Here is a 271,216-nt window from a genome sequence, read left to right as displayed (position 1 = left end):
TTGGTCATCTTTGCCCCCTAACAGATGGCGAGAAAGTCCCGTGGCATTAACCCTCTAACACATTTTGAGATTTAAGCAAATAATAATGAATTGAAGTCAATTTTGTAGCTTTCAGGTACAGTTTTTCTTAGAGTAGCATTATTTTTCAACAAGTAGTATATACAGGGTGACTCAAAACGAAAGGGAAATGCAGAAGAGCAGAAGTTGAAGATATTATACATAATTATGGGATGATTAAGTCAAATCTTCTAGAAAAGTAACCAGTTAAGTCACACCCTGTTTGTGACATACTTTTGATGTGTGATATCCAGAACAGAAAACAGTGGAGGACTATTATTGGAGAGAAGCCAAAAAACGAAAACGAACTCTGTCAACCTAGTATAGGTATTTCCAAATGTCTAAATTGCAATTCTGATCTCTGATGGATGCGGCGAAATTTTGATCGCAAATACGTACCTCAAAAATACGAAGGCGTAGAAGGGCCACATAATATTTTAAGAATATTCTTAACTAAATTCCGAGTTCAAAGTCGGAATTTTGTTGAATTCCGAGTTCAAACTCGGAATTTTATTCAGTTCCGAACTTCTACAGGGTGTTCTACGACGACGTAGATTTGTTCCTGAATTACAGTTTGCTTTTCTACAAATATTCAAATTCATATAATACTAGGTGTTCCCACATTTATGATGAATGAATAATTATGTACACAGGGTGTACATTATTGTAATTATGTACACAGGGTGTACATTATTATTTGAGTTTTTTTCTATGAGAGGTCATAACAATGATATGACAACCTTTCACAGATATGACATGACATGCAAATTTTTTTAGACATAACTGTTTTTTAGGTATATTCCGGATATTTTATGGAAAAATGTCCTTCTCATATGCACTCGTGAGGCTATCTCAATGGACAAGAAATCAGTACACCCCGAGGTAGACCCGGTGTGCTTTGATGTTTCTTATATGAAGAGGTCATTACAACGGTGAGAAAACCTCATATAGGATGCTCTATGACGAATTGGTTTCGAAGTAAATAAAATTCCGGTCGGAATTTAAGGAAAATTATTTTTAAAATATTATGTGGACCTTCTACGCCTTCGTACAAAAAGGGTTGAGAATTATGAAAATAATTTTACCAGAAAAATATCTAATATTCAAGATTTTTTTATTCAGCTTTAGTTCGGTTGTACCGTTGTACGGATTAAACATAATGAGATGCATCCTGAAAAATTCAGTTCGATGTCTTCAGCATAAGTGTAGATTGCAATGCTCGATACTACAAAGAATTAAATTATTTTCTATCAAACTGCTGGATCAATTCGAACTAAATCTTAAAATGTCGTATAGTTTTAAAATGGAGATATGCACTTTGAGAAATTAGAACAAAAATTCATTGATTTTCGCTCAAGTAGCAACCCGTGAAATTACTGAAATTTAGAAACCCTTTATATTGAGCGTGCAGCTCAATCTAGCCAATAAATCAGACAATTTGAATCTTAAATCTCGAGTATATACCTATAATACCTACTCAATTTTGCTTATAGGATCTGTTTTCTTTGAACACTCGTGAAAAACATCAGAGGCTTCAACAGTATATTTTCCCCCATCTTTTATATCCTGGGATGCGGATTCAAATCTGCGATATCTGTCGAACCCCCAATAATTTATATCGTGTTGAGGAACGCATTCGAAACATCCACTGAACATTTGCTTAAATGGATCTGTGGACAATAAAGCCTGCCATCGTAGATGATGCCAATTGTCAGTCCGACCCTCTGAATCATATTTTTAGAGATATGGCCCGCAAATGTTTCCTTTGGGACAGCTCACCCCTCCGATACTGTTGTCAGTTTACTCCGCTTACTTTATTGAAATGATTATTCAAGGGTTGAGGTCTGTGATCACGATATACCAAACAAGACGAGTATGAATTAAGCAATTATTAAATAATCAGTCAACTTATTTTGATGGATCACAATTCGATCGAATAAGTGAATCGAATTGAAGTCGTAGAAATGATAGAATGGTCTTCATTTCTTCATAAATGATTTAACATTGCTGGGGTGTGGAAATATAAAATATTCCCACTTCACAGATTTACATTATGTTTTACCCGTTTGGAACGAAATTTCAATAAAAATTGAATATACGATGATTAAAATTGTATCTCCTGACTGACGTCAAAGCTATCTTCGAAGAAAAATCAGAATCACAATATAAGATGGCGGAAAATTGGTGTGCGAAAGTTTCTGGGATGAGAGTATAGTTCATTCAAGAATGATTGACAGTTGGCTATGGAAAATCGAATTTAAGTTGGTAATAGTAATACAAAGCCCATAAGTTGAGATTTTGTGTTGCAGAATTAAGGTTAATATTGAAAATAAACAATGAACTATTTATTAAATATGAATCTATGCATTGACTGAAGATAATTTGAATCTTTACTGCTGTTTATGTCCTTAATTTAATGGAACAGATTGGAATTATAATTACCTAGATCAATTATCAATGCTGATTAATAAATTTGTTCATCGTTTGTACAGGCTGGGCAAAATTCGTTGTCTACAGAAGGGATCTCGAGAACTATAGCAGCTAGGAGAAAACGAACGACACATTCTCTAGCTCTTTTTTTCATACTATTCCTAATCTGAAAACAGATCCAGCCTAACGTTCATAGATTTTGAGTTATGAACGAAAATTGAGAAATTGCCATTTTCAATGAAGCTGAATAACTCGATTGTTTGAACTCATATTCGAAATCCGTTGGTTCATTCTACAGGCACTTTTTTATGAGGAATTCGAATATGATATTATTAAATTTTTTGATCCAGTCATTTTCGAGATAAGACAGGGATTTCTGATTTTTCAAATTTAAACTATAGTTGAAAGTTCTCTCATCTTGCTGCAATTTTTTTGCTGATTTCAAAAATGCACCATATGTCGCTATTCACATGAATGTTACACGAGAAAAAAATTCAATACTTTTTCCTGCTTTTCCATTTACTGTTGAATTATAAGTAGGCTAGCTTACCATAGCAACCGTTAAATATGCATGGATTGCATATCTAACGATGATTCACAATTCGAACACTACCGTTTACAGAAGTAAGTATCTATTTTTCATCATCATACTTTTGTAAAAATTATAATTATAGGTAACTATCGTATTTTATTTATAATACCGACTCTTTAAGTTTCTTTCATAAATAGAAAAACGATAATTGAATAAATTTTCTTCTTTCAATCAGACGAAAGTCTTTTACTCTATTTTGAAGGATATCTTTCCCAATATCGATATATAAAAGAAATAATTATTCGACAGTCGGTAATTCCTATTATAGAAGGTTGAGTGAACACAGAATTATGTTGAGTTCACGAACCATGCCTTTTCAACAGTCGATATGGTTACACCAGCCTACTCAAAATTCAACAGTGAATCGAAAAGCAGGAAAAAAATGAAATTTTTTTTCTTATGTTATATTCATGTGAATAGCGACATATGATACATTTTTGAAATCAGCAAAAAAATTGCAGCAAGATGAAAGAACTTTAAACTATAGTTTACATTTGAAAAATCAGAAATCCCTGTCGTATCTCGAAAATGACTCTATCAAAAAATTCAATGATATCATATACGAATTCCTCATAAAAAAGTGCCTGTAGAATGTAACAACGGATTTCGAATACGAGTTGAAATCATAGACATTTTAAACACATGGACACGGCGTAGAGAGAGAGGGGGTGCGGCCGAAATAAGATAGAGCTAGTATGGGCAAAACATACGTTTGAACTTTGTATTTATCGAAATTTTCATAATTTTCTCATCAATTTTAGATCAACTTTGAATGTCGTATCCTTTTTCTATTATGAAAGTAATAATGGTGTCCTCGTAGAGTGCAATTAATAGTACGAAATGAGTTGAAAAGACAGATAAAGTGAAATTTCACAGGTATAGTAATTTCGAATGTATTAATCGATTTATTATATCATAGTTGAATTATTCATTTCAAATCAATAAATGTATGTCAATTCTTTTCTCATCTAGCTAAAATAATACTCAAGAAGCACTTGAGATTAGAAGAGAAAATGAGTATGCTGATTGTAATGTCTATTTTTCAACCTTTTGATCAATATTGATCAATGAAATATTTTTTCAGATATTGAACAAGAAATCAGAATATTGTGTTGGCTAAAAATGTGCTCAATTGTTTTTATTCAAATCAATTTATTTACAAACTTTTCATGAACTTATCTGTTGTATTTTCCGAGGAATAGTTGCCAAAAGCAAAAATTGTGCTCTTTAGTTCTAATTGGATCATTAAACGCAATCTAAATGATACTAATATTCGTTCAATTTTTTATATTCGATTATAGGTACTTGTTTCTATCTCTAACGGGCGCAAATATACAAATATAGCTCGGAAATTAATACCATCTTGCCCATACTAGCTCCATCTCATGTTGGCCGCACTCGTGGCTATTGAAACTCACTGAAAGGGCGCGTCCATGTGTTTTATAGGTCTATGGTTGAAATAAGCGAGATATCAGCTTTATTTAAAATGACAATTTCTCAATTTTCTTTTATAACTCAAAATCTATGAACGTTAGGATGGATCTGTTTTCAGTTTTGGATTAGTCAAGAAAAAAGATCTCGAGAATGTGATATCAGTTTTCTTCTAGCTGCTATAGTTCTCGAGATCCCTTCAGTAGACAACGAATTTTGCCCACCCTGTACATTAAAAAGAATATCTGGTATTTTTATATATGTATTTATGTTCTTTTTTTCAGGTCTCGAATTTTCTCATTTTCCCTGTAATTGGGAGTACTTCTGTTGGGTTATAAAGTTATATTATTATGACTTTAGCCTTACGGCTTTCACACTCCTCTTCGGAGGAACATTCACTTATCCCAGATATCTCTGATATCAAAAGGATTTAGCTCTGTTGGAGCCCTTTCCAGATTTTCGGGCAAGTGGTGGTGGTCGGGTCCGGGTCGCTCCTCGGCTCCTTGCTGTCGGTTGGGGATTCCTGATCCACCCGCACTTCCTGTCGAAGCAGAAGGTGTTCCTCAGCCTCAGCATTCCCCATGTACTTGCGTACAGTTCCCGCCGTTCCCAGCAGTACCGCCTTCTGCATGACTCTTTGGATATTTTCGCCCAACTGAAGTTTCCTTAAGTTCTCTGGTAGTTTCTTTGGTATCAAGCCTGTAGTTGAAATGACAATAGGGATGGTCTTGATCTCTTTTAACTTCCACTGTCTCCTGGTTTGTTCCTCTAGATCAGGGATTCTCAACCTTTTCTTGGCCAGGGACTTCTTTTATATTATTCTTGTTAGCAGGGACCACCTGTACTAAACCCGTTTGGTCTTGACGATTATTTAATTGATTCCATTTTTTTGAAAATTTTTCGATAGTCACCTTTCGAGTGGATTATCTCTCAATAACAATAACCGTAGATGGAAATGTGATACATATTCTGAAAGAGTAACTCTTCTAGTAATAAATCTGACAATTTTATAGAGCTCGATGCAGCCGTTCGTTCCTGAGGATTATTCAATTGATTCCATCTTTTTGGAAATTTTTACGTATGATCACAATTTTTCAGCAAGTTTGTATTGACTGTACTACTGATTCTATTATCCAACGCTATCTATTAAACAGTCTGGTCTGAGAGCAGCGGTCAAAGCTTATATAAAAAACTGTAAATCATTCGCGAACTTCGAATTAAGTTCCATGTTCCAAGTTCGCGGACCATATTTTGGCTTCTGCGGACCACTGGTGGTCCACGGACCACTAGTTGTTAACCACTGCTCTAGATCTCTGTATTTGGAAATTTTTTGGGTGTGCCTATCTATAAGATTGTTATTATTGTTTGGAATCGCTACGTCGATGAATAGTGCTCTGTTCTCATCCTTATTCAGCAATATGAGGTCTGGTCTATTGTGGGTTATTTTCCGGTCTGTTAGAACCGTGCGATCCCAGTAGAGCTTGTGATGATCATTTTCCAATACAGCATCCGGATGGTAATTGTAATGGGAAACCTTTCTCGACGTTAGAAGTTGGCCAATTCTTGGTGGAAGAATCTTGCCAACTGCATCGTGTCTATTTTTGTACTCTGTGCCTGCAAACTTCTGACATCCTCCAGTGATGTGCTGGATAGTTTCAAGTGTCGCACAGCCATAAAGACAGCTATCGTCCGCCACTGAGGCATTCTTGGCGATATATTTCATGTAGTTCCTTGGCGGAATCACCTGATCTTGGATGGCGAGGATAAAGCCCTCATTCACAGGAAACAACCTTCTGGAAGTCAACCAGTAGTTCCACGCAGATATGTCGACGTAATCATCGTCCTTATTTTTCTCTGTAGGGTTGCTAAATCCGTGGTGGTCCACGTATTATTATTATCATGACTTTAGCTTCGCGTATTATCATTATTTTATTCCAGTTATGTGAATGAAACTACAGAAATTATTAAGATCTTTTGTAAGAATATATTAGATACCTACGCTGCCTCAGAACTTTCAAAGCCTACCGGGATGTAAATCATTCTTGAATGGACTATAAAATGATTGGCTTTGCCGAATGAACTACAATTTTCCAGAATTATCCTTGAAAACCACATATTAATAGGAAGTCAATAGCGGGTAAAAATGTTATTAAAATTTGAATGGGGTGTAATTTCATTTAAAACGCCCTTTTCTGTTTTACTTTCCACTTGATCTGTATGTATGCAATGTAATGAAATTCTTCATCGTAATTTTCACCAACTTTAAGAAGTCTGATGAACTAGAAAAAGTGCACACGTTTCAAGAGGCGATAACAATAGGTACCATTTTGTCAGAAGTTTTATCAAACATCTCATCAGAGATCTTCAGAATAAGAGGAAAAAAGACCGGCCCCTCCACCAATTCGCCACCTAAATGTGCAGTGAACTAAATTTTCCTGATAAATCTTATCTCTGTCTCTGTCCTCTAGATATGAAGCACCACACGCTTTTCACTATAATTTGAATTATTTTGTTGATAACTAAATTTCTATTTGATTCTCTTTGCAAATCAATAGTATCATTTCTGCAGAAAAGAGGATACAATTTGTGAGACCAGAATTTGAACTGACTTATTAGCCATGAATAAGCGCTATATAGGTTGTATTTAAAGGTGAGGTGAGGCTTTTTTTTTCAACAGACGGTAGAACTCGTCAAAATGAAGCGTTTCAACAAAAATCACCTACACAAAATTTTCAAAATGACAAAGTTGAAAAAAAAGTGAAAATGATTACTGAAATAGATCCTAATGCGAACCTAGACCGTTTGTTAGCTGAATTATCGCAAAACAGTGGGACAAAACTCATCTCTTGATTCGACCATGTGGTTTCGTTTAGGATATGTTCGATATTTACGTGGTAATGAAAATGGAAACTTAGGATTGCCGAATAATTGTTTTCATTATTTTTTAGTAATTTACACGATTTTATGAAATGGCTCATTTCGATACCAACTGAGAGAAGAGACTTAGGACACAAATGTCATAAAGTAAGCAACACGGGTGTATGACAAGTGTAAAAACTAGAATAATACTTCAAAATCTCACCAATAAAATTCGTCTAAATTATTCACGAATCCTTTCACAATGGGCATCACAATATTCTTATTCGAACATTCCAACAATCATCGTAAAAATGAAACGGGGAAACATCATAGAACGAGTCATAGTACTTTTTCAACATAACTAACATAAGAAAGAAACAGCTACCATTTTCTACATTTTTTTTCACCCTAAATTGCACGATACAAAATTAAAATTTCTCTCAAAAATGACCAGATGCATCTAATCCGATGAACTTGGAACTGAACCATTCATTGTCCATCCATATGTTTATGTTTTGTTTCGTTTTTGCGATGCCGGAGTCACCTTCCACAATCCTGTACCTACTTGAAATTTTGTCAAACTTCTAGGGGTTTTTTGATAGATTTTGATATTTATATAGACAATTTTTGGTTGAATGACTTATTTTGATGAGTTCTACCTTCTGTCAAAAAAAGCCTCACCTTTTAAAACACCCTGTATATCCAAAAAAACTTCAATTATCTCTTCCATTCAGGAGTGATAAAATTTTCTTTCATAAAAAGACATTTTAACTAATAGGTTCCTAGGAAAAATCAGAATAATTCAAAATTGTGGATGAAAGTAGGAAAAAATTTTGGGAAAAATTGAACTTCATATTTTAGATAGGTATTTTTGTTGACAGATGTATGGTGTCCGTCTATTAACGAATGCTTCTAGTCAAACGAGCCCACGCAAAGTATTCTGATCTGCTATTTCAAAAATTGTGAATAGTTACACACTAATTTTCGAGTAGCCTGCTGAAAAATGAAAGTCTGACAGCACCCTGCGGTTGAGATGTACTATCCAAAAATGACAAAGAGCTTACAGTTCACGGAATTAAATTTAATTTAGTTAAAGTGGTAACAGCCATGAAATTTAAGAACCTCACTTTCGAAGAAGGGTAATCCCTTCCCTTTCCTAGAAATAACTGTGAGAACTACTATTTCTTTCTAATTTCTAATTGACTAACTTGAATAACTTTTCTTGTGAAATCAGTATGAGTCTCAACCACTGTTAATAGAATGCTGAAGAGTTTATATGGGGTGGCCTACATAAAAGAGTACAGCAGAATTTATTATTATTATTTACTACTATTATTATTATTTTTCATTGTATTACAAGATTATACAATTCCGACTTTGAAGTCGGAATTTAACAAAATTCCGACTTCAAATTCGGAATTTAATTTAGTTACGAACTTCTATAGGGTGTTCTACGACGACGTAGTTCCTGAAATACAGTTTGCTTTTCTACAAATATTAAAATTCATAATCAGACTGCCACATTTATGATGAATGGATGATTATGTACACAGGGTGTACATTATTATTTGAGTTTTCTTTATGAGAGGTCATAACAATGATATGACAACCTTTTACAGGGAGTTCCATAACGACATGAATCTTTTTTAGGTATATTCTGGATATTTCATGAGAAAACTTCCTCCTCATATGTACTCGTGAGGCTATCTCAGTGGACAAGAAATCAGTACAACCGGTATGTTTTGAAATTTCTTTAGATTTCTCACATGAAGAGGTCATTGCAACGATGAGAAAACCTCATGTAGGCTGCTCTATGACGAATTGGTTCATTTCCAAATACATACTGAGATATTCATTAGAGGATTCAGATTTCACGAAATAAACACGTTGTTCCTTGGTCGTTGACATGTAGGGGTCCCACCCTAGTAGTGAAATAGTTACCAATGTTACCATAAAATAGTATTGAGCTCCTAGGCCCCCCTGCGTTTTTCTCATGAGGAAGTCGAAACTACAGAGTGAGAACCACATAAAGCTCGTTTGAAATTACCTCTTCATTGAAGAAAACAGAATCCAAGAACTATGTGTCTACACACAATATGAATGAATTTCAATATTCATTGAAACAGAAACACATTGTATTACGAAAGCAAAACCTCTCATCAATCCCTCTGTATATATGGAGAAATAATCTATGTTGTCGTAGGACACCCTGTACATCTAGCCTGTATCGGCTAGTTGTTAAATTCCGACTTTGAACTTGGAATTTAACTAAATTCTGATTTCAAAGTCGGAACTTAAGGAAAAATATTTTTGAAATATTACGTGGCCCTTCTACGCCTTCGTAGGAAGTCAAAATAGTGCAAGGGGGACAAAAATTTCACGTGAAATATTTGATCCCATTCACAATATACAAGGTGTACCAAGTTCGAGGGCCTTTTAGACGTTTCTGGAGAACTGGACTTCTTGAAATCTGAAAATTTGGATCATAATATTGTTCGACATTATCAACTGAGCTGAAATCGAGACTAAAATATTCTTGAAATCTAAGAACTTTCAGTTATACAGGGAATGAACGTAAATTTTTTCAAAAAATTTTTTTTACTTTTTCTTTCCTGATATGATTTGAACAGAAATATATTCGAAATTGAATACTCTATCATATCAGAAACGAAAAAATAGAAAAAAATTACACATGCACGAAGTGAAACACATGTACAGGACACTAGAAAGTATAAGGGCCATAAAAAACGCGCTTTTACTCCCCTGAATTCGTTAATTTTTCTTGTCAATTCAACCGCTCTGGTCACGGCAAACTCAACAGCAATTAATTGTTAAACTAACCGAAAAGACGCTACCCAATCTTATAAGTTTGTCCCTTCACTCATAAATGATAAGAAACAAAGAAATCTGCAAGGGGAGTAATTGTCCCAAGTTACAGGACCAGAATCTACCGGTACCTTATATGCCCATTACTAACAGTTATTCCCGAATATCACGAAAATAAAACATTTTGGATATAGGGAACCCTTATAAGACTCCACTAATTTTTTCCTTACAAATTGATATGTGATGTGCCTAAGTGATGTGTTTACATTTGAAAAAATGGCGATTTTTGGCGTTTTTCTCTATCAAACTCTGAGACTCTCATTTGATCTTCCTGTATAATCAAAAAGTAATATTCTCTACATAACGACGTAGAATATAACAAAAACATTGAATAACTCGAAAACGGCTCAAGATAGCTAAGGGAAATATACATTAAATGAATGTGGAATTTAAAGATATATTCGAAAATATCATAATATACAGGGCGTTCCATTAGAAATAAGAAACTTAGTGCCATTTCTGGTACAACGGGAAGTCATTGGTACTTGAAAATATTTCAGAAATAACGTTCTAACTGATTTATATCTTCATACAAAATTTGGAAGAGATCGAATTATTACAGGGTGAGCTTTTTAAAACGAAACAGACGAGATAAAAGGCGGAATAAATTTATTTCGAAAAAATGCTCGGACACGTCGATTTTTGTTTTGAGGGGGGGTTTGAGGGGCAACATTTAAGGTCAAATTCACAACTACATCGATTCAACCCTTAGTGTTAGAACAACAACCCCTAAATTTTCAATGAGGAAGATGGGGTAAATTTCACCTCATTTAGAAGGTCTTCTCATCCGGAGTTCCGCATATTGGAGTTTTCTTCATTTGATTCATTGATTCTTGAAATATTGACATTTGAATTTGAAACAACTATGGTATGGTCGTCAAGCAAGCTGTCTGAATCAAGCAAATTTATTCATTTATTTTGTAGATTTGATGAAACTCCATAACTGCCATAGACCAGACATCAAAATAATGTTCATTTCTCTCGTCAACTATGAAAAATAAAGAAATAATTTCAATTCTTTCAGCCAAAGAATATACCATTTTCACCCTAATTGTTGGAGAAAGTAAGAACCAATAATAATTATTTCGTTGTCTAATGTTGACAATTAACGGTTACCATCGTAACCACATAATGAATTAGTCAAATAATTGATGATTTCACATAGCATGGTTAGCGGAATGACTGGTAGTGTACAAAATTGAATATCTCGAAAACGAATGAATTAAATGAGAAAAAAATTAATACGCTGAATTCAGCATAAAAAGGCCTTTCAAATGAGGTATCACTCACTCTATCTTTCCTATTCAAAATTTAGGGGTTGGTGTTCTAACACTAAGGGTTGAAGCGATACAGTTGTGAATTTGACCTTAAAAGTGGTCCCCCTCGAAACAAAAATCGACGTGTCCGAGCATTTTTTCGAAATAAATTTATTCCGCCCGTTATCTCGTCTGTTTCGTTTTAAAAAGCCCACCCTGTATGTCTCCATAAACCTCTAATGGGCACTTCCGATGGGACACCCTGTATTTTCATCAATGATCGCAATACCTATACTTCATTCAACTTTATTTTAGCAGTCGGTTGGCCATGGAAATTTGACACATTTCACTCTGTATAGTAAGAAAATGTGGGGTTATGAAGCTTGTCAAAACATTTTTGGGTTTTAAATCAACGCTATGTTGCCCGTTCTACGTAAAAGTTTCTGTTATTACGTATTTTATCACAATTTCGAATCTCTTCGGAAAATATGTGACGAACATAATTGAAGTTTATACAAACTGATTGAAGGCATACCAAATCCAGTTATTTGCATGGAAAATACAAGAGATCAGTATAATAACATAATATGCACTAGCTTGAGGAGAGTTAATGTTCGTTATCTTCTTTGGCTTACATCATTTGTAGATTTCAAAAATATTAACCCGAAGATGAAATGCATATGATGCAGTGGTTGGGAATGGGTATCTCCCGAAGGAATTAACAGATAATTACAAGAATGTTAAATTCTTCAACAAAAATCATCTTGCATCAATATAAGTAAAAGGAGTTGAAGGAAGTTTCAAGTTAAGATGCAACTTCACTGTTGAACAAAAATTTCACATGAATAAACAAGTAAACGTATTTGTGGCTATTCATCTTAATACATTGATGTAATTATAATAATTAGGTATTTATTAGTACCTTAAGACATTTACATTGTATAGGACAAGTCAAATGAAAAATAGAAAAATCCATTTTAGGGAACTTATTCTCCGATGACATTTATCGAAAATCCTGTAGTAAACTTTTCGCATTAATTCACTCAAACATAAAATTCCCAAATGCCACCACTTTTTTGGGTCTCCCAATAGAAGGAAATTCTTTGTCATACTCTTCATTCACAATCTTTCTGATTGTGGAAATATTCAGCTGAAATATAAGTCTTTTAGATTCAGATGAAACATTATATAAATTCTCTTACATATGTTCGCTATCGTCTGACGTATTGTGGATTTTAGAATATCAGAGTATAACTATGTATTTGAATGAGCGGACCTGAATTCTAAATAGCACTTCCTGAAACCCTGTTTCTTTTTTCAATCACTTTCGGCGTTTTCGAATTTTCGTAATAAAAATTGATATTAGTTGTGGCAACGGCGTTATGACATTAACGACATTTCATGAGTGCCAACCTAACTTCGTTCTAGTTACAAAAACTTGAGAAAATTATTTCATGGCCAACCGACTGCTAAAATAAATTTGAATGAAGTATATTTATGTTCTCGAATGCCTAAATTTACGGTTGATTCAATATCCATCCTTTTACGTCGGAAGGCAGATGTGATCGCACCATTTTGTCGATCAAAAAACAGCCTAATGAGCTCCGATCGGTCGACCGTCATTCGAGAACCTAGCGTCCAGTTTACACCTTCTTCTGACGATAATTTTCCGAGAAAGTGGCTCCAAATTGGACGTTACCGCCTTCATTCCATCCTAGGGGCCATAAAATGACCCTTTCGTCGGCCCGTTTGCCGTTGCGGATACCCGCTGCGATTCCCGAGATGAAGACATTTCAATAAGATGTGACCATCGTAAAATTTATTGTACTGGAGATAACAAAGATGGTCCGGACAACTTCGTGTCGTTTTCGAAGTTGGGTCGCTTCCTTTCTGATGGATCTGTTGTTATACCTTCTTGTCTGGCCGTCTGGGTCCTCAAAAAAAACTTGATTCCGAAAATGAGGCATTTGTTTGTAAATAGAATGAAATGGTAGATGTCCGTATCCCTATACCTTATAGGAGAAAAAGTTGAAAACAAAACTTGTCTCTAATCGATTGAAATTTTATTTTTCATAACCCACATTAATACATGGTGCCCCGTTTTTCCCCTGTTGGTATCAACATCCTTATTTTAAATGGAACACCCTGTATATTATTGCATTTTTGATTTCCCAGTCAAATTTTAAGGTTACTTTGGTATGACAATCATGGTCCTATATAGCACCGATTCTGAGATATTCGAATTTTTCCTAAAATTTTGACATCTGCAGGTGCTCACTAAAATAGCTGATACTATACTTCATTCAATTTTATTTTAGCAGTCGGTTGGCCATGGAAATTTGACACATTTCACTCTGTATAGTAAGAAAATGTGGGGTTATGAAGCTTGTCAAAACATTTTTGGGTTTTAAATCAACGCTATGTTGCCCGTTCTACGTAAAAGTTTCTGTTATTACGTATTTTATCACAATGTCGAATCTCTTCGGAAAATATGTGGCGAAGATAATTGAAGTTTATACAAAATGTTTGAAGGCATACCAAATCTAGTTATTTGCATGGAAAAAACAAAAGATCAGTATAATATCATAATATGCACTAGCTTGAGGAGAGTTAATGTTCGTTATCTTCTTTGGCTTCAATCATTTGTAGATTTCAAAAATATTAACCCGAAGATGAAATGCATATGATGCAGTGGTTGGGAATGGGTATCTCCCGAAGGAATTAACAGATAATAACAAGAATGTTAAATTCTTCAACAAAAATCATCTTGCATCAATGTAAGTAAAAGGAATTGAAGGAAGTTTCAAGTTAAGATGCAACTTCACCGTTGAACAAAAATTTCACATGAATAAACATGTAAGGGCAACTTGCGCGTATTTGTGGCTTTTCATCTTAATGCATTGATGTAATAATAATAATTAGGTATTTACTTGTACCTTAAGACATTTACATTGTATAGGACAAGTCAAATGAAAAATAGAGAAATCCATTTTAGGAAACTTATTCTCCGATGACATTTATCGCAAATCCTGTAGTAAACTTTTCGCATTAATTCACTCAAACATAAAATTCTCAAATGCCACCACTTTTTTGGGTCTCCCAATAGAAGGAAATTCTTTGTCATCGTCTTCATTCACAATATTTCTGATTGTGGAAATATCCAGCTGAAATATAAGTCGTTTAGATTCAGATGAAACATTATATAAATTTTCTTACATTGAATATGTTCGCTACCGTCTGATGTATTGTGGATTTTAGAATGAGCGGACCTGAATTCTAAATAGCACTTCCTGTAACCCTGTTTCTTTTTTCAATCACTTTCGGCATTTTCGTAATAAAAATTGATATTAGTTGTGGCAACGGTGTTATGACATTAACGACATTTCATGAGTGCCAACCTAACTGCGTTCTAGTTACAAAAACTTGAGAAAATTATTTCATGGCCAACCGACTGCTAAAATAAATTTGAATGAAGTATAGTTTTCTAATGAATATATCAATACCAAATTTTGTCCAGCTCTTGTCAACGTATTGGATCATACGTTACATCTCTATTTTTAGCAATCTGATATACAGCGTCTTCAAAAAAGTTGAAAATTTAAAAAGAAGTTCAATCAAAACTTAATTTTTTCAAATGGCATCCTATTTTTTTCTTGTTCATCATGAAGAGCAGGTTAAATACAAAAAATGTATTCAAACTTTTTCTGTAAAGTGAATAGTTTCAGGAATATGGACGAAAAAGTGCCTCTTTACCGAAGAAACCAACGATAATTATTAATTAGTTTTGCTTCTATATAGTTGGCTTTGATTTTTTTGATAAATTTAATTAACTAGATTAACTAATGAGACAAAAACTCTTTTACTCATAATCAGAGTACTCGCTCCCAATAAAATTAAATTAATTTCAATTTTATAGGGAGACTCAACTAACAGATACATTTTTCTCAAAATAATCAAAAAGTTGTCTGACAACACAAAAGAAAACTCAAAAAACACAATTAGATAAGTGTTAGTTCCATAGTTACCATATTCTATCAGCTTAATTAATAATTATCGTTGGTTCTCACGGGAAATGCACTTTTTCGTCCATATTTCTGAAACTATTCACTTCACAGAAAAAGTTTAAATACATTTTTTGCTCATTTCAACCTGCTCTACATGATGAACAAGAGAAAAATATAGGTTGTCGTTTGAAAAAATTTAGTTTTGATTGAACTTCTATTTGAATTTTTAACTTTAATTTTTGAAGACCCAATATATCATATTGCTAAAAATAGAGATGTAACGTATGATCCATTATGTTGACAAAAGCTGGGCAAAATTCGGTTGTGATACATTCATTAGAAAAATAGTATCAGCAGTGAGCTGCATTCCACTATCTTCTTCTGTTTTCGAGTTATAGGCCAAAATTGAAATTTGGGCGATTTCAACTTAGGTCATTATCTCCGTTTCTTTTTGTGCTAGGATGTTGAAATAAAAACATTATTGAAACACTTTTTTGATAGCAATCCAGTGGCGGACTATGATTTTTTCCAACAGGTTTATTTGCAGAGCTATAACATAAAGTTGTGTTTTTTCGTTTCAGAAATATATTATACATCGCCCTCCTTCTTTCTAATTCATTTTAAACTACTGTTTTCATAAGAAAAAACTATATGTTATAGCTCACCAAAATATACCTGTTGGAAAAATCGTAGTACGCCACTGGATTGCTATCAAATAGTGTCCTTATAATGTTTTCATTTCAATATCCTAGCACAAACAGAAACGGAGATAATGACCAAAGTTGAAATTTTAATTTTGACCTATGTATAACTCGAAAACAAAAGAAGATAGAGATAGAGATGCAGTTGATGGCATTATTAGTTTTTCGAAAAAAGACGACCGTAATGTGCCATGCATTTTCCCCCATCCCTGTACAGGGTGCGCAAAATTCGTGGTCTACTGAGTGGATCTTGAGAACTATAGCAGCTAGAAGAAAACGGATGAAAAATTCTCCAGCTCTTTTTTCATGACTAATCCAAATCTGAAAACAGAATCGGCCTATCTTTTTTAGATTTCGAGTTATAAACAAAATTTGCATTTTGACGATTCCGAAAAGTACTCATAACTTTTTTGCCTCTGAAGTTACAGATCTGAATCTTGAATCTTCTTAGGCACTTTCATACATAGAATCTACGTATGTAGATACATATGTATAGCGATACAAATGTATAGCGACATATGATACATTTTTGAAATCAGCAAAAAAAATTGCAGCAAGATTAGAGAACTTTCCACTATAGTTAACATATAAAAAATCAAAATTCCCTGGCGTATCTCGAAAATGACTGGATCAAAAAATTAAATGATATCATAATCGAATTCCTAATGTAACAACGGATTTCGAATACGAGTTCAAATAAGCGAGTTATTCAGCTTCATTGAAAAAGACAATTTCTCAATTTTCGTTCATAACTCAAAATTTATGAACGTTAGGCTAGATCTGTTTTCAGTTTTGGATCAGTCAGAAAAAAGAGCTCGAGAATGCGAATCAGTTTTCTTCCAGCTGTTATAGTTCTCGAGATCCCTTCAGTTGACAACGAATTTTGCGCACCCTGTACATATTATATTTTATGTATGTCCCATAAAAACATTTGCAGGACCCTGCATCCTCCCTCATATATCATTTTGTATGTAGCTGTGATACTTTTTTGTTTAATTATTTATGCTTTGCACCTACTTGCGAAAATGAATGAACTATCGAAAAAAAAACGTTAAATTAACAGACAACAGCAGATCACCATTTTGCTAGGCCCAACAATACAGGGTGATTTGCCACGATAGCCTATTAGAGGTTTATGGAAAACTAACAATTCTGTGCTAAAAATTTGCACGTTGGGGTTTTAGACAATGAAATTTATATTGGACACAGTCTACTACTTTCTTATTTCAAATGGCACACCCAGTATATCTTCATATCTATACAATGAATCCTATAATTCCCACGTCCAAATATACAATACAGTATCATGTGGGAGTTGAATAGTACTTTTTTACTATGGTCGATTTTCACTAAGTGTCGGCCACACCAATTCAATATTTTTAGGGAAGTTGACCAACAAGAATATAAATCGCTTTTACTGCTTTCCTCTCAATAGCGAGAAACCCCTGTGTGATTACGGGTCATGAAATTCCAACACCTTTACTAGAGCTGTATGTCAGAAGGATTTTTGGAAAAGCCATTTAGTAGTTGGCAAAGATTATAGAGTTATAATCTTTGGTAGTAGGTATTTGGGGATTTGTGTCAGCCATATGGTTGTTAAAATCTCGACTGCAAATATAATACGTTTTGGAATTCCTAAATTTTAGAAGAGCATCTTTAAATAGTTCTTGACACCTTGGAATAGCCAGGAGGTATTCAAAAACTGCAAGCAGTAATTTATGAGCTTTAAAATTTTGTAGTAAGGGAAACCATATTCGTAATGAACAAGACAATTTTATGTGATTTTACTGAGTAGTTTCTTGAAACAATAATATACAGGGTGTACCAAGCAACAAAAATTTGACCCCCCCAGAACTCAGACACGAAGAATTTTTGAAGATTAAAAAAACTTCATAACTTCTGTTATGGGGGAGACGAATTTTCGTCATAAGTTTGTTCCTAAAAAACCACCCCCATGAAGGTGGCTCAACCCCAAACATTTTTTGAATAGGGAAGAGATATCGAATGTTGGTTAGTTTGAAAAGTATTTTATGTTCTGGTTCTGTATACAACCCAGTTGAAATTTTCAAAACCGGTTCATCATTCACGAAATAATGTATTTGAACTTACCGTCAAAAAAGGATGTTGAACATACAGTTGGACAGCCCAAACTCAAGAACCTGAGAGTTTTGAAGAATCCAATAATAATTTTCAAGTTCTGTATTAGTCATAAAACTATACATAATATGAAGCACTAAGTAGTTGTTACTCACACAATTTGTTTAGATCTCATAACTTTATTATTAGGGGTTGAAAAAAACAACCCCTTATGATTTTCTTTTGAAAATTGTTTTCGTGGGATAGATTTTCCAAAAATAAAATTCTCTTATGATTTCCTATTCTATTCTAGAGAAAAAAGTCTCTTGCAAAATTTCGATATAGTCGATACTTTTCTCGGAATAAATATGTAAAAATTTACAAGCAGTTCTGATCACTGTTCATTCCAATTCATCGTATAAGTGTTCCATTGAAGCTCTAGCTAAAATACATGCTGTTATTTTGAACCCCTAATAATAAAGTTATGAGATCTAAAAAAATTGTGTGAGTAACATTTACTTAGTGCTTCATATTATGTATACTTTTATGAGTCAATGTTTTTTAGAACAAGTAAAAAATATTAAAAGTTGTGAACTCGTCATCGCCTTCCAAAGGGAGGTCGATTCCGAAAAAAATTTATAGGAACCACCCCCTGCTTATTTTCATCAAGGAATCATCTCCCTAAGTCCTTCGCATTTGTTAACAGACACCCTGTAGAAATGAGAGATGAATATACGTTGATATATTTTTCTATTTTTAAATCTTTTCTCTCTTTGAACACATGATTCACATCATTTCGATTACCTAAGTATCAACAACTGAAAGAATGTGCAGCGAACTATTCTTCATCGAATTTTTTTCAAATAATAAAAATAGTAATTCAATTAAATAGCGTAAAGTATAGTTTTGGTCACGAATTAATTAGTAGTTCGCTTGAACGGAAAAATCCAAGAGTATAAAGAAAAACTCCATACTTAAGTTATTATAATAGTTTTTGGTGCAATCAGTTGGGTAAAGGTAAAGCATTATTTTTCGAAATGCATTGTTAATTCGAAAAAGTAGAATTCTGGAGTGCGGAAAGTGTGAACTTCCTCAAGCAGAGATTATACAATGTCACATTTTTTGGGTTCCTCATCAAATCTTAATATGACTTTGAGCGTATGTCATCACTGATATTCTGTGCTCTCTAGAGCTATACTCTACTTAGAAAACAGAATATATACCCTGTATCAATGGAAAAAATTTCTAGGAATAAATGTGTTTGATTAACCCCAGGTTTCAGAAAGCTTGGTGAAAAATGAACTGTTTAGTTTACGATGGAGCGCATATTCCTCATTTTTCAAGTTCAAAATGGCCGCCCAAGAAAATTGATGGATAGTAGGATAGACCAATGTATCAGATGTACTGGGAGAAAATTTTGTTCCATTCTGACAGCCCTGGAACCCCACCTCCAACGATCAAAATAATGGAGCGCACGAGCAAATTGATTTAAAAGGTGCATGGGGAAATCAATTTTTTTATCCAGCCATTCTGAACTTTCCAAAAAAAAAGAGGAAGATGCTCTATGCTCTCGATCGTAGACAGAATAACAGTTCGTTTTGATCCTTGAAGTTAGAGCTCTAGTGCTGTCAGAAAGAATGAAAAAATTTTCTGAATAAATCTGATACATTGCTCTATCAGTTTTCTTGGCAGGCCTTCCTAAAAAAATTAGAAACATGCACACCATCGTAGATAGAAAAGCATTTTAATCCTTGGAGCAGAGGCTCTAGATATTTCAGTATGAAAAAAAAATATGTTAGGATATTTGATTCATCCCTCTATTTACTCTCTCCATCAATTTTCCTGGCCGGCAATTTTGAACTGTTGTTTCTTCCGCAGTAGAAATCTTTTAAATATTCTTAATAGGAAAAAAAACCTTGTATGAAATCAAGGATAATAAATCATAATCTATAATCCTAAGTATAAAGTCAGTCCTGAGTCCATCCCTCCGCATATAGCTAATTGTTCGCTTCAGCCTAATTTAGAATAGAATATTCTAAATTAGGCTTACTACATATACTCCATTCACTTTTATTTTAGCCTCAATTTTAGCACTCAGTTGGCCATGAAATAATTTCCTCATGTTTTTGTAACTAGAACGGAGTAAGGCTGGCACTCATGAAATGTCCTGTCAACGCCGTTGCCAAAACTGATATCGATTAATATTACAGAAATGCCGAAAATAGAGAAGGCAGGGTGTCAGGAAGTGCTATTTAGAATTCAGCTCCGCTCATTCAAATAGTATAACCCTGATATTCTAATATGTATCTACAATATATCAGACGGTAGCGAACATCTTCAATGTAAGTGAATTTATATAATGTTTCATCTGAATCTAAACGTTTTATTTTATCATTATATTTAGCTGAATGCTTCCACAATCAGAAAGATTGTGATAAAGGGGATGACGAAGAATTTCCTTCTATTGGGAGACCCACAAAGGTGATGGCATTTGAGAATTAGATTTATTTTAGGGTGAATGAATGGGAAAAGTTACTACAGGATTTTCGATTAATGTCATCGTAGAATAATTTCCAGAAAATTAATTTTTCTATTTTTCATTTGACTTGTCCTATACCTTGTAAATGTCTTAAGGGATCAATCAATATTTAATAATTATTATTATATCAAAGTATTAAGTATTAAAAATAAAGAGCTATGAATACGAGCAAGATTTCCTGTTAATGTGAATTTATGTGAAATATTTGTTTAAAGGTGAAGTTCCTCTTGCCTTGAAACTTCCTTAAATTCTTTTGACTTCCATTGATGCAAGATGATTTTTGTTTGTTCTCATCGACTGCATCATATGCATTTCATCTTCGGTTTGATTTTTTTGAAATCTACAACTGGTGTAACGTATTCAACCTTCAGCCAAAGAAGATATCCAACATTTACTCTTTTCAAGCTACTGCATATTATGTGTCAATAATTCAATTTTCTTCCATATCAAAAATAAATTTTCATACTATACAGAGTGGAATGTGTCAAATTTCCATGGCCAACCGAGTGCTAAAAAAAATTGAATGGAGTATAGTAAGAAAATTACCATTGAAAACTAGATGCCATCATTCATGTAAAGCGGACGTCATCTAGTAATCGGTTCTTTTATTATAACCAAACTTGGCAATTTGCACGCGTGGAACAAAGTCATCAACAGCTGGTAAGTAGTCCCTAGGAAGAATTGAAGATCAGGTAAAGACGACCAAACTCAAAGCATTGAAAATCTTTCTTTTCATCCATCAGCACGTTCTGAACTCTAAACCTAGTTTTTCCAAAGAAACCACCCCCTTTAACAATCAAATAATTGACATGTCCACCCAAACAAGTCGTTTTCAACAGTAGCTGAAACTACTCGAACAACATCCCATAATTAATCTTTCATATGTCAGCACTCCATTTGTCGTGCAACCAGCAGAAACGTCAAATATTGACACTGACCGCGTTTAGCGTGTCTAAACTGACCTGAGGCGTGGACAGCTAGACAGGGATAGGCCATAAACTAGAAAATCAGCGTGACGGGACGTCAACAATGGTTCCGTACAGGTCCAATAAATCGGCGGTTCCACCAAAGCCCACTTTTTCCTTATTTCGTTCCACTAAAATGTGTACCTTTTGCGCCAAACTGTGTCGGCGCCTTTGAATACATTGGCGTCATGGAAAGGTCTTTAGTGAAATATGGCGAGGAGGGTGAGATCTTGAATGGTGGATGTCTGTTTTAGGTGGACAATGGCGCTGGCGGGGTTCCGGACGTAGGAGTTTCCTTGAAAACATTCACAGCCGGAAGAAGCGTTATAATTCATTTTTGCTGTGTTGACTTTCATATTTTGGAATATTGAACAGCGCGTTTCCCAGTATTCTGGTCTGCGGCCTGTCCTTGTTCTTGATTCATTAGAAAACTTTGGATGTTGATCTGTCTAGATTCCTGCGCCATTTGAATGAAAAATGGCTTTTGTTTAAATTTACTGCATTTTTGGTATGTTGTAAGATTTGACTTGCCTACCCGATAAAATTGCAAATGCAACAAAAATTGTGTGGCCTTTTATTCGAATTACATACCAAGATGAAAAGTGGAGCATACAATTTTCAACAATTCCATGAACACAATTCCAGAAGCCTTGTACAATTGCCTTTAAATATTCAATAATCCGTTATAATTTTTTTGTGCTCTATAACAGGGATGTTAGGTATATCGTAGAAACTTAATCAGTGATTAATGAGGAATATTAGATGAACAGCTATCCTTTTTCAAGTATCATCAGGTTGAGTCTTCGACTCGTACAAATATTTCAACAGTAGATTCTTGAGGTCAAAAGAAACACTTTTTTCCTATACCATTTTTCCTGATTCGGCCCTGATAAAAAGATTTATCCATTTGTTTTCATAATGAGCTGTGCCCCCTCTGGAGAAACAAAATAACTTTCAGAATAACTACCTAAATTTGTGACACTACACATCTGTGGATGTTTTAAACACCCAAAGTACCCAATTTCCCGAATATCATAAATCATAGATATCTTTACTCGAAAACGGCGCATTATATCTACCTACGAGAAAATATGAAAAAACTTTTATTTTGTAAAACGTTCAAATATTCATCTTATAGCGTCCAACTTAGTTTCAAAAGTTGGGTTCTTCGAATTTTTATTTTTATGGTACCTAATGGTCATAATGAGGAAACTGAAAGACGTGTGTGATATCTTGTGTTCGGAAAAGATTTATCAAATAAATGAAAAACTTTTCATTCGATAAAACCCTTTGTGAGATAAAACTAAAAATAAATTTTTTTTTTGTTTTCAACAGTCTGTTTCCTTTAAATCGAGCCGATACGGAAAAAATGATGAAGGAAAAAAAAGTTTCTTTTGACTTCAAGAAGCTACCTACTGTTAAAAAATTTTTACGAGACGAAGACCCTTCAGAATAATATTAATAATATGCCCGGAACGAAAATAACACAAGAAAGTTGCTAGTAAATCTGTGGAATATACAAAATAATGAATGTGCTTATACAGGGTGTTTCATTGGTAAATGAACATACGGTAACCTGAGCTCTAGCTCAGCTACCCTAGGGGAGTCCAAAAACCCATATTAGATAATCAATTTCATAACCGAGATACAGGGTGCTTTATGTATTCACCTAAAATTTGAATTTCTCATAACTTTTGAACCAACCATAGTATAGTCGGTTGATATTTGAAATATATGATTCACTTACACAGATCGACAGATTCACTTTTAAATTTCCAAAAAATTTCATGTCCGTAATTGAAAAATATGGGACGTCTTCCAAGCTGGGATTCAACACCCTGTGAATTGAAATTTTGGAATTTGATTGAGATATTTGAAAAGGATAGAAAGTTTTCAATGAGATTCAGTAGATTTCATTGTCCCGCACCTCATTTTGCTCAAAAGAAAATCCAGGGAAAGATCAAATTGAATATTGGAATTCCTCTATTCTTCATAAAAATTGTGATCGTACATTTTGTGATCTAATTGTGTTTTTTGTCCCACTTATTGCACATTCGTATTTCATAATATTCTGAGGAATCATTTCAAGTTATTACCGGAAAAACATGATTGATTAAGAAAAATTTATTCGAAGACAACAACGATGAATAAATGAAAATGAAGAAACATAAAAATTTAACGTAAATTAAATAAGATGCTCGAAAGTACCACTGTTTTGCACAATACACATTCTTGCCCCCTTCAAAATATGTCTGATACTTTTTTTTTATCATGTCTGGAATATTGCGTAATTCATTGCAGGCGACTTCGATACGTTGCATGAGAATCTCCTCACTTCCTATTTTAGATGAGTATACTGAACTTTTTAAATAACCCCAAATAAAATAATCTGCCGGACTGAAATCTGCTGATCTAGCGGGCCAGGCATGCGGTCCACCTCTACCTATCCACATATTTCGAAAGTTCTGACCCAAAAAATGTCTGATAATTATTCTGAAATGGGGTGGAGCTCTATCATGCAGTTGATTTTTGGTTATCAATAAATATGGCTCAAACGACAGCAAATGAGTGATACTAACACCTCCTCCAAGGTTCACGTCTAATTTAGAAACACCCTGTATAAGCAATTTTCGAATATCATAAATACCTACATATTACAATTTTTTATTATAAATCTGAAACAAAAGAAGATATTAAGATCTGAGGGACACGTGATGTTGAAGGACTCGCAAAGGCAGAACTTTTTAGTCCAGAAACGGAATTTCCATCTGTTGCAGTTAGGAAGATAGTAGTGGTATGTTTTTGAGTGCAATAATATTCATGATTTCTTCAAACCTTACGAAAAATACATTTTTTCCATTTTGACGTTTAATGACGGCATTATCCAACCCATAGCAACAAGGGTAAGTTGACGTTTATCCATTCAGTGATATAAAAAATTTGTAATTCACAAGTGAAATAAAATAACATGAGTTCATCAACGTCATCTTGCTCTTGTTGCTATGGATTAAATAATTCCCTAGCAATAATAAATCGAAGCGATACCTTTCATGTCATTTCATAAATTGGATAATTCTCTGGAAAGTGTTATCATTTCAATCCTAATCAAAATTGAATGAAATTTTGTATATAACACGTGAGTTATAAATGTTTATTAATTCGAAGAAATAAACCTACTCGCCCTTCGGGCTCGTGGGTTAAACTTTCTTCTCATGAAAAAACATACATTCAACTCACATGCTGTATAAATAACTATTATCTATTATGTCATAAACCTAAAGATTCTTTAAATAGGTATGAAATCCTTACCGAACCCCGAATTTCTCAAAATATCATGCACAATTTTACGCTCCTTCAGTCTCACCGTTATACAAAAGAATTTGGCATTTGTATGTAACAAAGAAAATTGCTCCTAATTTTCGGTTAATTATCAGACAAAGTAGCTTTCGAAAAATTTCTACACTCGACGTGTGAAAAAATTGGATATATCGGATTCAAAATCGAACGCATTTGATCATTAGGGCGAGAAACCACAAATGCTAATTGTTTTACATGGGGACTGTAAAATAATTATGAGTCGTAAAACTCTGCTTCACGGTTCCGCCATTGTTATAAAGAGAAGGTACCAACCATTTCGGCTAAAGTAGTTACACAAGATGAATCTTTCAGGATGCTCATGAAGCACTTTGTTTGAAAGATCGTGCGTTCGAAAAAATTCGTCATCAAGTAGGCTATGGAATTCTGAACGTTGATATTTCGTGTCTAAACGTAATTCTTAGCTTGTGCTGTAGGTACTATTTTCCAGGTGAACTGTCAAGTTACCATTTTGGACCATTGTTGAATTCAAATTATCAGCAAACGGTCAGTGATGGTCAGTGGCGGATTTACACATTTACCGCCAGTAGGCTATTAAAATTTTGCCGCCCACACCGAAAACCACAATTATTTAGTTCGAACTTCGAAATATTACTGACAATTTTTGTGACACTCTGACAGTGAAAATGTAACTTTTAGATTTGTACAGGGTGGGCAAAATTCGTTGTCTACTGAGGGGATCTCGAGAACTATAGCAGCTAGAAGAAAACGGACGACACATTCTCGAGCTCTTTTTTCTTGACTAATCTAAAACTGAAAACGGATCCAGCCTAATGTTCATAGATTTTGAGTTATGAACGAAAATTGAGAAATTGTCATTTTCAATGAAGCTGAATAACTCGTTTATTTGAACTCGTATTCGAAATCCGTTGTTACATTCTACAGGCACTTTTTTATGAAGAATTCGAATATGATATCATTAAATTTTTTGATCCAGTCCTTTTCGAGATACGACAGGGATTTCCGATTTTTCAAATGTAAACTATAGTTGAAACTTTTCTCATTTTGCTGCAATTTTTTTGCTGATTTCAAAAATGTATCATATGTTGCTATTCACATTAATATAACATAAGAAAAAAATCCAATACTTTTTTCTGCTTTTCGATTCACTGTTAAATTTTTAGTAGGCTGGCGTAACCATAGCAACCGTTGAATATGCATTATATTTTGTGAACCTGAGCCTCTATGATTGAAATCACGGATTGCTGAATAAATATTTCGATGATTAATTTGCCATCGTTTGTTCTCGCGATGTTTGGCATGCTCATCTTACGATGGTTCTCAATTCGAATACTACCGTGGACAGACGTACCTATTTTTCATCATCTTACTTTTGTGAAAATCATAATTATAGATAGCTTTCGTATTTTATTTATATTACTGGCTCTTTAAGTTTCTTTTATGAATTGAAAAACGATAATTGAATAAATTTTCTTCTTTAATAATCAGACGAAAGTCTTTTATTCTCTTTAAAAGGATATCGATCTTGATATATAAAAGAAATAATTATTCGACAGTCTGTGATTCCTATCACACAAGGTTGAGTTCACATAGGATTATGTGGAGTTCACAAACCATAATGCATTTTCAACGGTCGCCATGGTTACGCTAGCCTACTAAAAATTCAACAGTGAATCGAAAAGCTGGAAAAAGTATTGAATTTTTTTTCTTATGTTATATTAGGGAATATATGTGTTCCTTTCCGAGTACCCAAATCATGTTTACCATTGTAAACGATTAAGTTGAGATTTCAGATTTCACAAGAAATATTTATAATAGAACGTATATATTTCTTGAGTTAAATAAAATTTAGACATGGACTGTATTTAAATACATATTTTTTATTGAGCACTCAATTTGAAAAAGAATAGATATATTTTTTAATCAAACAAAAAAGAAGATATTTATTATCATTAGGAATGACACATCATAGATACACAAAACACACGACTAAACAACAATATCAAAAAAAATAAAAATAAACAACAAATTTGAAAACAAGTAGCAAATATAAAAACAAATAGTGAATGTAAAAGCAAAAACCGAATATCAAAACAAACAGCAAATATACATGGTTCATATGAATAGTTGCGAAAAATGTAGGGAGTGATTCTTTGTCAAAAATAGAGTGGATCTTTAATGTAAAATTTCGTTTTTCTTAGCCACCCCTGCTCTGTTTTTTATTTTTTACTTGGAAATCGAAAATGTCGAATGAAATCAAGCAGATATTTTATGCAGACAAGAAATTTTTGGTGCTGTTTCTCTATGACTGAAAGGGCTAGAAAATGCCACACCCAACCCAAACATTTTTTTGGTGAGAAACTTTTTTCGATATACATATTTTTCAATAAAAAATTAATTTTGGATAGCTTGATCCATTCTTAACAAATAAGGTCTGTTGTAATTTCTTGGGCAAATTCACGGTTCTTGAGAGAAAAATAATAAGAGACATCAAATAAAGTGCATATCGGAATCTAATCCATCTATCCAAAATTATTTTTTTTCTGTAAAATATGAATATCGAAAAAAGTTTCCCGCGAAACAAGGTTAAGGGGTGGCTTTTTCTACCCTTTTCAATAATAAAGGAACATCACCAAAAACATTTTTGAATACCTTCTCACCCGCATGAAATATCTGCTTGGTTTCGTTTGTGTCAGTTCATTATGATTATCAAGAATTTTTTATTATTATTATTATTATTTATTATTTTTATAAAAAACTGCTTTTCGGATGCCATCTTTAGGGGCTGTAACCAAACCAAAGTTCGAAAAAGAAAAGACGCACAGTATTTTTTGAGGAGGAATCACCTCCTAAAATAATACTATTATTATATGGCCCCACCCCAACTGACACTTACAATAAAATAGGTAGGTACGTCGTCGAAGTCTAAAAATATCTTTCTGGGAAGTCGTGATATAAAATTTTGTGCATTAGTTCTGACTCTATACACAAAAGAGGTAAAGCGTTCAGCTTTTCTTGGCTTGAGGTGGTTCTTGGGTAAATTTTCGCCTTCGAAGTTTGGACAAACATTTCTTGAATTGTGTTTTCACAGGAACCGAAGAAACATATCCCAACGTCTCAGAATCACCAAAAATTTTTCACCCTCAAGAAGTTGCAGCAGAGTACGGTGCGGCCGAAATAAGGGTAGAAATAGAATAGAAAAATAGTAACCATTGCGAAATAATGATGCAATACTTGTTCAGTTTTTTTGTATTTAGGGAAAATCAGATGTAGATATAAAAATAGCTCTGAAATATTAGTATTTCAAAGTGTAGATTTGAGACCCTTATCATTAAATTCTTCAGTTGATTGATAGGAAAAAGGTCAGGTTCATAGAACAAAAACCACTCCTTGAAACAATGCCGACTAGTTTCGATTTTATTCTAAAATCATCCTCAGGGCTAGTTTTGAATGGCCTGAGTCAAAAAATTGATGGGGCTAAAACTAGCCCTGAGGATGATATCAGAATAAAATCGAAACTAGTCGGCGTTAATTTAAGAAGTGGTTTTTGTTCTATAAACCCGACCTTTTTCCTGTTAATCAACTGAAGAAACTAGTATTTCTGTTTCTGTAATAGGTTTGTCCTCAAATGTGCAGCCCACCTGGAATTTGCCGACCTATGCTTCAGCCTCTATGGTTAATCCGCCACTAAAGATGATTATTACGAATATTACGGACGCGTAAAAATAATTTACACGAGATGAATCCTACTTCAAAATTAGGGAGAATATAGATGGAGAGTGGAAATATTCTTAAATGTTCCAACGATGACATGTTATCAGAAAATTGAAAAAGTTGCTTACCTACCCTTGTAGCATCTAAAAAAATTGAAGTTCGGTATATGCATCAGTCAAAGGCAAACTGCATGTGAGACCTATTTCCTTTGATGGAACTTTATTAAAATTAGAGAGTATAGAACGTTGCGAAGGAGAAATCATCATGCCTTTTTTTATAGCTAAATTGAATTTTGATCAATTGTCCAAAAGTTATTTTCATGTAATTCAGTTCTTTAATTCTGTTATGGATTTTCAGTAATGACCAAATAAATTCATTATTTATAGAAAATTAATAAACATATTGAGATTATTACTGTGATTTATTGGCCTATCACTGAAATAGGTAGAACCTTTGTACGGAAAAAATAATACCACGATCCATTTAAGATTCATGTCTCTTATCTATGAAGATTGTGGACTTTGGTTAAATTTTTTACCAAGGATTCTTCGCCTCGGGTTGTTTGGATTCTTGTGATCTGACTCTATAAAAAAAAATTATTATCGCCCGTTGGGTAAAATTGACAGGTAACTTTTCCTAAAAAGTACTCCTCCACTTTGAATAAAACCGCATGAAAATGCATTTTCGGTGGAAATTAAAAAAATTCTGATTGCGAAAATAATTTTCGCAAAATTCCCCCATGTGAATCAACTCAAAGAACGGTTCAATAGTTCGGTAAAGCAATTTCGAAACATAACATCGTCTACGTCTGGCCTAATCACTGTATCTATTTGAACAGTCGTTTTGTTTTTAATCTCATTCAGATAAAATCGTGATTAAATTTGACTAAGAATGTGCTCATTATTAATATTCAAACAATTCATATTTGTTGTAGCTCTGCGAGATAAGACCTGCACTAAATTTAAAATATTGTTCCATATTGACACGGATTTTCATGGTTATCTTTTCGAAAAAAAAAACAAACCTGGAACGAGATGAACAAGATCAAGATTCTGAGTAAATTGGGTAGGTATTCTAGAAAAATTGGATCTTCAGGGTGCTACAACTTTGGCTAGATGAAATGAAGTTTCTATTTTTTCAACAGAAATTCAACCTCATTTCAAAATGATTCGGCCGTTTGTTCTCGGTTTTGGCTTCAATTAACATAATTTTAATTCCGATTTAGGATTCAGACATCGCGTTGGAAACTGTAAACATTCCGGAACATTTTTATCTCTTTTTTTCAATTCTGTAAAACGATACCCATCATTCCGTAATAAGTACGAGGATATATTGAAAAATTCTTAGCCTACTATAGAACCAAACAAAATTTCAATGTCAAAATATTTTATTACTCAACATATTATCCTCTTAATTGGATTCATTTAATACAGCGAACCTGCAACGTCTCTAGACCTTTCAAAAAAAATAATTCTTCTTGCTCTGCAAACCAGACCTACACAGTTTTTATTACCTCCTCGTTGGAAGAATATTTACGACCTTTTAAACTTTTTTTCAGTTGAGGAAAGAGATGATAGTCGGATGGAGCCAAATCTGGTGAATAAAGAGGGTTTTCTAGTAATTCAAACCCTATATCACGAATTTTTTGTATGGCAACATGAGATTTGCACAAACATAACACCTTTGGATAGCTTTCTGCGTCTTTTCTTTTTAATTTTTTCCCGTAGAGTGGTCAGTTATGTCAAATTGTAATGTCCGGTTATTGTTCACCCTTATCCAAAAAATCAATCATGATATTACTCCATGGCAATCCCAAAAAACTGAAGCAAGAACTTTTCCAGCAGATTTTTGAACACGAAACTTCTTAGGTCTTGGAGAACCAGAGTATCGCCATTCCATCGATTGTAACAATTCGGTTTTTGGTGAACATTCAAACATTTGGGGATGCATTTTGCAGCAATTTTTCTCATGTCCAAATTGACGTGAACTATATGATGAACGCGCTCGTATGAAATATTCAGTGCTTCAGATATCCGTTTTAGCCCAATTCGACGGTCTGATAAAATCATGTCATGAACTGCATCGATATTTTCGGTTACTGACACAGAAACTGGCCTTCCCGATCGGTCATCATCTTCAATGGAAAATTGACCTCTTTTGAGGCTTGCAGTCCAATTTTTCACGGTCGCATACGAAGGACATTGATCAGCAGATCTTCATAAATCTGCTTACCTCTTAACCCTTTTAAATACAGGTATTTGATGATGGCTCGATACTCCAATTTTTCGATTTTCACAATTTCGATGGACATCTTCTTTCTTTTAATTTATTGCGTAACTCTGGTTTACTTTTTTGACCTTAAACTTCACACTGACACTTCTTATGAGTTATTGTTCGTTGCTATGGTGACGCAATATTTTTTTTATGCATGGAACTGGTCTAGGCTAACTAGATATCGATACACCCTCGTACTTACTTATTCTGTATTGAGAATGATGTTTCGAGTTTTCTGCCAGTTCAAGTGTTGATTTTGTTTTTTTTTTTGGTAATAATCAGATTGCTCTTAAAAACCGTTATTCTCCTTGTCGTTTACTCGAGGAGTAACCTCGTTCACGCCCATTACCAGGACAATCGGTGGGACCGATGTCGAAGAAAGGCCATGTGGACAACACTCCGTACTATTTACTTGGAATTACAGCTTCAACACACTCTCCCGGCCTGTCTCTCCCCATTATAATCAGTGCTAGCTGGAGCGAAAGCCCATGACCCAGTGTAAACAAGAAAGGATAGACTTCCCGTACTGTCCGAGTTCTACCCCTGCTGGTGTGAAAGCCCTTTGGGAACAGAAAGCAGATTGTAGGACCACATCGCACTACCAGAGACACGTCCTATCCGTGTTCTGCCTCTGCTGCGAGTACGATTCTTGGCTGGTGCGAAAGCCCGTCATGCTCCTCGTATGACTTTTTTTCATGTTTCGAGCTCTATCAGCTCATCTTTATTGTCTGATTTGGACTCCTCGTGCTCATATGGCTATAAACATGTTGAGTCGGTTAAAAATTCATACGAAGAGTTTGCCCCCATTGAAATGAATGAAAAATCAAGTGGAATACTGCATTTATTAATCCATCAAAATATTGTATCTACAAATTTTTTACAATCGATATCTTATTATAAAATCAAATTAAAAATCATAATGAAATACATAAGAATTAATGGAGGGTTTCCCAAAATATAGATTACTGAATCAAAAATTTTACATGGTTCTGGGTTGGTCAATTTGATTCTCTTCAACTCCAACCTATGTGATCAAATTTGGCATTTGACTGAATGACTTTTGTGAAACCCGACATGAGGGTCACAGCATTCCTACAAATATTATATAATCATTAAAAAATACACTACACAAAATTTGCTGTAATACCTAATCTTTAGGCTTTAGCTTTACAATAAAAAACTTCATATTCATGAGATTGTAGATTCTAAGATGTCATTTTCTATTCGTGCTCACCCTATGCTGAGACCCAAAATTGCAACAGCCTAAAGTAGAAAAACTTATTTTATATTTATATTCACATCCGCATCGCATTATTACTTTTTTCTTGTAATATTTCTATGCGCTATAAGGTATAACTAAGATATCACTGGGTAAGTAAGCGGATGTGAACATATGGAGGTAATCATTTAAATGATTACTCCAATCACTGGATACGCGAATATAAATAATGACAAAAATATAAGATATATTAATGTTATTTACAAAACTTCTAAGTATTTACATTTCACAGAATTTTGAATTATTTCATTTGTCTCATTACGTTGTTTCAAAGAAGACTATTGTTGGTGATTTTTACACAGGTAACGAACCGAAAAAATTTAATATTGCACCAGATCATTTTGAAATTGACAGAAATTAATGAGTGGAAAATATTAATATTGTGATTGAATTTTATATGAAAATGAAGTTAAAAATAATGTGGTAAGGTTATTAATTATTACTTAATCAAAGGAGGAAATTGATGGTGAGAAGTACTGAAAAATTAAAAAATATTAAATCTGGAAAACATAGCCTTGCGAGCCTCTACAACTGGAATAAATTAGTGATAAATTATATGTACAGAAGCATCGGTGGTTCAGTGGTAGAATGCTCGCCTGCCACGCGGGCGACCCGGGTTCGATTCCCGGCCGATGCATTCAATTTTTTAGTAGTTGAAACAGTGGATAACCATTTTAGACCTGAAAAGTTTGTCAATTATCCCTATTGTCTAGTTTTCTTTTAACCTAGAAAGAAGCTTTCTGAATAGAAAAAATTCTATGATGTCAATATTCTATTTGTAGGTTTACAAAGATCTGATTTCTTTCACTAGGTAAGTCTAAAGTCAAAAATTGAAGCAAGTTCATCCGATACAAAAGAATAAAGTTTCAACGAAGGAAGAATTAAATGTAATAGTTCAGTAAATTTGAATAATATTCAGCAAAATAAATGTAGGTGAAAGAATGAAGGATAAAAACTTTTAAGCTTGAAAAGAATTCGTAAACGTATTGGACAAAATGAATAAAATCTATAAAAATCATGTCATGAAAATAGATGGATTGAAAATCTTTCAGTTGTAATCTTTGAAAGGCCAGAATTCATTTCATGCCTGTCTCTAGATAGACCGAATGAATCCGCGATAGAAATTTCAAGGTACAATGAGCTTTTCCGATATGAATCCCAGAAAAAGGTGGTGACGTAATACAAGCTCTATCCTATGATGCCAAACTTTTCTTGTCTGGAAATAGTATCCAAGTACCTACTGTCAAAAGTGAATACCTTGAGATAGTTTCACAGATTGAGAAAATTAGAAGATGTTTTGGATAGAACCTCAAACAAAAATGTTCATTAATTTCTGTCTTTTTCACTGATAGGTTTTTCGGATAGTCACAACATCGACCGCTCAAGTTTTCACCATAACTTCTTTGAAAACACGTATTACATGCATCGACAAAAACAAATTTAAAATGGAATAGAGAGAAAACGTGTTAATACTGTAAAACAAGAAACATTAATAAATCATTTGAATTGCACTGTGAGAGTGATTGCACTGGTACACATATAAAAGTTCAACACCTTATAGAAAGTTCCTCGTTGAAACTGTTGATGCCACTGGGATATCGTGCAGGAAAATGTTGAAAAACTTGAAATCATCGCTGATGTTCATCAGGGTCTTCTTTGAGATGTGACATATGTGGTGGTGGTGGATTATTGTAGTTAGGCGGTGGCATGACATCTTGGCTGCCGCTGGGAGGTGTTAAGAGACCCCCGCTGGCAGTAACATTCACTGGCTGTGTCTGATTATCCTGATTCGGGTGCTGTGACTGTACGGGAACAGAAGAAACGCGATTTACCAACGGATTGTTTTCTAGGGACTGCAAAAATCCTGGAATATTAGCGAAGTTTCGAGCTTGTTGTCTTGCCAGCATCGCATTTCTCTCTTCCTGTCTTTTCTTCAGCTGCTTCCTCTCCTTTGCTCGTCTATTTTGAAACCATATTTTTATTTGACGCTCAGATAGACCCAAGGTACTGGCCAGTTCGGCCTTCCTTCTTATCGTTATATATTTGTTCATAAAGGCGAATTCCTTCTCTAACTCGATCCTTTGGTTGTCTGTGTACACTATCCTGTATTTATCCTTAGTTCTGGTCTTGCCTGGAACAAATTGGGCTTATGTTAATATTTGGCATAGAACAGCGGTACTTATATTGTGAATGCGGTAAATATATTAAGGTAAATATTAATGGTTAGGCCATTCTTCAAGGTTATGAATGGAGTTTCATGCTGTTATAAAATGTATCATTACTGCACTTTTCTATAGACAATCGGCCACTGCATGCTTATTTTCTAACTTCATATTATCGTCTCCAACAAGAAAAAAGAAAATAAAAATGCTCATGGTGTAATTTTCTCATTTGATATGAGTTCAATTTGACTGAGTGATTGAGATATTCTCCAAAAAAAAAAAAATCTCATCAATGAGTAGACGATGCATCGGCATCATTCAATGTATGTCCACTCGACCTATTTTGTTTCACGAAGGTAAGTAATATTGAAGAATAGCAAAATTGTGTATTCTGTGTGCCCTTTGCTTGAACATTCTAAAGCCCTCAATAATATACGATATTGTTTAAAAGCCTTTTTCTGGTTTAATGAAATTTGCAAGTTTTTTGTGTGGAATTACCACTAGGTACCTACGTGCCTAAACTCTAATCAATGTTCTGAAATTCTTGTACCTTAGCCATTTGGGCCCGTCTCCCATAACTACCCCGCGAATCCCCTGGGGATTTTCAACCCTCGAAACCTTAATTTTCAACAAAACAATGGTATCTATACAACCGTAAATTTCGGTGCAAATATATTCTGTGTGTATCTCGCAAACCTTCGATCATGAAGATTTGTCGACTTCTTTCAAGAAATTCGACTTCCTTTTTAGATTATTTTATCGCTGATGACAGAGAAAAACTTAAAGAGTATCATTGCTTGTTATGATATGAACAATGCTTCGGATAGAAAAAGGTATATCTTCTCAACACATGTTTTTTTATTTCGAATTGACGTGGCCAATACTGGATGAACATCCATAATCAATCTTGAAACATGAGGATAAGTTATTTCATCAGTATATGTATACAGGATGTAAATGAATAGTTGTGAAACTAGAGGTGGTTTCCTGACTAATTATATATATTTTTGAGCAGCCCCTGCTTCGTCACAGCTCCCTAAATAGGGTATCGAAAATGCAATTTTTAATCATTTTCTCAGAAACCAAAAAAGTGACAGAAATGAGATTGAGCGGACCATAGATTAACTTAGAAATTTGTTTATTTAATCTATGATAGGAGCGAGAAGTTTGGGATGTTTTCCTATAATGTCAACATCACCTTCAGGTGAATTCCAGCCTATACGACTATTTTTTGACAAGGAATCACCTCTCAAGTTTTTTCGAAATTATTGATTTACACATTTTATCAAAATCTTATTTTTGATCGGGAGAGTCTTCAGACAGACCAGATCCACTCTTACAAGTGAAGATGCTATCATAGATGTGAATAAAATTTAGATACTCTGAAATATGGTCTAAAATACATTCAACAGATGTGATTGTGCTTTGGCCGAACAAAAATGAAATATGAATCTCCTGTGAAAATAGATGAGAAAAATTAGGTACAATTTCCGGTGAATAAACACGGGTAGTGATCGAAATGACTATCAACCCCAGGTTGAATATCAAGGTAAACAGAAGGATATTTATAGGTGACAAATCGATGTACATACAAGATATAATTGAATAATGATTAATTTAATGGAGAAAGGATCAAGTGCCATATGTTGTTTCTGATCTTCAGCTGTTTGTAAAAGCCGTATTTGTTAACAAATTTTCGTTGATATCTAGTGAATTAGTCACGATATCAGCTGGAACAGATCCGTGGGAAGGAAATAATTCGATGAATCTCTACCTAGTAGTAGCTGTATCAAGTTTATGAAAGTATACTTTAAAATTATTCTAATTTATTAAGTAATTTCCTGACTGCGAAAGTTCGTCTGTTCAGAGTGTTCATGTTCTGTGGCTTCAGAAGCAAAAACCAAAGGAGAGATCATCACCATAATTTTTTTCAAATTAAAAGAAAACATTTCAGAAAAAGTTCAAGATGTCCTGGTCAAAAAATGATGAACGAAACCGGAAATTCACAACAGAACCTAATCTGATAATCCATCCAGAATCCTTTCACTAATCTTCCATCACTAATAAAAATCCCAAATTCTAGCATGGTGTCTACTAAAGTGAGTTTAAATGCCTGTGAACAAGAATGTCAAATAGTCATCGACGTTTCAACTCAATCCAAGGAGTTTTTCTTTCCGAGCGGGCCTCAGCAACTATCAGTTCGATCCATTAAGTTTATCGAATAGATAAACTTCCGATAAATGGAGCTCAGAAATCAGGCATAAGTGGTACCATGTATGGGATATTCTTATCCCATAGTGAATGGAAAAATTTCCCGAAACACTTCGAATGATTTTGTTTGGGGACATATTTTGACGTATACTCGAGGCTTGAACGAGGCACCCCCTAAGAGGGGGCGCTTCAACCCCTGAAAATTGAGTAGGGGAGAGGGGTTGAGTGATACTTCATTTGAAAGGTCTTGGAAGCCTCTTTACAACGCTGTATAAAAAAATTAATTTTGATGAACCTTTTTCGCCAAAAATCATGTTTTTAGCTCAAATGAGCTATCTTGAATATTTTGGTTATTTTTACAATGTACAAGACCTTCTTAAAAAAAATTGAATTGCTTCAGCATGCTCACAATCAGAAAAATTAAAACTGCGTTTTTGAATCAAATGTTCTAATTGTCCTCCATTGACTTGACCATACAATAAAACGGTCTTAACTGAAAACTAACACCTCAATTTGCACTACCCTGGTCGTTGGATTGGAAGAAGAGGTCCTATGAAGTGGCCTGACCGATCACCTGACCTGAAACCTCTGGACCTTTTTTTGTGGGGACATTTTAAGATTTTTGTGACTGAAAATTTGGGCAAACTACGCCAAGGATTTGTAAATGAGTAACGTAAAATAACCCCAAATATGCTGAACCATGAAAGACAGTTTTCAGTCAATATGTTTCTCCAATCCCTTCTATCTGCCTGGCAACGCCCTTGATTATTGGACTCGCAAAACGATCATTATTTCAAACATCGGTTCGACATCCTTGGAAAAACATCAATAACAAAAAGAACAGATGTAACACCGTCCCTTAAGGATGGAAATAATCTGAAACTGCGAAGGCAATTATTCACGCCGCCCCTGTCGCTTGACATGTTTGTACAACAAAACAGCAGATCTGACGGGCACGATCACTTGCTGATCGGTCGGTTCTACAAGTTTGCGAACAATCAGAAGAACAGCATTTGCCGGTAATGGATAGCGCGTTATCGGATTAGGCCAGCTACTGTCAAATTAGTCACGCCGTTCCTCAACCGGACTTGGCACTGACAATAGAGAGGCGCAGCACGACTGGTAGCCCACTGGGCATTGAAAAAACCCAAATCTACCTAAACCCAAAGCCTGTCTTCGCGTAACTAATAAAGATTGAAAATTGGGAAGAAAAGGAGAACACTGAAAAATCGAGACGTCCGTCCCCACAACTGCTGCGAAAAGGTTAATTTATTGAATAAGAAAGGTAATGGGGTCGCAGGGCAGTTGTAAACGCTAAACAGACATCAAGAAGGAGCAGGATGAACCGGCGACCGTCATAAAGTGGCCGCTTTATGGCGCAGGGTATCTGTGATTCCACGATTTGGGAACGCAGTCCCCCGTTTGTTATTTCCAAGCTGAAATGATGCATCTCGGAAGTATTTTCTGATCTAGGTGGTACGAGGCATTTATGGAAAATTTCTCATTATTTCATGTTTTATTCTTCTTCCTTATATGCTATATGAGGATATATTGAAAAATTCTTAGCCTACTATAGAACCAAACAAAATTTCAATGTCAAAATATTCTAATACTGAACATATTCTTTCTCCTCTTAAGTGCATGCATTTATTACAGCGAACCTGCAACTTCTCTAGACCTTTAAAAAAATGTTTTTTTCCTGCTCTGCAAACCAGACCTCCACAGCTTTTATTACCTCCTCGTTGGAAAAAAATTTACGACCTTTTAAATTAAACTCTTTTTCAAATGAGGAAAGAGATGATAGTCGGATGGAGCCAAATCTGGTGAATAAGGGAGGTGTTCTAGTAATTCAAACCCTAAATCACGAATTTTTTGCATGGCAAGATGAGATTTGTGTTCAATGGCGTTGTCCTGCAAAACCAAAACAACTTTCCGCGTCTTTTCTCTTTAATTTTTTCCCGTAGAGTGGTCAGTAATGTCGAATAGTAATCTCCGGTTATTGTTCTACTCTTATCCAAAAAATCACTCATGATTACTCCATGGCAATCGCAAAAATCTGAAGCAAGAACTTTTCCAGCAGATTTTTGGACACGAAACTTCTTAGGTCTTGGAGAACCAGAGTGTCGCCATTCCATCGATTTTTGTTTTGTTTCTGGATCGTCTCTGTTTCTGGATCGTCTCCCGAGTCTCATGCATAGTAACAATTCGGTTTAAGTCTACATCGTTTTCAAAGCGAGCACAGATCGAACGCGATGCTTCTACCCTTGCATGCTTTTGGTCAACATTCAAACATTTGGGGATCCATTTTGCAGCAATTTTTCTCATGTCCAAATTGACGTGAACTATCAACTATCAACGCGTTCGTATGAAATATTCAGTGCTTCAGATATCCATTTTAGCCCAATTCGACGGTCTGATAAAATGTCATGAACTGCATCGATATTTTCGGGGACTGACACAGAAACTGGCCTTCCCGATCGGTCATCTTCAATGGAAAATTTACCTCTTTTGAAGCTTGCAGTCCAATTTTTCACGGTCGCATACGAAGGACATTGATCACCAAGGGTATTAAGCATATCTTCGTAAATCTGCTTACCGCTTAACCCTTTTAAATACAGGTACTTGATGATGGCTCGATACTCCAATTTTTCGATTTTCACAATTTCGGTGAACATCTTCTTTCTTTTAATTTATTGCGTAACTCCTTCTTTTAATTTATTGCGTAACTCTGGTTTACTTTTTTGACCTCGAGCTTCACACTGACACTTCTAATGAGTTAGTATTCGTTGCTATGATGACGCAATATTTTTTTGTATGCATGGAACTGGTCTGAACTAACTAGATATCAATACATCCTCGTACTACTGGATGTTTAAGGCACCTTTTTCATGTCTTCTCTATTGCTAGCTGCGTGTATATAGGCTTCAGTAGATCGCAATCCTGTCATCCATTGATGAATATCATGTTTTTTCACCTATACTCCTTCGGCCTTCAATTTTACTTTCAGAAATGGACCTTGAGAGGAGTTTATATTACGGGACTCCCTCGCCATCCTTATAAGGTATAAGCTGTAAGGGGGGAAAGACTACCAGAGACGACGAACTGACTGAATTGAATCATAATGAAAACCCCATATAAATAAGTGGTTTCTGACGTAAGATCTCGTTTTGGACTGACCACTAAAACGGTGTAGACCCCTCTATTAAGAGGTGTAATGAAATATGACTATTAAGTCATATTTCGTAACATGGCGCAAGTATGCTGTAATTTTTTTAATCAATTTTCTGTCGAATCTTCGAAGACTTCTTCATTCTCGGTAACGTGCATCAATAACATTGCCCTCTAATCACACTTATCGAGGTTCACTCAAAAGATTCTCTTAGAATATGTGTTCACCAAATATGTCGCAAGAGATGCAGGATTCCAAAATTCTATTGAGCTTTAAGGGTGATAAGTTTTTCAATTATTCAATTGATTTTGTTTCAGAGACTGGTGGTGAAAACTAAAGAAATTCAGAAGATGCAGGGTCCTCCCAGATTGAATTTCAATTGATATCTGATGTTTATATTTCGTCAGCATTGTTTTGTCCCTGTAGAGCTGCTTAATCGTTGGTGGTCGAGGGATGATACCGAATGAGTGGCTCAGTGGTAGGTAATTAATCGCTTAGATCAAATTCCTGCTGTTTGAATAAGTTTTCATGATCTCTTTAAATCTTCTAGTGAACTTAATTCTCTCCTCATCTGTATCTGATTCATCCTTCTAAACTCTAGCCAGTTTGATCCCTGAATACTTTGTAACTACTTCCTTTAATGCTTCGATTCCTGCATCTTCCTCGAGTTTGAAAGTACCGTCAACTATTTTGCCTCTGTCTTGTCCTTATTGCCCTTATTGGTAAGACCACATTTTTCCAGTCCAAATTTCATTTTGTTGTCTTCGAGGAATTCTTCTACCATTTTCAGCATCTTTGCATTTGGTTTTTCAGTAGATGCAAGGTGTTTCCATGGTCCATGTAAAGGAGATGATTCAACTTCATGACAATTCTACTGCCGCTCTTAATGGCAAATCTGTAGTCAGTAGAATCTATTAGACAAGGGATTCAAGGCCATGCAGAACCATAGTAGGCTAAGAAAGTTTCCTTGGAAAACTTCGAGTCTTATCGGGATAGGGCCAGTTATGATGTAGCCATATGCTGCTTCAATTTGTAGACGCCAGGTTGACATGGCGTTTTCCAGGAACTTAATAATACTGGGATCTACCTTGTACATCCCCAAGATCATCAAGAGACATTCGTGGGGTATGGAATCCAATGCTTTTTTGTAGTGTACATAAGAAGCATATAAAGATTCCTTCCTTCAGAGAATGCTTGATTGCAGATAACTGAATATATTATCAATCATTCTTTTCATCCTCGGGTGTCTGGTGAATTCTTTCTGTGTTGTAGCGATGATTTAATTCTTTTCACAACGGTTTGAAATGCACGATATAATTATGGAGGCATGTGATTGGTCGATATTTGGTTGGGTATTCTGCATTCATTTGGTCTTCAGGTAACAGGTATGTTGTGCAATATTGGCATTTCTTCAGGATTTTTTATGATATCGTTCATTGCATGCATTATCCAAAATTTCTTGATCCAGAAGTTCTGTAAACCATCAATTTTAGGTGTTTCCCAGTGGTGTAGTTCCCTGATAGTTGATTTTACTTCCTCAATTGTGATCATGTCATGCTGCATTCGTCAATATTTCAGGGATTCGGATTTTCTAGTACTATTATTAGGATTATCATCATGACTGGCTGATAACTGGGTGACTCACAAACGTGCACTCACAGACACACCAGTAACTTGGGTACATCTGACCGATACAAGATTAAAAAAAAATTTTCAAGCGGAATTTCCGCGAGTCGAAAAGAGTTTCCTGAGAAAAACAAACCTGAAAGCTAGTCGAAACGGAACCATCCTTCGCGTGTCAGATAAGACATCCCTATCGGAGCGGGTGTTGAATGTCAGGAACGAGTTTATAATCCGAAACCAAACATGGTGGAGAGAGCAGACAGAGAGAGCACATAGAGGCGCAACAAAGCGATGTTGTCAGGTGCGACCACGTTATCGCGGCCAAACAAGCCGCCTCCTGTCATGTCGCCGCCCGCTAATCCCGAACGCTTATCGCTCCAGAACATTTTCCGAACAAATGGGACTCTTTATCTGATACGGTCTGCGGATCTAGGTGACAAGGTGAAAGATAGTGTGGACAGATCGGATTGTTTGCATCCGTTGTGCGGGTAATTTTCTTCCACTTTTACAGGTGTAAAGAGATTCACCTCCAGGGGTTGAATGGGCTAATAGACCCAGAAGTCCCCAAAATGATTAGCATTTTGGTACTGTAGTAACTGAAATTATGCAAATGGCCATGGCCTTTCCCAGACTCATTACCAACCAAACATTTGTAATTTCAGATAGCTATGCATCATATGTTTATTTTATTTGAGTATGCATTATGTTAAAGAGTGTGTAAGCAATTTGTTTTGGCATTTGTACCAATAAACTCTCTGTCTCGACCAGTCTCAAGGAAAATTTGATTGAAGCCTACCAAAATTCCAGATGTCTGTAGGATCCGAATTTTGAACACTATAAAAATACAACTATAGTAAACGAGATGCTTGGCAGAAAATTGCAAATCTACTAGAATGTACATAATGTTGAAGAAGTAAGAAAGAAGATGGACTCGCTTCTTTTAACTTACTGCCGAGAAAGGCAAAAATCGTCTACGGAATCATGCAGCAGTGTATACTGGATTTCCGAATTTTGTCGCTGATCAAAGATAATAAAATTCTTTGACGCCATTCTACATAAATTTAGAATTTACCACTTTTTTTGTTCTTGCATATTCGTCATCGCTTTATCAGCATTATGCAGTAGGTATCCTTCGCTTTTTTACATTTGTCATCCACCAATCAACGTCTCTACCCTCCTATCTTTTTGCCTGTTTGAGACAAAATAACATAAGCAGCACTTGCAAGTAGGTATAATATTGCTGTCAGAGTTGGACATATGTAGATTGACCTAACACAAAATTGACATGAATGAGCATTCATATTCAACTCAACAGACAACCATTAAATCAAGGCAGATCACAGATCACCAGTCTGGCTCATCAATGCAGGGTGATGGTAGATGGATTATTAGAAGTATGAATAATTAATCACATTTCTGATTCTGCGCTGAAAATTTGCATGTTGGGGATTTCGACAATGAACTTTACCCCTAGATTATTTTCAGACGTCTGCAACTTCCGGTTATATCGGAAACAGCCTACTACTTTCTTAGTTCAAATTATATATATGCATCGTTAGATGGCTGACTTGATGGATATTTTAATAGGGGACCATACCTTGAAAGTGTCGGTTTCTGAGATATTGGGATTCTCATGAAAAAAACGGGGAATATTTTTGCCGAGGCAGTTTTTTCTGAAAAATCCTACTTTTTCAGTTTTTCTTTTATAGAGTATTATAGTACTGTTTTATGGTTGAACCTAAAATACAGGGTGTTAATGAAAAAATCATCAGGACAAATCGAATTAATCAAAACTGAAGATTTTCAAATTATGTAGTATTTTTATTATTTCAGTCGACTCTACGTAAAAAAAAGAAGGGTAGTTACCTGAATAAACCGTATACCTAAAATGAAAACTTTCAGATTCATGGAAGAATAACTTGAAATATGGGAAAAGAATTTCGAACTACTTGATCAGTCTGTGACTTCCGGAAATCATAGAAAAAACTGTTATTCGACGTTTCGATAAATAATTCCGACATTGTAGGAGTAGAATCGACAGAAACAATAAAAAATATGGGTTGTATTTTGAAAATTTTGAGTTTTGATGAAGTCGATTCGTTAAACTTGATGATCTTCCCATAAACACTCTGTATACAGGGTGAGTCTTTGACACACCCTGTATACACTTTTTTCATTACAATTGGATCGGTTGAAAAACCATTAAAAAAAATTATTTTTAGTTCTATATCGCAGTTTTATCGAATGAAATGAATGTCGGAATTTAGTTTTTAGTTTTTCATTGATCATTGATTTAATGAATCTCTTTCGGACACAAGATATCACCCTCGTTTTCATCATGTCTACGGTACGTACCATAAAAATAAAAAAAATCAAAGAACCCAACTCTTGAAACTAAGTTGGGAGCTTTCTATTGAATATTTGAACGTTTTGTAAAATAAAAGTATTCTTTATATTTTCTCGTATAATGCGCCTGTGTAATACAGGGTGTTTTCATAGGTGAGGCCTTTTTTTCGACAGAAGTTAGAACTTATCAAAATAACAGGTTTAACCAAAAATTATCTATATAGAATATACAAGATGCCTGAGATACTACCCCTAGAAGTTCGACAAAATATCATTGAATTTCAATTACGGGACTGTGGAAGGTGACTCCGGCATCGCAAAAACGAAACAAAACATAAACATATGGCTGGACAATGAATGGTTCAGTACCAAGTTCATCGGATTAGATGCATCAGGTCACTTTTGAGAGAATCATAATTGTTGTATCGTGCAATTTAGGGTGAAAAAAAAATGTAGAAAATCGAAGCAGTTTCTTGAAAGTACTTATGTAAGTTATGTTGAAAAAGTGCTATGATGTTTCCCCATTTCATCCCGTTTTTACGACGATTGTTGGAATGTTCGAACAAGAAGATTGTGGGGCCTATTGTGAAAAAATTCGTGAATAATTAAGACGAATTTTATTGGTGAGATTTTGAAGTATTATTCTATTTTTTACACTTGTGTCCTAAATCTCTTCTGTCAGTTGATATCGAAATGAGCCGTTTCATGAAATTGTGTAAGTTACTAAAAAATAATAAGAACAATTCGGCGATCCTAAGTTTCCATTTTCATTACCACGTAAATACCACATTACCACGTACATATCCTAAATGAAACCACATGGTCGAATCAGGAGATAAGTTTTTTCCCACTGTTTTGCGATAATTCAGCTAATAAACGGTCAAGTTCGTATTAGGATCTATTTCAGTAATCATTTTAAATTTTTTTCAACTTTGTCATTTTGAAAGTTTTGTGTAGGTGATTTTTGGTGAAACGCTTCATTTTGACCAGTTCTATCTTCTGTTGAAAAAAAGCCCCACCTTCAAATACACCCTGTACCTGTGAAATTCGAAAAATTGGGAACTTATATATCCAATGCAACTTTTTTTGACCCACAGATATGTAGTGTCACAGATTCAGCTAGTTATTCTGGAGGTTATTTTGAAAAATTAAAATGGTTATATCTTTTTATAAGGACCGAATCGGAGAAAATGGTATGGGAAAAAAGGGTTTCTTTTGACCTGAAGAATCTATTGTAAAAAAATATTTGTATGAGTCAAAGACGCTGTATATTAAGCACAAACGGCAAACAGCGTTAGGTATAATGATAGGAAAATTAGAAATGGTGAAGAACTTCTCGAAAAAAAACTTACCTAACCCAGCAAAAATATTAAAAAAAGTGTGACTTTCTATTTCCACCGTTTTGTTCATGAGAATCCCAATAACTCATAAACCGTTGAGTTTTCATTTTTAATATGGTATGCTGTTGAAATTGCCATCAAATCGGCTATCAAACGATGGAAAAATATACTGGGTGTGCCATTTTGAAATAGGAAAGTAGTACGTCTGGTTACACTTCCGTGTAACCGGAAGTTGCAGAAATCTGAAAATATTTTAGGGGTGTCATTGTCGAAAATTCCGATTATCAAATTTTCATCCCAAAATCATGATTAGCTCCCAATAAACTTCAAATAGGCCATCGCGGTGACCCACCCTGTATACCAATACCATCCCCCGCGTCCGCAAATGAAGCAGATCGTATACGATGAAGCAATCAAACTTCAATTCGCACCAGAGTCCGCTCAAACCCGAGGAGCGCCACCGTGTTAAACATCGCTATTAATTATAACAAGGCACATCAAATTTGCGGGCCCGAACAACGGCATTTGGTGGGCCTGGGGGGGCCTATTTGTCACCGGCTGCGCTATGACGTCCGGACGGGACGTGCGGCGTACCGCGCAACGTTGGCGCCGAGCGATAATTGCTACGGGACCCCCGCTCTAGCGTTATACCTCCTTGGGGAGGCATCCCGGCTATTACATTGTCGCGAGACTGTTTTCGCCCTCCCGTCCCGATTATGTTTCGTTTGTTTCGCGATGAGAGGCGGCACGGGGGGGATGAGGGTTGCTTTTTCACGCCGTTTGGCCGAAGGAGAACCGGGTGAAATTAGAGATTTGCTTGGAAGCGAAAATGCGGTGGGTTTAGTTTTAGGGCGAAGATGTTGGTTGTTTTGGCGTGAAACGATCAGGAGGGATTAACATAATGCGAATTTGGTAGAAGTTCCCAGGTTTTATAGTTTGTACCGTGAACAGATGTATACAGAGTGTATCAGAATAAAATGTTGATTAAGGGTGAAGAAGTCTCATGAAGAGGGTGTTAAGCTTGTTTCTTCTTAGCATTACCTTGTTACATTCCTAGACATTTTTATAAAGCACAACAAAAACGCAAATTTCATTCGTGATATGGTTGGATAAATCCTTCCCAAAATTTAGAGAACCTCACAGAGAAATAATCAGAGTTTATGATCATTAACTTACACTCTATCTTTGGAAGAAAAAGAGCTAAAGACTTGAAATTCTCAGGGTAGACGTGTCCAAATGTGCCGTTCAATTTCGTTTATGGGGAAAATTGATTGACATATTAAAATGGGGTAATGAGTCTATGGGAAAATCCGCCAGATGGTTTCAGAGTTACGGTGTTTCGGTATTTGAAAAATACCCATACACATGAATTTAAACAAGACTCGGGACAAAATTTTGTGGGAATCGACGGGATCATTCTAAAATGAAAAAATCATCAAAAAATTATATTTCTCGAAAACGGTTTGCCAGATGACACTCAGATTTCGCAGTTCTGACCAAAGCGTTACTTTGTAGCCAATTACAAAGTCTTACTTCATCTAATCTGTATAGATTTGGAAATATCAGTAAAATAAATCTTATCTTTGTAGCGTCGAGCATCTTTGGGTGAGTTCAGTACCTGGGTGGGTGACCAACTTCGATTACGAATTTGAACAAGCGTGTAAGGCTGCTGACTTTCTATTTTTCCTTTTACATCGAAAAGAACGCTTAAGGTCCATGTCACTGATAAATTATCAATAAGTAAAAAGTAACGCATAAAGTTCAGATATTTGTTATTTAATATATTGTACCAAAAAGCCCGAACGCTCCAGTTTTCATTTTGAATCACGCAACTTAATGGAAGGAATTTGTCATGCACCCTTCATAAGGTGTGCATAGTTTTTTTAGTTTTTTTAGTTACGTCCAGTTTCATAATCAAATTTAAAGTCGCTTTAATTTTAAAACTTCCTTTAACCCTACTAAAAATGACACTAAAGGAAGCTTTAAGCTTAAAGTGACTTTAAATTTGATTATGAAACTGGACGTTAGTAGGGTAAAGGAAGCTTTAAAATTAAAGCTACTTTAGGTTTGATTATGAAACCGACCGTTAAACTTATTGAATTATAAAACTTTGAGATCAAGAACGCACACTTTATGAACGATTCATGTTTTTGAAGTATCATCGAAGACATTTCCTTTTTTGAAGGGTAAAAACTGGTTGGAATTGATGGGTGATATGGTCGAGTCAATCAAATGGTCAATAACCTCACAAATAAAAAGTTTATAGGTGTAAAATCAGGAAATTTTCGAGGCCATTCATTGAAACCTATCCAATTTTCTGGAAAATGATATTATGTACTTAAGGGGAGTAGTACATACGATTCTAGATAAAGACGATCGACATTGCTTACTTTACGGATGCCACCTCAAATACGAAAATGTATCACATATTTGAGCAATAGCCTGAATTACGTACCAAGTCAGTTGAAAAGTAGAAATTACCACGTTCATCAGGCTTGGGATATTGACATTTCCTAGTCTTAATATTTTGGAATTGTTGATCCATGCACATAAAAACAAGGGTAGTTACCTGCAGAGTGGGAGTTGTCATGAATATGAAACCAGGAGTAGAAACCTTTACAAAGCAGATTTCCTCAGACTTACTTTGTCACAAAGAGGCCCATTTTATATGTCCATTAAATTATATAATAAAATTCCTGCTGAAATCAGAGAATTTTCTCTGAAAGGTTTTACTACTGTTATAAAGATGTTTTTGATTAAGTATGCATTTTACGCAATAGAGGAATTTTTAAACGAAAACTTTTGTCTTGATCCCGCAGGAAACTTGTGTATCGATTTCGATATTTAAATTTGTATTTTGATTATTTATTTATGTAATTGTGAGTATTTCCATTTTGTATTTTGACGAATGCAAACAATTTTCAATTGTAAAGCATGAATAAAGATTATGATTATGGTTATGAAGTTTTTTTTCTCATAAAAAAACAACTAAATTGGAAAAATGAGACGGGTGACATCAAGACGTCCTTTAATTTCAATTTGAAAAAAAACCAAGGCTTCACGTAAGAAATTGAAAGCGTAAATTAGGAACTAGTGAATGCCGTTTTTGAATGGAGATTCTCGAGGTATTACTTCCCCTTAATGAGCTTGTTTGTCTCCAATCCATATCAACACGTCTTATCTTCACCGTTTTACGTTTTTCTGGATATCAAATGATTCAGCATTCTCGGCTAACTTAAGAATTCTGGATGCATTTAACATTTTACATAATTAGCTGTGTTTGATGTAAGGAAAATTATCCTTAGCCGAAAAACATTTTCTGCATTGCTATTAGCTAAAAAACAGAATTAAGTACCATTACAACGATGTATGGAATGAGTCTGTTGTTGAAACTTTGGAGAAAGACCTATTATACTTTTTATAGATTTATTTAATTTGAGGCATTCGATAACGTGAATCATGAACGAATTTTACAAAAGCTTTCCTCGTATCGTATAGTGTACCCGAATGTAAGTTATTCCATAGTTATTTGTCGCAACATAATTGTAATGGTTTGTATTGAGAAAAAGGGATAGAGATAAATATGCCAATGTTGGTGTCCCTCAAGGTTCTAAACTAGGACCTTTTTTGTTCTCTACATCAATGATTTTGACCTATTGCTGTTTGTGGATGATGCCAATACCTTGCCTCACAGAAAATATTTTAATTCCATCGAAAAAACTATATTTACTTTCAGTTCTATACACAGTGATGGTGTACAGGGTGCCCACTCTGTACTCAGAAAGAATTGCTCCTCAATGTCTGTGAAACTGATTGAATGATTTTCAGGACAATTTAGTCTAAGGAGAAATAGGTATAGTCAATCAATATGACTTGATAACACCAAAGTAAAATTTTCAAAATCTAAAATATTTTCAGGAATTTGCTTAGACTACCTACCTATCTCAAATAGCCATGTCGGAGAAAATTATACATGAATAAACAAAAACTTCTCGAAAGTTTCAAGCCTACTAAGTGAGGAAATTGGATGGTAATTACCGCCATCACGTGAATTTCTTTTTTTTATTTTCCATACATTTTTATTTTTTATCTATGAATTCAAATATGTAGTGTCATCCTGGACGAAATTAGAAAAAATATTGTGTTAAACACGTGGGGAAACAGTATTTTTCTGAACCCGCAGAAAAAGCTCGATAACAGCTACTTCGAGGGCAGATGAAAACATCCCTTCCAATATTTTTAGATTTTTTTACTAGTTCACGCTTTTCAAAAAGCATTCAGTTACTATTATTTAACGAAGTTTTCCCTACTAACCCCTAAGACCAATCCTGCTTCGAACACCGTCGACCTAAGGGTTGAAACCATAAAACCCTCATTCCACGCAACATTATCCAATAAAATAATCCATTAGACATCGCTCCCTCACCTTGTTTCGACATTTAAAGGCCAGATTCCGACCCGATTAAGCCTTCATTGGTGTCCGCATCGTAAAACGACAAAATGGTACCCCAGGAACCAAGAAACTAAAAAAAACTACGGACAAAGGCGCCCCATGGCGTGCATCCCGCGATCCTTACACCTGCCTCTCTTCACGGAGCCAGGGCCGCCATCTTGGACGGCATTAATGAAGGCGATATACCTAACCTCATTTGAATATTTTTATGGACGTTAATTGTCGGTATGGCTCTTTGCCCGGACAGATGGATTTATAGCGTAAATGTTTGGATGTCTTTGAGATCCTGTGAAATTTGAAAGTATAGGCATAATCTGCGACCTCGAAGGATTGGGAAATGTTCAACGTTTCGAGGACCAAAATAAATATGCACTGTCGTAGCATATAAATAGATGAAGATGGGTTTTTTATGGCCCCGTGAAGAGGGTACACAACAGTTAGATCCTGGGATGTTTCGATAAGAAATAATTGGAGGAATTCAAGCAGAAGAATAAAAATCTGAAGAAGACAAAGATCGAATACATTTTTTTCAAAGGAGTTGAGAAGTTTAGATGAGCGAAATGTTTTAGGCAGACCAAGATTGGATATGAAAAGTAACATATTCAAACAATATCGAATGAGTCAGTAAAGAACTCAATATACACTGCGCAAAAAAATTAACGCACATTCTGAAAATCTCAATTTTAATGAAAGTTAACTCTACATTGACTTTATAACTTATTTTTTATGTTCCCTCGGGAAGGTTTTGAACGAAACAAGACACATTAAATGGAAGAAAAATTCAGGATTTCACCGAATCTTATGTGAAAGAAGAGAAATGAACAATTTTCAAAATACTGAAATGCTGATAAGTGATTTAATACTTGGTATTTCCACCCCTTGCGTTAATTACAGCTCGGCAACGACGGTTCATACTCAAAATGAGTGATCTTAAAATGTTCTGATCTAATCCTTCCCAGATTTATCCGAGTTGGATTCCTAAGTCATTAAGAGTAGCTGGATGATTTTCTGAACTTCTCAGCCTTCTATTGAGGTTGTCCCAAACCTGCTCAATCGGATTGAGATCTGGACTCCTTGCTGGCCTTTCCATTCGAGAGACTTCAACCTCTTCAAGGTACTCCTGAACGATGCGCGCACGATAGGGTCTGGCATTATCATCCATAAAAATGAAATTTTCACCAATGTATGGGGCAAATGGCACTACATGCTCTTCAAGAATGTTTCTTATATACTTATCAGCATTCATAGCTCCATTATCAACGAACACTAGGTCTGTGCGAGCAGTCAAAGATATTCCACCCCATACCATAATCGATCCTCCCCCGAAACCAGTAGTATTCAGGAAATTGCACTGAGCATATCTTTCATGTGGACGTCTGTATTCAAGGGAACGTCGATCACAATGGTAGAGGCTCATCTGTGAAGAGAACTCTTTCCCAATCGTCCTCTTTCCATTGGATATGCTCTCTCGCAAAATCCAAACGCGCCCTTCGATGGGCTGGGGTGAGAGCTGGGCCTCTAGCCGCGACAAGAGGCCTTAAATCATATTCTCTGAGGCGATTTATTATTGTCTGAGTGCTAATTTGCACCTCATGAGTTTGCTCAAGCTGAATTTGAAGGAGGCGAGCGGTTGCAAACCGTTGTCTCAACGAAGAAACTCTCAAGTAACGTTCTTGAATGGCAGTTGTTACCCGTGGTCTACCCTGTCCTGGTCTTCGGACATTCATACCTGTCTCCCTGAATCGCTGCAACATTCTGGACACACTATATGGGAAACTCCAAACCTTTCTGCAATTCTTGTGTATGTCCACCCTTCTTCCCGCAAAACTATCGCTTGGGCACATTCCTCTTGGGTAAAATTGTCATTGAGAACACCTTCGGTTGTAGAATAAATTTGAGATTTCCATAATGTGTGTTAATTTTTTTGCGCAGTGTAAATGATAAACTATATTCCGAAATTCATTTCATTCGATGAAACTAAAAGTAACATTTTTTTATGGTTTTTCAACAGCCTGTATCTTTTAAACAGAGTCGATTTGGTAAAGGAAAAAAGGGTTTCTTTTGGCCTCAAGAATCTACTGTTGAAATATTTGTACGACTCAAAGACTCACCCTGTTCGGGTACTGAAGAATTGGTGAACCCGTCCCTGTCTTCAAAGAATACAAATAAACAGTTTTATTACTCGATAAAACGTCGAGTTAAAAGAATACATAAACCTGAGACCTTGTGTGAATTCTAACCACAAAATCGGGTTTGAAATTTATCGATTTAGTGATTCAGAGAATTTTACCCAGAATCAAATTGCAGCTTTATACAAATGAAGATTGAAGAAGACGCTTTGTGCCGAGATATACAGGATTAGGAAATTATTTCAAAATATACAGAGGTTATCTGAAAATGTCTCATAGGTATAATAAAGTGTTGAACGGATGTTTATAATCTACATATATCTGTGATAAATAAAAATCAGAGTCTCCCACAAAGGTGGCAGAATGATAGTTATGTTTTTCAATGGAACACCCTGTATATTATTGCTTGTTTTGAATGTGGACTGAATTTCAAACATTTTATCAACCATATAATATCTATCATAGGTACCTAAATTCATTAGTGTCTTATAAATCGGCGTTTCAAAAGAGAAATATTACGTGAAATCACGACAATCACGTATCTTTCAAAATCAACGAAATATTCTTGAAAAATGTTCACGCCAAAATACAGCTCATGTTTTCTATGTTGAACAATATCTCAAAAATACTGATTTTTGGATCAATTTCCTAAGCGTGAGTGAGTCTTTGACTCGTACAAATATTTTAACAGTATATTCTAGAGGGAGGTCAAAAGAAACACTTTTTTCCTATACCATTTCTTCTGATTCGGCCCTGATAAAAAGATATAGCCAACTTAGTTTCAAGAGTTGGATTCTATAAACTTTTGTTATTTTTATGGTAAGTAATTGTCATAATAAAAATTTTTCAATGGTATTTCAACAGTCTGTATCTTTTTAACCGAGCCGATTCGGAGAAAGTGGTAAAGGAAAAAAGGGTTTCTTTGGACCTCAAGAATGTACTGTTGAAATGTTTGTACAAGTCAAAAACTCACTCTGTATAAGTATTTTCACATCAAAAATAATAAGTAAGACACACGCCATATAAAAATATTGTACATATCAGTATCAAATACTGAAAGAGCCAAAGATATTGAATTCAATTTAAATCTACCTCTAGTATTCTTTTTTACAATAGGACTAAATGAGGTATAATTTTGAAGAAGCTTTAAAATTGATTGCATGTAAGTATTTTATTTGTGGCAAAATCGTTAGGTTGAACATGTGAATGATTATTTATATAATGAGATACCCTCTATATATGAGTTGAACCCAAAAGATATAGATATATATTTGAAATGGGGTAAGGCGTAAAATAACAATCACAAACATGCAATCCCAAAAGCAATTCAATTGTAAGTTTCTGTATTCAAATCAAAACCAGCCGTTTTCTCATGCAAGTATTTCACACGGGGAAACCAGGAAACAGGGCATATTTCATTCAAACCAGAGACCTTATCTTATTTAGTCATTGTTCAAACAGTTGAGTTGTTTAGAACTAAATCTAAAACAATTTCCCACATGCAAATAAGGCAAACAGTGAAGCAAGACTAGTCGTATAGGATGCAGAAAGAATGGAACTTGAAGCTCAGAACACCATGAAACAATTGAATTAGCAAAGAAAAAACGAAACAGGAGAAAAATGCAAAATCGTACCGTTTGTCTCCTGTGCTCCAGAGTTTTCTAGTAGCACGTAATCTGACACTGGACTATTCTCTAGAACAGAAACAGATATCAGCGTGTTGACATTTACAGCACCTGCAAAAAAGATCCACAAAAAAGTACCTACTAATAAAGGATATCATCCTTTTAAAAGTGGAACTAAATCGCGGTTTGGTTCATATTTTCCAATAATACCCTTTGGAATCAACCAGAGAAAAATAGAAATTGATGACGTGACATCAGAAGCTTTTGCGTGCTTGTTCAAATTCATAAAAAGTGCGGTCGCCCATTCAGGTATTTAACTCAATTTAGCTCAAAGCTGCTTGGCTCCACGAAGAACTATTTTCCCGATATTTCCGAAAATACAGATCCAATAACGTTGAACAGATCAAAATGTGAGTGTAATCTGTGAAACAGTATCTGATGTATAGTACAAGTAAATTTTCAAAACAACCCCCACGAAAAGTTTCAAGTTTGGGATGGATACTTCACATCTAGTGAGTATTCAATTTAATTGGATAGATATTATTGGCAGACAGATGCCTGGCAGATTCTGCAAAATAACGAACCATCAGGCTCATTCAGACCCTAACCCTACCCTAAAAAGATCAAGTCTCCAACTCTCTCCTTTCAGAAGTTACAGCTTTTTTGAAGGATTCTTTATCCATCCTCACAAAATTTTTCTAGTCTTTAAGGGCTGGTTGAATTTGACGATGAATTATTCATCAACCCAATCTTTTGACGCAGTTTTCTGTTCAGAATGTCAAACATTGAGGACATGCGAGCAACTGCATAGGTAGAAATGACTTGACATTCCTTATATCGATTTTTTTTTGTCTTTTTACTCATTTACCTGCGTTATTTTATTGTAAAATAGCTAATGTATACTATCTATATGTTGTATAATCCTCTCCTTTTATAATATTACACCGTCATACAACCCTACTGTCTCCAACTATCTAGTTTCCTGCTTAAATTTTGAAGCTTCCACCTTCCATATTCGTTGAAAAAATATTTTGTAAAGCCCGTTTGCAACCGTCGAGAATTCTCTAGAAAATTTACTAGAGATTTCATGCGCCGTGAATTATGTACCGTTACATACGCACTTTCGGTAGAATTCTCTGTTCAGTTGCGTACTAAATAATCTCTGTCATTTTCTTGCGAGAATTTTGTAGAGAATTCTCCAGAGAATTCTCGGCTGTTGCAAACGGAATTTAGAGGCATTTTTCATCTAGGAATAAATGCCGATGATGGAAGTCTGAAGACATTTGCATTGAGTTTACAATGATGAAACTGTTCCTCGACCATTAGATATATGGCATCCCATTTTATTTTTATTTTTTAGGACCTTTTGAGCTCTACAAAATGGTACTTGATCCGTTTTCTCTATCTCTTATCAGCTCAATCAGCGTCGGCCATAAAACCCATAAGAGACTTGTTCATAAAGAATCCATATTTTTTCTACATTATAGAATTTTAGATGAAAACCTTCTCCAACAAATTCTTCGCAATATAGCCAAATCCTATCAAAATCTGACATCTGATTTGGAAGTTACATAAAGACAAACACTTTCTCATTTGTAATGGTAGGTAGTAAGGATAGTAATTGAAGTCATTGAAGTTCACTTAGCTTCTGTAATTACCATATCCTTTGATACTTCGTCCCAAGGGACAAAGTGATTCTTGAAATTCAGTAAAATTGTTGAATCGTCAAAAAACCATTTGCCTAATCCGGACTTTAGTGTAAAAGGGTCTCTCCTGTGAATTGTCTTTAATTTGCAACGTTATTTTTGGGCATACAAATACAACAAACGGAATCCTTCCAGTAGATAATATTTTATGGAGTTCCTTTTGAAAGTATTCCTTTAAGTAGTCCATAGAGAACAATGTCAGAAGATACGTTTCATCATTCCACACAGCCCATACATACATCTTCATGTTGAACTGACAGAGTTGCAGTAAACAAAGGCCAGGGAGCTTGAAATTTTACATTGTTATATTGATTCTCGGTTCTGACGAGGGGTATGAAGTTATTAAAAGTCAATTAGAAGAGTGAAGTGAGAAATTAGAACTTGACAATAGAGTACCGGTAGATTTGGGGGACTTGGGACAGTCCTGTAACTTGGGACAATTACCCCCTTGCAGATTTCTTTGTTTTTTAACGAATTCAGGAGAGTAAAAGCGCGTTTTCTTTATGACCCTTATACTTTCTAGTGTCCTGTACATACGTTTCACTTTGTGCATATGTATTTTTTTCTGGATACGTGAGATATTGGCATTTAGGTATGTCATGAAACAAGGTTGTTTACAAATCAAACGGCAACACGAAACTCATTCATTTATTTTGTTATTTTATAGGGTGACTTGGGACAATACCGAATAGCAGAAAATATGCCGATTTTTCGCAGGATATTATTATTTACGTTCTTTCCAGAAAGAAATCACCAAAGAATGAGAGAAATCAAAGTTCTCTTGTTTTGTTTAGTTTTTTTACATTTGTGTTGCAATATATTTACTTTCGCTGTAATAGGGGTGTATCATTTAATTTCCTTATCGAATTTCAACTATATAATCACATTTTCAAAACTATACACCGTCTCAATCACCGATTTCACTTGAGAGTTAAGAAATCAATGGATTTCAACTTGTGTCCCAAGCCTCCCAACTCGGTGGGTGACTTGGGACAAGTATATTTTATTTTTTTTCAAATTTATATCCGAATTCTGAAGCATGGTATCTATATATCCAAATCAATAGCCTGAGTCATTTAGCATATTTGAACCTCATGAAAATATGTCACCTTTTTTGAAATATGACAAGTTGAATTTCAAAATCGACGCAAGTCTCCCGAATCTACGGTATTCTATCATTTTGTAGCAAAGTGCAATCTCATCTATATAAAAAAAATCAATTTTCTTTTGTTAATGTCCTATCATAAAGAAAACATCAATTATTTTTGTAACAGTTGATAAAAGTGCAACAGTTGGCAACACTTCGTATGCAAAATCTAAGAAAGAATTCAAGAAAGAAGAATAACGAGTTCCTTATATTAATCACTCAGCAAATGAAGTACGATTGCTTCATTTCAAACTTTCTTATTCATTTTAAATTTTTAACGGGACATAGAAATAAGTACGAAGGTAATTCATCCGTTCAAGAGAATCTGAATGACAATAAATGCTGTATAGAAGAATTCAAAACATTGAATTGAAAATACATTCTGATTTCTGTGTGATATCTTCTTGCTATTGGCATTGATAATTCCAACAGAGGGGATAAAAAAAGACACACGCTATCGACAAAGTTCCTGTTTTCTTCGCTAATGAACTATTTTAAGGCCCAGTTGTATCTACAGTTCAAATTCGAACTAAAATCAACAATGAACCTGTCAAAATTGTATCAAAGTTGAGCTAGGTTCAGATCTAAATTCAGCTCGAACAGTTTATATCGTACAGTTTATATCTGTCAACTATATAGTAGTTTGGCAACAAGTGACCTACTAGATAGTACTCGTCTATTCCCTCTACCACTTATATTAATACAAAAAAAATCACCTATGAACACGTGCGTCCATGTTTTATTCTTATTACCCCAAAGATAATAAGTTTACCTTTTCTTCAAGTAAGTTCGAGTAGGACTCGATTCAATGTATAAGAATTCGGAATAACCATCTCTCAAACTCTGCAATATACGGGGTGCCGATTTATACAACGTTGAGGGTATTTCCGGTAGAACCGGAAGTACAGTTAAAAAAAATATGGCATCACATGCAACGCGTCTCATTTTCCTTGCATGCACAGTTTATACATATTCTTCTCCCCTTTTTAAAAATTTTCCATAGTCATACAACCCTCAACCCTGTATAAGACAGAATATTTTGATTTCGACATAAGCGACCTCTTCAGAAAAGTCAGAATTAAATTCAATTAGTTAGAAATTATTTGTACAAAATAATGCGTCCAATTCCCAAAATAAACTATCTCAACAAATGCTTCAAGGAGATTGCTACAAGTAGATTGGGATGCAACTCCTGCAAAATAGGGCAGAACTCTGAATGACGAGTGTAATAAAATTGGAACCTGGTGTAATAAAACTGTAACAAATTTCACCCTACTTCCCAATTTGAAGGGTGCAACTTTAAGTCAATTTATAATTCGGATAATTAGGATAATCACCTCATGATGACTTCATTTTGTTCTGTCTAAATTGAGTAGTAGTTGTCCCTTTGAATCAAAAATAAATACCACTATACATATATGTACATGTATTTTTCGAAGAATAAGGATTGAAATCTGATGAAAAATTATGAAAACACTCATTGAATTCCCAAAAAATTATTTTGTTTTGATATATGAAATTTATTGTTTCCTTTTCAAATAGGTACTTGAAATAATATCGAGAATTGAGGATTCATCTTGTAATTAATTAGTACGTATTCCTCTAGATGTAAAAAAGGTTTATTTCACTTCAGCGAGTTACGAACAATAATTATTCTTCTAATGTACTACCTAACCTTCTAAATTTTTCGACTGGTTAGGTAGGTACTGCTGTAAAAAATACCGTAAAAGTCGAAGGTCAACCCAACCTATCCATAAATATTCCTCACTTTTAAAATAGAAATGAAATATTCATCATCTACCATCTAGGTACAAATGGAATTTGCAATATGAAAATTTTGACAGTGGAAAATGATCATTGCTTTTTATATTCGAGTTTGAAAATGATGTTTGTTATATTAGGTATGTAACTCGTTTTTCTGAAAAATCATATTACATAGGTACGTTTCTAGTATTGTTGGTCCAATCCTTAGTATCAATGATATACATGCTAAATTCTTTATGCATAAAAAATGAAGTAGGATCAATTCAGAGAAGGAAAAAATATTTTTATTTTATATTTATTTTGACGTTCAAAGAAGAAATTATTCAACCCATTGCAACAAGGTGAGTTGATGTTTATTCATTCAGTGGAATTCATTTTTTTATTCACAAGTGAAATAAAACAACATGAGCATGAGTGGATAAACATAATCTTTCTCTTGTTGCTATAAATTGAATAATGCCCTAGTATAGCAACAATCAATCAAAGGGATACCCTTTATGTCATTTCCTAAATTAGATCATTCTCTGGCAAGTCCAATCATCTGAAGTCTAATCAAAATATGGAACATTTTGTTTACAAGTGAGTTATAATGAGAATTATCGTATACTTTTTTATTTATAGTTATCTATTGAATTCCACATAAAACGTAAATCTCTTTTCCGTTTTTTTCAGAATACATCCCGAAGTGAGGTGAGAATCCAACAGAAAGCGAATAAAGAACACATAAACCCGAGCATTTTCCTTTATTGACGAGCAAAAACATTTCATATGAGGCAGTAAAATACGTTTATGAAGCAGTAAATTATTTTCCAGTTGGTATATCCTAACGTGCTCTTTTCAAGTTAGGTTTTGATAGATTATAAGTTATAACAGTACCTAAAGCTGGCAAACTCAAGACTCGTGAACTTAATTTAAAAAAAAGGTATGACCGCCTTTGAAATCAGCTATTATATTTTCCACTAGGGCAATAACATAACATAGCTTTAAATTATGGCTCAAAAATTCCTAAGTGGATCTCCTAGTTTTATGAGGGTAAAATCAGATTATGCGAAAGATTAAGATTCAAATGAGGCAATTTTGAGAAACACTTGGCCGAGAAACACAATATTCATTTAGAGTCGCCGCCGGTGCAGCCAATTAAAGAATAAATCTTGTTTACGACAATTTACGTCTAGTTTCATAGTAAAATTCAATGTCCCCTCAAGCTTCCTTTAGTGTCCTTTTTAGTAGGACTAAAGAAAGCTTCAAAATCAGAGGGACTCACAGCGGGTTTCATAAAACTCTGATTGTCCGATCAATGATTTGACAGTCACTCGATTTCTAAAACGAAATCACTGAAACCTTTTCATTTCTGAATATACTGAAGAAGTAGCAATTGAGAATAATTGAATGGACGTATGAACATCATAATTTGATGCGAGAATGATATTCTGAATGATCGTGACTGAATTATCGATTGAAAACAATTTGAAGTATATTCGTCGATCAAGCGTTGATTCTCCGATCAAACTTTATGATACCCGAAGTTTGAGTGTTGAACTGGCCGTTAGTAGGTACTGCATAATTGCAGTACCTACTAAATAATGGATAAATAAGATGATAAATACCTGGATTCGGCATAGACTGATAAGACGACTTCCTGATCCATTCGTAAGGGCTTCTAGCCGCACTCGGCCTACTTCCGTTCCTGGAATGAGCACCGCCACAAGACATAGCATGAGAACCTGGATGGCCGCCCGAGTGGCCACCGCACGAGTGGCTCGGCGGGCCGCTGCTAGTACTCGGCGGAGAAGTAGACGAAGAAGAGTTCATATTATCCATTTCCGGACCGGAAGAATCGCTTGGAGAAAGAGTCAAAGACGGCGAAGGTAACCTGTTGACGTTCTGATCGTAAGGATGCATCGGCGGCGTCATTTGAAAGACGTTATGGCCTAAAAGATCCGCGTACTCGTTGTTGAAGATCGCCTGATGATGCTGCCACACGTTATAATGTTCGGCTGCGTCTTGCATGCAGTACGGATTCGGGTTCGGCATCTGAGCCTGAGGGTGGAAGCCCTGGTACCAAGGATGTGTAGGGGGTGCTTGGTGGTTCATGTGAGCACTGGCAGCAGCGTGATGATGTGAGTATCCCGAAGGTCCTGGGTTCGATTGATGGGCACTGTGCATGGGGTAATGTCCAGCGTGGCCTAGCGAACCTTGAAGGCCAGATGGTCCGGGCATAGCGTATCCGGAAGGTCCGGGTATGGCGGGAATCCCTGGAGATCCAGGATACCCATATATTGCAGCCGGATCGGGAACTCCAGGATGATGAATTCCTGCTGGGTTATTTTGATTATTAGCAGGGGCAGCTCGGCGGTTGCATAGCCCTGATGGTCCAGGTTGTGGTGATGGTGGACGATCCTCTGGTATACCAGGGTGACGGTATAAATGCGAATTATTGTTGTTGTTGTTATTATTATTATTGTTGTTGGGATCCATATTCACAAATTACTAATTGCCGACTCAGCCTTCAGGGCTGAGAGCGCGAACTGACAAGTCTGTATAAAACACAAACACAAATAAACACAACAAATTACAGTTTACAACACACGACAGCTTCCGTTTAAAACGATATTCCTTAGACCGGGTATTTCGCGACCGGCTGCGTCTCGAATTTTGAATAAACTGGTATTTCGACTGACTGTGATAACGGAGATAGTTTGCGGAGTATTTTACCTGTCGGGGAGGCGCCACCTAAAATCCGGGCCAATGGCAGAGGACGGCCATTGTTATGGTTTTGAGTCCGGGCGGTGGGGTATGCACAATACTCCCACTCATCAACAGGTGGAGATGCGCAGAGGCTGCGTCGTCCTGGAGTCCTAGGGTTAAGTGTTTCGAAGAACTGAACTCTTCCCATTGGCGATGGATCATCAGTGGAATACTAATGAATTTTGAAAGAAGCATATTATCATTTATCATTGTTCATAAAAATTCTTCCTCAGGTAGATTTATGAATTCCGAAATAATGCCTCCATCAGGTTGAAATTATCATGTGAAAATACAGAGTTTGTGAAAAGTAACGCACAATATTGATATATATTTGGTATTCACTATTTAGTCGAAAAATGCTCAAGCAGTCGATTTTTATTCCAAATTACCGAACTCTTTATTTGTAATTCCACCCTCTAGAAGGTTTGGAAGATAGTAGATGCAACCCTTATTTTTAATGCTTAATATTGATAGACCTTTTCGTGCTGAAATTGATCTGGTCATTGATAAGGATAAGTTATCAAGCCTTTTTCAATATGTTTATATGGGATGAAATGAATGACATAATACCAGCCAAATCACCCTGTCAAAACCAGGAGCATCTTCACCTTGTTACGTTTTTATTACAATTTATTACACGAGGTCCGAATTTTATTACACTTTAGACTTGTCATTCCCAAGGTATTGTGATAGCCGCAGTGTTTCTCAAATTTTAATTTTAGCCCAATAAGAGACTATCATCGAGACAGTGGCAAACCGCAAACCCTTCGAAAAACAACTTCAAATAAAACACATTTTATTGAAATATAAATACGAACGATGTATTATAATGATAATATATGTAACAGATATAGATTCAAACATTGGCGAAAAAAATTTATACAGGGTCTTTGATTCGTACAATTATTTTAACCTCAGATTCTTGAGGAAAGAAACACTTTTTACTCATACCATTTTTTTCGATTCGGCAATGTTAAAAAGATAAAGCCATTTAGTGTTTTCTTAAAGCTATGCCACCCTTTGGTAAAACAAAATTACCTTCAGACTAACTAGCTAAATCTGCGCATGATAAGAGTAAATTTGAGGAATACTGTTATTTTACAAAACGTTCAAATATTCATTAGAAGTCCAACTTATTTTCAAGGGTTGGGTTCTTTCAATTTTTGATACTTCTATGGTATGTAATGATCATAATGAGAAAACTGGAAGACGTATGTGATATCTTGTGTTCGAAAAAGATTCATCAAATAAATGAAAAACTATAATCCGAAGTTTATTTCATTCGATAAAACAATTTGAGAGATAGAACAAAAAATTTTTTTATGGTTTTGAGACATCTTGTATCTTTTAAACCGAGCCGATTTGAAAAAAATGGTGAAGGAAAAAAGTGTTTCTTTTGACCTCAAGAATCCACTGTTAAAATATTCGTACGAGTCAAAGACTCACTCTGTATTTTACGTAAATTTTGATTATAAGGATGAAATGGTCGAATTTATTGAATTCTAAATTTTTTATGTACCTATTTTGAGTTCGATGACATACACGTTTCAACGATGAACATCATTTCATTAAAAAAGTAGAAATTCTATTATGATGAGTTTAACAATTTCATCCCTATAATAACAAAGGGTTCATAAAAAAAATTGATCTGTTTGAGTCTTTTTCACAAAAATAGTGAATATCGAAAATATGAATTCTTTTTACGCACTCTGTGCAGGATGATTTCGGAGGAGACCGTCAGATTTTAGGAGAAATTTATACGAGGCAGTTTCGAAACAATGTTTGGTTTATGGTTAGAGGCTCTACAGAGTGATTTGTCCTATTCGACCGATTTTACTTTCATCAATAACTTTGGTATGGCTCATTCAATTTTGATGTAATTTTCAGTTCATTATAAAATGAAAGAGAACATTGAATAATTCCAACATGTTTTTCAAAATACAGGGTTGTTGTTGTGATAATTTCGGATTAAGTATGCATGTTGAAAAACACCCTGTACCTACATTGGTTTTCCAAAACTTCATTATCCGTTTCAGATTCTTCCATAATGAGAAATTATACCGATATTTTCAAATTTTATGGCACACCTCTGGTTTTGCGAGAGAATATTTTAAGAAAAACGAAATTCCGTTTCAATTCAGTGAAAATATTCTGAACTGGGTATAGTAAAAGCAATAAAAGCATCGTCTGCACGAATACAAGATGCAGAGCTGTTCCTTAGTCCTGAAATGGTTTAATCTAACTCAGAATCAATATTTAATTGTTCATACTCTGAATAAAATTATTTAATAGGTTCAGAAATTTACTTCATATGCATAATAAAATGATGTGAAATGTTCAATTAGATAAAAAAAACAAAATTGTTCAAATTGAAAATTTTTCATAAAACACTCATCCCCATTTGAATCATTTAATTCATAGAGGTGAATATTAAATGAATGTTTTGTCACAAGTGTATAACAACATGTCAGAATTATTCACTTATGCGAAATATTCAGATATGTTTTGGAAATGGAAATGAATCCAAAATTGAATACCAAAGACGATTTCCCAACCAAATTTCGTCAACCAGATTTCATCAACCAAACTTTTGGAAAAGTGCTCCATTATTCTAAAGGACAAGGGTAGTATCCTGGTGAGGCGAAAAACATTGTTAGGCCAAATATTCATAACGAAATTTTTAATCAAATCGTTGAAAGGGTGAAGAAGGAACCATAGGGCGAAGGTGTTCGTAAAATTACTTAGGAACTTGGCAAAGCACCCATTCCATTACCAAAAGGTTCAAGAACTGTCGCCACTAGATCTATCACAAAGATTAGGTACAATTTGGTCTCTGGGTTATTAGTCACCAACGAACTATTTTCCGTAGTTTATTGAGAGAAGGTGTTCTGTTCACTGAGAATGTAATTTTTAATATCAACAATTCTCAAGAAATAAGCTAGGAACAACCCGAAATTGGGGAATCATTCATAATAAAAAAACACAGATATTCTGTCAACATTTCACTTGGAACAATAGTCGGATTCTAGTTTGGCCATCACATTATTGCAGAAACGCTGAATGGTGAAAATCACCTCAACTTTTTGGAAAATATTCTACCGAATCTATTGGACAATGTACCTCATTTTGCTTTCATCGTGAGGAATTTACTAAATAGGAATCCTCCTAACAGATGGATTGGTTGTGGAGCCCCCATTGCCGTAAATATCGCCTGATTTGAACCCTCTAGATTATTTTGTGTGGAGGCATTTGAAGACAAAAGTCTATCAAGTAGAATATTTAATTGAGAGAATTTTCGAGGAATACAATACCTATTTTCAAGCAAAATCCCAATCTCATCAAAAGTTCTATCGGAAATTTAATGAAAATGGCTAAAACAGAGGAAACCATAACGAAAATTCAATGTGGATATTCTGTTAATCCCCTCTCTTGCCTTTTATATGTTTCGTTTGTTTATTAAGTATTTGTTCTCATTTGTATAGACATTTCAGGTTTATGTGCATATGCAGTAATTTTTTGTACTAAATGATTTCATTCAAAATATGAGCGATAAAAATATGGTTCATAATAATAATAATAATAATAATAATAATAATTTATTTGACCATCAATAAATACATGGTATGTCAAATCGAAAAGAAGTAAAGAAACAAGCACAAATACATAAAAACAACGCATACAATCTATAAAACAAATATAGTTGACACTGAAATAGAAATATTACTCAACAATTTTATCTATTTAGAGCAGTATTGAATAAATTCCTCTACGCTATAGAAGCAATTCTCTATGAGGCAGGACTTCAAACCTCGTCTGAACGCCTTGGCGCTCAACCTAGTTAAAGAGCAGGGCAACAAATTATATAACTTAATTCCTGCATGATATGGAGATCGCTCATGGAAAGAGTGAGAGTGCTTAGGAATATGCAACTTATGCATATTTCTAGTGGAATATTGATGAAACTCAGATCGTTTCGTCAAATTCTCCTTTATATCGTGAACAAAGATAAGCAAATAATACATATAAATACAAGGAAAAGACAATAAACCATGAGCAATAAGAGCGGGTCTGACGGAAGATCTCGAATCGATGCCAAAGAGCAACCTCAAAATGCGCTTCTGAACAATGAAGACACTCCTCCAGTCCACAGCCGCCCCCCAGACGACAACATTGTACCGTAGCACCGAGAATATGTTCGAAAAGTAATAGGTCAATGCAGCGTCTGTGTCAATAAATTTCTTTATATTGTACAGAGTGTAGTAGCATTTATTCAATTTTTTACAAATTTTATTTATCTCGGCAGACCATTTCAAATTACTGTCCAATATAGTGCCGAGAAGGCTGACCTGCGATGATGCCGTTAAAATGCCCCCATTGAGTTTGAGTGATCGCAAAAAAGGCTCCCTATATTGATTATGAAACTCGACCATTGTTGACTTCTCCGAGTTTATGATGAGTTTGTTACGCTCACACCAGTCTTTAAATTGAGCAATAACTGTTTGCAATTTTACTAGTAAACGATCACGACACCTATCACTAATCACTATCGTGGTGTCGTCAGCATAAAGGAAAACCATACCTTCCGTAATAAATTCAGGTAGGTCATTAATTAATATCAAAAACAATAAAGGCCCCAACACACTACCCTGTGGGGTGCCAATAGGTACCGCGAAAACGTCGGACCGCTCACCATCAATAGTCACAACAATCGAGCGATCTTTCAAGAACGATGTCAACCACTGATTCAGGAAATCTCTAACACCCAAATGCTCCATCTTTTTAGACACAAAATCTGCATCAAGACAATCAAATGCCTTACGCAGATCGAAGCAGAGCATTATCACAAATTCTCCCCTGTCCATACTTGAGGATATATGTTGCACAATGTCGGCTATCGCCGTGTTTGTCGATCGGTTTGGCCTAAAGCCGTGTTGAGACTCCGAGAGTAACCTACCTCTTTCAAAGAACTTCATAAGCCGACGAGCCATTGTTTTCTCAAAAATCTTGGAAAAAATTCCAACCGTTGTAATAGGCCGATAGTTGTTAATATCAGTAGGACTATGCTTTTTAAGCAGAGGAATTGTGCGCCCGGTCTTCAAAATGTTCGGGAAAACACCACTCAACACGGAAGAATTGATAGCATCCGCAATATGATGACTAATCACATCAACGGAATACTTCAGAACAGACACCGGAATCTCGTCTACGCCTGTAGAACGCTTATTTGGTAGCGCATTGATAAGTTCGTGTATTTCGCCAGGGGTGATGGGATCAAAATACATGGATTCGGCGACTCTACATCTCGCAGTTGTGCATCCAGTTCCGATGGGGTCCCGAAAATACTTGTCTACCATATTCTTCGCAGTATTTGCAAAAAACTTACCGAACTCGCGACATAAATCCGCGGTATCAGCAATCATATGTCCATTCATTTCTAATTTCAGGCCGGGTCGAGAGGAATACTCCGATTTAATTGATTTGATTATTTTCCATATGGTCTTGTTTTTATTCGTGCTATTATTAATTTTGTCATAAATAAAACTCCGCTTTTCCTGTTCCATCGTACGCGTAATATCGAGTTTCAGACGCCTGCACTCGTCCTTTATATTGTCATCATAAAAAAACAAAGATGACTTAGACAGGAATTCCAATTGTCTGAATATCTGGGTTTATCGCGTAAACAACATCTGATTTTCGTATGCTTAGTGGGAAATGCCACCTGAAAACACCACATAAAGGTATCATAGAATACAGAAAATGTGTCGACGTCCGTGCATTCATGGTAATCAAACAGGAGGTTCCTGCTTAAAAGGCTATTGAACTCGTTCAAGGATTCTGTATTGAAGGACCTAGAATATCTGTCAAACATCGTATGCCTATGCGGTTCGACCGATTGTGCGAAAATTTCGACGATCTGAAAATGATGATCTGATAGGCCAGAAGGGGTGTTTTCAACATTAAGTTGATTAGAGGCTGACCCATTCGTTATAACATAGTCAATGCTACTTTGGCTGGTTACACCGTTACAATTAGTAAATATCCTAGTCGGAGAGCTAACCATGGAGTGAAGGTCGAAAGCATTAAGAATGTTTCTGAGAGATTTTGTCTTATAGCAGCTAGTATCCATCTCATCGATATTAAAATCACCACAAATCAAACAACAAGAAAAAGTCGAGGTCACCTCTCCCAGCATCGAGGCGAAAGCGCTCTCAAAAATTTCGAGATCCCCTCCATCAGACCTATAGACACATATAATACATACATTATCAGAAACAGAGACGCCGCAGCACTCAAACGAAAGCTCAACATTATAATTTTCGAGAAAAGATAATCTTTTACAGTAACTGAAAATATTCTGTTTAACATAAATTATAGTTCCCCCATGAATGTGTTTGGATCTACAAAATTGTGAAATCTGTACATACTGAGCGAGTTTGAATAAATTAATATCATGCTCTGCAGTAATCCAGTGTTCACTCAAACATATAACATCCGGATTTTTTTCGGTCAAAAGTAATGGAAGAAGAGAAAGTTTATTAGACAAGCACTGGATATTAAGATGCATAACCTTAAAATAACTACCCTCAGATGGGTGAGTTTCGTTCGATACAATTACCTCACTACCTCAACTACCTCATATTGCACTACACTGAAAATTTCATTAAAATTGAATGAGTCATACCTAAGTCAAATCGGTCGAATCGAAATTTCTGCACGCCTGTAAAGATGATACAAAGACCTTGCCAAAAAAGTACCACAGGACCCACTTTCCCTATTCAAAAAATTAAGAAGGTTGATGGGGATGGCACCGGGTGCAACAAAAATCCTTCAAAAATGCATAAAAATTTGTTAAAAGTGAAAGAAAAATTGACCTGTTTCAGGATTTTTTTGCCAAATATTTCTCTTCTGAGAAAACGAATTTGTTCCATAATTTTGACGCACACTGTATAGGAAAAGTGATTCGACAATCGGTAATTCCTATCTCGATTGAGGTAACGCCTACCTACTTATTGTCTTATTATTCAATAGCGAAATAGAAAGCAGAAAAAAGGTCATATTTTTTCTCATGAAAATCCAAGAATCTTGGATCGAAAAATCAAATAAAATCTTGATGGAATTATTCATTAAAAAGTGCCTGTAGAGTGTCATAATGATTTTCGAGTACGAGTTGAAACAAGTGAGTTATTCAGGATTATTGAAAATGGCAATTTCTCAATTTTTGTTCATAACTCGAAATCTAGAAATGATAATACTATGCCGATTCTATGACTCATCAATTCAACTCCCAATTTTAAACTTTGTAAGGACGTCGCACTATCGATATCAAATATTCTGATATCGTGTATTCCAAGAGCTGCTATTATCATAGTCAAATATTTCATAACAACAGACCACACTGATGCTAAATGCTTACCACACCCAGTATTATGCAATATTTGAGATGACCATCGATACAGTTGAAGAAAAATGTGAAATTTTGACCGAAAATCAGTTGATCAATTCAACAAATAATGATATTCAACTTCGAAAAACGTAGTTTTTCTAATACACGAAACGAATAATGTTCTGGTCAAGATTTAATATTTTGGTCATCAAAAGTATTACATGATACGGGTTTTTTTTCTCCAGTAGCAATTGGTCTGGTATAATGAAATATTTTACACGAACTCAGAATATTTGATATCGTAGAATTAGAAAGATCAAAATCGATCGTCACAATTACAACAACAACGACAAAAGTTACAAGTGGATAGTGTGGTTTCAGTTACAACCTTCGCCAAACAGGCAAAATTCGGGAATGGCAACTATAATAAAATAAGCACCTGGTGTAATAAATTGTAATAAAAATGTAACAAATTGTTGTATGCTTACGGCATTGTATAAAGACTGCTACTAGGTATTACTATTTTATACTTCCGGTTTTGACAGGGTGATTTGGCCCTGTAGGTCACTGTTATTCGAATTTTCACTCTTTCAAGGTAAATATACACTTTACGAATGATTGATATTTTTGAAGAGTAATCGGAAACATGCATTTTTCTTAGGTTTGCAATTTATTGATGATAAAAATCGTATGAGGTACAGGCTCATTTATTCTTCTTTTTATGATTTTTATTCCGAATAGTTCATCAATTACTTCCCTACAAAAAAGGCATGTTTCCGATAACGATATAATAGAAATCAGCATTTTTATATGTGTACTTCTTTTAAATTAATGTACAGTTAATTTCAATCAATTAAAAGCCACCACTATTATTATTTAGAAGAAATAGAAGAATTAAACATATTGAGATTCTTACTGTGATTCATTCATCTTACTGAAATAATTACATACAACCTCCTCATTAAAGTACAAAAAAAACATCATAACCATTCATTCAAGATTCTAAGATTCATGTGTTCTATTTGACGTATTGAGAAAATTATTAACTTTGATTAAAATTTTTAGCAAGAAATTGTCCAATCGCCTCATATTTTTCAGACTCCTGTATACAGGGTGAGTCTTTGACTCGTAAAAATATTATTATTCCTTGATAATCTTCACAAATTGTTTGTCAGAAAAATATTCTTCAGAAACTATTGTAGGTGCAGCAATAGAGACTTTCAATGCAATATAAATATTTTAACAGTAGATTCTTGAGGTAAAAAAAAACACTTTTTTTCATATACCATTTTTTTCAATTCGGCCATGATAAAAAGATATATCCAGTTTTCATGAGAAGCTGTGCCACCCTGGAAAAACAAAATAACCTTCAATAGCTAAATCTGTGACACTACACATCTGTGAATCTTTTAAAAATAATTGTATTCAGCCAATGTACCCAATTTTTCGAATTTCACAGATACTTTTTCATTTTTGATCATCAAATTACTTGGAAACAGCACATTATACGAGAAAATGTGAAGAATACTTTTATTTTACAAAATGTCCAAATATGCATTGCCATGGTTTTTACTCAAGGGCAGATTTGACTAATCTGGATCCATTCCTCATTTCATAATTTCCATATTTTGTCTTTATAGATAGGTGAAAGGTCTTTAGGATTAGCTGGAATCGAGATTGCTCTTTGAGAGCAGCCCAACTTAGCGAGCTTTCTCATTTCCATGAATGTTACAGTGACTCGGAACCAGAGATATAGAAGTCTTTCCTTCTATATCTCTGCTCGGAACCCATAACAATATCAAAGAAAATCCTCGATTTCTAATGTCAACTATAAGTTTCCTAACTGTTAGAGAAAGAGGATCATTTGAAGAGTTAATTTTCTGATTACAAATTTTCACAAAGCACTCTTCGAATCTGAAACTATTGTGCATTTAGATCTTTGTGTCTGTGTAGGATGATAAATTCCAAAGCTTTCTGAATTGCAAGAAGTTCAGCAGAGCAGATGGACAGATTATTAGCGCTGATTTAATACCCAAAAATTTTTTTCCCCACATTCGCCACATTTTTGTAATGAACAGAGTGAAATGTGTCAAATTTCCATGGCCAACCGAGTGGTAAAATAAAAGTGAATGGAGTATACTTAGCTCTAAAATAACGCTTGACTGTCCTTGCAGAGAAAATGTGCCCGAAGTGACAGTGTTTCTTTTCTATTATTTCTAGTAGTTTAAAATCTACATTTCCCGGAATTTCAAATGAGAAAATAATTTCAGTATTAGGACGTCAACCCTCAGTGTGATTATTCATTAAACGTTGTCAATTTTTCGAAAATATTTTTGGAGCAGAGGGAGAAGTTTTGCTTTGTATAAAGCCGTTGACTTTTGAAGTATGACATTTCTAAACATCCCTTTCACTCTAATCCTGTTACATGGACGTCCAGTTTTCGGGATGACGGTTCCTTGCTCCGTTTTTAAAACTGAATGAATGCGAAACCTGGTCACTTCCAGGTAGATTAAAAGGATGAAATTTTGAAGTTTTAGACCGTTGGTTCAGTGAGCAAATTGTAGAATTTTTAAAAATTTGAGGTCTAAGGACTCTCAGGAGCTCGAGGTAACCAGCTAAGTGAAACAGGATGTGACCCCAGCCATCCTTTTGTCCTGACAAAAGGATGGATCCTCTGGGATGTGACCATAGATAAATCAGGAATTAAGTTACTATAAGTAGGTACCTGAAAGAAATCGATATTTCGAAGAATGAACGGAATGAGAGCAAGAACCAAATTAACAAAATAATACTGTAAGATATAAGTATTCCTATATAAGTATGTTGTTCTCATATTCGAACTGTACAAAAATAAACGATGTATCGATAAAAAAAAAATGATGACTTGTTCGCGACTTTCGCAATTTGAATGAAATTCATATCACTGACAGTCACCCGTTTTAAAACATTGGAAACATTCTGAATCAAAGAAGGGATGCGATTCTTTTTAGGATACTATCCGGCTTTCAGGAACTATAATATAATTTTGCTTTTTGGATGAGGTATATGGAGCATCATAGGGTCATAATGAAAAATTAGTTATACCATAAATAAAACACTAAACCGGAAAATGTAAGTTTTTATGTCGGGAAATAACCTATTTAGGCCATTCCCGAAGAAATCCAACCAGAAGCGAAGAAAATTAATATTATCAAGAATACAGGGTGTTTACTAATAGAATGTCAATATTTATGGGGGTGATTTTTGGGCCCATTTTAAGAAAAAAACTTCATATGAACATATGTCCTAAACGTCTTACCTTTTGAGATACAGGGTGGTAATGTTTTCAGAAATAAATCATTTATTATTAATATCTACAATACCACTTCAGATATTTCAATGAAACTATGAATCAAGAGGCATTCTTTAATGTATCACTTTTTTTTAAATTTCCACCAGTGGCGTTCGTACGGAATTTGACCTACCTATTTTAGGAGACATTGATGGTACTCCACAGTTTTTTTCCTGAAATAAAAATTATTTTTGAAACTCCCAATCATTTCTTACCAATGTTGATCACTTGATTTTTTTCAATCCGATGCACAGTTTTCGCTTATAAAAATAAAAAACGTTTCTCTGCATTGAAATGAATTACATTTGGTATGTAAGTAAGAAAGAATTGTTACTTATCGTAGTGAGCTGTGGCCAAAAATTTGATATTTATGTTGTCAAGGCTGTTGTCATTATTCGTTTAACAGTTCATCAGTGTTTAAATTCAGTTATTCGCGTCTTATTTATTCTTGAAATGTTTACCACCCTATATCTCAAAAGGTAAGACGTTTAGGACATATGTTCATATGAAGTTTTTTTCTTAAAATAGGTCCAAAAATCACCCCCATGAATATTGACATTCAATTGGAAAACACCCTGTATAATTTTAAAAATACAAATCATTGTATTATACCTCCAGTATGGTATTGCCGCATGGGGGGGTCTAGCAGAGAAATATTACTACCCCATTGAAAGAGCTCAGAAACGTCTGCTGAAGATTCTCTTCGAGAAGCCTGTCTTGTTTCCGACAGAGGCACTGTTCAAGGAGCTGAGAGTCCTGGATCCCAGACAGCTGTACGTGAGAACCGTGATAACTTCTATTCCAAAAAATAGATACAGGCTTGATTTCATGGATTCTGCCTACAGAACACGACAGGCAGAGAACGGGATGGTCAGGGGTCTCAAAGTAACTAGGGAAAAGTCAAGGGCATCATTTCTTTACAGATTGTCTCAAATATATAATGTCATACCAACTTGTCTCAAGTCCTTGCAGAGCTTCCATTCTCTCAGAAGGCTCACAAATTCTTGGCTGCTCGATACATTTGAACGACATGCCATTCATGAATTGTTTAAGTGTTTCTAATATTAATTACATTATGATCAGTCAGCCAGCTCAGTATTTGTACTGCATTTTATAACTTTCACTTTCGATCGTTCCTCGATGTGTTTTATTGGTGAGGAACACTTCATATTTATTTTTAATGGATTAATCGAGCGAACTCATACACAAGCTCTTAAATGAGCTTACTTGAGCTCGCATCGAAAAATTGTATGTAGTTTCCATTCTGTATGATGAATTGAGGAGAATAAAGATTATAGATTATACAGGCTGTCTGTTAACAAATGCGAAGGACTTGGGGAAATGATTCCTCGATGAAAATAAGTAGGGGTAGTTTCTATAAATTTTTTTCTATATCGATCTCCCTTCCAAGATACAGACTTTGGAAGGCGATGACGACATGACAGTTTTTAATTTTTTTTACGGGTTCTAAAAAATATTGAGTCATAAAACTATGTATACAAAATATGAAGCACTAAGTAGATGTTACTCACACATTTTTTTTAGATTTCATAACTTTATTATTAGGGATTGAAATTATCAACCCCTTATGATTTTCCTTCAAAAATTATTTTCGTGAGATAGATTTTCGAATAATAAAATTCTCTTATGGTTTCCCATTCAACTTCTGAGAAAAAAAGTCTCTTGCAAAATTTCGCAGTAGTCGATACTTTTCTCGGAATAAATAAAAACTTATAAGCAGTTCTGACCACTCATACTCATACATCATTTCATCCTATAAGTGCCCCATAAAACGACTACCACCCGCTAAAATATATGCATCAACTCTTTGCCTCATATAGACCGTCGTACCTACTGTTGTAAGTTTTTATTTATTCCCAGAAAAGTATATATTGTATCAAAATTCTGCAACAGACTTTTTTTCCCAGAATTGAATGGTAAACCATAAAAGAATTTTATTTTTCGAAAATATATCCCACGAAAATAATTTTTGAAGGAAAATCATAAGGGGTTGTTATTTTCAACCCCTTATGATAACTAAGTTATGAAATATAAAAAAAATGTGTGAGTAACATCTACTTAGTGCTTCATATTATGTATACATAGTTTTATGACTCAATATTTTTTAGTAAAAAAAAATCAAAAACTGTCATCTCGTCATCGCCTTCCAAAGGCTGTACCTTGGAAGGGAGGTCGATTTAGAAAAAAATTTATAGGAACAACCCCCACTCATTATCATCGAGGAATCATCTCCCTAAGTCCTTCGCATTTGTTTACAGACATCCTGTATATAAATCATTGCTAGATCTTATTTGATATTCTGAAGAAATAACTTCTCATCTTTTTCCAAACTCTGCATAATTAAAAATTAAAACTGATGCAGAATCTAACCAATCCGCAAAATCACCGATTCTTGTGAAATTTTAAATTTTAATTTTAACGACTGACGCTTCGGATTATAGTATCGGAGTATTCATTTTTCAAGGAATTATAGAGAAGGATTTTCTTGTTAGTTATTATTCGAGGAGTCTACCAAATTGCGAAAAGAATTATTCTACTAAGTATAAATAGAAAAGTTGTGGAAACTTTGAATCAGAACCGATATGGGCAAACAGATATTATTGATATGTAAGTACCTACTGATCAAATTAATGTTCTCGGGTTGAATGTTGTGAAAAACTATCATCTATATTCTAGAAGATCAGTGGGATGGAACTAAGGAAACTGATATGTACATGATATTCACTAGGATATGATATTTATACTACCACACTAAAAATCTACGAAAATTATTGTTATTCAGTTTCTTCCGTGTGATTATGGATTTTTATCGAGTATCCCCCACATCAATTTCATGAGAATAATGATGTAGACAAATTACTGGATCAAAATTCTGTAATCGTGCATATAAAAGAGAAAAATTGAATAAAAATGCAGATGACTTTAATCTAATCCAATTATTTCCAAACAATCGGCATATGGAAACTAAAAAAAGCTTCCTCAGGTGGATATATACATGTTCACTTTTTAGTAGCCTAATTCAACAAGTGAACTCAGAAGCGATATTTGTGAAGGCCGTTGGATTGCACACTTGACCATTGTTTTACATCCTTGAAAACCCACAGACGCTTTCCCCACCGCTGAAACCTTTTTTCCTTCTACCTTTTTTCGCTCTACCATCTAATCTTCAATATCTTCTAGGTCTTGACGCTCGATATAGCATCCTGGGCTTCCCAACTATTATGAAATCTCAGTAAAACCCCATCAATGACGAAATCATCTTTAGCAATGAAAGGTCTATCCCTTTCTGGCATAAAAAAAGAAACTACCTCCGATAGTTGAGAGTCCAAGAGGGAAATTCGGGATTGACAGGAGCGTGTCAGATGAATATAAGAGGATATACCTTGGACCCCGCAGAGTACCTCTACCAAAAATTAGACCTGTATATAGGGGGAATTGTCTAGGACAGCCTGTCAAAATAGAAGAAAAAAACAATCGTTGTACATAATCGAGAGTATCAGATTAAGATATATGTGGTTAATTACATGTTGAAAAGTATATATTATATTCTCTTAATCTGACAATTTAACCCTCTAATACCCAAGTCCGCCTTGAGACTGGTTGCATATAAGTGGATACAAAATAATTCTGCCCATGTCCGCCTTCAGTAGGTATAGGTTCATTTTGTGAGTATACAGGTGTTAATGTAAATCAGTTAACTATTTTCGAAAAAAAGATGTAGATTACATAAGCTTATTTGAAACTATACGGAAATAATTTCAAAAAAAAAAAACTTGGGCATTAGAGGGTTAAGCGTGACGAAAATGTGTGGGAGGGTGCCAAACTGGCAAAAAAAAAGTCACATACATTCTCGAGCGCGTTGACTTTTTTTCTTATTTTGACTCTAATGATCCAAGAATATCGAAAAAAAGATAATCTAGCAGTTTAAGCATGCCGAAAAAACAAAAATGGGCCATAAAGGTCACAAAAATCAGTTTATTCGAATTATCTCCACCCCTGGGCTTCAAATCTTTTTTGCATTCATTATATAATAAGTGTTGTAGAGCATAACATTTTCTACAAATTTTGCCCGAAGCAATTCTTTCTGCGTTCAAACGTTTTTGAGATATATAGCGATGAATGTACATTGACTGGGTTTCTACATTGACCTTGGCCTTTCGCATTAGTGGCTAAGCTCCTCGCCCTTATCGCCCTCTAACTCAAAAACGGTAAAGAGTAAGTATGTAAAATTGCTTCCGACAAAAGTTGTATAGAATTTTATTATATACAACTTTCATAATGAATACAGAAACGATTTGAGCTACAAAAAGGAAGATAATCTAAAAAAATGCCTTTTTTATCAACTTCAAACTGTCAGATTGAGAAAATTCCCCCTGATTAGTGTCAGATTAATGGGTCAACTTGTCTGCAACATCCAGATTAACCATCTGTATGATGGTAATCTGACACGCTCGAGTATGTACCAGTAACGATTTTTTTTTGCATTTTCAAAGGTTCACTGTGACTTTGCATCACTTCCGAATCGTCAGTCTCTCGAAAAGTAGCTTCCTTTGGGTCCAATCAACATATCCTCTAAAAATCAACTCTTCCGTACGACCAGCCCCACCACGCAAACTGTCAAATTAACATGAATTTATTATCAGAGACACGTAGAGGGCATATACAGTATCTTAATCTGACAAGTTCGAATATCTACAGGATGGGCAAAATTTGTTGTCCCCAGTGGACAACGATCTCGAGAACAATATGAGCTAGAAAAAAACGGATGGAACATTTCCTAGCTATTTTTCATGGAAACAAAGATTGGTGAAAACCGTAGCCTCCTACGATTCTTCGTTTATGAGATATTAGCAAAAAATTAGATTATGAGTGATTATGATTTTGAAAATTTCTCATAATTTTTTTTGTCTTTGAAGTTACAGATCCGAAACTTGACCTTATTCAGGCACATTTCTTTCGTAGAATCCACTGACGAGCTGAAAATATGTTTTCATTTCGAATCATTAGGCTAACTTTCGTTTTTTCAAATGTAAACTCCTATTGAATTTCTTATTTTTGAATTGAAAAAAAATCTTTTGTCGGTAGATTCTACGTATGAAAGTGCCTAATGAGGTTTCAGTTTCAGATCTGTAACTAAAAAGACAAAAAAGTTATGAGAACTTTTCCAAATCGTCAACATCTCATTTTTTGCTAATAACCCAAAAATGGAGAATCGCAGGAGGCTATGGTTTTTACCATTTTTTGTTTCTATGAAAAATAGCTCGGAAATGTGTCATCCGTTTTGTTCTAGCTCTTAGAGTTCTCGAGATCCCCTCAGTAGACAACGAATTTTGCTCACCCTGTACACCTCACAATTTTCTTTGAGAACCTGCCGACGCTTTCCCCACCGCTGAAAGTGCATATATCAAAGAACCTTTTTTTCTTTTCGAATGTTAGCTATGTCGAAAAACTGTCTATTATAGTAGAACAAAAACAACAAAATGAATGAACTTCCCAATTGAACTCCTTTTTCAGATAAATAAACTGGATTACTGCTTACTGCGTATAAAAGAGTTCGATATTCGAGATATTCTATAACCAATAAATTGCTCCACTGAGGTTCAACAAAAATGTTGAACCATTATAAAAATAATGGAATCCTTTTTGGGGAAGTATCTTGGTCAGAGTTCTCAATTTCAATTAGCAGCATAAAATATTAGTAAAGTTCTTAGTAGTTGAGTTTACGACAACCAAACTGGACAATTACGACCTATTTTTATTGCCCATGAGTCGATCATTCAGGTATCACTTCTTCGGAATATTACAGGGTTGGGGATCTCCCTAATGAGGGAATTAAATCGATACATTTATGATGCCTGGGTATTCAAATTTTATACTAGATGAAGCAATAAACAGGTAAACTATCCCGGCCTGAATAACGTCTAAGGGTGTGAGAGGATGACAATGCTAGAAACAGAAAGAAATAAAAGGCGATATCCTCCTGGAAAGACTTTTATTTGCTTGGTAAAATTGAGGTTGAAAGCTATCAAAGATATAATTTGAAAAATCAACGGCTCGCAGACAATTATTAAGTTTTTAAAAAATCACCCCCCCCGAGAATAACTCAATTCCATTTTAGGACACTCCAACCTTCTAACCTAACAAAAATTGTGGAGGACAATCAAACGTTTCATTCCGTACTGTTACAAGTGAAATTCCACACTTGAAGAATATTTTCGTTGTTCCCAGGTATAAAAGAGTGGTAATTTAGGTTCATCCAGAACTCCAAGAATATTGATTTGGCAATCCGTATAATATAGTAACTGATAAAGAAACTGCAACACCCAGAAGGAGCTGTTTAAATTTTAATTTATTTTGGCAGAACATAGAAACATAGATATACTCCATTCACATTTATTTTAGCAGTCGGTTGGCCATGAAATTATTTTCTCAAGTTCATTAAAATAGCTGTACTCTGATATTCTGAAATCCAAAATACGTCAGTCGGTAGCGAACATATTCAATGTAAGAGAATTTATATAATGTTTCATCTGAATCTAAACGACTTATATTTCAGCTAAATATTTCCACAATCAGAAAGATTGTGAATGAAGAGAATGACAAAGAATTTCCTTCTATTGGGAGACCCAAAAAAGTGGTGGCATTTGAGAATATTATGTTTGAGTGAATTAATGCGAAAAGTTTACTACAGGATTTTCGATGAATGTCGTCGTTGAATAAGTTTCCGAAAATTGAATTTTCTATTTTTCATTTGACTTGTCCTATACATTGTAAATGTCTTAAGGTAACAATAAATACCTAATTATTATTATTATATCAATGTATTAAGATGAACAGCCACAAATACGCGCCAGTTGTCCTGTTAATTGTTTATTCATGTGAAATTTTTGTTCAAAGGTGAAGTTCATCTTGACTTGAAACTTTTATTACTTTTACTTATATTAATGCAAGATGATTTTTGTTGAAGAATTTAATATTCTTGTAATTATCTGTTAATTCCTTCGAGAGATACCCATTCCCAACCACTGCATCATATGCATTTCATCTTCGGGTTGATATTTTTGAAATCTACAACTGATGTAACGTATTCAAACTTCAGCCAAAGACGATAACGAACATTAACTCTACTCAAGCCAGTGCATATTATGATATTATACTTATCTCTTGTATTTTCCATGCAAATAACTGGATTTGGTGTGCCTTCAATCAGATCGTATAAACTTCAATTATGTTCGTCACATATTTTCCGAAGAGATTCGACATTGTGATAAAATTTTTACGTAGAACGGGCGACATAGCGTTGATTTAAAACCCAAAAATGTTTTGACAAGCGTCATAACCCCACATTTTCGTACTATACAGAGTGAAATGTGTCAAATTTCCATGGCCAACCGACTGCTAAAATAAAAGTGAATGGAGTATAGTATAGCAAGGAGTAAATGATTAAAATTTGGAGAAAAAAATCGTGAAAGTTTTTTCATATAAACATTTTTTGTTACTAAAATATTGTAGACGTTTTTTGCAATTTTTTTGATTTTCACAACAAACCAGCTGTTCGAGGAGATCCAAAATCGATGTTTAGTTGTTGTTAAAATGCCTAGAGCACGTGTACGCGGAATTTATCGCCAGCTAAGTGAATTTGAAAGAGGTCGAATTATTGGTCTACGGGAGGTGGGGTTGTCATTTCGAGAGATCGCTAACCGTACGAAGATCGTTGGCTGATAAGTGGTTAGGAGAATAAGGCCATCCTATAACTGTCCGAACGGTTTACCGCCATATAAGGTACCATTATCGATGCCATCTTATGTTACATCTTACATTACAACATTGGAATGTGGAATAGCATCAGGTCGTCTTTTCTGATAAATCTCGATTCTCCTTGGGTACACATGATGGCCGAAGAAGGGTTAGACGACGTCGAGGAGAAAGACGTGAACCTCATATTGATGTTGAGCGTCATGTACACCGGACAGTAGGAGTTATGGTATGGGGTGCTATTGCACATGCAAGTAGGTCACCTTTAGTCTTTATTAGAGGTAACATGACAGCGCTGCGTTACCTTCAAGAAATTGTGGAGCCATATGTTCTCCCTTACCTAAACCGGCTCGAGAATCCAATATTTCAGCAAAATAATGCTCGACCTCATGTTACCACAGTTACTTTGAACTTTTTTGAAGCTACCCAGGTGAATCTTTTGCCATGACCGCCCAGATCCCTCGATCTTTCGCCCATAAAGCAAGTTTGGGACATCATGGGTAGAAGGCTTGGAAATTTACCCCAGCCCCCATTGACTTGCCACCCATTGCGGCTCTGAGACATGAAGTACAGGTAGCTTGAGATAGTATCCCTCAAGATGAAATAGACCATCTTCTTGCATCAATGCCAAGTCGTGTTGGGGTGTGTAAAGATAAACGAAGTGGACAAACACATTATTAACAAATTTAATAAATAAAATTGTAAACCCTTCCTTTTTTCTCCAAATTTTAATCATTTATTTTTGTGAATGAATTCTTCCATCAGTGTGTCAATAATTAATGTGGTTGAGAATGAGAAACACACTATTTCTAGATGAAAAACTTTATTTATATAAAGTTTTTCAACTAGAAATAGTGTGTTTCTCATTCTCAACCACTTTAATCATTTACTTCTTGCTATATCTACTATCTAAGTTCTACCAAAAAAAATTAAAATTTAAACAGCTCCTTCTGGGTATTGCAGTTTCTTTGTCAGTTAATATATATTACAGATTGGCAAATACGAAAACTGATAGTTAAGTAATTCAGAAATCTTGGTATATGATGATGAGATTTATCATCGCAAAAGTTTAATATCAACTTATTTTTCACATTTCATATATCTATAGCACCAACAATTCTATACGTCCATTGAAACAAATGCCTCCTAGAACAGTAAGTATACCAACTCTGAGAACATTAACTTCCTGCGAGAACAACACAGACCACCATAGATCGTTCCAATTGATGTGCCCATTGGCACATTCCAATCAAAATCACATATGATTTTGAGTTAGTGGAATCCTCAACAATCGTCTAAAATGTAGATAAACGTCTCGAAGTTTTCGACAAACCGCAGCAACACCAGAAGCTTTAAAAAACCGCTGTTGCTTGATTCGACAAGTACTCAAAGGTAGATGCAGTCAGAAAACGATCTTAAGGCGCGTATACATCTGAGCAAAATAGCCGAATGAGTACGCCGTACCGAATGAGCGTTTATGCGGACAATTTTTCTTTCCGACGTACGAACAGCATGAACATGTGTTCGGAGACGCTCCAACCGATGTGCCAGTTCAGTGCAGAACGTAAACGATGGAAACTTAGAAAAAAGGAATCATTCTATGTATTCCATGTTCTAAGGATTGAACACTTGGGTTGTGCTAGTGCCTCTTTCATAATTCTGTAAGAGTTGCTAAAGAAGAAGAGACGACGGCGTACTGGATGGTCTTCAAAATTATATCTACAAAGAAGTCTAGACCGCGGCTTAAAGCCGCGTACACATCTGAGCAAAACAGCCGAATGAGCACATCGCGCCGAATGAGCATTCAGATGTGGACGGGCAAAACACACCGCACCGAACACGCTCATGTTGCTTGGATCCGATCCGCAATTTGTCGGTCCATCAAAGAAAATTCGTGCTCAGTGTGGACGGGTTTAGTTATAAATTCAATAGGATACAGCATTTGAAGGAAACTGATTTCGTCAGGAGAACAGAGTTTTGCGAAACTATGATGATTCGATTTCAAGAGAATTAAAACTTTTTGGATGAATCTAAATTCACAAAGAATGATTCTTTCAATAGGCATAACAGTCATTTTTGGGATGAAGAGAACAACCACCACTTCAGACAATGGAACTTTCAAGATACCTGGAGTTTCTAATGTTTTTTGCGCCATCAAAAATAATGCAATTCTCGATGTTCACATTTATGATGGGACTTTAACTGGTAAGATAGAACACTACACATGTTTGCATCATTTAAAGAATGTTCTCCCTTATGAGATAGATATTCTGACATATTGACTCAAATAATTGAGCCGCTAGTACAGAACCATAATGACTTATGGTATCAACAAGATGGCGCGCCTCCACACAATTCACTCAATGTGTCAAATATCCTCTACAGGCTATTTGAAGATTGATGGTTGGCGAACAATGGTCCACATCTTTGGCCACCACGTTCTCCCGATTTAACTCCTTTAGACTATTATGTTTGGGGTAGGATAAAAAATATTGTCTACTCAACTCCCCTGACTGATAAAGAGGACTGCATAGAACGAGTCAGAAATGCGTTCAGGTTTGTTTAGATTTTTAGATTCATAGTTTTGAAACTCAATTTGGTTTTTAAACACTTTTGCAGATCTCTTCCTCCCGATGAAATAAGAAGAGCAACGCACGAAGCATTCCTGAGACGTATTAATAAATGTCTAGAAATTAACGGTCAAAACTTTGAGCATCTTCTCTAGTTATAACTGCGAGAGTTTGCCATGGTTCTTCTAATAGTAACTTGAAGTCGGTTTCAAGAAGGGGTGAAAAATCTACAGCATGATTCAAATAACAGTTCCCGAAAATTTCATCTTTTTGGCGTGAAGGGAAAAGAAATAGCTGAAAATTCAAGACGAAAAACAGTTTTTTGTGAATAACTCAGAAAATATCCATTTTAGGGCAAGGGTGTGATGCATACACTCACATTATTTTTTAACATAGATTCAATATCTGCCATGAAAAAATGGAGTTCTAATTTGAAAAAATTGATTTTTCACGATTTTGTCATCCCTAACTTTGAAAGCGATTTTTTCACCCCCTGTATCATGAATCGACATTTCGATTTTTAAAGTGGATACATCAATCTTACATCTTGAAAATACGTTCAGTAGTTTCCTCTATAAATATGGGTGAGGTTCCTCGTGAAAGACCCTGTATTAATCCGCACTGAGTTCCCTAGGCATTATTTCAAAACAACTTTTTAGAATCTTCTGAAACTCTTCAGGGTTTTTACTCCCAGTCTCTGAGGAAAGAACTGACATCCGGTAATTTCAAAATTTAATGAAATAACGTCTACGTGGATTGATAAATTAATGTCAATTGAGATACTACAATTCAGAAGATTTTCTAAGAATTCGTCTGATGAAGAAATCTTGCAGCGCGCGAGTTGTACAACAATTGAGACTCAAGTAACGAGAGCCCGACTAAGATGGAACGGCCACATGCTGAGGATGTAAGACTCAAGACTTTTCAAAATAGCTCTGTATGGCGAATTCACAGAGATGGCTCGGAAACCAAGAGGCCAGTATAAGCGGTTTAAGGATATACTACATCAATCCCTAAAATCAGTTAATGCCAATCATAACTGGGAACTACTAGCGATAGATAGATCACAGTGGAGGTCTTTGGTCCACAGTTATAATGGAGACAAGGATTTGATAAAACACCGATGTTTTTTTCTTTTTTTTTTCGATATTTTTAATCTCGGTAACGGGATACAGCAATGATGATGATGATGATGATATAGACTACGAAACGTTACGAAGTTATCATTTTAAAGATCCATTTCTCGTTCGTTGTCAGCCAACAATTTTTTCTATCTGATTTGCTCCTGACAAATAATTGCAAGAATTTACGCAGGAGCAAATTAATTATATGAATTTTTTAATTGATTTTGTTTCAGAGACTGGGAGTGAAAATCCTAACACAGTTTGAGAAGATGTAGAGTCCTCCCAGATTGAATTTCAATCGATATCTGAAATGTTTAGAATTTGAATTAATGTTATTTGTATGTAAGAAAGTAAATCTGAAGATTTATCGAACGAGGAGCAAAAAATTATTGAGATATAAGAGAGTATACATTCTCATGAATAAAAATTTGGTGGATAAGAATCGGCAACGGTCACAAAATGTCTGAACTTCGTCAACTTTTGAGCAGCAGTATTTTCAGTATTTTACTATGATGGTATAATAGCTTTGTCACCCAACTTCCACAGCCGGCTTTGACACTACCTACCCTAGTATCATAAATGTATCGATTTCATTCCCAAGTATACCTACCTAATTTGGGACTCTCAAACCAGGAATATTCTGAAGACTTTACTGCACCATAACTTTAAAAATATTGACTCAAGAGAAGTGAGAGAAATTTGTTGTTGTTAATTCATCACCTCAGAATCAACTACTAGATTTCTGTTATCCTCATTGAACTCAAGAAGTCACACACAGACACTTAGTTCCATTAGAATAATTCAAATCAATAAAATAATAATCTGAAATGAATACAGACACTACATGAGATATACATATATACATATATATGAAATTTGCTGAAAATTGAATAACCATCCAATTTTCATGAAAAAATATTTTGAATCATAACAATGCTTGTAACCCGAAAACGGTACATGTTTTCGATGTTATTTGCAGAATTTATGATAGAATAGAATATACAAATGGGGGATTTTCAATGATACCTTCAGCCAAAAAAAAACCAATAAGTGCCAAGTACTATCATTTGGAAGCACACAGATTTAAGCTTAAAGCTTCATAATTTGATTATGAAACTGAACGTAAAGGATAGAAAAAAGACGAAATTATACAGGGTGAGTCTTTGACTCGTTCAAACATTTTAACAGTAGATTCTGGACGTCAGAAGAAACATTTTTTCTTCTGCCTTTTTTCCGATACAGGCAGTTGAAAACACATAAAAAAAAAGTTATTTTTAGTTCAAAGAAGTTGGGCGCTATCTATGAATATTTGAACGTTTCGTAAAATAAAAGTATTTTTTCGTATAATTCGCCGTTTTCGAGTAACTTGATATTCAAAAATAAGAAATATCTGTGATATTCGAAAAATTGAGTATTTTGACCGAATGCAACTCTTTTTAAAAGATCCACAGATGTGTGGTCTCACATATTTAGCTAGTTATTCTGAAGGTTAGTTTGTTTTTCCAGGGATGGCACAGCTCATTATAAAAACTTTCCATCTTCCATCCAACATTTATATTACCAACGGGATAACAACCAGTTGATATTCTTGCAGTAAACATGTAGGTAATACCGATACGAAGAAAAAAACACAAAGAGAAATACAATACATAATATATCTCGAAAACAAAACCTCTCATTAATCCCTCAGTATATGGGGAAGTGATATATGTTGTAGAACACCCTGTGCATCTGAACCTCGAGTTCGGAATTTAGTTAAATTCTGGGATTAATGAGAGAATTTGTTTTCGAGATACAATGTATTGCTTTTTCATATACTTAAAATTTATTCATATTGAATATTTATGATAAATGTGATTATTATATATACAGGGTGTTCTATGATATCACTCAACTTTCCCTACATGAAGAAATCATAACAACGTTATGAAAATCTTATACAGGCTCTTCTCCAACGACTTCGGTCATTTCTCGATGTACAGAATGTTTTATATGTTCAGGATGGTATTAAAAGCGATAAGGAATATTATATTATTATGTACACAGGGTTCCACTGATTCCAGGAGGATCTTGTGCTTTCTTTCATGAAGATGTAATTACAAACCAACTTAAGGTACTCAATTTGGGGTTATGACTTCCTCATTAGGAAAAAGCAGAATATAAATCCAAGAATATTCTGTATACATCAAATCTACACATTGGCGTAGTAAAAAATACAGGGTTTTAGGAGGCATCTGGAAGCTTGGAGTTGTTTAATGCTTACTTGATCGAAAGTTTACATATCGAAAACAAGTTTTTTCACGAAACATCATAAATGATCTAAGTCGTTATGGAATACCCTGTAAAGGTTGTCATATCTATAACCTCTCATAGATCAGAACTCAATAAATAATATCAAATAACAACATGTGTATGTAATCATCAGTGTGGGAACACTTAATAAGTATTCAATAAATATTTGTAGAAAAGCAACCCGTATGTTTAGAAGAATCCACGTCTTCATACAACACCCTGTAAAAGGTCGCAACTAAGTAATATTCCGAGTTCATAGTCGGAATTTAGCCAAAAATATTTTTCAAATATTATGCGACCCTTCTAAGTCTCCTCAACATATAGGTGACAAGCAAAATGTTCATTTACCCAACTGTGCATCTTCACGACAAATTATTTCTATCCATTCCAAGAATGTCATCTTGGGTTATTTCTTGGAGGCGACAGCAACGGATAATTGCTATTGTCAAAATATTTCGTCCTGTACTAACCCTAAACTGGGGTTTCAACGGAATTACAACATGGAAACACCCCTCCGTCTTTGATCTTACCGACTTTTATTGCTTTTACCTGACTGTGGCTTGAATTTGCAGTCATGCCGAAAGTACCTAATCCCATTGGCGAATGGAGAATTCGCAAAAGGACTTTTTGGAAAGTGTTTCGTGCACGACAATTTTATTGCACTTAAACGCTTGTAAGTAGAAATAACAAAGTAACCTAGTGCGTTGACTTGAGACAGCTCAGTGTCAAACTGTCGCCGAAACTTTTATGATATCCCAAACCCTAGATTTGAGATTTACTTGTTATTAGAAAGATGAGTAGGGTGATAACCAAACAAAACTAAATAAGGGGTATATACTGTTACATATCAGTTGTTCAAATTCATTATACAGGATGAAAATAATCATCGAATCTAAGACTGTTCAATTCTTTCGAAAAATCGATTCATCTCAAGATATCAAAAATTTAATAGGTATACAGAGTGAATCCTGATAAACTGTACATACTTCATACTGTGATAGGTGACACTCAAGCGGTTCAAAAAATACCCCATATGATGGGTTTTATACAGTTCGTATTTTCAATATACTCCATTTAACAAATGAATCGTCACAAATTCATGAAATTTGGTGAACAGGGTGACTACATGGATCTCTAAGTAGAGATTTTCAGACATCATGATGAAAATCACAGTGTGATAGGAAAGTTGAAAATCTAATGTTGTATAGAACTTCAAACTACACTATAGGATTTGAATATAAAATCAATTAACTCAATAATTTACATTTTTTGGCAACGTTCAGAAGAAAACAGTGGATAAATACAAGGTGACTCTTTGACTCGTACGACAGTATAGATTCTTGAGGTCAAAATAAACACTTTTTTCCCCTACCATTTTTTTTATCGACTCGGTTTGAAAGATACAAGCTGTTGAAAAACCATAAAAAATGTTATTTTTACTTCTCACAAACGGTTTCATGGAATGAAATGAATTTCGGCATATACAGGGTGTTACTAAATTGAACGTACAAAAGGGGAGATTCCTTAAGTGAGTTAGAAAAAAAAAGTCCCATAAACATGGGGTTGCAAACGTTTCGTTTTCGAGATACAGAGTGTTGAAGTTTGAATTTTTTTTCTCGAAATCGTTGGTAGATACGACAAAACTACAAGAGACTGAAAAGTTTAGTATAAGAACAAAGCTTCTTTTTACATTTTTTCAAATTAACAGTTGCTCACCAAAAAAAAGTTCTGCAGAAGAACAGGTGGCAGTGTTCCAGAAAAAATATCACCCTGTAGATCTTCTATCGAAATTGCCATGTCACGTGGTGAGAACTCTAAAATGTAATATCTATGCCAAATTTCAGTTGAATATCTTGTGAAAATGTGATACTATGAGAAAAAAAACTTGAAAAAAATTCAAACTTCAACACTCTGTATCTTGAAAACGAAACGTTTGCGACCCCATGTTTATGGGACTTTTTTTTCTTAAACTCACTTAAGGAATCTCCCCTTTTCGTTTGTACGTTCAATTTAGGAACAGCCTGTATGTAGTTTTTCATTCATTTGATGAATCTTTTTCGAACACAAGAGATATCATCCACGTCTTCCAGTTTTCTCATTGTGACTATTACGTACCATAAAAAATACTAAAAATTCAAAGAACCCAACTTAGTAACTGGATGCTATGTAATGAAAATTTGAGCGTTTTGTAAAATAAAAGTATTCTACATATTTTCTCATATAATAGGTACGCAGTTTTTGAGTAATTTGATGTTCAAAAATTAAAAAGTGTCTGAAATTTGTAAAATTGAATTGGCTGAATACAACTTTGTTTAAAATATCCACAGATGTGTAGTGTCAAGTGTCACAGATTTAGCTAGCTATTCTGAAGGTAATTTTGTTTTTGCAAGGGTAGCACAGCTCATTATGAAAACTTTTAATGGCTATATCTTTTTATCAGGGCCCAATCGGAAAAAAATGGTATAGGAAAATGGTATTTCTTTTGACCTCAAGAATCTACTGTTGAAATATTTGTAAGAGTCAAAGACTTACCCTGTATACAGGGTGAATTTTACAAGATTGCTAGTGGATTCTAAGTAAAAAAGTGCCTGCAGAAAGTTCAAGTTTCAGATCTGTAACTAATAATTAAGAATTTTTGAAATCGTCAAAATCTCAATATTTGCTAATAACTCAAAAACAAAGGATCCTAGGAGGCTACGGTTTTCACCATTCTTTGTTTCTCTGAAAAAGAGCTCGAAAATGTATCATCTAGTTTATGAGATCCCTTCTAGACATCGAACTTGAGACAGCCTGTATAGAAGAAATCAGTAGAAGGAAAAAAAAACAAGAAAAAAGAAAATCACAGAAGATTTTTAGAATGTCCTTCCTCCAATGCCAATACCATTTTGGGCTCTGACATAAACATGATTTATGGATTTTCTTATCATTTCCGGTTCATTATTTATTTCATTGCATGTTGCTTCAATTATTTCTTGAAGATGATCCCTCGAATCACAGGCGTTCGTGAGTGCCTCTATTGAATACTATTTTTCTCAGAATTCGTTGTGAAAATTTATGAAACTATATTGAAGGGCGTATAGTGTAGTTTGAACCAACAATAAAATTTTCAACTTTTCTATACGCAGGGTGATTTTCATCATGATTTCTGAAAATATTCGATAATTTAGGTCCGGCCCTGGTATTCGAAAACCTCTCAGCTCTACTATTTAGAGAACCATGTGGTCATCCCGTATACCAAATTTCATGAATTTCTGATGATTCATTTGTCAACTGAAGCAATTTGAAAATATGACCCATGACTTGAAATCGCCCTGCATATATCAGTAAAACCCTTGAGTATTAACCCCCCCTAGAGGAACAACCCAGTTCATCAGATTGAAACCGGGGGTTGAATACTCAAAGGTAAAACGAACGGTGTAAAACCTATCATGTGGTGTATTTTTGGAACCTACTCAATGTCAGCTATCACTGTGTGCAGTATGTACAGTTTATCCGGATACACCCTGTATAAGATGTCATTTTGTCATTCTAGTTTGATGAGAAATATTTTAATTGGAAGTTGTTCGTTCAAAAACATCTTCCTTGTATTCCCCTTCAAATTCAGGGGGAGAAATTAGATTTCAATAAACATCTCCATTATGGAAGTTGAGTAAAATCCGGAAAAACAAGTTTTTGCCTAATACCTATCTGAACTTTTTAATTCCTTTGATTATAAGAGTTCGATAACTTTTTTATGTTCTGAATCTTTCGCATGAACGCTTTCGATTGGTCACGAAAAATGAATTACACCATTCATTGATATTAATAAGGTTTTAAATACACTGCGCAAAAAAATTAACGCACATTCTGAAAATCTCAATTTTATTGAAAGTTAACTCTACATTGACTTTATTACTTATTTTTTATGTTCTCTGGGGAAGGTTTTGAACGAAACAAGACATTAAATGAAAGAAAAATTCAGGATTTCACCGAATCTTATGTGAAAGAAGAGAAATGAACAATTTTCAAAATACTGAAATGCTGATAAGTGATTTAATACTTGGTATTTCCACCCCTTGTGTTAATTACAGCTCGGCAAAAACGGTTCATACTCAAAATGAGTGATCTTAAAATGTTCTGATCTAATCCTTCCCAGAGTTGGATTCCTAAGTCATTAAGAGTAGCTGGATGATTTTCTGAACTTCTCAGCCTTCTATTGAGGTTGTCCCAAACCTGCTCAATCGGATTGAGATCTGGACTTCTTGCTGGCCATTCCATTCGAGAGACTTCAACCGCTTCAAGGTACTCCTGAACGATACGCGCAAGATGGGGTCTGGCATTATCGTCCATAAAAATGAAATTTTCACCAATGTATGGGGCAAATGGCACTACATGCTCTTCAAGAATGTTCCTTATATACTTATCAGCATTCATAGCTCCATTATCAACGACCACTAGGTCTGTGCGAGCAGTCAAAGATATTCCACCCCATACCATAAAGAATCGATCCTCCCCCGAAACCAATAGTATTCAGGAAATTGCACTGAGCATATCTTTCATGTGGACGTCTGTATACAAGGGAACGTCGATCACAATGGTAGAGGCAGAATCTAGACTCATCTGTGAAGAGAACTCTTTCCCAATCGGCCTCTTCCCAATGGATATGCTCTCTCGCAAAATCCAAACGCGCCCTTCTATTCGATGGGCTGGGGTAAGAGCTGGGCCTCTTGCCGCGACACGAGGCCTTAAATCATATTCTCTGTGGCGATTTCTTATTGTCTGAGTGCTAATTTGCACCTCATGAGTTTGCTCAAACTGAATTTGAAGGAGGCGAGAGGTTGCAAACCGTTGTCTCAACGAAGAAACTCTCAAGTAACGTTCTTGAATGGCAGTTGTTACCCGTGGTCTACCCTGTCCTGGTCTTCGGGCATTCATACCTGTCTCCCTGAATCGCTGCAACATTCTGGACACACTTGTATGGGAAACTCCAAACCTTTCTGCAATTCTTGTGTATGTCCACCCTTCTTCTCGCAAAACTACCGCTTGGGCACATTCCTCTTGGGTCAAATTGCGTGTTTCGCGTTGCATAGCGATCGAGTGTAGAAAACCAAACGAAAGAAAAACTATTGATCACTAGAATTGATCGAGAACAACTGATTTTAGAATGGAGCCAATACATTCAAAATCTGATAATATCATCTTTTTTTATTCCTGCTGGGAAAAAACATCTGTATTGAAGAAAACCGTTAAAATTGGATAACATATGCATACATAATTCTCATAAAAATAATTATCATCGAGAACACCTTCAGTTGTAGAATAAATTTGAGATTTCCATAATGTGCGTTTATTTTTTTTGCCCAGTGTAGTTTTAATACTCAAAGATTATACTCAGATTCTTCACACAAATCGGCGGCGTTATCAGTTTTTGAAAACATCTAGTTGGCAGGTATAGTGAAAATCTGATCTAAAAACAAAACAGTCCAAAACTATCTATAATACATTGATATCTGCCAAATATCATTCTTCTAAAATCTTTCGTAGTGGAGATACTGAATAAAAACCATGTTCCAGGAGCATTAGATTAAAGGAGAAATACCCTTTGTAATTCATTTATAATGATCTCCGGATGATTCATATATTCCTTATACAGCATATAGCATATAATAATAACATACAATACAAATATTGGATTGATGCGGGCGATTTTGGACGAAAATCCATAATTGAACTTAAAACAGATCACACAGTTCAATTCATAGGTACCTATAAATTCATGTAAATCGTATTCAAGAAAGAAACAGTTTCTTATAGGTATTCTTCCCAATCCAGCAACAAAGCTCTGTTTAAAACTTAAAACTTATGATAAAAATTTGAAATAAGTCTTGAGATCCAATTTTGGGAATCTTTTTGTACACGTTAACATCAACCCGCTTTCTTGACTGTTAAGTTGTGTTAGGTAATTAAAAATGTAATGATCAATTGATTCAAGTATTTTCGCTGGCACTGGTCCCTAAATGCCTTTTGAAATATCTGTCAGATGAAATTGAAGTGAAAAAACTAAAAACAAACGCGTTTTTGCAGCAATGTGAACGAATTATTAGATTAGATCTTAATCTCTTCAAAGCTATAAGTATTATTAAGTCAATAATGTTATTTTTTTTAGTTTTACGTCCAGTTGCAGGAAAAACCATTAAGATTAAGATCTAAAGGTGTCAAGTCTGGGGAGCGTAGTGGCCATTCAACCGGGTCTCTTGTAGCAATCCATTTCTCTTGAAAAAAGAGGGCCGATTGAATGGCCACCACGCTTCTCAGACTTGACAACTTTAGATTTTTCCTTGGAGACCTTATTCAAAGTCAGTCGTGTATGAAACGCAGTACCGAGATAGAGAAAACACAACAAGCTGACAAATTCAAGTCGGAATTTTCCAAAACGTAAGGATCGAATTTGAAAATAGATTTTATTTTTGTCCGCAAAATAATGGACAACATTTTGAAAATCTGTTATAGTAACAAATTGTTCAATATTTTCATGTTTCATTGTAACTCTTGCCCTCATGACTATTCTACCCTTTTATTTCGGGAGTACTAAATAAAGGTCAAATGTATGCTATATTTGCCAAGGCAATCCAACTACCTTCGAAAAAATGTGTCACTCAATTCCCCTTCTCATTTAAGATGTTGCTGTCATCACACTAACAGGGTTGATATAAATTGATTCTAACCAAAGTTTACCTCTTTTTGCATTTTTTCTGATTTTGCATGGGGGTACCTTTTCAATTTGTTACACTGTACTGTACCTTTTTTCGGGAAACCAATAATACCATAAACTACATTCCTCTCTCTTTTTTCGTTCACGTTTAAAGGCCAAAATTCAAATTTGGGCGATTTCAACTTTGGTCATCATCTCCGTTTCTGTTTGTGCTAAGATGTTGAACTAAAAATATTATTTCGACACTTTTTGGATAGAAATCCAGTGGCGCACTCTGATTTTTTCAAAGAGGTTTTGTTGCTGAGCTATAACATAAAGTTCTGTGTTTTTTCTTATGGAAACGATAGTTCAGAATAACAATACAAAACTGTTCTTGTTGAATTGTTTGTGATTCTCACTCTGAGATGATATACCTACATTTCTTACTTTCGATTTCATTCAGCTATCGAATGCTACAATTAGGTGCAGGTCATAAAATAACGTCTTTTATTGGAAACATAAGCAGGGTACCTAGTCACAAGCCTTGTCATTTGTTGGTTAACCTCGATAGCATTGTTATCCTCAGTCCATCGGCGTAGACAGTAGGGTGATGTTGGGCTACCTTTTATTCTGGCACCCCTCCACCCCAGATACTGAAGTCAAATAATTTTCAAACAAACAGGCATAAGAATGAGCTTCCATTCTCCCCCCCCAAAAAAAATCCTGACTACACTAATGCCTTTGTCCCTTAGTAAAATTCTAAGGAGAATGTCTACTTCGTGTATCCTTTCATTTGGATAATGGACATAATTGTTTTCGTTATGTCTCCGTTAGAAAACCCAAACCGTGAGATTTCTATTCATAACCAACAGTAGATAACTACTGTGTGACTAATCAGAGATGAGCTTTTTCATTACCCAACTACTTAGATTGGAAAATATAAAATATACCTCAGTTCGATGCCTAATTTGAATTAAATTCTTCGTCATACAGGTCGTTGTTCACGCTTAAGAGGGGTCTACACCGTTATAGTGGTCAGTTCAAAAAGAGAGAATTTTACGTCTGAAACCACTAATTTATATGGGGTTTTCATAACAATTCAATTCAATCAGTTCGTCATCTCGGAAAGTCAATTTTTTTTTTGGTCAAACGGAAAAAAATTTTTTCATTAAAGAACAGATATTCATTCATATTATTAACTTTCCGAGGTGAAATTATCTCTTCTATGAAATTCCACATGAAAAAATTTCCCGAAAAGTGTAGCCATTGGCTACAATTCGTATCCTGGTAAAATTGAAAAAGAAAGTCGTTAAGTGCTGCCATCTTTTCGACGAAAGTGGAAACTATTGTAATAGGTTCTGCAGTATTATTTTTCATTGACTGCCACACGTCAGACTGTTTATTCAATTTATCCTTAACTTCCTATGACCAATTTTAAAGTGTTACCTATTATTGTAATAGGTATTCGTACCTTCTACTTATCGTTCATGTGTTGTGGCAACACCCCACTAGGGGTCGCCAAGTTCTTAAAAATTTCAAGATCTTGTCTTGATTTCAAGACAGACTAAAGCCTCACAACAGTCTCTTCGTGAAGATAAGCAAATATGATCTATGGGGAAACAACATTATTCTCAGAGACCCATAAGCTTTACCAATCATTCTCATTACATGTTCACGAAATCTCATCGAGTCATCCAAAACCATAGTCTCGAGCACAATCCACAAAACTAATGACATTCGGTATCTGAAACAGTCAGTTTGAGATCGTCTTTAACAATTTTCTTATTGTTCTTGGAGCCTAAAGCGAGAGCAGATTTATTGCTATTCAGATTCAGACCATGTTTCCTTGCAATATATCCAGGTTCAAAGTCCTCACTCAGTTTAATGGCTGCAATATTTAATTCATCAATGAAAGAAATCAAGGAAGAGTTGAAAATCATCAGCATACATGTGCACTTTGCAGTGATGAATGAACTTTTTAAATTGGCTGGTGTACAAGATGAAGAGTATAGGCCCAAGAACCTAGCCCTGAGGCACTCCACCCAATACGAGTCTGGCACTAAAAACTTTATTACCCAATTTAACTATTTGAGAACGACCACTACCACTGAGATAAAAGATAAAACTCTAATAGTTTCATTGCAATTGATTATTACATATGAACAAAAATGAATCAATATATTTTTATGTTCAAATTTAAATGTAAAAATGAATGTGGAAGAAATTAAGGATTCTGAAATAGGTATATCACAAAAAATTATTTTTCTCTACGCACGATTGATATTTGTTAATTTGCTACTCATTTTTCGAGCGCAGAAATAGTACAAAATTCGGATGCCGGAATATTATAGTATAATACCTAATGAGAATAATATTTTTTTTCCAAAAACAGTTTCAATTTGTCTGGCAATTCAGAAATCCATATGCATTATTCAATCTGTGTGAAGTTGGACCAGCACTTTTCAATAGTAAATTTTTTTGAGCGGCCAAAGTTTCATGCAAAAATTATACCTGAATGTATAAGAAGTTGAATATAAAAAGGTTATATCAACTCACTATTCAATTATTCCATTTTCTAGGCATTAATTTTTCATTTCATTCATTTTCCAAATCTTCACTATTTTCATTTCCAATAGATTTCATTGAATATTGGTCCTAAGGATAATGCATTGTTTGAACCACATTTTTTCGATAGTACGTTGAATTCACAAATTTATTTAGATTTTTTAAATCATCGTCTACCTGAATTAATAGGAAATGACAACCAACGTAGGATTTATATTTCCAACACGACAGAGCTTCGCCTCATTACAATCTGCAGGTTCGTGAATTCTTGCACAACCACTATGTTGGTCGTGCTATAGGTCGAGGAATACACTATTCCATGGCCAGCAAGATCTCCTGACCTTTCGCCCCTAGATTATTTCTTATGGGGTTACAGCGGGAATTAGCTTACAACGTTGAAATTAATTCCAAGGAACAACCCAAAGAAAGAATTGAAGCAGCTTGTATCAAGATCAGGAGTAATCCTGTAGTGATGAGGAAATCAACCAATCATATTTATGTCAGAGCTCGAAAATGTATTGAGATGAAAGGAGGACATTTCGAGCATCTTTCATAAATCTTTCACATTTGATTTTTTCGTTTTGTAATAGTGTTATTAAACAGTTCTCCTTCTATCAATAGAAATTGATTTAAATATATTCCGATACACTGACAAAAATTACCTGTCGATATCAATAATTTCGGAATAGAGGCTTTCAGTGCCGAATAACTAAAGCGATTTTTACGAAGTAGTTATTCAGATGAATTTTATTTTTTCTATATCAAATAAATGAAAGTGAGCGCCTATGAATGAAAAATGTGTGAACGATATTCAGAATTGTGTATTAATTTCTTTTAGAAGTCAATATACATGGCGATTTTTTTGACCTATCCGAGATTTAAAACAACAATCTGCGAAATGAAAGTCCTTCCCTGAATATTGCAATATTTGAACTTCGAGTGGATCTAAACTGATAATATTCTTCTGTTTTCACTTTTTGATACATCTCGGTATGGTTTTTCCATGAAAATCAAGCCGTCCGAAAAATTTATCTCCGAGTACGCAATTTCAATATTTGTTTTCTCTAAATCTGTAGGTGTGCCACGAGATTTTATGAATATTACTAGCTGACCCGGCAAACGTTGTTTTGCCATATAAATAATTTCCATGTTGTATCATAAAAAAATAGAAATTAAAAATTTTGTCTAAAAAATAAAAAAAAAATTTTGGGGTGGACTACCCCTAACATTTAGGGGGATGAAAAATAGATGTTGGCCGATTCTCATAGATAGCTGACCCGGCAAACGTTGTTTTGCCATATAAATAATTTCCTAATGATTAAATTACTAAAATGGCTATTAAAAAATAAGGGTTGATCGTAGAAGGGTGAAAATTGGGGATTGTATGTATTTTTGTATGTTGTATCATAAAAAAATAGAAATTAAAAATTTTGTCTAAAAAATACAAAAAAAAATTTAGGGGTGGACTACCCCTAACATTTAGGGGGATGAAAAATAGATGTTGGCCGATTCTCATAGATACCGGATAAGCACAAAAAATTTCATCAAAATCGGTCAAGCCGTTTCGGAGGAGTATGGTAACGAAAACTATGACACGAGAATTTTATATATTAGATTTAAAATGTATTTAGTGTAGTTTGAATTGCCATAACAGGTTTATAAACTTTTCCATCTACAGGGTGATTTTCAATATGACTTCCGATAATATGAAAAAACTAGAGTCCGGTTCTGGAAACTGATAAACTGTTATAATATGCTGTATGGGGATTAGTGTAGTCCTTCAATGTACTAAATTTGATGGGTTCGTAATCATTCGTTCGTCCACTAGAGCATTTTCAATATGTATATGACCCGAACTGAAAATCGCCCTGTATAATCAAAACGAATGGCTGAAGACCCAGCATATCGGGTATTTTTGGAACCAGCTAAGTTTCCTCTACCAATGTGTGAAGTATGTACAGAGTGGGCAAATCTCGATGTTTTAGCACTACCGCTTTTAAACCAGTGGAGATAGACAAAATCTGATACCCCATTCTCGTTCTCTTTTTCTGAGAAACTAACAAAGAGTAGTATTCATTTTTGGCCACCTTCTTTTGTTTTCGAGTTATAAGCGAAAATTGGAAAAATGGCGATTTCGAAATAAATTTATATCTCCGCGAATACTGATGATAGAGCTCTGAAATTAAAACATTATACAGGCACTTTTTTAAGTAGAATCCAGTGGCGTGCTCGCCTTTTTAGTAGGATTTTTAATTACGAAGCAATGACCCAAAGTGGAAAGTAGAAATCATAGAAAGATTAAGAAAAAAGGTTTTTGGCCATTTTCTATTATTTATATTGATACAAATCATATTATGTTATATATTTTTGAAATCAGTAAAAATTAAGCTTTCAAAAAATTGCACAGAAACCTAGTTTTCCCATTTAAAAAAACATAACTTTGGGTCATAGCTTCGTAATTGAAAATCCTGCTAAAAAGGCGAGCACGCCACTGGATTCTACTTAAAAAAGTGCCTGTATAATGTTTTAATTTCAGAGTAATTGAACCCTTTTACTTTGTAATAATTGCATAAAGTGGTGTTTATACAATGGTGTAAGGTGTAAGTCGTAATGCAGGAACTGTTCATATTATACAGCCTATCTGCCATTTGCAAAGGCCACATAGCCTATATAAATCCTCTTTGTACATAATTTTCTAAATGAATATTTTTGTTGTGTCGAGTTCCGCACATCGAAATATTACACTGCTTTTTTCTCTTAACCCTTTCGTGACGGAATCCGCAAAAAAGCCCAAATCGCTTACTGACATATACGCGAAAGACGCATATATTCGTATGCCTCGAAATAACATTAAAATACGGCAAACGCATGGATGCGTTCTCACAGTGAATAAGAGTAGTCTTATCTTAACATGTCTAGGTATTATCAATAAGAGACTAGAACGTGCGATAGCTCTATGAGGCACGATTCCTATAAATAAGCCCGTCTCGAAAGGCTTTTAAGAACAATTAAGGTAAAAAATAATTGACAAGGAGGCAAAAAAAATTGAAATAATTTCTTTATTATTCAAATGTACAAAACAAAAATTTTCAATGTACGAAAGTCTAACAATATTTCATTCATTTTCAGCTAAAATCAAACGATGTTGTGTTAAAAGTGCTATATCAACCATAGCTTCAGGAATAATCAATTGAGATATGGAATATTTCATTGATTCCTCATAAGCAAACAAAATACTTGTATCATACAACATTATTTTACTCTGGGCCAAAGCCAAAATACACTGCCTCACTCTAGTCATTATTATTCTTACATTCTCAGGAATCACCTGAAAAATTTGAAGAAATTAATTTTTCTATGGGGTTCATATTGAATCTTATTACCTCTTCTGAATTAAGAATAAATCCACCAACACTTTCATCAGAATCATTAGAAAAAGGATATATCCATATGAAACCATTTGTTCCCAAAATTAGATTAATCCCAATTTGTAATTTAAGAAAATGTGTTTTACTTCTTCTAATGAGAGAGGGGGAGACTTTCACCAAGAACCCTTGGGCAAGCTAGAAATAAAAATCTTGAAATTTGAAACATGAATTGAGGTGAGAAATACCTTTCCATATTTTAAACTTCTAGTATGTAAGGATAAAGAGCCATCTGAAAATATACTCTGAACTTCAGCACTTATAAGGTCCCCTTCTTGAAGATATTTTCTCATCATATGTTCATCTTCTGCAGAACGCCGTCTCTATTCAGATTAACTATATGAAATAACAGTAGAATGAGATATATTTGTATGATTACCAATTCCCCTCCTGGCAAATTAACTCCAGATAGCAATAAAACAGAATCTAATCGAGCATTTGTATTCACCTTCCACCTTTTCTGTTGAACTTCAGTTATTCGACCAACAACAACATCTCCAATTTCACCATTATACCTACTTTTCAAAGGGCGTACAGAAATTAAATTGTTAACTTTTTCTTGAACACCAGCAACTGATGCCTTGAGTACTCCATCTTCTTCATAAGTACCGTGACCTCTAAAAAAAGTATTTCAAATATTTTGGTCTTTAGGCAATCTCATGTCTAGCGAATATGGGCTAGAAAGACCAACCAAGTGTTTTGCAAGAATATTTTGTCTGTGACAGCACATGAATTCAATATGTATATAATGACTGCTACGCTATGTGTTGAACAATACAATAATGGCATTAGTAGCAATACTCGATAAATAACTTTGCAATTAATGAACGAACAAACCTCATGAAACCATTTTGTTGAGTAATAATCTGTCCTGGAGTATAAATGGCCGGATGAGATTCTTCCCTATCAACAGCCACACTTGTGTCCACTCTATTTGAAGCTGAACGTATTTGAATTTGTCGAGGCATGATGATCCTTGATGTTATCAGAATTTGTTACAGAATCTAGTAATTTAACAAAGAGTGAGTTAATCTCTGCTTTTGCTAGTAGCAAATTGAAGCTAATCTATACTAGAAGCCGTAGACAGGGGATGCTTGATGCTTCTATTTACGCAAGAAGCAAAATAAAAAATAAATTTGAAAAACAGTTAAGTTGAGGTTAGGTTATATTAAAAATCATTGAACTCTATGGGAACCATAGAGTTCAATGTTAAAAATTTAATATAACCTAACCTCAACTTAACTGTTTAACCTAAATAAGTTAGGTTGGCAGGTTCATAGACAACCTAATCAAGGAGGATTTGAGCGCTCTACGAGCAACATTCACAGATTACAGAGTAGACAGAGTGGCAACATTGACGCGTTCTGCCGCCAATTTTCGAATTTGGTTTAGGTCGAGCGCAATAAAAAAAAAGTGTGTTATGAGTATTATCCTTTCGTTTCGGATTATTCCAAAACGAAAATTATAAAATTATTCCTAGTTTGTTTGAATATTGGCAGTTACTCTTGCTCTTAGTTGTTTCGTCCAGAATTGTCGGGAAGAAGTTTTAATATTGTTATTGTGCGAGTTTTATTTGCTGGGAAATATTTATTTTAAGTTTACTTCCAGAATTAGGGATAAGTGAAAGACCTTATTGATCTGATGTGTGTGTGTGTGTATGTGTTCAACTCTTTAATTGAGTTTACTGCATGCATGGCGATTCAAGGGTAGGTTCAGAGACAAACTTTCATTGAATTGAATTTCAAATACCGGACTGTGGAAGGTGACTTCGGCATCGCAAAAACGAAACAAAACGTAAACATATATGTTGGCTGGACAATGAATGGTTCAGTACCAAGCTCATCGGATTAGATGCAGTCACTTTTGAGAGAATCATAATTGTTGTATCGTGCAATTTAGGGCAAAAAAATGAAAATTTTGAAAATCTAGGCAGTTTCTAGAAAATGCTAGTTATGTTGAAAGTGCTATGATGTTTACCCATTTTATCCCGTTTTTACGACGATTGTTGGAATGTTCGAACAAGAAGATTGTGGTGGCGATTGTGAAAATATTCGCGAATAATTTAGACGAATTTTATTGGTGAGATTTCGAAGTATTATTCTATTTTTACACTTGTGCCCCAACTTCTGTCAGTTGGTATCGAAATGAGTTACTAAAAAATAATGACAACAATTCGCTAATCTTAAGTGTACATTTTCATTACCACGTAAATATCGAACGAACCAAAATGCTAAACGAAACCGCATGGTCGAATCAGGAGATTTTTTTCCACTGCTTTGCGATAATTCAGCTAACCAACGGTCTAGGGTCGTATTAGGATCTATTTCAGTAATCATTTTCAATTTTTTTTTAAACTTTGTCATTTTGAAAGTTTTGTATAGGAGATCTTTGGTGGAACGCTTTATTTTGACCAGTTCTACCTTCTGTTGAAAAAAACCTCACCTTCAACCTGTTAATAGGGTAATATAAACAATGACTCTAATAATCTTTGGTAAGTGGTTTATCGTAGTTGCCACTGGGTAGGTGATTATAGGGCCACTTACAGTGACTATATATACCCTATATATATATATATATATATATATGGGGGGTAGGGCCACTGGGTAGGTTGCGCCCTCTATAAACATTGAGTCACTAGTTCCATTTTAGGGTAACGAATATCCATTTGCGCTTGCTCAATTGAAAAGATTTACTCTTCAAACCGCCTAGGTCTAGTATAATTTGAATATCTAATAGTCAATGTCAATAATTCTTTGTTATATCAGTTTATTCACACATAATGAATGTATATTGGACATCTATGTATTTATAACATCAAAACAATCAATTAATACAAAATTGGGGATAGACTACATTACTACTATATTAAAAAGTAAATAACACTCAACATTTCACCTGCTAAGACAACATGTTCTACTTGAAATTAAACAAAATTCATTTCACGGGAAAAAGCAAACTAATTTAATCCCAAAATGAAGTCACCAACAAATAAAATATTCTATTTATAGACACACCTTTTGTCACAATATAAAAAAATCAATCATCAAAATTCTCTGTGATAAAAAGAATTTCATCAACATTGAATTAGGGACATTACTTCAATTTCTTATATAGTATTTAATACAAAATCCTTTGTGTGTACAATATCCTCTAAAAAATTAAAAGCTTAATTCTACCTTATAAGTAGTTATCAAAAGTCAAAAATTTATGAGGTACAAATATACATAAAATAATCAGTTCTTTATCTCTCCTCCATTCCATCGCATTCAGTAACAAGTGCTCTTTCTAAGATTACACGACCTTCTTTGTATCGCTGATTTTCTTCCGTAGCAAATTCATACATCCAACCCAACTTTGTGCTACAGGCTTTGCAAAATACATCCCTTACCTAAAAAAATATAGTGTGAATGATTAACTCAGAATTATTATAAGGATGTTCAATCACTCTATCAAGCACTACCATATGTCGGCCAGTCAACATCACTCGGTCGTGATTCTCGCTGTATGTTAAATTAACCACTTTGTTGAATAAGAAGGCACGTCCAGTGGCTCCAGTAAACCTGGTGCTTATTAATTCACCTCTATTTGTCAAGTGTGTATCACATCTGGCACATGCAAAAATGCGATTACCACCCATATGCTCTAGAAAGATTCTACCCATTTTGGAATGATCAAGCTGAAAACATTTATTAATTGAAATATTGAAAGAATTGAAGAATTGACTACGGAATGACTAAATTTTTACGTGTAACTGTCACTTTCTATCAAGAGATAAATTCTGCTATGAATTGACAATTATCCTGTCTCCAAAAAAAAAAAAAATGAACCAACAGAACTATAGATTCGCAGAAGATATTGAAGTTTGCATCATATGAGACTATGAGAGAAGGAAAACGAACAATCATGAATTTCAGATAATTTAATTCACCTGAACAATTAAGGACTGGAAGCTGAAAGTAAACAAAGAACAGCTGATAAACCAGCACAGCAGTTGACATTCGCTAGCATAAGTAGCATAGAGAAAGCGTGCACAGATTACTCTGTAATCTGTGAAAGCGTGTCACTGACACGCACTTACTGAAGTGCGGGTTCCATCAATAATAGAGAAAGGGTCTCTGGTTCTATCCATTTTTTTGAGTTCAATGATATTCTTGATGATCTTTGATCCAGTGAACTAATAATAATGGGTTATTCATGGATATTCCTCTAACTCCACATGAGGTTAGCTGCTTTGATCAAAATCAAATCATCCTTTGATCAAATCAAAGAGGAACCTCTTTGTTCCTCTTTGATCAAATCATAGACAAGATTGAAATCACAGAACAATAATATAAATTTAAATGTCTATGATTTCGACAAGAGATTATTTGTGGGGTTATGTCTTTGCATTTTCAATAATTGTAATTATTTTGTTTATCAATGATTTGAATCGAAATGAACCGCTTTAGGTATGCAAGCCCAATATTGATCGAGAATGAGTACACTTTAACAACCGAAAAAAATGTCAGATTATATGACGGAGATCAGAAGGTTAACGATTCATCTGAGTTGCCAATGAAAAAATTATCAACTTTTCATTTCAGACTGCTTTTGAAGGTGGTGAACTTATTATAACATCTCACAGAATACTTTGGGGAAAACCTGGTGCTATAGCTACAGGTCAAACATGTCTGGTACTGAGTTTGAGTTTGGTAGTTTATATGGAGGAGGAATCCCCAGGCGCATTCAGCTTTAGCAATTCAAGAAAAATTGTTCTGTTTCTCTCAGAAAATGTAGATGGTATACATGAAAATCAATTCTTCTTCATTAGAAATCTTTGAAATACATTTTCTAGATCAGTCTTATGGACCTCAACAAACAAGCGTATACAATTTCATTAAGTTGTCTTTTAGAGATGGTTATCAGCATAATGTTCTTGAAACTCTGAACCATGCCTTGCAACAAAGGGCATGGGAAACCAAAATATCTTCTAAACAAATAGGGGCATCCTCAGGCAATAGAAGCACTCCTATGATCAAACTAAGGACTGGTATTGTAGGCATAGAAAGAAATTTGCAAGAAAAACAAAAAGCTGCTGATGAGAGTATCACCGTAGCATTTCAAGATTTAAGTAAGCTTATGACAATGGCCAAAGATATGGTCAAGCTGTCACAAACAATATCTACTAAAATTAAGGTAAAAAAATTTATATTGAAGTATTTTTAGTTTTGGTCAAGCTTAGTTCACTGCAGAGCGTTCCTCTTTTGGTTTTTGACATCTTCTGACACTCTTGTAGTTGTGCACTTTCTTGTACCACAGTAAGTTTCTGCTGTTCTGCCAAGTGCCCCTATATTCCCTTTGATTTCCGAGTGACAAGGCACATACACTAAATGGCCTTCTTATTCTTGTCTATTTCCTTGAATTTTCTTTCGCACTTCCATACCATCCTAGAATTATGTGTAGAAGCTTCACTGCTAGTTGAAGAGGTGTAAGATCTTTTAGCATCAGTGTTCACCCAGGCTAGTTTTGTATTTAGTCAAGGGTTTTCCTTGTAACAAAATCATCATAGAAGTAAATACGGAAGGAGAAGTTGTTAACTATACAGATGACATCAACTGAGTGTAGGAAAACAATAGTCTGAGTTGAAAAAAATGATTGTACAACACTGACTTGTTAGTACAGGGTGTCTGAGTTAAAGTGTCCCTATGCCTTATTGTGGAAACTAAAGGAGCTGGAAGAAAAAGCAATAAGAAAAAGTTTGATACAAAACTTGTCTGTAATCGATTGAACTTTTATTTTTTATAACCCAACTCAATACAGGGTGCTCTGTTTTTTCCCTGTTGGTATCAACTTTCCTATTTTAAATGAAACGGCCTGTATATTATTGCACTTTTGAATTACCGATTCTGAGATATTCGACTCTTTCCTAAAAATTTGACATCTGTAGGTGCTCACTAAAATAGCTGATACTAGTTTTCTAATGAATGTATCAAAACAAAATTTTGCCCAGCTCTTGTCAACATATTGGATCATAGGTTACATGCCTAATTTTAGCAATCTCAACTCACAGATACATTTTTCTCAAAATAATCAAGTAGTTGTCTGACAACACAAAATAAAACTCAAAAATACACAATTAGATAAGTACTAGTTTCCATAGTTGCCATATTTTATCAGCTTAATTAATTATCTTTTTACAGGAAAATGCACTTTTTCGTCCATATTTCTGAAACTATTCACTTTACAGAAGAAAATTTTTTGCTCGTTCTAACCTGCTTTACATGATAAACAAGAAAAAAATATAGGTTGCCATTTGAAAAAATCAAGTTTTGATTGAACTTCTACTTGAATTTTTAACATTAATTTTTTAAGACCCTGTTTATCACATTGCTAAAAATAGAGATGTAATGTATGATACAATATACTGACAAGAGCTGGGCAAAATTTGGTTTTGATATATTCATTGGAAAACTAGTATCAGCTATTTTAGTGAGCTGTAAAAATTTTAGGAAAACGTCGAATATCTCAGAATCGGTGCTATATAGGACCATGGTTGTCATACCAAAGTTACCTTAAAATTTGACAAGGAATTCAAAAATGCAATAATATACAGGGTGTTCCATTTGAAATAAGAAATTTGATAACAGGGAAAAACAGAGCACCCTGTATTAAGGTGGGTAATAAAAAATGAGAGTTCAATGGATTACAGACAAGTTTTGTATCTAACTTTTTCTTCTAGCTCCTTTAGTTTCCACAATAAGGTATAGGGACACTTCAACTCGGACACCCTGTACATACAGGACAAAAACAATATGTACTTATATATTTCAGAATTGCACCTAGAACAAAGCATATAATAAATTTATTATAGTAGGTTTTCACTTTTTCAAACATAAAACCAATATATTGTTAAAATCTGGTGTTAAAGTCATAAAAACAATATTTAAATTTATAGGATTCTAGTTAAATTCAATTAGATCTGAGTTGTCACAACGGAAGGTGGAATCTACATTTGTGCAAACTGAACACCTAATGTAATAAAGTTATAAGCTTTATTTTAGGTGCAAATCTGAACGGGTTCTGATAAGTGGGAATTTCAAATTTTCACAACTGCAAAAATAACAAAAGAGACTTCATCACCCTTTCAACAGGGCTTATGTGAATTGCGCTTCTCATTATTTTTGTCTAGAACTTTCCTATCCCTATTCGTGATAGAAGATTGTTTTCCACAAAAAATTGCCAAAAACTTGGATCCATGATCTTGGATGAATGAAATGGGCATAGAAAAGACATTTCACATGTTGGAAAGCTGAAATTTTGTGAATAGGTCACTGAAATCCTGAGGATGAGTTTTGTGTAAAAAAAATTTGGTTTTTGATATACAGGGTGTTCAAAAATTCTTCGTCTTGTCACAATTTTTTCAAATGTCACCCTACTTTTTATCTGATCCGTGAAAATCACTTTACGAATTTAATGATGTATCCTGATCCTATACAAAAACCTCATGGTTTCGGAAGTAAAGACAATTTTCAATTAATGTGAGGATTTTCAGCGTACGACTTCTGTTGCTACCGTAGATTTTCTGCCACATTAATTTCGTTAAATTCTAAAATGATTGAAAAATTGACTGAAGGTGTTTACCTCATCTATACAAGGAATTGTGTTTGTTAGATGAAATTAGTAAGGCATTCTACCTTCATAGAAATTTGACTTTATATGAAACCATGAGGTTTTCGTATTGGAACATGATACATCATTGGATACTTATGGTGATTTTCTCCGAAAATATCAAATAAAAAGTAGTATGTTCCATTTGAAAAAATCAACTTTTTTCCGTTTCTGTATCGAGTGAGAAGACGAACAGCCTGTATCACACAAACCCAAGTTTTTTCTACACGAAGCTCATCTCGGGATCTCAGTTACCTATATTCAAAATTTCAGTTTCCTAAAGTATGAAATGTATTTTCTATGAATATTTCATAGATCCAAGATCATGGATCCAATATTATGGCAATTCTTTGTGGAAAACTGTTAATATCTCCGAAAGTATCACAAATAGGCATAGGGAAGCGCCAGACAACAATACTCAGATGGAGATAGAGAATCGAAAAAAGTTATGATAAATATTTGAAATAACGAAGTTTGTAGCATTTTTCCCATAAGCGGCAACGTCGCATTGAAAATTAACCGTTAACTAGTACCCAAATTTTCAGAACAATCCTATGATCCGTTCTCCGTAAACGACACCCTCCATGGGAAATCCTGAATAGTATATAGAGAAAAGCAGGCATTAGTCTTATTGGCCATGAAGCAAACAAATGACAGATTCAATTAATGCCAACAGAATCTTTTTTTTAATAATTGCTTGAAAATGAATAATGTGTGAATATTTATTTATTTCGATGACTGTGTGACAATACCTTCAATAAGTTCAGGGGAGGTTAAGAGGGAATGACCCTGTATATTGTAAAAGGATTGTCCTTCTTTCGTTTCAGGAAAAACAGGGTGATATAACAGACGATGATACTGTTAAATTCAAATCCTATCTGCTGAGTTTGGGTATTGATGATCCAGTCACCAGAGATTCTTACAAATCAAATACACAGTATTATCGAGAACTTGCGAAGGAAATTTGTAACTTACTGCGAGAACCCATAGATAAAATGGGCGGTATGATGGGAATGACAGATGTCTTCTGCCGGATCAACAGAGCCAGGGGTAGGTGAAAATTATTAGTTTATCATATGATTAGTTCATTACTTTGTTTCTCAGGTTTAGAATTATTATCACCAGAAGATACTTTAAATGCCTGTAAGGCTATGGAAACTTTGAATTTGCCATTGAAATTGTATCAGTTTGCTTCGGGCGTAATGGTTTTACAGCTGAGTTCTTTGGACGACGAAATTGTGACAGATGCTACGGCGAAATTGGTAAGATATTAATTTTTCTCAGTTCGTCTGCGGTGAACATTTCCCTAGGCATAATTTTCAAATACAGCATATCCTTGTGTGATGAACTTTCAAGTCTAGAGCTTCACAAGAAGCAACAAATTCTTTAACCTGATTTCTGGCCATTTGGCTCACTGAAAAATAAAGTCGTTGGATAACTCTAGTGGAAATGATCAAACCACTTACCCTTTACGCGCCAAAAAAAAAAAAACAACGTTCTATTTACAAATAACAACACAGATAACTCAAATAACATCTCTAGCGCAATCGATGGAAATCGAGATATCCCGGATCGAGTCATCGTAGGGTAGGCAAATCGCTGTCTGACGGGCCTCTGCCTACCGTGCGAAGTATTCAACCAACAATATGGTTTCAGTTTTGGACGCAATCGAAGCACAAGGAAATTGAGAAATTTTTGAAGTTTATCAAACGCAAATGTAAACAAATCCTCGACAGTTTGACAAGACTGACAAAAGTGATTTTGGCCTCGATATTCATGAAATTATTAACATTATGGTTTTTCAAGACAAATTAATCCCTAAAGGTGGATCTCCTGGCATATTAGTCGGTATTTACACCAATTTATAAGCGCCAAGTGGAAGAGATAATAGGAAATCGCACATTTATCCAAACCGCCACGTCTCGCCGGCCGCGAAAGAATCGAAACTGAAGGAATAATGAGACCGGGCTCTAAGGCCCGATTGTTCAGTCCAGCATTAAGCCGATTTTAACGGTAATCCCAGTTCAACCTGACAGAATTGAAAGGAGGATCAACTTTAAACTCTGCTTGAACCTGAACTGTGCCATCGAGCCTAAGCCCTAGAGTCAAATCGGAAAAGACCAGAAAAAGCATTGAGATTTTTAACTTGTACCCAGGGCGAATGTCCTGCGTTACTCATCTGTCGTACTTCTGTCAAGAGTTTCTTCAATAGATGGCTAGACAGGAAATTTTCCTCTGAATGGAGCACAGCAAGTGGTCTCAGAGCGTCCGTAGCTTGGTGGTTAGAGCGTCGGCTCAGTATATTGCAACCGCAAAGTACTGAGTTCGATCCGGGCTAGGGAAAAAATTTTCTAGTCGATACGGGTTCGGGCCACCATTCACTGTTGAGTTAAAACTAACAGTGATATGCCTAAGGTGTCGTAAGGACATAGTAACAAAGCCTACACAGAACACAACTGGTTCTCCGAACTCGTACAAGCTCACGGAGCTTCTATACCTGAGGTCGAAAAACCTCATGATTTGGAGAACAAGCAGCTGAGTCTGGTGACTGGAGCAATGACTGGCCATCTGTCAAACTTTTAATTAGAATGGGACTGACTGGCTGTTCCTTGTGCCGCTTGTGCAGGAGCACCGATTAATCTGTTAAATATATTCTATTCATCTGCAGTAACCTTAAAGATTTAAGGATGACACACCTAGGAAACACAACACCCACAATTCCTATGGTGAGAATCCTCTCTATCGACTTGAAGCAGTTTTGTCAGCGTGTCTCAGGTTTGAGTATCTCCAACAACAAGCGGATGAACAATGGGTCACTAGGCCCTAGTTCAGACGATGTAAAGAAATTCACGTCAGTTTGACAGAAGTGAGGTTAGGAAAGAACACGGACAGGGGTGGGTAATGTTTCCTACTGCAAAGATTCTTAAGCAGTACTTCAAGTGAAAATACTGATTGACTGATTACTGATTGCTGGGTGTGTTGGACGGACTAACCCAAACCTGCCACCGCGACCAACGGTCTATTGTAGCACACAAGCATGCTCAAGGAGCTAAATCTCTCCCTCTAGTCCCATCCTACCCAAAAAGGAGATGATGTCGGAGGGGGAGTGATTCTTGTGTTCCTCTAGGATCATCTTCGGAGAGCCGAAAACTCCGAGTCTGACCCTGTCTGCCGCCGGGCAGTCACAGAGGATATGCTCAATTGTTTCGTCTTCCTCTAAGCAAGGTCTGCAGTGTGGGTCATTGACGATGCTGAGTTTTTTGAGGTGGGCTCTGAGTCTGCAGTGTCCTGTAAAAACCGCTATTATGGATCTCAGATTAGTTCTAGAAAATTCTAGCCAGCGACTGGTGTATGGGCTGGGAGGCACTGAAATAGCCCTATGCGAGTGACGCAATCCAGGACGGTTGCGCCAGTGCTCCAGGACCTTTTGCCTTATCCAGCTGTTGTTTCGGTCCCTGATTAAGGAATTAGGAATTCCTATACTGGGTTCCGGGCCAATAAGCGTTGATGTCGCGCCTTCTCTGGCCAGAGCATCCGATACATCGTTGCCACTGAAGCCAGAGTGTCCAGGTATCCAAATCAGTTGCAGTCTGTTTGAACTTCCCAATTTGGTGAGTTTAGATCTGCATTCAAATACCTGTGCCGAGTTGCATTTGTCTGCCGCGAGAGATTTGATCGCAGCTTGACTATCCGTAAGGATTTTTATCGATCTGCCCGCCCAGCCACTGTCAAGTAAATGGCCTGCGCACAGATCAATGGCGAAGATTTCTGCCTGAAAAGCTGTCGCCGACTTTCCCAGACTAGCACTGAGTTTGGTCAGCGGTCTACGGCTGTAGACTCCGGCTCCAGATCCCTGACTGGTTCTGGAGCCATCAGTAAACCAGCAAGGTCCTTGTAAATAGAAATCCTTGTGATGGAGCCATTCGTCTCTGCTTGGAATCAGAGAAACGAATGTTCCCTCGGTGCTGGTTCTTGTGATTATTTGATCAGTTCTCATGCCCATCACCTCGTCAGCCTCCAGTTGGGCCGACAGACGACTGGGCACGAAAGTGAGTTTGTCAGGCTCGTTTACGGTAAGGTGGTGGAGCCTGTGGGTTGCTAGTCTTGCCTCTCCCTGGACAAAAATGTGAAGGGGAGGGAGGTCTAATAGCATCTCCATGGACGAAGTTGGAGTAGAGCGGAATGCCCCCGAAATCATGAGGCAAGCCGTTCTTTGGAGTTTTGAAAGTTTGTTTTGGGTTAGAACGCGTTCAGTGCAGGACCACCAGGCGACACAGCCATAGGAGGGACACCTCTAACCTTGGCAGCCCTCACTAGAGATTCAGTAAGGGCAGCATTAAAGGCTCCCTCAATGTCCAGAAAGGCAGCCGCTGAAATCTCCCTGGAGTTGAGAGATTCATTGATCCTGCCGACAAGATTATTGAGGGCAAGATCTGTGGATTTGCCTTTCTGGTAGGCATACTGATGCGCACTCAGGGGATGCTTCCGTAGAATCACCTCTCTGACGTGCTCGTCTAGTATCTTTTCAAGAGTTTTCATCACGAACGAAATTAAACTGATCGGTCGGAATGATTTAGGCTGTGAGTCTGTTTTTCCCGCCTTGGGAATATAAACGACTTTGACCTTCCTCCAGTTGGATGGTATAAAATTCCATGCCAAACTGGATCTGAAAAGCCTAATGAGGTAAGACATTAAGCATTCCAGTCCGTGCTGAAGTAGAGCTGGAAATATTTCATCGTCACCTGGCGCTTTGTATGGGAGAAAGGATAAAACTGCCCTTCTCACCGCGCTCGCAGTGACAAGTTTGTTGACAAATTTCCAGCATTCCTTGCTGGGTCGCTTGAGGCGACTGGTGAAGTTACCTTCTTCCGCAGATGCGGAATCAATCAGCACGTGATCCGGAAAGTGTGTGTCAGCCATGATCTTAAGGGTTTCCGCCCCAGAGGCCGTATAGGTGCCGTCTGATCTTTTAACAGATCCCAGCGTCAAAGACGGCTCTCTGGAGAGAATTTTATGGAGTCTTGTCCCGCTTGCAGCATCTTCGATGCTGCTGCAGAAGTTTTCCCAAGACTCCCTTTTGGCCTTCCTCACTTCCTTGTTGTACAAGGTGAGGATTTGACGATACACTTCCCACTCACCTGCTGATTTTGCTCGGTTAAATTTTTTCCGAACCTCTTTTCTCTAATTTTGAGTTCCACCAAGATACTTTCCTATTGTCGGATTTCTTTCTTAGTGGACAGTTTTCATGATATGCCGAGACTATAGCTTGTCCAATTGAGTTGGCCAGCCTCTCTAGGTCTTCATGATTGTTAACGTTGACGTTGATGGATCTCAGATTCCGTTGGAGGGATAGTTTATAACCATCCCAGTCGGTTAATCTGGGATTGCGATATTCCTGAATGGGTTTACCGCCTAATTCAATGTTAAATTGAATGTTTCTATGGTCTGAGCCAGAGGGCGTGTCAGAAACCCTCCAGTCAGTGATTTTAGTGCTCAGGTATTGCGAGCAGAGCGTGATGTCCAATACCTCAGCACGATTTTTCGTAACAAAGGTTGGAACAGAGCCCCGATTCAATACAAAAAGCGCTTCTTCTAGAATGAAGTCGAATAAGTACTCACCTCTTTCGTTGATGTCCGTGCTACCCCACGTAGTGTGATGGGAGTTGGCATCGCAAGCAACGAGGAGTTGAAGGTTTTTCCCCCTGCAGAAGGCAACTAATTTTCGCACTTCATTTGGCGGGGGGAACATGGTATCACCAGGGAAGTAGGCAGAACAGATGACCAGTTCTTTAGTGCCCGTTTCCATGGGAAGTTTTACCAGGATGGATGTTACATCTCTGGAACAGAATCCTGTAAGTACAAAAATGTCAATAGTGTTCCTGACAAAGATACAGGACCTGGGTGATTCCCCAGATCCAAGTGATATTACCTTGCCAGGAAGGTTACTGAGGCCGTTGATTCTGCCTCGGGAAGTAACCCAAGGTTCCTGGATGAGGGCGATATCTATCCTCTCGTCCAGGATTCGTTTTCCAAGGAGGTAGGATCCAGCCTTGGAATGTTGCACATTAGCCTGCAGGCATTTGAAGAGCCGCGCCATCACTAGATGTTGCAGCTTACTTCTTTCTTCCCACCGCCGGCCCCTTCCTGGCCGTTTTACCAGCCTTGGGAAGAGCCCCGGTGGGAAGGGATGCCTGCGGCGCTTTGCTCGTCGAGGGAGCAGAGTTAGACCTCTCTCCCTCAGCGAGCCCACCTTTGGAGGTGCCAGCGGAGGTGGAGGGATTGGCCCCTCCTTCCTCTTTCTTTGTTTGGGTGTCCGACTCTTTGTCGGCACCCATGCCCTTTTCTTTGGTCCGGAAGGTAACCCTCCCGAAACCATAATAGGGCATCATGTTCAGGGCTTTGAGCCTAGACATGGAGCTCTCATCTACAGAGAAGGTCCATGTCCGGCCCGGCCCTGAAACCTGGTGGTGTAACACCGCCCAGCTCTCTGCTTCCAGGTCTGGGTTCATCACACTCAGACCTGTCAGCACCTCATCCTGTGAGGGTCGATCTCCTAGTGGAGGATCAGGGATGTATGCTACGCATACGTAGGGCTTTGGCAGCTCCGTTCCCTGGACGATGCGGAGGTTGGCCCCATCCCACGGCTTGATCTGCAACAAGCAGTTTTCAAGCCACGAGACGGTAGCCTCGTCCGCGCATCTAATCATAAGCCAACCCGGCTTATGAGTACAGCTCAAGAAGCGGATTCCCGCTCCTTTTTCCTCCTTCCTGAGGGTATGCCTCAGGATGGCGCCCTGGAGCAGGTCCAGCTGCTCAGCTGACAGATTGGCTTCAGGGTCCCTGTCGACAATGCCGACCTTGATCCCTTCCACCATCTCCTTATAGGTCACCCCCTTGCTGACCGTTCCCCCAGGACAGTGCTTTTTCGCACTGGCGCTAGGAGTACTGCCATCAGAGCGCAACCTCTTCGGAGTTTTGGCAGCAGGTGTTGGGAGGTTTGGTTCCCTCTCCTTTGCTGCTGCCTTTTCGGCGCCTTCACGGAGCACTGTCGCAAGTGCCGACTTGTAGTCGGCACCAGATTTCAGTAGCCGTTTCAGGTGCCTTTTGGCTGCTCCCGCCATTCGCCTGCGTTTGGAGGTAAGATTCATATTCTCAACCTCCTTAGCGACTACAGCGATTGCAGCCTCGGGGATACCCTCCCCTTGGGCGGTTCCGGATTTCTCCTCCGCGCCTAGGCTTGGGTTTGTAATGGCAGAATCAGGTTTCACCCCGATTTCTGCACATTCCTCTTTCGAGGTTTCGGTCGTCGAGATAGGATTGATCCCCGTCTCGACTGGTTTTGTGTTTGTGTTTGTTTTTTCTAATGTGTCCATAAGCGGTCCCACGAGAAGGGAAGAAATAAAAGTCCGCCAGGGCAGTGCTCCCTTACCCTGGTAAGCCATATTGAAACCGGAGGGCGGCAGGTGTCCGGAGTTCGCCTATTAGGAACTCATCTTAACCCAATGAGCTACTCAAAGAGGAAGTTCTTCGGCATAGGATGTTCCACCTTGAACTAGGGGGTTTTTAATGAGGTTGTCTCCTCTCGATCCGGCCAATTAAGGCAAGATCCCCCGCAAACAAGTTTGCATGGTTTGTCAACTGCCGCCAGTCCTTGCCTGTCCGGTAAAGTTGGCGCCGTTAATCCTGTGCAGGCCCTTAGCCACGACACTACAGCTGGGCAGGAGAAGTTGGTCCGCGGTGGGATTTTGGAAGGCTGCCAGTAGTGTTTTTAAGACTACGAGCCAACTTATAGTCCCACAGTCCCAAGTGAAAATAGGTCAAACAATTGTACATGTTACTTGTCTTCAGGATTTATTCGATAGCTCTGTACAGGGTGATGGATTATAAATGCCCCCCCTCTCTTACAACTTTCTTGTGTCATCCTGTAAAAAAGATTCAAAGTTTTATAATTCGAAATGAATTGTTGAAGAATTTCCTTTTCGCATAAGGGTGTTGCAGAAAGCCTGGACGTGTACCTATTTCCTTATTTTAAATAGGCACCTTATTTTTTAGCCAATCTTTATAATGATAAAGAAAATTCTGAATCTTTTTCATTGTCAGTATTATCTGTTAACTTGTACTCTTTCGATTGATTTATTTCTGAATTACAATTTATATTTTCCTAAATACAATTCACGATTTCTGAAATGAATCTGACTGATCTACTATGGACGGTTTCTACAATTAATGTGATTGAAATGAATTTCAAATGACCATTTCTGAAGTTGAATTGACTAATCTGAATTATATTTGATATTTTCTGAAGTAAACTTGACTAATCTAAAATACAAGTGATGTTTTCTGATTTTCAATTGATTATTTCTGAAATACAACTGGAAATGGTGTAGTGATCAATCATATCGTTTTTAATTATTACAATAATTTGTGATATAAAAGCGATTGTAGAAACTGGTAGACTGACAATTTACTTATTTCAGATCGAAGAAAAGAAGTCTTTAACTTGTGATGAATTGGCAACACACTTGGGAATATCGATTGTCTTAGCCAAAGAAAGATTGCTATCGGCGGAAAAAGTTGCTAAATGTTGCAGAGATGATTCCATTGAAGGATTGAGATTCTATCCTAACCTTTTCTTAATGAATACAGATTGATGAGTTAATCTAATACCTATGATGATATTTCTTATTTATAATTATAACTACAGATAGGTAATATTTTAATTGTCCTAAATATATTTAATAACTTGTTTTTATTGTTTTTTCATTTCTTTTTTACCTTCTGGAAAAATTCCCTATCTGTCCGGAAACTTTCACTGCCTTCAACTGAAAGATGATACATTTCAAGTCCTGTATAATATCAAAGAGATAATCTTTGATAATATCTCGCTATGTTGGTACACCGAGGATAATTTCTCCCACATTATCGTGAACCAGAGGTTCAATATTTTTAACTATTATATTATAGATAATATAATTTCATATTATAGATTACATCATTCTTAGAGCATTCTTCAAAGGAGAATCCAGGCTTACTTGAACTATTGTCTTAGTATGTTGGCAACATATTTACCAGCATTCAGGCATTGCGAGCACTGTAACAAACAGTCGCGATCAGCTGATGTATACAAACATATATATTGTATACAGTGTGTCTGAGCATGACTTAAGATAATTTAAAGGCATCAAATATACCTAATTTTATCCACAAAAACACCCACATTGGGGGCTGGAATAGCCGCCATTTTGAATTCTTTTTTTATTTTAGTTAACCTTTTCAAATAATAAATAATACCGATTTCTTTGGACATGAAGGTCCTACAGATATGAAAAAAATGAAAATGAAATATGAAAATTGAAAGACAATACAACCACCATATCTGCAATATGGGAATAAAGCATATGGATGCATACTGCTATCTTCGCTCTGAGAGTTAGGAAATTGAATTGGGTTGGTTCCCGTTTCTCTGTCAGATGTCGGTACCATGTATTTATACATCATACCCGCTACTGATATGGAATAAAAGGAGCCGGCAATTCATAGCATTTCGTTGACGAATGAGTTTTGTTGCTCTGACGAGGTCAAATAAGACCGAAACCATGGTCAGCATCTACACTTTGTCGACGAAATGAAAATTCTGGTAATACTTCGAGCGATGGTAGTTTGTTAGTTCGATTTAGATCGTAACATTCGTTGATTTAATTATATGCAGATGTTATGCATCTGAATTAGTTTGTTTATTATCAATACAATATTAATATTGTATTATCATTTTTATTATTGTGTGTCAGTGTGTCTGTTCCATTTTGATAACTTAAAGTTCTGAGTATTCAAGCCTTGTATCTTGCGAAAGATATAGGTGAATGGGCTGGGGTGGGAGTCGATTTCAGTATCTGGAGTGGAAGGGTGCTTAGATTTCTGACCCATATACACCTACCTGTCTACGCCTATGTGAATATTACCTATAAAAATAGGGGTTCAAAACTCAATGCGAAAAATCATGGGGCGTGTAATACAGACTGATATTCTTGATAAAAATTGAGGTCGCCTTAAGAAGGCACATCCGCCACTGGTCATCGTATCACTTTAAAACGGTTGAACTGATTTTTATCATTTTTTTAAAAACTTCTTTATACTTCGTAGAAAGGTTCTTACGCAAAAAAAATTCGAAAAACTTTCTTGGGAAAATCAAGAAACCCAAAAGCGAAGGCTACTAGCTTTTGAATATTTTCATGCAACAACACAACTGTGAAATAGTATTCCAAGAAACGACTATCTTAACTTTAACCGAGATTTTAAAACGCACCAACTTTTTTTTGGGTGTAAAGAGCGAACAACGGATCCTCTAGCGTTTCAGGCCGCAAATTTATTAAAAAAATGTCAGCATTTTATTATACTTCCCATTATGTCGCGATAGTATTGTATAAAGGCTAGTGAATACAAATTACTTTATAGATGCGATACAAGATGAGGTAGCGAATTTCCAGAAATAAAAAAAAATTTAACGGTGATGATTTGATTATCGATTAGTCATGCCCGGGTCTCTCCATTCTAATATTGTATAAGGTTTACAAGACACTCTGTATAGAAAGAGAACTAATAGAAAAAGAAATAGAATTTATACAATGAATGGGGATCAAAGTATCATTCGCACTCCTCTACCACAAAATATTCGGGTAAGTCCCTAATTTATTATGAGAATCGATTGACCAAATCCAGATTCCTTGGTGATCATTTGAAATATTCCGAAAGCAACATATTCAATTCAAATTTAAAATTGAGGACAGCGGACAAGTTTCCAAATTATTTTGTCTCAACTTGACTATGATTTTCCAATGAAACTTTATCGCCTCTGTTCGCAAATGACCGATCTTGCCCGAAGATCGATAGTTACGGCGCACATGAACCTAATTGATACGGGAGGAAAGGGGGAACAGCTGACGGACCAGACAACCTAAACACAGACATCTTTTCATTTCAAATGGGCGATTTGACAAAAACACAATATCAGTATGACATAAATTGAACGGGCAAGTGAGAATTGGGAAAAATCAAACGCGTATTAATACTTTCGTAAGTCATATCCATTCAAAACGTTAGTGAAACAGTTCTCTATCCATTTCAACAACAGTGACGTCATGTGATATCCAAAGCATTTTCATGGGTGTTCTGATTAAAGGTAAGTTTGAACAATTTTCTCAATAAAATAAGGCCTTTTCTATATGCATTTGAATGAAACAACGTCATATTTATCCATTCAAATGAGTTTTACCTAAAAATGAGGCATTGTTAATTGATTACGGCAGATTAATCGTAATTTGGAGATGAAATTGTGAATATTTCGAACGTCCTTGAGAGGAATGTAAAAATAATGGTTACCCACTAAAATACATATCGTTCGGGATCATTCTTTGATTGATCTTCGCGAATGCCATCGATACCTATTATTTTCTTTGTAGAACTATTAACGTGAGATATTTTCGTAAGGAATATTTAGAGTGTAATTTACTTTTTCCATCGTGATTTGGAGCTGTAGACGTTTTATTTGGTAGGTAGTGATTCAATTTATTCAAGAATTGTACAAGTTTACGTGATTAAAAATGCAATAAGAAATTTCACCTCAAACTTCCTTCTATTGATTGGATTCTATCGTTAGTTTTTCTCATGACAAAGTGGATCTTTGTCATTATTTTTGAACCTAATGCACATATCATTATTGCTCCATTCAATTCGAGTTGCACTGTTTGGATTTGGTTTCGGGTTCGCAAGGAATTTCTAATTATTTTGCTTTGGTATTTCGTGCAAATACTTTAGTTTGTTTCAAATTCCAGTTCTCCATTTAACAGTTTGATCTTCTGATAAAAATTAATGGGAGAATTTATTGTAAACAAAGTAAGTATAGGTACCCAATAAATTCCTTGATAGCTACGTGATGAGTAACAAAGATGCGTTTAACAGCGTTTATTATTTCACAAATTGGGCATTTTTTGGAAGATACCAATAGAATGACCCATGGGAACAACTCATGAAGTTCATACTGGTTTTGGGCTTGTTTATAATCGTAAACTCAAATTACCTTGGTGGCGATGGTACTGTAACATTTTTGACCTTGATCAGTGGAACAGTGTTCCGAAGGAGTAGTTTTTTATTTTCTAACTTTTCAGTCGAAATTTCGGCTTAGAGATTGGGGTTCCTTTATTCCAAAACGTACCTACTCCAATATTGCGCGATAGCTTGAAATTGGTATTATTCGATTTCATTATTTATCAATTACCGTCAATTACCTACTTGCGAATACCTACCCGTTTCGAGTCTAATGCATAAAATGAAGAAATGTATCAAGCTTTCGTCATCGTTGTTTTGGAGCAAGTTATTTCATATTCAAGTTATACGATTCCATTTTTTTTTATTCTTGATGAAACCCAAAATTATCCTTTCAGTAATTAGAATAGTTTCTGAATTGTGCACCTCAAAGGGATAAAAGTATCCCCCCAGTTGAATTAACAATTATCAATATTTATCGCATTCATCAATCACATTAACTGGAAACAATAAAATATTCTAGCACTAGGTAATATAATCTGCCTATACTTGATACCAACGAACTAAAATTATTTGCTGATTAGAAATCATGAGTCAAACCTTATCTGAATAAGTACACAAAGTCTTTGTAGGAATAGAACAGTTAGATTCGAAAATATTTCTTCTGGAGTTTTGATGTCGAAACGAAAAAAGATTCTCGTACATATTTCTTGAACAACCTATTTGAATACTGGGAAATTTCGGAACTCTACTGATTGAAAAAAACGTTTCCCTATTATGAGAAAAATTTGATGAGGAATTTATTTTTCTAGATTATCAATGGCAAAGAATCAGAGTTCTTGGAGCTTTCAGATAAAGAATAAAACGTGTCTTCAATAATGAGTTATTCATTAGGGAACAGTATCATGGTCTCAACTCCAAACTCTTTTGGGGGCCTGCCAATAGACAACAGAATGAACTGTAGATTGAATGAGAACAACAATGACCATATGATGATGAATGGGAATGATAAAATACAAGAAATATGGAACCAGCATATTTTCAAGCCCGAAAAGGTTGAGCAAGCTCTCAACCAAAATAATATTAAGGTGAGACATTTTATCATAGAAGTGATAACTGCATTCCGTCATTGAGATTAGAAATGTAGGGTTGGTAGGTATTTGAATTGCATTCATAATTTTCTGGCTTATTATTGAAGTCAGAAAACTTCAATATCACCAAAAAAATCATAATCCTGCAAATTTCCCATTTTACTATTGAAATATAAAGGGTGTTTCTGAATTGATGGGACAGATTTTAAGATGTGGTTTGTCAATTTAAATTTAGGGGATCACATAATTTTTGTTTCAAGTCCGTCTCCTCCTAATTTTTGACCTAGGGGAAACAAATTGTAGGCTGCTATACCATTATATTCCCCTAATTGTCATAAGTAGGCATGCACTTCAAGGGGGCAAATAAAAAAAAAAAATAGTCATGAGCCCATTTGACCCTATGAAATTTTTTCAAAAAATTATAATAGGTGTCTGTGTGTCTCTTTGTAAATCAATTTTTTAATTTGACAAAGCATCAAAAAGTTGTGATGGCGAATATTGTAGAGGTTGATATTTCCGCCCTTTTAAAGATAACATTTCGGAATGAAAAAGTATGTTTTGTAAGCCGGTTTCTGATTTTCGTAACTTATTGGAGCAAAATTTAAATTTGAACCATCTCATGATGATATTTTTCGCAAATGCAAATATTCTATCGGAAAAAGTAGCGGACATGGGCATGGAAAGTTTTTACAAAACACCAACTAGGGAAAAAAAAGACGTTTAAGGAATTGATCTAGTTTAATGAAACGGTGCATATGGCCATAAATGAACGGTAATTTGATTACCGTTGTGCCCTTTTTTTTTTTTAAATTACGGAATAATTTACAATTTGTGATTGGAGAGTACTGCAATCAGACCATTATTCTTTGAGTGATTATTATTTTAGGAAATCCACCATTCCATGGATATGTAATTTCAAAAGCAGGTCTCCCTATGCGTTTTTGAATTTGAAATCTCTCACCCTTTACGATACACACCCCTCTACTTTTTTTCAAATTTTAATATGAACAATAGAATAAAATCATGGAGTACTCAATATTTATCATATATAATCAATGACAAAATTCACCTTGTGCAGAAAATTTGGAGTTTATTGATATTCAATATGCGCCTATTACTTTATTGGTTTCGAAATAGAAAATTTATTGTCTAGACCTGTTTATAGTGTTGTGCACCATAATCCCAAAGTGAATAGTTCCATGATTTTACCTTACATTGTTTGTTTGTTAGGTCAGCAGTTGGATAAATGAGAACATATCTGAACATCAGGAAGATCTGGTCCAAGAAAAGATAATTGAGGTGCAGGAAATAGAAGACGAACCTTCTGTAGGACGAGTGGAGGAGTCTGCTAAGGAAGAACAAAACGGATCACCTTCCCATCATGCTCGAAGACCAATGAATGCCTTTCTCATATTTTGTAAGAAACATAGGCCTATAGTTAGGGAACGTTTTCCCAATTTGGAGAACCGTGGCGTTACCAAGATTCTAGGAGAATGGTGGTCTTTGTTAGAAGAGGGGGACAAAACTCCATTCACCAATTTAGCGAATGAAGTAAGTTACTTGTGATTCTTACGTTAATTGAACATGATTTTCTTTTTATGCGCAACTCGATACGTAAATAAGAGTGGATGAAACCACAGACTACCCTGAATTTCTATCAAAACAAATAACAAACAAAAATTTTCTTCTTTGTATTTTGTTTCATTTTTTTTTTAGTTTAGTAAGGTTAGTTTATAACAGAGGCTCAAAACCAATGATTTATTGTGGAATAATAAAAGATTAGGTTCATTTTAATAGTGGAGCTTGAAATTGACTTGTGCACACGCTATTTACGTGAAAGAGGTTTGAGGGCATCGAAAAAATTTTTTTATTACAGACAGAAAATTCACTTTTCTTGTAACTATGTGGAATGTAATAATTCTTGAAATAATGATAAATTATACATAAAATGATTCATTTGAAACATTTGATGGGATATCAGGCAAATTAATTAATTGTAATCTTTTTTTTTCAGTACAAAGATGCCTTTTTGACAGCAAACCCCGATTTCAAATGGTACAAATTACCGGCGCCACCATTGAGAACCCTAACAGTCCGACCACCACAAATATTTACAAAGTTACCTTCGCCACAGTCCAGTCCTAGTCACGCTAATCTTCAAAATTTTAATGAGTTCAACCCTGGCAAGTTGGCCGATGAGAGTCAATTGGGGAGCCTGACTACCCTTATGAACAATAATTTCTCGTCTGCCATCACCAAATTGACTGATTGCTGTGAAAACAGAAAAACTCCAAGGTAAGCGTTTCAAATATTAACATTAACTTGCGTTTATCGATTATGTTGACGGATTGAAATATGCAGGTCATAGAACGTGACATTTTCCATTTTCAACATGAAAATTTCAAAATCCCTTTCGAAAATTGGCATTTGACATTGAAATGACCTTGAAGGTCAAGGGCGAAGTCACAGGAATTCTGGCATGGATTACTTTTTTAGAAAATATTTTACAGCGACGTCATCTACTACTCAAGGTCAAACAGGCCATATCAATATGTAAAATTTTCCACTTTTTTCATTTCTGAATCACATTTGACCTTGAAGGTCTTGGTCGAAGTTGAAGTCGCCATCGGATAGCCAGGCAAAAATACAGAAACTTTTATATATAGTATTCTCCCCTAAAATGTTCTCCAGCCGAATTAACCTCTCGTTCCAGTTCCAGTTAGTTTGCGTTGGGGGCTCAGATAGGAAAGGCCATGTCAGAACGTAATATTTTCCTATTTCATTTCTCATATTTCTTCATATTTCTCGTATAATGCGCCGTTTTCGAGTAATTTGATATTCAAAAATAATGTGTTAAATTTGAGAAATCGGGTACTTTGCAACTCTGTTCAGAAAGATCTACAGAATTAAATATTTGCTACATTGAATAAACAAACATAACATAATCTTAAAACATAACACATCGTTCTACTTCTATCTACACTACACATTACATATGTGTAGTGACATAGGTTTAGCTCGTTATTCTTAAGGGAATTTTGTTGTCATTATAGTGTTCTTTGTTTGGCAACGTTTGAATTTTCTAGAAAATATCATTAATTTATTTATATGATATGAAAATGGGTTATGTTTGAATGTGATAACTCTTGTAGAAATGGAATAAACAACGATAATAAATGATTACATATTGGAGATGGATATCAAAACTAATATAGGTTGTTGCAAGCTGAATTCGTTATTATTATCGAAAATGAAATAGAAGTCAAGAAAAAAATTATTAAATATTTATCGCCAACTTAATTGCGGTAACTCATTTATTATATTATAAATCCTACATTTTTTTACCAAATGGAAAAGAAAAAGTGAGTTTATGCTTGTTTTTCTGATGTATTAGCTTGCAATATTTGGATGCTATATTTAATGCTTGGAAAAACTTCGATGTCAGGTTTGTAGGGATGGCATAGCGCATTAGGAATGCTTAAAATATCTATTTCTTCTTATCTAGGTCGCTTCGGAAAGAAATGGTAAAGGAAAAAAGTGTTTTCTTTGACCTCAAGAATCTACTGTTAAAATATATGTGCAGGGTGGGCAAAATTGGTGATACCTGAACTATAATTTTTTAAACCAAGGGGATAGAGGAAAATGAATGTGCCATTCATATCGTCGTTTTTCGAGGAACTAATAATGCCATCAACTGCATTCCTCTAACTTCTTTTGTTTTTGAGTTAAAGGCCAAAATTTAAATTTGGGCGATTTCAACTTTGGTCATTATCTCCGTTTATGTTTGTGCTAGTATGTTGAAATGAAAACATTTTACAGACACTTTTTTTATAGCAATCCAGTGCCGTTTGATTTTTTCCTACAGGTTTCTTTGCTGAGCTATAACATAAAGTTTTGTTTTTCTTATGAAAACAGTAGTTTAAAATGACTCAGAAAGAATCGCCATTTTTTTACCGTTTCAGAAATATATCATACTTCGCCCTCAGTCTTTCTGAGATATTTTAAACTACATACATATATTGTTTTCATAAGAAAAAGTACATCTTCATGTTATAGCTCAGCAAATATATCATAGTACGCCAATGGATTGCTATAAAAAAAGTGTCTCTATAATGTTTTCATTTCAATATCCTAGCTCAAACAGAAACGGAGATAATGACCAAAGTTGAAATTTCAATTTTGACCTATAACTAGAAAACAAAAGAAGATAGAGGAATTCAGTTGATGGCATTATTAGTTTCTCGAAAAAAGATTATCGTAATGTGCTATGCATTTTCATCTATCTCGTTGGGTTGAAAAAGTTGTAGTTCAGGTACCACCAATTTTGCCCACCCTGTATAAATGAAAGACTCACTCTGTACGGTCTCATTTGAAAAATAAAATTTGACTTTGAAATGACTTCCAAGGTCATCCAGTAGGTAGTAGTCACCAGGAAAATGCAGAAACTTTCTTATGAGCAATTAGCAATAGAGCATGGGTGGATTCAGGGGAAAGACTAGTCCTTGAAATACCCTGTAGATTCTCTGATACAATTTTTCCAATTGTGAATTATTGCCCAATTGCTCACCATTGTAAAAAACTTTGGAATCGTGAATGAAAATTATAAGGCCTTCGTGAAGGGAAGTAATAAATAATGGAAAAAATCTTTCTGCTGTTAACATAGGCCATTGCTTGTTGTGAGGTATCCTTCTTCTTCTTCCTCCTTATTCTTATGACCATGTCTTGTTATCTTCTGTTCATCCAGCCTCCTGCGATGTGGAGGTATCCATTGAAGAATATAAAAATCATTTCCACATTATTACTTTTCCAGTGAAAGTCCAATGTTCGAATTGGGCGAGAACAACAACAAATTAGAACTATGTGATACCTCTCTACAAAGTCCAGTCAATTTGATTAAAGCAGCCGTTCTACCTCCGAAGCCTATTAAAAAGAGGATATTCCAACAATTTTCAGAAAGCAATACCAAAGAAGTGTCTAGAAATATTGTTGTAACTGAAGACAACGAAAACAGTAATAGCCCCCAATCAGAGCACCAAAAAAAACAAGAAAACATGACTAATCAGGATATTGTGAATAAAGTTGTCGACAAAATGCTCATCGATGATGCTGCTGATTTCAATAAATCAGATCTGGAAAGAGAAAATACAAGAAAGTCAGGAAGACAGTGCAAAGGGAAGAGGTACGAGAAGTTTATGGTTGAAGGAAAGTTATTAGGTGAGTTTTCTACAGAATTCTGTTTCTAATTTTTTCCAGTTCTCCATTACTGAACCATAAATGATGTAGAGGAATCATGAAGCGGAATCTCCTGTAAACTGATTGTCAAAAGGGATATTGAATAAATCTCGTTTTCTCAATCATATTTTTTTAAATATGTTTATGTGGAGTATTTCGGGTTAGAATGAAAAGACTTTAAAAGATATTTACACCAGCAAAAATGCAATATTGAATTGATTTGGCCGATACTGATGAAAATCCATAATTGAACTAAAAACAGAATTAAATGATTTTCACTAACATGAGTTGAAACCACGACATGTGTTACGCTCTCACAGTAGTATCTTCAGGTGGGTGAAGGGTTTTCTTTCGTGAGTGAGTGAATCTATACTAACAAGATTAAAGTAGATCTATCTTCGAAGTGGATCACATGATACGTATATTTAATACATTCTCGCTTTACGAGTTCGCGAAAACTCCTATTATGACACTAACAATGTTCTCTGTTGCTGGATGTAAACTAACCACCAAGTACCAACTGCTGGTTACAAAACTTGACACGAGGTGGCGCATTGTAGAGGAATCTAAATAAAAGAAATCTACCTATTGGAGTATCTTCTGAAATGAATAAGTTTCGAGCATTTCAGAATCCTGGCGTGTACCAGCTTTCAAAATTTTACATGGATAGATTCAAAGTTGCGAACTGTAGCGTGCCACAATGATTTTTGAAAAATTCGAATGAATAGTTCTTCCGATTTCCACTAAAATTAATAGACTTGTGAATAGCGTCGATCCTTATAACCCTACCGAAATAAAGCTCGCTAACTTCAAAATTGCGACTAAGCGTGTTAACAATAAGTTGAACAGATTTTTTTTATGGATTCTTAATCTGTCCTCTGAAATGGATTTCTCAATCCTTTTTTTTTTTCGAAATGTAAGTGATGCATAACAAGCGCCTCGATGTGGGTTGATTTTATAGACTGTGCTTTGGGGAATTGAAGTAGGTACAGGGTATCCCAAATTGCTTGATCTTGGCAGTTTCTGGTACTTCTAGGGAAAAACGTTGAAAGGAATTCTGGGCTCGATTTTAGTGAAAAGTCCTTTAGTGGAAACCGTTTCATGATATCTTAATTTGTCTTGAAGATATTACCAAGTTTTGATATGTTGTTGAAAAAAAATTTTTACATGTACTTTTTCAGGAATACTAAACTATTTTATTTATTTTTTTAAACTCTTGTACTGAGGCTAGGAAAGAACAACTTCGTAATTTAAATACGAATGCATTCTTTTTTATCTCATATCATAAAAAAAATATTTATACGTCGATATAGTTGGGGAGCCGACGATGATAAATCGGGATTTACTCGAGAGTCGTGGAGACCTAGTGGATTTCGAAGATTATATGGTAGAAAGAAAAAAGTTTCTATGATGTATACACTTTCAGCGGTGGGGAAAGCGTCTGCAGGTTCTCAAAGATGTAAAAAAAATTGCAGGTATAGCATATACTCATATGTCATATAAGTATAACACTTGTAGATAATGACTTATCAGTCTGATTTTATTAATTTATTAATCTTTGGTTAATCAACTATAGAATTATCATTCATAATTTCACGGGATTAATGAACAAAACTGTTTTTTTCAAGAAATACAACACCCTTTCTGTCCGTATTTACCCGAATCATTTGGGGTAAAAGCGGACGTGTGTTGGGTTAGTTGCAAACAGTTTAGGGTACTCAAGCATTTACTCAATTGAGGTAAATATTAATTGAGGAAAACACAGATAAAACCTTTTTCGATGTTCCACCGCACTTTACAAATATTCTTAGTCTAAGAAATAGTAGTTAGCAGAAAAGGCAGAATTAGTTCATTTTTTCTGTTGCAAAATTATTTTTGTACGTCTTTCATATATATTTTCGAAACATTTGTGAACAAACAATAATTATTATTATTTTTCATTCATTATATCTGGGGTGATTGCCTTGTTCGCAAATTATTGGCATTGCAAAAATAATAAAACAAAAATTTGAGACTGGTACAATATTTTGTTGAATGTTATTTGAGCATCACCTCTATTGAAACAAAACAATCGATAGAAATTATTTACTATTCGACATCACTTTTTCTATATAAACCACAAGAAAAATGATTAATGCTCAAAATTAGATCAAAAGTTACAAAATTTTTCGAAATGACTTATCTTGAAAACTATGAACGAGCACCGGTAGTAACTGTTTTCTTCGCACTAAAGATGATTGAAACTAGATAACTTGGTCATGATAACTGAGCGCATGGAGAAGGATCTAGTAGATATCCCCGTGTCCGCTTCTACCCCGCGTCCGCAATTACCCCATCGTCCCCTACATACTCGAGCATGTCAGATTAAGATACTGCCCTAAGATATGCCCTAAGTGTCTCATTTTTATTGTTTCGGCTTGCTGAAACTGTCAGAATATATTTTTTCCGTTTTCTTGGATCATTAGCGTCAAATTTAGAAAAAAGCCACCGCGCTCGATAATGTATACGTGACGTTTTTTGCAACTTTGGCGCCCTCCCACACATTTTTCTTCGTCACGCTTAAATTGTCAGATTAAGAGAATATATACTTTTCAACATGCAATTAAACAAATACATATATCTTAATCTGACAGGCTCGAGTATGTACAATGATCATTTTTCTACTATTCTGACAGGCTGTCTTGGACAATTCCCCCTATATATTAATAATATATGTCAAATTTTTGGTAGAGGTACAGGGTACAAAGTATCTCCCCTTATATTAATCTGACACGCTCGAGTAAATCCCTAATTTCCCTCTTAGGTTCTTCAACTAATATATTACTCACATCTTCAAGGCAAAATCAGCATGAAAGTGAAATAATCACTAACTGTCGAGTATCTCCTACATTATTCTATAGACATAGAATGTTTCAATTACATACATTATAATAGTATGGGTGAATGGTGAATGAGATTCATTTTTTTCTTCAGATTATTTCTAAAAAGAACCGTTGCTAGAGATATAAACAGCTTTCATATCAGAGCTATATGGAATCACAAAAATACATAACTTTTCAAATTGGATAGTTCATTCGGGAATCAGTGGATGGGCCTGACCAGCACTAAGAATCATACTATTATACGCCAGGTTGACCTCAGTAACTCCCCATTACTGAATTTATTTTGAATATTTGTGACAAATAGGAGAAACTAGACGAACGTCACCGTAACCGTCTACTCTAGATTTTTAGGAGTAGAGTTTAATGCTTAATTTTATTATATCTCCTCGTTCGCTACCAAATATTTCAGTTTACCTCCACCCACCTGAAGATGCTATTGTGAAAGCGAAACATGTGTCTCGGTTTAAAAGCTCATTTTTGTGAAAATCATATATTCCGTTTTCAGTTCTCTAGAAATTCACCATTAATCTGATTGGCTCTGATTCTACATAAATTTTTCTAATTATTACGCATGTTCTAAGTCGCCATCGCAAGTCTTCTATTCTGGCTCATAAACCGGCTCTAGATGTTGATTTTCACTATTATCTTTTTCTGATTAAGCTGTCTATCCGTGAACAGAATGAATAATAAACATAAATGGCAACATTACTCTTCATGTTGCGTTGCAGATACGTGAAAAAAAAATTGAATCATTTTCTCATATTCTCATTCTATAGGTAACAAAAAGGAACCCAAACTGACCCAACACAAGATATCAGATACTTCTAATCCTGAGAAGCCGATGTCTGAACGTAAACCAGAAATCGTAACACCAAATCTCGAAAACACCATTAGGCGCTTAGCGGAACGTACAAAATTATCTGTCATTCAGAATGAAGAAAACGAGGTGTTGCATCTTTCAACGAAAGACGATAAAGAGGAACGTTGCGGTTCCGAAACATCGGAACCGTGTTCGGGTTCGAATTTCAATCTCGACCTAAAAATCGGTAATCTTCCATGCCTTAGCTATGAAGCTTTTGTTCAGAGAAAGCGTGAGAGCAAAAAGAAAAAATTACGAAAAGTTAGCAGCGAAAATCTGAGGAACGGTGAAAAGAGGGTCAAAAAAGCGGAACCTCTCGTTGGTTCCAAGAAGAGGAAGAACAAACATAGCATCACTCACTTGGAAAAGAAGCAGAAAACGGATTTCATCAGTGATCTAGCAGGTTTGGCAACACTGGCCGAAGTCGCGGCAAATACTCAAAAAATCAACGAAACTTAATAATCTCATTGAGTATTAACGTCGTTCTGTAGAAAAAAAATCGATTCAGTATTTTTGAAAGTGCTTGAAAAAATCGTTCAACATCACTATCTTACATTATTTTCCACTGAGCAAATTTCGAATTTAATGTTCGAATCTTGCAGACTTACATTGCTTTCAAATTAAAAAAAGATCATGCTTTCTTACAAAAAATCGATTCCCTGCCGAAACTATTTTCTTAATCATCTATAGAATACTCAAACAGCAGGAACCTTGCAAATTTTCTGTGATATACCTGAAATATTCATGAAAATATAATAATGGTACAAAAAACTTCACCTTTTTTGTGATTTTTCCCAATGGTTTTGGACTTCAGTTCGCTTCCGCCAATAAAATTAATTTAAAAAAAACTTCAGAGGATAATTTAGTCCATAAATGTCATTATATCAAATCTTCAATTTTTCGGAAGGAGTTTCATTCTGTGAAAGAAACTGCAAAAAATTCTAATCGGCCAAATTTTTATAAAATCACTCTGTACACAAGACTGATGATAAAGAGATGATGAAGTTCGCGAAAATATTCCATTATTTTTGCTTCTTAGTTTTAGAATCTTTTAGGGTTGTTTCTTTGCTTTCGATGGAAGCATGTTGGTGTGTTGCTGAAGTGGAATAGAAACGTAGCTAGTGATGAATGGGCCATTTTTAAAGATTTTAATAGATAATTAGTCAGTGCCTCAATCTTCAGGTAAATTTAGTGGGCCAATAACTGTTTTCTGAGATTTCAGTACACTTTGTGTTTACACTATTCACCGCACAAAGCTTGGAAATTACTTGAACAAAGGCTGTGTGACCTAGTATTCATTTTTTATCAAAAATTTTTTATTTCAGAGTAAAATTCTATTTTGATTTGGATTTCGGAAATGGAGACTAGAGTTTGTTTTGATTTGAAAGAAAAAAATTTTGTTTTACGATTCATATTTGCTCTGGAAACATTCCAAATAATTTGCTCCTAAGATAATCTGCAAAATTCTATCTTTTTCAACACTTTGTCCAAAATAGTGTAAATACTCTGGATATTTACAGTCGGATCTATAGAAGTTTTTTTTTTGCGACAATTCAATGCATATCTTAAGAAATATCTCATCACTTGAATTTATCCCAAGAGTTGCTATTATGGAATATGGAATTTTTTTGGAAAGTTCAAATACATATATGATTGTTAATGAGTCAGAATAAGAATTTGTTGTATTGTGAAATGATATGGTTTATTAAGAAGATATATTCTCTAAAAATAATGGACAACGAATTTAAAATTCAGAATCGTTAAATTTGAATTGAAATTGCCATTTTCCAGCCACTTTTTTTGCTTAGGTATTTCATGAATTACAAATGCATATGCGATTCCATAATTTTAAAGTCGTTGATTTTATAGCTTCAGTTATTTTTTGATAAATGTATGATTATTTTTATTATCTATTCTCATTTTGTAAATTTATTAGATATTAATCTGTTGTGTTTTTGGCGAGTTTAATCTGCAGGACAGACATTTCAAACAGAAATTCCGAAGATTAACTCGCAAATACACAAGTACTAAAACATTGTTACATGTTGAAGTTTTAATATTTTAACCCATATTAAACCAAATGTTATTTTTATTAAGTGTTGTGTATAGTTTATGAAATGCAATAATTTCCCAAATACCAGGAGGAGTATATGCATGTATTGATTATTGACTAGTTTTAAGGAAACATACTTCTTCCCTTAGTCATATTGACAGTTATGAAGAAAATAGTTTCGCTTTTACCTGGTGAATATTAGCATTTTGCAAGGAGCGAATTTTTCCAAACTCATAACTGTACTAAGAAATGACCAAAAATATTATATTAAGCCTTATAGGTGTAGCAATTATCAAAAAGTTATATTGCATGGAGAAAAAATATTGACCAATAACCTATAGGTTGAAAATAGTCAAAGTGGAATTGCTAGAGAGACTTTTGTGGTGATCTAAAGGATGTGATACTATTTTTGTACAGAACGCAGTGGAAGAGTTAAAGATTTATTTATGAGATGTTTGTATAGATTGTGCCTTTTATTTATTTATATGGAATATATTATACTAAAAATTCATGCCTTGTAGAGGTCATCTTATGTATCAATTTTAATAAAGATTTATTACCTACTCTATGTTACCTTTCTTTGATTGAGCAGTCCAGCAAACACATTTCAATTTATTTGAATATTCAGGATAATCAACTATAATACCAACTGAATAAAGGCCATTCGAAGAGTGAATGTTTCTTCTTCATTGCGGAATATTCAACAGAATTATTCAGACTGCTGGCAGCTTGTTAACAATTACTTTAAGAAGAAAACCATGAAATGTTTAAAATTGAACCAGGCGCATTCAACACGCAATTTTCGATGGTCGCGAAAAACGTTTCGAATGTGATGCATATTCCGAGGTAATAGCTCTTCGGCTCTTCCTGTAATTAAATCTCGAAATTTCATAGACCTAAGTGCAACCGTTTGATCTTGACGAATTTTTAACCCCATCTTTTTCGGAAATTTTCAAACGTCAACTTTCGACAAGCGTATCTCCTAGATAAATCATCGCGGAACTGAATGTTACGAAAACTCTGAAAGAACAACTCTTTTAATGATTAATCTCATAATTTCATCGACCTCGGTGTAACCGTTCGGTTTTGACGAATTTAAAACTGACCCCATATTTTTCGTCAATTTTCGACACGCGCCTCTCCCAGAAAAATCATCGTAGATCAAAATGTGATACATATTCTAAAAAAACAACACCTCTAATATTGAACCGGTTTGTCTGACCCCATTTTTTGAAGATCAACTTTCGACACACGTATCTTCCAGAAATATCACAGATCTCAATGCCGTTCATACTCTAAAATAGCCATTCTTAGTAATAAATCTTGAAATTTCATTGACCTCTGTTCAACCGTTCGGTCTTGACCCCACCTTTTTTGGAATTTTCCGTAGGTAGGTCGATTTTCGACACGCTTATGGCGCTGACGAGGGCCATGGATTGGATTACCTCGGACGAATTATTGGTGAATGAACAGAAGAGCGTCAAAATTGTGTTCTCGCTAAGACTTACTTATGATGTTGGTCTGGATGGGTCTGTTACTTTCCTGGATCTTGATTTGGATCCAACATTGAGCTGGACATAGCATGAGCTGGAATATCTAGTCAGATTGCCTCGCTCTTAACTGAGCCACAGCCTTCTTAGATAAATAAGACGGCTGTGACTGAGCCGAAATCTAGTCGTCTATCGACTAATGTGCTTAGGACTGCATAATATATAATAATAGGATGATCACGCCTAAACAGGGAGGCATGAATACAATAATAAGCATAAATTCGGCGGGTGCGGTAGAGTCATTCGGTGTATATTTCGACTATGCAATGTATGAAAGAGGGGTTCATGTGAGTAAAGCGAGGGCGCAGAATCCCCAAATTAGTTTTTCATAGGAGTGCGCCGTCTCGTTAACTTTTTATTTGCAATCAATCAAATTCACTAGTTTTCTTGTTGATTTTTAGCATCTCTGCTAATTCGGCCAGGTACAAATTCCGAGTCCGACAGTGTTAAACAATATTTTATTCGATCATGGGCATATTAATTTAAATATATAATAAAAAATTTTAGGTTCTCTTAGCTCCTCAACTCTATAAGAACGTCAATTTAAATTTTGGCTTACTGGGGAAGTGTGCGCATAGATTCATTATATGGGCTTATGGGCATTAGTTCAGTGAGGAATAAATTATGACATTGTTGATTTTCTTGGTTAAGACTCGATCAATATTGTCCTATTTGTTCGGAAAAATATGAAGAGACATTTGTTTTGATTGTTTGTTTCACTTAACACTGCGTTCACTTACCCCTTACGGGTACGCACACTTACCCGCAATACGGGACATGTGAACGCACTCCGACACTCACTATTAAATTTTATCTTGCGGAAAAAAAAAAAACGTTTTTGTTTGTTTGCTTTTTGATGTTCTCTTATAGATTAGAAAATTCTCTATCTTATGAATATGTTTTAATTTTCCTAGCTTCAACATTTGAAACAGGGTATGGCTTGAAAGGCAAAAGTGCGCACAGTTGCCCCGAATGACTCTATGCATCTGAATTTATCCTTATTACTGCATAATATTTTGCAGCGATTGAGCCCCTCCTGAGAGTCCAGAGGTAAGCTATGTTGGCGTGGGGTAATTCGTCCAGCACAAGTATTTTTGCGTTGCAGAGGAGGGCGGTGAGGATTGTTGCTTTCCTAGGTTATCCGGCGTTTGTCACTCATGGCATTTTAACTTTTCCATGCATTTTCCTGTTGGAATCATTATTGTTTTTACACTCTGGAATAAAAGTGACCTGACACTGAATGATGAATGTCATGATTATCCCACTCGTTGTCGATATTTAATCAGGATTCTGTTGTTTCGAGCTCTGTTTGTACTTTTTGTGTATATGTTTTGTATTTTACATTATATGCATACAGATTATATTGTTTTTTTCGATTCAGTACGTTCTGTCTTGTCGAATTCTCAAGTGAAACCATCTTTTTCGGATTTTTCAAAGATCAACTTTCGACAAGCGTATCGCCCAGAAAAATCATCGTAGATATAATCATATCCTAAAAGAGAAACTCTTCTAGTAATTATTCTAGAAATTTCATTGGCCTCGGTTCAACCGTTCGTTCATGACGAATTTTTAAGTGACCACATATTTTTCCGAATTTTTTGAAGACCAACTTTCGAGACGACTATCGTCCAGAAAAATGTGATACAAAATGTAATTTAAATGTACTCTATGTCTGGTAAATATACACATTTGGCATATATCTATTATATAATAGATATATGACATTTGGTTACCAGAGCGGTTAGTACGGTTACTCTGGTGACAGATATTGCACCGAAGCGTCAGAAATACGACATATACGGGGACCGCTACTCTGTAATCTGTGGGGACCGCCCACTTACTAACCAAAGAAACCAGGGTGTATGTATGCTCGTATATACGGACCATACCTATAATGGGATCTTTCACACGCAGGCCCCGGACAAAGGTGATCGGCGTCCTGGGCAAATGGTATACTGCTCAATACGGGTTTTTCACAAACTACGTATCACAGTAAATAGAAAAACAGGTCATTCATTGAAAATACTTTAGCCCTATATAGATTTAATATTCACACTACAAACCAAGAATTAGACATTTGAAAACTTAAATTTAAAATTAGAAGAAAAAGATTATCAAACCAAGGGTTATCTTCCAGCTTACAACTTTGCGAATTTATTAATAATTTCACAAAAAACTGTACTTAGGGTTAGGTCTTTTTCACAACAAAGTAACATTAGAGAATTCAATTCACTGAGTGAAAGGGTTGATCTTCTCGAATTCTTGAGCCTAGCTAAAACAGAAAACCTCTTTCTACAAGACGTTCATCCTCCCTTACATTTCGGCGCCCCCTAAAATTTTGCGCCCTGGGGCCTGTTCACACGTGTTCCGGTTCAGCTTCTCACCGGATTACACTTTGGATTGGAGAGCTCTATGATCCACCGTACGGATAAAACCCGATAAATAATTTTCCATCTGGTTGCTTTCCAGTAAAAACCCGTGGTGTGAAAGGCGCCTTAGTTCTTGACAAGTTTTTAACTGACCCCATCCCACCAGGTAGAAGGTTCGACACGCCCAGAAAAATCATTCTAGATCTTAATGTGATGCATACTTCCGATCTCCTATATTGCACCTTTCTGCTATATCTCCTTGAGTAAATCTACAGACTTCTATCTTTTTGTGAAAGTCATCAGAGCGAACATTAGCTCTACCATATATCACCATTGAGTAAACTGATAACCAGATGCCTCTTTACCTGTTTTCCCAAATCCTTGTGTGTCTTCTCATCTAAGTGTACTTCGTTGTGGATTGTTTTGAAGAAGGGGAGGAAATATTTAGAGATAAAATCATTTATATATCAATACAATATATATTATTTTCCATGGGGTGATATTACAACAAGTAAAATATATTATGTTCGCTTGAACTAAAACATAGAATATATTAAAATTCTCAATAAAACTATTTACATGAATAATACTATATAAAATCAATCAAAAATATAATAATTTGAAGCATATAACAAAATGTTTCATGGAAATTATTCATATCACAATATACCAATAAAAATACATGCAATACTGGTTTAACTGATAGTTTGACATATTGAGCCAATTCCAAATAAGCATCTTTCTCACCAAAAGTTCAATTCAATGACATGTAGTAAACCATAAACCATAATTTTGTTCCATTTACGTTCTATTCAATACTCTTTGACTTGTAAACATTAATATTAAACAATTCTATTCCTATATGTACAGGTTTTTTGGTAACTACACATATTATGTATTTATATGTTACTTTTCAGGCAGTTACAATTGATATGATAAAAATTGGTGTTGAATGGTTTTGGTTTCGACTGGAAATAATTCTACAGTTAACTAACAGTAACTACCTCAAGGAAATGAGAATCATTGAAATTTTTCCAGAACAAAATATTTTTTCTTCATTTACAGTTAGTCAGGATATTAAAGAACATCATTTCATTGAATAATGATGATAGATAAAAAAAAAGAAGCTCTTCGATAGACGAGAAGGAAATGAATGTTAATTTACCATTAAAATAATCAAATTCATACTACATCCACCTTCTATATATACATTTCTAGTTGGTGGAATAATATTTTTAAGTTGTGCCAGTCTGATTCTATCACAGAATATTTTAATACTAAATACAAATAACTCACAATATATCCCAATATCTGAGGGTTGCACTGTATGGAAACCGTTTGAACCCCGATTTTTTTCTTCCAAGACATAATGAAGAAAGTGCTGTCTTTTCATAGACAGTATATAAAATATGGAACCCCTCTTTTTCTGAACATCTCCAGTATTTTCCAATTATTTCTTACGGCATTCGAAGTGTCAATCCCCATTTCATAAATGTTATTCCAACCACTTGAAAAATGTGATGATAATGGTTTTGATGAACAAACTTCATCATATATCCTTGTCTATATTGGAAAAATTATTATATGCAGTAGATTTTTGGTACCATTACTACCATGATATGAAAAACAAATGTCTGCGACATTGACTTGTATACTTTTGGAAGTCTATTGAAATGGAAACATCAAGTGTATAAGTTTATATCAGTTCTAAGATGAAAGGCATTCATATTCCAGGAAGCGTGAGAGGCTTAGGGATTTTTAATAATATGAATAATGGGGAATATAGTTCAAAATTACTAATAACCATTAACCATTAACATATATTGTGAATCTCGTAATCTATTTTTTTCAGTTCAATTTCCCCTTTTCTGTAATGATATTCTCCACATCATATTATTATAAAAAAAAAACTGGTTGAAATGCTTTCTCAGCAGTTGCCCCCACACTCTGTGATATGTAACAGATCATAAATTTCAGTGGTAAAAGTACTCATAGTAAATCGGTATGACTCATCTTCCATCAAGCAAGATCAATTTTTGCAGCCTTGAACAATTGATTTCACAAGGCCTCTTTTCATTTTATTATTTGACACTATTTGGAGTTCTCATTGTTCGTTGTTTTAAAATATAAAATTCCATCAAGTTACGATCATTGTAAAGACTTATACAATGTGCCACGTGATACAAAAACCACGCTACTTACATCCAATTTCAATAGGCAGATACCTCTGTTATTCTTCAAGTGGAAAACTTTCTCTCCATGTTGTGTTCTTTAAGAAGTGCCGTCTTTCCATTGTCCAAACTTTGTCGCTGAAGGAAGAATCTAGAAGCGCTATCAAGGGAAGATTCAGACTGATTTATGTGGAGAGCTCTTCTTAATCCGTGCCTCAACGTTGAAGATATTTTGGTTAGGGATCCAGGGCTGCTGCTCTGTCAGGGTAGAAATTCCACGTAGTTTTCTGGTATCAGACCAGTTTTACCATTTAAAGTCCCCTCCAACCAGCCTGGCTCTTGTGATGCTCTGACTGAAAAATCAGTGAACAATTGGAGTGACTCCTAGTAAATATTATTCGCAATTTATTGTGAATACGCGGTATTGATGCCGACCTGTGTTACACGTGTATCGATCGGTGAACTGGGAGTACACAGATGCGGTAGTTTCAAATCTGCCGAGCCTGACTTGTATTTCCGCTAGAGCCGCGATAAGTCATAAATACTAGTTAGACTTAAACAAGGTTTTGGTTGCGATAACTTGTCATTTATTCTTTCTTCTTGGCTTGCATATCCAATATTTCTATTCGACATAGTTTACTCCGGGAGATCGTGACTATGTTTGACGAATTAATCTGGTATTTTCTATATTTCATGAGTACCTACACGTGGCGAACATTTTATTATACCACTCATACCTTTCTTACCTCCTCAATAACTTGAAAGTTACTGTCTATTTTGTTGCATCATCATGTTTTGTTCCATCAAAGAGTATCAACAAGAGGATTCACTGTGTCATTTTCGCTAGTTGCTTCGAGCGTTTCTTGGATATTGGTAGGGGAGGAAATCGAAAGCTGATGTTCATTAGGCAATTTGATTGGCCGCACAGATTTCTCGTTTGACTGCAGAGGATTTAGGCCGCAGTGTTTCTGGCACCTAGAGTCTCCCCACTTCAAGAGTAAAACCACTTGTTGATACTCTTTGGTCGGCAGAACAAACTTCGGGATATCATAGGCATCTCTCGATTATCAAAGTTGAATCTTTTAAAACCATCGATGGCCCAGCACTCAACAAAATGTTGTTTTCAACGTTTGAAATGTTTACGAAATTTTTTTTGTTTTCGAAAAATAAAAGATTTTCACTTTCGTTTTCATTGGCGAAAATTGTTTTTTATACAGGGTGCTTTCAAAGGTAAGGCTTTTTTTGACAGAAGGTAGAAGCCATCAAAATAAGTCATTGCACCATTGTCTATATGAAATATTCAAGATGGTTGATGTACAACCCCTAGAATTTCGAAAAAATTTCATTAAATTTCGAGTACGGGATTGAAGAAGGTGACCTTCCATCTACCATGGGTTCAATTTATCCGAGTCTATCTGATTTGTTGAATTAGGTCACTTGAAAAAATTGTTGTATTGTGCAATTTGGGTTAAAACAGTATGCTGACTCTTGCCGTTCAAATTTTCCTTCAATCGTGCAAATTAGAAAAAATGACTAGTTTTGGTACTAAAGGGTGTTTCAAATTTCGCGGTTTTTTTTAACAATAAATAAAACACATAATTTGCATTCATTTTCAGAAATTTTTATTGGTAATTGAAGTATAAGTTATGACATTTATGTACGAAAAATAATATCTGCCAAATGGCCTCCTCTTGCAACTCTACAGACGTCCTTCTTTTGTTAAAATTTTTAATGAAAATTTGACACAACTGAGGCTCTATCTCACTAATGACACGAATAATTCCATCCTTTAGTTCAGGAATCGATTGTGGATTATTCTTAGAGACCTGGCTTTTCACATAACCCCAAAGAAAATAGTCCAATGGTGTCAAATCACATGATCTTAGTGGCCAATTGACATCACCGTTTCTGGAGATTATTCGTCCAGGAAATTATTGTCTCAATAAATCAATTGTGTCATTTGCAAAGTGAGGTGTGGCGCCATCCTGTTAAAACCAAATATCCTCTTGATCAATATTCATTAATTCAGGCCACAGAAATTCGATTATCACCGAACCGGTCTCTTGAAATTTTTTAATAATTCGACCAACAGTGCTTTCAGATGGACAATTATGTAAACCATAAAATTCACGAAATTTTCTAAAAACACTTTTCTCAGAACTCTGATTTTCATCGAATAATTCAACAATTTGAACGCGTTGTTGAATCGTGTACGAAGCCATTTTTATAAATGTCATACATCATACTTTTTAAATGTTATAATACCCAGACGAATTCGGTGCGCCATCTATATTTTATTTATTCTTAAAAAAAACCGCGCAATTTGAAACACCCATATAGAACAATTTTCGACAAAGGAAAACGGAAAGTGCCTGGCCAACTTTTTTCCAAAATCTGTATTTTTTTTTACGAAATTAGCACTATTTTCGTGAACATTTCAACGGCTTAAGTCAGAACACGTGTAACACAATTTTTGATATGTTTTTTCATTGAGAAGATATTAGAGTGCTGGGTTAACTTTTTTATATTTTGCGATTTACCGCAATTTGCATTTTCATGCAAACATCTATCTACAGGACAAGTCAGCACAAATGGCTGGAACACCCCTTTTCTTAACCTTTTCTTAATTTTTGAGAAATTTGAGGGAATTTAGAAAAAATTCGAACGGCGAAATTCATTTCATTTTCGAAAAGTTCTGAGTTTTCAACGACACAAAGTAGTTCCAACCTATCACAAGTCAGCAGAAAATTTTTTTTTTTAGAAAATTGAAAAGTGACAAACTTTACACGCATGGATATGACTGTTTAGTGGGAAGAAAAATAGCTTGCTATACTTTCCTTTTTAGGCTCTCTCATTTTATTCAGAAATTGGGTGTTTTGAAGAATTTTTTTTTAAGATATCTCGAATAATTAGGACAACCTGACTAACCTATTGATTTCAATTCTTGCAGAAAAATTGTCAGTAGTACCAGAAATATGATACATAATAAGCAATATTATAATTGTCATATTTTGTTACTCATAATTATAAAAGGAATTAGTAAAAAATTTTAAGATTGGGTATGGAATAGGTAATTATTTGAAAATAATTAGGAAGTTTTGCAATGATAAAATCTTTAAGTATAAAATATTTCATATTCTTTCGATAAAATATTTAAAAACTCACCATTTGTGATTATCTGATTTGGTTCAAAAGATAGCTCTCCATCATGTCCTGCTAAGCATGTGTACAGTGTTCGCACCCTTCTAAAATATAACAGTTATGCTTCAAAACTGATAAATAAAATCAATATAAAATAATAATGGAGATGGATAATGAAAGACAGTCCAACAATTCATAATTTTTGATGAAACATTATTTCAAATATCCAAACTTTACACATATGTATTATAAACCATGATGGAAGAAACTATTTCTTCCACCATGTTCTGAAAAACATTCCTTCTGCGATCTTCCGGAAGTATATAAACTGTTGAAGAAGTGATTGAAAGAAGCGAAAAGCATAGAAAAGTGTGGAAATGTGGTAGTGCATGAAGAGTATAGAAGTGTCCTTACCTAACTCGAGTTAAAAGGTTAGATTTTCCTGAAGGATTAGAAGAGTTAGGATCCTTACTCGCAGACCTTCCCAAGAAAAGACAATTCAATAGTGGATTTAGTACTATCAATAAAACCTGAATATGCATATGGAATTCAATAACTTGATTTTTGATTTTTAATATCAGGACTAACCGAATCGTTGGCATACTTAATCAATTCGGTTAATAGTAAATGAACAATAAAGATAATTATTTATGTACGTAAGAAAATATAAATAATTTTGATTGGTAGAAGCACTGAAGGCTTGAGAGTAGGTAAACGCCGCCTACTCTGCTATCCTGACGAGCCGCCACTGATATTCCATATGCATATTCAGTAAATCTGTTAGTTTTGTGCAAGAATACAGAACTAACTCAAGTGTTTGTCATATCAAACAGTAATAAAATGTAAACACTTACACATTTCCGGGTGTCCTCGCACTTTTAGGGTACACATTGTAAGAACTTCTTTCAATTTTCTTGTGCGCTATGTTATAGCCATTTCCTTCTTTTGAAATAGATGATATCGATTCATTCGAACTGCTAGAACTGTTGGGACCTAAAAATTCAATAAAATGGGGAAATCTTCCATGGTAAGTCAGAAGTTTTTGCGCGCTTGTCAAAAGTCATAACAAGAGGGGTTGCCCATCCAGGAAATGAACTTGCCCAACGCCACTTGGGTTCTCGAAGAAAACATTTCAAAAAATACAGATACATTCGAATTGAAAACTAGTAGGTACTTGAATTTAAAATCAAGTTCTGAAAGTTAGTGCAAAATTCGTGTGGCAAAAAATTTGTGAGATATGATAGCTGCAATATTTTGAACAAATCATCGTATAAAATCAAATTTCGCCAAGATGCATAAACAATTCTCCGATATCAACATTCTAAACAACTAAGTATGTAATAACTGTTCTTTAATGGCCATCGACCGAAGTCCTTCAGCCTATAAGTATGTATGCTTGTACAATTTATGGTGAAGTAGCACGTTTATTTTTTCAATGAATATTTAAAAAGCGCTGGTGTGAATGAGGTAATAGGTTCAAAAAGTATGTAACATTCATAACTTACCAAGCCTACTATAGCTTCTCAAATTTGTAGGGCTGTAACTGGGCAAGTTTGGTATATTGCTTTCAGATTGTGAGGAAACCGACGATACAACCATATTTTTATACCTATGCAATCTGTCATTGGAAGCAGTATGGTTGTTCGAGACTACATGGTCATTTCTGGGTATATGATTTGGAATCCCGTTGTTAGGGGATTCGTGAACATTGTACAAACTGGAGGAGGTATTCCCTATGGGTGGTGGTTCATAGTAGGTTTTGACAGTCTGAAAAAAATTGCTACGTAAAGAAAGCTAAACTATTTGGTCTTCATAATTGAACTGGCAAAGATAATTGCGAATGATTCATCAGAAGTCTGAATTTACATTGCCCAAGAGTTGATATAGGGATCACTGACCTTCTATCAATTTATTTCAGTAATATTCACTTTAAAATGCTTATTTTGGTAAGATACCAGCGTAAGTTCAATCGATATTTTTGTTTTCTTCATCATCGTCGATATTGCTTCTAGGTTTATCAACAAATATCACATGGTTTTATTTTCCATCATCTGCAGCCTACTACAATTATGAGGTAATCGATAACTTGATTAAGTTAAATTAGGTAACCGATTTCAGAGGGCAAGATCATAAAGTAAAAAAGAATATGATAAAAACAACTTAAAATATTCCAGTTTTACCAAAAAGAACACATGTATATGAGATGTTCCAGATATCTTAACGAAAACCATGAATAAGGAGAAATTTATACATGATCCCTAACAGTTGTTGAGCAGTGTATATTGTTTTAAATTAAGAGGAATGAATTTTTAAAATCAAATATTATAACCCGAGAATTTTTTGATGCACTTGAAACTGGAAAAACAGATGATATACAGGGTGTCTGTAAACAAATGCGAAGGACTTCGGGAGATGATTCCTCGATGAAAATAAGCAGGGGTAGTTCCTATAATTTTTTTTCGAAATCGACCTCTCTTCCAAGATACAGCCTTCTTTTCTAGAGAATTGAATGGGAAACCAGAGAATTTTCTTTTTCGAAAATCTATCCCACGAAAACAATTTTTCAAAGAAAATCATAAGGGGTTGTTATTTTTAACCCCTAATAATAAAGTTATGAAATCTCAAAAAATTGTGTGAGTAACATCTACTTAGTGCTTCATATTATATATAGTTTTTGACTCAGTGTTTTTCAGAATCCGTAAAAAAAAATTAAAAACTGTCAACTCGTCATCGTCCTTCAAAGGCTGTATATTGGAAGGGAGGTCGATTTCGAAAAAAATTTATACTACCCTTGCTTATTTTCATCGAGGAATCATCTCCCTCAGTCCTTCGCATTTGTTTACAGACATCCTGTATATGTCTGTCAAACTTGACATTTCCCAACATCTGTGAACATCCTGTATAGACGAATCACCAATAGAACAAGTTCATTATATTAATCAAACGTTTTTAGAACGTAACCCCCTATGAGAGGACGTTAATCACTAAAATTTGAATAGAGAATAAGTCGAGTGGCACTTCATTTCAAACGTCTTTGAATTTTCTTTTAAGAAATGTCCAACTCGAAAAAGTCAGATTAGCAGTTTGGTAAGAAAACAGATATCCTCTTCTGATCGTATAATTTTATTGTGGACGAATACTACTAGGAAGTCATCCAAACTTAAAGTTCGAATTGTGCTTCATTAGCTTCCATACTATAATAGAGACGTGATTTGAACATCTGAGCCTTATTTGGAAAGAATTCTAGTGTTAATGGTACCCCTGAATAAAACTCTTCTAGTAGTCTAGTAGTTCAGACTCACGACTAGTTGCAGAAACGTCCATTAAGATTTAATGAAAAAAAGAGGATTTAAATTTTAACGAAGGATTAAAATTTTAATGGGACATTAAATTTTAACGGACTTTTCTGCACCTGGGCGTTAGTTGGATAAATAATAGATTTGAGGTGTCGCCATAGAAGAAGAATAAAGAGGCGACAGATTTGGGGACCAGACCATTCAGCAGGACGTCCAGGATCCATCCAACATGTTCAGTTAGAAAATTTCAAACTGGTGCCATCCGGTTTGAATGGACATCATCTTATAGCAGTTGTGGAGTATATCCATATTCAAAAACTTTTCCATTCGGATATTCCGAGAGAAAAAGTTGATGAATCTTGTTCAATGTGTTCAACACTAGAGTGAGGCCTCTAGTGTTGAAAAATATACCTCAAATTTCCGAATAGTACTTTTCTTATTGTAAGAAAGAGACTGGAGCTCAATTTAAGTTTAATTCGTATGATTTCCTATTATTTTTATACACTATAACATGATACCATCAGAAGAGAAAATCCGTTTTTATGCCAAATTCATCACCTGAGAAACCCTACCCCTATTCCCTATTCAATTTTGGGATTGTGTCAGACCTTTGTAGTAGGGGGTTGTGTTTTCAATAAATTTGATTATCGCAACCCTACGAACATTAATGAACGTATTTCATTATCATTATAATATGAGAAATATAGGGGGTAGCTCCTATATACACGTAATGTTTCTTGATATAATGAAATTATGGAATAATTATAACCAATATACAGACTACTCACACAGGTATAAGAAGGTTTCCATTTATATTGCTTCCTTGCATAATGGCTATTATTCAAGTGGTCGTTGGGACTGAAATTTCTTGGATTAGAAGCATGAAGAACTTCGGTACCATCAGGACCTATGTAAGTGCTGGGCATCAGTTCACTGGGAGATCCCCGATTTTGGACGTTGTTGTGAGATATGGAACTGGTCGAATTATTAGGCGATTTTGTACCCTGTCTGTTTTCCGAATTGAATCTCTCTGGTTCAGTGTTGAAAATCCTATCGTAATTCTCGATCAGCACTTCCACCACTACGTTGTAGAATTTTAGATCGGTAATTGAGGCAACTGTTTCTTCTTCTGGACGGAGTAGGGTGGGACCAAAACATACGCCGAGGTTGCTTGTTGTCATCAGGTTCTTCTCACTTTTTGCCGCCACACTGAATCGAAGAAGGATCATTTAGAGTTTTCCTACTGGTATAAGTACCCAAATTTAACTATACTGAATAATCTCTATACAAATCATCTCAAAAATAACATTCCTCGATCATTATTCATCACCCTCCAAAGTCTTTGTAATTTTTACTGTTAAAGTTAAAGAATTAACAAATCCTAATTGGGACAAAAGTAATCCAGCAAATTGAACTCAAAGCAAGTGGAAGTATTCTCAAGATCAATGTTTAAACTGCCATAAGAGGGAGCTGTTGGCATTGTTATCGGACATAACTTGAATTGGCATAATGAAGATTCTATTTTACTTTGATTTCTTTGAAAACGATATGTCGATCGAAGAGAAAACCATTAGTATTCATGATCTGACACACGTGGACAAAAAATGATTATAATTGATGAAAACTTGCTTCACTATTAATTAGAAGATGCTTCTATAATCGTTATATATTAATGTTGGAAAAATATTGAATAATAGAAAATATGCATCTTCGGAAAATATCCATGTCCTCAATTTTTGACAAGCAGAATATTTCAAATGAGAATTTTTATAAAGCTCAAACCCAAGGCTCCGCTCGCGCAATAGTTCATAGTAAAACGCTAGTTAAAATATCATTAGAATAATTCGAAAAAAAAAAATGAGCAGAAAATCAACAAACCTCGCTATGAAAATGAAATCGAAAAGAAATAATAATAAGCATCAAAAATTAATGAGCATGCGATAAAAACCTTCACGATGAAGAAAACTAAAAACAAACTCCAATTACCGAAGGATTGGTGCTACCTTCCTGAAAAAATCTTCAATTATCTACAGCCCACGACGTTATCATTTATTTCTACGGAAGTCCAAATACAAATGATCCTGCCCCTTCGATAACCTCGCCTCGAAATTGTCTAAAGTCGTATTTCTTTAACCTGCCATACCTCGCGGAATATCCCTTAGAAAACTATGCTCTAAATAGCATTTTTCATTGGAACTAAATACCGAGATAAGGGTCATATTCATTTTCATATCAATTCATTCCATGCCTGACAAAAACCCTCTTCAAATGTGAGTATTTCGGATTCATTTAAAAATGTTAAAATTTGTTATCGTGGGCTATCCTTCGATGTTCGATGTCGTCGCGGACTTGTTAATAGTGCAGTGACTATATACTTCCAGGATAGGCACTATAGATAATAGAACTTTTTGTGCTCTACAAAATTTTACCAGATCATTTTCCTCTATCTCTCATAATTTACCCAGCGTCGACCATAAAAGAATGAAATTCACGACTTGCTGATGAAAAAAATTGATATTTTTCATCATTTCTTCATTATACAGGGTGAATATTTGACTCATACAAATATTTTAAAAGAAGATTCCTGAGCTTAAAGAAAACACCTTTTTCCTTTACCTTTCCCGAATAGGCTCGGGTTAAAAGATGAAAGAACGTTTTGTAAAATAAAAGTATTCTTCATATTTTCTCGTACCGTTTAAGAGTATTTTGATGTTCAAAAATTAAAAAGTATCTGTGAAATTTGAAGAATAGGGTACTTTAGCTGAATATAAGATGTCTAAAAATATGGTGTATGCACTCGTCAATTTTTGAATGGAATGACATTAGACTAAATCGAAAATAAGAGATTCGTTTCGTGGCGGCGCCACCATGTTCTATCCTTGTTCTATGAAAGAAAATCTAATAATACTCTCTCGCTTTATTTTGTTCTGCGTTTATATCGATCACAGATTACAGTCATTTCTGTGTTCCTGATCCATCAAAGAATCAGCTGTTAACGAATATTTGTGATTTACACTTGAATTTTCGTTGTAAAAACGAATCTGCAGATATTTCAACACTAGAGAAGGATACGGAGTACTTCAATTTTTCTTCAAGATAGTTTTTGTTTGACAAATTGTATTCGTGAGGAAGGCAATTCAATATGATTTCAATAAAACACAGTTTATTGGCGAAATATTCAATATATTCAGTTGACTGAAACGCAATTTTCACTATACTTGTGAAGAATATTCGAAGAACAGTCTCGAACAGATTAACATATTTCTGTTTCTTAATACATGCTCACAATTCACATTACGTATTTTCAGTACAGTTGCCATAAAACTGTTAGCTCTATCCGTCCCGAATGTTCATCTGATTTGGCTCTGCCTTAATTTCCAACAACAAAGGGTGATGGTCCAACAACACCGAATTCTTAGCTGTAGTTCTTGATTTTCCATACAGAAAACTGAACGACATGTTAAATAAATGTATTTTATACGACCTTTCTCGAAAGTAATACATTCTCACACACCAATAATCGCTTATAAATACAGCACATTCGCAAGTCGTAGGAATGCATTCGAATTATTTTCAAATATCAATTGACAACTGTCAATTCCTAAACGGCGCTACCTACAGTGGGAAAAACGAAACTTATCTCTTATTTTCGAAGCGGGAAAAACAAAATCTAATCAGTGCACACACCATGTTTTTAGACATCTTAGCTGAATATAACCCTCTTTGAAAGATCAATGTGTAGTGTCACAGATTTACGTTTAGTTTCATGATCAAATTTGAAGTCACTTCAAGCTTGAAGCTTCCTTTACTGTCAATATTAGTAGGTTATCTATGATTAGTAGGGTTAAAGGATTATGAAACCGGCCGTTAGCTATTTATTCTGAGGGTAATTTTGTTTTTCCAGGGGTGGCACAGCTCATTATGAAAACTTAAAATGGCTATATCTTTTTATCAGGACCGCATCGGAAAAAATGGTATAGGAAAAGAGTATTTTTTTTGACCTCAAGAATCTACTGTTAAATTATTTCTACGAGTCATAGATTCACCCTGTATAGGAATGAATTTCATACAAAAACTATTCAAATAAATTCTCTGCGCTATAGTGAAATTCCCATCAATTTTTCCGAGGGAGGGGGAATGTAACGATTGTTTTATATAAAAATTAAGCCTCGTTTTAAATGTCCGTTTCCCTGAATTTTCCAGTTGAAACAATGCAACACCGTCTGATGGAGTTCAGTTTTAATTTAGATATTCCGTAGAATATCCTTTCATTTTAGAAATATTTTTCAGATCTTGAAAAATTAAATTCAAATTCCGTTAAATTAAAATTTCCATCAGTAATCCGCCGTAATAATCCAAAACAATGAAAAGGTGTCTTTCTGCGTTCGGCGTTGTTTTTCCGTCCACAAAAAAAAGATTGATTCAGCATAAAACAACGTGGATTGCAGACAACGACAGTTTCTTTTACCGATAAAGAGATAACAGCCACCGAGAATATTTCTTCTGGGAAGAATATTCGAGAATACCGAATTTTTGGATGCAATTTTGATCACATGACCATCCAAATGTTGGAAATTTGATAAATAGGGCCGCACCACCAGACGACGATTATTATTACGATTCATTATTCAGCTCTTGATTTCGGTATTTATTCCTTATTCAGCTCTTGGTTTTCATTATTCTGCAGGCTTTTCTTGATTCTCGATTATTTATTTTCTAAATTCAGGATTCTTGCAATTCGATTTTTTTTTCTTGTTGCTTTCGATCTAGTGGTGTGAGCATACCGGAGCAAACCGTCTTTTCTTGATACCGCACACTAAGTGATTCAAGGTTGCATTCTTTTATTTGTTTAATTGTGTTAATTAATTCTTATTGTTAATCCCCCTATTTAACGCAGACTTCTGTCGCCTGGCTCTCTGGTGAACCAAGACCAATCGACGGAAGTCTCGAAGTCTTTTCGCTGGTAATGCTTGGCGTGTACGCCCGCGGTTGCCACGGAAAGACCACAGTAGCCTACCCCGTCCTACCCCTGTTGTGTTCCGTTTTCGTTTTCCCGTTTACCGCAGACTTCTGTCGCCTGGCTCTCTGGTGACTGAGACCAACCGGCAGAGGTCTAGAAGTCTTTTTGCTGGTAATGCTTAGCGTGTACAACCGCGGTTGCCACGGAGTGACCACGATAAACTACCCCGTTATCCTGTAAATTGTTGCATTGTGTTTCACCTGAATCAACACCGTCCCGTTTATTGATTAGTTTAAATTCTGATTGGCCTCTACACTGAAAACCACTGAGAGTAGTTTTCACTATTTCTGAACTAACCGATTACAGGGACTTAGATCTTTCTGAGACACCCGGTTACTGTAAAGTTTGTATAAACCCCGTACATCCTTTATTGTCTCAGAAGGAATCAAAGTGACCGCTATTGATTACTGGCTTTTTTATACCTGATATTCCGACTGAGACTAGTTAATTTGAATATTGTTTGATTCAGTGATTTCACTGTGTTGATTTTGAATTTCTGACCACCGTGACAGATTAATTGTTTCATTTCTGTTTTCCCCATTTTGAACTTGGTCATCAGCTGTATGTATTTCTTGACTTGGAGATCATTTTATGGTTCACTGTAGATTAAATTTATTGTAATAAATTTGGTTTTAAAGTACTTGTTATCGCTATCACCTTAGATAACCTCGAACTCTGTCTCCGACTAGTAGGTACCTGGGTGGGTTTGCTATTTCTCCCTATTGAAAGAATAGCTGGCGCTCGAGATTAAACCCTTGAAAACTAAGCCCGTTACATCCCATCAGAATCGGACAGCTTCTGGTTCCGGAGTTATGGAAGGGCAAACATACTATAGGGACCCTCACTTTATTTATAATATTAGTAAGGATTAATGCTTAGCGTATAATATGCAATATTGCGAGAGGAAAAGGAAATGATAATTTTAGGAAACCAAAATAACTCAACAACGTTTTATACTCACTCATTGGGGTTTCAGGCGAAAAAAATTGTTGTGTTTGAAGAAAATTGTTGAAATTTTCAAACACTTTTTTTTATTTCCTTTTTCGTTGTAATAAAAAAACAAACAACTTATGATTCATTCTTATATCATTCGTTTCACATTAATTTATTACTACAACATGGGTTAAAAGTTTAGGTAAAGCCTTATAGACACGTTCATGATTTTGCGGATCTTGAAGAACTGGAGTTTCACGCATGTGCTAAGAAGTCAATAAACACAACGTTAAATATGACAAGTTTGTCCTTTCACGTTGTTACTACACGACGAGCCGCACATTCGGATGGTGTAACAGGAGAAGGAGAGGGAGCGCGATAATCTGAAGTTTCCCGTACTGGAACCGTCGAAATTAGGAGTCATGCGAGTGAGTTCTTGAACCTTTTCTTTTCAAATATCTCAAACACAAGGAAAATTAAAAAAAAAGGTTCAAGAAGAATGAAACAAGTATCCTTCAATCAATATTTGGAACATTAATGTTTTACTATTTTATTATTTCGTAAATTCACTTACTTTGTCAAATGTTTTAACAGTATCCGTAGGACTTCCATGTTGAGCTTTGGTAACCTGTAGATCAGTGTGTGTATGTCATTAACTCTCATACCAACATCCTTATTTTCTGAAATGAAGAAAATTGTATCAGTAAAGACCAAGAACAAGGCTTTACGTGATATGAACTTACTAGCTGCAGCGATGAACCCGTTATGATACCTGTAGGTCATAATGGGTTCCGGCAAATTTCTCAGGTAGTTTTTTAGCGCGCTGGTTATAGTCTTGGACTCCCACTCTTGGGGGTCGTCCAATCCGGACAATTTATCAGCTTTCCTCCTGTCCAGACCCATCGTCAGCAGTTTGTTCACCTTCGAGGTGACTCCCACCACCCGGTACAGTCCCTGCTCCTCCAAACCTCTGTTCTCCAACACTTCGATGCACCGCTTCAGGAACTGGATGCCGACCTCGTCCAACGTTCGTTCTTCCGCATTTATTTGAGCTATCTTGTTCACCGACGGTGTGACGTAGGTGGGTTCTTTACCATCCATGATGTCCAGCCAACAAGTGCGATCTTGTTCGGACAATGCCTGGAAGGTGAGCACGACCCCGGGTTTCGCATCGCACTGTATATCGAAGCAGAAACGTTTGTCTATGGAATCCGACATCCTTCGGACACATTGTGTCAGTACCATCGTTTCCGGTTGGCATATCTAGGGAAGAAAGGATTCCATGAAATTACGTTATTCTTCGAAATGAATGTAGAGGATAAGAGTTAAAATAAAATAATTGAAAAATTTTAACGATGAAGAACTAACGGCCAGTTTCATAATCAAACCTAAAGTCGCTTTAATTTTAAAGCTTCCTTTAACCCTTCTAAAAATGACAGTAAAGGAAGCTTTAAGCTTAAAGTGACGTTTAACTCGATTATGAAACTGGACGTAAGTATGCCTTCGAATTAATAACTCCATTAGAATGTTATCCAAATCACAATATCTTATGGAATCAATATATGTATGTGTGGTGACTCCATCAAGGCGTTCATATCCAAATGACGCCTACATAGGCCTCAATAGAACCCCCCCCCCCAATTATACTATACAAGGGTATGGGACCCAAAGGGAGAGTTCACAATATCTTCGGAAGTTGTGTGTGTTATGGAGTAGGAATTAGCTGGGACCAATTCACTAATGATTCCATCAACCAGAATAGAAGACATGAAGCGAGCCAATTTCAACTCACTCAGCACATGTTTAAAGCTTGTTGTGTTTTTGGCTTGTACAGGGCGGGCAGAATTGGTGATACCTGAATTACAACTTTCTCAACCCAACGAGATAGAGGAAAATGCATAGCACATTACGGTCGTCTTTTTTCGAGAAACTAATATTGCCATCAACTGCATTACCATATCTTCTTTTGTTTTCGAGTTATAGCTCAAACAAAATTAAAATTTCAACTTTGGTCATTATCGCCGTTTCTGTTTGAGCTAGGATGTTGAAATGAAAACATTATACAGACACTTTTTTTATAGCAATCCAGTGGCGTACTATGATTTCTTCCAACAGGTACATTTGCTAAACTATAATATAAAGATGTATGAAAACAGTAGTTTAATTTCTGAAACAGTAAAAAAAATGGCGATTCTTTCTAAGTCATTTTAAACTACTGTTATCATAAGCAAAACACAACTTTATGTTATAACTCAGCAAATAAACCTGTAGGAAAAAATCAAGGTCCATTTGCACGCCTGTAATTTGTAGCAAATAGAATCAGTATTTTCATGACTTTCCGATAATAATGGATATTCGACATCAATTTATCGCCAAAATATTGGTATTTTGGAAATAATTTACATTATTTCAAATGTAAACTCACCGATTTCGAGGTTAACTGATTATACTGCAACATCGTGAACTCTTTGGTTTCCTTGTTGTAAGTACAGTAATATTTTATCCAAGTTGTTCCAAAAGCCTCTGAAAAAAAAAACGATTATCATTATTCTATAACGAGTGTTTCCAATCCTTAGCCGGTGAAAATATGGCTCTTCATATAGAGAATTGTTATTCGGCGATGAAAGGATATTTATTTTAATACTTCCAACTGGTTTATTTTGTTCTTTTTGTGTTTGTATTTTTCAATTTTTTTCGCGCGAATATTACAAATGAGAAGTGTTTTTGTTTGATTTCAATACTGATGCAATCAAAACATATGGTGCACTTTTGCGAACACATATGTTCTAAAATAGGCGGCTAATCAGAAATATAGAAATTGTGATATTAGATTTTTGCGCTTATCGATTTTTAACTTGTAGTCACATGACATTATGTATTAGTTCTTAGACCAGGCCTATTTAGAAATAAATCAGAGTTATTATGATTATTCTGAAAATTTTCCTGGGACATCGGAATATGTATCAGTGAAAATCTTCAAATCGAGCTTAAAATTATTGTCAATGTTCGAAAACTGCTTGCAAGTACAGATAAACATGAACAAAATATACAAATGCAATGTCAATAACAATACGATAAGTTCCGAATAAAAAATATATTTCCACCTGCATTAAATTTTTTCTATTAGTTCTCCAAAACAGTACGGAGTAATAACCTCGTGATATTCTTAGACGGAGATTCTTCTGAAGATGGCTAGAGCAATTATGGACGAAACGTCAGGTGGAGATAATATAGGTACAGGTAATTTTTACGGCTGAGTCTTTTTTTAACAGAAGGTAACTCTGATCGAAATAATGCGTTTCACTAAAAATCACAACCTATAGAAAATTTTCAAAATGAAAAAAATCATTGATAAAATATATCCTAATACGACTTTCATTCGTTTGTGATCTGAATTATCCAGTAGCAACATTGTACCCACTGAGAGGAGAAGACTTAAGACGTTTGAAAATTTGATTTTAAAAAACTTTGGAAACTCACAAAAAATCAGTCTTAAGTCTTAATTATTCACAAACTTTGTTTAAAATTGTCACCCCAGTCTTCTTTTTGTTCTTGTATGTTGTGTTTTCCATGGCCGGCGACGCCTTCTACAGTCCCGTGCTTGAAATTCAATGATATGGCATAAAACTTGATGATAACTACGCTATCTCTAATACATATTTTATAGGGGCGAGTTTTATCTCCACTACGTTCTGTCAAAACAATCACTTGTATTTTACGATCTGAAATCTCCACTGATTAAGTTTTTTTTTTCTTCTTGTTCACTCATGAAATTGAAGAGCAAATTTATCTTCGTTTCTCATTCTTTATAGTTCTACGTTTCTAATTGTTGATACTTCTGGAACTTTAACTACACATCAGACCGCACCAAAATGATACGTTCTCAGTAAAGAGTTCAAAGTAAACCCGACTGAACATTGAAATTCCGCAAGACCTGCTTAGTAGCAGATCTAGGCAAAAGAATAAGAAATTAAATGTATAAAACTTGAGCCAAGTGTATTTTCTTTACCTTATTTGAAATGAAAGATTTGCTGTTGCTATACCGCATACGTGTATATTACATTCTCAGAGAATAGGTCTGGCAGTGACCAATTTTACTTAATAACTAGTTAATGTGCGGTACATATAGGGTGGTTACTCTATGTTTCGTTGGAGAATTCGTTTCGCATTCATTTTCTGAAACCAATTATTCAGTTTATTGCTTTCCTCTTTCTTGAAGATTAGCAAAAGCAGCTGATAATGTTAATTTCGTATTATCTGACCTGTTTCCGCATCTTTATCTTTATTAGAAGCTCTTTATTTTTACTCAATTACTATTTAATACTTCCTGATTTGATACACTATCCATCCAAGATTTGCGAAACTTCCTACGCAAAACCTACATTTCAGATGTGTCTACCATCCCAAACGTTAGGTATATCTATTATCCCAAAAGTTATATTTTTCACCAGACTCAAAATGGAGCAGATATATTATGCGACGATGAATAATCGTTTTATTTGGAATGAAGCCAATTGAAATATTCAGAGTATACAGGGTGTACCAGAATGTATGTAAAAAACCGTACGAATATTTTCTAGAAACAAATCCCAATTTCAAGTGTATCAAAAATGAGATGAAAATTTTTTGTGTGAGTTTGAGTCTGAAAAAAAAATTATAACAATCTGAGTGGCCCACTTTTCGGTGCTAACCTCACTTTTGTTCAACCGACGTGGCTTTGTTACAATTTGCGTTTGGTTAACGTCAGAAATATAAATTATCTAGGGATTTTTTATCTTTTCGGACCTTAATTTGTCGAATTTCTTACTGGGGTTGTCGAAAACACAAAGTTTGCTGCATGTCGATCAGAAATCTGGAAAAGTTACGCAGCAGTGCCAGCACGCCGTTTCACAGATCTGTGTCATGCGCGACTTCCGAAATGAGAATTCAGTCGTAGATGCCGCGCATGTATCCCCGTAGGTGGCAGACAGTTTGAACTATTATAAGAATATAGACATATTGAATTCAGTTTTACTTCTCTCTAACTGAGTATTAAACATACCACCTACTCGAAACATTATCAAAAAAAAAAAATAATAATAGTGGGTATGTATTTAAATTTAACTCCGATTCGCTGAGTTAGTGGAGTAAGAAAGTCTAGTCACTGTTTTACTAAATATTTTATCAAATAAAGTTTTACTTCTTCCAAACCAAGTATTCAACTTGATAACTACTCAAAATATAAAAAAATAATAATATGTATTTAAGTTCAACTTCAATTCTGTAGAATGTAGAAGTTCCGTCAAAAAGGAACACGCTTTTGAAGAATTTGTGTCAAAGACAATGACATATTAAAAAAACTGAAACACTTACTTTTTTCCAATAGATATAAATAACCTTTCTTGCATCCTTTCGCATTCCTAATCGGCTCCTCCAGACACTGCTTTTTCACTTCGGCCATGCGCGTCTTCAACTTGTCCTTGTAATCGTTAAAGTTGGTCCTCGTCTTCTGTATCTTCGTCTGCAGATCCACCATGAAGGGACGGAAATCGTTTGCTACCTCATGACCCTGATGATAGAAGGTTAACCATCCAAACAGGAAGCTCAGTAGGGTTTCGACAAATTCGAACTTTTTTCGTTCATGAAATTCTTGTATCAAGTATATGTATTCCATACTTGCTGCCCGAAAATAACTTTCCGCCATGTTTACTGACGCGTCGGCCTGAAATACAAAAGAAAAGACTTCAAAATTAATATAGTTATTGCATATTAGGGATTTATATGTAAAGAAGGATTAAAATTTACTTCGATACATGAAAATGAAATCTCATGCAGTTCTGCCAATACCACTACTGCACTTCACCAACAATATTCTCTTATATCTATGGCATGACTTGCTTCTATAATCTGTTGGGATTATCATCACCTATCCCACAACTGTATGATTTTTTTTTACTAAAACGACCCATGAGGGGTAGATCTACATACGAGGAGTACCGTGGATCAATGGAGTGTAGAAACAGGAAGTTAATTTACGGCATTGAAGGCCAGCACCTCAAAGCTTTCCGAGGAAGCGCCAGGTGACAGAGAGTTCCAAAGTATTAATGATCTAGGATTAAAAGTGCGGCCATGGAGCTAAGCAACATATATTCCAAAATTTTATTTTCTCGTCGTAGTAACCAGGGTTGTGTAGTATTTCAAATACTTTTTATTTCACTGTTATTCTATTACAAATGAGGTGGTTCCCGTTTCTCTGTCAGATGTCGCTAAGGTGTATTTACATCTACAGTGACTCTAACGAGACAGTGGCGACAATTGTGGTCTCGTTTTTCATCGTTTTAGCAAGAATATGGCGGATTTGGTCACGTGACTTGACGTGAGCCAATCCGCATTCCGAATTAGAGATCATAGCATTGAAATCTGTGCTCCTAAGCCGCCATATTCTTGCTAAATTTCAAATTGTCGCCACTGAGTTTGATAGAGTCACTGTATACTGTATTCACATCATATCCGCTACTGATATCGAATAAAAGGAGTCGGCAATTCATGCCTGTTTCGTCAACGAAGGAGTTATATTGCTCTGAAGAGGTCGAATGAGATCGAAACCATGGTCAACATCTACTCTTTGTCGACGAAATGGAATTTCTGGTAATAATTTGAGTGATGGTGGTTCGTTAGTTCGATTGATCGTAATATTTGCTGATTTAATTATCGGCGGATGTTATACATCTGAATTACTTTCGTTTATTATTCACCTGCCTTACTCTTGAAGGAGTGATCCATTCATGGTTATAAAATGTGTTGGTTGCTAGAAAGCATCACAACAGTAATAATAGAAAAAAATACCAATTTATTGTTTTTCGGGACAGTGACAGAAAAGACTCCAAAGAGGAGTAACGGCCGATTTCATAATCAATTATTAAGTACCTACCTTCAATTTCAAAGTCTCCTTTAGTCCTACTGAACATGAAACGAAAGGAAGGTTTAAAATTGAAGGGACTTCAGAATCTATTATGAAACTGGCAGTCAGAGTAAGTCAGCTCCAAAAACGAAAAAAAAAAAAAGAACACTATACGTGGTGATTCCCCGTAATAACAAACAATAAATTTTGTCCTCAAAATATTTCCAACAACTGCAACTTTCGGTCAAACAGGCACTCAGTAACAACAATAAACAACAGTAACAACAATAAATTTTGTTCTCAAAATATTTCCAACTGCAACTTCCGGTCAAACAGGAACTCAGTATATTATGTCACATACACTTTATGTTATCTTTGCATTGTTAGATAGCTAATTTGATGGCAATTTCAATAGTATACCACACCTTGGTCAAAATTCAACAGTTTATGAGTTATTGGGATTCATTTGGAAGAAAAGGTGAAAAAGCGAGGCCACACTTTTGTGGATATTTTTTCTGTCGAAGTTTTTTTAGAAAAATCTTTTGCCATTACGTAGTATTATAACTCTGTCTGTTTTTTGCACCAACAGAAATTCGTATATCAATTGAAGCCAACTTGTATTTCGCCCAACTCTCTAATAATAATAATGCATATTTTCTACCCAAAGAGGCCTCTGTCCCATTTCTCAATGTGACTGAATAAATGCAGATAAAAATCCAGAAAAATCCTTCAATAATGAATTACCCAGAATTCTGATACGGTTAGACGACGTTCACCACAACCGCAACTTCGGAAGATATCAATTTGACCTGTTTTTGTTACGACGCAAACATGAGCTGAAATCCTATAGGAATCAGTATGGCGGAATTATTGGCGAAATCGATCGATATACATTAGACTGCTGGAAAAGTATTATTCAACGTAACAAGTTCCTGCTCGGTCCTTTTTACACTGTGGTAGGCTGAGTAGAAAATTATGTTGTGTCCGATTTTAATTGTGTCCCCCCGTTGTTTCGTTGTTTTTCGACGGCTATGAGTTAACAAATTTTCGATGCAAATAAGAAGTATTCAGTATCAGCATTTCTAGTATGAATTGATTGGACATTTTCACATGGTTTGAAAATATGGCATGCTACAAACAAGTCTACGATTTGAAAAGAAAAGATATTCTTTAACAGAAATTTCAAGCAATGAACACCTACAATCGAAAAAAAATCAACCCCATTTCCCACCTTAGTTTTTTACAGTTCATTTTGAACTCGAGGCGTCAAAAGTATGATTTTGTAGGTTGATATTAAGGTTTAAATTCGAAGCCCTTTTTCAATAATGCAACTTCGAATGTTCCCTAAGTAAACGCACCTAATTCTTTGAGAATTAAAGATTAAAGTACATTTTGACAAAATGGAACAACAAGCATTTAATTAGTGAATAGGGAATACTCCTTCTGACGAAAAGGATGTATTTTTTATGAGATATCTTTGAAACGTCACATTTTGAAATGACCATTTCAACCGTTTACCAAAAAAAAAAATATTTTAAGCACTTAAAGATGAAAAATAAAAATGGGTATTTAAAGTTTAAAGCGTTTTGTGAGAATTGCACAAGCTGGCAACATCGACTGAAATCTGCCTTGATAATAAAGGACAACAAATGCATTATCTTGATGAGATAGACAAAGATGGCTGTCTATGAAGTCTGCGACGAACGAGGAAGGTCGTAAAATTTTATGGGATTTATATGGCCGGTTGCAGTTGAAGCTCGCCAGTAAGCACGTGCTTGTAGATCAACAGCTGTTATTTCATAAACAAGCTGATCGAACATTGTTCTTTTCATTGTCTTGTATGCGCTGTTGCCAAATCGTAAACTCCGCACAAAGCGATTTAAATTTTAAAACCCTATATTTGAAGGATGATTTTGAATAGTTTACGCGGTGAATTTGAGGAAATCATGAATGAAACTCATAATTATTCAGTTTAAACTTGCATATGCAGTGATAACCCAAATTGAGGAGAATTCCCCATTCAAGAATAGGGGGTATTCGGAATAATTTTTTTTTATCTTTTTTGTATTTAGAATATCAGCAATAAAATAAAAAATTTCAGAATTTGATCTTTTGCTTTGAGTCTTCATATTATTTCCAACAATTATATCGAAAATTACACTGCTCAACAATTGATAGGTATCACCGATCTTCCAACAATTTATTTAAGGAATATTCACTCCGAGATGTTTATTTTGATCAGATACCAGAATATGTTTAGTCTATATTCTTGTTTTTTTATCTTCAGAAAAAAATGAAGATTTTCATAGAAAAATAATTCTAATTGAAAATATGAATGATTCTGGGTTTGAATATCAGAGAAAAAATTAAATGGAGAGAAAATTCAAAGGTTCGGTAGAGGTAGTATTTGGTTGATCCCCCTCGACCTCGTCTCATAAATTCTACTTTTTGAGGCATACTTTCCATGAGAATATTTATGAAAGTTTGGGACACATTATTCTAAATATACAGGGTGAGTCTTTGTACAAATATTTTAACAGTGGATTCTTGAGTTCAACAGAACCACTTTTTTCCTATACCATTTATTCCGATTCGGCCCTGATAAAAAAAATATAGTCATTTTAAATTTTCATAATGAGCAATGCCACCTCTTCGGAATAACAAGCTCAATCAATAATCGATTTCAAGGGAATAACATGGTAATAACCGCGGTTATTGCTGGTTTTGCCCTTGGTTATGTTCCTTCACAACTTCTAACCTCACTTCAATAACCAGAAGTTTAACCCAGCTCTCGAGTATGGTTATCTCCGGTTATCTGCGGTCCAAAATGATGACGTTGGGGGCTAGTTCATGACGTCACGATATTATAACCAATAATGACCAAAAGCGCTTGAATGCAGTTGGTTATTATTGGTAATTACCAATGATGACCAGGTTATTCGCTTGAAATCGATTTATGATACTATACATCTCTGGATCTTTTAAACAGAGTTACATTCAGCCAAAGTACCCAATTTTCCGAATATCACAGATATTTTTCATTTTCGAACATCAAATTACGCGAAAGGAATACTTTCCTTTCGCGAAACGTTCATTATATTGATTAGATAGCGTCCAACTTAAATTCAAGAGTTGTGTTCTTTAAATTTTTCTTATTTTTATGGTACGTAATGTTCATAATGAGAAACTGGAAGACATGGTGTTCGAAAAAGATTCATCGAATAAATGAAAAACTATATTCCGAAATTCATTTCACTGGATGAAACACTAAAAATACCGTATTTATATTATACGATTTCTCAACAGCCTCTATGCCGAATCGGAAAAAAATGGTATACAAAATTGTTTTTTTGACCTCAAGAAACTATTGTTAAAATATTTGTACAAGTCAAAGACCCACTCTGTATAGCAAAGCGTTAGAAAGCTGCTGTTTATCGAATGTTCTAGGTAGGACAGTTGTTGAGACATCTCTGCCTAGAGTCCAGACATGCTCGATGCAAAGCATGTCTGTAGAGCGAGCTGGCCAGTCCATCCTTTCAATAGCATAAGCTTCCAGCGCTTCATTAACCCGGCGACTACGGTGAGAACTGTATCAAAATGAAATTTTCACCAAAAGTTTCCGATTATTGGTTCAATTATCATATCGTTCTGGCGTTCTATAAAACAACTCTGTACGACGCATCAAACAAAGGCCACCCCGAGGGCCACCCCTATATTGAATTGATGTGGTTGATACTTGATGCGAGTATAAAAACAGCAACGCTGTTTTCACACACACAATTACACAATTATGGATTTCATCCATAATTGAACTTTGAACTTAAAACAGAATTATACGATTTTCACTAACATGAGTTGTTATCATGACACGTATTGCCCTATCACAATAGCATCATTAGGTGGCTGAAGGTAAATGGAAATATTTAGTACCGAACGAGAAGATATATAAACAAGCATTCAACAATAATCCTAAAAATCTAGAATGAGTACCTAATGGTAGTTTCCAGAACATTCATAGCAGGTACCAATCGAGTTGCAGGGGAAAATGGTAGTTTCCGGAACATTCAGAGCAATTACAGAACCGGTACAAATATGAGGATCGATCTTTGAATGCTATAGCTACGCACTAGAGCTATATGTGCATAATGAAATCTATAATCTTTGATGGCATCGAAAATTATCATCTTTCCATATCTTTCCAAAGAGATTTTTATTTTTTTCTTTTATTTCACAGGCACTTTTTATAATTTTTCCTGACGGCTTTTTTCTGGTTGTTTGTTTCACGTTACCAACTAAACTGACGAAAATACTACTAGTTGAATACAAATGCATATTCAAAATAAATTCAATGATAAGGAGTTATTGAGGTCAACCTAATCGTTGAGTAAATCTGGCGATAATTTATGTGTATTGATCTCCAAAATTTCTAAAAGATTAACTTTTTGACTTTTAGCTTCTATATGTTAAATTTCGAAGTCTTCGTTGAAATTGTTATTTGCATTCAACAGATACTCGCAAAACGAACTACGTTCTACGTGATATTCAAAACGAACTACGTTCTACGTGATATTCAGAACGTACTACTGAGTAACCAATTCAATAAGTACCTACTTACAAGAAAAAATGTGATGGTTAACGATTGACAACCCTTGTTCTATTCTAGGTTAGGTTTTTTCAGATAGATTATTAGTTGATTTTTATTGTTGAATTTTGAACTGCTTCTGTTTTGATGTTAATATTAATTTTTTGCGTGGTGTCTGATTCCTACTCGTTTTACCTTAGGAATTGTAGCTCATACAGAAGTATTTTGCTTCATTGTTTGTATGATATTGTATAAGTGATGTAAATTTTTGATTTTTACTTTCAGATCTGAAGAAGCAGTTGAACATGATACAGACGGCACTGGCTGTTGGTCCGTCTAATCCCACAACATTTGTCTGTTTTCTCTAACTTTTAAAGGATGGGTATACAGAAGTATACCTTCACTTCAAGAGTAACGCACAAAATTCATAGGTAACAGGACGACTTTTATTTGAAATTACGCAACTTTTCATGTCAAGTTTGGCATGCAATTTCTGCCAGGGATGAAGGGTATTATATACCCTATATAACATTTTATGTTTCTCCAAATGTCAACCTTATTTTTTTGTGCAAGAATTACCTCATGAAGAAGGCATGTTCTCGATAACACTCCAAAAACATCAATCATTTCTAAGCTGTATGTCATTGACCTCAAAAGACAAAAAAAAAATAAAAATTCGAGATCGATAAGTTTTACCATTACCACTAATGACTAAATCTTGCTAAGCGACAAGAGGTATGTCAATTTCTGGCACAAAATGTTAAAGTTGCTATTAAAAAAAAACTCAATTACATTTCCCCTACGTAGAGAGCATAACAAACTCCTCATGAAAAGTTGCGTAATTTAAAATAACAATTGACCTGTTCCAAGTAGATTTTTCTACAGTACATATAGTTAATACCTGATATATTAATTTTCACCTTTACTTTTTGCCCACGAGAGCACGAGTTCTTGAAGTTAACAAAGAAAAGACATAAAATGATAGAAACTTAATAGACAAAATAATAAATTCTGATTGCTCTTGATGTCTTACTAGAGACATCTAAGACAACAAGAAAAATTCCCAACAACCCCCAAACCAAATGAAGAACACGAAAACAAAGCGTGAAACCAACAACCATCTATCAAATCGGTCCTTACATACCACTCATTTTATTGAGGAAGCATCTCACTCTCCACATATCCGCGAGCCCGCCAAATCCATACCAATATCTAGAACACCGAATTGAACGATTTAAAAGATTCTCGTTTTTTTTTTTTCCGAAAGTGTTACAAAACACGTCCGACGCTATCTTTCCCGAATATAACAAATAAACCAACGACAATCTGCCAATTTATACGGTAGTTTGTAGCGAACATGCACGGCCACGCGCCTGCGGCTCGCCAATGACGTAATCAATCGATATGTCAAATCTATGACGTAAACGGTGACGTATATATCTGATTTCGGATACGAAGACGATGCCGAAGCAATACGAAATGTAATGAGAAATTGGGAAAAACTTCAGAGGAGTGATCGATGGAATATAAATTAGAATTTGAACGAGGTATATTGAACAAAAGCTTACGAGATATTTTTAGTTATTATTAGTTACCACCAACTAATACTATTATCTCAAAATTAATTCAAGATTTGAAGTTGAGTTGAGTTTTAAGATTATAATTTTTTATTGAATTACAAAATACATACAGGCTATGAAAAACAGTTACCACCGAAGTTACCACATGGTTAATGAAAATTAGCAGAATTTTCGGAATTGAAACTGCTGTTGATACTACTATTAAAAAAACTTTACCCGTTAATTCTAAAGTTTCTAAGGATAAAAATTTGAAAATATATTGCTATTACAAAGTATGGGGTTCAGAATGGTGAATGCGCTGGTCGTAATGTTGACTATTCTATAGTAGGTACATCAAGTCCAAAGTTGAGTTTCAGTTTAAACCCAGCTACCCAGCTCAACTCTGACAATTCCGTACAATTTTGACTGCTTGAACTTGAACTAGGTGATTCCTTGACCACAAATAGAACTAGTTATACATAACTTCTTCAAATTCTCACCCCTACCTGAGTTATAACCTTGGAGGTTGAAATAATTGGTGATTCCAAAAATAGAAGTATGTATATAGTTTGTTGCAGAAAACTTTTTCGAATTATGACTTCTAACTGAATTAAAACCCTTGAAAGGATCGACCGTGGCAAAAGGTCCTTTCGTTTGCATAAAAAGTGTAGCACTTTTCTACACTCGATTTTATTTACACCAGGTAGAAGAGGTGTAGTTTATCTACACCTAGTCAAAAGGAGGTGTAGATAAATTACACCTCCTCTACACTTATGTAAATCCAATCAGCAAACGAACACTAAAATCGAGTGTAGAAAAGTGCTACACTTTTTATGCAAACGAAAGGACCTAAAGTGATTTCACGTCTCCAGTATTTCCACTGAAACCACTAAAGCTACGATGTGGGAAAAAATACAAAATAGTTATTTTCCTATCAAGTGCGGAAAGTGATACTTGCCCGCACGAAACTGCCGTTGCCCGAACGATGCGAAGCAGAGTTCGGGTAAGCAGTTGAGTGCGGGCAAGACACTTTCCGCAAGAGTTAGGAACAATATTTTTTCTACAAGCGGTTGAAATATATAAATATATCCATTTCACGAAACAGATCATATCTCATTTGATAAATTCATATATAATGACAGACGTAATTCTGCATGTCATTACTATGGGTTTCTCATCGTTGACGTTCTATGCATAGAAACATGATACAATTTAATTTACTCTATAATATTTGCGTGCGGGAAAAACCCCTGCTAATCCATTCCCGCACGCAAATGCGTGCGGGAAAGAAATAGCAGGCGTTTTTCCCGCACGTTTTGGGAAAGTGACTCTTTGCAACTTGGAATGCGTGCGGGAAAAGAGTTGAACGCGCACGCTTGTAGAAAAATAATTTTCTTTTAGAAAACTATTTTTCTCTCTCAAATATCTGAAAATTTGTAAAACAACAAGAGGATGGCCATTTAAATATGTAAATATTGTGATTGAATAAATAGTGATACTTGTACCATTTATAATATATTACGATTTTAAAAAAACTATATGTCTAAGTATTTTTTTGGGAAAAGGAAAACTCAAAACTGAAAAATATATTCATCCTTTCAAAGGTTATAACGCAGCTAGGGGTGAGAATCCCAAAAAGCTTCATTCAACAAATTAGTTCCATTTTCGGACGATGAGTCATCTCTTGAAATCTTTCGAGGTTATTTTTAAGGTGAGTCTCTGACTTCCACAGTAGTTTCTTGAGGACAAAAGAAACGCTTTTGCCTTCATTACTTCTTCGTCCTTGAAAAAAACATAAAGCCATTTTAAGTTTTCATAATGAGCTATGCTATGCCTGGGAAAACTAAAGTTCTTTCATAATAACAAGCTTAATCTATGACACTACACATCTGTGGATCTTTTATACAGAGTAGTATTCAGAAATTTTTTCGAATTTCACGAAACTTTTATATATTTGAATATCAAATTACTCGAAAACGGCGCATTATACCAGAAAATATGAAGAATACTTATATTTTCCAAAATGGTCAAATATTCATTAGTGAAGGTTCAGCTTACGTTTAAGAATTGGGTTCTTTGAGTTTTTGGTATTTTTATGATAGGCTTGTTCGTACAGTGGTTCACAACGGTTGTGAACTGTACAGAGCAAGCGCAATTCCATTTTAGGCTAGCGAAAATTCATTTGCGCTTGCTTTGTACAGTTCACAACCGTTGTGAACCACTGTACGAACAAGCCTATCATAAAAATACCAAAAACTCAAAGAACCCAATTCTTAAACGTAAGCTGAACCTTCACTAATGAATATTTGACCATTTTGGAAAATATAAGTACTCACTGGTTCACAACGGTTGTGAACTGTACAGAGCAAGCGCAATTCCATTTTAGGCTAGCGAAAATTCATTTGCGCTTGCTCTGTACAGTTCACAACCGTTGTGAACCACTCTACAACAAGCCTATCATTAAAATACCAAAAACTCAAAGAACCCAATTCTTAAACTCTTGTAATATGTAATGGTCGTAATGAAGAATCTGGAGGATGTGGGTTGAATTTCATGTTCGCAGAAGATTCATCACATCAATGAAAACATTTATTTATGGATTTTCAACAGCCAGTATGTAAAGGTATGAAGTTTTTCTTTTGGGGGACATGTATGTGTCCCTGTATGAATTTGAATTGGAACTGACAAAATCGTTTAAGAATGATATATTTTCGCACATCTTACTGTGGTAAACTGTTGTAGGAATGATGTTTCAAGCCACATAACAAGAAAAAATTACAACCCACCTCTTGCAGAGAATGTGTAGTCTTCTTAGTCGTTAGGTTCAGGTACATCTCTTGGCCTTTGCAGAACTTGGCCGTTTGCTTCTCAAACTTCTTCTTCTCGTTTTTCACGTTTCCGATATGAGTCTTCCTGAAATCTTCCAACGGCTTGACGACATTGGAATACGCATTTGCCAGCTGAAATTGAAAAAAAAATGTAAATTTCCAATCTTGAAACTATTCGCATTGGTGACATTTTTGTTGAATTGGGCCAAAACGGTATAATTCGGACTGAATCACCGGAACCTACACGTTTCAAGAAAGTTCATTTCAAGTCCGCCTCTGCAGTTCCCCTAATAGATCGGAACCTACCAGTTGGAAACAAATAAAGAAAATTAACCGTTAATCCGCAAAACAGCATGACGTTTCACGAATTACTTTCGCTCTATTATTGGCAAGGGCATTTATGAGAGAGTACATTTATGAGCGAATATTACTGCCTCCTTAAAAATACGGCGTGCGCTAATGGTTTTGTACGTATATTTGAAGAGAACATAAACCACACTTTGAAAAACATTAGGTTGGTTGGTTAATTACTCTAGTGTCTAAAAATATTGAACTGAATTTTATTCAACCGATCGGAAAAAAAATTGTTATTTATTTTTATCTTCATTTTACGATTATGTTTCTTTCTTTTATATTGGAACATTATGCATTTACTTTTGCTTTCATTCAGCTTGTAAAAACGTTATAATACGAGTATAGTAACCTAGTAGATCCTAGTAAGGATCCTTGTGGTTCTCCTGCTTCATATTTCTCATCTCTGATATTTCTTCGTTGATTTCCACGTAAAATTTTGTATCTGTCAGTTATGATTCCATAAGTCTGACAAATGCCTTTGGTAAATCGGCTTTTGGCATCTTATAAATGAGTCCTTTATGCCATACTTTGTCAAATGCTTTCGAAATATCCATACCTCTGCTGTTTTATTATACTCTTTGTTTTTCTTATTTCTTATTGTTTATTTTTTTCCATTATTTTGGCATGTTGGATTCCGGTTTTATGTCCCTTCACAAAGCAGTGTTGATTTTTTGGGATTACTTCTTATTCCTCAATGATTTTCTTCAGTCTCTCCAGTATAGCTGTAAACTTGCTTAGACTCGAGAGTACGTTTATTGGTCTCTAGTTATTTGGATCCGTTCTAGGTTTGCCCGGTCTGGGTATTATTATAGTTTTTGCTATTGCTTCTTGTTGCGAAAATGCCTTTGCTAATGATTGTCATTTCCTCGATTCGTAGGTGGTGACTTCAAATGTGTAGCTGTCGTCTATTTCTCAGTTGTGCCTTGTTGTGGTTTGTTACTTTCTTTTCAAATGTTCTGTCCTTGGTTTCATTCGGTTTGTATTGTTCTTCTAGTATTTCGAATATGTTCGTTTCTCTTCATCTCTCAGTATTGTGTGGTTGTTAGTTTTTAGTATAGTTTTCTTTTGTTGTTTTATTGATTTATCTATTTCTCATGGTAGTTGGTTTTCTTCTAATAATTTTTCCAGTTTGTGTACCATTTTTCGTTGTAGTGGATTTTCAGTTCAGCTTTGATATTGTTATTCAGTTGGGTCATAACCTATTTGTCTTTTGGAGCTAGTGTCATCTGCTATTCTTTCTTTATTTATTTTCTTCAGGTATATGAAGTATTCGATGTGCCTTGGCTTGTTTTCATCTCTACTATTTTTAATTCCTGAGTATGATTTCCTCTAGGTCAGCTACTTCCTATTCTAGCTCTTTTCTGTTAATTCTTCCTAGTTGTGAATGGTCAACTTTTTTTTTGGAGTCTTCTACTCCGATGGTGATTTACAAAGGGTGGTGGTTTGTTGTGGATTCGTCTATGACTTCCAAAGTTATTTTTGTTTAGGGCTATATCTAGTATGTCGCCTGTTTCTCTATAAAAGTACGTTTCTTCGTCCATTGCGAGTACTTGGATATTTATGTTCTCTATGTATTGTGCTCATGTTTTTCCTCTTCGGTTGGTTGTCTAATCTGCCAACTACTCGACCGTTTTATCCGAAGCTCTAACCTCTGCCCCTCACAAGGAATCGTAAATTGTACCCAAGGCACTGTGAGGGATATTATTTATGTTCCAGGGATAGAATCATCCATGGAGTGCTGCTCAGAAGTGTGTCAGGGGGGAATTAAGACATGCAAACTGTTATTACTTTGTCATGCTGAATAACCCCCTAACGTTTGTCGCACTCATTCACGGACAACCTGTATATCGTTTCATTTTCAATGACGTCATAATTGTTATTTGTAAAAAAAATTGATAGCTCTAAATGTGAAAGAGCAGGCTATTCAAAACGAATCCTCTAAAGTGGATAACCCGTTAGTTGCTTTCCTTCAGTTGCATCATTGTATCGTTGTGACAAATACTGGGTCAGATGTTATGGTCGTTCACTTCTGGCGATATCTGTCGTTCTTCGTCTTCCGATAGAACAAAAGGAGCGCGATTCAAAAGTGAAGCGACAAGGTTGCTGTAATAATATCGCGTTTACCTTTCTTCGAAGACCTGGTGGTGGGTCGATGTGTTGGCGCCGATACGTAATGCCGTGTCCCCAGACTTATACAGGTCTTCATACAGGGTTGGGATGAAGTATGGAATCAAGTAAATACCAATACTAACACAACAAAATTTATGAAACGTTGTGAGCAAGTACAATTATTATGCATAACGCATCTAAATACTTTTTTTACTATTGTACTTCCGGTTGTATTGGAAATATCCACAACTTTTTCAATTCAAATGGGAACCGTATAAGTTCAGGGCGTCCAACTAAGGATGGTCTATTGAACGTTTATAGAGAACTAATCATAATTTTGTGCTGAAAACTTGAATGATGGGGTGTTCGACTATACTTAAACTTTCGCCCTAAATATTTTCAGACCTTCCGGTTATACCGGAAACAGCCCACTTTCTTCTTTCAAATCAGCATTGCAAGACTCTTTGCTGTTTGTACCGAAAATGTACAGGGTGGGCAAAATTGGTGATACATAAACTACAACTTTTCAACCCAAAGAGATAGAATAAAATGAATGCAACTTTGCGGTTAACTTTTTTCGAGAAACTGATAATGTTATCAACTGCTGTTTTCCAGTCATGGGCCAAAATTGAAATATAAATATACAGGGTGGGTCTTTGACTCGTACAAATATTTAAATAGTAGATTCTTGAGGTCAAAAGAAACAGTTTTTTCCTATACTTTTTTCCGATTCGGCCCTGATAAGATATCGCCATTTTTTTTTATAATGAGCTATACCATGCACCCCTGGAAAAACAAAATTACCTTCAGAATAACTAGCTAAATATGCGACACTACAAATCTGTGGATCTTTTAAAACGAGTTGCATTCGGTCAAAGTACACCATTTTTCGAATTTCTCAATTTTTTATTTTTGAACATCAAATTACTCGAAAACGGCGCATTATACGAGAACATTTGAAGAATTTATTTTACGAAACGTTCAAATATTGTAGTACAATAGTAACAAAAAATATGGCTCCAGATGCGTTAAGCGTCATTGTACAGGAAGATTAATTATATTTTACTCAAAATAGCTGAAAGGTTTAAATGGACAATTAGTGTATTTTTATGGGCACTCAGAATTCAGTAACAGGCAATGCAAAAAAGCATCGTAAACCGAAAAAAAAATGGAACACCCTGTATTTTATTTTCCAAATCGGTAGAGCTCCTCTGATTTCAAATATATTTATATGTACATATAGGTACTTTATTAGGATTATCTATGTCAGTTTGTTTTTTATTTTGGAAAATGAAAGTATTCATTTTCTCCTATAATGCTCCGTTTTCGAGTGAATTTTCGCTTCAGCATGTATCGCTAAAACACCTCGCATTAATCGTCATATATCTCAAAAACGTTTGAACGTAGAAAAAATTGCTCGGGACAAAATTTGTAGAAAATGTTATTCTCTACAACTTTTATTATGAATGCGAAAAAGATTTGAAGCCCAGTTGAGGAAATAATTCAAAAAAACTGATTTTTGTGACCTTTATGGGCAATTTTTATTGTTTCGGCTTGCTAAAACTGTCAGATTATATTTTTTCCGTTATTCTTGAATCATTAGCTTCAAAATAAAAAAAAACGCCATCGCGCTCGAGTAATGTACACGTGACGTTTTTTTTTTTGCAACTTTGGCGCTTTCCCACACATTTTCGACACACTTAAATTGTCAGATTAAGAGAATATATAGTTTTCAACATGTAATTAACCACATATATCTCAATCTGACACGCTCGAGTATGTACAATGATCGTTTTTTTTTTACTATTCTGACGGGCTGTCCCAGACAATTCCCCCAATATACAGGTCTAATTTTTAGTAGAGGTACTCTACAGGGTCCAAGGTATGTCCCCTTATATTAATCTGACACGCTCGAGTAAATGCCGAATTTCCCTCTTCGGCTCCCCAACTAGGTATAACAAATTTTTATATGTTATATCTTATTTTTAATTCACTCCACAATTACCCGCGCTGGGAGTGGCTCAACTACTCTATAATGAATAAAAAACGATAATTCTAAGCAACTGATCGTAACGCTGCCAATAACACGTAATCCATGTTACCAATTATTATGTATTTCCGACCGATCGAAGGGTCAGCAAAAAAAGGTGAAAGCAGAATCCGCCTTAGAATTTCGATTTCACCGTTTCTGAAAATTTATCCGGAACTTTCGATTGCGGTGCAACATGATGAAATGGAAGTTGAAATCTATTCCTGATATGAGTAAAAATACCTATACTGCATTCATATTTATTTTAGCAGTCGGTTGGCCATGAAATAATTTTCTCAAGTTTTTGTAACTAGAACGGAGTAAGGTTGGCACTCGTGAAATGTCGTTAATGTCTTAACGCCGTTGCTACAACTAATATCAATTTTTATTACGAAAATGACGAAAGTGATTGAAAAAAGAGACAGGGTTTCAGAAAGTGCTACTTAGAATTTAGGTTGGCTCATTCAAATAGTTATACCCTGATATTCTAAAATCCACAATACGTCAGACGGTAGCGAACATATTCAATGTAAGAGAATTTATATAATGTTTCATCTGAATCTAAACGACTTATCTTTCAGCTGAATATTTCCACAAACGGAAAGATTGTGAATGAAGAGGATGACAAAGAATTTCCTTCTATTGGGAGACCCAATTTGAGAATTGGATTTTCGATGAATGTCATCGTAGAATAAGTTCGCGAAAATTGATTTTTCTATTTTTCATTTGACTTTTCCTATACATTGTAAATGTCTTAAGGTACCAATAAATACCTAATTATTATTATTATTATATCAATGCATTAAGATGAACAGCCACAAATACGCGCCAGTTGTCCTGCTAATTGTTTATTCATGTGAAATTTTTGTTCTAAGGTGAAGTTCATCTTGATTGAAACTTCCTTTAATTCCTTTTACTTATATTGATGCAAGATTATTTTTGTTGAAGAATTTAACATTCTTGTAATTATTTGTTAATTCCTTCGGGAGATACCCATTCCCAACCTCTGCAACATATGCATTTCATCGGGTTAATATTTTTGAAATCTACAACTGATGTAACGTATTCAAACTTTAGCCAAAGAAGATTACGAACATTAACTCTCCTCAAGCTAGTGCATATTGTGATATTATACTGATCTCTTGTATTTTCCATGCGGATAACTGGATTTGGTATGCCTTCACTCAGTTTGTATAAACTTCAATTATGTTCGTCACATATTTTCTGAAGAGATTCGACATTGTGATAAAATACGTACAGAAACTTTTACGTAGAATGGGCAACATAGGGTTGATTTGAAACCCAAAAATGTTTTGACAAGCGGCATAACCCCACATTTTCGTACTGTACAGAGTGAAATGTATCAAAGTTCCATGGCCAACCGACTGCTAAAATAAAAGTGAATGGAGTACTAAATGCTTTCAATTGAATTCTTGTTTGCATCTTTCAATTGAAAAAATTATTTTTGATTTGACATTTGTCCCTCCATAAGTACTCACTTCTTCAAATATGCTCAAAAGAAGATTTTCATCATAACTTCATGTCCCCACAACGATTCATTATGGAAAAAACGAAAGAGGCAGAATATTCCTTATTTTTCACGAAAAATAAGATTCTGCAAAAAAAAAAGGTATAGGTATTCCTTCCTCAAAAATCTACTCAATCTTGAAATGACCTTGACATCAAACTCCCAGGTCAGATTAAATGACGTAACGAAAGGCGAATCAGTCACGTGAACTGTATTCACCTTGGAATGTGCAGAAAACGGAGCAATTTCTCACAGTTTGTGTTCTCAACACTATACTACGTTGCCAGTGCACTAAAGTTTAATTTAAACTGCAAGTAAAAATATGTAATCGAAATTTGGTCTTTTGATTTCTTTGATATCTTTCTTTGTTTGTGAGTTTGCATGCATGTAATTTTCATCTTCTGTTCCTTACATGCATAATATATTTCAGCACAGAAAAGTGTTCAGTTTTCATTACCTGTATACATATATCTGCCAATTCACTCATGTTGATGTGGCTGAGGAAAGTTCTCAGTTTGAGTAATATTATTGTTAATTATCCCAGTACGAATAATTTCAATAGAATGAAAGTGAACACTGATTACAAAAGTTGTCGAACAGTTCAGATCATGATCAATCTTTATGTCAATAAAATTCTTTCAAACACAACATTGCCTGTATGTATGTGAAATAGACGCTCATTAAGTAAGCTACTGAATTAATTTAGGAAAGAATATTACTGAAAGCAATCAATACAAGTGAAATGTTTAGCATAATTTATATAGCATTTTATTTCATTGGAATCTGAATCTATCATAATACACTGCGCAAAAAAATTAACGCACATTATGAAAATCTCAAATTTATTCTACAACTGAAGGTGTTCTCAATGCTAATTATTTTTATCAGAATTATGCATGCATATGTTATCCACTTTCAACGGTTTTCTTCAATACAGATGTTTTTTCCCAGCAGGAATAAAAAAAGATGATATTATCAGATTTTGAATGTATTGGCTCCATTCTAAAATCAGTTGTTCTCGATCAATTCTAGTGATCAATAGTTTTTCTTTCGTTTGATTTTCTACACTCGATCGCTATGCAACGCGAAACACGCAATTTGACCCAAGAGGAATGTGCCCAAGAGGTAGTTTTGCGAGAAGAAGGGTGGACATACACAAGAATTGCAGAAAGGTTTGGAGTTTCCCATACAAGTGTGTCCAGAATGTTGCAACGATTCAGGGAGACAGGTATGAATGTCCGAAGACCAGGACGGGGTAGACCACGGGTAACAACTGCCATTCAAGAACGTTACTTGAGAGTTTCTTCGTTGAGACAACGGTTTGCAACCGCTCGCCTCCTTCAAATTCAGCTTGAGCAAACTCATGAGGTGCAAATTAGCACTCAGACAATAAGAAATCGCCTCAGAGAATATGATTTAAGGCCTCGTGTCGCTGAAGGGGGCTGGGCCATTGGGAAGAGGCCGATTGGGAAAGAGTTCTCTTCACAGATGAGTCTAGATTCTGCCTCTACCATTGTGATCGACGTTCCCTTGTATACAGACGTCCACATGAAAGATATGCTCAGTGCAATTTCCTGAATACTACTGGTTTCGAGGGAGGATCGATTATGGTATGGGGTGGAATATCTTTGACTGCTCGCACAGACCGAAGCACAGACCTAGTGGTCGTTGATAATGGAGCTATGAATGCTGATAAGTATATAAGGAACATTCTTGAAGAGCATGTAGTGCCATTCGCCCCATACATTGGTGAAAATTTCATTTTTATGGACGATAATGCCAGACTCCATCGTGCGCGCATCGTTCAGGAGTACCTTGAAGAGGTTGAAGTCTCTCGAATGGAATGGCTAGCAAGAAGTTCAGATCTCAATCCGATTGAGCAGGTTTTGGACAACCTCAATAGAAGGCTGAGAAGTTCAGAAAATCATCCAGCTACTCTTAATGACTTAGGAATCCAACTCGGAGAAATCTGGGAAAGATTAGATCAGAACATTTTAAGATCACCCATTTTGAGTATGAACCGTCTTTGCCGAGCTGTAATTAACGCAAGAGGTGGAAATCCCAAGTATTAAATCACTTATCAGCATTTCAGTAGGTATTTTGCAAATTGTTCATTTCCCTTCTTTCACATAAGATTCGGTGAAATCCTAAATTTCTTCCATTCAATGTGTCTTGTTTCGTTCAAAACCCTCCCGAGAGAACATAAAAAATAAGTTATAGAGTCAATGTAGAGTTAATTTTTTTGCGCAGTGTATATCTTCCTTTCGTTATAACTAATGCCAGCAGTAAAAGCTAGGATTGACTTGACAGTATGGCAAATGCAGTGCTTCTGACTGCTAACGTCATTTAATTCCTAATATGGACCAGGCAATAAATTCATCAATACTGGGTGTTCTTTCTGTTCTATTTTCCATGTCCCTTTGCATAATCCCTCTTATGTGTGGATACTGGCAAATGAATATTTGAAAATAGAAAAAAAACTTCATAATATTAAATCAAAAATTATAGATTACTTGATTTTTGAAACGACCGAAAACGTTTCCATTGAAATTGAATCGTCCAAACGGAGGAAAGCATGGACAATTTCAAAGGTTATTCGATCGTGGGCGCGTCTTTGAAGAGTGTTCAATCATAATATAAAAAAAATTTCTAGAGTCCAAGGCACTTAACTTACGGCAGATTGGATCTGAAATTCGTTTTATTTAGGCGTTTTTCATCATATAGATTTAATGAACGTCAAAGATTCTGGTAAATATAAAAGAGCCGAATATCGAATTGAAAGCTGCATTGACGTCAGCTCATTTCAGTCTCGATGAAGATAATGAGACGGAAGTCGCTTAATTGATGCTATTATGAATTTTTCCTTTGAGCTCACAATTATTCAGAAAAATTGAAAAAATCTTCTCTTCTCCCTGATTTTCAGTAACAGTGGAATAGTCCAGAAATATTTCCCAATTTTTTTAATATCTGTACTCGTAAAAATTTGTTCATTCTTTTTTTTTAACTCTATCTGGTACGAAGTATTTCATGAAATTGTCGTAAGGGTGGCTACCCTCCGTAGGGGTTAAACCGAGAATTAAACATACAAAATGACCAAAACCACCATATTATGTTATCCTCGATTTTAAAAATAATGTGTCATAGTGTCACGCCATTTTTGTCATATCCCGTTTCAGAAGCTACGCAGCCTGTATGTATATTGTAATAAAATTATTCATATTTTGGAGAATATTTTTATTGGAATTGTGTATTTCTTGAACATTTTCATGAGAAGATGCCGTTCATTTCCTGAATGTTTTGAATGTAGAGTTATTATTCAAAGAATGTTGACAGAAATTTTCAGAATAGTGAAGATTGAATAAAATTAAGTTTATTAAGTATTACATGAATGGTTTGGTTGCACTTATTAGAAATTAGAACTAGTATGCGTCATAAAAATTGAAAATTATCATTCATAAAATCCTGTAAAAATTATGTCTTTGCGATTTCTAATTTAATATTTTTCCACGCATCTTTCTTTTATTTTATTGTCAAGTTGAGGTACCGAAGAAAAAATTAGCACTTTTAAAGGTAAAGATTCGAAATTTCACTAACCAAATTTTTGTTTGTTATTTTTTCCAATTGTATAATAACTCTTTATGCAATAAAGAAAAAAATGACAAATGAAATCTATATTGTCAATGTTTTTCATCTGAATTCAACCTTTTTTGTTCTTCTTCGTTTAAATAGGTATGTCAACGGCTGCTCAGGCCATTCAGAAAAATTTTCGAATTAGCCTGCTACTAAGCAGATCTTGGTAATTCCAATACTCAATCGAATTATATCATTTATATATTCGTATAACATTTAGCAGGGAACATTTTTTTAGTGATTTGAAAAATAGAAAAAAATTAGAGGAACATCGAAGAGAAACAATGAAGAACTGAAACAAAAACAAAAAATATAATGAAAAAAGAAATACATAACTAACATATTTTCATTTTTATGACTTAATAGTTAAACTTCAAAAATGAATGAAAACTAATTGAAACTTTAATAGTGGAGACATCCATTAATTTGAGGTTATGTTGGAAATGACAAAATACAAAAGTTGTAGAAATTTCAATTATATACATCGAGATATACATATAGTCCATTCAAGAATGATTGACTACCCAGTAGGCCTTGAAAGTCCAGACCACGGGCGTAGCCAGGGGGGGGAAATAATATAGTTACATAATATTAGTTTCAAAAAGTCTCAATTTATATGTCAAAATCAGAAAAATTTCATTTCAAAACCCCCCCCGAAACTCAACCCTGGCTACGCCTATGGTCCAGACGCAGCTTAATATCTGGTCACAAAAGATATTCAATAATTTCTATAGTTTCAATCGCAGAACTGGAATATATAAATATAACCTAGAATAGTATTTGAAAAAAAGAAATATTGAAATTCAGAGCATATTAATCAGCATCCAAAATTGTTACAATTATTTTTTCAATTTGTACGATTAAATTAAGAACAAAAAAGCAGTAAAAATTAAATTAAAATTATCGTCTGTCAGTGCATAGATTCACATATAGATCAGTGTTTATTCAAAATACCAACCTAAATTCCTCAACACAAAATCTCAACTAATGGGCTATTATCAACTTAAATTCAATTTTCCATAGCCACCCGAGATGTCAATCATCCTTGAATGGAGTATACTTCAGGTTTCAGGAAGTGCTTTGTAGAATTCAGGTCCGCTTATTCAAATCGTTATACCCTGATATTCTAAAATCCACAATACGTCAGACGGTAGCGAACATATTCAATGTAAGAATATTTATATAATGTTTCATCTGAATCTAAACGACTTATATTTCAGCTGAATATTTCCAAAATCAGAAAGATTATGAATGAAGAGGATGACAAAGAATTTCCTTCTATTGGGGAACCCAAAAAAATGGTGTCATTTGAGAATTTTATGTTTGAGTGAATTAATGGGAAAAGTTTACTACAGGATTTTCGATAAATGTCATCGTAGAATAAGTTCCCGAAAATTGATTTTTCTATTTTTCATTTGACTTGTCCTATACATTGTAAATGTCATAAGGTACCAATAAATATCTAATTATTATTATTATATCAATGTATTAAAATGAACAGCCACAAATACGCTCCAGTTGTCCTGTTAATTGTTTATTCATGTGAAATTTTTGATCAAAGATGAAGTTCATCTTGACTTGAAACTTTAATTCCTCTTACTTATATTGATGCAAGATGACTTTTGGTGAAAAATTTAACATTCTTGTAATTGTCTGTTAATTCCTTCGGGACATACCCATTCCCAACCACTGCATTATGTGCATTTCATCTTCGGGTTAAAATTTTTTGAAATCTACAATTGATGTAACGTACTCAAACTTTAGCCAAACTAACTCTTTTCAAGCTAGTGAATATTATGATATTATACTGATCTCTTGTATTTTCCATGCAAATAACTGGATTTGGTATGCCTTCAATCAGTTTGTATAAACTTTAATTATGTTCGTCCCATATTTTTCGAAGATATTCGACATTGTGATAAAATACGTAATAACAGAAACTTTTACGTAGAACGGGCAACATAACGTTGATTTAAAACACAAAAATGTTTTGACAAGCTTCATAACCCCACATTTTCGTACTATACGGAGTGAAATGTGTCAAATTTCCATGGCCAACCGAGTGCTGAAATAAAAGTGAATGAAGTATACAGGGTGTTCCTAAATTGAACGTACAAACGAAAAGGGGAGATTCCTTAAGTGATTTTAAGAAAAAAAAGTCCCATAAACATGGGGTCGCAAACGTTTCGTTTTCGAGATATCGAGTGTTGAAGTTTGAATTTTTTTCAAGTTTTTTTCTCATAGTATCTACACTTCACAAGATATTCAACTGAAATTTGGCATAGATATTACATTTTAGAGTTCTCACCACGTGACATGGCAATTTCTATAGAAGATCTACAGGGTGATATTTTTTCTGGAACCGTGCCACCTGTTCTTCTGCAGAACTTTTTTTTGGTGAGCAACTGTTAATTTGAAAAAATGTAAAAAGAAGCTTTGTTCTTATACTAAACTTTTCGGTCTCTTGTAGTTTTGTCGTATCCACCAACGATTTCGAGAAAAAAAAATTTGAACGATTCTTTCGAAATTCTCGTAACTATGATAGGAAGGCCAGTTTGTAATCTGTGGTGTCAGTGTCAGTTTTTATGGAAATTTTCCTGATCTGTAGCGAAAAGTTTAGTATAAGAACAAAGCTTATTTTTACATTTTTTCAAATTAACAGTTGCTCACCAAAAAAAGTTCTGCAGAAGAACAGGTGGCAGTGTTCCAAAAAAAATAACACCCTGTAGATCTTCTATCGAAATTGCCATGTCACGTGGTGAGAACTCTAAAATGTAATATCTATGCCAAATTTCAGTTGAATATCTTGTGAAGTGTAGATACTATGAGAAAAAAACTTGAAAAAAATTCAAACTTCAACACTCTGTATTTCGAAAACGAAACGTTTGCGACCCCATGTTTATGGGACTTTTTTTCCTTAAACTCACTTAAGGAATCTCCCCTTTTCGTTTGTACGTTCAATTCAGGAACACCCTGTATATATTTCCCATTGAATTTTTTTTTCACCCCTAAAAACTGCAATTCGTCTCTCTTTCAGTAGTCGGTAATGAGTTTTTTCCATCCATTTATCATCCACTAATAATTATTTATACTAGATTTTCCGACATATTTCACTCCTAGGAAATTTTATTTTTCAATTCGAGTTTCAAAATCGGTTTGTCCCTGGACTTTTATATCTGAAACTCAATTTTTCAGTTCGTAAAAAACCAATAAAATTTTATTTCGAAAAATTGCATATCGAATATTTACAGTTTAGATTTCAGATAATTCTTTCGTGTATCCGAAGAAATCCGCCGATCTGCGCAGCATATTGAAGATTATTTTTCGATGACAGAAAGAAGAATTCAGGTAAATAAGTCAATGAAAGAAATTTACATTGTCAAAATCTCGATATCGAAATTTGACAACTTCAAATTCCTTATGTAAAAGTACGTCTGTCGACGAAAATTCGTAGTTATTTAAGGTCTTCGCGCATAAAGATGTTGAATTACTGGATGAACCACGATGTATTTGACGTGAAGACGACAGAAGACCTTTATAAGCTATTCTTTTTTTGTCACGTATTCTCCTGGATCATAGTGTTGTGGAAACTGAAATGATATCTACTACAGTTTTCCTCTTGATGTCACAAGGATATATTATATAGAATTGAAAAATCAGAACTGTAATGAAATGTTCCTGCATTTCAAGTAACTCTTCAATGATATTTGTCACATTCCAACATTAATAAATGACGTGTTTTATTGAGGTGCAGCAGGTATAAATAGTGTTATATAAATCAAACGACCTGAATGGAATTGAATTCGATGAACTGTACCAAGGGTGAGATGAAATTACAAAAAAAATTAGGCCTTGAGCACTCCTGCAACTGAATACAAAAAAACCCAAGAGGATAATTTTTTTTATATAGCAGGGGAAATCTTTTCTGGACTCTTGAGGAACGGAGTTGAAATATTCACTCCACTGATGGCGTTCTGCATTCGTGAAAATAATGCTGAACTGTATCACACATCATCAAATATGAATTAATATTTTCTTATAATGAGCACTTAATGCGCAAAAGTTTTAATAATGAAATTTCCTGGTATAGGAAATTCCATATGTAAAACTAGCTTCAGATCTTCCGAAGGATTGTATAGTGCTCAATCAAAATATGCACTGACACTGCACTACATAGTTTTACCAAAAAATTAAGTAATAAGATAAAAATCTTTTTTGTGTGTACGGCATCCGTTTTGTAGTTGGGAAGCCCAAGAAGGAAGAAATTCGGAATTTACTCGAGCGTGTCAGATTAATATAGAGGGAGATACCTTGGACCCTGTAGAGTACCTCTACCAAAAATTAGATCTATATAGGGCGAATTGTCTAGGACAGCCTGTCAGAATAATAAAAACAAAAGATCATTGTCCATACTCGAGCGTGTCAAATTAAGATATATGTGGTTAACTACATGTTGAAAAGTATATATTCTCTTCTTCTCAAAAAAAACGTTACGTATACATTTTCGAGCGCAGCGGCTTTTTTCTCATTTTGAAGCTAATGATTCAGGAATAACGGAAAAAATATAATCTGACCGTTCCAGCAAGCCAAAACAATAAGAATTGGCCATAATGGTCACAAAAATCATTTTTTTTTAAATTGTTTTTGCTTTCATTATGTTGTAGAGCATAACATTTTCTACAAATTTTGTCCGAAGTAAATTTTTCTACGTTTGAACTTTTTTGAGATATGTATATGGTGATGAATGTACATTGGGTTTCTGCATTGACCTTGGCCTTTCGCATGTGAGGCTAAGCTCCTCGCCCTTATTGCCCTCTAACTCGAGAACGGTTAAGAGTATGTAAAATTGCTTCAGACAAAAGTTGTGTAGAATTTTATTATCCACAACTTTGATAATGAATACAGAAACGATCAGAGGTACAGGAAGGGAGATATTCAAATAAAATTCCTTGTTATCATCTTCAAACTGTCAGATTGAAAACCCCATCTGATTAGTGTTCTTTCCCAAGTTAATTCTTCATTTCGTTAAAATGCTGTTCTTTGTTGAAATTTACCCATATTAGTATGACCATCCAGGGAAAAATAGTGAAAAAAATTCATTGTGTTCTATTTCAAAAATTTTCGAATACTCCATTTGGAATTAGTGGGAAGGGGAGGGGAGAATTCTGTGGAATGAGAATATAGTTTTTCGAATTTTTTTTTAATTTTAGTCATATAATAAGGTACTATAGTTCAAGACATTTATAAATTTAATGAAACACTGTGATCTTGAAACAATTTCTGTCCTTTGTAAGGCAAAGCGGAACTTGACATTTTTCACATGCCAGGCGGCTGAAAGATTGGCAATTATTACGATATCTTGCTTTCGGCCCTTACTGAATTGGCCAATATGTCTTGAAATCATATCTAACATCATTTATTAGTGTAGAATTAACAGCTCCCCTGTTGAGCTTGAGGTAGACAAGGAGATCCTTCTCGTGAAGATTGGCGGCCTATACGCTTTCTTTCTATGGATATAAAGATTTCAAAAGAGCATGACCGATTTCACTTCACATCAGACGTTACGCCATCTAATAAGAGAAGTTTATATGTGCTTTTCTTCAATATCAGAGAGTCCAATACGTGTCATCTGAAAAAAAAATCAGAAATGAAGAATATCCCGCATCTCCCACTGACTCCAAATGGAATCAAATATTGAAAGTTTTCTGGTCATTTTATAGCGAACCTATTTGTAGAATTCTAATGATCTACATCATAATGAATGTCCTTATGACTTAAGAAACATTTTTTCATTGAAATATTCATCACAACTTACCGCTTATATTAACACAAAATTGTTCAAATAAACTTTCACGAACCACTGGTCGATTTTTCAACGTTAAGTGCTGAATAATTCCGAGTAAATAAATCATATTCTTTCTGAACAACATCTATGGGTGGACGGAATCAATCGCAGTTCCTAAAACAACCTATAATAGAAAACACTATTTGGAATATCATTTTGAATTGTTATGACGCCAAATGGAATACCTGGGAAAGAAAGGGTTGGTCAACACGTCTGCAACGCCGAGATTAACCATCTGTATGAAAATCTGACACGCTCGAGTATGTACAAGTAACGATTTTTTTGCATTTTTAAAGCACCGCTGTGACCTTGTGTCACGTCCGAATTGTCAGTCTCTTGAAAAGTAGCTTCCTTGGGGTCCAATGGGGAATTCTCCTCAATTTGGGTTATCACTGCATATGCAAATTTAAACTGAATAATTACGAGTTTCATTCATGATATTTTCAAATGCACCGCGGAAACTATTCGAAATCATTCTTCAAATATGGGGTTTTAAAATTTAAATAGCTTGGTTCCGAGTTTACGATTTGGCAACAGCGCCTACCAGACAATGAAAAGAACAATGCTCGATCAGCTTGTTTATAAAATAACAGCTGTTGATTCACAGGCGCCTACCTACTGTCGAGCTTCAACTGCAACCGGCCATAAAAATCCCATAAAATTTTACGACCTTCGTCGTTCGTCGCAGACTTCATAGACAGCCATCTTTGTCTATCTCATCAAGATAATGTGATTGTCCTTTATTATCCAGGCATATTTCAGTCGATATTGCCAACTTGTGCAATCGAACTGAAACGCTTTAAATTTTAAATGCCCATTTTTATTTTTCATTTTTAAGTGCTTAAAATAATTTTTTTGGGGAAACGGTTGAAATGGTTTCAAATATATTTCATAAAAAATACATCATTTTCGTCAGAAGGAGTATTCCCCATTAACATATCCATATTTTTTCAAAAAAATTACCGCGCAACTCATACCCTCGACAAGAGATACATTACGTCTAGGTGATTTCGGTTAATACTGCATACACCGTACACCGACCTCAGGATTCAAAGATTGAAATATTTTAAATTAGTAATGATACACCCTGTTACTGACAAATATGTATGCGAATATACGTTCATTACCAAAAACTCCAATGTCACTAGGAAAATATGCATTCTTTTAAATAATTACGATACACCTAATTTATCGATTTCATTTCACATCATCCGAAAAAAAAAAATTCCTGTGCAATTTTCCATTATTCTGAGAGGAAAACTTTTCAGCTAGAGTTATTTAGATAAATAGTCGTAATCTGACACCTTAATTGCTGTTTGAGTTCGACAAGTGGATGACGTTATTTGCTATAAACAACTAATCCAGGCTTATTTACTAAATGGGCGTTCTGCCTGCTGACTGTATTATTTACATATATGACGATGCGGCGTTATCGGAATCAACAGCATGTCATGGTTTCAGAGGGCGTATTCGATTGGCTCTGCGACGAAAGAGATACAAAGTGCTATTGTTCTCGATTAGCCACAGGAATTTCCGATTAAAAATTCAGAGACAATATTTCGATTTCACCCAGCTTGGCGAGTTTGATAGGGGCCAAGAGGACGCACAGAAATGTAAATAAGGTAGCGGATTCTTGTCGGGTATGGAATCAAGAAGGCCTTACAGGAAGAGCTGTAGATGTGTCAGAAGAACCACCCAACTTCAAGATCGCCGCGTTAGGCTTTTGATTCTACGGAACCGCTTCAGGTCCACAAGGTAATTTGCGAACCATTGGTGAGCAGAGCATGCCAAGCCAATTACAATGCGAAATGTTAATCACCGGATCAGTTTGTTCTACCGTGATGCAGAGAACGACTGGACTGAGACTTTGAATGAAATGACATTATCTTTTGATAACAGTCTGGTTTTCTATGATCTAAGTAAAACAACAATGCGTTTCCTGTCTATGATTTGTATTTAACATTCTTGTTGGCGTCCTTGTGGCCATGATTTCTTAAAAGCGAATTAGTATGACATGTTTACACTCAATGAGAACCAATGTATTCTCTCCAACCAATTGATAATCTTGAGGTTGGTATCATGGTCTGTCTCTTATGATTGTTTCATAAAGTTTTCTTACTAAATTTTTGCTTATGCCAGTATGCCTACATTTGTCTTTTAGCCCTGAAGAAGGATAAATAGGCACTCAGATTCAATTTTGAGAGTTAAATACATATAGTCCAAATTCCCGATAAGTTGTTTTACTTAGATTATTTTTAGATTTTGTTTGGCCAAGCATAATGAACGTGCAATGGTGAAAAGGCGAGGTGAAAGGTGAAAGATTAGTTCCTCATTTTTCTGTGTGACAAGCCATGTGCACCACACTGTCAGAATTATGGTACCGGTTGTTTTTGCCTATAGAGGTAAGTCACCTTTGGTATTCATCAGAGCCAATATGATATAATGCTGCGCGTTACATCGAAAAGATACTGGAATCACAAGTTCTTCCTTATATTGGGGCAATATCTCATCCACTTTCCCAACAATACAATGCAACATGTAGCGAGCATATCGTGGGCTAATTTTGGAGGCAATCAATACAATTGGTCGACATAGCCTCCTAGATCTGCCCATCTACCACCCATAGAACACATCTGGGCCATTAGGAGAAGTCAGTCCTATTTAAAGCTTCCGCTTCCTTTTCTTTTTAATTAAAACTAAAGGAGGCTTAAAAATTAAAGGTCATTTAAATTTCATAATGAAACCGACCTATATTTTTGTAATCAAGTTTGCCCATTGAATCCATTCTTCACCTTCTTGAACGAACAAGGTGAGTTAGTTATGACCAGCAAAAACAACATGCAAATTGTGTGACCCTTTTTCCGTCGTAGATCTGGGACGTAATTAACCGTGAATTGGTCATTATACACTCGACCTTCATGACCGACATGGAGCTGAAGCCCGCATTGCTCGAAAACGGGAGCTATCATAATCGTAATATTCTGGCAGTAATTGGACAACATGACCAGGTAATTGCAGAGTTCTGTCATCGGCGACCGGAACTTTGAAATGGGCCGGAAATTTGCACTGGGTCAGAAAATAATACAGGGTGAACTTGTCTCCGAAATCGGAACGGAATGGAATTTGGCGATAATAATATGTACTTCTATTTTGACTTCCTTGTAAGGAATAAAATGAGTAGTTCAAATTTGGTTGAAAAACAGGAATTCCACCATGAACGTTTACTGCGTTTGATTTCGACCACTTTAGTTTTTTCTTCATTTATTGAGGAATCTGTTGAATAAATGAAAGTAAGGTAACGCCTAAAACAATGAGGCATAAATGCAATAATGAGAATCAATTCAGAGGCATATCTCCCGCTGATGTGAATATCAACAAATGTTACAGTCTGAATCGAACTGGCCAACTTGCAATCGTCCAGAACCCGGCGGAAAGAACATCCCATCAGTCTCATTCGACCTCGTCAGAGCAACACAACTCCCACTCCGATAGAAAACCGTTTAAATTGACGGACCTTCATTAAATATAAGTAGGAACTTCGAAGTACTATTTAGTACTCGAGCGCCATCTAGTAAGCTAATAAGTAAGGTATCTAACTCAATGGACGAGTTCAGAAACGTTTGCCAACCTTGAAAATATTCAACTAAACACTTGCAGTGGAAATGCATTTCTTTTAAATTTATATTTGTGCTTTTCGGTTGCTTTAATCATTTTTCAATCCTTGGAATGTTGCCGTGTTTTCAGGGTAAGTTTTGACATTATGAAGGCGTTTTTTCGTGTATTATATTTATGGATTCATCACAGAACGCCTCTACTACCATTCATAATGTGAAGAGCATTTTTCATTAGGAATAAGAATTCACCAGATAAGGGTCACATTCATTTTCTATATACTAAAAGGATAAGACGACGCACAAGTGTCATCAGTGTGCGAAGTACAAGTGTCATCAGTGTGCGAAGTACAAGTGTCATCAGTGTGCGAAGCACAAGTGTCATCAGTGTGCGAAGCACAAGTGTCATCAGTGTGCGAAGCACAAGTGTCATCAGTGTGCGAAGCACAAGTATCATCAGTGTGCGAAGCACAAGTGTCATCAGTGTACGAAGCACAAGTGCACCTATACTTCATTCAACTTTATTTTAGCAGTCGGTTGGCCATGGAAATTTGACACATTTCACTCTGTATAGTACGAAAATGTGGGGTTATGAAGCTTGTCAAAACATTTTTGGGTTTTAAATCAACGCTATGTTGCCCGTTCTACGTAAAAGTTTCTGTTATTACGTATTTTATCACAATGTCGAATCTCTTCGGAAAATATGTGACGAACATAATTGAAGTTTATACAAACTGATTGAAGGCATACCAAATCCAGTTATTTGCATGGAAAATACAAGAGATCAGTATAATATCATAATATGCACTAGCTTGAGGAGAGTTAATGTTCGTTATCTTCTTTGGCTTACATCATTTGTAGATTTCAAAAATATTAACCCGAAGATGAAATGCATATGTTGCAGTGGTTGGCAATGGGTATATCCCGAAGGAATTAACAGATAATTACAAGAATGTTAAATTTTTCAACAGAAATCATCTTGCATCAATATAAGTAAAAGGAGTTGATGGAAGTTTCAAGTTAAGATGCAACTTCACCGTTGAACAAAAATTTCACATGAATAAACAAGTAACAGGGCAACTTGCGCGTATTTGTGGCTATTCATCTTAATACACTGAGGTAATTATAATAATTAGGTATTTATTAGTACCTTAAGACATTTACATTGTATAGGACAAGTCAAATGAAAAACAGAAAAATCCAACTTATTCTCCGATGACATTTATCGAAAATCCTGTAGTAAACTTTTCGCATTAATTCACTCAAACATAAAATTCCCAAATGCCACCACTTTTTTGGGTCTCCCAATAGAAGGAAATTCTTTGTCATACTCTTCATTCACAATCTTTCTGATTGTGGAAATTTTCAGCTGAAATATAAGTCGTTTAGATTCAGATGAAACATTATATAAATTCTCTTACATTGAATATGTTCGCTATCGTCTGACGTATTGTGGATTTTAGAATATCAGGGTATAACTATTTGAATGAGCGGACCTGAATTCTAAATAGCACTTCCTGAAACCCTGTCTCTTTTTTCAATCACTTTCGGCATTTTCGAATTTTCGTAATAAAAATTGATATTAGTTGTGGCAACGGCGTTATGACATTAACGACATTTCATGAGTGCCAACCTAACTTTGTTCTAGTTACAAAAACTTGAGAAAATTATTTCATGGCCAACCGACTGCTAAAATAAATTTGAATGAAGTATATGTGATAATCGATGATCAGAGAAAATTTACACCACTCACAGGAGATCTAGTCAACTAGGATTCTTGCGACAGTCACAATGTAGAGTAAAGAAGATGGAAAAGGCAAAATTTTTGAGGTGAAGGGGGTAATATCCCCCACCCCAACCGGTGTGGGATTGGTCACGGAGAAACCTACGAGAACCATTCTTTCGAGGTTGAGGTTGGGATGGAAAAAATATATTTTTTTTTTGGTGAGGGTCGCAGGCCCGAGTGCCACGACTGAGGCGAATCACGCCCAAAAAGGTGAATCTACCAAAAAAGGTAGATCTACGGGCTTACTAGTTATATTACCTTATTCATAACATGCCAGTCAGAGGCCCTATTCAAATGGAACATTATTTTTGAATTGAATCAAAAATGTAAAAATTGGTAAAAATTCGTGGGTTATCCCCGAAACTAGGATATATACCGTCCGCGGACTTTTCTATATAACTTTTCGGGCTCTACAAAATTGTACCTACTTGATCTATTTTTATTTTTTCTTTTATAGTTTATCCATCGTCGCCAATGAAAGCCTGAAATCAATGCCTTCATTTAAGACTTGTTTATGAAAGAAATCAATATTTTCGTCATATTTTCATTATATAAAAATGAATTTCACACGAAACCTCATTCGAATAAATTCTTTACACAATGGTGAAATTCCCATCAACATCGGACATCTGGTTCCGGCCTTATGTGAAAACAAATAAACTGTAAGGATTCAACAAGATCATCTGCCAACAGCGTTTCGAATATGTTGCATTTATTGAAACAGACTCTTCAAATCAAGCTGAAAAAAAATTTGAAATTCCTGACTCACCATGTTGTCTCTCTCATCTTCCACCATGTTGATGAGAGAACCAAACTCGTGCAAGGATTTTGAAATTATCCTTTCCTCGTCCGTCTGCGTTTCTCCGATAGATTGAAAGGTGAAACCGTTCAGACAGTTAGCAAAGGATCTCTGCGCCATGCCCAGTTCTGAAAATAAAATGCAACTGAATGTCATTCGTTCACTCAACAGCTAAATACCACTGCATCATTCAAGGAGGCATAATATTGTTCCAGCGATGAGCAGATAATCCGCACAAAAAGTTCACAGTCCCCGTGTCAAGCTATAAAGTTTACACGATATGGGAAATTGTTTTATAAACACCTACAGGGTGTTTTCAAAGGTGAGGCTTTTCTGACAGAGGGTAGAACTCATCATTCATTCATTGCTGTATCCCGTTACCGGGAATAAATCTACAAAAAGACATAAAAAAAAGAACAGACTTATAATTTCTTAGGGCTGATTGCGACTGTGCCCTCCTGTGGCTGAAGAGACCCATCTCAACAGATCCTTCCACACTCCGGGCATGGATAGTCACCAACCAGATCTGGCCGCCGCTGTATCCTTCTCGAGTCTCCATTATAACTGTGCACCATAGACCTTCACTGTGACTTGTCTAACTATAGTTGTTCCCAGTTATGATTGGCATTAACTGATTTTAGGGATTGATGTAGTATATCCTTAAACCGCTTATACTGGCCTCCTGGTTTCCGGGCACCCTCTGTGAATTCGCCATACAGAGCTATTTTAAGGAGTCTTATGTCTTGCATCCTCAGAATGTGGCCGCTCCATCTGAGTCCGCTGAGTCGGGTCCTCGTTACTTGAGCCTCAATTGTTGTACAACTCGCGCGTTGCAAGACTGATATGCATTATCTGTCTTATATGACGTTGTTGCGTTTGTTCAAGCTGTTTAATACGTTGCCTGTAGGGCGTCCAGCTTTTGCTTCCGCAAAGAAGCGTTGGGAGGACGACTGCTTTGTAAACAGCTGACTTGGTCTTCAGATTGAGGTCGTGATTTTGAAACACTCTGACCTTTGGCTTCCAGAACGCCCTTGATGCCGAATTGATACGATTGTGTATTTCCGTGTCTAGGTTAGCCCTAGTTTTTATGAAGTTTCCCAAGTATTTGAACTCATCAAAATAAGTCGTTTAACCAAAAATTGTCTATATAAAATAACCAAGATGGCTGAGATACAACCCCTAGAAGTTCGTCAAAATTTCATTGAATTTCAAGTACGGGACTGTGGATGGTGACTTCGGCATCGCAAAAACGAAGCAAAACATAAACATATGGCTGGACAATGAATGGTTCAGTAGCAAGTTCATCGGGTTAGATGCATCAGGTTTTTTTTGAGAGAATCATAATTGTTATATCGTGCAATTTAGGGTAAAAAAATTTAGAAAATTGGGGCAGTTTTTTGAAAGTGCTTATGTTAGTTATGTTCAAAAAGTGCTATGATGTTTCCCCATTTCATCCCATTTTTACGACGATTGTTGGAATGTTCGAACAAGAAAATTGTAATGCCCATTGTGAACAAATTCGTGAATAATTTAGACTAATTTTATTGGTGATATTTGAAGTATTATCATATTTTGAGTCCTTGTCTCTTGTTTCCTAAGTCTCTCTGTCAGTTGTTATCGAAATGAGCCATTTCATAAAATCGTGTAAATTATTACTAAAAAATAATGAGAACAATCCATTTTCATTACCACGTAAATATCGAGCTCTCCAATTACCTAAACGAATAGATAATAAGTTTTTTCCCACTGCTTTGCGATAATTCAGCTAACAAACGGTCTAGGGTCGTATTAGGATCTACATATTTCAGAAATCATTTTGAATTTTTTTTTTCAACTTTTTTTAAAGTTTTGCATTTTGACCAGTTCTACCTTCTGTTGAAAAAAAAAGCCTCAACTTCAAATACAGCCTGTATATGTTTTGGAATTTTTCGAATATCTCGAACATAAACCAAGATATAGCGACATATTTGAAAAATAAATTCTTCAGAATCGCCCTGTAACTCTAGGACGACTCAAGATATCTGATGATTCATAACTATTGGAACATAGGCTGAGGGCAGATTGTTTGGACCAAAATATGGCGATAGGACCAAATATACGACAATAAAATATTGCTGTGGAAAGAGATAGAGGGCGTTAAAGTTGAATTTTTTATAAGGGGACAGAATAATATTCTTTTCGAAGTTCGAAATTCCTTTATTAAAAGAATTAGAAAAGGCATAGAAGTTAGAGGAGGCCACGTAGAACATTTAATTTAAGTTTATTCTTTTTATGTTACATTGTTTTCAATTATGCTTTATCGTCGAAATAAATAAATAAAATATATAAATCGTTACTTCAAATCCCCTTCCGATGCTCTGAACTGTTCAATTGTGCTTTTGTTAAAAACGGAAGAAAAAATATACAGTGAAATTAGTAGCAAAAAACGAAAAAAAGAAATTCAACTTTAACGCCCTCTATCATTTTCCACAGCAATATTTGGTCCTATCGCCATACTTTGGGCCAAACAATCTGCCCTTAGCCTATGTCCCAATAGTTATGAATCACCCTGTATAATCTGCTTTCTGATATCTAATTATCTCGAAAAAGTGGTTTATAAAGATTTAACACCATTAGTATTCAGATAAGTATCTTCCTAATCGCTAATTAACTACCGACATAATGTAAACAATAACAACAGATTCCAACAGAAACAATTCCTGAAATCGGCACCCGACCTATCGGTCTCCATCCGGTCGAGCAAGCTGGTTACGTATCTGGAACAAAACCCATTGTCTACGCCGAATTCCTTCGGCGTGCACGGTCTAATCTAGATGCAACGTGCGTGGCTCGCTCCAGAATAAAACGAACAACGTGTAGCTGATTCGATTGAGCGTCTCTATATCTCCTCGGTATCGTTATGACTCATTCTCAGGGTCGCCGAGGCAGAAGTTTCACCTGTAGGGATAAGAGAGAGGCGATTTGTTACGTATCGACACCTTTGAATACAAGGTTGATTGAGCGAAATGGATGAGGGACTGAGGAAAGACGTTTCGGAATTGATTTATTTCACGAATTCCAGTTTGAACTCTGATAAAGATTAAATTCCGTCAATCAAACGAGATAAGATGGGATGTTTTCACTCAGCTCATGTTATGCAATGCAATGATTATCTGACATTTTATGACGGAAAGAACTGAAAGTATCCGTCCTTTGGCCAGAGCACCATTTCAAATTAAGTGAAAGTAGTCCTGAAAGAGGAAACAAAATTTGCACGTTATACCAGACCGGACATAATAATTACACTTGTTTTAAAATACGAAAACAGGGTTGGGCATAAGTCTGGGATGAAGTTAATATTTCTTCGAACCATAACTCAAAATGGAAACGTTGAAACCCGTCAATTGATTTTCAATAACCCTCATTTTCTGGCAATAAAATTGAGTTAGTCGCAACCCTGTCGAACATACAGGGTATCTGTAAACATATGCAAAGGTCTTGGGGAGATGATTCCTCGATGAAAATAAGCAGGGGTAGTTCCTATGTTTCGAAATCGACCTCCCTTACAAAATACAGCCTTTGGAAGGCGATGACGAGTTGACAGTTTTTAATTTTTTTTTCGGGTTCTGAAAAACACTGAGTCATAAAACTATACATAATATGAAGCACTAAGTAGATGTTACTCACACAATTTTTTTTAGATCTCATAACTTTATTATAAGGGGTCATTCTATGGAACGCATGGAATGAACACTGATCAGAACTGCTTGTAAGTTTTTATTTATTCCAAGAAAAGCATCGACTGTATCGAAATTTTGCAAGAGACTTTTTTTCTCCAAAATTGAATGGGAAAGGATAAGAGAATTTAATATTTCCAAAATCTATCCCACGAATACAATTTTTGAAGTAAAATCATAAGGGATTGTTATTTTCAACCCCTAATAATAAAGTTATGAGATCTAAAAAAATTGTTTGAGTAACATCTACTTAGTGCTCCATATTATGTATAGATTTATAACTCAGTGTTTTTTAGAACCCGTAAAAAAAATTTAGAACTATCAACTCGCCATCGCCTTCCAAAGAGTGTATCTTGGAAGGGAAGTCGATTTCGAAAAAAATGTATAGAAACTACCCCTGCTTATTTTTATAGAGGAATCATCTCCCCAAGTCCTTCGCATTTGTTTACAGACAGCCTGTATACCATGTATGGGCTCGTTGGAATGCTCACGTGAAATTGAATCCCACCTTGATCTTGGTTTTTTGGGGCTATCAGAAGAAACATAAAAGTCTGTTGAAAAAACTCAAATTGATAGTTTCTTAACAAATGACTTAAAATAAAGCCTCTGAAACTGGTTTATTGAGTTCTGATTGAAGAGTACTCACCTTTTGGCAATAAAATTTAATATTTTTCTCTTACCCCTTTAGCCGAAACGAATCTAACCATAGTCTCCATTCTATTTTATTTTGAGTAGGTATGTATTTTGTTGTTTTCAAAAGCGTTTCTCTGTGGTTAGCAGAAGAAACCAAGTGAGAAATCACGAGATGATATCCATGAGATGTTGGGCAGGGTTCAGGCCTCGGTTCAGGCATAGGGGTTGGAGAAAAATATTCAATTTTACTGCCAAAACAAAAACTAAGTACAATTGGGACTCCATATCCATCTTTATTTTGAGTTAATCGTTGACAAAACAGTTTTTTTCCAGGAGATTTTTGTGTTTCTTCTGACAACAACAAAAATAAAAAAAAGCAAGGATTAAGGTGGGATTCAATTTTCTTTCAGCTTTTCAACGAGTACGCACATGGTTTACGTTTGAATTTGAAAAAGGAAAGTTGAATGGGACTGTAGCAAATTTTTTTGGCAGTAAAAAAGATAATTCAATTCAATTGAAGAGTTTCTGAATGAAATATTAATTTCATTCAAGACTTATGCCCAACAGTGTATAGTGAATATATGTCTTGATATATGTAAGGAAATTATGGAATGTTATCAAGTTTTTGAAATTGGAATTATTTTCAAACTTCTTCTAACATTAACATCTGCTTTGTCTATGAAGTGAAGTAGGGAGGCTTATACCAACAGGGTAAGCCTTTGCCTCGTATAAACATTTTAACAGTAGATTTTTGAGGTGGAAAGAAACACTTTTTTCCTTTACCATTTTTTTCGAATCGGCTCAGTGTGAAAGATACAGGCTATTCAAAAACCATAAAAAATGTTAATTTTAATTCTATCTCACAAACGGTTTTATCGAATGAAATGAATTTCGGAATAGTTTTTCATTCATTTAATTAATCTTTTTCGAACACAAGATATCACCCACGTCTTCCAGTTTTCCCATTATGACCATTACGCACCATAAAAATACCAAAAATTCAAAGAACCTAACTAAATTGGCCCCCCATTAAGCTAGCAAAACCACTTTCGAATTTTGGATTTTTTTGCGGCCATAATTTTAGGCTAATTTAATACTCCAATTAAAAAAATTTTGCTCCCCAATTTTTGGAGAAACGGGGGGTTCTGCTAGCTTCATATATCATATATTTTAAAAACAATTGGTATCGATTTAATCTTGGTGGCATGACTTTGAGCTTTCAGATCTCGCAATTTCTCCCACAATTCGAGGACAAAATTTTTTTGTTTGGGTAATAAATTAGCTTAAAGTTAGCCTGAAAATATGAAGTAATCAGATTCTGGATAAATAATCGATTATAGGTTTTGTTCGGCATGCGACGGGTTGGGTTAACGGAACCCTCAATTTCTCCAATAATTGGAGATCAAAAAAATTCTCACTAGAGTAATAAATTAGCCTGAAAGTCTGATTTTGGATAAATATTGTATTAGCGGTTTTTATTAGCTTTACCGTCAAGCTAGCAGAACCTGTAAAAAAAAAAACTCATTCAGGGAAATCCGCAGTAGGTTCAAATGAGAGCCTAAAATGAGCCTAAAATTATGCTATTGTCAGATTTCTGCTTAATGTTCTATTAGCTTCTAGGCTAGCTCAACGTTAATCTATCCAATTTCTCCAAAAATTGGGGAGCAAAAAATTTTTTATTGGGGTGAAAAATTAGTCTAAAAAAATCCAAAATTCGAAAGTGGTTCTGCTAGCTTGATGGGGGTTAAATTGGGCGCTATACAATAAATATTTGAACGTTTTGTAAAATGAAACTATTCCTTATATTTTCTCGTATAATGCGCTATTTTCGAGTAATTTGATGTTATAAAATTAAAAAGTATCTGTTAAATTTGAAAAATAGGTTACATTGGATGAATACAATTCTATTTTAAAGATCCACAGATGTGTAGTGTCAAAGATTTAGCTAGTTATTCTGAAGGTAATTTTGTTGTTCCAGGGGTGGCATAGCTCATTATGGAAACTTTAAATGGCTATCTTTTTATCAGAGCCGAATCGGAAAAAGTGGTATAGGAAAAAAGTGTTTCTTTTGACCTCAAAAATCTACTGTTAAAATATTTGTACGGGTCAACGACTCACCTTGTATAGAGAGATCTTAGAGCGCAGAGATACTCTATTCTAACTCAACTTAAAATGAGTCATCGACATAAATTGGTGAGTTAGTGAAATTGGCCCTTATATAGTGTTTCCAATTTGATATCTTATTTGAATGTGCCCTTTTAGATCGCTTTCTTAGGCGACCGTGGTCCAAACTAAAACGACCGATAGGATCGAAGAATTCCTGCGTACAGAAATTCATTCACAGGATCGGGCGCACACCATCCTGTTCCAACAACGAAAATATCGACCCGATGAGTCTGGAGAGGACGTTGACCCCCAGAAGCAGAATCGGCAGGACGGTTTTCTGGATTCATGCTGTTATTGCTATTGTCCAACGTTTCGCCAATATAAACTATGATGGAAGTAGAAACTGAATTACGTGATTCTTTCACTGGTAACAGTTACTCAATCGATAAACGTGTTTCACTATCACAATAGCAATTTCAAGTGTGTGAAGGTATACTGCACTTCTGCAGACTATTCATTCATAATGAATAATTTAAATATTACTTTTTCCACTGTATCAAAAACCATCATGTTGCTTAAGAATTGATGATAATTGAAGACAATAATTTCAGAAACTAAAAAAATATACTGACCGATTAAAAAGCTCGCTTAAAGGTAACGCACAAAATTCATATCTTCGGTATTTACTATTTTATAGAAAAATGGTGGAACAGGTCACATTTTATTTCAAATTAAGCATTTTTTCATGCATAATTGGGAAGTTAGTCATGTAATACTACAGGGGTGGGAAATAGTTGAGGTTTTGAATGACAATTTGGTCCTGAAATAGATGGAGTTTTTCTCGACCCTTTCTTATTATGGGGATGAAATAAGTTGGTTGAACTTATTGGTTTCGAATTTTTTAACTCTTTTTATGATATTTGAGAACAAAGACTCTTTATGAGTAATAATAACGCGACTTTTTCGAAGGAAATTAATTGATGATTTCCATGAGATAAAACTTAAATTACAAAAATGAATGAACATGTTCATAATTGATACATCCTTTCATCTTTCATCAATTACTACCCCACAAAGAAGGCATGTTTTCGATAACACTCTCTTAAGTGACTGTCAATGACCTCAACCTACCACAATGCTGTCTAATATAATACATATATTTGTTTATAAGTCAGTAGGAATGCTATTAAAAGCAGTTTTTTCATCGTTGGCGTTATCTTGCCAAATTATGCCCGATAACTTGGGACACCTGTGAAGCTTACAGAAGCACTTGGTAAATTTGGATTTTTTTCGGCCATAATTTTTGGCTAATTCATTTTATTACCCTAATGGAAAATTTTTTGGTCCCCAATTTTTGGAGAAATTGGGGGTTCGGCTAGCTTAACGTTAGCCTAAGATTGGAGCCTACATATTTGTCTTGCTTGCGAAAACTAGTTACAACACATGACTTTAGGTGTAAACCGGCTTCAATTTTCAATATCTGAAACCAATTTTAATTAGGAATAGTTTAACTAAGAATATTTCGAAAATAACGAAAACTGGTGTCTGATTGACTGTTCTTCTTTATACCTATCTCTTATACGTTCAGTTCTAGCGCTTCATGCAACCACTCATAGGTTTTCATTTCACGTTCTGAAATAACAATGTCTAACATGTATGGTTTACTTGTTAGGCATTTAACGTTCATTTAAACGCTACTGTACATTGTACAATTAGAGTAGGTAGTGTATTTATTACACAATTCAGTGGTGTTGGGAATTGAAAGAGGAAGTTCTAATTTAATATTACCTTCTTTTCTGCAATTCACTTGGAGCCATACTTCCATAAAATTATGTGTGAATAATGGGACTGAATTACTTTTTTTATCGACATTACAACAGCTAGCCGATGCTCCGACGGATATTTAAATAAATGACGTCTTTATTATACGGAAACCTATGAAAAATGTTGTTCAATTGTTTCTATGAACTGATCTATAGTATATTTACATTGACACACATTCCATCATTTATCTGTATATTCAACTGTTGGTTTGTATACTGGCTTTAAGTATTATCGACATCGAAGCAGGCCTTGAAAGTCCAGACGCAGCTTAATATCTGGTTACAACTGATAACTGATAATTTTTGTGGTTTCATCACAGAAATAAAATTGGGTACAGAGTGAGTTTTAAGTATTATCTGGGAAACGGTTTTTATAGACTTTGGTGTGGATCTTGTAATATGGCCGATAATTTTGGTGGTATTTACATTGTTGTCAGATCTTTCATTTTTCCGGAATAATAATGAACTTAGTTATTTCAATCGAGAAATTGGAGTATTGAGCCATCATCAAGTACCTGTATTTAAAAGGGTTAAGAGGTAAGCAGATTTATGAAGATATGCTTAATACCCTTGGTGATAAATGTACATCGTAAGCGACCGCGAAAAATTGGACTGCAAGCTTCAAAAGAGGTAAATTTTTCATTGAAGATGATCTCCGATCGGGAAGACCAGTTTCTGTGTCAGTCCCCGAAAATATCAATGCAGTTCATGACATGCTTTTATCAGACCGTCGAATTGGGCTAAGACGGATATCTGAAGCACTGAATATTTCATACGAACGCGTTCAATATATAGTTCACGTCAATTAGGACAAGAGAAAAATTGCTGCAAAATGGATCCCCAAATGTTTGAATGTTGACCAAAAGTGTGCAAGGGTAGAAGCATCGCGTTCGATCTGTGCTCGATTTGAAAACGATGTAGACTTCTTAAACCGAATTGTTACTATGGATGAAACTTGGATACATTTCTACGATCCAGAAACAAAGCAATCGATGGAATGTCGACACTCTGGTTCTCCAAGACCTAAGAAGTTCAGTGTCCAAAAATCTGCTGCAAAAGTTCTTGCTTCAGTTTTTTGGGATTGCCATGGAGTAATCATGATTAATTTTTTGGATAAGGGTAGAACATTAACCAGAGATCACTATTCGACATTACTGACCACTCTACGGGAAAAAATAAAGGAGAAAAGACGCGGAAAGCTATCCAAAGGTGTTTTGTTTTTGCAGGACAACGCCCCTGCACACAAATCTCATGTTGCCATGCAAAAAATTCTTGATTTAGGGTTTGAATTTCTAGAACACCCCCTTATTCACCAGATTTGGCTCCATCCGACTATCATCTCTTTCCTCAACTGAAAAAAAGTTTAAATAAGGTCGTATATTTTCTTCCAACGAGGAGGTAATAAAAGCTGTGAAGGTCTTGTTTGCAGAGCAATAGGAAACATTTTTTTTTTTAAAGGTCTAGGGACGTTGCAGGTTCTCTGTAATAAATGTATCTAATTAAGAGCAGAATATGTTGAGTAATAAAATATTTTGACAATGAAATTTTGTTTGGTTCTATAGTAGGCTAAGAATTTTTCAATATATATCCTTTTATATAGGTAAACCTCCCTCTCCTTTCACGCAGAATCAACTGAAATGACGAAAAAATAATTGTAAATTGAGAATCTTGAGTTTTGATTAATTCGATTTGACCCACTTGATGATCTTTTGATTAGCAATCTGCATATTTTAGGCCCAAATAGCAAACAGTGTTATAATACTACATAATGAAAGATTAAAAATGAACCCCCACAGAAGAAAGGTTCAAAAAAGTATGGCATACCTTCAAAGCCCGTTTGCAGCAGCCGAAAACTCTCTAGAGAAGTTATTCGTGAATTCATGCACCGTGAATTCTCTGCATACCGAGCATACTTACTTTCGGTAGAATACACTGTTCAGTTGCATACAAAATAATTTCTGCCGTTTTCATGCCAAAATTCTGTAGAGAATTCTCCAGAGGCCACAATTTTTTTCATAAGAATTCCAATAACTCATGAACCTTTGACTTTTTACCCAAGGTGAAATAAGAAAGTAATAGGCTGTTTCCGGTATAACCGGAAATTGCAGAGATCTGGAAATATTTCAGGAGGAAAGCTCGGGAGAAAATTCATTGTCGAAAACTCTAACATGCAATATTTCAGTATTTAATCATGATTATAGTTCTCCATAAACGGCTATAGGCCAATGCGGCGAATCACTTTATATATGATCGGTTTAGTCTTCATTTTAAAGAATAGATAAAACCATTCAGTATATCCCCAACGTTTTTCTTTAAATATTGAGCATTGTCTTATTCTGTGACTGATTAGCGAAAGGTGAGAGACAGACGTCCATTGTTCGCAAATAAAAGTGAGAATGAATATAAAAGTGAATCCGAACGTAATTCATTCCATGGAAGAGCTTTCTCGTCGACAAAAACCGACTTAATTATGGGTAACAACGATTCGCGAAACGGCCTAATTACGTGAATAGAAGAGAGCCATCGTGAAATCCTAGGTAAGCTTAATCGAAAGAAGCGAGAATGACTCGCTCATAAGCAAATTACAAGTGGATGGATGAAATCTTAGAATTATTTGGATTTCCTACAATTCTTCGAAATAGTGTTGCTTTTCTAATTACATATTTCATTGCAAGAGTTATTTGTTCTTTTACGCTTCAACGCGCTTCAATGATTAATCCAAATGAAGTTCCGACGTAGATTTCTTATACTTAGATGGTGTGACAAAGTGAGTGCAATTATTTAAAATTCAATGATTCATATACATATACGCCTGGAATTCATCATTATTGATGTGAAATGGAAAACAGAACAGCCTGTATTGATGAATTTCTTAATAAGAATTTTTAGCAATATGTATAGATATTTGTTTAGGTTTTAGTTTACTTTAAATGTCTTTTATTAAGAACTCAAATATACAATGAGAAATATTTGCATAATCCGTTTGATTCCTCCATCAAAGTGATATCAGGTGAGATATGCTGTATATATTCTTAGTGGTATCGCGTGGGTGTCTAGCGGGCTAGCGGCCTAGAGTGGGATAGTGATGAATCCAGATTCTGGTTTGGCATGCAAGATGGCAGTGCAAGGGTGAAAAAACCATTGAAATCTAGTGTTGTCAAATTGATTGATATGCTGTATATATTCTTAGTGGTATCGCGTGGGTGTCTAGCGGGCTAGCGGCCTAGAGTGGGATAGTGATGAATCCAGATTCTGGTTTGGCATGCAAGATGGCAGTGCAAGGGTGAAAAAACCATTGAAATCCAGTGTTGTCAAATTGATTGATATGCTGTATATATTCTTAGTGGTATCGCGTGGGTGTCTAGCGGGCTAGCGGCCTAGAGTGGGATAGTGATGAATCCAGATTTTGGTTTGGCATGCAAGATGGCAGTGCAAGGGTGAAAAAACCATTGAAATCCAGTGTTGTCAAATTGATTGACATTGACAGCATAAACTACACAGTTCACAGTTCATAACGGCTGACAGTTAGACGTCAAACTAAAATTGTGGAGGACAAGTGAATGTATTCCTTTGTCAATATATCTTATGACTTTTTAAATGTCATTCGTAAATTTGAATTTGGCGCGAATGTAACTTTGGCAACGTCGGAATTCATTGCTGCATCTAGTCGTTCCTAGGGTGAGAAGGCGGGTGAAAAACAAGATCCTTATTTTTTCTGTGCACCACATTGTATGGTATTCACTGGGGTGGGGTATCTGTATTACATACAAGAGTTGATGGAACCACATGTTCTTTCTACCTTATACAGGTCGAGACGTTGACTTGTACAATTATTTTAACAGTAGATTCTTGAGGTCAAAAGAAACACTTTTTTTATACCATTTTTTCCGATCCGATCCACATCTGTGGATCTTTTGAACAGAGTTGTATTCAGCCAAAGTACTCAATTTTTCAGATTTCACAGACACTTTTTAATTTTTGAAAATCAAATTACTCGAAAAAATATTGAGAAAACTTTCATTTTACAGAACTTTCTGATATTCATTAGATATCGTCCAATCAAGAGTTTGGTTTTTTGAATTTTTGGTATTTTTCGAGGCATTTTTATAGTACATAATGAGAAAACTGGTAGACGTGGGTGATATCTTGTGTTCGAAAAAGATTAATCAAATAAATGATAAACTACATTCCGAAATTCATTTCATTCGGTAAAACCGTTTGTGAGAATTAAAAATAACCTTTTATTCTGGTTTTTCAAAAGGGTGTATCTTTTAAACCAAGCCGATTCGGCAAAAATGGTAAGAGACAAAATTGTTTCTTTTGACCTCAAGAATCTACTGTTGAAATATTTGTACGAGTCAAACACTCACCTTGTATAATCCATAATTTTTTTCTTAGAAACTAGAGAACTGAAATGAAATTGAGCAGACATTCTTTATGGCAGTGAGAAGACAAAACAAATTTGATGACTTTCCCCAGATATCCGTCTGCTAGGTAAATTCAAGTTCGAAAATGATTACAGCCTATACGATTCACGCCACTCACCTTTGGATAAATCTGTTTTTCCTCAAAACCGTTATTTGGTAAAAAGCAAGAAATTACTATTAGAGTAGACCACATTTGCTCAAAATGAATAAAACAATAAAAATTTACTTCTCAATGGTATAATACTCGGTATAATATAAGGAAAAGAGTTTTTTGCTACAAGTTTTAGGGATGGCTTTTTCTACCCCTTGAAATTATAGGGAAAACTGGGAAAGACCACAAAATTTTTGTTGATTGTCTTCTACCTCCCATAGAATGTGCTCAATTTCATTCATATTATTTATCTGTTATCCAAAAAAAGAAATTTAAAATTGCTTTTCAAGTGCCATTTCTAGGGGGCTACTCAAAAAAAAAAAACCACACTATTTTTTTTTACAAGGAATCACCCTCTTAAACTTTTCACAACTATTTATTTACACTGTATAAGTGTAAAAAAATTTATAAATGTTTATAAATTTCAAGAACAAAAAACCTAGCGACGCCTTTGGTTCATTTTGAAGACGATAAATTCGATTGGCTGCCTTGGCCCTCTAGATTTCCCGATATTTCATCCATAGATTGTTAGAAGCGGCACTTCGATATGAGGTAGGTACAAGCGTAGTTAGAAGAAGGAGAAGATAAGGTAAACAACAAGAGAAAGTGTGTCCAACATCTCTATGTTTATGTTTACATATGCTGTGCATCTACTCCATTTCTGTTTACGTTTACCCTAATATTTGAATGTTCATTATCGTATTTGTGTTAGGTGGTTTGGTGTAATAATAGTTTTAAGGCTTCTGTATCAAGAATTCCGTATAATTTGAGGCAAATATGCTGAAAAAGATTATTTCGGATTGAGGTAAACGTAAACAAAAACATGTTGATGTTGGTCATAGAATGTTCTCCTTCGTAGATTCGCAATGTGGTATCTTCTCTTTCCTCTATTTACACGTACAAGTTGCCTAGGATTAGATACTTACCTGAAGATGAAACACCTTATTAGGAGTATGCGAGGTCAGACGTGTTCCTGGGCGCATAAGACACAAAAAATTGTTGTAAAAAATGTATAACTGTTTTCAATGCCACTTTTTATTTTTTGAATTTTGTTCTGTTTGTTATGTTCTTGGTTTAATCGAACAAATTGAGGAAATAATTGAATCAATTCTTAATTTGAGTATTTCTTCAGTCAGATACCTTTCTAGGTGTGTTTTTAAGCCATGTAAGGCCAAAAAAACACATTGGCTACCTTAATTGGAATTAAAAAGTTCACTCCGCAGTTCAATTTGGCACGCCAATATTTTCCCCGGTCAATTACAATTGAATAATGAATCAACTCTTTCATACATTCATACATTTAGATTTAAGATCATCGTATATCCGATATGTGAACAGCCGCCTAGAAATAGAAAAAGGTGGTTCATTATCCATCACGATCAAAACGTGCTCCTAGAAATCATCCATGGATCTTCTATGTTCGAAAACGTGCCGAGACAAAGACCATGTGAAGGACGACGGCAATGTTTGACTTTATTCCAATTGCGTTGTGCCATCGACGTAGAACATTATCGGTTGTTATTCGTCAGCAATCACAATGCAATGGCAAACATACTGAAATGGTTCGAAATGAAATTCGAACGCCCGACGAGAATAAATAAGTGAAGAAAAATTCCTGAGGTTAGTTCCGGCTATTATATTAGAAAACGCTGCGGCTATCCTATGTACCCAATAGAGATAACGCAGGGCTCAAAAAGATTTATGGCCTTCCAGTGATGACGTGAACGACTGTATGCTGAAGGACGGTCGATGATCCAAATATTTCAAAAAATTGATTGTTTATTTTAACGATAAGTACTAACATTTCACGCAGACAAGAAAATTTTTTATGAGGAATTGGGCAAACTCGAATAAAATTTCGTGGAATAATGGAATAAACCAGTTCGTATATCGTAGTTCATAGAATTAAATGCATGGGCTCTACTACCCTGTATACAGGGTGATTTGTTTTCGTTTTCTCATCGATAAACTGTGCCATATGTGAGATCATGTGATTTAAACAAAAAAAACATAATTAGAGCATCATGACTGCCCAGTTTTGAATAAGTTAAGAAAAGTTTCGAGGAAATCATACGAGGAGGATTGACATGCCTTAAACTTCAAATATTCATTTATATGGATCCGAGGAGATCCTGGGAGAGGCAATCTTTAGCCGCAAAGAATCCCTTCCGTTCTGGAGTTCCTGATTGAAATTGTCAATAGGGCCGGCAAATCGTGGATTATGAGGACGAGTAAATATATTGGTGTCATATTTTCCTCAAAAAAAAAAAAAGTTTCCGTGGAATTTTCCGACAAATATTGAAGAGTTCTGGAGTACCTACTTGTTCGTTCTTGAAAATTATTCCGCTGAAATAAAAAAGGTATTGAAATACCAATTTTTAAAATTATGAAACTATCCTCGAAACTATAATTGTGAAAGGAATAAAATATTTAGTTTTTTCCGAACTTAAGCGTAAAATGTCTATTCCCACGGTCTTTCTTGCACGCGACTACCGTTGACCGAACGACGAGAAGACGGAAAAATAGAACTGAGCTTGGAACCGCTTGGACCAGTTCTGGAGTAGTCGAGTACTACAAAATACTTCATAACTTCATGATTCATAAACACCTTGTATTTTTTTCTTCATTCAAATTGGAATCTACTTTACTACGTCACTGGATTACCGTGTAACTCCATTTATCAGATATTGAACGCAGGCATATACATAATCTAGAAATATAAGAAATTGTTTATATCGAGGTTTATTATAAATATACTTCATCAGTTTTATCCTCGGTTTTATCTCACTGTTTATTCTCATTATTACACTGCAATTATTTTGAATGCAATGGTAAACTTTCACTTAGGTTTCTGAGAAATACCCTCGGAAATACCGTTGAATTAATGTTAATAAACATTAATATCTGATTATAAGAGGACGAGAGCTGTGTGGGAATCCATGTATTTATTGTAAACGGAAAAATATGCACGATAAGGTTTTGCTATTGTTATTCAAATGAAATATTCGACTAATTTCGATCAATACCAGAGCCAGTGGGACTTTTAACAGCATTTTCCAGTCATTGATCGTGAAGAATTTAACAACATAAATAATGCATTATACGGAGTTTCGGCTGCTTGTAGATAACTGGAGATCAGTTACCTAATCATGATAATTCAGAACAAGAAGGAAAGCATCGAGGAAAGTAGTGTACACATGTTATAAAATCGAGGATAAAATGTATGATCCCCATAAACAAATTTTTTCTTCAAATTAAAAGCTGCAATTTGAATAAAACTTTATATTATATTGAGTTCCTCGAAGTTCAATAATGGCTGTGAAATATAAAATTCATGATGCGCAAGGAAAATTAAAAAATCAGATATTTTGAGGCATAAAAAAAAGTTGAGCAAATATTGAAATCTGATATTAGGTCTAATTCTATGTGTTCAATTTATAAAGCAGTCAGTTGGCCATGGACTCTGCTAGGTGTAATTTTCTCAAGTTTTTCTAACTAAAACGAAATGAGGGTTTCACACATGAAAAGTCCTCGGAAAAGTCGTTAATGTCAAAACGACTCCTATTTTTTACGGAACTGCTATTTTGAAATGAAATCTGTTCATCCTAATAGTAATCACGATATTTTTAAAATGAACACTTCGGTGTTGACACACTATTTAATTAAGCGAAAGATAATTTGTTATACATATAACAGGGAACCTCGCAGGGAACTGACAACACTTTTCAAAATTTTAAAATCACTATTAATACTGAAGGGTAAAGTAACGCAAAATTTTATGTGTCTGTATATTATGTGTCAGTAATTTAGTTTTTTTTATAGCAAAAATAAAATAAATAACGTCTTCGACGAATTTTTTTCAACGTTACAAATACCGATCTCTTTTGTACTTTCCATGCAAAGAAGTGAGTACATACATGTAAATGCACCCTCTAACGCAGCTCCAACAAAAAGATGGATCAGTCCTTTTTTTTTGTTTTTTTACCCTTTTTTCGTCTTTTTGTAGATTCATTCCCGGCAACGGGATATAGCAACGAATGAATGAATAGTCTAAATACTCTTATCTAACGTCAGGAAGAATTTTTTCCAAAAACAGGCACAAAACACAATAATCGACCAAAACAGCATGCAAATCAATGGAGGGAAAAGCTTGTGTGCCCCACGCAACGAACGCTTAGCTGATTTTGACAAATCGTTAGGAGTTCCCTATACCCTATACGTTGTATAATATGTCAAATTTCCAAGGTCAGCCGACTGCTCTTATAAAAGTGAATGGACTATACATAAACATAAAAAGTACAGCAATTTTCCCAGACATTTTTCTTCGTTTATGATCTGCTTGACATACTTGATGGCTTCTATCCAATCAACATGAACATAGATATTCCTTCAGCTATCAAAGGTGCACTTGATACATATATCCTAACAAAGAAAACACATCACAAAAAAATAGAAGTATATAATTCAAAATGATTCAATGCACATTGAAAACTATGATTTTGCAATGGATCAAACTCAAATTTTATTATTGACATTCGTATGGCTTCACACCATCCAATTTTTGGAACTTTGTTATTGAAGTAGGTAGTACCTACTAGGTACTACTGTTTTATTTTATAATGATGTAGATTAATGTTCTGAATTAAAATAATTGAATCTAAACAACGAAACTGCTGATAATAATTGAAATTAAAAAAAAGTATATTTCAAGACAAACGGAAAAAATAAGTACTCTTCGAGAAAATAATACCTTCATGCTATCATTTTTCTTTTAGTTTGAAAACAATATTTTCAAGCAGAAATAACCATTTTTACTGGAACAAATTGATTTTCGGGTAAAAAATAACACTTACGTTTAGCTGCTTGCAATAAATCCTTGACTTCTTTGATAATCCTCTTGATTTGTTGGTTAGTAACCTCTAGCTCGCACTCATGTTTTCTTAAATTTTCACGAAAATATGGGCTATCACTGATGCACTCGGTGAATTCTAAAGGGGGTAGTGTGACCCCCATTGTACTCAACAATGGATCCAGCGTTCACTTTCTATCAATTTGATGATCACAAAAACACAATTACCACTACACTGCAATTGACATTACACGATATTGTTTGCAAACATTACGCGTCACAATTGCAAAATTAGAGACACACCTCTCGTTACTAGACACATAACTGAAGGAACATTAAATGAAGAAAAGCAAAACAACTACAACAACCTGTAGGATTTTTCAATGAAGATTTATCAATACGCATGTCATAAATGTATGACATCTGACAAGAGACAGCTGTGAACAAGTGACAACTGACAACATGTGTTCTGTAATGACAACCCATCATACTTATCATTACACAGAAATACCTCAAGGATTTGAAAATCATCATCTGAACATATAACTGAATATACGTGTTTATATTTTCGGATAATTCATGATTTTGCCTATTTGCTGAAATGAAAATATTGTCCAACTCAGACAATCTTAATTGTCCGATGTTCGGGTAGGAGTTGAAACTTCCCTGCGGTGATGCCAGATCTAGAAGATTCTATATTATCAAGATATAATCTTGATGCTAGATGGATTTTTTCATACATTATGTAATACCACTAGAAATTTAATTTGGCCGTCAAAATTTTCCGATTGTTTGTTGCTTGGCAATTTCGTGAACGACATTTGTAAAATCATGAGCGAAATTGCCGAAACAACAAACTTAAATATTACAACAAAAATTATAAGAGATAAATTTTACCTGCCTAAATTTCACCATCAACTTCGTATAAAACAATTGGTGGAAACTGAAAACCTAGGGAGCTATTTAGGAAGGACTTTTTTCGAGTTCAAGAACCGATCTTTACCTCGGGCATTGCGACAGAATATATGTTAGATGAGTACGATGCGCAACTGTGACCGCTTACTTTCAATTTATCGTATAAGAAGCATCATTTTACAATCTTATATTTCCCATTTCTCAAGGAGGTAAAGGACCTCCACCCATTTCCGGAGTTCGCTATTTTTTTCTGTATAAAGATTTTTTCAATAATGGTTGAAATAGAACAAAACAAGCTGTGTGAGGAAGCTCTTACTATGTATAGCTCTATCTCACTCAATTTTGTAAGCATTTCATGTCGGAGATTGGAGAGTACCTACCATCATTGAACTCATTAAAGAAACTTTATTGAGTTCAATGCCCTCCTCATTTTCCTTACAGAGACTCATCTGACCTCCATGGTCCGTCCTTTCTGCGCTTTGCTAGTCATGTACTCATAGCCTACTAGTAGGCAGCTAAAATCTGAAAATAACCGGCAATGGCAATAAATACAATAATAAGAATTAATTCAGAAGCAATCATCAATTCCAAACGTTTTGCCATCAGAGAAGAAGCTGTGTAGCTCTGACGAGGTCAAATGAGACCGAAACCATGGTCAGCATCTGCTTTTCTTCGGTGGAACGTTCACCATTTAGTGGCTCTACCGATGGCGAATTGTCTAGCTCAATTTAGATCGTAACACTTGTTGATATTCTTATCAGCGGGTGGTGTACTTTTGAATTAATTCTTATTATCTGAAAATAGAATTGATCTGGCAATAATGCTGTTAGATCACAGAAATATCAATATGGGAGTTATTTAAAATTCTATGCACTATGATTTGACTTAAAAAAGTAAACTTAAAATAAAACAAAGATTCGCTTTTTTACTTAAATCTATTAATGTCGGTGGCTGCTAATATCATTTGGTTTTCTAAATAATGTTTTTTTGATTGTGATAAACAGTTATTTAAGGATTTGGACACTATTAATTTCGTCCGTTGTCCACCACAAGACATTTCCATCAGCTGTTCTGGATTTATTTGTCATCCAATTGTTGTCATTGAGAGGCTGGCCTTAATAATAATTAATAATTTGCCTGCATAATTACATTTAATAAGTTGAATTTGCTCTTTTGCATATACCACTAAATACAGCTAAAATGGATTGGCTTTTTGGAAAAAAATTGACCCCGGAGGAAATGCTGCGTAAAAATCAACGTGCCCTGAATAAGGCAATGCGAGATTTAGATAGAGAAAAGCAAAAGATGGAACAACAGGAGAAAAAAATTATCATGGATATTAAAAAATTAGCTAAAGAAGGTCAAATGGTATGGTCAACTCGGTTTTATAATTTTATATCTCTTAATTAATGTTCTTCTAGGATGCTGTCAAAATAATGGCAAAAGATCTTGTTAGGACCCGGAGGTATGTGAAGAAGTTCATGCTGATGAAAGCCAATATTCAAGCTGTCTCTTTGAAAATTCAGACACTTAGATCACAAAATACTATGGCTGAAGCCATGAAAGGAGTGACTCGAGCTATGGCTAGTATGAATAGACAATTAAATTTACCACAAATTCAAAGAATCCTACAAGAATTTGAAAAACAGTCAGAAATTATGGATATGAAAGAAGAAGTTATGAATGATGCTATTGATGATGCTATGGAGGCTGATGGAGATGAAGAGGAAAGGTATGTGATATGTTTTTTAAATAGATTTGTCTGACGTTTTGTGTTGCCGTACTTCTGGTAGGTGTGAATGATCAGTGTTACTTTGCTCAATTCACTATTCAGTTGTCTTTATTTTCTTAACATTATCTTATATGTATTCACTGTGAAATTCTGCAATTTTAGTGATGCTGTTGTGAGTCAAGTATTAGATGAACTAGGTTTACAACTGACAGATCAGCTTTCAAATCTGCCAGATGCCGGAGGTGCTGTACCAGCAACCAGCCAAAAACATCATACTCCAGCTGCGGCAGTATCCGGTGGTGGTGGAGGTGGGGGTAGTGTTTCAGATATTGATGCAGATTTACAAGCTCGATTAGATAATTTGAGAAGAGAATAGAATACAGATCGTGATAATAAATGCTTGTTGTATGTAATAGTTTTCTACTAAACATTTGCTATTAAATATTTTATGCATAAGGATATGAAACTTATGACAGATATAATAAGGTCCACATTGAATAGTGACTTCATAATGTTAAAGCCCCTTTATATTTTGAGCTTGAAAATGATAAATTTAATATATATGTATATATTTGTTGATTGGTTATTGTTGTGTTGATAATCCTGCCCAGTAGTGTGATTCGCCATCCACTGACTTTTCAAAAACAAAATTTTTCGGAGGTTCCAGTTTTTACGATAATGAATTCTGATTTTATTCCTTGACTTTCCATACCTGCTTACTTTGCTGGACGAATTTTCCCTGAACTGATAATTTCCTTGTTAAGAAAAATGTATATCACAAATTTCAAGTTATTACTACGCTATCTAAATGGTGTAAAGCCAAACAGGATTGCCACTCTTATAGATGGTAGACGGGCAGAGCCAATAGGAATGAACGATTCCATAAAAAAAAACTTTGGTTACAACATAATTATAAGAATATGGATATCCTCAGATTTCGTTTCCATTCAAAAAAGGTAGGACTTGAACCGAACCATATTGTTGGTTCATTAATCACGAGAAGTGTTTCTCGTGTCATTCTGATAATGTTGATGCTAAACATCTTGATGGATTATTCTTCCTGCTGATGCTCAAAGTGATTTAAATTGTACATTTATTGATTTTTATATCGATTGATGTTCAATTCTGATATAATCATGTAGGGACTATTTCATCAGTTATTTTTCCAACTTAGTCAATTTGAAGTTTAGCACAGGTGATTTTCTCTGAAAGGATTTATTTTGACCCTGTGTATTATTTCCCCTTCATATCTGTGGTTCCACATTGATATATTGGGGTGCACGTACTAAGAGTAGTACCAGCTGTTAGTAGGTCTAGCAAAACAAAACATTACTTTTTAAATGATTTATTGGAACCATCTTACATTTTCAATGTGCCTTATCACCAATAATTTCACTAATAATGAAATCTACTTTAGCATCAAATATAATTCTGAATGAGATTTTTTGTATTTAGGGTACCAAAGTACATACCAAGTTATTGCGCTTCAAGCAATTGAACAAATAAGAAACTTACTTGCTAAAGTACATTCACAATAAGAAACATGCACCTAAACATAAAGCTAGAAATACACTTTGGAAAAGTTAAATTAAAGCCCTGTACAATAAAATTTCATGCTAATTGCAGTTGAAAAAGGATGGTATGCTCTCTCATGAAATGTTCAATGCACAATCTTTATAAATATTGGGAATGCATGTTTTAAATTATGCCTAAATCAATTGATGAATCTACCAATTGATAATTGATGGAGCATCAATGACTGTAATATAAAACAATGGAATCAATTATCGAAAAGTGCTAACCAAAAATTTTAAAACAATTATGTGCGACCGCAATTTTCGAGTTTTTTGGTTCATTCAAATACTTTGAGTATAACATTACATTCTGTAGGTGGCAGTATGCACCAAAATCACTAGGCGCAAATTAAAGTAGAAAATTTTGCACATATAATAATGCTACATAAGAATTTTCAATATATAATATATAGCTGGAATTTCAAAGAACAATTCCAACTTATTGTTCTTCGTCTTCAAGATCTCGTTTGATCTTTGAGAAATCAAATTCTTCGCCGGTACCTCTCTTAAAAATGTCAAGCACATCCATACAAGTGCTTTCAAAGTGACTAGTAGCATCATATGATTGCGATATGAATATTTGAGATTGTAGACCATCGTCTGTTGGTTCATAATAATCTGAAATAGAAACGAACTTCTGATGTACGGCTCCTAGCAAATCTAAGCCTGGTTTTATTTCCTGCTCAGGGTTTTCAGTTTCTACAGTTGTTGATACCATTGCGATGAACCAACCTTTGGCAGCTACCTGATGTGTGTATGACACTAGTGATACATATATGTCAGAGTTCCGACCCACCTGAAAGTTGAGGCAATGTTGTGAATATTAGTATTAATATGCACAGATAACATTTACAAGAAAGAGGACAAAAACGCACGAATTCCACAAGACCAAAGCGTTGGGTGACTGAAAGGTCCAATTTATTTATCTATTCATCTGATCTGATGTCTGGTCTGCTAATTATGAATGTTTAGTTCCCCTGGCAAAACGGAAAGTTTCCTAGAAACTACGCCAAAGGCCAAGGTCGATATTTTCGCACAGACTTTAGCGGTGCTCACTAGTCTTTACGAACACTTTCATAAGAAAATGTACGAAAATGTAAGGGTATACATATACCCTTTCATCTAGGATGATGGGTATATAGGGTGAGTATTTTGTAGAAAATTTTCAAACAGTTCAATTTTTATTCTAAATCAAAACTTTCCAAGTAAAATTGAAAAGTTTGTCATGTAACCTCTATACAGGGTACAGGTTTTTTAAATGGCAACCCTAACTTCAGGTGCCAGACCTTTTGTTGCTAGGACCTAAGGCTGGTTTGGTCATTGATAGGTATTCTTATCAACCCCTTTTTTATTATAAGAATGAAATGGTTAAACTCATTTAATTCAAATTTATATTTTTTTCATGCATCTCAAGATCACTTACAGCAGCTTTAGGTAGTTTTTGATGCAACATGAAAGAACATATCAATTACATGTTACATCCCTACAATGAGAAAGAGGATGATAAAAACCCCATCAATGAAAAAATTATTCTCAGCAACAAAAATGGCACAAAAATTCGGTATCGCCATAAAAAAAACTCAACTATCCTCTACCCCCCATAAAGAGGCATGATAAACTCCTCTACTCGTAAAAAGTAGAGTAATTTACAATACAAAGACCTATTCAAAAATTTCTTTACAAAATAGTAAATAGCGAAGATGTGAATTTTTTCTGATTTTGACATATAAAGTGACACTTTTTAAACTCATTGACGTTTTGAAACGTTTTACTTTTCGCAACCAGTTACACAGTAAGATATTTCGCAATTGATGATGAAACTATACTTGCTCCCATAGTAACGGAGTGAAAAATTGAATAATTTCCGTCACTAGACGACTTTAAAGGAATCTGCAAGAGAAGCTTTTAAAGAAGTTTTTGGTACTTTTAATTGGAATTCATAGCAATATCCTATTCAAAATTAGGAAAAATATTGTGTGAAACACTTTGGGAAGCACTATTTTTCGTATACGCTCTTTACGAAAAATAATGCTGCACACATAACTATTGTGAGTTACTTTTTACCCACTTTGTATACCTTAGATCACGGATTTTCCTAGGGTCTTGGTGGCTTAGTTCGAATGACAATAAAATTATAACAGAAAGTAAAACAAAATGATTGGTGAAGTTCTAATTTTTTTCTACTTTGTCAACGAGATATGTCAATGACTTTTCCTAATCATTTAAGCTTTTTTGAAAACAAAAGCTCCCAGTATCATAATTTCATTCAAATCTGTTGCTAAGATCACTTTACCTGTTTTTGGGGAATGATGATTTGGGTAGATAGAGCATCTTTAGTGTTTGGTATAGGATGATCCAGGAGGCAAATACATCTTACTACTTGACCCTTCTTCCTAACCCTGTCTGGAACGTAAGTGGGATCACAGTAGACTTGCTTGCATTTTGCTATTTCGTTGCCAGACTTCACTCCTACTACTCTACCTCCTTCACCAATGACTATCTCATCTATTGCCTTGTCTAGCATGTAGGTGCCTCCATAAATAGCAGACAACCTGGCAAAACCTAAGAGACAGAAATAAAAAAATGTTTTTTTGAAGGAAAAGCTTTGAATTGGTATATACACAAAAATTCATGATTCAATACTACGATAACAAAACTTTAATGAATATTATTAATAATAATATGAATAAATTGTCTTGGGAGTTTTTCCACTTCCGAGGTATTATAATGTTACATTCTCCATTGTTATTGTAGGTATTTATCTATGTGTTTCTTTGTAGAGCTTTGAAGAAGCAACAATAAAGTTGCGAAACGTCGTTCAAAGGAATGACTTAACGTCTCTCATTTAAACTTATTCCACTCCCGAGACAATTTATCCATATTATTGAAGATAAGGAATAAGATAGTGTTAGATTTAATTATTAATAATTTTATAATTATTTTTTGAAAATTTACAATTCTTTTCATCTATGAACTCAAATTCTGGTTAACTCATTTTATCGATGGTCCATATGTAGCTAGGAAAGTTCAGCAGAATGTGTCGAATATTATCTGAGATACTGAACTTTAAAAAAAATATTATCTACTGATAAAATCTATTGTATCGATAATTTCGAACAAACCATATACTAAGTTCTGATTCAGTATGTATTCTCAAAAATTTTGAGAAAAAAATTTGAGTACCTATAACTCAGAAATCTTCGGAGCTTCTGAATCAGAAAAGATTTTTTTTTAATGCTAAGCTGTATATTTTGAAATAGCACTAATTTAAAATGAATATTAAATGTCTCGTAACATATAAACTCTGAAAATTCGGAGGGATTATAATTTTTTTCTCGTTCTACTCCAAAATTTCATTACTGGATATACTTAATTAGCCAAAATAATCACTAATTGAAAATGAATACTAAATGTCTCGCGGCATAAACTGTGAAAGCTTCAGAGGAATTATAATTTTTTTCGTGTTCGACTTCAGAAGTTCATTATTGGGGATAATTAACCAAAATTATTACTACATAATTACTAAATGGCGTGACGGTGCATGCGTTCTTAAACAGAAGATGCTTCTTCCCAACTTATTTCAGTGATGGACTCAAACCTTGGGGGGAAAATGATTCTGGAGAAAACTGTATTAGGGCAAATATTGATTTTAGATATACTTATAGGAGCAGTACTCCACCAGTAGATTTCAACTGCCAGTACTTCACATTCAAAGGGACCACTCCCGAAGACTTTTCGAGACTTCGTCTGAATGATGAATGAATGAAGAATAAGAAGAGCGGAAAATTATTTTGTTTGGGTGGGTCCTTCATTCAATTTTTTTAACAGCCCCTCCTTAGTCTATAGATACAACTCCCTAAAGATGAAAAGTAATTTTTCTCTTAGAAACCAGAAAATTGACAGAAGGTAAATTGAAAAGCCATTCTATGGGAGCCAGAAGACAATCGAAAAAATTATGGTGTTCTCCTATAATTGCAAGGTGCAGAAATGGCAACCTCTGAAATTTGTTCCGCATTCATATATTGTACAATTGAAAAATTAATTTTTGAAAGCTTGATTCAGAAAAAGAACGGTTTTTAAAACAAAATTTTTCAACAGGTACGTATAGCGTGGGCCCTATGTGTTGAAATTATCTTCGAAGTGAAATTTACCTAGTAGGCCGCCGTAGGCTTATATCATGCTGACTTTTAGCTCCCAAAGAATATTTGCCCATTTTACTTCTGTCAGTTTCCTGGTTTCTAAGAAATAATAGATTTTCAGGTGCCACCCTTGTGGGCTGTATCTAAGTAAGGGCTGTTCAAAAAATATGTGTGAACGACTCATTTTATGAGTCTCCCTCGTTTTCGGCATCTATTCATTTATACCCTGTATACTCATTTTTGAAGCACAGAGTGAGAGAGGCAGGGGGTGGAGCTGATTCAGAAGGTTCGGAAAATTTGATTATCTGACCAAACCGCCGGCCACGCAAGAAACCAAACGAAAGTTGAATAATCCGACCGTGCTTAAGTAACGTTCTCAACCCTGGACCCATATCGGAAATAAGAAAAAAAAAGCTTAAGCGGAAATAAGAGAAGAAAGCTTAATAAGAAGTTGGGATTTTTGACGTTTACCGAACGCAAATGAAAACAAATTCACGTCAGTCGTCAGTTTGACAAAACTAAGGTTAGCCACAGACTGTAGTGGGTACTACCGATTCGACCCATAGAGCAGAGTAGTATTTTTGGCCTCGGTATTTATGAAATTCATTTCCCTATCGTCCTTTGAGAAGAATCGGCCCGAAAAGGCGGATCTCCAGGACTACTAGCGTCTTACGGCCATTTTCAATAAACCTATCTATCCATTGTTTTAATTACTGAAGATAGAAAAACCATCTGATTTCGTTTCTATAATCTATCTGTGGATTCTCTATCGTTAGTAAGTGAAACGATGGATAGATAGGTTTATTGAAAATGGCTGTTAATGTTATTCCGTGTCTGTCCTTTCGCCAAAAATTTTTTATAGTTTGAGTAAAAATTGATAGAATTTTGAATTCAGTTAATCATATTCTACTTCAACCTAATCAACTTGGTTTTCAATTGTGTGAATTAATTTTTCATCATCTATAATTTCACGTCAATAATTGTTTAACATGTTATGCAGATAATAACAGTAATTTTTCTCCTATACTCAATGAAATGAATTGAAAAAATTGTTTATACGAATCACGACAAAAACAGTTTTCATAAATTATTCGAGATGAAATGACGGCTACGAAGCTCGCAGGTACTGATTGTTTTCGAATGTAATTTTTTGACAGAGAGCAGAACTCATCAAAATAAATTCACCAAAAATCGCCTGCATTAAATATCAAGATGGCGGAACTATTATCCTCGTAGTGATTTTATTTTTATTGCTAACGCATTTTCACCCCATTTTTACAACACAAGATTGTGCGGACATCAAACAAATAGTGAAACCTTGAACAATTTTTTGAAAGTTAGTTGTTGAACTCATTGAAATGGATAATTTCATAAAAGATCATCCAATTTAGAAGGTTATGAAAAACAGACGGCACGGCGACATCCGAAGTTCAAACCGGTGATATTCTCAGTAAAGTACTGATTACTCTTGCTGCAAACGCTAGCCACGGTTTATGCGTTCAGTCACAGCCTTCTAAAGACGGTTGTGGTTCAGTACTATGGCAGGGATGGCCAACTTGATGAGACTCAAGATTTACTTAAGAAACCCTCCGAGATCTACCTGTTATAAAATTGTCAAAATTTTAAATGAAAAAGTACATGATAGGGTGGTAATAGAAGCATCTGCTTATTCGGCGTATTACTTACAATCACAGTCGCGATCGACTGGACTCATATTTGGGTACCCCTGCTCTATAGGTTAGTGGATGGGCCCCATCATCAGCAATTAAGTATTCGTGAAAGGGATTATGGAATTGTCTATAGTCGAAGCGAAATTATTGTATTTTTGTCCTATTTTCCGAAGAGTAAAGCTGTGCAGACAATGAACTGATGGTAATAGCTTTGAATTATTTGGATCAGTTTTATTCATTATTTTTTGAACTCATTCCCAAATTTTTTACACTGGTATCTCAATTTTTTTTCTGTCAAGAAGTATAACCATTCCAAAAAAAGTCACCCAAGTTACAATATAATGAGAAACATAAAAAAATTCAGTTTTTTAGTAATCCTGTTAAAAATCGAATAGGTCGTTCTGAACAACTCCATATGGTTCATTCAGTCATAATGAGATAGTGTACGTTTTTCTCGCTTTTTTACGATAATGCTCATAAAATCTTTTTAATCAATTATTTTTTTCAACTACTACATCACCTTGATTTTTTGTATTGGTGGTTTTTGGTTCATTTTGACGTTTCTACCGTCCATTAAACAAAAAAATACTCACCTTCGAAAACACCCTGTAGAGATATCAAATGAAACATTTCATTTAGTTCTATTACAATTAAGTATTCAACATCGATCAAATATTGACCAATATAATATGTACCATTAAAATAATACATGAAGACTTCACCCTAAAAACAAATTACTTATATGGTACTTACCTTGTGGCAATTCACCCAAGCCATACATTGGATACAAATAAGGAGATTTTCCATATCTGGCCAATGAATCTGAATAGAGTTTGATACGATTGATGGTTTGTAAAGCTGGCTCATTGAGATAGTCATCGTTCCTATATAAAGCTAATGCATGACCTGTGAAGTCTTGGGTGTTCTTGTCCAGTCCGAATTTATCATATAGAGCAAGCATATTTTGAGTATTAGGATCAAAATCTTTCCAAGTCTTTGGATCATCATTTTGGAAGTCCTGAACGTAAATCAGGAAGTTGCGGAACCGTCTTTTTTCAAACATCCCCATCAGGTCTGAAGCAAGGGCTTCTTTTTGATCAACAGGAACCTTTGAAAGGGAGATTCATGCTCAAAAATCTCTTATAAACTGTGGTAAGATGAAGTAATTATGTAATGAATAGGATGTTTGAGAGCAGTGTAAGTAGTGATACTACATATTTCAGAATTATCTCTATGATACTTATGCAAAGTTTAATCTGAATTCTATTTTTACAATTTTGAAATTTTCCTCAAGATTTTTGGAAAAGACTCTTCATGTACTAAATAATTTCTTCATGATGTCAATGACCCCACATACAGAAAACCCTATTTAATTAACCCCTGAACGCCAACTCTATTCAGCACCACTTGTATAATTAACCAAATTTTTCCACCAATGGAGTATTTTGCAATCTTTATCAATATTTGAAGCATTGAAACTTCCGTATTCAGCTGATTTGGTTTACATTCAGCTATTTAGGTGGAGCATCTTAGTGTTTTAGCTGAATAAGAAACCATAATATTCCTGTCAAGATTTCTGTTAAGGCTTAAGCTATTTAGAGTGTGGCTAGTGGTGGTCTAATCATAGACCACCACCAGCCATATATCAATATGGATTTCAATTGATTTTTCCTTCTTTGTAGGGGTAGTTCTGTTGTTATTAACAAATCATGATGTGTCGTTTGTTAAAGTGAACAACTTATGCTATAAGATGAGTAATAGGCCAATATTCGGCCGAAAGTGTGGTTTGAATTATTAGAACTTCATATCCCACAAAGCTTAGCAGGAGTAAAACTGACTGCGATATTGCAGTGTAGATTGAAAGATCAAATATTCGGGATTTCAAGAATTACAAAATATTACCAAATAGTATTACAGAATTGGAAGATCATAAAATGAGTTAGACACAAAGGGATATTTCATCCATTTGCTGTGTCTAAGTTAACATATGACTCCAGTAATGAAGCCTATAGAGATTACCAATAGACTTTTACCCGAATTAGCTTGCGATTGGTTTCACAGAAACCTAGAAGCATCAACATATATCTGAACTGCTATGAAAAATCCACATCTTCCCTTCAAAATCATGGCATATAATTAATTACCTTAGCAATTTTGCCTCCCTTGTAGACATAGCTACCTTCAACAGACTTGAATTCCAGATACCTGGTAACTCCTGTATGGATTAGCAATTTGACCAATGATCCATTTGCCATTAAAAATTTGGGAATGAGGTCGACGTTCCAATCTCGACCACGTCCATAAGATTCATCTGGAGCAGGAGCCCCAAATTTGGAAAACAGTTCCTCAAGAGGGCAAATGGAGGCGGATTCGCCTCCGTAGTATTTGTTGCGATCGACATGTAATACTTTTTTCCCAGATACTGAGAGCATACCACTGATAATGCATTCTTTTAAACCGGTACCAAGAACAATGGCGTCGTATTCTTCATCCATATTTCTGATCTAACGGGTTAACAATGCCACAAATTGATAACAGTAAATTAGGCCCCTTGCAAACTATGCGTAGTTGGCTTTCTAACGATCTGACAACTAATTTCTAATAAGGAAAATGACAAGTCAATGATAATGACGGAGAGGGACGGGTCAAGCATACAAATGTCGCCAACTGAATGAAATATTTTTTGATTGAAACAAATATGTGATTTCCAACTGACAAAGAAATATATCTTGTTGGATCGTTTAGTGCAGTTTCTTCTAGAATATATAATATTCCTTTGATTAAGAGTAAGTTTGAATCTCAAGAAATTGACAATAGATCCAATGATCTTAATTTAGTTCCAACTATTAGTCGGGCTTAGGTATTCTAGTTTTGACAGGACTGACAGTAGTGACACTGACAGTTTCATAATTCCAACAATTCCACATTATTCGTTTCTTGTTTAATGTTAATGTGTGATAGTGCTGCTGTTGCTGGCCTTTTTTTACGATCGTTATGTTTTCAATCGAGGTAACATTTTAATCTTGATGAACCCACTTCGTGTTGGAGATTGCTTTACTGGAATGTTTTTATAAGGATTATCAGCTGGTGCAAATTTTTAATTGGAATTGAATACTAAAGTGTGCCTAAAATCTTGAGGATTATGAGACATAAGGTGAGTAGGAGATTGTTATTATGGAACTTATATTTTTTCGTTTTCTTATGTACTTTAAGAGGTCAAGTTGAAATCTTGATTTGTAGTGAAACGGTTAATTGCAGTTTACGTTGATAAATTGTAGTTTATTGAACTCATTCGATGGACCATATACTTGATGGCGCTATCAATTTCTCATAATGTTTATGTTTCGTGGTGGTCCAAAGCTTGCATCATTTTCGTTCAAAACGTTTGTCATATTTATCTGGCAGTTATATTGAACAGATTATCGAATTACCAGTGTTTTATTGGTTCACTACTGACTATATAAACAAGGTATCAATATTTTCATCAGTTTTCTAGTCTTTGGTTTGTATGTTTACAAAAATTCAATTATTCTCGCAATTATTCTACTAGAAATTCCCTCATCTCTCACATCAGTGGAAAAAGCAAAATGGTTCATTGATAAATTTGTTATTTTGAATGATGAGATAATCTGCTGCTTTAATTTAAAATTTTTTTCAATAAGTAGGTGACTTCCTTCTGGAGAGACGGAGATGAAAGAATTGGAAGGTAGTTTAACAAAAGAGCTTTACTCATAATATGATGATTTCAAGAAGATTATACATAGATAAATTAAAAGAACAAATAAAAAAGCTGCAAATTTCACAAAGAAATATTCAGTCTTTCATTGTTCAAATCCAAATTGAAATAAGTATTGAGTTTGTGACTATTATAATTCTATTGCTTTCGCTCTAATGAGATGTCTTTCTTCCACATTAATCAGTTTGAGTTCAGAATCCGATTTTGGAAACGAATTTATGTGATAAACGTTATGCTGGATCAATGTGTTCAGGCAAATGAAGAAATTATGTTTTAGGAACAGTTCAACTTGATACAGGATTTTTTTCAGGATGCCAATCATTAAAAATATCACAAACTCCTTCATGAGTTTCATTACCATCATCAAATACGAGCATTAATATCGAGATTAATATTTAAGTACGTTTTATTTATTTTCCAAAGCTACTGAATTTATTTTACTATAAAGTGATTTAATTTTCATTTTTTCAATTGACTTTCATTGAACTGAGTAGGTATGTACGCATTCAAAATAAGAAGGTCTCTTAACCAACCCATAACCAGTGAGGTGGAGTCTCCTAGACTCCTAGGTATTGAAATTTGTCTATTTTGAACTGTATGTTTTTTTTCAGTGGCTCGAAAATTTATTTTGTTTTCAATAAAAATTAAATGTTTTTATATTACTCTTGACGAATCCGAAAGCTACATTCAATTAGCCAGTTGATTTTTAGAGAAATATATTATTTTTCAAATCACTTCAAGTTTTTCTCTTCGAAAAGGCCTCCATAAAAATGATTTGTTACAAGTCTATTTACTTCTAATCCTAACGAATTCGCCAACCGACATGTTTTTAAATAAAGAATAGACACATGTTGCTTTTCGAAAAGAAAATGTAATATTTGACATGGTTAAAAATTTTGGGCAGGAGTCTGAGACTCCACGTCACTTCTTATGTAACCAAAATTGTACCGCACTGGTTACGAGTTAAAATCTCAAAGTTGAGGGTATTATTTCCAGTGAAACCAGGACACCAAAAATATGAGATCAAATGCAAGACAATTTGTTTGCGGGAATTTTCGAAGAACTCGTTGCAGTTTAAACATTTTCAGATATTTGGAGTTATAATATGTATTCACAGATTCTACTGGGATAGAGCCCTTCATGATAAGTTTTTTAGAGAAAATTTTCAGGATTTGCCTGAATGTGACCTGAGGCTTGCTAAATCTACGAAAACTTTCACTAATGTTGGTTTTTGGAAAAAAAAACAAATTGTCATTGAATAAAAAAAAATTCTGAAACCTAGTTTTTGCTTTGTTAAGGTGCATTTACACCAAACGAGCATTGTTTCCGAACGTTTCAAAACGTTTTGAAACGTTTTGAAATGTTTTCAAACGTTCGAAAACTCAGAATGGGAGGTGTTCACACAGCCAGCGCCTGTCCGAACGAGCAGTTGTTCTTGATAATTCAACGAGGTCTCTCTAAAGTGCACCGACATGGAGCCCTCATTATCTAAAATTGCAATTTCTACTGAATCTATAGTAATCAGAGTCTCTGATAGTAATAATCTCTCAAATAAAAGAACTACGCCAAAGGAGGAGCCTGGGTAAATTCTGATCTGAAAGGAAGGAATTATACCCAGCTGCTGGATGACTTGAGAGCGGACCAAACTGAACTTTTTAGAAATTTCTGCTGCATGTCATTATCGGACAAAATTGAGGAAAAAGTGTCAAGAAAGACACCAATCATCGAGAGAGCATTCCAGCGTCGGTTAGACTGGCACTAACGATTTTTGGCTACGGTAGGGTGACCAGACGTCCGTCATTGTGACGGACAGTCCGTCAATCGTCCAAGAAGTCCGTCACTGGAAAACGTCCGTCAAAATGTCCGTCAAAATCTTAAATTTAATTCAATTTTCTCAAGATTATTTGAGATGGATATTAAAAAAAGAAAGTGCAAATTTATGGAAGATCTTTCGAAAGAATTTCCATTTTTTAAAACACAAAACTTGATTCTGAAGTCCAATGTACGAAGTGTTTGGGCCAATTCAGATTGCAATTGGAGAAAGAAGAGATAATGTACGGCATGTTTCAAGTTACGAACATAAAAAAAAATTTAATGCAGCAGCGTCTTCCTCTCTGACCAAATATTTGAGACATTCAAATTTTGGGGATGAAGAAGCTTCTCTAGAAACGCCTGAAGCCCTCTTCTCATTCCACAGTGTAATGCACAACCATTATATTAATATTATTAAATTTTCGTTTTTGTGTTGTAATAGACTTTTTTTATTTCTCTTTTTTCAATAAATAGATTTTTTTTATCGCCATACGTTGTAGGAAACTGTGTAGCTGGAATCATATACAGGGTGAGTCTTATAGACTCGTACAAATATTTCACAGTAGAATCTTGAGGTCAAAAGAAACACTTTTTTCCTACGTTTTTTCGAATCGGCTCGGTTTAAAAGATACAGGTTGTTGAAAAATATAAAAAAAAATGAATTTGGGGATATAGTTTTCGAGTAATTTGAAGTTCAAAAATAAAAGATATCTGTGAAATTCGAAAAATTGGGTTATTTTGACCGAATGCAACTCTTTTTGAAAGATCCACAGACGTCACAGATTCATTTAGTTATTTTGAAGGTAATTTGTTTTTCCAGGGGTGGCACAGCTCATTATGAAAACCTAAAATGGCTATATCTTCTTATCAGGGCTGAATCGGAAAAAATGGTACAAGAAAAAAATGTTTTTTTTATCTCAAGAATCTATACTGTTGAAATATTTTTACTATTCAAAGACTCGCCCTGTATATATAAATCAGGTCCATCCGTCATTGAACATTGGATAATCTGGTCAGCCTAGGCTACGGGAGATTCTTATGGAAGTGTCATGGACCTTTACCGAATTTCAAAACCATCAATATCGAAAATTATTACCGTCTGTCTGTGAAGCCATCGTAAATGGACTCCATTTCAAATGGATTGATTAATTATGAAATCACAATTCAAGAGATCTCACCAAAATTCAAAATAAATTAAATACCAATACCCAATAACTTTCACGGTCCACCGGTGATTTCGATGATATGACGCCAGATGTGCAAGGAAATCCGAATCCCTTTGATGATTCGTCGGTTTACCGACATGAGACGGAACGGGATCGAGCATTTTAAAACATTTTGAAACAGGCTTCGTAAACTTTATTCGGCGTCGATGAGTGTTTACACCGCCTGTGCATATTGCGTGCATTGTTCGCAAACACTGCCTTATAATGAAACGTTACTTTACCGGCATGTGGCGAATGAGCTCGAGCTCTCTGAAACGTTCGAAAACAGGGTTTGCGAACTCTGTTCGGCGCCGATGACTGTTTACACCGCCCGTACTACTGTTTGCAAACAGTGTTCGCGAATAATGCTCGTTTGGTATAAATGCGCCTTTAGAAGAACAATGTGCGTTCGTTCAACATTCTGATGCAGTTCCTGTTGATGTCTCTATTTTCTTATCATCTGACCATTCTGTATGTATCGAGGTAAAGGGAATACCGTGTTTGCCTCTTATTTGTTATTGTCGTTATCTGCTATCTGTCTTATTTCAATGAGCGGAAGACAAGAAACTGCCCAATCTCTTTTATGTATTGTATAAAGCCTTTACTTCGACATTACTCTTTATCTCATAAGAAATATTAATATAATGAAGAAGGCACAATGAATGAACCTCGGAATCAACTGAATACCCACTCTCTCCATAGAGGTGCTTTGCAATCGTCTGCACTGTATGTACGTACATTTAACCATGAAACACCCTCTATAATTAGGATAATTATGTTTATCCCGTGTCCATATTTATCATCAGTTAACTATTGGTTCAAGAATTATACATATACAAGTCGGGATAAACGATCACTTTTCAAACCATATCTACTAGAGTGACAATGCGACTAATGCGAGAAAAATTTCAACAGGTTCGATGGGGGGTGGATAGACTATCCAGGATAGTTATTCCACCTCAAGTGGAAATCGACCAGGCTATTAGCAGTCTGCCCTGAAGTGTTTCTGATCGATTACCCAACCGTAGAACACATATTACTTATAAACAAAAAAATTTGGAAACGAGCATGAAGGAAATTATACTTAAGTTCACATTTTGAGATTCGCATATTAAAAAAAACAGATGAGGTAACCGTCCGTTTTCGGACTAGGATATACTGAAGATTGCTTGAATAAAATTAGGTGCAAAACCGATTACCACCCTTCAACACGATGGTTCTTCTATACTCTAAGATCTTGAGGTAGGGGGTGACTGAATAGTGAATAGAAGTTTTAGGAGAACTAGCTTCAATATTGAACTGAAAATTTTTACTAAAGTCTTGGACACTAATCTGACTGATATCTATTTTGTGGCTCCATAATAGAGCCCAGTCAAAAACACTATCAACAATGTACGAATTTATTTTTTCAAGATGACGACGAAATAAATTTGTATGAAATTTTATAGCTATTTTATATTTTTTTTATCTTTGAGAACAACTTTACTGCGAGTTGAATGCAAATTATTATTATTGACTTATTTTATTGGAATCAAATTTGATGTTATAATAAATAATAGTATTTTGAAATTGTATTTATTCATCAAATTGAAACTAACTATTGAAATAGATCCAACTAAGAACAGAAATTATACGATTCTCACTAACATAAGTAGTTTAACCACTACACGTGTTTCATTATCACAGTGATAGCTGGACACGTGTCTTGGTTAAGCAACTCCTCTGTTAGTGAAAATCATACAACTGTTATCAATTTTGAATGCGGATTAATTTGCTATGAATTTGAGTATTTCTTCATATCAACTACTCTTCTATTGGTTACATTTATATATTTGCCTTCTGTGGTTGAAACTACAGAAATAATTGGAAACCTTTTGTGACCAGAAATTGAGCTGCTTCTGGATTTTCAAGGCCTACTGGGATGATGTCGATATCTCTTGAAAGGACTATACAGAATTTGATGATATAGGCCATTCAAGAATGATTGACATCTCAGTAGATCTCGATAATTTAGACGCAGCTTAATATCTGATCACAAAATATCTTCAATAATTTTTGCACTTTCAATCACCTAACCGGAATATACAGGGTGTCTGTGAACAAATGCGAAGGACTTGGAGAGATGATGCCTCGATGAAAGTAGGTAGGGTTAGTTCCTATAAATTTTTTTCGAAATCGACCTTCCTTCCAAGATACAGCCTTTGGAAGGCGATGACGAGTTGACAATTTTTAATTTGTAAAACTGAATCATAAAACTATACATAATATGAAGCACTAAGTAGATGTTACTCAATTTTTTTAAAACTCATAACTTTATTATTGGGGGTTGAAAATAACAACCACTAATGATTTTCCTTCAAAAATTGTTTTCGTGGGATAGATTTTCGAAAAATAAAATTCTCTTATGGTTTCCCATTCAATTCTGGAGAAAAAAAGTCTCTTGCGAAATTCCGATACAGTCGATACTTTTCTCGGTGTTTTTTAGAACCCATAAAAAAAAAAATAAAAACAGTCAACTCGTCATCGCCTTCCAAAGGCTGTATCTTGGAAGGGATGTCGATTTCGAAAAAAATTTATAGGAACTAGCCCTGCTTATTTTCATCGAGGAATCATCTCCTCAAGTCCTTCGCATTTGTTTACAGACTATATAACTATAACCCAGAAAAGTATTTTAAAAGAAGTCATTGCAAATTCAGAGCCTATTAATAAGCATTCATGGCATTCAAAATTGATACAATTATGATTCCAATTTATTCGCTTAAGAACATAAACATCAGTGCAAAATTTAAATTATCTTCGGTCAGTGCATAGATTCACATATAAAAGGTTTATTAACTACAGTTATTGGCATGTAGAGAGGACTGACCCTATTCGGCTCTACAGTAAAAATGGCAGGTAAATGTGACTACCGAGCATACGGTTGTTTTTTTTTTCTAGAATTTTGATTGGTCCAAACTCACGTCTATGTCCATAGAAAAGAGACAAGCATTGGTCGCATCAAAGGTTCCTCTTTTTCTACATAGCAGACACTTTCATGCGGGTATTGCTCAGTAGGGAAGGCTGATCCAAACAATTTCATGGATCAGTTCCGACCTGATCCGGTCCAGAGATATAACTAGTCCAAAGATCAGTTCCAGTCCAGTTTCTAGTCCGGACATATTGAAATTGGCTAGTCTATTCCAAAACTCTAAAGTCAGTTATCTACTCCGCCATCCGACAATCCGAACTCGAACAAGTCGAACAACTAGTCGGCTGGTCCATTCTCTGTCTCGAGTCCTCCAGTCCGTAACTCCAGAATCTGTTTTCGTTGCTCGTTCTCGACTCAATTCAAATCAAAGTAGAGCGTACGCGTACAGCGAACTGACACTGGGGGTCGCGATCCGAACCGAAGGGACTGGTACTCGTACCTGATTAAATTGTCAGTAAGGATCAGTTCCATTAGTCCGACCAGCCGGACCTGTTCCAAAGTATCAGTTCCGCGTACGCTTAGCCATCCCTATTGCTCAGTCCATTCTCTATGTCAATGACTACAGTTTATAAAATAAACGAAACGTCATCCAGTACCTAGGTATATAATGAAGGCTATCGCGTATGAATTCGCCGCTAGAGGTAGTATGTGGTCCCAATTATTGACTGAATTATATGATTTTTATTGAGTTTATGGTCTGCATATATATCTATTATACCTATATTGATATTACGTGTTTCGGGCTAGGAAAAAAGTTTTATGCTGTGAAAAGTGAAGCCGAATCGTTGTCGAAAATGAGTGAATTAAAAATAAAATAATCCAAAAATAAAAAACGAGATATTGGTTAGTAACCAAATATTTCTATATTAAATTTCTCCAGTTCATATTATTTGTGAAATAAGTCCTCACCATCGTGGACAAACTAATCTTGCGCATTAGTTTGGTGAGCACAAAAATGAAAGGCCTCATTGGTTTTCTTCATAGTTTGAACCTCTAAACAGTCTAAACCTATCAACCAATTTGCGATTATACCCAAGATCTTGGAAGCATTTTCATAAAACTATGGTGGCTATGAGCTTTTCACAGGTGGTTCACAAATTATTGTAACATCGAAGTGAGCGTCAATTTTGAACCCTCGATTTCAATGTGAAATACCGGTAGATTCGAGTGACTTGGGTCAGTCCTGTGACTTGGGACAATTAACCCCCTTGCAGATTTCTTTGTTTCTTACCATTTATGAGTGAAGGGACAAACTTGTTTAACAATTAATTCCTGTTGAGTTTGGCGTGACCCGAGCGTTTGAATTGACAGGAGAAATTAACGAATTCAGGAGAGTAAAAGCGCGTTTTTTTATGGCCCTTATACTTCCTGGTGTCCTATACATGTGTTTCACTTTGTGCATGTGTAATTTTTTTTTCTGGATACGTGGGATATTGGGATATTAGGTATGTCATGAAACAAGGTTGTTTACAAATCAAACAGCAACACTGATCTCATTCATATATTTTGTTGTTTCATACGGTGACTTGGGACAATGCCGAATAGATACAAGCGGTGCATTGGGTGTAGGAAATATACCGAATTTCAACTATATAATCACAAATTCTAATTTTTCAAAACTATACACCGTCCCAAGTCACCTATTTTATTTTAGAGATGAGAAATCAATAGATTTTAACTTGAGTCCCAAGCCTCCCAAATCTGTGGGTGACTTGGGACAAGTATATTTAATTTTTTTCAAAATTCTGAAGCATGGCATATATCCTAATCAATAGTCTGAGTCATTAAGCATATTCGAAACTCTTTTTCAGATGAAAATGGGTCACCGTTCTGAAAATATGACAAATTGAATTCAACAATCGTCCCAAGTCACCCGAATCTACGGTAATGTTTTATGAATGTCAAAGCCGGTGTGTTTTCTTGTTTGTCTTTGGATAACTTCGGAACCAAATGTCCGATTGTCATGGGGATTCCACCAAACTGTAGAGAATTTATTCGAGGTGGTTTTCGATTCATTTCCACATAATGAGGAGTTGAAAGGAAATATTGATTTTCCATAAACAAGTTGTAATAAAGCCGTTGATTTCAGGCCTTTATGGCCAACGCTGAGTAAACTACCTGAGATAGAGGAAAATGATCGAGTATTTATTGTAGAGCTCGAAAAGTTATACGAAAAAGTCCACGAAGGCATATCAAACTCTCGAGGTTAACAAATTTCAACATTTTTATTCAATCCAGAATAATGTTTCATTTGAAAAGTTGTTTTGATTAATATGGAATGAATCAATCTAAAAATGAATGTGACCCTAATCTCCATCATTCATTCTCCTTATGAAGAATGATCTTTTTTCAATGAATATTCGCATGCCAGGTAGAAAAATTGAAAATTCAGACAAGACTCGAGCTGTTTTCACGGAACTTTGACTTATGGTAAGGGAAACGTCCAAAGAAGGCTTTAGACTACATTTTACTTTTCAACTCCGCACCATTTTGGAAAAGGTAATCAAAGTAATGAAAATTAGTCCTGCAAAGCGGGCTTTTATAGCTGTTCATTTATAAAGACAGTGCATGTAGTTATTTACGGGAGACAAATTCAGATTTTTCAGAAAAATAAGGTACCCTGGTGTCGTGGTCTCTCACGCCGTTAATTTGAAACGCATATGTTTTATTCGATTTGGTGAAGCAACTGTATCATTGAAATTGTTGGAAATGTGCCTATATTTTCTTTTTAATTGCGCTTGTAGTATAATAATAAGGAGGGGTTTCTATATTTTGGTCTCTTCTAGTAGTCTAATTCAATTGTTCACTTATTATCGTCTGAAAAAATATTGTGGATTGTCGAAGTAAAGAAAATTGTAATTTCCAGGAATTCCATTATGTCCAACCTAGTGAACGCCGAAAATACAATGACCGATCAACCAGCAAGTGCCTCAACTCAATTGGTGGCCCAGTGTTCTACGTATACTTTTCCAGACTTGAAACCTACAGAGCCTAGAGGTCACCTTCGTAGTGTCAGTCATGGGGGAGCCACCTCGCTCACAGGTTTCCTTGGAGCGGGTCCAAGACCATCTGCGCTCAAGGGTGGTAGAGGTCATCAACGAGCTTTCTCCCAAGGCCAGATAACAGACTCGGGAGCTATAAAGCCTACACACAGTAGGGTAGGATCGAAGACAGATTTTATCCTACCTCCAGGACACAAGGATGTGGAGGGTGAAGCTGCAGCAGCGTCTAGATCATCGGCGAAGGGGCATTCCAGACAGGCGTCCAGGACGGAGTCAATTTATACCCTTCGAAGGACTGCTCCGCCACCTCTTTGGGAGAGGCTTTTGTGTGTGTTACTCCGACGTCAACCGAAGAATGATATTGAGGAACGTTCGAGGATCGTGGTCCCAAATCACGTAGTGCCTCCAAAGACTCCAAGAAAAGAGCACCCAAACGGCCGTCGCATGGACAATAAGATAAGGACTACAAAGTACACCCTTTTGTCGTTTTTACCAAGGAATCTATTGGAACAATTTCATCGAGTAGCTAATTTATACTTCATATTCATTGTTTTACTCAATTGGTTTCCCGCGATCAACGCGTTCGGCAAAGAGATAGCCATGATACCGGTTCTGTTTGTGCTCGGTGTGACTGCCCTGAAGGATCTCTTCGAAGATAGGAGAAGGCGGGCAAGTGATCAAAGGATTAATAATTCAACATGTAGGATATACAATAGGTATGTATTGCCCAATTTCTTAAATATTTGATTGAGCCGGTGTTTAATTGATTTCAGTTCCGTTTCAAATTTTGTAGTAGTTCAAGATTAAATCACATCAATTTCCCAATTCCGTTTGCTCAATTCAAGTTCATCAATTTGTTAACATATAATTGGAAAATTATTATACTTAATGATGCGATGCGTTTAATCCGAGGTTTAATCGTTTGAAGAGGTTAATGAAATATCGATCCATTATCACGTTCTATTGATTTTTGGACATTGTGTATAATTGAAGGTTTCAAATGAATATTCTATGTGTTCCAAAAGGTTTGTGATATGCAGACTTACATCCGTTTTCAATAAACCCATCTATCCATCGTTTCATTTACTGACGATGGGAAAGAATCCAAATCAGATGGTTTTTCTCTCGGTTTTTCTATACTCAGCAACTGAAACAATGGATAAATATGTTTATTTACGTGAAAAGAAACAAAATTGATCTTCGGTATTAACTATTTTGTAGAAAAATGCTGAAACAGATCAATTTTTGTTTTATATTTTGTCAATCCTTATAATAGAAATTTTTACATAAAAGTCAGTGGCGCATTCAAAAATTTTTTAGTGCACTGTTTTTAAGATTGGGCACAAACTTGGTATTTTTTAAATGGAACACCCTGTATATTTTAACGTTAAATTTTTCCATTTTTTTTTAATACATTGATGTATCAAAACCTAATCTTTAATAATTTTTAGCTTTAAAAACCAGAAAAATCCATATGTATCTATGTTTGTTTTTTTAACAATAGGCCATGAATTCTTTCGCACATGCATTTAGTTATACGTTTTTTCAAAACGCTATGTGATTTAAACCTATTTATTTAATTATATCATATAACTAAATGCATGTGTGAAAGAATTCATGTCCTAATGTTGAAAAAACAAACATAAATAGGGATTTTTCTGATTTTTGAAGCTAAAATTAATTAAAGATTAGGTTGTGATACATCAATGTATTCAGAAATGAAAATGACAAAAATTTGACGTTAATCGGGTAAAATATACAAGGTGTTCCATTTAAAAAATACCAAGTTTGTGCCCAATCTTAAAAACAATGCACTGAAAATTTTTTTACGCCACTGATTTTTATGTAGGTAAAAATTTCTATTACAGGGCCTGAGAAATAATAACATCTCCAAAAGTGAACATTTTCGTTTTCGCCCTGTATTTCAGGAAAAAAAGTAGTAGGAATATTTCTATTTGTGGCTTTGAAAGTTTTACAAAAAAGTCATACAGGGTCGCGAAAACCACATGTCTATATCTTTAATAATAGCTGAGATACAATGCAGTTTCAACCAAAATGGGACAACCCTAATTTTTTGTACCAGAAATGGATAGACTTTTTGTTGATATTTGGCATTAATGGTTTTTTGTCAACTCTGTTTTTATTACAGGAATGAAATGGTTCAACTTATTGAATTCGAATGCTTACTTTTTCTAGATATTTTGAGATCATTAATATACCATATATCTAATACATTATGGGACAGATTCATGTTTTTGAAGTCTAATCGAAAATATGCTCCATTGGTAGGGTAGTAATTAATGAATTATCTCAAATGAAAATCAGGATTACAAGAATCGGAGCAAGAATCTATGAACTCCTAATAGATATACAAGGTGATTCGTTGGTAAATGGAAGTAAGCTAAGGGTAGATTGAGGACGCAAAGATGAGTCAGAATAACCTATATTTAAAGGGTCTATCTCTCTTTAGAATCAAGATACAGAGTGCCATTGTGTCAATTTCTTCCATTACCCATAACTCTGGAACCACCCTATATATTTTGATGATGATGACCATATGGTGCGTTTAGCGTATATTCTACGCAACAACTAGTTCATACTGACATAGCACAGCCTTCTATAGACGGCTATGGACATAGCAACTTGTTTTTTTTTCAGGGCCGGCCTAGAAAAAAATGATGAATAAGATTCAACCAAGAAAAAAATTCCCTGTATATCAAAATTCCTCAAAATTGATAGGATATTCGAAAAAAGCAGAAAAAACTAAAAAGGAAAGATAGTATTTCTGGCATTTATGCATACTTTTTACATAATCAATTAATCTAGTCGAATCTGAATTTTCAGAAAACACAGTAACCAGAATTTCAAAAAATTAAATTTCATTCGGTATTTATGATGTTACCAATCAAATTGAATTTTTTGGGTCACAAACGTGAAACAGTACGAAAGTAGAGGTCTGATATATGATAAATAAATGTTATAATAGTTTTTAGTGCTAAAATTACTCGAAATTATCACAGATTATTCCAAATACAAATGTGAAATTTTGAATACTGTGTTGTCAGAAAATTCAGATTTGACTTTGTTTGTTGGGTATTAAAATCGCATGTGAAATACCTTGTTCCCTTTAGTAGTTTTTCTCCTTCTCTCAAATATCATATCAAATAAACTGAATTCTGATATACAGGCTGTTTTTTTTTGATTCAATCTTATTTACCAGTTTTTTCTAGGCCGGACCTGAAAAAAATTCAGTTACTATGTAAGTATAAAATAGTTGTTGCGGAGAATAAACGTACCAAACATCATAGAAATATATAGGGTGGTTAGAAAGTTATGGGTAATTGAAGAAATTGGCAAAATCAATAAAACACTCTGTATCTTGATTATGAAGAGATATAGACCCTTTAAATATAGGTTATTCCTCGGGTTATTCTGACTCACCTCAGTGTACTCAATCTACCCTTAGTGTACTCCCATTTGCCAATGAATCACCTTGTATAAAGGGCGAGTCTACAGTGCTCGATTGGTCGATAACTCTAAGAAATTTTGGACTAGAAGAACGATTCAAACTTTGGCGGAAAGGACACTAAATTTATTTTTGATAAGATACCAATACTTTTTCAAAGGAGAATAACCAATTTTTTGATTCAGCCCTGTACAGAAATGTAACAGCGCCACGAAAATAAAAAGCTTATTTTTCGGTTTTCAGTGCTATCCTTGCTTGAATACAACATCAGTGACTCAATAGTGAATAATTCACAAATCAATTTTTTGATTTGTTAGGAATGGAATATACGGAATATTGAATGTAACTTTCACTGTCCATATATGTGGCGTGTCGGACTGACGGAATCTAGGGCATATTAGGTCGATTCGATTGGATCATCATCAAAATTTACGCTAGATATTCTAGAGCCCGTTCATAGTGTGGACTGCCTAGATATTTGATGAATGAGATAATGGAATAATTTGTGTTCATCGTGATGTCCATGACCGGGTGACGATAATACATCAAATATATACGATTTATTTATGGGTTCATTTGATTGGTTGGGATTCATCGATATTGCAGGTTTTATGAGGGATTTGAGAAGTTGTGAGTTAATGCATACAGTTTGCAAGGGTTTAAATGTTTTGTTGGATTTTAAGTGGACATTATACCTGCCACATCTATTAATTAAGTAAATCATCCCGTCAGTGGAACCGTCAGTGAATAACAGACAGCATTTGCATCTCAGTGGGACTCGGAAGTGTAACCGAAATAATCCTGTCATATACTGCTTTCACATTTATAAAAGCTGGACAAGAAAATTGTGACACATTCCACACTGTATAATACGTTTGTTATGACGCTTATCAAAACATTTTTTGTTTTAAATCAGCGCTATATACAGGATGGGCAAAATTCGTTGTCTACTGAAGGGATCTCGAGAACTATAGCAGCTAGAAGAAAACGGACGACACATTCTCGATCTCTTTTTTCTTGACTAATCCAAAACTGAAAACAGATCCAGCCTAACGTTCATAGATTTTGAGTTATGAACGAAAATGGAAAAATTGTCATTTTCAATGAAGCTGAATAACTCTCTTGTTTGAACTCATATTCGAAATCCGTTGTTACATTCTACAGGCACTTTTTTATGAGGAATACGAAGTTGATATTGTCAAATTTTTTGATCCAGTCATTTTCGAAATACGAGAGGGATTTCTGATTTTTCAAATGTAAACTATAGTTGAAAGTTCTTTCATTCTGCTGCAATTATTTGCTGATTTCAAAAATGTATCATATGTCGCTATTCACATGAATATAACATAAGAAAAAAATTCAATACTTTTTCCTCATTTTCGATTCACTGTTGAATTTTTAGTAGGCTGGCGTAACCATAGCGACCGTTAAAAATTCATTATGGTTTGTGAACTCCACATAATCCTATGTGAACTCAACCTTCTATGATAGGAATCAGCGACTGTTGAATAATTATTTCTTTTATGTATCAATATCGAGATCGATATCCTTTAAAAGAGAGCAAAAGACTTTCGTCTGATTATCAAAGAAGAAAATGTATTCAATTATCTTTTTTCTATTGCTGAAAGAAACTAAATGAGTGAGTAATATAAATAAAATACGATAGCTATCTATACTTATAATTTTTACAAAAGTAAATAGGTACGTCTGTCAACGGTAGTATTCGAATTGTGAACCATCGTAAGATAAGCATGCCAAACATCCCGAGAACAAACGATTAATCATCGAAATATTTATTGAGCAATCCGTGATTCCAATCATAGAGGCTCAGGTTCACAAAATATAATGCATATTCAACGGTTGCTATGGTAAGCTAGCCTACTTATAATTCAACAGAGAGTCGAAAAGTAGGAAAAAGTACTAAATTTTTTTTTCTTGTTGTTATATTCATGTGAATAGCGACATATGATACATTTTTGAAATCAGCAAAAAAATTGCAGCAAGATGAAAGAACTTTCAACTATAGTTTACATTCGAAAAATCAAAAATCCCTGTAGTATCTCGAAAATGGCTGTATCAAAAAATTTAATAATATATTCGAATTCTTCATAAAAAAGTGCCTGTAGAATGTAACAACGGATTTCGAATACGAGTTCAAATAAGCGAGTTATTCAGCTTCATTGAAAATAACAATTTCTCAATTTTCGTTCATAACGCAAAATCTATGAACGTTAGGCTGGATCTATTTTCAGTTTTGGATTAGTCAAGAAAAAAGAGCTCGAGAATGTGCCGTCCGTTTTCTTCTGGTTGCTATAGTTCTCGAGATCCCTTCAGTAGACAACGAATTTTGTCCACCCTGTACAGCGTGCCAAAAAGTAAAGTAACTCGTCAATAATTCTTGTACGAAAAATTGTTAAGAAAAATCCTGGCATCCGTTGAATTTCAGTTTCAAATGCAATTTATCAATTTATAATTGGAATTAGATACCAAGATCTGCTTAGTAGCAGGCTCATTCGGTTGAATTGGGAATTAGTCTGAATGGCCTAAGCTGCCGTGGATATAATAGATTAGGTTGTGATACAGGGTCGCGAACACCGCATGTCTCTATCTATAATAGCTGAGATACAGTGCAGTCTCAACCAAAAAGGGACACAGTGTACTTATTTATGTGAAGAGGCGTATGTTTTCGTATTACGCACACACACCCACAAAATATGGTCCTCATGACACTTATGGCCTTATGTGCCGTAAACGACAATTAAATTCTTAACCAAGTTTGAGTATAGAATTTCTGTGAGATAAAGACGGTTTTAGAAGTTAATCTCGTTCACAGAAACTACGGCAGATACGATCTTAAATGGCTTAATGAAAAAATAATCAAAAGAAACTCGTCTCTTATAGGTTTATGATATTTTTTGTTGTCCGTTAGTGCGATAATGGGCTATTGTATAGTAATTGTGGATTTAGGGCCAATTTCACCAAGGATATAAACTGATATTTAACTGGCGTTAAAGAGACTCGCCGATTTATGTCGATTACGCATCTCAACTTCAGTTTAAATTGAGGTTCTGTGTTTTGTGATTTCTTTCTTCACTTAGACATAGACAAAGCATTCTCCGTTTAAATCCAGATGCGTAATCGATCTAAAACCGGGGTGTTACTTTCCTTGACGCCAGTTACACCTAATCTCGGTTTTTGTCCTTGTTGAAATCGAATGTGGATTTCGACTGACATTGATAGAACAAAAACTTTTTTTGAAATGTTGAAACCCGTCTGTGTTCGTTGAATGAAGTTTTAACCCTCTAATACCCAAGTCCGCCTTGAGACTGGTTGCATATAAGTGGATAAAAAATTATTCTGCCCATGTCCCCTTCAGTATAGGTTCATTTTGTGAGTATACAGGTGTTAATGTAAATCAGTTAACTATTTGCGAAAAAAAGATGTAGATTACATAAGCTAATTTGAAACTAGACGGAAATAATTTCAAAAAAGAAAAAAAAACTTGGGCATTAGAGGGTTAACTCAACTTGGGATTATTTCTCTATTTTTCTTGTATAATTGTACTTTCATTGGTTAATATTGAATTTATATCTTTCGTTCTTTATAATATCAGAAAAATATTGCGAATCGGCAAGTACAACCGAAAAAAAATTATGACGGGACCCATCTACAGCTTTTTCGTTTGGCGCCGGGAGGTCTGCAGGGTCTCTGCTACGCCACTAAAATTCCTGAAAGTTTCATTGATAACCACATCGACGCAGTGCCGAACGGTGTAGGAGCACTATGAAGAGCACACCCAATATTGAACCTTGATTTCAAGGCGTTTATAACAGAATGAACCTCTTTTAGATTCTTTATTTTGTTTATTTCTCTACTGTGTTATCGCTCTAAAGCAGCCTTGCGTACATCTTCCATTCCAGGCAGGTATTTACAAACCTAACTCATTACATTAGTACATACAGGGTTGGGATAAAGTTTGGCACCAAATTAATATCTTTAAAACAAAACGGGCGATATTTTTGAAATTTGGCAGCTGAGTGTAATGGACCACAATGCATCTGATGAGCATATTTTCATTAATGAGATACTTCCGGTTTAACCGGAAATGCCAAATATTTTTTTATTTAAATGGGACACCCTGTATATTTCTGCAGATTCTGAAAGTGCACCTTGCTCGGATCTGTCCATATCGGGTTCCATGTAAAAATTATCTGTAAAAAGAAGAAATTCAGTCTTTTTGTACATTTGAGAAAAAATCCATTCAAATAAATAAATCGTTGTTATTTGTATGAAGAGTGAGAAATAAAACGAAATACTTTGTATTAGATAACTCTTTCTGCTTTTCATGACGTATTTTTTATGAAAATCTATAAAAAGAAGAAATACAGGGCTTTTACTAGTAGAAAAAATTTATTGAAAATAATTTTAAAAAAATCATTTTAAATGTTCGAAGTGCTTGCCATTCACCTCCTGACAATAAATTTCAAAATTACCGTCCGTTCCGTTTTAAATATATTAATTTGGTGCCAAACTTTATCCCAACCCTGTATACAAAATTATCATTTCCCTTTATACAGGTTTTGGTGTAATGAATGGCTAATATGGCACCTGCAGGTAGAGGACGTTGTGGCGGTTCAGAAAAATAAGCTTTGTGTTCAGTAAAAGTCCCTCGGTTTTCGACATTTCGGAAATTCAAGAAAATTTACCCTTTGCCACTCTTTTTGGTGGCAAGACTCCGGATGAAAGATTTATGATTTTTGGCAAAGATCTAACATCTAACTCAAATTTCCAGTTTTGCTTTTTTTTAAAGTATGTAATAAGAAAAATGGCTGTTTCATTGAGATTCCGAAATGGTATATATCACTGTATTCCCAGAATTCCTTTTGAAATGAGTGAAGCTAAACCTTCTTTTTTAAATTTTTAGAAACTGAAATGAGACATTCAAGCAGATTGAAACAATAATTTATTGAAAGGTGTAGAGCATGTATAAGAACTAATGGTTGCCACTTTGAACAGTTTTTGTAAAAATTGATTTAATAAAATGATACTTATATATTTTTAAATTGTTATTTCCTCTCCAGTTACTCTACCGTTATGAAATCGATATTTTTAAGTTAATTTCAAGTTCTGGAGTAAATTAGTGAATATTTTAATACAGAAAAAAGCTCATTAATCATTTGTGAAAGGAACTATATTTTCAAATTGTTATTCTTTCACGTTTTCCTTCATAATTAAGCCCAAAGTTAGGAAATCAGTGCAGTGCAGGGCATATCCTCATATCGAGTATTGAAGTAAATTTTAGCACTTCTGTAAATAAAAATAAATTCTTATCGCAAATGATTGAAGAGCCAAAATTTACTTCATTACTTGAAATTAACCTAAAAAAAAGTGATCTAAGTGGCCTCCATGAACTCTAATGTCCCAGGAAACACACCTTGGTTTAGTATACGTCTAATATTCATCCTGATGGTATATTATTCGTTTTGGTCTATCACAGTACGAGTATTTTACGTCTATATTATACCATTTTTCTGTAGTAGGTTTATAAAACGTCTTTTAGCGTTAGCTATATATACCACAATATATGTTTTTTGCTTATCAATAGTTTTTTCAAGAACTGAAGATTATTTTTTGTTTATATACTTCAATTATTTTAAACTCTTCGTCATATTCATCAGTTATTAACGAAGTCTACAAGATCTCCGAATTATACGTCGAATATATTGTACTTTTCGACGTACTTCCTACACCTATATTAAACGAATATGTGATAGGTTTTTGAAATGTCTATAAGTGGAAGTCATATATACATAATGAGATCTATTTTGTCTCCCAGTTGTGTTTTTACGATTGGAACAATATGCATCCTACAATATATATCGCTTATTTCCCAGCTTTAATAATTTTTCATAATTTATAAACTAGGTCTATAAAGTTCCACAAATTATACGACTATAAGTCGTACATATTTCAACCTACCTTCCTACTCCATGAACTTAGGTATATTAAACGGATATATGGTAGGTTTTCAATCTGTCTATTAGCGAATTTTTTTAACACTCATCATTGAGGTCTACACTGGACAAATATATGAAAGGTTTCAAATATGACTATTATTATAAGCCATATGTAGATACCTACTACATTACTTCTAGTTATCAGGGAGAAAAAACAAAATACTGGTCCTTTATTCATTATTGTCATATCGATATTTCTGAGTTTTATACACCTAGTACATATAGTTCCAAACATTCAAGTTTTTTGAAGTTGAAAAAGCGATTCAGATACAAGTGATATTACACATTAATATCTTTGATTAAAAAAGTCCCCCAATTCGACAATTCACAGCGTTGTCACATGAAATGAAATAATGTCCTGTCCACACACTGATTGCTTCAACCATCAAAGATTCTGCTGTCTATACTTGTGATCTGGAAAACTGAATGAGCCCTCTTCAATAACTATTCGCTTGATATAATTGTGGTCTACTAGTTCTAATTCAAACAAGCCTAGCAGATTTATGAGAATGTTCAAGATCTACTACATTTTCAATAGCCTGGCAACGTTGGTGCCATGTTTACGTAGGCAGAGGATTGAGGATCTACGCAGGCCCGACCGGCCAATAGGCAATTAGTTATCGTTACAATACACGCATGTGGCAGTCACGGCCGTGTTTCTATGCTATGCGGCATGCGCTGTTCGTAGTTAGAACGAACTAATATACGACAAGGAGAACGCCTTGTCGTCCATCTTGAAATAGTTTCGTAAGCTGTGTGTGTTTACTGTGTTTGTTTTGTCTGGAGGAAATTAATTGTACTTTGTCATGAGTGATTGAAATGGATTCTGATTCAACATAGCGATGGACATGTTTAAACATCTGGTAAAAAACAAAATGACATAACCGATTTCGAAGAAAGCTCTCCACTTTCAAGTCTACTAATATGATGAAAAAGATATTTGGTATGTTTAGTTCGACATGTTTTTTTCTCCTAAAACTAACTGAAATAATATTTTACAGAGGCCGTAGTGCTGATGTGGGTACATCTGATTGAAGCAATCTAAAAATATAGGAATAGACCTTTATATTTATTTAAAGAGGTGTGCTCAATGTATATACCTAAATTTTGAAAACTACTATTTTATTATTTTCTGAATAAATTGGTTTGAGACCCAAATAGTTTAAAATTTAGTTTTCCTAAAATCCGATTGACACTACGTTATGTCTTATTCGAAGCTATGAAAAGGATAAGTATGGAAGATGGTAAGATTGTTATAATAAATGTTGAAGATCGACTATATTCAGAACAGTAATATCTAACAACAAATAAGCCTAATGTTCATTTATACGATATTCGACAATATAAGCGATGATCCGAAAGTGCATTTATTGTTCTTTTAATTTATTACATTCGAAATCATCGATCAAAACATATTAATGCAATTTCGGATCATCGTATCGTCGGATATCGTATACATGAACAGTAGGTCTAACGTTGTTCAGAGACGTCTATTACTGATACTTAATTGTAGTACAAAATACGATTATTAAACATCTATTTTTGGTACATTGAAGTCGTTGAAATATAGTCTATAATATATAAGTTGTGAACGTTTATAGACGACTGGTTTTCGACGTAATTTCTGAATTACTTAAGTAGTCTAATAGACGTATATGAAATACGAGTATCAGACGTATATTAAATACGAATAGGAGACGTATATCCAGGATTGATTTTATACGTCTACCACGCGGACATTTGTCCTTCTGATTTTGGTCTAATGAAACCGTATTTATACGTCGGAATAAGTTGACTTATATATGTTTAATAAACGAAAGGTGGTTTCCTGGGTAGCTTTACACCTTGTAACTCGCCTTGTAATGAATTGTTTGCTTTATTCTACTCGCATACCTCATTTAAGTTGCTAAAAATTTCAAAAACAAGGTTTACCTTAAATTAAGTCTTGACTTATTGTAATATGAATTTATTTTGTGTTATATGCTGGGAATACAGTGATTTATACCATTTCGGAATCTCAATGAAACAGGCATGTTTTTTTATTACTTTGACACTCAAGTGACCATATTTTTTTTCACACCACGTTAGGTCAAACTCAGGAAAAAAAATAATCAAAACAGAAAATTTGAGTTAGATCTTTGTTTGAAAAAAAAAACTATTCTTGCGCCCCAAAAAATCATTCAAAATTACATTCGATAGAGCGTCTATCCAGGAGTACTATGACAGGTACGTAAATTACGCAGTGTATTTTTTCCTCGTACATTAGTATTCAAATATCCACGAGCATACCGTAAGCTTCGCCAGTTTGGTGTTTCGTATATGAGAATTATTTTGCATTGAAATCAATGTCACCTATACAACATAGAGTTCATTTCCTTGAAAAAGACTATTAGCCATGGCACAATAATGAGAAAAGAAAACTCTCACTCCATCGACGAGATTATGTAAGTGGAACAATTGATGACGAAGACGAAGAATTTAAAATCACTGTTGAATCATCTCACATAATATTGTTTCCGGAAATAAAATAAATTTGTCTTTTAGCCGCTCACGTTCCACGCAGAACGTATCAATTGTAGCGTTTCAATCTTTTTCGGTCTGAATACAATCGTCTTTTTCATTAATTCGCGGAACAGAGTTCTTGTGCGGTGGCGACAGGTTGCGTGGGCCAACAAAAAACTCTCAAAACAATTTCATTTCCCATTCAATCTGTCATGTACCTTGAACCAAAGAATTAAACAAAAGAGCTGTCTTACGCCCACCGTTTGCACAATTTTGAACGTTCTCGAATGGAATCCGTCCTTATTACAGAACCCAGCAAGCAGTTGGCCCAGTTCTTGGTAAAGCGGGCCATCCACGATTAGATCCATACCTATGGTCAAAAAACTAGGCGAACCAATATGGGGCGCCGTTTTTCATATTTCGGAGCGAATTCCAAAAAAAACCAGCTTGATATGTGAGCAATCACCCAGTTACTGGTACATTACTAATTCTACCAATAAATTTCTATTTCTGAATTTTTAAAAAATGTGGAAAAGTTTCCATTGACCGAAAATACTATTTGAAGCCAACGTTTTCCACCAATGGGCATGTTTATCTCCTAAATCGCGCACTTACATATTTATGATCTACACTCCATTCATTCGGTTGGCCATGGAAATTTGTCACATTCCACTCTGTATAGTACGAAAATGTGGGGTTATGACGCTTGTCAAAACATTTTTGGGTTTTAAATCAGCGTTATGTTGTCTACGTAAAAGTTTCAGTATTTACGTATTTTATCACAATTTCGAAAATATGTGACGAACATAATTGATGTTTATACGAACTGATTGAAGGCATACAAAAGATTTGTTTTTAAATATATTTATTTTTGCTATGGAAGAAAATTAAATTATTGACACATAGTTTGCAGTAGCTTGAGAAGAGTTGGTTATCTTCTTTGGCTAAAGGTTGAATACATTACATCAGTTGTAGATTTCAAAAAATCAACCCGAAGATTAAATGCATATGATGCAGTGGTTGGGAAAGGGTATATCCCGAAGGAATTAACGGATAATTAGAAGAATGTTAAATTCTTCAACAAAACTCATCTTGAATCAATGGATGTCAAAGTTTTTAAAGAAAGTTTCAAGGCAAGAGGAACTTCACGTTTAAACAAAAATTTCACATGAACTAACAATTAACAGGACAACTGGCTCGTATTTATGCCTGTTTATTTTTGATACTTTGAAATAATAATTATATATTTATTGATCCCTTAAGACATTTACAATTTATAGGACAAGTCAAATGGAAAACAGAAAAATTAATTTTCTGGAACTTATTTTACGATGACATTAATCGAAAATCCTGTAGTAACTTTTCGCATTCGTTCACCCTAAAATAAAATTATTCTTGTCAAATTGAGTACTTTACGAATTCCGCTAAATTTTAGTGACTTGAGAACGTGGTTGGAAATCTTCATATAAATGCAGAATCCATAGTGATAACGATATGGTAACACTCCTTCAGAACTCAGGCATTAGGCAATTACGGCGACGTAGCCGCTTCCAGCAAATAGGAGATAACTTATTTTTATGAGGATATGTGAGGTCGACAAAAAATTTAATATCTCGGAAAAAACTGTCTATTGCCTCGGCTGCGCCTCTGTTATCAATTTACAGGCTCGACTATAATAGACAGTTTTTCGTTCTTGGTACCCAAATAACAATTCTTACATAAATATTTTCTTTTATCATAATATTTTCTTACATCAACGGTATCAAACTACCTACTCGAGCATATTTACAACAAAAAAATTGTCTTTGATTTTCTGAAGTTATTCTAAGCTGGGGAATGGGCCATTTTATTTTGAAAATGGAAAAAGTCAAATTGAGATGACGACAAACTTGTTACGAAATTTTTATACGTGAATCTTTCATAGTAAAAAAAACATATTCTAGTGTTAGGAGGAATTACAACTAGATGAGTTGTAACAACTCATGTTATTGGTGAGAATGATTTAATTCAGCTCAATTATAAACTAAATTAAATTTGAATAGTTAGAAAAAAATTCTACTGCATCGAGATTCGAGATGAGATCAAGCATCATTGAACGATTTCTTCTCCGAACTCTACTAACCTTCGATGGAAATGATTCATGGAAATTTTTACTGAATTGAATCATTTATCAATCCATATATAAATAAAATATTTGGAGGGTAAACAAAAGATTTTTTTGTTCATGATAATTAACAGTCAGCTCAGTATGTTCGATTATTGCTAGACTTTGGAACTGAAAACATTGACCATGATAACTCAAGAGATCGAAGAATATTTGAAGAAATAATGTTCTTCATTATGCATTGGTTGGCTTTTTGAGCTAAGTTTTCGTCTGATCGGATTTTGTTAATAAATACCATGTAAAAACTGCTCCCCAAAAGTTGCGGATATTGATGTTTTTCAAAGATGCATTTTTCACGTTTAATTTTTTCAATTGCATAAGCTTACGACGATTGTAGAAACGACTTCTTAAAACACATGAATCATTACTGAAGTAATCTAAGTGTCTACTGGAGTAGACTGTAGAATCGAATTGATGCCTGTAACGTCTACAACATGTTAGGGAAAGTTTGAAAAACTTGTTGTATCGCGGATAGGAGGTAAGGAAAAAAGGTGAATTTGAATTTGAACACGCTATTGAAAATTTGGATTTGTTCGTTATATTATTCGTACCTTAGGTGTACGTGTACCCCATTTGTACTCCAGGCAAGACAATTCTGAACAATTTTGGTGGATAATTTAGACCACTTATATTGGTCAGTTTTTGAACTATTTTTTTTTTGCAAGGGTGTAGAATGTTTTGCAATCAAGAGCCGGCTTCTCACACCAATCTAGGAAACAATGAATCATACCACCATCATCCGACGCCCACCATTTTTGCTTTCCCTGCATGCCAAATAGTCCAGTCACATCAAAGTTTCACCTCGAAATGAGAGATAATAAGCTATAAACTCGTATACACCTTTATTTTGGCGTTTTGAAAGTTGTCTCAAAAGTCTCATAAAATTCTGCGTCGTAAGTTATTCAAGGTCAAAGATTTTCTGGCTCCAATAATATTAACATTCATTATCGGAGTTGTAGAGCATAAAATTCTCGACAAATTTTGTCCGAGACCTTTTTCATACGGTCAACCGTTTTGGAGATAGGAGACAGCGAGGGAGACAGAGAGCGGGCAGCCCAGCCCTTAATAATACATACTGTAATGCAAGGTCAACCTAAACATAAATCCCTGTAACTAATACAACTATTAAATAGGTACTTAATACAAAAGTATTAAGTTATTAAATCTCTAAATATCAATTGACATTGGAAAATTTGTTTAATTTATTAATTCATACAAAGTATTATTTATATATTTTAAATTCATTCAATAATACTTACCTACTTTGTGTAATTAAAAACTCATTTACAGATTTACTGAAAGACATATTGTACAATTTATTTTTATATTAATTTATTTACAGTTGATCTTAAGTATATTTATTGAGCAGCTGTATAATTTTTATCGAGTCAAAACGAAAATGTTCATATTAATATGGAGAACAATTTATTTTCAAAAACTCTCAATTTTTTCTTCTTCTTCATCGTTGTCATCTTGGGTGTTCGAACATGTCAGTCAGGATCATCATTTTCGTTGTCCTGAATCGTTATTTCTGAGTCTTCTATGATTATAAGGTCAAATGCATTCTCTTCCTCGAGGTCGCCCATTACCCTGGCCACAAGCTAAAGTAACATTGCAAGCCTGATTTTCTGCACCCGCAATGTTGACCACATCCATTATAACACAATTACAAAATATTATACTTACGCCGGAGAGCTACGGGCAGTCCTTAACAATACCCACTGTAATGAAAGGTGAATCCCTATTACTAATACCTTGTATTAAGCAATGAGATCATTAAAGTAACAGTGACAATAGAGAATTTGTATTATTTATTAGTTAATACTTTGTATTTCAATTAATGAGATGATTACAAAAAGGAGACAAGTATAATCAAATGAAAATATATCAGTATGTGTGGAATTTTTTTAAATACAACGTATTAACTAATAAATAATAAAGAATTTCCATTGTCAGTGATATTTTAATCAAAGATTATAGAGTAGAAAGATAGGAAACGAAGCGACTAGAGTGATGTGAGCGCCATCTGTGTTTCACATGTGTTTTTAAGACTGTTTAAAATTTTAATTCGAGGGACATATGAAATTTTGCGAGATGTCAGAGTCAGATGGCCATTTTGATCAAACCGGTTTTGAATGTTTTGATTCTCGTATCCATAGACAACCTCGTATCGCCTTTTGTTTTTCGAGCCCGTTCTAGTTGCTGATTATTGAAATTGTTGTCTAATTTCTTGGCGAAAACCTCAGAATATCGTTCGAAAATTATTGTATGGTGAAGAAAATGGGAATGTAAGTATTAACTGGTAACATGTGACTCGGTCATTCATTGATTTTTGTTTTCAGTGCTACGAAGTGGATAAAATTTTCAGGGCGTAAAGGCCTGCAAACATTACTGACTACACCATGTGCAATGAACATTTTACTGCAAGTCGATTGAGAACTGTTTATCCACGTGAATTGTTGTATGCAGGAAGCATACATTATGACTTTTACACGTCCATTCAAAGATTCTCAATTGCCTTAAATATATTCAGAAATGCAAAAGTTTTATGGATTTCGATTTGGGAATCGGGTGACTGTCAAATTGTTGTTTGGAAAGTCAAAGTTTTATGAAACCTTCTGTGAGTGTTCATTCGTCAATCAATTTGTATATTGTGTCATAAAGAGACCATACCATGAAGAAACCATGAAAAAGCATGAAGAAATTATACTGACGGGCTTGAATACAAGGCTTGTATACCTCTGTAAGGTTTTTTTCAATTGTGGTTCTAAAAATTTTTGGTAAATAATATGTAAGTAACGGAAATATGTATCCTATGACGGTAAATTGAATATTGGTTCGTATCTATTTCTGATATAAATTGTAAAAATTCAACTCAGTTTATTAATTCGAAACTTTTTCACAGAAAAAACACCTTTCACGTAACTATAGCAGATAACCATGTACTCTTGTATCCTAGTCAAAGCTCTATTCGTTGTCCATAATTTCAAATTTTTTATAGATTGCAAATAAAAATTTATCACATCCAACAGCGTATTTCATTGATACCATCGATTCCAAACAATGTTCAGATGAAAACTAACATCCTGATCACAAAACACAACCATCCTTTCGTTTTGTCACTCAGGATGTTTGTTTTCTGGTCTCAACAAGGTCAATATTGAAATTGAATACAAGGAATAGAATTCGAATTTCACGCCCCTCAATTATAAAAGAGAAAACTGTTATTAAACAGTTTTTCTGTATTGATAATACGTTTTCAGCGCCATCTCATTGTCAAATGTGTTTTCACTGGCCAAAATGTAGTCGGTTTTTAGTACTAGCGATATGAGGTCGTTTCCTATCTTTCTACTCTATAATCTTTGATTTTAATGATTTAATTATTCAATACAAGGTATTCGTTATAAAGATCCCCGTTTTACTTGCATTACAGTGTGTATTGTTATAAGGACTGCCCGCTCTCTGCCCTCTATCTCCAAAACAGGTGACCGTATGAAAAAAGGTCTCAGACCAAATTTATCGCAGGTTTCATGCTGCACAACTTCGAACATAGATGTTGACATTGTTGAAGCCATATAAACCAAGATAATCGCGAAACACCGATTTTTCACCTTTGTCCTTGAATAACTCACGACGCAAATTTTATGAGACTTTTGTGACAACTTTTTAGACTTTTTTTTAAATTTCTTAGAAAGCCAAAACCGAGGCCAAAACGAAGATGTAGGGGAGACCGGGGCTAGTTGGCTACAGGGGTAGGTTGACACAGCGATCATAGTTCAAAAATTTGTTGCTGAAATTCTACTAAATGTTGTATCAAGCATAGTGACATCGATTAGAAGCTATGTACATCAAACACAAGAATTCTGTATCGGTTGACGGCGGAACGCCATTATTATTTATATAGTTTCAGGAGTAGTGAGTGAATTTTCATCCTCTCGTTATAATTGATCAAACAGAAACACTTTCAGGTAATTTTGAAATGTTCGATGATTTACTAGAATGCGGGTATGTTAGCTGATTGTATCTAGTGCTTTAAAATGAAATTACATAGATATTTTCACACAAGCGGACTCTAACCTAAAAAATCTTTTTCGGAGCAGATCGACACAGACTTGCCGGGGCATGAATTTGTTTTCATAAATGTGAAATAACAAAATTGCATTTCTGAAGGCAGCACAAAGGATAAAAATCATAAAGAGAATGAGGGGCCATGAGCAATGCAGCGATGCAAAATTATTCTATATATGCGACGACTGCAAGAGTGATTTTGAATAATTTTTTGTTATATCATAAATACCTCTAAATAAGCCATTTATTAATGATTAATCATTCTGGCTATATTTTATTGTTCTGTGTCAATATACCCCTGGGGTTTGTTGATACTGATACATAGTGACTGTAGGTAAATGAGCGGTTGATAACTAAATTATAAACGTATCATACAAAATTACGAGAGGAGTTGAAATTCGAATGGGTTGGCCAAAAAAAATTTGATTTCGAATTTCGAAAGTGTGTCAACTAGTCCCGGTCGCTCCTCTAAGAGTTTCCAGTTCATTATCTCTCATTCCTATGTTGACCCCTTAGAACATAGATATATGGAATGGAAAATAAACACTCCAAAGACTGGAGTGAGATAGTTGCTTAGTGTCGCCAATCACATTTGAGACAGTTGATTGGGACATCAGTGTCACATCAATTTGCGGTACGAATAAATAGTAAATATGTGAATTTTTCAATTTAACGCCACTGCCTTAGTGTCGCTACTAAAAAACATTCAATTGTAGCACTGAATGGCCATTCCATGTATCTTTGTTCTTAAGTTGACCCTTATTTTATATAAAATACACTGCGCAAAAAAATTAACGCACATTCTGAAAATCTCAATTTTAATGAATGTTAACTCTACATTGACTTTATAACGTATTTTTTATGTTCTCTCGGGAAGATTTTGAACGAAACAAGACACATTAAATGGAAGAAAAATTCAGGATTTCACCGAATCTTATGTGAAAGAAGAGAAATGAACAATTTTCAAAATACTGAAATGCTGATAAGTGATTTAATACTTGGTATTTCCATCCCTTGCGTTAATTACAGCTCGGCAACGACGGTTCATACTCAAAATGAGTGAACTCAAAATGATCTGATCTTATCCTTCCCAGATTTCTCCGAGTTGGATTCCTAAGTCATTAAGAGTAGCTGGATGATTTTCTGAACTTCTCAGCCTTCTATTGAGGTTGTCCCAAACCTGCTCAATCGGATTGAGATCTGGACTTCTTGCTGACCATTCCATTCGAGAGACTTCAACCTCTTCAAGGTACTCCTGAACGATGCGCACACGATGAGGTCTGGCATTATCGTCCATAAAAATGAAATTTTCACCAATGTATGGGGCAAATGGCACTACATGCTCTTCAAGAATGTTCCTTATATACTTATCAGCATTCATAGCTCCATTATCAACGACCACTAGGTCTGTGCGAGCAATCAGAGATATTCCACCCCATACCATAATCGATCCTCCCCCGAAACCAGTAGTATTCAGGAAATTGCACTGAGCATATCTTTCATGCGTGGATGTCTGTATACAAGGGAACGTCGATCACAATGGTAGAGGCAGAATCAAGACTCATCTGTGAAGAGAACTCTTTCCCAATCGGCCTCTTCCCAATTGATATGCTGTCTCGCAAAATCCAAACGCGCCCTTCGATGGGCTGGGGTAAGAGCTGGGCCTCTTGCCGCGACACGAGGCTTTAAATCATATTCTCTGAGGCGATTTCTTATTGTCTGCGTGCTAATTTGCACCTCATGAGTTTGCTCAAGCTGAATTTGAAGGAGGCGAGCGGTTGCAAACCGTTGTCTCAACGAAGAAACTCTCAAGTAACGTTCTTGAATGGCAGTTGTTACCCGTGGTCTACCCTGTCCTGGTCTTCGGACATTCATACCTGTCTCCCTGAATCGCTGCAACATTCTGGACACACTTGTATGGGAAACTCCAAACCTTTCTGCAATTCTTGTGTATGTCCACTGTCCACCCTTCTCGCAAAAATACCGCTTGGGCACATTCCTCTTGGGTCAAATTGCGTGTTTCGCGTTGCATAGCGATCGAGTGTAGAAAATCAAACGAAAAGAAAACTATTGATCACTAGAATTGATCGAGAACAACTGATTTTAGAATGGAGCCAATACATTCAAAATCTGATAATATCATCTTTTTTATTCCTGCTGGGAAAAACATTTGTATTGAAGAAAACCGTTGAAAGTGGATAACATATGCAGGCATAATTCTGATAAAATTAATTAACATTGAGAACACCTTCAGTTGTAGAATAAATTTGAGATTTCCATAATGTGCGTTAATTTTTTGCGCAGTGTATATTATACAGGGTGTATTTGAAGGTGAGGCTTTTTTTTTAACAAAAGGTAGAACTGGTCAAAATGAAGCGTTTCACCAAAAATCATCTATACAAAATTTTCAAAATGACAAAGTTGAAAAAAATTTAAAATGATCACTGAAATGGATCCTAATACGACCCTAGACCGTTTGTTAGCTGAATTATCGCAAAGCAGTGGGAAAAATCTTATCTCCTGATTCGACCATGTGGTTTCGTTTAGGATATTGGTTCGTTCGATATTTACATGGTAATGAAAATGGAAACTTAGGATTGCCGAATTGTTCTCATGATTTTTTAGTAACTTACACGATTTTATGAAATGGCTCATTTCGATACCAACTGACAGAAGAGACTTAGGACACAAGTGTAAGAAATAGAATAGTACTTCTCACAAATAAAATTCGTTTAAATTCTAAATTATTCACGAATTTTTTCACAATGGGCATCACAATCTTCTTGTTCGAACATTCCAACCAACAATCGTCGTAAAAATGGGATGGAATGGGGAAACATCATAGCACAGTTTCAACATAACTAACATAAGCACTTTCAAGAAACTGCCTCGATTTTCTACATTTTTTTTCACCCTAAATTGCACGATACAACAATAATTATGATTCTCTCAAAAGTGACCTGATGCATCTAATGAACTTGGTACTGAACCTTTCATTGTCCAGCCATCATATGTTTATGTTTTGTTTCGTTTTTGCGATGCCGGAGTCACCTACCACAGACCCGTACTTGAAATTCAATGAAATTTTGTCTTCTTCTAGGGGTTGTATCTCAGCCATCTTGGATATTATATATAGAAAATTTTTGGTTGAACGATTTATTTTGATGAGTTCTACCTTCTGTCGAAAAAAAGCCTCACCTTTGAAAACACTCTGTATTATTAACGTTACTGGACTATGCCTACACACGTGCCAAGTAGCCGCCAATCTACGAAACTATGATCATTAATTCCATTGATTGGATCAGCTGTTGGCTTCCGAGTAGCCGGCTTTTCCCGGGAGAAGAAACATGCAATTAATTTCCAATCAAAAGCCGAACGAGTCAATATTCTAAACAATCTAAACGAAGTCACATGGTTGATTCGGTCATCATGTGATAACGTGATGTTTTTGTTAGTTTAGAGCTTTCCGATAATGCAGATCAGTCAGACCATCTGTGGTCGTATTAGGATCTACTACATCCATGATTTTCAATTTTGTCATCTTGAATGTTTTCTATAGGCGATTCTTGGTGAAGTAGTTTTATTTTGACTACTGAGTTCTATTTTGACTTGAGTTCTACCTTCTGCCAATGAAAAGACTCACCCTATATGCTGTATACCAACAAAAACGTAACGCAACCGCAAACAAGTTGTCTTGTTGTCTTTGTTGGCAGCGCTGCATATCGAGCTGACATTATGTTTTCACTTGCCAAGAACAACTATGATGGCTGAAAATTGTGGCCTACTTTTATCATGAATAAGTATATTCATGTTCTTTTTCAATGTTTGTCACCTAGTTGGTCCTTTGAAGGGATATTATATTCCAATGAAAACACATTAGCTGTTTCATTATTTGGAGGTTTGTCGAAATAATGATAATGGAAATCCGAAGTTCTTGAAGTTGTTGATCGAATAGCATAAGGAAGTGTACAATGTTCAGTGTGAGAATCTGACTGCAGATTCATGTATCACTATCACAGAAAAAGTACGAGAACAGGTGTAATTGGTATAAACATTCGATGAAAGAGACAGGTTGATTTGTCATTACTTCAATACAGTAGGAAGTTAATTGCAATTGCTTTGGATTTATTCATGAGCTAATGTCACTGTAATGAAAAATACTGATGATAACAAGAATTTACCCCACCTTTAAGCGACTACAGTTGTCATAATGTTGTTTGGCAATAGGCCATGAAGAATTTTGAGGCTTATTTCGTTATCGAAGAATAATTTCGATTCATCGTTACACTGAACGTGGATTTTGACTTGTGTTATCGGTATTACAATATACAATACAGCTCTTCTTTGCGATACCCGATAAGCGAATTCGCGGGATTTCAATACAAAACAGAACGCGATATGATAGCTATTTGAGAGGGGTTCATGATTTTGCTACTGGATATTCGTGAATTAGATTTCGTAGCCGTTTTGGAATATTTTCTGAAAATACACTGCGCAAAAAAATTAACGCACATTATGGAAATCTCAAATTTATTCTACAACTGAAGGTGTTCTCAATGATAATTATTTTTATCAGAATTATGCATGCATATGTTTCCACTTTCAACGGTTTTCTTCAATACAGATGTTTTTTCCCAGCAGGAATAAAAAAAGATGATATTATCAGATTTTGAATGTATTGGCTCCATTCTAAAATCAGTTGTTCTCGATCAATTCTAGTGATCAATAGTTTTTCTTTCGTTTGATTTTCTACACTCGATCGCTATGCAACGCGAAACACGCAATTTGACCCAAGAGGAATGTGCCCAAGCGGTAGTTTTGCGAAAAGAAGGGTGGACATACACGAGAATTGCAGAAAGGTTTGGAGTTTCCCATACAAGTGTGTCCAGAATGTTGCAGCGATTCAGGGAGACAGGTATGAATGTCCGAAGACCAGGACAGGGTAGACCACGGGTAACAACTGCCATTCAAGAACGTTACTTGAGAGTTTCTTCGTTGTGACAACGGTTTGCAAACGCTCGCCTCCTTCAAATTCAGCTTGTTCAAACTCATGAGGTGCAAATTAGCACCCAGACAATAAGAAATCGCCTCAGAGAATATGATTTAAGGCCTCGTGTCGCGGCAAGAGGCCCAGCTCTTACCCCAGCCCATCGAAGGGCGCGTTTGGATTTTGCGAGAGAGCATATCCATTGGGAAGAGGCCGATTGGGAAAGAGTTCTCTTCACAGATGAGTCTAGATTCTGCCTCTACCATTGTGATCGACGTTCCCTTGTATACAGACGTCCACATGAAAGATATGCTCAGTGCAATTTCCTGAATACTACTGGTTTCGGGGGAGGATCGATTATGGTATGGGGTGGAATATCTTTGACTGCTCGCACAGACCTAGTGGTCGTTGATAATGGAGCTATGAATGCTGATAAGTATATAAGGAACATTCTTGAAGAGCATGTAGTGCCATTTGCCCCATACATTGGTGAAAATTTCATTTTTATGGACGATAATGCCAGACCCCATCGTGCGCGCATCGTTCAGGAGTACCTTGAAGAGGTTGAGGTCTCTCGAATGGAATGGCCAGCAAGAAGTCCAGATCTCAATCCGATTGAGCAGGTTTGGGACAACCTCAATAGAAGGCTGAGAAGTTCAGAAAATCATCCAGCTACTCTTAATGACAGGAATCCAACTCGGAGAAATCTGGGAAGGATTAGATCAGAACATTTTAAGATCACTCATTTTGAGTATGAACCGTCGTTGCCGAGCTGTAATTAACACAAGGGGTGGAAATACCAAGTATTAAATCACTTATGAGCATTTCAGTATTTTGAAAATTGTTCATTTCTCTTCTTTCACATAAGATTACGTAAAATCCTGAATTTTTCTTCCATTTAATGTGTCTTGTTTCGTTCAAAACCTTCCCGAGAGAACATAAAAAATAAGTTATAAAGTCAATGTAGAGTTAACTTTCATTAAAATTGAGATTTTCAGAATGTGCGTTATTTTTTTTGCGCAGTGTATAATGTCGTGTGCTCGGGTCCAATTTGGCCAATATACAGGAATAGTTAAATTGGCAAAAAAACAGTGTGGGGTCATGCATACAATTTTATTTTATCAGCAAGGAACTTTTGTTCCTATTTTTATTATACCATTGGAAAATTAATTTTTGATAGCTTTATTCAATACTCATTCTCAACAAATAAGGTATCTTGTAATTTATTGCTGAAAGTAACAGTTTTTGAGAAAAATATTTATCGGCAGATACGTAACGTCAGGCTGGTAAATCTTAAATTTACCTACAAGGCGGCTTATTATATTATTATAAGGGGACACCACCGAAATTATTTTTATTGTTTTCTTGCCCCCATAGAATGTCTGCTAAAGTTTATTTCTGTCAGTTTTTTTGATTCTAAGAATAAAATTGAAAGTGTCTTTACAGGTGCAATACGTTAATGTATCTGAGCAGAGGCTGCTCAAAAAAAAATTATATGATAGAACCACACTATTTTTGTCAAGGAATCACACCTCTTATTTTTTCGCACCTATTCATTTACACTCTGTATACTTTGATTTGAATTTTCCCCTCTTTGAAATACCAGAGTTTATTTTCGAAGACAAACTTTGGGTTGGGATCCAAACAAAAAGATGCGACATTCCAAAAATTTCCACACTTCGTATTTTGTATACATTATGTATACAGTGACATCAGAAGTTGACGGTTAACTTCTTCAACCTGATTTTCTTACATCAAAATGGCTGACTGCTGCGGCGATGTGGTTCGAAAACCAATTCCCCAAATGAAGTTCAATTCACTTCACTTGGTACGAACGGATATTCAATTAATGCATTCATTAATTGAGTCTCTCCTTGTCTGAGATCATTATGAAATCTAAGAGTTCTACTTTACAAGGAGCCATGAATGAGAGTCATTGAACGTCAGGTGTCGCATCGATTTATTGGGTACTTCTATGCAGATGCTGGCTGAATGATTGTCATAGTTGGTTGAGTTATGCGGTACCGAAGAGCTCAAACGAGAACTAAACGGGTCTACGTTATTCTCCTTTGATTGCGGTCCTCTATGGTTTACTCTTATCCTAGATCTTCGCTATTCATCTAGCTAAAATATTGTTAAAAAATGTGTTTTTTTTTTCAGTGAGGACATGAGATACCGGAAGGTACTCTGGAAAGACGTACGCGTGGGAGATCTAATCCACCTTTCCAACAACGAGGTTGTACCTGCAGATATTCTACTTTTGAAATCGAGCGATCCAAGTGGGTGTTGTTATATCGATACGGGACACTTAGACGGAGAAACCAACCTGAAACAGCGTCAGGTGGCCAGAGGTTTCGTTGAAAAGGTGAGAGATTTAACAGTTAACCTACTAAGGATAAGAAACGAATAAAAATTTTTAGTTGCCGATTATGATTTTTCGAACATACAAGTAACTCAACAAAAACTGGACCTTTTAAAGGTGGTATATAGGTACATAGTATGATAAAGAAGTACCTAAAGAAAATTTTTACTTATAGGTATCTATCAGGTTCCAATACGGAAAAAATTTCATCTTTTTCTTAAAGGAGTTGGGATATGTGATGAATTGAAACTCCGCACTATTATTCATTAATTCTAAATTAATACTATAATTAAAATAGATCACTGGGCTAACTAGTATTTATTAATACCTTGCTAATGTTTCGGATCCATTTAGCCCCATAGAGACAGAATAGATGGTCCACTATGACAACCTTCAATGCCATCTGGTTTTGTGCTACAATTACTCATTTGAGACAAAACTAAATTGAATTGAAAACGAGACAAAAATTTTTGAAGCATTTTCGAAGGAAAATCGGAAAAAATTAAAATTAGCTCTTGGTGTGCAAAAATTTTTCCAATAAAAAACTATCTAATACGAATCTTCATCTTCTGATCTTGAGTCGTATTCTCGATTATTGAGTACAATATTCAAAATCGCTGCACATTCGGTCTCTTCACTCGATTATATTCAATCAAATCCACTTCATTACCAATAGTTTACACAGGAACCTTAGAATTAATTCTCTATTTTATGTTTTTATGGAAACGTTCTCAACATAACTTGATATGTATTTTGAAACTTTTCTGCAGCTTCGCTACCAATATTCGAATTGAAAGGAGGCGATTCCTGAAAATTTCATTCTGTTCATCTAAGCCTGAAATGTTGAAACCGCTGGAGCGGTATACAAGAGTGTTTTTGAAGGTGGGGCTTTTTTTTTTCAACAGAAGTTTCAAGATGCATCGTTTCACGAAAAATCACCTATGCAAAACTTTCAAAATGAAATGACAAAGTTGAAAAAAAAATTGAAAATGATTACTGAAATAGATCCTAATACGACCCTACACCGTTTGTTAGCTGAATTATCGCATAGCAGTGGGAAAAAACTTATCTCCTGATTCGACCATGTGGTTTCGGTTTAGGATATTGGCTCGTTCGATATTTACGTGGTAATGAAAATGGAAACTTAGGATTGCCGAATTGTATATTATATACACCCTGTATATTTGAAGTTAATCTATGCTTAGTACCATCCAAACCTACCTTAAAACATATTGTCCACAATGTGTATACTTTTTGAATAAGTATTCCATTCGGTTAACTTTTTTTTCAATAAATGATATCAGCCAATTCCCATCTTGAGTGTATCTACCACCTCAGACATAGTTATACTTTCCACCTCTGAAGACTCCTATATCGCTCGCATTTTTATTCTGGAACAGCTTTCATTTCCTATCACTCCATAATGAATACATGAAAACGAAAAACACTTTAGTGTCATTAGACTCTCGATTTTTACATAACCACCGAATCGATTTCCACAAAAACTCCTAACGTATTGTGAAGCATTTCATGAGCGCTGTTTTGTTGTAATGACCTCGGTCATTCAAATTATAGGGAAGAAATGTGAATACATCGAATTTTTTCGACCAAAGGTTTGTGTTTTACCATTGAGTATTATTATTAATTATTGAGTAATAGTTTCAATACTCAATGGTTCTACGGAAAACTAGCCAACTCTACAATAGGGAATACTTGAACTTAAAACAGATTATACGATTTTCACAAAATGAGTTTTCAAAGCACGACACGTGTTTCGTTATCAAAATAGCAACTGGAGTTTACCTTCACCCACCTGAAGATGCTATTATGATAGCGAAACACGTGTCGTGATTTAAAAACTCATTTTGTGAAAATCAGATAATCTGTTTCAAGTTCAATTATGGATTTTCATTAAGGATCGGCCACATCAATTCAATAGGGATGAAATTTAAGGAGCCTGTATTGGCGCTTCTTGGATCTTTGAAATCTAGGGTGTTTGAATTTTAATGAACTGCTATTCAAGTCAATTTTTATATGATACCAGAAATCAAGAACCGATACTAGATAGAATTAACCAACTTGGCGAATAGTTTGTTTCAAATTAGATGAACAGAAATGTTGTAGATCCATAGATCCATTGACCATTACCAAGGAGGGACTAAAGCAAAATTACCAGTGCTACCAGTTATCGAATATTAAAATTCATTATAATAACATCTTTTCAAATCATTCATTATTCTTTGATAAATAAAAACCAATATAACTGAGCTGGAAACACATTTGACTAGTCAATTATGTTTTTTCTCTCTCTCTCTAAAATTTGAACCACAGCAATTCCAAGGGATGTTGTTTTTTCCGTAATTCCGAAGTTTTATTGGGAGTAAAATTCAATATTCCTACTGTTTTGTTATATCCTGAAGGTTGTAAATATTTTGGGAGGTATGAACAAGTTATTGCTCCTATTAAGTAGTAAACGCCAATTTTTCGGAAATATTTACATACTAAATAATACCATCATTCAGGCCAGTCATGGACTTAACCTTCAAATTCACCGATAATCCGTATATTTAAGCAGGGTAATCGATTTTGAACATATTCAATGAAATTTTACGAATGCAGCGATAAAAACTCAGGCAACTGTTATGCAAAAATGATAATGAGTAATAATATAGATCCATGGATTTTTTCAGGATTTTTCACCGTGTAAGTTCAAAAGTACTGTGGAAGTTGATGCCCCGACAACCAAAATATACAGGTTTCAAGGAACTATTATACATCCTTCAGGAGAAACAGTTCCTGTGGGAACAGAAAATCTTATATTGCGTGAGTGCCTTTTGAAAAACACCGACTACGTTGAAGGGATTGTAGTCTACGCAGGTAATTAAAATTTCGTTCGATATAAGACCGTATTGATGAACATGAACATGAATATTCATCCATATATCTTTTCCTTTTCGTTATTAATTTTTTTTTAGGACATGAAACGAAAGCTATGTTAAATAATGGCGGTCCCAGATACAAGAGATCTTCGCTAGAGCGACAGATGAATCAAGATGTGATTTGGTGTGTCTTCATTCTTATATTCTTATGTATTATTGGAGCAGTTGGATGTAAATTATGGTTGAATACTTATCCTAATATAACAGAGCCCTTTAAGTCTGATTACAGTGATACTACAGAAGCTATTTTGGCCTTTTTCACTTTTGTGATAATATTACAGGTATATTACAATATTTTATCAAAACAGAATCGTGCAGTTTTCATGATTACTATATTCTAATTTTATCTTTTAAAAAAATTATTCCAGATAATGATACCTTTATCTCTTTACGTCACTTTGGAACTGTGCAAAATGATGCAAATATATCATATACATCGTGACGCTGATATGTACGATATGGTCCTTGGTAAACGAACTGAATGTCGTGCATTGAACATTACGGAGGAACTGGGACAAATCCAATACATTTTTTCAGATAAAACGGGTACTTTGACTGAAAATAAGATGATATTTCGCAGATGTACGATAAATGGAGTAGACTATAACCACCCAGAATTGCAGAGCATAAAAAAGGGAAACGCGTCGAATTCCCTCAATGTAGTTATCAATCCAGAACTTTTCAATGATCTTCATGCAGATAAATTAACAGACAACATTTATTCAACTAGACAAATACACGCCCATAGGGTACAAGAGTTCTTGTTGCTTCTTGCGATATGTAACACGGTGGTTTGCTCTCAACACCCACATCATGATCTCATGAATGCTAGTGGAATAATTGAGTCGGTGTCCGGAATATACCCATCCTCATTGAAAGAAAATGAAGGAGTTCCAAATTCAGACGTTGAAGGCAGCGAACATACTACGATAGCATCACATAGGGATAAATATTTGAGGTTAGAAGAGTCTAGATCAGTTACACCTTCGCCACCATTGCAGTCACATCAATACACTGTTCACGTTTCTACCCTAACACCTATAGATTCGATAGATAGTTCCCCTTCATCAGATATATACCAAGTTCAGGTTAAAACTGCGAGACCTAAACTCCTGAATTTACCAGCAATCAACTTTCTATCGAAAAAAACTGTGACAGGTAGTAACTTGACCGATGAACAGAAAGTGAAACTGAATAAGACTGCTACTCCTTCCCCATATGAGTTCAAACCTATATTCGAAGCTGAGAGTCCAGACGAACTAGCTCTAGTGGATGCTGCATACAATTACAATTGCAGACTTGCAAACCGTACCCCAACAAGCGTAACGGTTGATCTTCTAGAGAGAGACAGATTGAACTTTGAAATTCTCAACATATTGCCGTTCGATTCCAGCAGGAAGCGTATGTCAGTCATTGTGAGGCACCCTGTGACGAAAGAGATTATTTTATATTGTAAAGGGGCTGATAGCACAATACTTCCTTGTATAGCTCCCGCCGAGGATGATTCGGAACAGAAGCAGATCATAGAAAAAACACAACAACATCTGAATGCTTATGCTAGAGAAGGTTTGAGGGTATTAGTGATGGCAAAGCGAGTGCTGAGTCAAAGAGAGTATAATGAATGGTACCAAAAACACTTAGACACCGAAAAAGCGCTAACTGCTTTTGAAAGGAGGGAAAAAAAGCTGAGAGACAGTTATTCATCTATAGAAACGAATATGTTGTTGTTGGGCGCCACGGGTATAGAGGATCGACTGCAGGAAGGCGTTCCGGAAACCTTACAGGCTTTGATTTCGGCTGGCATTGTCGTTTGGGTACTAACAGGCGATAAACCTGAAACAGCAGTCAACATAGCTTATTCTGCTAAACTATTCTCGCCTCAGATGGAACTGTTGAACCTGATGACGAGAACTAGAGAGGCGGCAGAAGAAAAAATAAGGTATTATTTGGGCGAAATTGACAAGCAAAGAAACAGGGCGGAATCTCTGAGGGAGATGCTGTACCTGCAACCCAGTTCTTCTGCTTTGGGCTCGAGAAATGTACACCAAGATTCAGGCCGAGCACTGATTGTAGACGGAAAAACACTAACCTTCATTTTGGATCGGAGATCCAAATTGACCAAACCGTTCCTTGAGCTGACAACACAGTGTAATTCTGTACTCTGCTGTCGGGCAACTCCTTTACAAAAAGCTTATATAGTTAAAGTAGTCAAAGAAGAACTCAAAATGAGGACTTTGGCTATTGGCGATGGAGCTAATGATGTATCCATGATACAGACTGCTGATGTTGGTATAGGTATATCTGGACAAGAGGGTATGCAAGCAGTTATGGCTGCAGATTTTTCTCTGTCTAGGTTCAAATATTTGGAGAAGTTTCTATTGGTGCATGGACACTGGAGCTACGATAGGCTATCCAGGATGGTACTATATTTCTTCTATAAAAATGCTGTAAGTTTGGTTAATTTTTACATTGATTATTTGGGATGTGGTTGCTTATTATGTGTGCCAACGAAAACTCTTACTTTGCATAACCTTGATTGCCTGATCAATCGTTGGACTCAATGTATATCGATCATAAATCATAATTCGATGCAACGATGTTATTCTGAATACTTGATACTGAATTATTGAAATACATCATTCATTCATTACCGGGAATAAATCTACAAATAGACATAAAAAAAACAAAAACAAAAAGAACTAAGACTAAGATTTATAATTCCTTAGGGCTAATTGCTTAGGCTGTTGCTGAAAAATTGCGAATGTATGACATCTGGAAAAATAAAATCCATAATAACCACCTACTTCCTGATTCTTTTTACATTTCCAGTAAAACATATTGGGTGCAGAATATATTGATAATTTTTAAATTTTCAGGCATTTGTGTTCCTTATTCTTTGGTATCAGCTTTATTGTGGTTTTTCTGGCTCAGTTATGATTGATCAGATGTACCTAATGCTTTATAACCTTTTATTCACGTCACTGCCACCTTTGGCCATAGGTAAGATATTTATAGCTAATTGAATGCATTCAAGGTCACTTATATTGCTTCCTATTTTAGGTGTTTATGATCAAGATGCTCCTGAAGAATTACTGAAAGAAAGGCCTTATTTATATAAACAGGGGCGTCTTGGCAAAGTTTACAGATCGTATTCTTTCTGGTTAACAACGCTAGATGCGATTTATCAAAGTATATGTATATTTTTCATTTGCCAAGGTGCCTATGCTGATTCTGACATAAGTGTGTTTGAGTTTGGCACAACAGTCACTACTTGTTGTATGTTTGTAATGCTACTTCATGCATCCATTGAAACTAGGTCATGGGTGAGTAAAAAGTGAAGTTATCATATTTAGTCATCACATTGATAACTTTATTATTTTCAGACAATTTTGCATGCTGCTTCTGTGATATTATCGATAGGTGCATTCTACTTCTACTCTCTTTTATACAATTCTTTATGTGTGAACTGTTTTGGTTTGCCTAGTACATACTGGATTATACAGAAGGCCATGATGAGACCAACATATTGGTTGGTCACATTGCTATCCTGTGTTGCAGCCGTTCTTCCGAGGTAAAAAATGTTTAAATTTTTCATATTCTATTAGCCTCAATATAGAGTTATTATTATTTATCATGAAAGAAATTGGACTGGCAGAAGTCTATATTCAAAGTATAACATAGAGAACGTGCAGACATCGAAGGAGAGTATCGAAAGACCGGTTTCGCCCCTTTTGGAGACCATCAGTGGTATCGCCTAACTCAACCAACAATGCCGACTCACATTATGTTGCATATCGGCGATAAAACCCAGTTTATTTAAACATATCTGCGATCATCGCATGAACCGGACGTATTTCAACTTCCCCCATTAGACAGCATCAGACTCCAGGGGAGGTAGTACTTGCGGAAGACTGTGGAGGGAGAACATAAATGTATGCAGAAACATTTTGAGTAGCCTGTATGAGAAAGCTCAGATTATTCAACTCCAGTTATCGCGTCGATTTATTCAATATCTGGATGCGCCAAAAATGCCAACAGAAGGTCCTCTGCGAAACTGATGAGCTCAAATAATGACGAAACCGGTCTATCGCTACTATTCTTCGATGTACGTAGGTAAATCCCACTTAATGTTATCATTATCTTGAGATTATATGAATTATACTGATTTTTATTAGTGGGATAGCAGCAATCTTCAGTTATGTCGTGAACTCTTTTTTCTTGGTCGAGCTTGCAAGGTTATTTATTTATCTCTTCATCAGGAGAAGAAATTGAAAATCTAAGAATGGTTGATGATTTTCCATATATTTATATCTACACTGTTCCATCTGTGATACATACAGGGTGAGATTTCACTCGTACAAATGTTTTAACAGTATTCTTGAGGTCAAAAGAAACACTTTTTTCCCTCACAATTTTTTCCGAATCTGCTCGGTTTAAAAGGTACATGGTGTTGAAAAACAATAAGAAAATGTTATTTTTAGATTTATCTCACGAACGGTTTATTTGAATGAAATGAATCTCGGAATATAATTTTTCCATTATTTGATCGAACACAAGATATCACCCACGTCTTTCAGTTTTATCATTATGACCATAAAAATACCAAAAACTCAAAGAATCCAACTCTTGAAACTAAGTTGGACGCTACCTAATAAATATTTGAACGTTTGTTCAAAAATTAAAATGTATCTGATAAATATGAAAAATTGGGTACATTGGCTGAATACAACTCTTTTTAAAAGGTCCTCAGATGTGTAGTGTTTACTGATTGCTGGGTGTGTTGGACGGACTAACCCAAACCTGCCACCGCGACCAAAGGTCTATTGTAGCACACAGTGTTACAGATTTAGCTAGTTATTCTGAAGGTAATTTTGTTTTTCCGGCGTGGCACAGCTCATTATGACAACTAAAAATGGATATATTTTTTTATCAGGGTCGAATCGGAAAAAATGGTATAGGAAAAACGTGTTGCTTTTGACATCAATAATCTACTGTTAAAATATTTTGTAAGAGTCAAAGACTCACTCTGTATATTCTCAATTGTTTCTCCTGAAGAAGAGATGAATAAATAATCACGAAAGCTCTGGCAAAAAAAAATTCATGATATAATCATGTTGAGATATATCAACATGTTGAACAATAGTTTATAAAAAATGATAGTTATGTTCGAATGAGTCAAAAGAGAACTTTCCTAATTCCGCCAATCCACTCGCTCCAATAATTATTGATCTCTGTGGCTATGGAAAATCGAAATTATGTTGGCAATAGTCCATTCAGTAAGATATTGAATTGCGGAATTCTGGTCGGTATTGGGAATACACACTGACCCATAACAATTACGAATAAGTTTATCACTGATGAAAGATATTTTGAATTTTTCACTGTCTTTGATGTCCTTGGCTAAATCGAACAAATTGAGAAAATAATTGTTTAATGGGGGATTCTCCTCAATTTGGGTTATCACTGCATATGCAAGTTCAAACTGAATAATTATAAGTTTTATTCATGATTTTTTTAAATGCACCGCGGAAAATATTCAAAATCATTCTTCAAGTATGGGGTTTAAAAATTTAAATAGGTTGGTTTCAAATTTACGATTTGACAACAGCGCCTACTAGACAATAAAAAGAACAATGTCCGATGGGTTTGTTTATAAAATAACAGCTGTTGATTTCCAGGCGCGTACTTACTGGCAAGCCTCAACTGCAACCGGCCATAAAAATCCCATAAAATTTCACGACCTTACTCGTTCGTCGCACACTTCATCTTTGTCTATCTCATCAAGATAATGTATTTGTTGTCCTTTATTATCAAGGCATATTTCAGTGGATGTTGCCAACTTGTGCAATTGAAATGAAACGCTTTAAATTTTAAATACCCATTTTTATTTTTCATTTCTAAGTGTTTAAAATAATTTTTTTTGGGAAACGGTTGAAATGGTTATTTCAAAAAGTGACGTTTCAAAGATATTTCATAAAAAATACATCATTTTCGTCAGAAGGAGTATTCCCTAATTTGAATGCCGATTGGTTGAAATTCCGTATTCCTTCAGTTTAAATACTTCACTAGGATATATTCATATATTTCATTTCTATGATGAAACTACTTAAATAATTAGTGATATAGCCGTAGGAAAGTTTTTCAACTGACTTCATCACGAATATTTTTCAGGTTCACAATTAGGATTTTACAAACCATGATTGCACCCAGTGAAGTCACCAGAGCCCTGATCTCGATGAAGCGGCGAGGTAGAGGTGAGGGGTTTCTTGTTTCTTGGTCAAGGTCGACGTCTGCCTCCTCCATATACAGGTAGCTGTTGAAAGATGTTTTGGGTAGTTCTTGAGGCTTTGAGCTCTCTAAAGCTTTCTACACTTCATCCTGAATTTTTTTCTTCTATTTTCGTTTTCTGTATTAGGACGAGCGGGATTCGGATTCTTTCGACTGCGCTAGCATCCTTTTGGTCACTGAAATGATTCTTAACAGTCCGCAGACTGTTGTCGATGTTTCAGGAAGTCTATTACCTACTACCTATAGATAGACCTTCTTATAGCGTTTTCTGTTGGTAAAGCTAGTGCAATTTTCATGTTCTATTGCTGTTATGAGTTCTTTTGTAAAACTCGTTCCGCACTATATGTACTCTTTGCGCATATTTCAGCATGAGGTCTGAAAGCTCAGTGTTAGTATAGTCCGGGAGGCAGGGGCTTTTTTTTTCAAGGAATCTCATCCCGGCTGAATTTAATACTGTAGGTTTATACTCTTGAAAATGGAAATACGTTGAAAATTTATAGGCATTATTATTTTTTTTTTTGTCTTCTGGAACAGTAAGGATATTTTTGTCTCTAGAATATTTGGCTCTTTCATCTAACAAGATGAGATTCCAAAAACTGAGAATTTTCTTACAGACTTTGTTCACAAGTGGACTGATGTTGAGGATCCCAACAGAATAATCCTTTTTCATGTTCAAAAATAAATGAACTGCATGGAAAAACCACGGGTCATACATAATAACCCTATCGTTTGCAATTTCGGATGAAATTAATCTGAACTCGCGCACTTACTAGTAAATTCAAAAAGATAGATTATCAATTTTCGAATTACCAACAGAAATTATTTCATGAGGCCCGGTACTTTCACGTGCGAATAACTAAATTTATTCGATAAATAAGTCTTATTCTTAGGATAAGTGAAAATGCCGTCTCTTCACTTTCAGATAGTGTTATTCATCGAATAAATCTGTCATTGAAACTCGTTTATAAGATTTTATTTGTCATAGATCGAATGTCGGTACGTCATTATTGGTTGAATTTTTTAGATTTTTGATGTATGGATATTCTTTGTGTGATTTTCAAGAAATATTTGCTTTTTAGTTGGAATTATGACAATTTCTACAATGCGGTCTCTCATTTTACATTAATCAGTGGAAAGTAGTAAACCGTGTTTTCATAGAATTGTTATTCGTCAAATAATTTCATCTGAAAGCACCGAAATAAGGTATCCCTCAGATAGGAAATTATTTGACGGATACTTATTGACAGTGAATAAAATTTATTCGAAGGTGAAAGTACCGGGCCTTAATCATAAAATGAGGGATACAACATTTCCGATTCAGAAAGAGAGAAAGGCGCAAAACAACCCAGACAAAATTACAAATCCATAGATAACACTAGTCCATGATCTAAAAAAAAATTAGTTTCCTTTACGTATCTTCTATTGGATGTGCTCTATACAGGGTGACAATTTAAAAACTTGCCAGGCCAAATATGGCCTGGCGCGACAAGGATGTTTTCAGAGAAAATGCCGGAACAGGTCAATTTTTATTCGGAAAGGGGCATATTTTGAGCCGAAATCTCCGCAACCCTAGGTGTAGAGGCTATCACCCCTAGATTCTTAATAGGGAATAGGGGAGAGATTAACCTCAATTCAAAGATCCCTTGTTCATCTACATGAATACTATAGTTTGCAAATTTTTATTTATTCCTTGAAGTAGTTACAGGAGGTGACAATTTGAAAACTTGCCAGGGCAATTATGTCTTGACAAGGAAAAATAACAAGAAAAAGCCGGAACAGGTCAGTTTTTAAAGGGAGGGGACATATTTTGAGTAAAATTGTAAGCCGAAATCTCCTCAAACCTAGGTGTAGGGGCCATCACCCCCAAATTCTTCATAGGGAATAGAGGGTGAGCTAAACCTCAATTGGAAGACAATATATCCCTCTACATAATACTATTGTCTTCCAATTGAGCTATAGCTCACCCTCTATTCCCTATTAAGAATTTGGGGGTGACAACCCCTACACATAATATGTCCCCCTCCCATTAAAAATTGACCTATTCCGGCTTTTTCTTCGAGAACATCCTTGTCGAGACATAATTGGCATGGCAAGTTTTCAAACTGTCACCTCCTGTAACTACTTCAAGGAGCTCGGAAATAATATTCCTGTGAACTTAGTGCATAACTCGTTTTACCGATAGAAAACGCTAATAGTTTGTAATTTAATAATGCCTTGTCATCTGGGGAATCTATGAATATTACCGTACTTCCCTTATTCTCAATTTGGAAATATCGATTTGATACCTTTTTGATTCAAATAGCTTTACATTCAATTGTTAGGGAGCGCTAGGATAAATACCAGAAAACAAAAGCTATTTTTCATTCAGAGCGCGATACCCCGGGGCTTGACGCACTGGAGGTTTAAACCCGCGCTATCACGCCAAAATTAAACTGCCAAATTTAACTCACCTAAGCACCAAAACTGAAGGCTGAAAGCCCTAAAAGGTCTCATCAGTGACGGAAAATATAGTATATAGTGTCGACACAGTTCTCCTCCAATAATAAATAACGGCAGATCATTATCGCAGCTCTTTATCATTCCACTTGTGTGGTATCTAGCTATACAGGTGTCCCAGATCTCAACGTCAAGCCGACACTCGATGAAGGTAAAGTTTACCATTTGAGGAATAATTTAGCAAGTGTCATATTTGGGAATCCTTATTAAATGCGCCAATTTTTAATGTTACTTGCTAAACTCGCATAGTACCTACTTTAGTTAACTGAAGCAGGACGAAGTATTGATTGGAAATATTTATTGTTTGGCAAAAAATGACATCTCCATGTAGATGGCCCTTAATGTCTTGTAGCAACAGGAGTATAAAGACTTACAGGTTGTAGATTTTCTCAATGTTTTTCAAATGTCTATAATTTCCAAAATACGTGACTTTTATATTTTTCTGATAACCATTGATCATCCAGTCTCGGCTTGACGTTCAGACCTGGGACACTCTGTATACATATACTTCCGTATTTCTAAGTTCCATCAACACGTGATAATCGGGAAAGCGGTAAACGAAAGCAGAGGAACCATATATTAGAAAAAATCATTTCGTATATGAGGACCCTGGTATCAAAGTCGGCAATCTCCACTTTTGGTCGAAATTGAGATAAATACATAATATTTCTCAATTTTTCGCGCTATATCTGAATATATGGTTCGCGTGTGTCAATAAAGGCTATATCCCATTAAAAAACCACTTTGAAACTTCGTCTGAGAATCAAACCCGGGAATCTCCAAGACCCGCTTAGAATCAAAGCCGGCAATGTCCGTTCTGGCCAATCAGCACATATGTGTCGTGACGTTCGTAATTCATCTGAATTTAGAGCGTCAATTCAGTTCGTTTTTGCAAACCCTCAAAAGTGTATCTACTATGAAAAGGAAAAAACCTTCACATGATTGAACCAGTCATCATGAAAAGTGGTCTGAAACAAGTCAATATGTTCACAAACTTCTTGCAAAACACTTTGGGGCTACCTGGAGATCAATAGAAGAACTAGATTTTCATGCAAAAATCCTTTCTTATGGAACTCTCGAGTCAGGGCAAGCAGGTCAGAAAGAAGAAAACGCATTGCCAGACATGGACGAATCAGCAGCAGAAAGAGAAACCTGCGGATTTATCGAAGAAATACCCTCTGTATATGTATAATAAATATGTTATGTTAATGAAAATATTTTTGATTACATGTTTTCTTGGAATTATTTCAATATTGTTATTATTCTATTTGTGAATCTTTTTCAAAACACTTGATATTCAGATCCCAACTTATTTCAGTAGAACCTTCGGTATCAAATCCGGCAAAATCCAATAGTCAGTATCAAACACGGCATTCTCCATTCATTTTTTCTCATTTTTTCGAAAACGAAAAAGAAATTAGGCATAATAACTTCATTATTCAATGGAGTTTAGTATTTTATACCGTTAGAAACTACGCACGCAGTTAAATATAAAACAATATGGACGTAGCCGTTTTTTGCGCTTTACTCAAATAGGAACACGGTGGAGTTTGCCGCTTTTGATATTAGGGTCCTCATATCACCGCAAGCATTACATAGGCACAGATTCGTTCGTTATGCCTTAATGTAATGCTTCAATCAATAATTGTGTGAACTTGGACAGCACTTCGATATTCAAAATATTTTTTGTGCTAAAATTGTGCTAGGTTTGTGTTGCTTTGTGTTTGTGCCGTTGAATTTCTCTATTCCATACTGTTCTCAAAATGTTTCACAAAATATGGGCCAGTCCTGTGCTTTTCGAATAAATTGATTTTGACGGCTAAAATAGATTGTGCTATTGGCAGTCTATTTCGGTCCTTTCCCCCTTCTTTTTTTCTGGAAAAATGCCGGGGTGTTACCGTAAACCTGGGTGAAATTGATCAATTTGAACTCAATTTTTGTCATAATTCGAAATTTATCATTTCTAAGCACTTTAGCTATTAAATTATGGTCCTAAAAGTGCAACCTTAGAATAAGTGTCAGTTAATCTGTTACGATAAATTCATTTACCTTATGAAAACAGAATGATCAATCTGACTGGGTATGAGGTGAGATTGATCACATCAATTTTTTAGCATTGAAAAGTATTACTGTCAATAGAAAGTGATCAATTTCTCCCCCAATTAATTCGGTCAAGTATTTTTTAACCTTTTTCTCAAAAGGGGCAGGTTCATGGCGCGATCGACCACACTATTCTACTGTTTCTCTCTTTCTTCTAGACTCTCAATTGAAATGGAGAATATGTTTGCACTTTTCAGCTTTTGGGGCTCTGTTATGTTGTTGTGTGCTAAGGGCAAATGTTGTTTTGATTTCTCGGCACGTTCTTTCAGCTCATTTGGCTCCTCAGAGTTTCACAGTATATATGATTTTTCTGCCCATACCCTTCTTACAAGTGTTTGAATTTGTCATGAAAAAGGAAGCTCATAACTTTCTAACTTAAAATTTTAAATCTCTAACGATTGCAGAAATACCCTTAGGGGACAGCGAATTTGAGATGCACTGTACACTAGAGTTTTAGGATAATATAATGAGTGTTTAAGCTAGTAAAGAATAATCGAAATACAGAAAAATTTGTTGCTTGTATATTGAGCACATTCAAATATTGTCTGATATTTTGAACGTATTATATCTAATATTCATGTTATAATCCGAATAAATTCATCCTTGAAGATTCACTGTTAGTCGAAAGTATTTGTCGTCTGATTTTAAAATTTCTGATGGATCTCTCCAAGATTCACGTGTGTTGATGGAACTCTTGTTATGTTAAAACATTTTTTGTTATCTGTGCATCTTATTGATAACTTCTATCCGAATATGAATATGGTCATTTGACCACAAAAATATCCTAATTGGGAGGATTTGGACCAAAGATCTTTGCCATTTTTCCTATACGTTCACTCTTAAAAGAACTTTTTTTGTGACATTGTGTTTTTTTCCAGAACCGCCGATCAGAGGCATACGCATCAAACTTTGACAGCAGTTAATTGAAGTGACCCACAAGTGACCTTAGCGACAAGTATTATAGAACGTGCGCCACAATTATTGCATTTTGAAGGCTGTGATCAATTGTAAGGGACCAATCTATTGAAGTTATTGCCCTTTACATAAAGTAGGTTAAGTTCTTCCGCCATGTTTTTCGTATTATGGTACAATGTTCTCTATAGGTCCGTGCCTGCACAAATATTAACTAGACGCAAATAATATACTGAGTGTTGCAATGTAATATTTATAACTCAATTATTATTCTGATTGTATTATGTTTATTTTATATCTAGGAAATTTTATTGAAATGCATTTTCTATATTTTGTTCATATTTTATTATATTTCTTACCAATGCAATGTAATGAATTGACGAGGAGAAAGGAGCTCATGTATATTTTCAGCTTTTCAAATTGCTCAATCTGTTTGAAAAGAAGAATTTTAATCATTTTATTAGATGATTGCTGGACAGTGAAAGTTTTTTTAATAAATTGATATCATGGAGCTCTTCAGTTGTAATTATGGTATGTGATCGTACATCACTGATACTGTTGACCCTGACAGTGCATCTTAAATTGAAGCTTTGAGTTAAAAGTTTCCTGGGATTTTTGAATGACTAATTTTCGTGAAAAAAAAACATTTTATCCAGATCACCATGTAATGAGGGCTACCGTTTTTGTTGACGTCTCTGTAGAGTAAGGTCCTGAACGTAGACAAACTTATAAAAAAGATTTGTTTGTTAACGATGATGGGGACTTGTCATTTCACAGATAATAATATTGGAAAAATTGAATATAGAAATATTTGGTTACAAATCAATGTCTTGTTCGTCATTTTTTAATTTTTAATTAGCGCATGTGAGTCCTTTTTTCACAACGATTTAGCTTCACTTCTTTCATAGCATAAAACACGTGATATCAATATAAGTATAATAGATATATGGAGACCAAAAACTTAATATGAATCATATATTTGAGTCTATGATGTGGACCTCTCGCTACACTAGCACATCTAGCGGCGAATAAACACGTGGTAGCTCTCATTATTTCAATTTAAGTGTGGAATACGAGTTTCAGTGAAGCTACATATCAAATTTTTTCTTCGTGTCTGCTGTGTTCTGCCTTCTTGTTGAGTTTTTCATTAATACGAACTTGGACACGCTACGTGTTGATTTAAACACGCCGAGAAATAAATATACTTCCCTGGCCGGTCTGTTACATTCTAGAATGCATGCGGGATTGCAACATAATTATGAAATCGAAATTTGACATTAGAATTCTCGCATTTGTAACCCTTCGTCGTCAACCAATGCACATGTTAATGGAGATTCAACGCTTGGGTACTTTAAAGGGGTGTTTGTTTTTATGTGAATGAGATTGGAATGCTTTCAGTCATAATCATTTCCTGGCTTCGAAAGTATACCGAACCACATCTAAAGCCTGTTTGCAACAGCCGAGAATTCTCTACAAAATTCTCGCAAGAAAACGGCAGAGATTATTTTGTATGCAAGTGAACAGTGAATTCCACCGAAAGTGCGTATTCAACGGTAAATAATTCACGGCGCATGAATTTTCAAGTAAATTCTCCACAGAATTCTCGGCTGTTACAAACGGGCTTAACGGTTTTGTACTGAAAACTGAATCCGATGTGGACAGTGACCTCGAATCGCTTCAAATCTTTCAGAATCCCACCGATAATTCGCACAATCTATATATATATAGGATGTATTTGAAGGTAAGGTTTTTTTTAACTGGTCAAAATAAAAGTTTCAACAATAATTGCCCATTTCAAAATGATGAACTTAAAAAAAAATTCTGAAATAAATACTAAACTAGATCCTCATAAATACGACCCTAGATCATTTATGATCTAAATTGTCGCGGAACAACTGAAAAAACGAACAACTGACAGAAGCAGGACGCAAGTATATAAAAATAAGTTCAGAAACTCGCCAATAAAATTATTAACAAAATCTTTTACAATTGTCATCAACCGACGTAAAAATGCGGTGAAATAGCAAAAATAGGGTAGCAATACTAGCACTTTGTCAATCCAAGCAATAGAGTGTCTCAATTTTTACACCTCAAATCGCATGATATACAACGATTATTTCCAGTGACCTGATGAAATTAATCAGAGTGACTCGGATGTATTGAATCATTGAAAGCAATGGCGGTCCAGCAATATGTTTGTCGAAATTCTAGGGGTTGTAGCTTCGCCATCTTGAATATTTTATATAGACAATATTTGTTGAGATGAATCATTTCGATGAGAAGGTATAGAAGTCTACCTTCTGTCGAAAAAAAGTCTCGTATTTGAAAACACCCTGTATAGTTCGCCTTCGTTGGCGTTCGAGCTTTGGTCTGGACTGGGCGGGCATAAGATGTCTAAAATTACTGTGTGTGCAGGAAATTGAGGGGTCGCAATAGGAGCTCGGATAACTCGGCTACTCAGTAATTGCCTCGCTACTACGTCATATCAGATCAGCGCGCAGTGGTGTAGATATAAAAGGATTGGGCAGTGCCGTGTAATAAGTTATTTGGAAAAGAGACGGGATGGATGATCAGAAGTACTCAGACTCGTGGTAATCCAAATGATTTGTCTACATCAATATCACAATCTCGAGATTCAAACTCTTGAAAATGTCACGAACAATTTATAATTTTCTTAACACCCTCCTTATTGTAAAGCGTGTGAATTGAATTTTGTGCAAACTTTCATATACAATAGCATGTAATCTGAAACAGAAAAAAAGCAAGACATATTTGATATATTATGAATGAATTGCATGGAAAAACAGAAAAAACTGTCACTCAACATGACCTTATAATTTTCCTAATTTTCAAAAAAGTATCAGCCTACTGAAAGGCCAATGTTGGAGAAACTCCTACTTTTTCTATTGTTTGTCTTGTAAAAAAAGGAAATATCATTTCTGATGGTTCTCTTCCAAGCTTTCAATGTGTATGCCTCCCTGCTTCTTTGATTGGCTTGAAACAACTTTTTAAATGGTTCAAAGGTTGGCATAAATGAGAATAATCTGGTAGAGTTCATAGATTTTAAGGGGAGTTGAGTTGCACTATGACCTTATTAGTTCCAGAGTTTTATTGAACTGCAGTATCTACAATGTCTTTCAAGGAGGTTTTACTTTCTTGTTCCTCATGAATCAGCGAAGGAATTTCAAGAGAGGCTGAAACATATACACAAACTGTAGACCGGTTTCGGGATTATTGACCCTCCTCAGTACCAGTGCAGTGTAATCCTCCGGTTCAAAGATTATAGAGTTAGGTTAGGTTAGTTAGGTTACCTAACTCTATAATCTTTGCTCCGGTTGAGATGTACGCTATCGACGGTGTCAAATTGCCGAATAGCCTCCTCTAATATGCAACACACATTGCAGTATAGCGTCACCGCCGCTTAATATGATGCTACATTTTCAAGAGTTCGAATCGAAGGATTTACACCTGAATATCTAGTCCAGGCATTCTAAAATATTCAGTTCAAATTTATTTATGATAGGTTAGAAATGATGTACCTACATTATGAATTTTGCTGATCAGCTGAATGAGGAGGCTCTCTCGCATCCTCTGACGAGCCGCCCTTGCTTTTTTGGTATTTTTAATTTGAATTCATAGCCACGTCCTATTCAAAATTAGAAAAATTTTTGGTAAAAACTATTTATCGTATTTGGCGTTCTTTTGCGCAACGAGCTAAGCATGCTCATTACGCAAATTATGCTTTTCTCAACTTGTCCTACAAAGACCTATTTTATCGCCTAATGTGATCAATATGTTAATGTCATTCTCCGTCATTTTAATATCATGATCAGTGTCATATATTGTAATGCAGTATTGATGATCGTGTAATTATTAAATAAAGGAATCCGAGAAATGCGGTAATATAAAAAGAGCCACATCTCCACACAAACTTCAATTTCGTGCACTTATTAATTGTAACATTATTTTCTTCCATCGAAACAATCCGAAACTTTTATCATATCGAAGTGATCTAGTTAGTCACAATGAGCACTTTAGCACACTGAAATTATTAATGAACATTCGAAAACACCAGTATTGAGCAATTTGAAAAATGTGAGAATAAGCTACTCTTTCTCCCTATCGATTTCATAGAGAAATTTCATGTATGAAGATCGGAGTAATCAAATTTCCATTTGGAAATTTTGTTTCGATTCAAGAACGAAAGTTTATTTTTGATCTGTAAAGTACCTACTTACAGTTAACAGTTAATGCATATTAATTTTATAGAATGAAATTAGAAAAATGCTTGTTAGCGAATTGTGTGAAATAAACCCAAAATGTGATTCTTTGAATGCTTGTCTGCCATTGAGAATTGAATCCCGTTAAATTGAATGATTATTGTTTTTATTACAATCATATTATAGCAAACTGCTGTCTATTTAGCTGAAATATATCAACGTTAACAACTTTAATTGATTGGTCGGTTGAAATCTTTGATTTTTTCAACAAATAAAAAAGGTTATGTATATTTATAGGTATCTACATTTCTTTCTTGCACATTTTCAAGCAATAAAAAATATACCTACTATGACTGACAGTCTATGAAATCAGAAATAACAAACGACCCAGTATCACTTCAAATCATAGGATTATTCTTTGTTCATTAGATAAAATGTGAATTGCCAGGTTGAAT

At 35.0% G+C, this 271,216-nt stretch overlaps 9 protein-coding genes and 1 non-coding gene across 15 annotated transcripts; 5 read left to right on the top strand and 5 right to left on the bottom strand.

Moving 5' to 3' along the window:
- Positions 1-31,943: 31,943 nt before the first annotated feature.
- Positions 31,944-60,825, bottom strand: LOC123309804 (homeobox protein CHOX-CAD-like). Of its 2 annotated transcripts, XM_044893074.1 has the most exons (3): positions 59,682-60,825; positions 53,467-53,526; positions 31,944-34,530 (listed from the first exon to the last, which is right to left on the bottom strand). In XM_044893074.1, the coding sequence occupies exons 1-3, from the start codon at positions 60,550-60,552 to the stop codon at positions 34,028-34,030; spliced, it is 1,434 nt and encodes a 477-aa protein (XP_044749009.1). In that variant the 5' UTR covers positions 60,553-60,825; the 3' UTR covers positions 31,944-34,027. The 2 variants fall into 2 exon arrangements, with proteins under 2 accessions (XP_044749009.1, XP_044749010.1); XM_044893075.1 differs by lacking the exon at positions 53,467-53,526 and having other exon boundaries at positions 59,682-60,823.
- Positions 32,966-33,036, top strand: Trnag-gcc. Its single transcript has one exon. It is a non-coding gene; the product is annotated as a tRNA-Gly (tRNA).
- Positions 60,826-97,578: 36,753 nt separating the features above from the next.
- LOC123309377 (exosome complex component RRP4) lies at positions 97,579-99,111 on the bottom strand. The gene is made up of 5 exons (XM_044892465.1): positions 98,797-99,111; positions 98,339-98,576; positions 98,148-98,282; positions 97,918-98,097; positions 97,579-97,862 (listed from the first exon to the last, which is right to left on the bottom strand). The coding sequence occupies exons 1-5, from the start codon at positions 98,925-98,927 to the stop codon at positions 97,650-97,652; spliced, it is 897 nt and encodes a 298-aa protein (XP_044748400.1). The 5' UTR covers positions 98,928-99,111; the 3' UTR covers positions 97,579-97,649.
- Positions 99,112-100,708: 1,597 nt separating this feature from the next.
- Positions 100,709-101,992, bottom strand: LOC123309271 (protein yippee-like 5). 2 transcript variants are annotated; one of them, XM_044892295.1, is made up of 4 exons: positions 101,887-101,973; positions 101,705-101,761; positions 101,420-101,635; positions 100,709-101,347 (listed from the first exon to the last, which is right to left on the bottom strand). In XM_044892295.1, the coding sequence occupies exons 3-4, from the start codon at positions 101,618-101,620 to the stop codon at positions 101,201-101,203; spliced, it is 348 nt and encodes a 115-aa protein (XP_044748230.1). In that variant the 5' UTR covers positions 101,621-101,635; positions 101,705-101,761; positions 101,887-101,973; the 3' UTR covers positions 100,709-101,200. The 2 variants fall into 2 exon arrangements, with proteins under 2 accessions (XP_044748230.1, XP_044748229.1); XM_044892294.1 differs by lacking the exon at positions 101,705-101,761 and having other exon boundaries at positions 101,405-101,635; positions 101,888-101,992.
- Positions 101,993-102,299: 307 nt separating this feature from the next.
- On the top strand, positions 102,300-114,354 carry LOC123309907 (vacuolar protein-sorting-associated protein 36). Its single transcript, XM_044893208.1, has 6 exons — positions 102,300-102,489; positions 102,543-102,738; positions 102,794-103,134; positions 106,434-106,656; positions 106,711-106,868; positions 114,084-114,354. The coding sequence occupies exons 1-6, from the start codon at positions 102,394-102,396 to the stop codon at positions 114,255-114,257; spliced, it is 1,188 nt and encodes a 395-aa protein (XP_044749143.1). The 5' UTR covers positions 102,300-102,393; the 3' UTR covers positions 114,258-114,354.
- Positions 114,355-116,510: 2,156 nt separating this feature from the next.
- Positions 116,511-130,325, top strand: LOC123309176 (HMG box transcription factor BBX). Its single transcript, XM_044892146.1, has 6 exons — positions 116,511-116,782; positions 118,458-118,733; positions 119,967-120,287; positions 120,751-121,031; positions 123,547-123,950; positions 127,627-130,325. Exons 2-6 carry the CDS (start codon positions 118,524-118,526, stop codon positions 128,166-128,168), a joined length of 1,758 nt encoding a protein of 585 aa, XP_044748081.1. The 5' UTR covers positions 116,511-116,782; positions 118,458-118,523; the 3' UTR covers positions 128,169-130,325.
- A 3,815-nt stretch (positions 130,326-134,140) lies between these two features.
- Positions 134,141-203,897, bottom strand: LOC123309234 (rho GTPase-activating protein 26). Of its 2 annotated transcripts, XM_044892223.1 has the most exons (13): positions 203,492-203,897; positions 185,753-185,910; positions 164,050-164,223; positions 153,595-153,943; positions 150,668-150,765; positions 148,986-149,505; positions 148,817-148,922; positions 143,078-143,498; positions 140,499-140,760; positions 139,848-139,986; positions 139,408-139,473; positions 139,018-139,097; positions 134,141-136,205 (listed from the first exon to the last, which is right to left on the bottom strand). In XM_044892223.1, the coding sequence occupies exons 1-13, from the start codon at positions 203,649-203,651 to the stop codon at positions 136,114-136,116; spliced, it is 2,625 nt and encodes an 874-aa protein (XP_044748158.1). In that variant the 5' UTR covers positions 203,652-203,897; the 3' UTR covers positions 134,141-136,113. The 2 variants fall into 2 exon arrangements, with proteins under 2 accessions (XP_044748158.1, XP_044748159.1); XM_044892224.1 differs by lacking the exon at positions 139,408-139,473.
- Positions 203,898-205,278: 1,381 nt separating this feature from the next.
- LOC123309193 (charged multivesicular body protein 2a) lies at positions 205,279-206,711 on the top strand. The gene is made up of 3 exons (XM_044892168.1): positions 205,279-205,770; positions 205,824-206,134; positions 206,297-206,711. The coding sequence occupies exons 1-3, from the start codon at positions 205,603-205,605 to the stop codon at positions 206,508-206,510; spliced, it is 693 nt and encodes a 230-aa protein (XP_044748103.1). The 5' UTR covers positions 205,279-205,602; the 3' UTR covers positions 206,511-206,711.
- Positions 206,712-207,463: 752 nt separating this feature from the next.
- Positions 207,464-216,143, bottom strand: LOC123310456 (rab GDP dissociation inhibitor alpha). Its single transcript, XM_044893929.1, has 4 exons — positions 215,662-216,143; positions 214,271-214,625; positions 210,002-210,270; positions 207,464-208,504 (listed from the first exon to the last, which is right to left on the bottom strand). Exons 1-4 carry the CDS (start codon positions 216,010-216,012, stop codon positions 208,148-208,150), a joined length of 1,332 nt encoding a protein of 443 aa, XP_044749864.1. The 5' UTR covers positions 216,013-216,143; the 3' UTR covers positions 207,464-208,147.
- Positions 216,144-216,403: 260 nt separating this feature from the next.
- Positions 216,404-267,025, top strand: LOC123310455 (phospholipid-transporting ATPase VD). Of its 3 annotated transcripts, none has more exons than XM_044893926.1 (11): positions 216,405-216,671; positions 226,105-226,956; positions 251,605-251,809; positions 254,497-254,683; positions 254,782-255,026; positions 255,114-257,192; positions 257,622-257,745; positions 257,806-258,068; positions 258,129-258,316; positions 260,917-260,999; positions 266,508-267,025. In XM_044893926.1, the coding sequence occupies exons 2-11, from the start codon at positions 226,115-226,117 to the stop codon at positions 266,540-266,542; spliced, it is 4,251 nt and encodes a 1,416-aa protein (XP_044749861.1). In that variant the 5' UTR covers positions 216,405-216,671; positions 226,105-226,114; the 3' UTR covers positions 266,543-267,025. The 3 variants fall into 3 exon arrangements, with proteins under 3 accessions (XP_044749862.1, XP_044749861.1, XP_044749860.1); XM_044893925.1 differs by having other exon boundaries at positions 260,917-261,054; XM_044893927.1 differs by lacking the exon at positions 260,917-260,999 and having other exon boundaries at positions 216,404-216,671.
- The last annotated feature ends 4,191 nt before the right edge of the window (positions 267,026-271,216 follow it).

This window comes from Coccinella septempunctata, chromosome 3 (genome assembly GCF_907165205.1).
Source record: "Coccinella septempunctata chromosome 3, icCocSept1.1, whole genome shotgun sequence".
Lineage (NCBI taxonomy): Eukaryota > Metazoa > Arthropoda > Insecta > Coleoptera > Coccinellidae > Coccinella > Coccinella septempunctata.
The sequence above is the reverse complement of the archived record's forward strand: the minus strand, read 5'-3'. Positions and strand labels throughout refer to the sequence as shown.

Coding starts and splice junctions, on each gene's coding strand:
- LOC123309377 (XM_044892465.1), bottom strand. CDS start 98,927: ATGCCTCGACAAATTCAAATACGTTCAGCTTCAAATAGAGTGGACACA. Junction 98,577..98,796: donor CAACAAAATGGTTTCATGAG/GTTTGTTCGTTC, acceptor TACTTTTTTTAG/AGGTCACGGTACTTATGAAG. Junction 97,863..97,917: donor TTATTCTTAATTCAGAAGAG/GTAATAAGATTC, acceptor CAAATTTTTCAG/GTGATTCCTGAGAATGTAAG.
- LOC123309804 (XM_044893074.1), bottom strand. CDS start 60,552: ATGGATCCCAACAACAATAATAATAATAACAACAACAACAATAATTCG. Junction 53,527..59,681: donor TCAGTCTATGCCGAATCCAG/GTATTTATCATC, acceptor TTTCTGTTCTAG/AGAATAGTCCAGTGTCAGAT. Junction 34,531..53,466: donor TGGAGCACAGGAGACAAACG/GTACGATTTTGC, acceptor AATTTGTTCCAG/GCAAGACCAGAACTAAGGAT.
- LOC123309271 (XM_044892294.1), bottom strand. CDS start 101,620: ATGGGTAGAATCTTTCTAGAGCATATGGGTGGTAATCGCATTTTTGCA. Junction 101,348..101,404: donor ATATGGTAGTGCTTGATAGA/GTGATTGAACAT, acceptor ATATTTTTTTAG/GTAAGGGATGTATTTTGCAA.
- LOC123309234 (XM_044892223.1), bottom strand. CDS start 203,651: ATGGGGGTCACACTACCCCCTTTAGAATTCACCGAGTGCATCAGTGAT. Junction 153,944..164,049: donor CTACACATTCTCTGCAAGAG/GTGGGTTGTAAT, acceptor TTTGTATTTCAG/GCCGACGCGTCAGTAAACAT. Junction 143,499..148,816: donor CTGTTAAAACATTTGACAAA/GTAAGTGAATTT, acceptor TCTTCGATTCAG/TGTGGCGGCAAAAAGTGAGA.
- LOC123309907 (XM_044893208.1), top strand. CDS start 102,394: ATGAACCGCTTTAGGTATGCAAGCCCAATATTGATCGAGAATGAGTAC. Junction 103,135..106,433: donor CAATATCTACTAAAATTAAG/GTAAAAAAATTT, acceptor CTTTCGTTTCAG/GAAAAACAGGGTGATATAAC. Junction 106,657..106,710: donor CCGGATCAACAGAGCCAGGG/GTAGGTGAAAAT, acceptor TTTGTTTCTCAG/GTTTAGAATTATTATCACCA.
- LOC123310456 (XM_044893929.1), bottom strand. CDS start 216,012: ATGGATGAAGAATACGACGCCATTGTTCTTGGTACCGGTTTAAAAGAA. Junction 214,626..215,661: donor AGGGAGGCAAAATTGCTAAG/GTAATTAATTAT, acceptor TCCCTTTCAAAG/GTTCCTGTTGATCAAAAAGA. Junction 210,271..214,270: donor CTTGGGTGAATTGCCACAAG/GTAAGTACCATA, acceptor TCTGTCTCTTAG/GTTTTGCCAGGTTGTCTGCT.
- LOC123309193 (XM_044892168.1), top strand. CDS start 205,603: ATGGATTGGCTTTTTGGAAAAAAATTGACCCCGGAGGAAATGCTGCGT. Junction 205,771..205,823: donor TAGCTAAAGAAGGTCAAATG/GTATGGTCAACT, acceptor ATGTTCTTCTAG/GATGCTGTCAAAATAATGGC. Junction 206,135..206,296: donor GATGGAGATGAAGAGGAAAG/GTATGTGATATG, acceptor CTGCAATTTTAG/TGATGCTGTTGTGAGTCAAG.
- LOC123309176 (XM_044892146.1), top strand. CDS start 118,524: ATGAGTTATTCATTAGGGAACAGTATCATGGTCTCAACTCCAAACTCT. Junction 118,734..119,966: donor TCAACCAAAATAATATTAAG/GTGAGACATTTT, acceptor TTTGTTTGTTAG/GTCAGCAGTTGGATAAATGA. Junction 120,288..120,750: donor TCACCAATTTAGCGAATGAA/GTAAGTTACTTG, acceptor TTTTTTTTTCAG/TACAAAGATGCCTTTTTGAC.
- LOC123310455 (XM_044893925.1), top strand. CDS start 226,115: ATGTCCAACCTAGTGAACGCCGAAAATACAATGACCGATCAACCAGCA. Junction 254,684..254,781: donor AGGGATTGTAGTCTACGCAG/GTAATTAAAATT, acceptor ATTTTTTTTTAG/GACATGAAACGAAAGCTATG. Junction 261,055..266,507: donor TCTGCCTCCTCCATATACAG/GTAGCTGTTGAA, acceptor GTTTTTTTCCAG/AACCGCCGATCAGAGGCATA.